We start from the raw sequence: 266,650 nt of genomic DNA on the forward strand, positions 1-266,650 counted from the left end.
GAGAAATCTAGAAACCAAGCCAGTTTTTTTCCTTGTCTATGTGCACTTTTCAAATTTTCAGGCAGTTATATCCAAAAATGAAAATGATTTTGCTCCAATCAAAGTAGCACAAAGTCTGCTTATTGTCTCGTTTGAATGAATAAAATATCACTAACAATTTTGAGACAAGATTTTTTTTCCAGTTCCAATTTAAAAGTTTTGGAAGATTTACATATTGCATAACGACTTTTCATTGTAATTCTGCAGCACAATTGTTTTGCTGAGTGATATTGATCACACAAATTATCATGATGTCTTAACAAATAGTTTAAATTTTTTTACGGCATCTTATGTTGTTTTGTAAAATAATATTCAAAACCATATTTAGAAGAAACAGCAAAAAGATGGCTTTCATTTCAAAAATTGAGAGCTAAATTTGAGGCATGATTTTTCGGGGGAAATAAATAAGAACGAAATATGTATAAGAGTATTTCAAAATGGCGGCACAATTAGTAGTGCTTAGCGCGAGTCTTAATTTTCTCTGCTCGAAGGTGTATGAACAATCCCTACATTTCCGGCTACATTGTAGTAAGACGCTTTCATATACACTCATTTCCATAAATTAAGGATAATTCAGAATCACACGGAAATCGAAATCTAAAGTAAAAATTTCACCTGTAGAATTATCACACACATCTGCAAGAATGATATGCAAATTTCAGGAAGTCATCAGATGATGCCGATAGTACGTCACAATGACGAGAGTGTAAGAGGGGAGTATATAAGGAATGGTGGCAAAGAAGTGAAATTGTTCACAAGAGTTCTGTAAGGCGCTCAGTGCCATAAGCGAATAGTTATGATACAGAACGCATGTGGATGATTTTTTACGTGGTAGAATGATCGGCCGCCTGGAATGTGGGCGTACTCAGATGGAAGTATCCGAGGAACTTGGAATTGTCCAAAGTGTCATCTCTAGGCTTTGGCAACGATTCCAAGATAACGGAAATGTCAGTAGACGTTACAGTACAGGTCGCCCTCGAGTTACAACGCCGAATGAAGACCGGTATTTGGCAGTAACTGCCAAAAGAAGCAGACGGAGCACAGCATCCGACCTGTCTCGTCAACTATCTGCAGCCACGGGTATCACAGTTTCAAGGCAAACCGTGTACAGACGTTTGGGAGATATTGGTCTATATGCTCGCAGGCCTGTCAGATGTGTTCCGCTCACGGCAACTCACTGTCGGCAGCGATTAGCCTGGAGTAGAGAACATGCAATGTGGACATCGTCACAGTGGGCTTGTGTGATGTTTTCCGACGAGTCCAGGTTTAGCTTGCAGTCTGATTCACGTCGGACTTTCATATGGAGAACGCCAGGTACCCGTTACCACCAAGACAACATCATTGAACGACACCGTTACGGTGGTGCAGCATTGCTCATTTGGGGTGGAATTATACTGGGTTCCAGAACAGATCTGCATGTTCAAACTGGAACCATGAAAGCCCAAATTTATCGGGACATCATTCTGGAACAACATGTACGTTTGTTTAGGGGTGCCATGGGCGCAGAATTTGTGTTTATGGATGACAACGCCCGTCCTCACCGAGCAAACATCGTAAACGAATGCCTTGAATCTGAGTATATAGCCCGTATGGAATGGCCAGCATTCTCACCTGACTTGAATCCGATAGAGCATGTGTGGGACATGCTTGGCCGACGAGTTGCAGCCTGTCAACCACCTCCTACATGTGTACCGGAACTTCGGAGAGCATTGCTGGCTGAGTGGAGTGATCTTCCCCAAGATCAGATCGATAATTTGATACTCAGCATGCCTAGGCGTTGTACGGACTGTATTTCATCGCATGGGAGACATACAATGTATTAACCACCATACCAACCATGTAATAGTAAGTTTTTGTAAAGGAGATATTTTTTTACAATTGCTTCAGGGAGCAAAAATCGTAGTTTTTATGAATGGTATCATACACACACCATCGTTTTTGTTCTTTATCTTTTGTTTAATAAATGGGCTTTATGAATAAGTAACATTTGTTTTGTTTCTGAACCTTTATTTGCCGGAACTGGCATTATCCTTAATTTATGGACATGAGTGTAAAAGGGTTCTACATGGTAGAAATTTGTCACTCATGGTGAAATTTTTGCTGGCGATTTAATTGTGCTTGAATCCGACATCCACCGTTGGAGTAATGGTTAAAGTACCAGACTCACGTACCGAAGGTTGTGTGTTCAATTCGGTCTAAATAGCCCATCCGAATTTTTTTCCCATCCTTACATCTTTGCTGTCATTTACTGATTCACTACAAAATGTTTCCATTTTTACTTCTGATTTAATCAAATGCAGTTCATGTGTATCGAGATGACAATAATAACGGCTCGCGAAGCTGGGCCCAGCTATCATTTGAATAAAAAAAAAATGCTTTCATTTTTTGTTAATGAACTTTGAAATTCAGTTTCGCCCAGAACTCCCCCTCTTGTGACGCCTTACTAGCTTTTTTGCTCCCAGTAACCAATCACCAGCGTGTTAATGCTTCCTGATTTACTAAAAAGTAGGGATTGTAATTATGCGGCCCGGGGCAAAACCGCCTTTATAGATATGCTCCCAAATGAAACTATTTGAAAAAAAATGACCGAGTTCAGCATGAATCGTAAGCTGAAATAAATTTTGAAGTTAAAAAAAAGAAATTAAATTTATTAAGACACAACACGCGTGCACTTTCATAAAATTTCAGAGCAATAAAAATCAACTGCAGTCACAAAGAAATTAAAAATCTGCAGTGCAACATGTAGAATCGGGTATGAAAATGTGACTGGATGAAAAAGTTTGACTTAACTATTAGTTTAGTTTACTACCAGTCATACCTTCGTCGAGCTACTCTGAGCTTCATTAAAGCTTTTCACGCGTCACAGTTTCTATAAAATTTTAGAATGGCTCAAAAATATCGCAGTTTTATTCAATATGCAGTCTGATTAAAACTACAGGGTAAAAAAAAATTATCTCGTGGTACACACTATGCACCTTTCCTCAAAAAATCTGACTTGACAGTGAAAGAGAGACGACATTCAACACCACTTATAGAACAAGGCCTCCGCACGAAGCTCATGACGTCACTAAAGACGGCCATTTCACCTATTGCCATTGGATATCTTTACCTTTTCTTGCAATAGGTGAAATCAAGGCCGCAACTAAAGGGGAGCAGGCGGGTCTGGTGTGTACCGGGTGCAAATTTCACCCTTAAACCTTCTCTTCAACATTACAAGGGGGGTGCAAAAATGCGTCCTTGCCCGGGTGACCAAGCGTCTAGTTGCGGCTCAGGGTGAAATGGCCTTCATTGACGTCACAAGCTTCGTGCGGAGGCATTGTGCTATAGGCGGTGCGACGTTTCGGCACAAAAAGCGTCGATTTTGGTTAGACAATTTCAAACAGTACATCTGAGTTGGCTAACACTTACTTTACAAATCAGGTGATATATTGGCCAATATACAATATAGCCAGGGAAGTTTTATATGTAATAACATGGTTATGTCACTTTACACCAACGGTTTTCAACTGGGGCTCCGTAGCCGCTCGAGAAAAATAAAACAGTAAAATTTTAAAACAAAAATATTTATAAATACTAAAAAAATAAATCAGTAACTTTGAAGAATAATTGAAACATTGGCCTGCAGGGCTCCGCCAGTTTTTTTTTACTAAAAAAGGGCTCTGCGAGTCAAAAAGGTAAAGAACTGCTGCTCTACACGAAGAGCAAAAGTAACTTTGCTTCTAACGGAATTGAACATTTTAGATTTTTCAAAAAATCTGCAACCCACTTTACGGAAAGTAAAAATTTACTTTCTTTGGGTGTTTGGCACGTAACTGACCGTTACAAAAATGTCACAAAATATTCGTCCGATCCAAAAACAAAACTTTTCTAGTTTCACAAGGAATCGCGCGTAATTATTTTAGGCGGTCAATAGTATTCACCCTATATATATGTAGTTCACTAGCATTTTATTTGCCATAATACTCAAGTTTATTATCGACATATTATGCTTGTGAATTATAGTTTCTCATTCTTATTAATTTAATTAAGGATACGATTTAAATCGTGGTTAAAATCACTTGAAATTAATTTTAAACAAAATTATATTTAAATCATCATTTACATAAATTCAAGGTGTGATATTTAAGTAAATGTAACCTGGTATGGTTTGCATGTTAACTGATACGCGATTTCAAAATTTTGTGCATAGAAAACATTGGTGGAAATATAGGGAGCTAAACTGCACTGTTTTCAATATGGCACTCGGGTTCCCATGATTAAAAAACAGAGGAATAATTTTCTGTTTAAAGCCTTGCAGTAATTGCTGATTCGAAATAGATGTACCAACATTGGGCTTTTAACTTTAATATTTGGGTGTGCTTGAGCATCCACGGTATTAACCCCAAAGTTAATATAAACAGTTCCTTATATAACAATCATCGCTGCATATATAATTATATTGATCTTTGCTTTTAGTTTAAAAAAAGAATGAAGTCTTTTAAAACAAGCACACTCAGTTCCCATGCCCGGTCGTGGACTATGAGTGAAAACAAGTCGCATGCACACACAATATAGCTACAATAGTCTAGCACACTTGTTTTCGCTTGTAGTAGCTTCCAGTGGACAACCGACCTACTGATGAAAATTCACTCATTGATGTCTCCCGTCTCCATATCTGAGCCAAAACTGATGCTAAAAAAACCTATTTTCATTTGTGTTTATATTATACATCAAAATGCCCTTTGAAAAGAATTTTTAAAAATCGATTTGGGTCGATATCTTTACAGGGACCAAAAGTTAGGTACACGTGTACCTCAGACCACATCGTCTATTATGGAATCGAAAAAAACCTGCTCCGAAACAAAAAAATAAATGAAAAAAATTAGCTCGTTTTCTCAGGTATTCCCGGTACTCAAAAATGCAAAATTTAGTTCATACGAAGAGCAATAAAATGAACAATGTAGGGGTCAATCAATACATAATTCAGAGTAGCTTACGTGTGCAAATATTGTTGATTACTGATGTTTGAAAACTTTATCCACATACGATTCTTGGAAAAATTTTAATGACTCAAACTAAATTTTTGAGGGGGGAGGAAGAGCAGTCATTATTACATAATCTGACCTCTAGTCTGTTTCAGGTTAACTTTGCAGTGAAGAAAAAGGTAGAGAGTTTATTCCTTCGCCGCAAAATATAGTTCTCATATATCGGAGGTTTACGATGATCCTTTATACAGAATATTTCAATTTTTTCTATGATTTTGAAAAAAATATCGTTTTGAACCGATGTTTACTGGTTTAAAATTTTTAAATTATAAAAAATATTGGTTATCATTATCAAAAATCCTTAGCAACGACATTCTAGAAATTTTCCCCGCCAATATATCACTGTCACGTTTTTTCCGTTATACAATTGTATACTGTATATATATTTTTTTCGTTATTTGGTTGAATTTTCCATAACGATACAATTTTTCATTCAGTTTTACATGCAGTTATAAGCTTGCATGAAAATGAATATTCAATCAGTTTTATTTTCTTCCAAAAATAGGCTTCAGTGAGTTCAAATATTCACTCATAGATTACAAGTGTTCCTCTTCCACGAGAGTGCCGATACTATTGTGAGAGGCCCTCTATGGGTACAGAAGTTTTGGTTTTAGATCCTTTTTTTAAAATTATTTTTTGCGATGTTTATGGGATAGTTTTAGTTTCCGATCACGGAGTGTGTTGACAGAGTCGCGACTTCCACTCACACGAACGGACGCCATCTTCCACCCACCTGTTTCTCCCAATGCGCGCCCCTTGCCTTTAGTGTCTCTTCAGGTAAAATAAGTGAGGGAGGGGAGGTCCGCAGTGTGGTTTGGTCTTTCCTCTATTATGTGACAGTTGTGTCTTGATTTTCACCAGAGATAGCCCCACGCTAAAGTTCTCTGCTCTTCTTGAATATTATATTTTTGGTTTTTGAATACTCCCTGTAAACAAAACTCGATAAGAATCATCGGTAATAACTATGAGCAGCACATCAACCGTAACAAGACTGAAGCTGTCGTGAAAACAAGTGGCATCGACGTATACCGTTCGGGGAAGGGGGGAGGTCGAGCGACGGAAATTTCGGCAAGAAAAGTGAGTAAAAAAAATTCTAAACTTTACCGTATCATTATTATTTGGTGCTATTCCTGCATTTACACGTGAAAACAGAGTTAATCTGCTGCTTCTTAATTTTATTTAACATTAATTTTTTCCATATAAATTGAAGAAAAAAAAAAATCCCCAAGTTTTTGAGAGCCATGGTTAATATACAGTATTTTAAAATTATACGTTGCTTTCATAATATTGTTTGGATTTTTTTGTAAATAAATTTCAGCTGAGGGAAGGGAAATATTACAGAAAAATATGACTGTTTTTTGAAATTTTTAGTGTTACTTATGGCACATCAATGAAGAGTAAGTGACACGCTGATAGAGAAGATAATTGTATTTTCTAAATTTTAAAACACTTTCTAATCAAAAAACAAAACAAATGATTTCAAAAATCTCACTTTAATTTCTGAAAGTATCGGCAATGGTTTTCTTTTAATTCTATAATTATAACTAATTTAACTGTGCAATTACGTTACACGTGAAAAAGATTTTTCTCAGTCAGACTGGCGAGAATCGGCCATACCTTACTGAGGCCGCGCTTCGATACATTGGTTAAGAGGCTTTCGTTCCCATAGCAACGAGTGATGCGGTTCCCTCGTAGCTTCCCCTTCACTGCAAAGTTAACCTGAAACAGACTATAGTATATCTACGTACACAAACAATTAAGGTACTAAAATAAAATTTAGAGACAAGTCAAAATACATTTAAATCATTTTATTTGCCGTATGCTAGATCATTAATCAGAATACAGAACTTACTGACACCAGTGAACTTCAGCTGCAAAATTATTAAAATACAGTAATTTATACAACTCATTTGTAAAATCTCTCGATTTGTGTGTTATAAGCCGAATCCACACCCGCTGCGCCAGTGTCACCGTAAAACTTTTAATGGAGCCGGGCATGAGTGATTAAGAAGCTTGTGTCCATGTGGAGCAAATGGTACTATGGGGGATCCAGAGTCTAAAGAAGGAAAAACACATCCAAATAGCTAATTTCTTTGATGTATGGACTCCCAGTGGATCACTCTCCAATAAAAGTGAAGGTAAACAACGTTGTGCTGTTCTGTCCACATCCACTGCGCAACTCAACATCAGAACTGGCTTCCCGCTGCACAGCATTACAGGTGTGAACCTGGCCAATACAGTGGAACCGTGATGTTTTCTTCCTGGAAAAAACTCCTGTGAAAATTAAAGCTTTGCGAATAAAATCTGATTCCCGAAATTAAATAATTACCACATTTGGCTATGAAGATCCAAATCTAGCATAACAGAGTTGAAGAAAATTTGTTCATTCCATCCATCAAGTAACTTTGTGATTAAGCACATTAAAAACATTTAACCTAAAAGCACAATTATATTATTTCTCTTCAGTGATCCACAAAATTACATAAAAATGATAGAATGACCAAAGTTTAAAATTAAATTAAGAACCCGTGAGCTAAACACTTGATTCATTTTGATTCCAAAAACACCAACACGATACAAGAGCAAGCCTAAAAAAAATCGTTTCTTCTCACCACCTTGAAATTTCTAGTTTAAATTCATTTGACAAAATGTGCATCTTTTAGAACAGGGATTCCCAAATGTTGTTATAGCAATACACTTGGGCAGGGGCTGCAAATAAGAGACTAAATCAAGTTTTGCATCAGCCTGTGATGTAACTGAATTAAAAATTTCAATAGTTATGTATTTGGAATGCTGATCAAGCATTGTTTATGGAAAGGTTTTTTCTTAGTTTCATGAAAAGCAATAAAAAAGGTTTTTGTCACAGCTATTCCTTGTTCAATATGCTTTTGTCTCTAGAATACTATTGAATATGAATTGGGATAACTAAACATATATTGCTGTGTTATACAGCAGGACGTGAAAAAAAAGGTGGATGAAAGCTGAATTTCTTAAGAGCCAAACCTGGATTTTTTCCTTAAAGGGGTCCCCTAAAATGATTTTTTTCCCCACCTTTCCTGGACTATTGAAATATATGTATATACTCTGCATTTTCTTCAATTTCTCAAGATTTTTTAAAATTTATCTTGTACCCAACAACTTATTTAAGGAGAATTAAAATTTCAACATTGAAGATTCTGGGGCAAATTTACAGTAAATTGTTGACTGTATATATAGTTGGATGCTTTCTTGCAGCTAAATCATGCCCCTACTCTTGGAAAAAGCATTTAAATATCAATTATACCTCGCAGCATTTAAAACAGCCATGTCATAATGGTAATGTAATTATTAGGGCACAAATTTGTCTTTGCATATTTTGGTATTTTTACATGACAGCATATTTTATAATTTTCACCATTCCATAGCTGCCAACTTTTTAAAATGAAAATTAGGGAGATTTTCACGCGGACCCCTGTATATTTTATAGTAAAACCACTCTTTAATAAATATAAAAGGGATTTTCCCCACATGGAAATTAAACCCTTGGGAATAAAATCCCTACGAAAAAAAAAAAAAAAACCACAAGTGAAATTGGAGGCCCTTCAATTATGATCTATATATATATATATTGTGTTCAATCAGAAACGATGTGAACAAACATTCTGGGCGAATGACCCCAAGATCGGGAGATGAAGGGGAAAAAGCATCAATTTTTGAAGAACTGACTTTTTGTGACACTTGCTTGATGTTTTTTTGATTTCACATGGGTGATGTCAGTCTTTCCACCATGACCGATGTTTATGTCCTTAGGAATTACCGCTTTACAGAATACTGAAATTACATGTACTACAGATGATTTAAAAAGTATATATGGCACATATAAAAATATGCACATTCTGACCATTAGTTAATTTGTGAATACAGTGAAACCCTTTTTATACGATATTCAAGAGCCCAGCTCAAAACGTTGTATACATGCAAAAATATCATACCAGAAACTTCTTCGACAATGCCCCCCCATAAATCTCAAAATAATTTACAATTCAATGCATGCACGAATCCAGAGGGCTATCGCCCCTCCCAAGAGTCAAACCACAAAGGAAAAATTAATGTCCCTTAAAATATGGGACAATTCAGCAAACCTAAACAATAAATCACCCCTCCCAACACATCACTTTGGATCTGAGCCCGATTCACTGGTTTTAATTGCTTTCATAAATTTTGTTATATAAAAAGCCTACTTGAACAAATATACCCAAAAAATTAAAACTTTTTAAAATCGTACAGAACTATAATTGGCATATCATTAGTTTCATAAATTTGAACTTCAAAGTTACTTGAAACTTTTATTAAAAGGCGCTATTTTTATTTGCGATTGATTTCTACATCTCATTAGGGTAAGTAGTGCATCGAGTTCAGTTCTCTGAAAGTTTTCAAAAAGAAAAAGCCAATGCCCTACATGTTTTTTATTACCAGACCTGTAACCTCTTGAACGATTTTAATATACACCTCTTTATCCATCACGAATAAAGGTGTAGGCCAGTGGTTCTCAAACTTTTGTCATCTGCGACTTCCAAGAATAGCTTAGTAGATATTTTCACTTATAAAAGAACCACTTCAAAACATAAATAAGCACACAAATCATCATCTTCAGTTTACCCTGACAAAGGCTATAGGCTACCTCTACACAAATTCATTTTTTCATTAATGAAACAAACTATTAAAATTAACCGGTAAAGAATTTTTAGGGGATCAATTTTCCACCATAAAAATTTAAATTGATTCAACAAATATTATTCTTGGTTATTCATTAAACAAATAAGAATTTCTTGAAAAAGTATTTGTAGAATAAGTGATATCTACACTAAAAACTTAAATTTAATGATCTACTGCTTGACATAAAATTAATGAGACTAAAAAATTTCCTCTTATTCAATTTCTTACAGTATCATTAAACCATGAAAATGATTAAAACTTACCTTCTTTAACCAGTTATCTGGGCAATTAGTCTTTTTTTTTTTGCAGATGCCAGTGCTTTTTCCCTTTTTTTAATGGAAGGTTTAAGCCATTAAAATATTTTTAAAAAAGTATCTTGAAATATATAAATGCAACGTGCAAAGGCTAACAGAACGTGAATAAGAAAAGTAAATTTTTTTATATGGTAGAAAGTGTCAAATAGCCCATGTAAAGCACTACTAGCAAAAAATAAACATGAGGATGTAGCCTTGTAAAGCATGGCAAAGATGATAACCCAGACCTTAAAATATAATTGCTCAACTCCATCTGGTGGCAGCAGCTGTATTCCAAATTATCCAGTCATAACCATGTAAGAAAGACCAAAAATCTACATGATGTCATATGCATCACTGTTGCGCATGGCCAGAAAGAATGAATTTTGGTAAAATCACAAAACCACATTTAAATATTTATAAATATTCTGTGCATGGGTATGCACATTATAGATCAGTTTCTTGGTGGATAAAATCTTATAATTGGGCCTAATAATCATAAAAGACTCCCATTCAAAATGAGAGCCATTTGTTTCATTAGATTAATGCACACAAAAAGACAGTAAGAGACATACCATATATATATCAGTTCAAATATCACAGAAACTATACTTTCCTGTCCATCAAATTGGTGATCCTGATATATCAACAAGGATTATCACTGAAAATAGAAAAGAAAAGAAATTAAACAAGGGGAAAAAAATCAAGAAAAAAGAAGCTAGAATCAAGTTCAATAGAAATTTGATTTTCCAATACTATTTAGCTGCATAACTTTTTTTTTTGTCCCAAAAATTTTTTCTTCCCCAATATATCTGTAAAATTAACATCGCAACAATCTCGTATTTAAGACAGAAGTTGGAATCCATGTATTTTTTAAATACTTGCACCTCATCATATTGCTTAACATTGCCTTGGAAAGTTCAAATATATAAAATTAAATCAATGAAAATTTATTTGGTGTTGAGAGTGGAATTAAAAAAAAACATGATTCTAGCCATTAAAAATGTGAAAATCCATGTTCTGCATGCACCAACAAAGTTGTTCATACACATAGAAATTACGGACGAGCACGGATCACTGACTTTCAAATTACACAAGCTAATAAAGAATTCTAACCTACCTCACAAGAAACTATGCTGACATTTTGGAAAAACATTGCCTTGCTCTAGCTCATTTGTTCTTATAGTTGACCATGGTACATTGCAGAATATATCTCAGCTACTCAAAAATACTATAACATTCCTCTGTAAAAACTAGGAGCATCTGCCAATAGCTTTGTAGGCACTGCACATTATCAAACTACCATTATAAGGATGGACTACAAATGATTCATATAAATGTTGTACTAGTATTCAAAGCAACTATAATGACCTCCAGAACTTAAATTTCTTCTCTCGTAAATATCAATATTGAAAATCTTGAACATTGTAAAGAAATATTGCAAGTATTTCCCGGCACAAAACTTAGCATCGTAACAATGTGCAGATGCCAAAACACGCCTCTTTCAATCCTGCATTCCCAGATCCCCGTAAGCCTCAAATAAAATAAAAAATTGCAACAGAAATTTTAAGCTACTACATTTATCACACGAAATCCCCCAAAAATTTAAACATTATATTCATGGGATAATGTAATCAAACTTTTGTAGCAGTTATATTAAGTTTAAATTTTATACACTAACAAAACTATAAAATGAAAATAACTTGTGTTCAGTACATTCACACGTATGCGTAAGTATATTTTAAAAAGTTTTTTGAGGGGGTTGGGGAAAGATTCCCTCTCGCGTGCATATTTATTCTCAGCTCAAAAAACATACCACTCTCCACAAACCTGTAAAGATTGGCAAGTAAAAAGTCACCAAACCATTGATTAGAAATCTGATGACCATTGAAGTAATTGAAAATATAGGTAGTCTCTTTTTGGTATAGTACTCATTTTTCACAGCTCAATTTCACATATACTTACTTTTGCCTAAAATATTTAGGGGAGGGGGGGGGGGATTTTTCATTCAACCAGCAACTTGATGAACAGCGCTCAACCCGTCTTGAAAAAAAAAAACCCCTATATCAAGATGATTGACCATCCAAATCTGATGAATAGCATTACTCTCTAATATATCCCTTTCTTACTAGCTACAGAAGATTAAAATTTGCCTAATAATCCTTGCAGAGAACACTATCAAATACTAAATTTTCAAAATACTCAAAAACTACATTTTTCTCCACATATTTATTACCACTATACATCTGACTCATGCATACAAGTTATCCACAGAAAAAAAAATCATGAAATGAAAATTACAAATACAAAGCATCACTGGAAAATGACATGGCCGCGAGCTGTTAATGAGCAGAAAATGGGGGAAAATGCATGAAATTCTCAGTCTTGGGGAACACCTTATAATTTCGCTGAAAGTCTAACCGCTGAATTATGAAAAGTTTGATGGTAAACTGGCTGGATATCATTTCTCCTAGCTCTTCTTTTCCTGCTGCTAACCATCTCTAACAAACTGGACTCCCAGAACAGATATTCCTTCTTCTAATGGCTACACAACTAACAGCTGGCTACAACTTTTCAGCAGTTATAAGATCCCTAGATTGGAATGTAAGAAATATGTTTATCTAGCTTGAACAGACTTCTAGGAAAAAACGAATTCTTAACTCACAAAAAATCAAAATGAAATCTACTTCTCTAAAGCTACATGAAATAAAATTACACAAAACATCTTGAACAAAGTGTAAAAATTTACTTCACGATTTTTATGATCAATGTCTATTTACATACAGATCAATCGTAACCCTCAACTAAACATGTGCCATGAAATGAGTAGCCCCACAACCAACCTGCCACTATTTTTATAACACCTCTATTTGAAGAATACTTTCACACTAAATTACAACCAATAGATTAGAGGGGATTTAAGACATTTCATAGCAGGCATTAGCTATGCAACTTTATTATACAAATATATTTACTTGGCATTCTAAGTACTATTTTCAAGCAGAGCTTCAAGTACTTTACAGGACTTATCAAAAATAAAATTATTGAACTCTTGCTAGATCTTCGTATTTACAGATTGTAAATGAAATTATCACATTTTGCTTTATTGATATCTATATCTATATATGGAATTATCAAATATAATTCGTCTTATAAGCACGTTGATATTAAGCACATTTCTTCACTGTTTTCACTATTTCTACTATATGTTTCGATTAAAGTTTTCCATCCCCCCTGCTCTTACCTTCCGATGCCCTGGTTTTGTATTGTTCTTAATCTTCGTCCTTTTTTTCTGAATTATTCAGTCCCTTGCCTTTGAGATGGTAATGCCCATAAATTTCACATTACCTAATTCCCTTAAAGCAGAATATACTGAAAGCTTGAGTAGAAAAAACTTCTGCGTAAAAAACACTACTATAGGAAATTTACGGCAAAGCATTTTCCAGTCAGCTAAGTGCTCATTGCAGAAGCATTCTACTTTTGGGACTAATTCCTCAATAATGGTAGTGATATAAATACCGTTATGCCTCAATAACAGATGATGTAATCCTTAAAAAAAAAGGGGGAAAAAGTCAAGAAATTCAGATCAGCAAAGCATCTTAAATTTTATGAGCTAATAAAAATAGCACTCACAAATGCCACCAGTTTCATTGTTATATTAGTTATTTTATACACTTAAAGGAAGTGGTAATATGATAGTGTTAATTCCAAATATATATATATAAGGGCTCCTCTATATCGTAGCAGGCACTCCAGACTAGTGAAACCAGAAATAGGTGTATTAATTATTCCACAGTGATCAGCAGCAAGAATCTGCATAACTCTTCAAGCAGCACAGCAGAGATTACTAAACTCCCTTTAAGATGTCTGTTTTAATGAGAGAAATAGGTTTTCTTCAGATTTTCAGCAGGTATAGAGAAAAATGTTTCACAGAGAAATAAACTTGGCAAGATATCTTGTCTATACCAATTACAGGGATAATCTAGCTGTAAACTATTCTTATTTGTTTTTACTATAGAATAATCAAGCTAATGGCAATGTCATCAGGGAAAATGTAGAAGAGTACCAACACTAAAAATAAGAATATAAAATATTATGAAAAGTAAAATAAGCCTACACAAAAAGCATCTGTCCAAAATGGAAAAAAAATATCAATATAAGAACAAAAAAGTTGAGCAATAAATGAATCACCAGGAGTTGAAAAGAATCAACTGGGACTGATAATGCTAATAAACCATCATTGTGTGCCAGAGAGCATCACTTATGCTTATGTTGCTCTGCTGCCATCTCCTCCAATTTAGTATTTATGATAAGCCTGGAAATGTAGTGAACATTTGAAGAGGAATGAAACTAGGACTTGAAGGGAGAAAAACACGCAGTAAGTTTACTTGATAAATAACTTACAAGAAAATTTGCAGGAGGTTAAATTTATGAAGCGCAAAAGCCAAAAAGAATTGTACAGGTTTGAATGGCACAATAATGAAAAAGGATACCCAGAATTTTTTTTTTTTGTATAACCCAGTGTTCAGATAAAGTCTCTAATTGAGAATGTTAGAACACATGCAACATAAAATCCCCCACCCAATAAAATGGCCTAAAACTTACCCAAGACGAACTTGTGATTTAGCGCCTTCCATAACTTCCATATCCACCACCACCACTTCCACCATAGCCACCTGGGGAATCAGAGTTCAATTTCTGAGCACAACATTTTTTAATAGTTATACATTAGGTATCAATATATAAAACTACATAAAATATTTGAATATTTAACTAAGTGTATGTATCAAAATATCAACCATTAACCCAGGAACTACAACCAAGAAATTCTCTTAATTATTAACTTAAAATGGTAATTCACTGCTATGATTTGCATCAAATCTCTTAATTGATTTTTACCCCCCTTCTCAATATCTAATATATGGCTGATGACAAATGAGTATGCGTAACCTATCATACCTCCATAAGGTCCACTGCTACGAGCAGAATAATTACCACTATTTCGCATAGCCCCTCCTCCATAGCTTGAACCATAATCATTCCATCCACCTCCACCACCACCACCACCAGAACCTAAAAAAAAAAAATTACCATTCATCTTAAAAACTAACCTCATAATTTAAGAAACCCTTTTGAAAGCACAACTATGATGGTATAAAATCACATCCATACAATTTACCTGAGTCAATCCTATTGCAATGAAAGAATATGTAAAAATACCAAAAAAAAAGTTATTCTCAACTTATAAGGTGCAACCCCTTAATGGGAGCATAATAAAATGGGGGAAAGGAAAGGGCACACAAAGATGTGAAAGAATTCAAAAATTATAAAAAAAAAAGCCAATTATACAAACCAAAAAAACATGACAATAACACAAAAATAAGATTTTTTCTCCTACATACACCCAAGTAGATACATATAAGTACTACAAAAAACATTTATCAGTAATTTAAAATTCAACAATAAATCAGTAGCTTTCTGAGCTAGTTGTTTCACAGAAAAAAAACTTTCCATAACAAATACCAAAAGCAGGGGTGGGAAGTGACTAAGTCCATTTCGGAGCAGCCCTGGAGCAGCAAAATTCAGGATTCGGAGCAGTTTTGGAGCAGCAAAATATGGGATTCGGAGCAGATATTTATAAATTGGAGCAGTGAAATTAACAAGAATATTTTCGTTAACCCTCAACCCTTTTCAAAATAAAACTGCAGCATGTCTTTTGTTATCAAACATCTTTTCGTCAGCTTGATATTTGGTTTTGGTGTTTTAGGCTTTTGACACCTTCTTTGAAAGAGCGGCTGTCATAAATTTTTTTGCAACGCCCTATCAATGGGATTTTAAAAGCTGATGTACTAGAATGTTCCTCGAGAATGTAAAATGCATTGAGTACCCTTAGTCCAAAGAGATAATACTGTGAGGAAAGGGGTGTTTTCAGTAGACAAATTATCTCCCGAAAATCCTGAAATGAAAGGGTGAACGTCAATGCAAAGGGTGGCATGAATAGAAACTCATGGAGAAAGGGTGAGGAGAGGGAAAGTGGCCGAAATTTGGACGAGTCTACTTTGAACACAAAAAACTTGGTATTTTCACGACCCTTCCAGGTTTTCCATCTGGGCGTTAAAGAGTTAAGATGATTTTTGCTTACTGACGACACTATTTGCTACCTTGAACAGCAGCACTTCAAATGAGCTAAATTTTTTTTATAAGTTTTTGATTTTTATATACTTGGAATGAAATTGTTGCAAAATGGGAAAGAATTTCGGAAGAATCAACTCTATGTTTGGCGATTCAGCACTCATTATCTGGCGAGATTGGCGATCTGACACTCGCTATTTGGCGATAGTGACGATTTAACGCTCGTTATTCGGGAACATCGGCGATTTAACTCTAGTTATTCGGCAAAGTTTTTAAACATTCGTAATTCAGCGGACATGCACTTTTTACTCCAGGAATGAAATTTTTTTTCACGAAACATAGGGATTTAACACAATGACAATCGACTACAGTAATTTTTGCTGCTTCCAGTGAGACTTTTTTTTCTTTTTTTAAACGGAAACACTTGAATTTGCACTTTAAAGCTGAAAGGCATTGCAAACCATCTTCAGTTCCACGATCACAGACAATATCGGGGTTTCGCGATGGAAAGCCCGATCAGGGGCCGATAGTTTAAGTATAGTGGAATAAAACATGCTCTTCTCGTAAAGAAACATTTCGTGGCTAGCAGGAGCAAAAATTTTTTGGAGCCCTTTCCGAAATTCCGGGCATACTGAAGCAAAATTCGCTATTTGGCGCAGAAAAATATGAAAATATGCTATCGGAGCAGGATGGCGCAAGATATTAGTTTTGGCGCAGAGTTCCCACCCCTGGTTAACTGCATGTACACTTTTGTCCATGTTTTTATGTCACGTGTAAGACAAAAACCTACATACAAGCTCATGTGGAACATGTACAGTGAAGAATCGACGGTTCGACGAATTGATTCTGCGCTGTAATATATAAATTGACGTCACGACGGATTGACACGCGGCAAACTTGTACAGCTACGAATTGGAGCTGCGACGGATTTGTATCGCAATGAATTGGAGCTGCAACAAATTGACCGGCTACGCTGCAAAAGCACACACAGCTACAGGTTACTTCTCAAACAGGTGTGTGGGGAAAATACAAATGTTATCTTCTGCCTATGCCAATAATTTTTTTTTTTGTAACGGAGGGGGCAGTTGTCCCTATTACCCTTGCGGGTGGTATCTAGGGACGTCTGGCAACCCCACACCCCATGTTTGTCACATTGCAGTTCCTTCAGCACCTAGATCGAAACTTTCTGAAACAAGCTCCAAGGGAGCACCACCATAGAGAAAATAACCATAATTGTTTGTTTTTTCACGCTATAAATTAATTACAGAGCCCTCACCCCCACGAAAACTCTGGCTTGGGATACTTAGATCTGCTCTATGATGTAGGGGAAAGTCATGTCCTTTCTACAGAAAACAGATATTGTTCCCAAGAGGAGCCCCCCCCCCCCAAGGAATTACCATGTGATCCTGAGAGCACTGCTTTAGAGGAATATTACAGATGTTGAAATGTCCTGATAAGTAAAGAAAGAAAAGTTCTTTTTGTTCATCCAGGTTGAATAGCTTTTTTACCCCACCCATAAGGTCTGTCCTGATGTAGGATGACTACCCACTGACATTGTTCTTTTCTGTTGCTACTCACTGATCCATCATCTCTCCAGGGCAAAAAAAAAAAGAAACCCGAGAAAGAGAAACATTGAATGCCAAAGCTTCTCCAAAGCCTAGATTTGGGGGATAATTCCTACGCCTCACATCCTACGGCTCCGGTAGACATTGGTGCATTTGCTACTTCACGCAGAGTTCAGCTTGCGGACCCTTACTCGTCCGACGACATAGAGATTCAAATTCTCATCGGTAGCAATTATTACTGGAAAATAGTGAAAACTGACGATTTCTGAAGACATTAAATCAGAGGAAACAATTTTAAAAACTTCAAAATACAAAGCTGCTGACGAAAAAACTCGTGTTTACCGCACGGCTGTTAATGAAATACAATAACGATTATACAGGAATTTCAGCAACCAAGGTCATGCCCTGATAAATAATTGGAGATAAACACTAGGTAAACAAAGTCACGTCTTTGCCAGTTGCTTAAATGCGGTCACCAAGACTTTTTTATGGTTGCTCGATAGAAATGACCACAGCTGTTCTCTATGGGTGTTTTCCCTAATGATGGCGGCAGTCATTGACGTCACGACAACGTGAAAGCTCGCGTAAAATCAGATTTTCTGCTGAAATCCGGAGAAATTTTAGCAAACCCAGAGAGCAGGAGGGAGGCATGAAAAATCCGGAGTCTCCCGCCTAAATCTGGAGAGTTGGCAGGTCTGATCATGTTTTATACCTCTATTGTGTTCAAACATTATCCAAAAGTTTATGACAGTTTAAACCAGTTTTTGACACTTGTCATGTCAAAACTGAACCCTAATTTCAACAGACGATTTGTAGCAGGTGGCAAGTCTAACCCCCCCCCCCCCATAATTATAAGTACAAAAGAAATCTGCAATGTACTAGTGTAAAAATCAGTAGCATATCAATAGGCATATAAATAAAACTTGTCCCATTTCTACGTAACAAAATTGTAGTTAAGAATTAAAAAAAAAAACTTACCTGAATAATAATCAGAAGAGCTACCATAATCATTTCCATACCCATCACCCCAAGCACCAGACCCTCCTCCATATCCACCACCATAACCACCACCACCACCATATCCACCTCCATATCCTATAAAGACATTTTCTTTGCAATTAAAAATTGCCTTTGTAATTTCAAATAAGTATTGACAAGTTATAATAGATTCCAATAAGGGTTTTTTTTTTTGTTTGTTTTCTACCAACATGATTATTCCACTGCTGAGAAAGCTAATGCACTATTGAATATTCTTTCTTACCCCGAATAATAAAATTTTACAATAGAAATTTACACAAATGATCAAATTGTTGTACGGTGAATTTCTGGTTTAAAGCAATACTTCTCTAGTTGCCAAATTTTGGGAGAAATACTGATTAAAAATTAAGTGCTACATGTTAGGTGGATCTAATCAAAATTATGCACTAACGCAGGCTTTTGACAACAAATTTGGACAATGTGCAGTTGAACTAGCAGAATTAAAATCACAAAAAGTGGTAATTATGTATAGGGAATGAAAGGAGAAAAGATGAAAACAGGTTTTCCCATTCTTTTCAGTCACCCTTATGCAATACAATAGTACCTCTATAATTTGACATCTATTATTCTCATAATCAGCATAATACAAAATTGAATGGGGAGAAACCTGTTACTTGACACAAAATAGCAAAACCTTGCTTAAATCAACAATTCTTCAATGGTTTAAGCCAGTTGACAAATTTTCAAGACATTTTTCGCATATAAAGTCTGACGATTTAACAATTTTTTTCCAAAATTCTGACAAAATAGAGTTCAGACCCCTCTATTTAATTAATAAAAAGCTCAATATAACGAATATTTTTCGAATTATCTAATTTTTTTTTTATTTCGTCTTCGAAAACTGCAATCCGAAGATTCCTCCCCAGGAATTGACCATACCTTCCTTAGAGAAAAACCAAACAAATTAAGGAACAGGAGTCTGCTCCTTTTCAAGTAAAGGTGTAACGTCGAAATGTATGTGGGGAGGTGCCCGTGGCCAATCGGTTTATGCCAATACAATAAAATATATGCTGTTTGCATGCGTAGATTCTGGTAAAAAAATAAAGTTACTCCAAATTTGTGCTGTCTTGGTAAGTAAAAAATGATGGGTCATCTAAAGAAAAAATGTTTTTTGATTAGTGAAAAAATGACTATTTCAACTGGATTTAATAAAAAATGTCGGATTTCCAAACACTCCCAACACTGCTTATATGCCCCCACGGTAATTAAATCAGAATTGATTCTCATTCAGTTCCATACAAAATAGATATTTAAAATACAGATCTCAAAACAGAATTTTGAGTTGTTGCCCCTTTGAACTTAGAAATCAATATGTTGAAATTATGTAAATTACATAAGAAATAAGTTAAACAAATTGCATTTCAGCTGATTACCTGATCTGCCATAATCATCACTTTTCCAATCACCTCGTCCTCCTAAATATGATAATTTTGATAGTAAATCATAAATGTTTTAAGATGACAAAAATAATAACACACTCTTTTACCCTCTGTTAAAAATATTACATACCTCTACCACCACCCCTCATTTCTTTACGTTTCACACTATCCATCTCCTGCCTGGAAAGAGCTTTCTTCACTTCAACTTTCTTACCCTTGATTGAATGGCGATTCACTGGAAAAGTTTTTTCCTGGTTTTTAATAGATTTACAGACTATGCAGTTTTCTAATTACAACCTAATTTTTGGATTAAATATTTTAAATAACAATTTTCAAGAATGGATACAGAAATTTGCACTCACAAACAATCTTGTCCACAGGATCATAGTCATCAAATTCAACAAATCCAAAACCTCTCTTTTTCCCAGTTCCCTTGTCAAAAACCAATGTTACACTGACAATATTGCCATAAGAACTGAAGTAGCTTTTGAGATCATCTTCCTCGATTTCATCCTTCAAAGAGCCCACAAATAATTTCTTCACAGTCAACTGTGCTTCTGGTTTTCCAGAGTCCTGAAAAAAAAAAATAAATAAATAAATAAAAAAAAAAAAATAAAAAAAAAAATAATTACATTGCGCATCATGAAACAATCTCCCTTATATATTTTTCTATTTCAAAATGCTCGCCCAAATACACAAACTAGCTATGGTTTGGAAAATCTGAAAAAAAATTTTAGGCTTCAGCTGAATTTAAGAGCCAAGCATGGCTCTCACCCACCCAAGAAAAAAAATTGTCCTAAATAATGCCTGTTTTGACTTATCCAGGACATAGCCGCCCGTCCCTTCATTTTTATGAAATCAGAAAATTTTGTATCGTCTTTTTAACTCCAATTTAAGGGGGTTGGTGCACGCAAATTTTCCAAAAAACACATTTTCAAATTTTTAAATACTATGAAATTTTCTGCGCCTGTGTTTAAGTTTTTGTGTTCTACCTGTATTAAAAATATTTGTAATGTATTTTTACATTAACTGCTGGCAGGCATTACACATGCTAATGTTTTTCACTAAAATGCGTTTTTTTCAAAACTATGTTTATTGTTAGATAAGGAACATTTTTTCAAACACCACTCATTCAAATGCATTGAAACTTTGTATGTCTCTCACCACTGTAGTGTTATACACTTTACCACACGGATTTTTTATTAAAATTATTTTACAATTTTTTATGGCACAAAATATGGGTAAATTTTCATGTGATTTTTGAAAAAGTTACATGTTGTTGGAGTTAAATTTCGACAAAAAAACAACCAACAATTAAAATCCTAAAAGCTTGTGTTAAAGTACGTAACACTGTAGTGTTGAGAGGCACACAAAGTTTCATGACATTTGAATGAGCGGTGTTCGAAAAAATTTTCCTTATCTAACAATAAACATACTTTTGAGAAAAACGCATTTTAGTGAAAAACATTAGCATATGTAATGCCTGCCAGCAGTTATTACACATGCTAATGTTTTTCACAAAAATGTGTTTTTCTCAAAACTATGGAAAATTTGCGTGCACCAACCCCCTTAACAATCGCATACAAAAAATTTGATTCATCAATAGATTTTCTAGTTGCCACGCCAATCTAGGATTTCTCAAACCCTGCACAAAACAATATTTTATATCAAGCATTAAATCTGTTTTAACAATCATATTTGTAATTGTAATGAAAAATTTGTTTGAAGTTATTATTGTATGAAAATACATTTTTAGTAAGTCAGGTCATTCTGATTAATCCGGTCATTCTAAAGTTCTCAATTTATTCTCGTTTCCATGGAGAAAAGACAATTTGAAAGGGGTTTTTGTGAATGCCCTCAAACACTCATTGATATATTTTAAACTTACTTCTCTAGGAACCGCTCTCTTAGGTTCCACCTCTCGCCCATCAACTTTGTGAGGTCGAGCCGCCTGAGCATCATCAACCATTTGGGCTGTTTTGTAAGTGACAAATCCAAACCCCCTTGATCGTCTAGTATTTGGATCTCGCATCACAACGCAATCAACAATTTCTCCCCACTGCTCAAAATGGGACTTCAAAGTTTCTTCAGTTGTTTTGTAGTTCAATCCCCCAATGAAGAGTTTACGAAACTGTTCTGGTTCACTTTCTTTCTGCTAGGGGAAAAAAAAACATTATGTGGATGAAAAAAAAATCACCAAACTGCACCAGATGAAATTTTTGCTATAAAATCAAGCGTTGACTGCATTAATAAAAGTAAATTGCCGTACATTATTATGAGCTGCAATAACTTAGATGAAATATATGGAAAAAACTTTCAAACACACATAAACCAGCATATTATTTCCACGTTTAGTATTGCAATATTTCATGCTTTTGCCAGAAAAACATAGACCAAGAGAGAGTACACTAATCTTCACTACCAAAAAATTAGACGCTAATGAAAAACATCTGAAAATATTCGAACAAGCCAGCCAAAAATATGAGACTGACCTATAGTTTCTCATTGGCGATTATATGGCCTTCGTCAGTCTCATCCTGCAGGCACTATAAAAGTATCATCAAATCGTCATTCATAAGCAATGTACCTTTCTACCCTTGATCTGCACCCTCCTTTTGCTGCAAGAAATAGAAATCCCACCAGAAAGCAGAAGCGCAGCTTATACTGTGAAAATTGAATTTTAAAAATTTATTTGATCTCAATTTAGAGACAGTTCCAAGTATTACGTCAGCAAAGTTTTAGTCATTTTCAGGGGTGGGAAGTGAAGAAGTCCACTTCGGAGCAGTTTTAGAGCAGTAAAATGTAGAATTTGAAAGTTTTAGAGCAGTAAAATGTAGAATTTGAAAGTTTTAGAGCAGTAAAATGTAGAATTTGAAAGTTTTAGAGCAGTAAAATATAGAATTTAGAGCACATATTTATAAATCGAAGCAGCAAAATTGACAAAAATATTTTCGTTAACCCTCACACCTTTTCAAAATAAAACAACTGCACTGTCTTTTGTTATCAAACATCTTTTCATCAGCTTTTTTGTTCTTGGTGTTTCAGGATTTCACACCTTGTTTGAAAGAGCGACTGTGGCACCACTCTATTTAAGAGGATTTTTGATTACTGAGAGCACTATTTGCAAATTTTCCATTAGTTTTCAATTTTTTTATACTCTGAAAGAAATTGTTGCAAAATGGAAGAGAATTTTGGAAGAATCAACATGATGTTCTGAGATTCAACACTCATTAATTTGCAAGATTGGCGATCTGACACTCGTTATTCGACAAAGTTTTTAAATTAGCATTCGTAATTCGGCAGACATGCTATTTTTACTCGCAGAATGAAATTTTTTTAAACAAAACATCAGGACTTGATGCAATGACGATAGACTACAGTAACTTTTGCTGCTTCCACTGGCGACTTTTTGTGAAAATGGAAATTGACTCACATTTGCACTTTAAAGCTGAAAGACCATTGCAAACCATCTTCAGTTGCACGATCACGGATATTATCAGGGTTTTGCGATGGAAAGCCAGATGTCAGGGGGCTGATCGTTTAAATACAGTGGAATAAAACTCTTATAAATAATAAATAAACAATAAATAAAAAAAAAGTGAAACAAAAAGCAGGACCAAAAATTTGTTGGCGCCCTTTCCCAAATTCCGGGCACACTGAAGCAAAATTTGTTATTTGGCGCAGAAAAATATGAAAATACACTATTGGAGCAGGATCGCGCAAGATGTTAATTTTGGTGCAGTGCAGCGCAATTGGTGCAGAGTTCCCACCCCTGCGTTTTTAACCCCCTTGCAAGATATGAGGGAGTCTCCTCATATCTTGTCTCAAGTCTCCCCCGACCTTGGCGAGAAAGGAGAGGGATGGTTGTAGGAGGAACTGAACCTGTGTGCTTAGAGGGAAAGAAGAGAAAAAGGATAGTTGGTGTTGGGATCTGCCAGGGGCGGACGTAATGAAACAGCATAAATTCAATCATAACAAATCACTCACTTCACTTCTCAAATATAGATGGCAGCACTAAAAAATCAAACAATACTGCATATGCACTTAGACTGTTAGGTACAGACAGTTACACCTCCAGCACAACTCACTAGGTAGTAAATCGCCCATAAATGATGATAGACCTGAGTTGTGCTCGGATTGAAAGAAAGGGGCGGACGTAGAAAAAAGAGAGAGGCCACTGAAAAAGGCGAAGGAAAAGGAAAGACAATGGTTAATGAAATTGTGGTAGAATGTGTTGGTAGTTTTTGTACAAACTTAAGTTTTTTGTTGTGTTGCCAGTTATTAAAATCTCAGAAAGAAAAGCACAGCGTGCTGGTATGATGAAATAGAGTATTTTCTTTTATTGAAGAAAGGGTTTTGCTGATGAACAAGTGAAACTTTACAGTGGTGACACATCCAAAGAGATTGTTAGGCATCAGAGACTTCGCGAACTTTGGAGTATCGAGTGGTATGATCATGGTTCAGCATTGAACTTTGTGAACTTTGCAGTATCCAGTGGTGTGAATGATGCTCGAGTAAGTCGGCATGGCAGTGAGCTCCTGGAGACTACCAAGGAGCGGATGTTTACTGGAGGAACACTGATCAAGTGAGTTATGTTTCTGTTCTCTCTCTCCTTAGAAGTTGGAATTCAGACATAAATTTTATTTTGGCAGTATAATAGATTTGATATCCAATATATAGGTAAGACTTTCTGCAAGAATTGTTTCCCCTTTTGAAAAGTGTAAATGAGGGAAGAGCTGTGACACAGGGATAGGCACTTATGAAATGAGGATACTGTATTTCTTTCGTTGTTGGCAAGTACAAAGTTGTATCGCAGCAATTGGGTTTGTTTATAATTAGATATGCAAAGTGTCTTTGTTATTTATTGGCTATTGCGTTGCCGTCAAAATTTTATTATTCCTTTCTTTTGTGTGCATGAATATTATATATATATACATGCACTTACACAAATACATATATTATAACCAAGAGAGAGAGTAGAGTCCTACCTATTGAAATATCGGAAAGAAGACCTTAGGGTGCTGGTCATAGAGCTAGGGGAAGAGGTAACATCAGATGCAAAAGTGTTGGATTTGCAGAACATAATTTTGAACAGCACAGCATACCAGGAGGAAGAGGTTAGGGAGCTTTTAGAAATCAAAAAATGAAAGAGTAGAGAGGGAGGAAATCCATAGGGTGAATGAGCAGATAAATCGTCAGTTTAGGCTGGAAAGCAAGGAGCGGTTAGCAATGGAGAAGTTGCGCAGACTCAGCTAATTGGAATGAGATGAGAAATAGGGGGCTAGGGCCCTAGATGAAGTTTTGAGGGTAGTGAAGATGCTAACAGTAAAAGTCCCCTCAGAGCCCGAAGGCTGGAGCTATTCCTTTACCAGCCTATAAAAAGTGTTCTTTAGCGAGAAGGTACGCGAGAAAACAAGGGCAAAGATTCTGATTTGCATGTTGGAAGAAAATGTGGCAAATCTGCTAACCTACTTGAGCAGCGATCAGTATGATGAGTTAAAAACAATTGTGTTGAGGAATATCAGCCTTCTCCTTGAACGTGCCCGGAAAACTTCCGTAAAGCAAAACGGAACGGGAAAAAGACATTCGTTCAATCCACGAGGCTCACATCACAGTGGGAGCAATATATAAGATTGCGAGGGGACAAGGATTTTAAAGGCGTGTGCATCTGGATTACTAAACAGACTTTTTGTTTTCATCAGACTGGGTGAGTTCATTTTCTTATAATGGAGATTTTTCTCTGAAAAATTCCATCCATTGCTCAAACTCTAAAATTTGTAAAATCATCAGTAATAAAACTGCTCAATGACATAATTTTTGACGAACCCTTCGATCGAAGCAGCAGAAAAAAGCTTCGAGCTTTCAAGGGATTTCCTTGGAATGTTGATGTTGCAGAAAGAAAAAAAATAGTCCTAGAATCATTTAATTTCAGTTGGAAATGCCCTGCATCTAGAGATCCCAGAAACAAAAGAACAGATTTGCGATGAAATTTTTAATTTTTTGTCGAATGTGCACGACTTTCACAGTAATAGTAGTAGTAATAATTCTTCAGTGAACAGTGATGATGAACTGCCAAAACCTCCATATCGCAGGCCTCAGTTCATGAAAAGAAAAAAGAACCCCCACTCCACACGGACGCGACCCCACCACATATCCACCCTCACACTAAGCAGAACACAGACTCGTTAACCCCACACGATTCCCTGCATGCAAACAGAAGTGCTGCAGTGACGACGATTCCATACCCTCCTGTCGAAAGCCATCATAGCTGTCAAGACGGAAGTTATTGGCTGGTTTTGAACAACTTGAAAGAGACGATGGTCTTTCTCGGTGAAAGAAACATATGGTGTGAATGCTTTCATCGGGGACGTGGAGGAGAATTTTTTGCTTTTTCCCTCCCTAACTGAACACCAAAAAATGATACTAGTGAAACAAAACCTTGTAGGCCCCACGAAATGGAAAGCATTAAAGGGAAAACTACTTGAGGAATTTAGCATGAAGATAAACAGTGCCGAATTGCATACACGAATTCAGCAACGGTAAATGCGTCCGTCAGAAACCCTTTGCAAATATTTTATAGCTATTCGAGAATTAGCTAGCCATGGCAATGGTATTATCGATAATGTGTCGATTATAAAGTATTGTATAAACGGTATTTCTGATTTACCAGCAAATAAATTTCTACTCTATGGGTGCCAGACGATTGCCGAATTCAAAATTAATGATGTATAGTCTTTAACGAATCAAGCCGTAGCCGATCCTCAACTGGATTCCATCATCCAACTAATACTCTTGACGTAAACTGCTTGAAATTAAGCAGTCAAAAGCTAAACCAGAGTTTCGAAAACTTTCATATACCTAGGCAATCAAAGCAGATGACATGTTTTAATTGCAATGGAAATGGTCATATTTCAAGACTATGTCCAGAGAAACATCGAGGACCAAAGTGTATTTCCTGTTCTGAATTTGGTCATAAATCTGATGCGTGTCCACAAACCATCCGAAAATCCTTGCATGATGCAGCACATTGTGCCAAATCCCTCCATGATACTTGATATTATCCTAGGATGTGATGTTATAAACCAAGCTGAACTCACTATTACACCCGATGGTGTGATATTTTCCAACCTTCAGAAGCAGATGTCTGACGATGCACATAAACCACTCGTTTATGCGATACTTGAAGAAAACCGTAAAATTGACATTTCGCCCTTAGTGTCGAAAGAAACCCAAACTGATGGTGACCTATATTTCCATCTGAGGTGCCTACTAAAACCCTGAGCCTCATAACAACATTGACGATGAAGGTTGGTGCTGTTTCTTCTCTCTAGTTGCAGAATTGATGCATTGGACAGATGTGAAAGAAAGTGCTATAGTGTTTGTGTTACTTCTGTTATTATCTCTAAAATATTTCTCATATATAAGTGTTGCAGCATACCTCTTCGTTGTAATTTTGGCCGTTACTATATCTTTTGGGATATCCAACAGCGTTCTTTAAGCTGTTCAGAAACCTAATAGAAAGACTGCCAAATCGAGTAGTTTGCATCCCCATGAAAAAGACTATACCCCTTTGAACACCTACAATATCAACCTTGGACATCTGCCAACGTCCAACAAAAACCTCAAACATATGTTACAGGTTAGAAAGACTTTCTGGAACTCTTAGAAAAACTATCGTAGAAAACCTCCACTGAAATACAAACTGAACGACGTTGTCACAATAATATGAATATTTGACTTTTTGGTTTTTTTTCCCCCTCCTATCTTTTTCATTTTAATGCGATTTATTTTTTTTCTATTCATGATCCTATTAATTTAGTATTTCCATGAATGATAGATGATTATTATGATTATAAGCGTATTATTTCACGATTAAGCTTATTATCATTTTTCTCTAGACGTGTTATTTCGAAACTTACGTAATATTTTTCGTGTGTATTTATATATATTTTCTTCTTTTAGCGTGTTTTCTATTTTTTGATAATTTTTCTCATTTGATGTGTTTTTTCTCGCTGATTTTATTTATTTTTACGTGTTTTAATTTTTAGTTATGAGTCAATATTTTTTTTGTTTGCAGATGAGCTTAGTGATTATTATTTCTAAGATGACTTTTATTATAATTATTATTGCCGTTTAACCGTATTATGCCGAATTTTTTTTTGAAACTTTTCATGTCCATTTTTTTTCCTGACAAGTCTATTTGTATGTACATATTACATGTACGTGTATTCCACATGCGAGGGCGCATGCTACAGATCAGAATGGCCAATGTAGGAAGGAAGACGTCGATCTCTCTCGGTAAGATACGAGCGCCCTCTGATGATGTGTACAGAGCTGAGAGATGCAGACGTATACGTGGGTGAGACCAGACGTGACCTCCCACACTGACGCTTTTGTTTTATTACTGTTTCATATTTTTAACCAAGATCTATAGAATAAACTGTGTTAGTGTTCCATTAAATGTGTTCATGTGATCATTCCCCACAAATGTTATTACATATATTCTTGATAATACTCTCTGGAAGGACTATTATTAATAACTTCAGAATAATTACTATTATTTTCTGTAAGAATATTCTTAGTAATTTATGAAAGTAGTCTTTCCAGAGAATATTCTCAAGGATATTATATGTAACTATATTATATATAAATAAAATAATATTCTCTGAAAGATTATTCTCGAGAATTTTACATCTCTAGGTTAATGAAATTGTGGTAGAATGTGTTGGTAGTTTTTTATATACACATGAGTTTTTTACATAGCTGCCAACTTTTGAAAATGAAAATTCTGGAGATTTTTGCGCAAACCCGTATCTTATGCTTAAACCACTCCCTAATAAATACAATCGGGATTTTTCCAAATAAAATAGGGATTTTTCAAATAAAATAAGGATTTTCCAAACATAAAAGTTAAAGCATAGGGAATAAAATCCCTACTCAACAACTGAAGTCAAATTAAAATAGGGATTTTCCAAACATGGAAGTTAAACCCTTGATAATAAAATTCCTACGTGGGATTGTTTTTAATGAAGTAGGAAATGTTTAGGGACTTTTATGTGATTTTCTTAAAAATTCGGGAGACTTGGCAGCTATGTTTTTGTTACGTGTTGTCAGAGTTATTAAAATCTCAGAAAGAAAAGTACAGCTTGCTGGTATGATGAAATAGAATATTTTCTTTTATTGAAGAAAGGGCTTTACTGACGAACAGCAAAACTTTACATCCTTCGCCAGCAAAATTTTCTCGCATTGCCCCCACTGGAACAGCTGTCATATGGTCCGCCACTTGGCGATTTTTGGCGCCAAACATGTCTGATGGCCCGACGAAGAGTCGCCAAGGCAGGGGTGGGAAGTGACTAAGTCCATTTCGGAGCAGCAAAATTCAGGATTCGGAGCAGCAAATTTGAGATTTGGAGCAGCAAAATATGGGATTCGGAGCAGATATTTATACATTGGAGCAGTGAAATTAACAAGAATATTTTCGTTGACCCTCAACCCTTTTCAAAATAAAACTGCAGCATGTCTTTTGTTATCAAACATCTTTTCGTCAGCTTAATTTTTGTTTTTGGTGTTTTAGGCTTTTGACACGTTGTTTGAAAGAGCGGCTGTCATAAAATTTTTTGCACCTGTCTATTTAAGATGTTTTTTGCTTACTGACGACACTATTTGCTGCCTTGAACAACAGCACTTCAAATGAGCTAAAAAAATTTTATAAGTTTTTAATTTTTTTATACTTGGAAAGAAATTGTTGCAAAATGGGAGAGAATTTAGGAAGAATCAACTCGATGTTTGGCGATTCAGCACTTATTATCTGGCGAGATTGGCGATCTCGCGTGTATTCTATTAATTTTTAATGGTCATTTTCTTTGTTGACGGACGTTAAAACACAACGTAAAAAATATCCTTAATCATAGATTTAATTGTTTTCTTTTTTCTATGCCCCTTCCCCAGTCTTCTCCGTCACAGTTGTTTTAACATCCGTTAACAAAGAAAAGGACCATTAAAAATTAATAGAATACACAAAGAGGGGTTAATAATAACAAATTAATTTATTAAATTATCAAATAAAATGAGGGTTATTCAAAGAAGAGATCCACATCCAACATGTTATAATACCATTGCAAATATATGAACTTGACACGCTGAAAATCAAATGATTAAGTATCTCGATAAAAATAAAAATTAAATTCTTTAACTGTGAGAGAGATAATTCCGACTATATTGATACGACACTCACCACCAAATCCTTCGGATCCATCTCAGTCCTAATAGGGGGGGAAAAGACTCTGTTTTTAACAGCATCCCACTTTATATAGGCCCGATGGTCAGGGTTTAAGCTGGATAAAAAAATTCCTTTAACAAAAATGGGGGGAAAAGCTTTAGCAAAATGCTGCAAATGCTAATGTAATGATTGATGGTTGGACATCTACTCCTTGCGTACCTCCTGTATGCATTTTTGCAAAAGTGGTTGCTACTTTTTTCACATTCTACGATTTTCTTTCGCATTTTGCAAAAAATGCGACCGTAGCTTAAACCCTGCCAATGGTACCAGCCGTTCCCCTTCATGTCAGCAGCTCTTATTTCGAAAGACCGTTGAGGCACCAGAAACTAACACTGTCTGCGTCTCGCGGTGTTACAATTTTTCCAAAGAATATCAAAATTATATCATAGCAAAAATCAATTTTTTAACATTTAGTTTTTACATAGTTAAGTTTTTAAATAATTGATATGGTAATTGCAATTAAATATTAATATAAATTTAAATTTTAATGATCTTTTTGAAATGACAAAAATATTTTTAGTAAACCGTACTTACACCTTTGTTCTCATTTCTTATTTCACATGTAAGACAAAAAACCTATAAACAAGATCGCATGGAACATGTACAGCGAAGAATTGACGTCGCGACGAATAGACATTGCGACAAACTTGTACAGCAACAAATTTGTACCACGGCAAGTTGACTGGCTACACTTTGGAAGCTGTTATAGCATTTACTATAAACACCATTTATAGCTAGTGTCGATTTTGATTATAACTTGAATGTCCATGTTGGAAACACGAACAGTGTCAGTCATTTTTTTAAGTGTGACAATCGGATTTCAACAGCTTTGCTAGAAAAGCTTTCATTTGATCATTTTGGAGAACCAGTCATTTTATGCACACAAAAGGTAAAAGCATATCGAAACTTGAGTTTAAAAACGGTTTAGAGCAGATTTTGCGGCTCGACGCTTTCGTGATAAGGAATCGAAAACCTCACCGAAATTCGAATCCAATATTATCCGAATGTAAACATTTACACTTGGAGAAAAAGGTCATAATTTTACAATCTACATATATTACATCAAAAATATCAATGAAACCAATAAACATATTAGTAATAAAGATCCCCACCCTAACGCGCCATTTTGCTAGAAAAGATAATTCGATCGTAGTTATAATGACATAGACTTCACTTAAAACTCGGAAATTCACATTTAGAATGGCAAAAAAATCAATTTTTTCAATAAATTCAACAACTTATCAATACGAAAATGATTATTTCATATAAATATTATATGAATAATTTCTTGATGTTAAATAACAAAAAAAGTGCGCCATTTTCCATTGTTTCCATATGATTAGTTAAGGTATGAATATGATTACAAAAAAGAAACTTACGTTTCCACCCATGTTCACTCGATGTGTGAGGACTTTCAATTGAATATGTAATTATCAAAATACTTTCGATTTCAGAAGCAAATTAAAATATCAATGAAAATATTTTCACCGTCCAGAGAATACGTCCTTTCAGCCCAGTAACATTCCGGTGAATGAAGTAATCGGGTAATGACAATGAGAGGCGGTTGCGGTGCGGTACTTCCACGGGATTTTTCTAGAACGCAATCATTACCTCAACTACTCCCACCAGGCGTCTCTGATCAGTGACGCATACTCAATCATAAACTGACCATATTTTTTCGAAGAAAATACGGATTATGAATCACAAATACGTTAAGAACGCTGAGCTATACTTAGAGGAGAAATAAAGAAGATAAATAAAGAGAAAATTTATTTCTCCTTAAACTTTACTTATAGCTCAGTGGTTAAGAAATACAAGAAACCGCCAAGAATGATCTCAAACGTAAGCAAAGTTAAGGAAATAGACATATTCTGGATATTATGACGAGCTGAATTCAGAAAGAAAAGTTATCTGGTCTCCGCTGGGAATCAGGGCCGTCTTAAGAGTATCATAGGCATGGCCCCCACATCCTGGAGCGGGGCCCCCTGTCAGACTTTTCACGGACCCCTTCTGCAGTTAATTTATAGCGTGAAAAAGCAGAAAATGATGAGAACTGTTCCGGGCCCCAAGGTAGAGCCCTGTCAGCACCCCCCTTTGTGGGGGACCATGATCATAGGCCCCGGGCCAATTAATTTTTCTGAGGCCCTATCAAATTAATTCTCGAAAATTTCAACCAGATCTCATTTTTGTGAGGCCCCTCTTTGCTTGAGGCCCCCCGGGCCGTGACCGGGTGAACCCATGCCTTAAGACGGCACTGCTAGGAATTGAACTCAGGGCCTCCTGCAAACTGGGAAAGTGTGTTTTCAAACCTGTGGTTCTCAAATCTTTGTTAGCCGCGGTTGCCTTGCCCAATTCATGACTAATCTAACAGCGATTCTCCGGAATAGTTTAGTACAGTGGTTCTCAACCTTTGGAAGCCCGCGGGACGATTTCATTTATTTTTGTAAGTGGAAGGCCGTATCAAATACACGACTTAAGACAAATAAATGGGGCTTTTTGGATCAAGTGAAATTTCCTTCTTTCTTTGAGGGACACGCAAACCGTATTCAAGGCAACCAACATAGCGACTTCCTCGGCAGCTCATGAAAGATTGAAGAACAAATATAAATTAGATAAATATAGGTTTTTCTTTTCATTGATGGGTGCTAAATATACCGATTTTTTTTTTCAAGTTGAAGTTATCTATTTGCCTGTTCAATTATCTGAATTACTGCGAAATTATTTCAATGTAATTTATGAGCCAATATGATAATAATATGATATAAATTTATGAGCTATTATTATTTAAAAAAAAACTGAACCTATATGAATTGATGCAGTTGATCAAAAAGCAATGAGGGGACATGAACTTCAATTTTTATACTCAAGAAGATATAAATAAGAAGTTAAAATCAATGTTATTGCCAGTGCCGTCTTAACGCATGGGCTCACCCGGGCACGGCCCGGGGGCCTCAAGAGTGAAGGGGTCTCATAGAAATCAGATCTGATTAAAATTTACTAGAATTTACAAGGTAGGGCCTCAAAAAAACCACTTGGCCCGGGGGCCCATGATGCTCTTAAGACGGCACTGGTTATTGCATGAATATCATGAACTCAAAAGTATGTATAGATCTAGCTAATTATTTTATATTTAATTTTCTGGGCTTCGTATCTCTAAGCGAACTCAATGTTTTGAAAATAGAGAATTCAATTCAATTTTTTAAATTATTGAAGTGGCGGAAAGCCCCACTGAATTTTCGCATTTCTACAGTAAAATTGACAATTTTAACATTGATTTTTATGGGAGATCATCCTCATGTAGGTATTATCTAGTGGGATGGTAACGCGGCAAAGATCAAATGATTTCGGGTTGCCTTTTCCTGGCATTTATCGCGTTTGCCATTCAGCACAAACATTGCAAGTGCCTAATGCTTTTCTGAGAATTTTCTGAACTTCGGAGGCCTCTCTTAAATTTCGAGTTGATTTGAAATGCCAAATAATGTTGCAGATAGTTAGACTATATTACAAAGAAGAGAGAGTTCTCATTTGAAAATTTGTAGTATCTAATGCAATTTAGAGGGAGAACAAAAGATTTCCTCCAAGCACTATATGTTTGTATAAGAATCACACATTTAGTGCTAGTGTGAAACAACAATATTGGATAATATTGTAGTTCCTCTTCATTTCCATGAGTATTTCATCCTTTGGAATCGTATTATTCTGAACTACAGACAGGACCGTATGCACAGCATCATTTGGACCCCGCAAAGTGATGTTCTGAGGTCAGGGCCTGACTCTGATATGGCCCCCCCGGGAAAAGCAAAATTTTTGGAACCCTTGCGATTAAGATCTAATACGTTTCGTTAGTCAATGAATAAATGATGTTCACATTTTGGAGCCCAAAAATCATGGAGCGCTCACAAGGGTGGGGCTGGCAAGGCCGCAACTTTGGGGCCCGGGACGATTCTCATTACTTTTTTGTTTTTCACGCTATAAATTCACTACTAAGAGGGACCTCGTGAAAAGTCTGGGCTGGCGCCCGCCAAAGGTCCCCTCCTGGGACCCTGCTCCAGGATCCACTCGGGTGTGGGAGGCCATGGGGCCTCCCACACCCGAGTGGATGTACTAGCCCCTTAACAATTTACATACTTCTGAAAATTACAGTAATGGATCTTATTAGCGGGGGTGCCATATCAGGGCTGTCTTATTAACAGTTATTAATAGCATCTTGGGGGCCCCTCCATGCAAAGTGATTGTTGGAAGTACCTTCATTCAAATTTATCAAAGTACTTGCATTCGAAAAATACAACCAAGTATCATTATTATATCAGGCCTTCTTTGCACTTGAGGCCCCGAGCTATGCCCGAGTAGTCTCATACTTTAAAATGGCATTTACCATGGCTACAACTTTCTGCAGCAGGGGCCCTTACGCTGGGGTATTTGGTGGGGCCACTAGGCCAAACTTTTCACAGGCCTCTCTGCAGTAAATTTATAGCGTGAAAAAATGATAATAATCGTTCCGGGCACCTGGGCTGGAGCCCTTCATCCCTGCCCTCGTGGGGGCCATGACCCTTATTACTATACATCCGAGGCCGTAGGCAGGACCAAAACGGGGGGGGGCAGGGGGATCTGATGCCCCGGACCAGAGGGGGCGCAAATTTCCCTTTAACCTCTCCTTCAACATTACATGGTGTTGTGCAAAATGCTTCCTTGCCCCGACTGACCAAGCATCTAGTTGCGGCCCCGGCCATAGGCATTGCCCTGGCGTGCCTATTCGTAAAAGAAAGCCCTAACTACATGCATAGTCCTTACATGGGGAGGCCGATATGGCCACAGCCCTGGCGGGGGCCCATTATGAATCTATATAATTTTTTAAACATTTTTTTTTATTATTATGAATTAAATGATTATCATTAATTCATCCCAATTATCCTAATTATCATCATTATTTTCATCATTTATGAATAATTCATTAATTTTATTCATAAATGATGATTTCAACAACTTTTTGTAGAGCATCGGAAGAACTCTGAGAGCTCATGGTATTACTTTTATTTCGAGTTGAAAACGTATCTTGAAGGGTGGTTACCAAAAGTTAAGGTCACAACTTTCGAGAGCTTGATGAATCTAGTTATAGCGGATCAGATGAAGTGCCCTCCGCAAGTGAAAGAACATTTCATCGATGTATGGGCCACGTTGTTCTCGCCATCTGAACTAGCTGAGAAACTCGATGCATAGGAAGATACCAGGAGTACCTTCACAAAGAAATTCAATCAGCAGTATGATGTCGAGGGTCATCGGACGCAAACACAGAGAAAATACCCATGGCGTCATCAAAGCCAGTTATTACCCAGACCTTTCGTGCAGATGAACAAACGCCTCCCATGATCAGTCTGGATGAACAACGACCTGTAAGCTGCTATGGATGTGGATATCCTTTAATGATTAGAGCGCAGGCCCAACCTGTAATCCTAAAATCACAGCGACAACCGCTTAGTTTGGTCAGCTGGAACTGAATGCAGTTCCAAAACAAACAGCAGTTTCTCTGTAACAAAACCAATAGCGTTGTTGAAAATTCATGTAAATGGCAAAGTGGGAACTGCCTGTGCCGACAGTAGTGCTACGCATTGTATCGCAAGCGATACTCTGCATCATATTAGAAAGAGCAGAATGCCAAATTCCGTCAAGAAACTGTCAATATGCACTTGCAAATGGACAACAATCAACGGCGAATGTGTTGGCCACAACGGTATTGGTCAACATCCAATGGAAGCGGCTAAGGACGAAATTTATAGTTCTACCTGGAATCGTCGGTAAACGAACTCTTCTGGGAATCGACTTTCTAGAGAAAGATGGTAGTCTTGGATCTCGAGAAAAAACAGTGGTTCTTCGCGGAAAACACTCGTAAGCGATTCCATTTCGTAAACAAGTCTAAGATTAAAACTATTCAACGTATGGTAGACCATGTGACTTGAATTCCTGCCAACTAGGATAAGTGAAAGGACAGCAACAGAAACAAATGTTCAACAGGTCCTGGATAAAGGATGAAATTATTTCTAGTCCAGGGGAGGGGACACTCTCCAAGGCAATGCTCACCATGGCGATAAGGCATGCGAACCTCAGCGGGGTGTGATCTGTCAAGACGTCTCAGAAACCAAAAGGGTCACGTCTGTGACTATCCACGTCATGTTTCTGGCAACTCACGTCCTGCTGTCCGTAGTGGAATACGGCAATCCGCAGGCCCATCACCAGCCGGTGCAAGGGCCACCACGAGTTACTCTGACAGACGGTCAAGTACTAGACTCACGACTAGGAGGAACGAATCGAACTTTTTGGTACCAGGCGACGTGGTCCAGGATCACCTACGGCGTCGTTTTACAATATCGAGCCAAACAATATCGTCTAACAATAGCTTCCGTAAGTCAAGAACCCAAACAGTACTAGCGATGGGAACGATAAATGCAGGGAGGAGTGGCTTTAAAGATTCTGATCAAAGCCCCAATGCCCGTAGGATTAAAGGTCGCAGCCATTACAAGAGGAGTCATGAAAGCAAGTTGACTCCCATGCGAAGTCTTACAAGAGGTGCAATGAAGCAGCAGGTGGAACGAAAACGAAATGAACGCAAAGTTTATGCTGAAAACGGTCCCAGGCAGAGTCCCCGATATACATCAAGCGACCATGTTCACGTCGCTTTGCATTCCCTCAGCCATAAAGGAAAGACTGGTCGGCAAAGTTCACCCCACAACGCGACGGACCGTACCAAAGCTTCCTATAGTCCGTTTCAGGTTAACTTTGCAGTGAAGAGGAAGCTACGAGGGAACCGCATCACTCGTTGCTATGACAACGAAAGCCTCTTAAATAGGGTGACCATACGTCCCGTATTTCCCGGGACAGTCCCGGTATTTTCTGTGTTTTTGGTCGTCCCGACTTTTTCGCAAAAGTGTCCCGGTTTTTCCCGTATTTTACACGACGCTTACTTGAATTTTTATTCTTTATTGAAGTCAAAGATTGAAATTATTTTTCAACTAATAAACTATATTATGATAATTACAACTATAAATGAGAATATTTATCTCCCACATTTGTCTCGGTGAACGTTTTTTTCGTGAAATTCATTTTAATCCACTGCAATTTGCAGTAACGTTTCATTTCCCGCCATTGTGATTTTACCGTAATTTTAACAGTATTTGGCAACTTTGCTCGGTTTTGGCGTCATTTTTGGCGATGTCCCGTATTTGGAATCTCAATGTCCCGTATTTCTCTCGAGGAAATATGGTCAGCCTACTCTTAACGTATGTATCGATGCGCGGCCTCGGTAAGGTATGGCCGATTCTCGCAGAAAAAAATATATTTTACGTGTAACGTAATGCTTGTAGAAAAAATTGCGGTCAGTTAGTAACAAAAAATTAGCTAATGAAAAAAAAAAATCATTGTCGATACTTTCAGAAATCAAAGTTGGGGTTTTTGAAATCATTTTTTTTTATTGAAAAGTATCTTAGTAACTCTTATTAACCGGTTTTGACGTTTGAATTTGGGAATAGCCCCAAATAATAATAAAAATGATAAGGATAAATTTAGAATTCTTTTACTCACTTTTCTTGCCGAAATTTCCGTCGCTCACCCACCCGAACGCATATACGTCGATGCCACTTGTTATCACAACAATTTTAGTCATTTTTTACGGATTCCCATTCTATGGAATCCTCACTTGAAGTTGTAGAACTATCGGATTCTCTATTACGTATTAGTTGTTGTTGCTCCAAAATGTGTTCCATCAGGCCATCTGCAATCCAAAATTCCTCTTCTTTTTCAATTATTGCCAAAAAGATACAACTGTCACAGAAGAAAAAAATACACTGCAAGCCTAAACCATGGTGGGTCTCTCTTGCTTATTTATATTTATCTGGAGAGACACTGAAGGGGCATCTGGAGGAACAGCCTCTGCTGTGGGGGAGATGGCGTTGGTGTGGGTGAAAAAGAGACATTACTTATGTCAACACATTCCGCTATCGGCTATTGGAATTCAGAAACCACCCCTATCCTACGAATACGGCAAGAAATAGATATAAAAAAAAAAGGGGGGGGGTGTCTATAACCGTAACCTACACCCATAAAGAGAGCCTCTCACGACGGTATCGGCGCTGTCGTGAAAGAGGGACACTTCCTGTAATCTATGAGTGAATATCTGAATTCGTTGGAGGTTATTTTCGGGAGAAAAAAAAACCTAATTGAATATTCGTCTGGGTGTGTAGGCCTATAACTACGTGCAAAACTGAATGGAAAAATTGTATCGGAAAAAATTCAACAAAATGACGATATAATATATATATTATATAACTGTGCAATCAAAAAAAAAGCACGATAGTAATATTGGCGTGGAAAATTTCTTGAAATCGCGCCAAAATGTTCTTGAGCTCGCCATGGATTTTTGATAATGGTAACCAATATTTTTCTAATTTAAAAATTTTAAACGAATATACATTGGTTCAAAACGGTATTTTTTCAGTATCTTTTTCAAAATCATAAAAAAATTTGAAATATTCTATATAAATGATCATAAACCTCCATTGTATGGGAACTATATTTTGCGGCGAAGTAATACTCTCTACCTTTCTCTCCACTGCAAAGTTAACCTGAAACAAACTATAGATACAAGCCTGAAATATATCTTCGTGACGTCACAACCCGGGTCCTACCGCGTACACGCTTCGCATTTAAAACTGGCAACCCACATGTATTTTTTGACAATTGGAAGGAAAAATTGACGAATTTAAATATTTTTTTTTATTACAATTATTACCTAGTATTGTATACGGAAAACACTGAATGCTAAATTAATGAATAAAAAAGAGGTAATTTAATAATTATAAAAAAGATAGAGGTTTCACAAATTCTCTGCCGACACGACACTTATTTCTAGATTTTTTTTGTTCCCAAGCAAATATTTTTGAAAAATCAGGTAATATATTCGATTGTTCAGCAAATTTTCATTTTTTTTATTTATATAATATGACATTAGAATTTGTAGTAAAAATAAAAGGATACACACAGGCAATGTACAAAAATAAAAACAACGTCATTAAAATATTTTTATTCACTGAACTACATTCATATTATCAATTCTAATTCAAAGGGAAATTAGTTGCTGCTCCATACATTATAAAATTTTTGTAAATGTTCAAATTTATTCATCTATGAGGGGAACTTCGAAAACGCAACATTTCAAAATTCTGTGATCGGATTTCAGGTTATACTTACTCTTGTTGCACTCATTTCATTTATAAAATAAATTTTAGTTTTTAATTTCAAATGGTGAATTTTATGAACACTTGAAAATATTTATTTCTAACTAAAATTCTGAAAATGAAATTTTAATATGGATCAATTATTTAAGTTTCAAAATTAAAAAGACACATCTCCTGAAAAATGCAAACTTTTTTTTCATACGTCTAATCAAAATGGACACACACACACTTTTATTACTTTTTGAAAATACTCCGAATTAAAAAAAAAACTATTCAATGAAATTAAGATTGCTTCTATAAAACAAGTTTCTTTTAACTGAAGAGTTCTTTTAAGAGGTTATACCTTTTAACATGCCGAAAAACTCCTCTAATAGAAATATCATTAAAAATACTATTTAACCATCGATTTATTCTAAATTTTTTACACATGTTCTTGATTGTATGTGCTATCCTATGCTGTATAAAGTTTTACATATCTTAGATAATGTTTTGTAATTTTCAGAAAAAAAAATGCATTAAAACAGCTTGCGTGTGTGATAAAATACCATGACATCAATGTAATTGAATAAAAATAAAGGAAACTGTTCAATAGATGAAATGAAGCAAAAGGTTGAGATTTCATTGACTCAATCTTATTTAAAATTAAATTTTAAATTCCAAAAATTTTTAGTTAAAATTTAATTTAAAATAAGGTTGTGTCAATGAAATCTCAACAATTTGCTTCATTTCACGAACTGAACAGTTTCCTTTATTTTTAAAGGAATTTTTAATCAATTTTTATTCAATTACATTGATGTCATGGTAATTTATCATGCATGCAAGCTGTTTTAATACAATTTTTTTTTTGACAATTTACAAAAAATTATCTAAGATATGTAAAATTTTATACCAGCATAGGATAGCACATACAATCAAAGAACATGTGTAAAAAATTTAAAATAAATCGATGGTTAAATAGTATTTTTAATGATATTTCTATTAGGGCATAGTTTTCACCATGTTGAAAGGTACGAGACCCCTTAATTGAAGATTTGGCATTAAAGTTATTATTTTTAGTTTTTATATAATTATTCAGGAATACGTTAGATATTATTTTGATACAGTCATGACAGAGACTTACCTTGAATATTTTACCTTCGAATATTGTATTAATGTCAAACCTTTAATTGAAGCGTTCTTATAAAATGTTCCAAGCTTAAAATAATTACATAAATTTTGGCCATTATCAAAACAACTAATTTCTCGATTTCAAGAAGTTCACAACTTCAGCACTTTTCCTGTTAGATGTTACACGTTTTCATTCTGTACCATATGCTAGGACACCTACTTTTTGCAGCACTACTTGAAGTAATATGCATGAGGTACTATCAGTTTATTTAAATTCCTCACAAATGATATGAAGCTGGATTGGTGAAATAAAATATTGATGTCCATAATATCATTTCTGGAGATTAGCGAGAAGCTTTTATAAAACTCAGTTCCAACTATTCATGCAGAAAGGATAAATTCACTTATTTTACCATGAAGTACACTGAGTTTTTTCCTAGGAACCATTCATAAGACTCAGTCACAAGATGATTATCGAGCGAGACAGAGACACGAGACAGATTTAATTATTCTTTTCCTCTGGTGACTTTCTTTTAATTGGTAACTTTGTCGTTTCTTCCTCAGTACGACAAGGGCTCCATTCAGTCTTTCGCTTCCCCTTGGAGTTTGACCAACCGCTGCAAACACAGGAGCACCGAGACACCTACAAGAAAATTTAAAATGTTATAGATCGTTATGTTAATGTCATAAATGTTCTAAAATAATCGTAAATGTTATAAATTGAGAAGCTATCCATACTTAGAATAAGACAACCATAAGTATTCTTTATGGGCATTATATAGTATTTTATCATGTGTATATATTGTTTACAATTTTTATTAATTGCATTTTTAATTGGGTTGCTATATTTTTGAAATACAGTAAAACCTCGTTAAGTCATCACCCTGATAGGTCGTCATTTTTCTTCAGACCCTTCCAGCTCTCATAGACCACAATGTTATTAAACCCTCATTTACTCGTCGCTAATTTCTGTTAAGTCGTCACTATGAAAAAGTTAGAGAAAGAGGAACAAACTATTTTTATGGCTCCCATTAAAAAAAAGAGCTTGGTAACAGCATTGCCATATGCTTAAAAGTCACCATAAAATCCTATATACCCAAACAAAACAGTTTAAGTAACGAAAGTTACGCTGGGGAAGTTCATTTGCCTTATAAGATTTTTGGAAAGCTGGGGATTGTTCAAGCTAGATCTCACTTTTGCCTGGGCTCCATTGGAGAAACTGGACAAAACGCGAGACACCCAAGCTCTGTCGCAAGGAGCAACATAAGCACTTAGCCTCCCTCCTGCCGGGGGGGGGGGGGCAGGGCATCTCCGGCAAATACAAAATTTATTGATATGTCAAAGATTACATAAAGGAAATCAAAAATTACGTAAATCAAAGAATCAAATTAAAGTCAAAGTACAACGGCCACGGATAATAAATAATCATAGAAAGTGCATGGACTCTACTAATTTAGGGCTTGAAATTTAAACAAAATATCTTTGTTGAAAAAATTAGACATTCTTTTCCCAAGTTGAGGTCTTCTGTTTAGTTTTCCCTGCCCAGGGCCCTTCCACCAAGTCAAAAGTGTTCGAGATTACTTTGTAGTCGCATCATGAACTACTGATGAAAAATTAAAACACTAAAATTAAATTTGATGTATATGTAAAATTAATGTGCAATAGAGAGTTCTGTTATGAAGAAAAGCTACTTATTCAAACAGTTGCTCTGTTAGTCTAAATTAAAAATTACTAGTATAAATCAAAGTCTATAGTACATTTCACCACAATAATTCAAGTAATAAGAGATAAAAAAGATAAAAAATTACTATTATTTTTTCTTTCGCAATCTATAAATTTTATTAATATTGCTATTTTGATTCCTACTTTAATAAATGTCATATTACTTTAAATTTATACGATTTTCATTATCATTGCACAATAAAACTGACGGAACTTCTCTTAAGTCGTCACTCCGCTTAAGCCGTCACAATTTTTCGATAACTTGAGGTGACGATTTAGAGGTTTTACTGTATATGACATCCATATTTGTTATACACATCTTTTTCTCAGCCACCTCGTTGGGCATTTTGCCTGTTGTGGCGTTGTATTTGTATATAGGTGTAGTATTTATAATATTCAGCATATAGGCAAAAAAATTATTGAATTATAAAATATTCTGAATAGTGCAAGAATGCTTACACAGGGAAATGACTCACATTTAAATTTAATGGTTTAAAATGCAAGTTGAATTTGCAAACTATTTTATTATTTATTTAAAAAGTAGCCTATCCCTTCATTAAACTTCACGTCACTCAGCACATTAATATTTGTTTTTTTAATTAATTAGACCTGAGAAATGTGATTTACTCAATATTAAAAAAAAAGAAAAAAAGTTTATTAGGTCTGAGAAATATGCTCCCATGATTAAACAAGTGGATAAAAACTGCTCTCACAATGCAGGAGGAAATAAAATTTCGACCCGAAACAGCAGCGAACATATCTACTTTCAAATTAATTACGCTAAATAAAGTCAGAAAAAATAAATATTTCAGATGTATTGACTGAATTGTGTACAAATAGCTACATATAACCTTTTTTTTGCCCGTCCACTGATGATTATCAAAGTTCTCGGCTCCTTTTTACAATTATTTAAACGAAATTTCTCCCGCTAATGTGTTACAACAAATAAAAAAAGCAATAACAATAAGTAAATAGTAAAATAAATATTAAAAACTTGAAGAATTTAAATTAAATATGACGATAAATGCACACGGCGTGATTCGTTAAAAACATCCAAAATAGCCACGCTTAGAACTCCTTAATACGTATATGAAGGCGTTTTAGCCACGCTAAGGAGTAAGGACAATACCTTCTAGAGAGAAGGTATGCTCTAGAAGGTATTGGTAAGGACCCGGATTGTGACGTCACAACCTCGGCGGAGTGATACATTACGGCAAGGTAGAACTCCTTAATACATATATATGTATATGATACAGATAGATTAACGTCCTCTCTGCCTGCTTAGGGCTCTAGGACAGCTTTAGTTCAATACGTCAGAGTGCAATCTTGTAATATGTATATGAAGGCGTTATAGAATATATACGGCTTGTACTTCTAGGCGGCTTTGACCGTACTTTGTGCTAGCTCAGAGATCGCCTATGACGTATGCTATCGCTGATCCGGCCAAAAGCCGGGTTTTCCTAGGAATAGGTTTGTTGCGCAGCGTGAACCGAATTAGACTATTTCGCGCCGACAGAAATGTGTTACATAATCACGCTACGCGTTTGTGTTTTCCTAGCGAGGCGCATCAGATCAGGGCGGCTATATAAAGTACGTATATGGCTTTGGCATCAGCTACTCTGTCGTCTGCATGCTCCGGTTTGAAGGGAAGGAAAAGAAAACACACAAGAGTGAAGAGAATATCGGCAAAACCGCGGCGCCAGACGCATTTGACTCCTCCAGAAGCAGTCGCCCAATCACGCCCGACGTAAAGCGCTGTCGTCAGGCGTATTGCGCTCTGTAGTAAAACAGTCATGCTGCTTTTCTTACTGGTGAGTGGACGGCGTGTCGCGCTGGGTGAATCACGTTGCGCCCGGCACAGGAAACCTGCTCCTAGGAAAAACCCGGCTAACCGGGTGTTTCTCTTGGCGTATACCGTACCTCTGCTCTCACACATCACCACCTAGAGATAGAAGGCCTCTGCAGTGTTTCCCATAAACGTCATTCAGACTACCTAGCAAGTTTGCCACATTTTGAAACACAGCATCCTATTTCGTTTCTTCTTATTTTGGCGTAGAATATACCTGATTGACTCACAAATACCGCATAGTGATTGGATGTGGGGCATAGAAGTCGCCAATTCTGAGCCCGATCATTTCTTTTCCTCGCAACGATGATACTGGCACGAGCAGGGAATTTTTTCCCCTGAATATTCCGAGGGAAAATGGACTACTTACTTGACGTCACAAGCAGACTGCGAAGGCCTTCTATCTCTAGGTGGTGATGTCTCACATCAAGTAGGAAACCGGATGCTGTATCCATAGTGTCATCACGGAATAGGGGGACAACCTTCCAAAGTAAGTAGGAACTGAAAAACCTCCCACAACGCCTTTCGCTGGTTCCTTGACGGGACGTCCGCGAAACCAGAGGGGGAGTAACAGGCAAGCTGTTAACAAGAACGTACAGTAATACTTTTATTCACGAGACTTCGTGGGGTTTAAGTTTTACTGAGAGACGAAGACATTCTCGAGTTCGATTTTAACCTTCATGGCAAAGGCTTGTCAGTTTTCGCACGTAGAGTTGTTCTGTATTTACGTAGAATAAAGGAATTTTCCATATTCATCGCTCCGTATACACCTCACCGACTGTCACACTTTTTATTTGATCACCCTGTCCTAAAAACCAGATTGAAAAGTTGCCGTCTCTTCCGAGGGATATATAAAAAAAAACGTTTCTAAGTGCAATATTTGAAGAATACTAGAATTCAAAAATCGCGGAAAACGAGGGAAAAAAACTCACGTTTTTCTTTCTCACCTCTTTAACTTTCTGAATTCAAATTCGATGCCGTATTCGTCAAGGAACCTTGCATCGTAATGGACCATTTCCAGACAGTAAGGAAAAGTAGATTTGTTCTCACGGCGCTCATTCAGTTTTCACCATTGACAGGCAGACACTATCAACTTTGTTTATAGTGGCCTCTGGAGTGACAAACGTGGACAGCTGTGAATTGGTATATCGTCTTTAGCGATGAATAGCAATTCTGGCATCTGATGACATTTGTGTTAAAAAATGTCAGCCCATTGGTCAACAGGTGACTAATGCTCATTCTTTGGAAAGGCTGCACCTGCAGGTATAATATAAAATTGTGTTGTGTTTCTATTTTTTGGTCTAGGGAACAATCGCTTATAAAAGACAGTCATCTCTAGTCATGATATAGAAAGCCATAACTGGGCTCAATAATATGGCTAGGAAATCTTGCAGTCACATGTTTTACCACTTATGGTAGGGTTTCCAGCAAAATAATGTTTGCCCACATACGGCAAGAGTTTCTCTAGAATGTCTGAGTCAAATTGAAATCCTTTCTTTGCCGGCTTATTCACCTGACTTATCGTCAATTGAGCAGATAGAAAACCAACTGGGACGGCAACCTCACCAACTTGCGAGATTGAATAAACCAGAGCTTCGGTTGCAGCAAACATGGACAAATCTGACTTAGACCAAGACACGTAATTTTTATGCATCGTATCTTGTATCCACCATAAAGGTAGCTCAACTAGTTACAATTCTTTTTGGCGTCACTATTCTCCACTATAATTGATAGTTTCATTTTGATGTTATGTGATCATTTACTTTTTTTACCATGTCAACTACACACGCCAAGTATTCTTGGTGTGCGATTCTTTTTGGAAGTCAGTGTATATTCATTTACATAATTTGAATGACTTTTTTTTTTTTAAATCATTATATTTGTATATTGTTCCTTGCTTTTCTGTTTCACAATGTGCTGCACACCCTGTTCCATTTTTCCACTCCACTGTAAGGGCATATGCCTGTTGTCGTCAATATAAAAAAAAATTAAATCTTGTTTCAAGTCACTTAAAAAGAAATCTTTAGCTACAGCACACACACTAAGGTTGTAATCTAATTTTTTTTTTGAGTAAACATCCACACTGTTTTTCTGGAAGGTACAAGTATTAAAAAGAGGTCAAAATCAATTTTTTAATAACACCCATCACAAGTTTTATTTTTAGACTGATGTAGCAGCAACATATACTTCCAAAACCACAAATTACAGTTTTGCGTAGCGTTTTATGAAAAAGCTGCTATTTTCATGACATTTACATAAAAACTCAAGACATTCATCTTGGATATGTCAAAATGAGACACATATAAATACAATTCTTCAAAAAGGAAGACACTTGGTCTAAACAGCAAAAAAAAAAAACACTTTAATATATGGATAAGGCACACTCAAACATACATGTGCATGATCATTCCATGACTTCTGGGTTATCATGAGCTAGCATAAGAATCACATTTACGTAAAAATTACATAATTATGCAGCTATATAACTACTGCAACTCCCAGTGTGCAGTAAATGCATGTTTTTTTTTTCCACACAAATTTATTTAAGTGATATCAGATAATGTTGCATGTGCAACCATTGCTCACCTTGGTACATAAAAAAGAATATCAGATTAATTGCATCGCCTCCTCTTTCTGTCTTCATCACTGATAAAGTTTACTATAGTGAAATCTCTACAAAGTATAACTTCAACTGATTGGAGAAATTACCATTACAGGAAATCACCCAAACCAAAGAGTAATATTGTTATATAGATGTTATTATATGGAAGTTTTCCTGTATTAAGTAAAAGGAATTCACAACCACCATTGGTGAATGATGACAATCAACTTTTCAATATGAAAGGCACCCTGTCATAATGTATTAAAAAATTACATTGCAACAAGCTATTCAACAGCCTTATTGCAATATATATTTTTTAAATATTTTCAGGAATGTTTCACAACAAAAATTTTGAAGTTTTCCCTAAAACAATGAAAAAAATACATTTTTTTTTCTCCTTCCAGAAAGATTCCTGAGGGACAGTCAAAAAAAAAAAAAAAAAAAAAAAAAAAAAAAAAAAAAAAGTAAACCAGATAATTCGATTATGAAACTGCTCATGTTCTTTTTCTGACAATTATTACAAAGAAAATGTGGCACTGACCAAACAAGCAACCTTTGTTTTTTTACTTCTTAGTCATTCCATATTACACTTACTATTAAACAGGTAATACCACATAGTAAGAACTAAGTGGATTACCATAGTATTCTATTTTTGAAATGCTAATAAAAAGGTAAAAGGCAGGCACTGGGTTGTTAGACATCAATCCATGTGTGTCCTCTGCAATAATTAATTTAGATTCATCTTGAATAAACAGCAAGTGTGATTACCCATTCAATCTCTCTATATTCTGTGCATACTTTTAAAAGGAAGGAGGTTGTCTTAGTTTCACAGAAATGTGGGATTTGGAAAATTTTGCAAGTTTAAATAAGTCAGAGAATGTTCTGCAACTAAGGATCTGTATAATAAGTCATAGGAAAGGAATAAGAATGGAAACCTTCTGCTCTCCTCGCATTTTGTTTTGCCTTCATTTCCCCCCCATGTAAAAAATGGTACCAGTTTTTGAGATTTACCTCTGCTAGTTCAACTGCATATCGTCCAAATTTGTGATGCCAAAACCCAGTAATTTATATAAATGAGAAAAGATATTTTTTCCCACCCATGTAACAGTTGTTCCATCTTTAAATTTACATTACACAGCAGAATGAATTTCTTTTATATCAAAGAATTTTTGACTGAAAAAGCCACTTCATTACAAAATGAATCAAATGTATTTATACACACGCCTAAAAAACTCATAATTTAATCCCATTTTTGTTATTCCTAAGTAAATCACTTTTTCCATGATGAATCTCCAAAAAAATGAGACACATATCTATAAAGAAAAATTGATGATAATCTGAATTCAAACATTGAAAGACCTCATAACTGATGATTTTTAATATCAATATTGTAATAGTGCAAATATGAAAATATTTTTTATAGAATTCATTCTGGTATTAAGAAATTTATGTCTTCGTCTCATCGTATTTTTACTCATTTATAAGAAAAGATATAACAATCTACACATTCAGCATTCATATGTTAATATCAATAATTCAGTTTCTCTAAAAATGAACTAGTAAATAATAATGAATGGACCTCATAGAATAATAACTACCAAAATGTAAAATACAGAGAACAAAATTTCTTGAAAACAGATGAGTAGAAACATGCATATATTATAGTTCAGATCTAGATAATGATCAGCTCAGATCAATTAGAGGAAATTTTGAATAATTATAAAATAGTAATGTCTTAGAATTATAAGGGTTCCAGAACATGGATGGTATTTCGAAGGTTTTGCAAGGGTGGTGATGGGCTGAGAAATGGAAATTAAGGATACATTGTATCAAAAAAAAAAAAATTAGTGAAAGCTGAAATTATTCAAAAAAAAAAAAAATTCTCAAACTAATACAAACATCCTATGAACTTACTAAATAGAAATGAAAAATATTTCCTTGTAGCAGTTTGATTGTCAGACAACCATTTTTTGTATTCATGAGGATTCACTGCCATTTCAAACAGCTACACTCACCCATTATTTTTGTTCAGCTTTAACACTGATTCTCACAACTTAAAGCTATGATAAGAATTTGGCCACCAACTTCGTCACATTCAGATGGAAATCCATTAACCTAATAAAATCTCAAAAAGAGGAGTTATACTTCTGCATTAGACTATAACAATATTAAAAAAAATTGCATGTACTTTTATAATGTACAAACAGAATATATATATAAAGGGAAAAATCACAGGTATTATATCACTTGAAACCCTATTTTGAAGTTTTAAACTGATGCAACAAAAAACAAGCACACAATGCCGAGTTTTTTCCCAATTAAAGAGCTAGATTATTTCCTTTAAATATTTGTAACAAATATTTTATTTATATTTGCAAGCAAAAATATGTCAAATTGATTTCAACTTTCATAGAAATAATAATAAAATCCTAAAATTATGATGTAATAAACTATCACAAGAATTTTAACGAGGACTGTAATTTCACCCATTATAGTATAGTACTACTTGAATAAAACATGAAAGTGTTTTAGGTGTAGACAACACATCTTTATAAATTTTAAAGTACAATTAAGTTAAAAAAATATTTCTCCTATACCATCATGAAATAGTATTTTCCCATTGTCTGTACCAGGGGTTCTCAACCGATGCTCTGCGGCAACTCGAGGAAAATACTATCAATCAGTAAATTTGATAGATAAATAAATAGAAGAGGCCTACACCTTCTCTGCCATAAAAATTATGTACAAAAAAGGGCTCCGCCATAAAAATTACATACTGGATAGGGCCCCACGAGTCTAAAAGGGTTAAGAACCGCTGGTCTGTAAGATAAAAAAAAAAGTATTCATATACATAATTACATTTTACTTTTTATGTATACTGGTGATATGCAATTTACCTCAGAAATCTATTTTGGTCAACTGAAGTACCATTCCATTTCTTAACGTGTGTAAAGTACCCCTTTTGCCAAAAATTGGGTCCCAAAAATGGAAGGGGGGGGGGGAAGTTCCTAAACATGGATAGTATTATGAACATATATTTTTAAACTTTTTTTTTGAAATTTTAAGCCAAAAAAAAAAAACAAACATCAAAAAAGTTCCTTATACACGTTATAATACAGTATATGCGTGAAATTACAGTAACAACAAAACATTATCATAATAAAATCCAAGTCAAATCTCTAAGTAGTTTCTGGATAAGAAGGGGATATAAACTGGTTAAGATACTTTTTTTATAGAGGCTATTGAGTTTTCACGGTTATATCCTTTTCAGGGGATAAAACTACTTAACTGAATGCATACCAATTTTCCTATATATTTTCTTGTCTACCTACAACACATGCATAATTTCGCAATTTTAAAAAATAAAAATTGTAATAATGAACAAATTTAATAAAGCAATTGCTAAAATGGATATCAAAACTTTGATCTCACTTAGAGAGGTTGGACTGTATATGTAATTTTTAAACAAAAACCATTGCAAAATCAAAACAAAAAAAAAAAAGTGAAAATAATTCTCAGTATGAGTTATGCTAGTTTCTCCCAACTGAGTATTTAAGATAAACTCTAACAATTATATATTTCAACGTTTTTCACAATATAAGCAAAATATATTCATAAGCAAAAAATTAACAACAGATTAGGTTCTGGATATGGACCTCAAACGCAAAGCAATCATTGATGATTGTGGGAAACATCTGCAGTTTGTTAGGCCAGAAAAAATATGTTAAGTGTAGCACCTCTTCAAACACCTGAGCCTAAACTGACAATTTTTTTTTTCTAAATTTTGGGTCAGTATCTTTACAAGGATCATTTGAATTAGGTACACATATATGCACCACAGGTCTTAACATAAAAAAAAGAATGATTAAAACCATTTAAAAATAGTTTAAATGATTAAACTTTAACAATGAGGTACACATATGTTTACCTCTGCAGCCAAGAGAATCATTTCTGAGTCACAGACGTGCATATAGCACAAAATACAAGTTTCCATCATAAAAATGATTCTAGGTAGAGGTAATAGTTAAACCATTTTGTGCAGACTACAATGATACCACAAGACACTGTAAAACATGTATTTATATTACACACTCCAATATGAGCATACATATGAATGCCCATTACCTGCTTCTATAAATGAAAATAATTGTCATAGGCATTTGTTTTCTCTAAAAAATGATCTGAAAATTCACATACAGAAACAGATGCGTTCATGGCAATATTCAGTATCATCACACACATTATCATAAAAACAAATAATCTATAGTTGCTATATATTATAACTCAAATATTTCATCTTGTTGTCTTTCAAGTTTCTTCAATGATGATTTTACTTTTCTTCCTTTCGTCATTACTACAGTTTGAGGAGGTGCATTAATATCAGTTGTCAAGTCACTCAATGAAGCAGATCCACCAAAACTGTTACGTCGATACTGATAGCTGGAATATGGAAGACCACCTCTGCAGTTATGAAGATCATCTTCAGAATAACTGAAAACAGAAATGAGATAGGATATTAGTACACCCATACCATGAAATTGTCAATCGTTTCATGTTTTAAAATTTTCATTGTTTCTCATCTTTCCCAAAAATTTGTGACAGTATCCCCCACTCATATAAAAAAAATGACAAAGAAAGTTAAAGAGAAATAAATGACAATAACTTGTCACGGAATGCAACCAACACAACTATCAAGGAGTTTAGATCAAGGTGCACCTTGTGCCTAAGAAATTAGTATTGCCGACCAAAATTTTCTATGTGCGGTTACTAAATTTGAATTTGCAGACAATACAAACTTTTTGGAATTTATATCAACATATCTATCAACAACAAAGTAAGTTACTATGCCCTGGAAAAGTCAAAAGAAACACTATTTTTGACTTTTTTGTGGAAAAAAATGTTTGCAGCCTAGATCTTTTTGCAATTTGTCAAGCCCTGGTTTAGATGAAAATTCAGAATCAAAATGTTTATAAGTGTTCAATAGATGGAGCAACATGAAATGAACACCAGAACTCTGCCACCAAGCTTATCCCATTGGGTTTTATTTTGCAAAAATAAAAAAAACCGAGAACTTACATAATTTTTCTCTGGAATTTTGAAACTTGGTCTTTAGTTTGTGCAATTCGACTGTCAATGCGGATGAGAAAATCTGCTGCACTTTCCTCATCTCGTGTTAGTTCACAGCTCATAAGATCAGCTTCATTAGGAGTTACAATGTTCATATGATTGGAAAAGTCATTTTCTTTTGAACTCACAAAATCAGCAGCACTGTTTCCATTCTCCCCTGTAGCTGAATCTGGTAAAGCTTCAGATGAGAGTGACATAGATGAAACAGTCAAAGGCTCAGTTATCACTGGTATATCTAACATTGAGAACAAGAATAAACTGTCGGAGGTCCACATTTTATTTGCTCGTTTGATTTGTTCCATCTATAAAAAAAGTAATAAAAAATGTCATTTTAAATCTTAGGTGCTAACTATATTGCAATAAGAAATGTTCTTTAATAAGCATGTGTAACAACAATAAAGTTTAATCCATCTATAACAACCTTCAAGGTATTAAAGATTTGGTTCACTATATTTTTGATCCAATGGAAAAATATACCAGTTACTTTGAAAAGACTGCAAAGAACACTACTCAGCTGATTGAAAATGTTCTGCTGTAAATTTCCCATAATAACAATTTTTTACACAGAAAAAAAAAGAAGAAAAAAAAAAAAAAAAGAGAGTTATTTTTCTTTCTTTTATTAAAATTCTTCCCAAGATTGTTCTGCAACAAGCATCACAGTTTTCAACAAATTTTACTTAGGGGGGGGGGGCACATCTATCAGATATCAACATAATTAAAAAAAATAATAGATTGTGAATTAGAAAAGTATATGTATTTCATTTGTTCTTAGGGCTGACAGATAAGAATACATTCTTACTCTCAAAAACTGGTAGCCAGAGATGAAGGGGATATTAAGTTAGGCACATGATATATATGCATTGTCCTTGAGTAATTTACACAGCTCTCACATAACTTAGATGAAATTATAGGTTATGAGAGAAGCAATAAACCAATTGTTTGCAGAATCTATTTTGTTTCAGTACGTCAAAAAGAATGCAATGCCTCCCAAATCTTTCAAGGCAGAAGGCAGTGACAATGCAGGCACAACTGTTTAGTGTATGGTTAAAAAAAAAAAAAAAAAAAGCCACGAATATTTATTAATGATTTTTAGGATAAAAAATTTTTAGATGCAATTCTGAAGAAATTATAAAAAATACAGAAATTTTAAGGTCAAAGATATCAACAAAGGTTAGATATGAACATTTCTGTTCTGGAGGATATATGAGGAGTAGGGTGGGGGAGAAGAATGGCTACTATCATTGATCAAAGAGCATAACAACAATAATTCAACTCAGAGTTCCAAATATGGGTCAATTAAAATGTTTGCTGAAAAAAAGAAGCCATCTTCCACGATGCCATCATTATGCCTCGCCCAACATTTATTGCCCAAAAAAAACCTGTGGGATAGTTCTCCCTATTGAAAGAGGAAAACAATGTACAGCATATAAATATACAAAATATGAAAATAATACACAAAAATACAAGTTCTACAAACATTTGGTGGAAGGCAGATATGTAGGGCAGAGCGTAGCATAGCTCAAGTAAAAAGAAGACACATAATTATTGAGACAGAAATGTCCCAAGTTTCTGTACCAATTTATTGAAGATATTGATAAATATCATAAATTTTATATCTAATTATATATTTTTAGGTTCATTATAGCTACATATTATCACATATATAGGAAACCTGATGGGATTAAAAAGTTTTTTTGGTACAACACGAGATTTGCTATGAGCGATGTTCATCACAACAGGGTTTGACTGCACAAATAAAAAAGATTCAGAAGATTTCAGATTTTCTAGAAACTACTTATCCTAAAACTTTTGAATTTCAGTTGAAAAAATAATAAAACTAAGTATAGATATCACATCACAAAAATGGTGTAAATAAGGTGTTACAAATGTTAGGCACAAATGTCATTTTCTGAAAATTGATGGCTGCATGCCCAGTAATTTGATAGTCATGACTACAAGTCAGACGTGCAGTGCAAAAGCCAAAGAACAGATTTCATCAATGATGAAAAATGACAAACTCATTGCAATTAACCAAGATAGATGTTTGTAGCATATGGGAACTGAAAGAAACAGTTATGTGTATTAGCAAAATATCTTTTTTCAAATGCTGTATTTACCATATGGCACCCAGTAATATAAATTTTTGCAACTTCAATATATTGCCGCAGATAAATATTAGGATAAGAATCCACCTGATGTCCAATATCTATTTTGCTATTCTTAAACACACCCTTTTCTCCCTGGTACAAATTACTAATCACGCCTAATGACAGTCTTTACACAATTTGTTATAACGCTCTAACTCAACGCCCCTTCCTCTAAAGAATAACTACAGTTGGACCTACAGCATTTTAAAATTTCTCCAAATGATTGAACTTTTATGTATTCAGGACTTTCAAATCATACCAAACTCAGTCAGGAAACATTTCCCACTGGTTTTCAGAGGTATTTAGATATTATGATTCAAGATCAGTTCATCTTTCAACAAAATAAGCATACTACAATCAACTCTTCTGCGACCTCACAATGGGAAGTTAGATTTTTAAATGTAGACGAGAAGGGGGGGGAGAGAGAGGAGAATTCCTGCGTGTTTTTATAACGGATATGTAATACTAGACCCAAACAAAAACTGCCCTATTTGTAGTAATCCATCTAATCAAATATTCAATCCATTCCATAGGCCCCTATGTTTAATGGAAATGACTATTTGCTTATATCTATTCTGTACTTGTTTAGAAACTATTACTATGAGGTACTACTGAAAGCACTTGTTCAGAAGTATGTAACTGAAAATAATTTAGGAACTAGGTTCCGTGATGGCTACCGCGAGATGACCAGTACAGTGGGTACATGCGACTGCACCCAAGCCTGAACACCTACAGAATTATAAGAAAACTGCTAGAGACCGTAAAATGCATGTTTTCAATCACCCCAAAATTTTGGGGTGATTGAAAACATGCATAGGCATCCATGCAAAACCATGGATGGCATCTTTCAATGTTGCTAGTTGATCGCGGTAGACGTTTCATTTCAAAGCCATAAAACCCTCAGCCATAAGTTATAAGGTGTTAAATTGAGAGATGTGGGTAGCCATGCATGGGGGAAAGTGTCAACTGAGGACACGATCCTCCCCAAATGTTGAGCGTAGTAATCGTTTAACAGGAGTGGCAATATGCTGTGGTACTCTATCTTGCGTAAAGGTGACTGTATGCAGCGCTTGCAAATCTGGAATAATGCTGTTGCGTAGCATTGTTTCATATTGCTCACCATTGATGGAAACTGTTACTACAACAGTCCCTTTGACTTCCTTGAAGAAATATGGGACAATTAACCCTAGATAACTAAACTTAAATCAGTGTTACTCAGTAACTGATCTATTAGGCAGTCTATTAGATGAATGTTCAGTTATGTAGGGTTAAGAAATTAGCAGTGAAGTCACACCAGACTGACTTATGGTTGGTGCAGGGGTTTAACAAATGCGTGTGGTGTTGAATTATTGTGTGTTAACATTGCCAGAAAGCATGAAATGTTAATCAGTCTAAAGAAGTTTCCCAAATTTTTTGTTCCATCGTCCCCCTTCTTTAGTAAATTTTTGTTCCCATCTATTGTCCCCTTGGATCATTCCATCACCCCTAGGGGGGCGATATTGCCCACTTTAAGAACCACTGGTCTAAAGCATAGTGTGAAGCCAGTTCTTTTGTTGTTCCATTTTAAATACCCATTGAGCGAAATTTGTGTGGGCAACAGTCCTCAGGTTTCAGTTCTTTGGTATGTTGCAACTTGTACGGATGTCACTTGAGGATAATTCTCATCTATCTCCAATCTGACAGTGCCATCTATTAGTAAAAAAAAATTAACTAATGTCACATTATTTTATATATTTTTTGACATTAAATCTGGCTTCAAAGTCACCCTTTAAGGGCAAACAATCTTTTTAGCTTCATTGGTTTACAAAATATTGAATTTTAAAGTTTTTCTTGACTTTTGGATCACTGCATAAACCAATGTATGAATTTGTATGCTATGTTACAAAATTTTTTTTTGACTAAATATTCTTTGCATCCAAAAAACTCGAGCCATAATTACCATATTGTTCAACATACCTGTTCATAATTTGCTAAATGTTTGTCATTTACTGTTTGTATGTCACTGATTATCAACTTGTTTCCTGTATTTTTGCCAATTATTCGCACGGGCTTGGCTCATGAGCAAAATAAATGATTACAAATTATAAGCTTAAGCCACAATATGGGGGGTACAAAAACTACAGAGGGGTGGATTGTTTTGCGGAAATTTGATACTATGTATATGCAGCCTTGTGTTTAAATAAATCACAAGTAATTTTCTGTCATGCTACCTAGTTTTGTTTATGGCAATTTTCTTACTGCTCCAAAAATTTTGAAACACTGGAAATAACAATTAAAGAAAAGATCATTAGTAAGCCAATTTGTTCATACCACTGTTATTTTGTACAAATGAGAGTGAATTTGATAGGAATCACTAATGCCAGTCATTTCCAAGTAGCTATACTTTAATATCTACTTATTTTCCCCAGGTTTGTGCTCAAACCCCTCTACAGAATATATTTATATAGTCCTCTATAGAATATATTTTTAGTGAACCACAATCATTGAGTACCCGTTCTTTCTGGTACCTTTTTAAGTTGTAAATCTGTTAGCATTTCTTTTACCTCTACAGTGGATCGAACTAAAGCATCTTTATACCTATATTCTAGGAGTTATAGATCAAGTCACAAAAGAGTGGCTCTAGGCAATGTAGCCTATGCGGCATGGGTGGAGATACAGGGGGCATGCCCCCAAAGGCAAAGTTGGAGTCGACCGATCTAATGTATATATGAATTGACATCATCATTGTGCCCTCCCCCCAGACTTCCAAGTCTATCTCCGCCTATGGCCCAGGTTGATTATAATATAAGATACTCGCCTAAAGTACCAAAGTATATTTCGAGGTGTCGCAAGTTTGATACTTAACCATAGGCAATTCATAAAATAACATCGAGTGTATAAATTTTTACATCCAATTTTCCTCATTTCTGAATAGAAGAGGTAACACTCTCTTCCCCCTTTCAGTACACAGCATTAGTTTTTGGTGAGCAAAGAATGGTATTCTTAATATGAATATTGCAGTTTTCTTCTTCCAGAACTGTTTTTCCGATTGTCTTTTTTATACTATACTAGAACAAGCTGGGCAATGGTTATAATAGCATCTGCCCTGCTTGAAAGCAAATTTGGTTCTTGTATTCTGGGAATTTAGACTGCGATTGGTCAAAGCATGTAAACATGCGCCATGAAAAATATTTTAAAGAAAAATTTTAAACTATCTATGAGCGTCTTGGACTGAATGATTCCCAGAGAAAACCATGATTTTTTTAAAAGTAATCCTTATGCACTCCCAAGAGATCCATAAGGTCTGTTCAGGGAATTTGTTAGTGTTAGTAGACATACATCCATGTCCAAGCCGGGTTTTGAAACCAGACCTGCACAATCAAAGGCTAGCATCCTAACCACTGGACTACCAGACGGGAATTTTTGACACATTTCATCTGGCTGGGAACATGGCAGCAAATTTTCATGGTTATTTTACTGGTGAGGCTTATATGCCATAGGGGCAACGAAAATGTCTCACATGGGTAATAATTAACGATAACACCCCTTGAAACCATGAAGTTTATCTGCTAATAACTCAAAGATTTAAGCATTTTCAAGTTCATGTTCTTATTCTGTAGAATTTGGCTTACTCTTGATGCATGGGTCTCACCCAGACACAACCCGACGACCTGGTGACAATTAGATCTGTTTATAAGTTGTAACAGACAGTATACAAATTAGTAGGCCAGTACTTTTAGATTGTAAAGGGGGTCCCCTCAGAAAAATCAGTTTGTCAAAGGCCCTATGATGTTGTTAAAAAGGCCCTATGATGTTGTTAAAAAGGCCCAAGCTAACTTTATAGAAATTGTGCAAAAACTATGTGATCTCTAGTTTGCAATATTAACTTTTTACTGCATTTGTGCCATTCTTTTGATGAAGGTCTTCAACTATACAATCAATTGAAAATTGTAGGATTTTTTGTTGGATGCTTGATGCTGGAAAAAAATTTTAAATTAAAAAAAAACACATTTTGATTATTTTTTGTGGTGTCTCTTTTCTCCCGATGCCTTAAGCATGTGCTTATTTTGCTTATGGTTAATCTGGCCCTGGAGTGACTCATCTTCTCCATGCATAAGAGTGGATCAAATGAAAACGGAACAGTTGTTATAATTTGGTTTATGGTATTATTTAATTATTTGGTATAAGTGTGGCCAAATTCTGTGTAGAGGTAGAGTGGGAGATAAGGAAGGCAATCTGCACTGTTGAATGGACTTACCCAAGGTAGTCGCACAGAATCATGTGATATGTGCTGGCAGTCAGCCGACAGTATCTGCAAACAGGTTGTCATTGCCGAACATGCGATCACTGTGCCTGATCAGGCGAACAAAAGGTAAACTCTTTATGATTTTCAAACAATATTAGCAAAACTTAGAAACTATTTTTGGTCATTTGCATTGGTTATATGAGATATGTCACACAGCCAATCAGTTGTTTTTTCATCTGTGTCTGCGGAATGTTTGTAAGTCATATGTGGAGATAGACTTGGAAGTCTGGGGGGGGCACGGTCATTATTGCTGGGGGGGGGGGCAAGATGATGATGATGATGACAATTCATATATGCATATATACATTAGATCAGTCGACTCCACCTTTGACGCTGGGGGGGGGGGCGGCAATGCTTCCCCCCCCGTATCTCCGCCCATGTTGTAAGTAAAGAAGAGCAACATGGTTTTGTTTTTTAGTGGCAGAAATAGCTGGAGTTCATGAAGTGCATTGACAAATAAAGACAGTGTTAAGGTGCACATGCACTGTCATTGACTAACTGGCACAAGCATTTCTGCAAGGGATGTGAATCTGTGAATGATATATGATCTAGTCAATGTCACCTTGTCATCACGAATGCTTTGGTGAAAGAGGTCGACTGGATAATCAACGCAAACACACAACACCCAATAAGGGACATCAGCAAGAAGGTGGGAGTGTTTTGGTTCCGTTCATGCAATCACTGCAGATAAACTCCACTGAAAGGAAAGTGAGTGGAAACACTCCATACATACAAGTAGGATTGTATGTATTACTTGTATGCAGGACTCCAGTCCTGCATACAAGTAAATGACAGTGCATATATATTCACTGTACACTGCCTTTATTCGCTGATGCACTTCCTGAACTGCAACTCCTTCTGATACTAAAGAACAAATAATACCACGTTGCTCTTCTTTACTCACAAACATTCCACAGATGAAGATGAAAAACCAATTGCCCGTTGGACGATACTGTCAGCCAACCACCAGCACATATCACATGATTCTTTGAAACTACGTAGGGCAAGTCCATTGTGCAGTAAGGGCACTTGCCTTCCTTATCTCCCGCTCTACCTATACACAAAGTTTTGCACTTTACTTTTTTGTAAAATGAACTAGCAGTGAAATTGTCCACATTCCTACTTGCACTAAAAACATTTCAATCAAGCTTTCTTAACCACATCTCACTCAAAAATCATTCACATCTATTTGTGGCTTTTGTAGGTCCACAGGTTGAGTTTTCAGATTCCAAACAGAGGAATAATAGGAAGTAACCCTGCTCAAAAATGTGGGGGAAAATCTTCGACACATATCAATCAGCAAACAAATGACTGAAACAATGAAAGTAGGGATTTTTTAAATGCAAAAGAGTAAGGTAGTAAACTTTTCTGAACTGATCAGCTCATGGGCGATTTGCAAAAATAAGTAGTGACAACACAATATAAATGGTGGTGGATTTGCGCAGGCTCTGGTCATCATGCTTCGAGTTAGAGGTTTGGGACATACATGGTAGTCCAGGTCATGGGCAGAGATATGGGGGGGGGGGGGGAACCCAGCGTCAAAGGTGGAGTCGACTGATCTAATGTATATATGAATTGACATCATCATGCCCCCCAGACTTCCAAGTCTATCTCCGCCTATGGCCCAGGTTGATTATAATATAAGATACTCGCCTAAAGTACCAAAGTATATTTCGAGGTGTCGCAAGTTTGATACTTAACCATAGGCAATTCATAAAATAACATCGAGTGTATAAATTTTTACATCCAATTTTCCTCATTTCTGAATAGAAGAGGTAACACTCTCTTCCCCCTTTCAGTACACAGCATTAGTTTTTGGTGAGCAAAGAATGGTATTCTTAATATGAATATTGCAGTTTTCTTCTTCCAGAACTGTTTTTCCGATTGTCTTTTTTATACTATACTAGAACAAGCTGGGCAATGGTTATAATAGCATCTGCCCTGCTTGAAAGCAAATTTGGTTCTTGTATTCTGGGAATTTAGACTGCGATTGGTCAAAGCATGTAAACATGCGAAAAAAAACCAACAAAAACTTATCAATAAAAAGATGACAGTGAAAAAACTTTCCCTAGGAAAAAATAAAATTTTAAAAACCTAAAAAGGACAAAAAGGTGAATTTTCTAAAATGTAGGACGCTTGAAATAACATCAAAAGGAGGACGTGTCTGTAAGCCTACTCATGTGAAGAAAATGACTGTGGTGCAATAAAAATGATCAAATATTAGAGAGGTTTTCCCCATTGAATTTACTATTGGAATAATAAATGTTAAGTTACATGGTAGTTGATTTATCGAAGTTGCACTAATAAGCATTTTAAATATAGGAAAAAAAAAAAATCAGATTTCACAGTAATATGAAGATATTTATCATGCATTAGTAATAAAAACAAGAAATAGCAATTGAAAACATCATTTATAAACAATAAACTCAATCGTAAATTTATGTATATCAATTTATTCAAATAGATATCCAGCAACTCTCTATTCCAGTGACCTAACAATTAACACTCCTACTGATACACTGCTTGAAACAACTTAATTTATATTAATCCGATATTTAAGTTCATTTGCGAATTACTCTAGAACTCAAAATCTTTAATTATAACAATAAAAACATAAAGCACTTTAACACATTTTTTTCGAGAAAATTGGGAATTGAAATATACTAACAGTGACACCGTATCTGAGAGCTAATCCTTGTAATGTATCACCGGGTTGAACTGTATGTTTAATGCACTTTTCACGTTTAACTCCATTCTCTTTCGCCATACTACCGTAACGGACCGATTTCTTCACAAAATTCGTGAGACATAACTTTTCGGTAGGAGCGACCTCAGCCATGTCGCCATGTTGCATGTTTCCACTTCTAATTCCGATTATACAGGGATTTCAGCTACATGGCTATTATGTTGCATGTTCATTTTTCCACGAAGGTATTTAATATAGCAGTTGTTTTCTTCTCATTTGAGTAAAGGCGGGGCGTCCACACACACTGAGAAAGACGAAAAAAGTTTTCCGAGTGATGGGCAGAGTTGAATACGTACTCAGCAAAAACTTTTTGTGTCTATAATTACGCCGCTTCCAGTGTTTACTGATAACGAGACATCTTATCAAGACTTTATATATTTTAAGCTACATTGGATATAAAATATCAAATTGATTTCTTTTCCTTTCCTCATTCCGTGCAGTTTCACTGTGATAAATCATTTGCTATCGCTGGCATGGGAGCTGGGTAGAATCTGTTTTTCTCAAGAATGTAGCTATTTGCTGTAAATGTTTTTCTAATTGAGCTGATCATGCAACTCAGTGTCAAAATTTTATTTTCGTATATTGTCCGCTGTTTTGGTTGAATGGTTATAGTGATGCGCTTTCATCGCGAGGACCCGGGTTCGGACGCCATAGAGAGGGTCTGCTGCATGGTCCCCACAACATGGATCAGGGCCCCTAGGCTGGGATCTTACGCGGCCCTCACGGTCACACTTTTCTCAAGTATTTTAAGGCCCGGTGCTAAAACAGCTTTGCGGCCCTCTAAAAGGATTTTTCCCAATCCTCCAGTGTCTTCAGCACATTGGCGTACGCCAGGTTTACATTAGCACCGGAAAACGACTATCAAACTATGTACTTACGTGTAGTTTTTTTATACTATATTTATGGTAAAAAAAAAAATCCACTTGCGCTGCCAATAAATTGGGCCTATCGCCCAACGAGTAAAATTGTAAGTGTGCCCCAGGCCAATTGAAGGTTGAGAACCACTACTTTATAATCACTGTGCCTCCCAAAAGGGTGGGGCTGACAGGGTTCCAGCCCGGTGGAAGCAACGATTCTTATTAATTTTGTTTCTTCACCTTATAAATTTACTATAAAGGGGACCGTGAAAAATATTTGTCCTGGGGACCGCCAAAGATCATAGCGTAAGGACCCTCTCTGCTGCAAGATGTGGGGGCCAGGTCGACAATATCTGTACTCAGCGCACCACAATGGAGGGCTGCCAGAGCTAGACGATGGATTATCCAGAGCTGCAATTAAATACTCTTTCAGCTGGGGCAAGCGTGCACGTTGCCCCCCCTCCACGTATACTTTTAAATTTTTAAATATGTCGTTAAAGGAAGAATTCAGAGCTCATTTCAAACCCGGGGCATCAAACCCGCGTGCACTCTTGGCTTGGTGCTGGGCTTATTTCTCGTACGGGCAAACGGGGTGCGTGCTCAGGGCCATCAAATTTTCAAGGCTATGAAACTGGCTGTCTTTTGGATTACAGGCAGAGGTCCTTCCCCATTCCTCTGTCTCAAAGAACACTTTATATAAGGGGCCCCCCTAAAATTTCATATTTGTTCAGAGCCCGAACTCATGGCAATGGCTGGGAGAGGGGTTTTGTCAAAACTCTTGACTTGTGGGTTCCCTGTCTTAGACATAATTTTGAGCTATTGCTTGTTAAGGAGCCATTTAATCAAAGCATTTTTATTCTGTTTTGCGGCCCCTAAAATTTAGCGGCCAGGTGTGTCTGCACCCTTCGCACCTGCCTAAGTTCGGCCCTGTTCCCAACCTCGAGGAGCAAAAGTGAGCCGATTTCCCCGTTAAAAAGTTTCGCCAAGGCCTTTACGACGGTATAAATATTAAATCATAACACTTCCACTCCTATTTGAAAATAGATGGCAGCGTTAGTAATTCAGAAAAAAACACTAGACTAAACACTTAGACCGGTGGGTAACCACACACGTGCATACAACTCAATCGGTAGTAAATTGCCCACGGTGATGGGTGGAGATGTGATCGGTTAGAAAGAAACGGTCAACATTGGAGACAAATACGGGAGGGTTGGATAAAACTATATGGGACGTCACCAATTGTTTTTTTTATCAACTCCCTTTCGTACAGGCTGTTAGCAACAAATTTGGACAATGTACAGTTGAAGTATCAGTGATATATCTCAAAAACTAATATCTTATTTAACATTTTAAGAAATGAAGGGAATAAAGATAAGTGGAGCAGGTTTTGCCTTTGTTATATCAACCCATACGCCCCTATCCCCTTATATACGTAACACTATATATCAGCGGTTCTCAACCGGTGCTCCGTGTGAACTTCCAGGGGCTCCGCGGCCACTCGAGGAAAATAAAAAAAATACCCAATAAATTAAAAAAAAAATATTATAAATATTTTTTAACAATAAAAATAAATCAATAACTTTGATGAATAAATAAAAAATTGGCCTACGGGGCTCCGGCATAGAAATTATGTACAAAAAAGGGCTCCGCGAATCAAAAAAGGTTGAGAACCGCTGCTATATATCATACCCCTTATGTCAGAAACATGAATGCACAAATTATTTGGGGAAAAAGAACTTGCGAAATGACGCGTTCGGATATTTTCTTACTCAGTTACTCTCTCTCTATGGATACAAAATTCTTCGAACGACTGGTTATATTTGGAGATGATTTTAGGAAGAAAATTCATCTCTGCCTCCACGGGGGATACGATATTTTTTATTATTCCATTAATGTTATTTTTTTTTATCATTTTTACTGTTATTTTCCAAAAAGGCTTTGTAACACGTGTTTCAATAGGGAATACATATTCGCGCTTCTGGCAAACCTTAGCAAAATAAAGGATATCCAACCAGCTGATAAACCCAAAAAACGTGGAAATTTTTTAATTCATTTATTTTGGCATGGGGCAGTGCCGTCTTATTGCATGGGCCCACCCGGGCACAGCCCGTGGGCCTCAAGAGAAGAGGGCCTCACAAAAATGAGATCCGGTTGAAATTTTTTAGGATTTACCCGGTAGGGCCTTCGAAAAACCACTTGGTCCGGGGGCCCACGATACTCTTAAGACGGCCCTGCATACAGGGGGGGGGGGGACGATATTTTTTTTACTCGTCAAATCGTTTTCTTTTTCCTTCTGTTCTCACACGATATTCACTCCAGGAAACTGATTTGCATATTGCCAACGCTCATAAGCGGATACAGGATTCTCGAACGGGAAGGGGGTAGGAAGGGTAAACCACTGGGGGGGTGTGTGAACAGGGTGAGGGGCGAATTTCCACCCACCCTACCCTCTTACCTGTGCCAATAATACAAATTTTTTACTGAATGGGGTCGATCACTCCCTTTGCCCTCCCGTTGTATCCGCCGATGCCAAAGTTAGAGGAGATATCGAGAGAGGAAAGAAGAATAAAATATCGGGAGGTAAAACAAAAAAGAATCAAATTCTGTTGATATAGGGGCGGAATTGAGGTGTCTATAAAGGAGAGTGGACACATCGTCCGTCTATCTTTGAAGAAGATACTGGTTTTATCTCTCCAAGTGACGTTGAATCATTGAATTCTACAGCAGTGGCTCTAGAACAGTGCACCGCCAAATTTTGTCAGGGGCACCTCTCCGTTTCTGACAAAGGTGTTTCGAAGCGATTCTTTGTTAGACTGCTTCGAGGAGCCACGAATAAGCGTTGAAAAAAATAAGGGGCGCTGCTGGTGAAAAAAAAGTTTGAGAACCAGTGCCCTACAGTGTTTATCCACATTAGTGGAAAAATGGAAACCACGTTCACGTCGAGAAAAAATCATTCAAGTTAGATTTTTTTTATATGCATTTTTGGCTTCGGAAACGGTTTTCGAGATGGTACAGTATATGGAGATTGGGAAATTTGTGTGTGATTTTCGGTTGAAGAACGAGTACCTTTTCCTCATTTGTTTCTCGTTTTAAAACAAGCCTCGCGTGTTTTTAACGAAAGGTTTTAAAACTAAAACGAAGGATCAGTAAAATTAAAATATTCAGCAATGATTACTATACATATTTGGGATTGTTTATATAGTGGATTATGCTTTTAACGTTTCTTAACGTACCACGCTTTTAACGTACCACGAATATACGCAGTACTAATCGGGAAAACTGTTTGAGTGGAAACGATAAGCGGGATCCACTGTATATCTTTGTACGTAAAACTGCGGTGTCTGAGCCGGGGTGTTGTTAGGTCTCATTAAAACCCCAGGCTGACTTTTCCGTCATCTCTGAGTGAAGTGTGACGTCAGTATTATCGTTGTAGGCAAACGCTGTTCCCTACCCTGCTTTTTTTAACGATTAGACGTCACTTTGAACAGAAAACTGGTTATGCCGCTCCAAGATGGAGAGCAATTAGTCGTCCCGTCTTTTTAAGCACCTAAATAATGAACTATATAGTGCCAAATAAAATACGTCCTAACTATACAGGGTGCATAGCTGATAAACATGGGCGGAGATATGGGGTGGGGGGGGGAGATATGACGGCCCAGCGTCAATGGCGGAGCCGACAGATCTAATGTATATGCATATATATGCATTGTCATCATCATCATCATCATCATCATGTCCCCCCCAGCATTTTTAGTATATCTCCAGCTATGCTAATTACTGGAGAACCGTTGATCTTAGAGGCATACTTCCAATTAGAAAAAGTATCCAAATAAAGTGTAGACCTCAGATAAGTCATTTATATATTGCAAGATCTTGAATAGCTATTAAAATAAAAAAAACCACCTGTTTTTTGGTCACCCTGCGCTCAAAAATCCTATAGGAAAGTTGTTGTCCTGTCTCGCCTGTGAAAAAAAGAAATCCATGTTTCCAAGTGCAATATTCGCTGGGATAGTTGAATTCAAAAAACGAAAAAAAGGTGGGGCAAAATGCGGGTAAAACGCGTTTTACTTCAGGATACTTAGATCCGATTACTACTTCCAAGTATGTAAATTATAGGCGGGTACTTCTAGCCAGGTAAGGAACCCTCGAAAAAAAATCACTCTACTCAGGATCTATGATGCTTTTAAGATTGCCCTGTACTTCGTGACCCCCTTTTTTCGTGTTAGTATATGCACAGCCGTAAAAACTGAAATTTTTTGTAGTCTTCGCATCCTAATTTAGCGGCACCATATTGGAAAATTTTAGATATTTCAAGATTTTGTTTGGGTATTAGATTTTGTAGTCATTTTTGTAATCATTGAGATGGTGCAGCACATTTGTGAAGCTCTACTATTAGCTGACGCTCTCTTTTGCGGACAAAATATTCAGTCTCATGAGAATACCTTATCGAGAGGCCTGTATTGGTTTTTTTGATCATTGTGATTGTTGGAGAGTAGCCACTCGGTTTTGTTTTTCGAAAAATACAAGTTTTTTTTCATTCGTATTCTGCGATGCAGCCACAAGTATCACCCCTCTAAGAGGGGCTTTGTGGTGGGGTCCAAAGAAACAGCTAGGTTTGGAAACAACTGATTGTGGATTAGGAGTGCAAGTTCTTATAACCGTCTCATTTGCATAGTTCCACCGCAGTCGCTCGTACCAGCGCCACCTATCAGCTGTTTTTTTTAGTTATTTTTTTCCTGTCTTAAAAAAATTCCCGTGACCTAGCGATGCTAACCCTGCATACCCGTTTTTATTTCGGTTGTTTTTCCGGTTTTTATGAATTTTTAAAGTTTCTACGGACTGTTTCCCCACCCTGTACATAAAATCGAGGATTGAGATCGGCACAATCAGCGAGGATGTGGTGGCTAGAGGAAGAGTGAGGTAGAGAGCAGCAGTGGTGTGTACTTATAGGTTAATTCTGGTTTAAATGCTAGTGGACTGCAGCGCCACGTGTGCACGTCATAGTACAGCAATATGCATATGCCACAGGCGATACAATACGACGGCAATGCTTCAAAAAAAGTGTTTTCATCAGCTATTGTTTGTATAGTCAGACCTGTTTATAACAAAGTCGGAAAAAAACAGCAAAAGTACTCGTTATGCGCGAACTTTGTTATATCCGTATCGACTTGATAAGCATGCATAAGGAATACAAAATTTACGGGAAATGGAAAAACTTCGTTTAAATGTGAAATTTCGTAATTCCCATGTTGGTTATAAACGAATCCGACTTCTTTTTTGAATGCAGTTAAAAACAGTTTTGCGTCTTTCTTTGTGGTCGCTCACAAATCTCAAAGGGTTAGACATCTTTGACCTATAACAAATGTTCAGACAATGAGGTAGATACCAATCATCGGATGTAATTTGTTTTTTTGGTGCGAGAAGTTTTGAACTGAAACTCGCAGACAGCAAATACCCATTGGCCGGCACTCAGTCGAGCCAAGAAGGCCAAACGAACTCGGAGCTCAGCAGAGCGAAAATATGTGAGTGCAGAGCCTGCCTGGAGGATCTCAACGTTGACAGAGGAGGGCTATGACGATGGGCCAAGTAGACTTGCAGAGACCAAAGACCCATTGGGAGGCATATCAGACGGCCTGCAGCTTTTGAAAGGCAGCAAGGGCTTACCCAAAGACCCATTGGCTGGCCGGTAACAATGGCAAGACAGCAAGGGCGCAACCGAGTACTGGGGCTCACTACCCAAAGGTCCACTGGTTACACTTTAATAACCTTACTCGTGGGAGGGCAAGATAGGCAACTGTCACGAGGCTACTGAACATTGAAGGCTACTTCACCAAACCTGGCCATATCGCTATTTACTGCCATTAATGAGATGGGTTGGAAATGAAACTCTGAGGCGCTGTCTATCGCTGGTCACCTCAAGTTCGTTAGGGAAAATATCTTATCTATATACTCTCTTTGGGTTCAAACCCGGGATAGCAACCTTTACGGTGGTAGACGAGCATCTTACCACCACGCCACTCGGGCGTATAACATTGAAGGCTGGACCATGACTGGCCAAATGCCACGAGGCAGCTGTGTGTACTATGTGTTATTGGTATACTTTATATGTAATCGTTTTCGCTGCGTTTTCGGTAGTAAATTGTCTATGGCGATAGACCGGAGTTGTGCTCAGTTTGAATGAATGAATGAAATTAGTGAGAATAAAAAGATTTGTTGAACGCGGAATAAGGGAAAGTGCCCACTTCCCATCCCCCAAGCAAAATCATTAATTCTGAAAATTTGTTTAGCGTTAAAAATAATTTGAAAACTGATTTAAGTAACTCACCTCCATACCTAATAGTGCTGCAAGTGTGATTACACTAAATAAATTTTTTTCAACCGAAAAAATAAATAATCAAAGCAACGCAAATTTTATATTATCATCAAAGGTGTCTTAATTCCGTCCCCCGTTTCCAGTTATTATCTGTACTATGTGTGTATATAATGATTAAAAACTCAACGTATAAACTTTTAGGGGAGGTAGAAAACACAAAAACCAAACAAAATCACATAGGAATGCATGACCTCCAGACCAATCGTGGGCCCCGCTCTGTCCCATTAGGGGAGGATATTATAAGCTGGAGGATAAACGAAGATGCAGAAATGAAAGGCAATAATGGGTGGAAAAATTCTTTATTTAGCGAGACTTTACACGTCCAGTATTGGTAGCACACTACTGCCAGCTACCAAAAAAGAAAGTTCAGTGAATTCTTCACGTCCAGTATTCGTAGCACACAACTTCACTCCTTTAAAACACCCAGACCCAGAGAACTAGGTGTCGCATACTTTGAAAGATATTTGCTTGTTTAACCCCTTTACTATCATGTTTCATCTAAACGCCAGTGGTTCAATTCAATTCAGTTCTCTGTATTTTCTTTCCTCTCTTCTCACCATCGTGAAGCTTCATTGTAACGTTATTTACTGAAGTTGTGTTTTTCCACCCCGTTTTTGCTATGCTCTTGTTAGTGATTTTTTCCCCTCACATATAACGTATCTTTCTACTAAATAAATGTAAGAGCGAAAGAGAAAACGTACAGTGAGGATGAAAATAGACTAAAGAAATACTCTCATATCTACTTATCTATTGTACTATTTTTTCTTTTACATATATTTTTTCTTCCTTTTCTTCTATTTTTTTCTTTCCCTTTCTTCCTTTTTCTAACGTGCGGTTAGGTTAGGATAAGGTTACCAGATTTATCGCTGATTTGTTAGAGATAATCCAAATTTGTTGCCAACAGCTTGTACGTGAAGTGGCTAACCACCTGAACTTTTCGATGAGATCAAACATTTGAGTCGATCCACTTATGGAAAATCATTTTCAATATACATTGTTTTGTTTCTAAAAAATATCTCAAGCAAGTCCACGAAGGAACGAAATGAGAAAGGCTTTAAAAATTTTTACGTTTTCTTTATTTTTCTTATTAATTTAACGATGTTTTGATAATAATTCCAACCAAAATACTTTTCCACAAAATAATACTTTGTATCGTTTGTGAAGTTTTAATATCATATAATCAAGTGTATGATTCTATGAAAAAAAAGGTTTAGGGTAATAAAACACGGGGGCGTGGATTAGCCCAGGTCGATAAGATACTTGCCTGAAGTACCAAAGGATGTTTAGAGGTGTTGCGAGTTCGATACCTTGTCAGAAACTTACCTGAAACAGGGTTACAATAGAAACGGCGACATGGTCACAGAAAAAAATTACTACCGGAGGGAATCCCACATCGAGGGGTTAGCGCACCAATCTCTCGGTGAGTATAAAAAAGAGCTGCCGTTCGGAATCAGCTATAAATTGTAGGTCCCGGTATAATTAGCCCTGTAACAGTGTTACAGTTACCCAAAATGCCACATGGTCACTGTCGCAGTGTTACAGTTTCAGGCGCCTCGACGGCCTTTTGGGAATAATAGAGCCACCGACATGACGGGAACCGACGAGTTCCAAGAAGCAATTTTTCTGGGGGACCGATAATGCCATCTGGCCCATATAAGGTGGGGTATTGCGGTATTGGGTCTTTTTCCCTGTAGTTGAAGAGCGAGAAGGAAGTTGAAAGTATAGAGGTTTCTAGAGAGAAACGACGAAAGGAGCTTGTGGTGTGGTTTCTTTCCATGTAACAGAAGAAAAAGTCCCTGAGCTGAGATGTATCGAAGAGATGGATAATTGGTGGTGAGTGCTATAGCAATTTAGTCGAAATTCGCATTATATGTATTCGATTCTCATATGTATTCTCAATTCATGAGCGATACGTAATCATTTATTAGTTGGCATGTAAGGATGATATATATTCAGCAGTAATAAGCATGTTGGATGTGTATCTCCTCCTTTGGATAATTCTAATTTTTATTTAATAATTAAATAAATTAATTTGTTATTGGTAATCCTTTTGTTTGACTTATATTAATTTTTTTGATTGTCTTCTTGTGTTGATGGAGGCTAATACACAACGCAATAACTCAACAATCGTAAATTTAATTGTTTTTATGCCCCTTCACCAAGCGACTCCGTCACAGCCCTCGTGTGCAGAAAATGACCGTGGTGTGATAAAAATGATCAAGAAAAACACGCAGTGAATTACCATGAAGTTGCCATTCATATGTTACGGTAAATGCGATTGATCACATTAATTTGCATAATAACCGGTCATGCATATAAACACACATATCACATCTACCACAAAACATATAACTATATTACAACCAAGATAACATCTAATTTTAAAATTAATCATCCACGTTTCTCTTTGTTACACGTGAAAAAAAGTTACAAGTTTTTGATCAAAAACATACGTAAAATACAACAGAGAACAAATAACAATTTTTTTAATAACGATTTATTTACAACATGAACTGAAGTCCCAGCTCCATGTGTTCAAATCTTGGATGAAGATTCAACATAGCCATATGCGTATGAGAATGAGTGCACGGCACCACAAGTTTATGAAGGAACTACATAATTGAGGCAACAAACAGTAAGATACGCAAAAAAAATTATTTTCATGTAAATGACGATAAACGAGGTGAATATACAGGGTGTCCTGTAAGTGCTAATACGGCCTTTATATCATCAACTATTCGTCGTAGAGGTACGATTCCAATTTAAAAAATGCTCAAAAGGCGTTCAAAAATGACCATGTACCAGTTTTCAGAGTGAAAATACAGTGTGTCGTAAAATAAAAAAATCTCAATTTTAAATGAAAGAAACAGTTTTTATGAAAGAACAGCAAAAACTAACGCTCCTTTGCCTCATTTATGCTGTCCTTCCCAAATTCTTCAATTTTTCAATTCGAATACCTCAGCGAATATTTCACTTCGAAACTTGGAATTTTTTTTGTTGGTCTCAGGAGAGACCGGGCAACAACTTTTTAATTGGAAGTCAGAAGACAGGGAAAATCGTATAAAAATTTAGATTTTTTTTATTTTGGTAGACGCTGCATATATTCACTCTCGAAACTTGTACAGGGTAATTTTTGAACGCCGTTTGAGCATTTTTTTAAAATTAAAACTATACCTCTACGACGGGCGGTTGATGAGATAAAAAATAATTAGCACTTACAGGACACCCTGTATATTATATGCATAAATTATTGGAGATAATTAATAAATAAGATATCATCTCACACTGAAGAGTTTAGCGCGACTATTTATATCAACAGATAGCTCAGCAATTGAAGTGGACACATAAAAAGAATTACATTCATATAGAGATTATACATAAAATAAAATATTGTGGAACTTTTGGTAGTAGAAAACTTAAGTCCGTTTCAGCTCAAATAATTCGTGAACCGTTGGTTATGGAAGTATTGTTTTAAGCTATCCGACTATACTAAAACAACAGTGCTCAACCTTTTCAAGAGAGCAAGCCACTCCGTTGAATTGAAAACGTGTCGCGGCACCTCCTAGAGATAGAAGGCCTCTGCAGTGTTTGCCATAAACGTCATTCAGACTACCTAGCAAGTTTGCCACATTTTGAAACACGGCATCCTATTTTGTTTCTTCTTATTTTGGCGTAGAATCTCCCTGATTGGCTCACAAATACTGCATAGTGATTGGGTGTTGGGCATAGAAATCGCCAATTCTGAGCCCGATCATTTCTTTTCCGTACAACGATGATACTGACACGAGCAGGAAATTTTTTTCCCTGAATATTCTGAGGGAAAATGGACTACTACTGTCGCGCGCAAGCACTGGACTGCATTGTATATGTATAGCTGACCAATGACTGTCCCAAGAGGTCATCAGGTGACGTCATGGCTCACACAAGCGGGGTAGCGGCAGACAGGGCTCTGGGGTCCATGTTGTTCTGATTTGGTGTTTTACACCATAAATGCACTGCAAAAAACCACGGCTATTTATTTTACATACATATTTGTATTCGATTAAATTGACCAGAGTTCTCCTCGGGAGGGGGGGGGGATTGTGTGGCAGATGCGGCCACACCGAACCCCGCGCTTGGAGGAGTCTTGCATATATGGTAATATAAAATAAGTTCATTTTTTTCATACAATAAAATAAGTTAGCTATGTTTCAACTGTAGAAATTATAATGATTATTCCAAATAACACAACCAATAAACGAGAATTATTCGCAACTCGAAACCCCACAGATCATTTTCACTATGGGCTCCGCGTCTGGTAATGGTGGCCCTGTAATTAACTTAATCCTGAGGGTCTACTAGCATTTTATTCTGGGCCTGAAATAAGCCTAATCAAAATTATCAAATAACTTGGATAATAATGCAGTTATTATAAAACCATAATTAAAGCGGTAGAGGGATCAAATGCAACCAATTTTTCAGCTAGTTTTTGGACCCTTAATACCTTGGTTTTAGTTATTTTTTCTTTCTTATATAAATTATATAAATGCCTTTTTATACTGCCTATTTTAGGCGTTTTTAGTGCCTTTTCACCTGCTTATTTCGACCATTTTTAGTGCCTGAACTTCCGGGCTCTAGTAATGATTGAATAATTGTACCGTTGTAGGCCTGTTGTTCTCTGTGGCGAAACTTTTTTAACGGGGAAATGGATTTCCATTCGCATTTCGAAGTTAGGAACCACAGAGCCGCGTATATAACCGAGATACAAAGTTTAATTTTTTATATGGTCCCCGTCCTCTATTTTCCAATTATAAAGCTGTTGCCCTGTCTCTTTTCTGAGCCCCTTCCCCCCACTAAAAAACCCTGTGCTTCTAAGTGCAATAATTAACTATGATATTTGCATTCACAGATCACTGAAAATGACGGAAAAACCTCATATAACAACGGAAATCTTGTCTTATATTTATACGCTGTTCTTTCCCTCATTTTCAGTGAATTTTGAATTTAAATATCTCAGCTAATATTTCACGCACTTTTGAACATGAATATTTTTTAATTGAGCCCAGAAGAGATCGAACAACAACTTTCTAATTGGACGTTAGAGGACAGGGAACCATATCAAAAATAAATTTTGAATCTCGGTTCATAACGGCCCATCTAGTGAAAAAAATTACGTATCTAAATCGGCCAATTTATTTGAAAATTTTTTTTCACTTGAAAGTAGTTTCTATAACCAACGGTTCATGAGTTATTTGAATTGAAATGGACGTGTTTCCACCCTGTACTTGAATTGGAGACCACTATCAGATAGACTTAGATCGGTTTAACTTAATTCCAAAAGGACAAACCATATCCATGCATACGAGTTTAAATACTGTTTTACTCGATTACTGGCCAATATACAAAAATATCACATTATTCACAGTGAGGTAATTTTAAGTAAAATTAGAAACTTAAACGTATTTTTGTAACTTGTACTTATTAAATTATTTCGCTTGCCATTGTGTTGCTTATTTGCTTAAAGGCTAATTACTAATATATTTGTGACTGACAGACCAGATTCAACCTCAGCTCAATGGCTAGAAGCTTATCGCCTTGGGCAACAAAAACAAATTTTCGGTTGTAGTAATTATAAACTATAATAAATTTAATTATTAATCCACTGCTTAAAACCGACTTCAAGTGCTTACTACTGCAATAAGTACAGGGTGGGCAAAAAGTTCGTAGAAACTTTAAAAATGAAGAAAAACCGGAAAAATAACAAAAATAAAAAACGGTTTGCAGGGTTAGGATTGCTAAAGTCACGAACTTTTTTAAGACAGGAAAAAAATAACTAAAAAACTAGCCGATAGGTGGCGCTTATACGAGCGACTTTGGTGGAAATATGCAAATGAGACGGTTAAAAGAACTTGCGCTCCTAATCCACAATCAGTTCACCGTTGTAAACTGTGTATGTGGACATGATGCACTCTGCCGTTGCTGGATTTGTGACTCGCCTGCAATGGTGGCACATGACCACCAGCTAACCACATGCTAACCCTGCAAACCGTTTTTTATTTCGGTTATTTTTCCGAATATTTTTTATGAATTTTTTTTATGAAATTCCGTTTTTATCAATTTTTAAAGTTTCTACGGACTGTTTGCCCACCCTGTATAAAGTGATTCGAATTGAACTGAGAATTCGAAGGTTATTATGATAATCGGACTTGTGAATTTGACAGAGGAACTGAATAATTGCCATTAAATAATGTAATATAATTCGAAAACACGGGTGTTTCACGAAGAGCATCCGAAAGGAATAGAAATTCTGTGGTTGATTCCAAAATTAATATTAAATATGAGGAGTGAGCAGCAAAATGATGGGAATTCAGCTGTAAAATATTAATTTAGAATCACAACCCCCTAGTTTTCATTCTTTTGAACACGCTTCGTGAAACACCCTGTATGTTCTCGGTTTACTGGAACTTAAGGCGCGTTTATACATGCTTCAAATAGTTTCGTAGATAACTAAATTTTAAGTCATCAAGTGCTCAAAAAACTGTCTCAACGTAAGTGACCAAGTAGTGAATGTTCGATGCCGGGCCACTGGCGCATGCGCATACAGCCTACTCAGCCGAAAAAATAGAATCATCTGCTTGTCTACTTGACAACTAAACAACTCGGCGTGTAAACGGCCCCTAAACGTCTGTATACATTTTAAAGCAGTTAATGACTTGAAATTTAGTCAACTACAAAACAACTTGACGCGTGTAAACGGTTGTTTAAACTAGTTTTAATGAAACCACGAACTTTGGTTAACCTCGGAAAAAGAGCAGATATCTTCTTATTGTCCATCAGGATGAATAGAACAGTAGTCTCTAAAGATGTATAGAGTAAGTTGATATTGGCATGCCTCTTTGAATGTTCAACCCGCTAATATTTTACGCATTAAAATCACAGCTATTAATGTCAAACCTACCCTAATTGATGATGTGTGACGATGATAGAATGCCGGAGAATCAGACTTCAAATAACTATACGTCATTCTTTCAACAGGCTTTGGAAAGTCCATATTAGCTCGAAATCGGTCTCGCCAAAATTCGCACCTGTGGTTTGGCCGCAGTTTGATTTTTTCTTCTAGACTGAATTCGAGATATGCCGGGTATTCATAGCTGTATTTTGGCCATCGCAGTTCTTTTGGTATATTGGGATTTCTAAAAAAAAAAAAATGATCAGAACTACATACACTTACATCATAGTCAATATTTATGGGCATAAACGAAAAATGTGGAATTTTTGACATGAAAATGTTTGTTCTTTAGAATATTGAAATTACTTATGTTCTGACTGTGCTTTTTATGGTATCCGGCTACCTTTCTTGGCACGTTTCTTTGAAATGGTACTGGAGTGAACTTTAATAACACTTTTTGATAGAAAGTGCCTCAAAATGGTGGAAACAATAATAAATTTTGGACTACCTATGTCATTTACTGTGAAAAAGTCATTTCTACGTTAAATTTTAATCGAAATTTATGAGAAATTTATTCGAAACACGATTGTAAAAAATTCTAAGAATAAAATGTTGTGTTATTTTCACAGTACATACAACCAGTGATGATGCAGGTTATGAACGAAAATTTAAATGATTGTATGGTATGCTCATAAGTTACACTCAGATCTGTTGATGTACGTGTGAATTTTTTGAAATTTCATTTAACATAGACTATCATGTATAAAAAATACTGTAATTAGGGCAAATACATGTGATAGATCTTAGATTTTGTTACCAAATCCATACGTCAAAATATCATATTAAAATTCTCTAATGATACTCCCTAAATAGATACAATAACAGATAGATAATGCGCCTGCATTATTAATAATTTGATAATCATGGAACCCTGTCCATGATTATCAAATAAAGTTATTAGAATCGGTTCAATATAGATTTTTAAAACGTAGGTATGTACATGTATTTAGAAAAAGTCGGTGCTAATTATGATGTCCTTTCAGGTACATTTTCACGCTCGTTATTTCACGTTGTGAACCTAAATTATCACAGCGATTTTTTATTAGTGTATTTTTTCCATAAGTTATTTCATAACAAGTATATTTGTAGGCAAATTTCATGTGCAGCTAACATTAATGCACCGATGTATCGCACTGGGTATTAAAAATTGTGTGCAATCAGAAACTACAGAACAAATATTTGTAACTATGATCCTATTAAGCGATTCTGCAAATAACAAAATTGCTTAGAAACTTGGCACATTGATATTTTTCATTCTCCTCTAATGAATTTCAGAAATCATGTATTTTATCTGTAAGATTTCATGTGTTCTTTTAATATCAATTTTTATATAATTTTTTTTACATATTATCAATTGTATATACAGTCGAATCCTATTTTAACGAATACCGTTATAGCGAAAATCTTTTTTTAACGAACACTTTCCTAATCCTCCAGATAAGTTTACATAAGAACAATGCAGATACCTGGAATGCCTTTAAAACGAAATTTCGTTATAACGAAGTGATTTCTCCGGTCTCCTGGAGTTTGTTGTCACGGGATTCGACTATATATATGTATATACACACATATTTAATTGTATTGAAATTTTATATATTGCTTTTATATATTTTTATATTATCGATTTTTATTCATTATTTAAAAAAATTATTTTTCGTGTGAAGTATTCTCAATTTTTATTCGTTTATTTCATTCATTTATAATATTTTTATATTCATCTGATGTATATTGACCCCATTTTTATATATTCCTCTATTTTATTCTTTTTTTTAAATTTTTATATTCATATGACGCGTTATCTATTTTTCTGTGTTTAGATTAATTTTTTCATTTACATTGTCTATTGTTTATTTTATCAATTTCTAACATTATTTTTACTGGTTTTATTTTCCCCCAACTGTAAATGGATTATTTCTGTAGTTGGAATGATGGTAAATAAATAAATTGGTAAGTGTTGTAATAAATCAGTTATTGTAAATAAAAATGCATCAATATTGTAAATAAAAATGCATCAATATTGTAAATAAAAATGCATCAATATTGTAAATAAAAATGCATCGATATTGTAAATGAAAATGCATCAATATTGTAAATAAAAATGCATCAATATTGTAAATAAAAATGCATCAATATTGTAAATGAAAATGCATCAATATTGTAAATAAAAATGTATAAATAGAGGACGTTATAGAGAACGATAGTCATAGACTATAATTTTTAACACTAAACATTCACTGCGGTGAATTCTACTGCATTCTATTCTTCATGCTACACAGGATAAAATTATTCGCTTTAACGAATACTAATCGTATGGTTAGTTATAATATGTATAAATTGATTGGAAGAACGGAAAAATGCCTTCTAAAACGATTTTAAAACTTCACGTGCGTTTCGTTTTTGTTTCTACCCAATTAGCTTTCATGTCACGTATCGTTCAGTTAAATTCATTATCAAGAGCATTAAACACCATACGCATATTCTTGTCGCAAAATTTAAATATGACCATGGCCGAGGTTATTTTATTCATTTTTTGTAAGGAAAATCCTGTTCTTTGACTCGATTTCTGTTTCAGTCGAGTTTCATGCAGGAAATAAAAAAAACAATAAAATGAAAGTTTTCACCGCATTTATGAAAATGTGAACTTGTTAGTGTCGCTCGTCACGTCAATTTCCTCAGGTATCTAAAATGCTCTGCTCGGGAAAGTAGACATTGAAAGTGAAGGTGAATTTCTGAAATAAGCAGGTTAACTACAAAAAAAGACCTTATTCAACGTCACGTCGTTTAGAAGAAGAAAGCTTGCCCTTCACACACACACACACACAGTATACGACAAATATTGCTTTCTTCGAAATAGCAAATTTTAATAATTATTCAAATCGAAATAAAAAATTTTAGTGCAAAATCTCGATGAATTCGATTCAAAAGGTCAGCAATGCCGTCCATTTCTAAACAAAAGTAAATTCAATAAGAAAAAAATTGAAGCAAATACTTTTCGGGTGTTTCCATAATTACCATTTCCGCATTTTACTGGCGAACCGTTTATACTAGAGGCATATCGCCAACCCTCTGTTTACGAACTTAATTCGTACATAAAGTCCGTTCATAAGCCGAATTGTTCGTAAACCGAAATAATTTTTCTCATAAGAATCGATGTAAAAATTAATTGATTCGTTCCTGGTAACCTGAAGTTTTGCGGTGTGATTTTTTTGCACCAGCTCCTGTGAATAACGCGAAACTTATGACAATCATTAAAATAATAAGTTACAGAAAAATAATCACAGTATGAAAGAAACGAAATGAAAGCGATGCTAGAGCCATGTCTGGTTTCGTTACTATCATTTATAATGCCAGTGTCAAAGCCCTCAAAATCTCTGCGCGCAACACAATATGGCCACAATAACCTCCAAGCCAAATTCATAGTTCTGTAAGATATTTGCTGCCAAGCCTTGTCAATGATAGCAAATGCAATACCCAATTTGCAATGCACAATATTAAAATATAGTTTCGAGAAGGCATTGAGTGTGTTAGTTTTATTCCAAAAACTATTGCAAAACATTCTTGAAAAGGTTCTCTGATGTAGAGCTTCTGGAAGTTTGAATGATCTGCTGATCCATGTGAACATTACTCAGATGAAATCAAATCTTTCAACTACCTCTTATTCTCTCAAATAAAAAAAAGGTCACGTGACCACAAACTTCTGAAAGGCTATCCTCGAGATTCAGTCCTTATTTTGTGTGTTCGTAAACCGATTTGTTGTCAACCCGAGCAGTTCGTAAACCGAAGGTTGACTGCACTTCTGATTGAAAAAAGTATCCAAATAACAGGTGGACCTCAGATAAGGCGTTCATATTGCAATGGGTTGTATAGTTATGAAAATATAAAAACTAACTTTTTATATAGTCACCTTGTCGTCAAAAACCCAATAAAAAAGTTGTTGCCCTGTCTCTCTCTTGAGGCCAACAAAAAAAAAATCCACGTTTCCAATATTCACTGAGACATTTGAATTAAAAAATTGGGGAAAAGTTGAGAAAGAACAGCACAAACTAACGGACAACGCTTCTTTCCCTCGTTTCTCTCGTTCTTTCCTATTTTTTGAATTCCAATATCTCAGTTAATATTCCACTTAAAAACGTGTAATTTTTTCTTGGCCTTAAGAGATACAGGGCAACAACTTCCTTACTGAGTTTTTGAAGACAGGGCCCTCAAAAAGGTAATTTTTATATTTTGATAACTACACAACCCCTTCCAATATGAATGACTTATCTGAAGTCAACATGTTATTTGGATACTTTTGCTAATCAGACGTATGCCTCTAGGATCAACGGTTCGCCAGTAATAATTTGCGGCCAAGGGACTTGAATGTTCACTTTATATGTACAGTTCGTCTCAAAATTTTAGACACTATAGACTTTTAACGGCGCCATGGATACGTTTCGAATTTTGATTTCATTTTTGTTTTTGCTTGTGATCAGAATGCAAAAGCCTATTTAAACTTCGGTCATTGTTGAGAAAAATAAGTTTTGGATTTTTTAAATTCGAAATTGTGAAAAATAGCTGTCTCAAAAGTTTAGAAAAACTTCCGATTATATGGAAATTTCAAAAATTGTATCTATATGTCGTATCAGAGACGTGATAGTATAAAAGTGGGAAGCTATTGGCATGGGCGGAGATACGCCCCCCAGCGTCAAAGGTGGAGTCGACTAATCTAATGTATATGTGTATATATGAATTGACATCATCACATCATCATCGTGTCCCCCAGCAATAATGACCTTGCCCCCCCCCCTCAGATTTTCAAGTCTCTCTGCGCCTACGGCTACATCGTACTGGTTTTCATTTAAAAAAAAATTCCAAAGTCGTCGCATATTTTGTACGATGAAATCCTTGATTTGAAACCTCATTTGATTTTTACCTCAAACCTGATTTGTACCTCATTTGAAAGCAAAAAGGAAGTCTGTAAAAGGCATTACTATTGCTTTGAGCAGGTCGAAATGAAGTATCTGACGTGTATTGACCCAACGTGTGTCCCAAAACCTGGTTGTGGAAAGCAACACAGTACAGGTTTACGCGGAAACAAAACTGTTGGAAGATAGGCGTCAAACGCAAAAAATGATCTAGCATGAAATTATGAGAGATACTGGAGTGAAAATTTCAACTGATACAGTTCGTAGGCAGATCAAAGAAACTTGTATTTGATTCATATAGGAGGGTTAGGAAATTGCCTGTCACAAGGAAGCACCACAGAGAGGTGGAGAAGAGAGACTGAAACCGGCACGAAATCATGTTTTATAGAGACGAATAGCTCAGTAACATATTTAGTGGTGAAAAAAAAATGGAACTATACCATGTTCCAGACGGATATTTTCAGCAGACAGTAAGGTAGATCTTCGGTAATGGTATGGGTAAATGGTATGCCTGTAATTTTTGTAAATCTGAATTTTCTCTAACCGTCTGAGAGACAGAAGTTTTTTGCATTTTCGATACTATAAATATTCTAAATGTTATTTCGCGGAAATAGTTTTTTCCTATGAATGTAGAAATGCTTCAGGTGTTATTCATTAAAGGGTACTAATAATATTTTACTCGCCGTATTTTTCTTGTTATTATTAGAGAAGTGCATTATATCGAAACTTTTGAGACGGACTGTGAAATCTATTCGAAGAAAGAGTGGGGGGAGTTCGATTGGGAAACCTGAAGGTCACCTTCCGATAGATTGACGTGAAGTTCAACAGGTGAGAGAAATTATTTAACGACAAGGATTGTATTATAAACGATTTTGAAGATAAATATTCAGACAGCCAAAAACAGGTTTCAGTGAAATTGAATTAGCACAAAAGTTTCAGGGGATTATGTTACATAAATGATTTTTCATCGGTGTGTAGCGTTTTTCTCTATTAAAATAAGCAATTCACCTTGACTTTTGAACCATTGTGATAACATTGGATTTAATTTGAATACATTGCGATAATTCATTTTCATTCCCGAAAGTAAAGTGACATGTGTTATGTAATATTACGTAGTGACATTTAAACAACATTTGGGAAAGGTAGTAAAACGAATGATAATTTATGAACTTAAAGAATCAATGTTTCATACATAAATAAGGAGCTTATTTTCAAAAGGGAACATTTCCACTTTTGCTACATTTACAGTAGAAGTAAAAAAGTAGAAAATATCCCAATAGGTAGCATATAGGAATGGTAGAAGAATGTTCAAATAATATGTTTCTCTTGGTTAACATTCAAGGGAGTCATCTACATTTGAATTCTGAAAATGTTATCACATTTGATTAAAATTTGAGCTGGTCAAGTCGGAAAAATTGGAAATTTCTACGTCACATGCTGATTTCAGCAGTTCTTTTCCGTCTCATCATTAACATATAAAAAACACGATCATTCTACAGTAGAACCTCCCATAACAGACACTCCTGTTAGCGGACACCTCCACGGACACAATTTCGAATTACATCGACGGGACTCAATATGTATCTTACTTTCCATTAACGGACACTCCTCGTTAGGGGGAAAAATTTTCTGTCCCACGGGTGTCCGTTTTATCGAGAGATTCTACCAAAAAATATCAAAGTGAATGAATGAGTTTTATATGTTCCCTTTTGGTAGAAATGACTAACTTTACATTTCAATGTGAAGTTAGATGTTATTAATTTGAAACAAATAAAATGTGAATCTCCAACACATTTCATCAGACAAGCAATTCGGCACTCCGTCTATATGGTGGGGATTCATATACACACACATAAACTTTGATACCTCCATCGCGGCCAGTGGTAGGTGCTAACGAAGTCCGGTGAAACTCTAGCTGCCCACGGAAAGTCAAAAGCCAGTGTGTGGGACTGATAACGAAATTGCTTCTCACAGCCACGACAAAAAATTTTCAGATTTTGTTGATTCTAATTTTTTTCCCGTTTTTATATATGCTATATTTCAGAAAAGATAAGTAAATCACGGAATAAAAAAAAGATAACCAAAAGTTAGCCAGGAATTCAGTGAAAAGAAACATTTTTCTAATGACCCATGTCTGAATCAAACTTCAAATTACACTGTTCACAAAAAAAATCATGTTCCCAAGAAAATTTGATTGGTTTTAGGTGGTACATCGGGGCTGCTGATTTGAAAACTGGTGTTGGTTTTGCCGAACTGGCTCTAGTTATTTGTATAGTACATACTCCCAACATTTCAATATAGTTTTCAGCCACTAATTTTAGTGTAGAAGTTTTACTTTCAATTTTTTATTTATTTTTCTTTTTACTCAACATATTATTATATTTATATCATGATCAGACATCAATGGTCTTCATTTATTGATATTAAGTTTATTATTGATTTACATTTAGCCACTTTGAATGTGATTTTTATGCTGCTTATGTATTACTATTGCAATTTAATTTTTACTTTATCCCGAAACTAGAGCCAATCTGACAAAACTAATACCAGATTCGGAATCAGCGTCTCAAAATCACTGAAATATCTTTGCCAGTGATTTACTGTATTTATTTATAAGGCCGGGATTACACTATAAAAGTTTGATAAAAGAGTTTTTGCAAAACTTGAAAAGAAAAACCAACCAATAAGCCTATTGGTAACATTCACTCGAATGTAACCGATACGCTTATTGGTTGCATTTCTTAATTTTTATAAAAGAACTTTCTAAAACTTTTGTAGCATAATGCCGGCCTAACGCACAGTTCCAGTGTAATTTGCATCAGGAATCAACATCCCAAAATCACTGAAAAATCTTTGAGAATAAAATCAGTGTTGAGCAGTGTTACCCAAAACATTAGGGGTAATCCAATTAAACAGGTAACTTTTTTCAACATTAAAATGAATAAGAAACTCAGGGGGAGACTTCCTAAAATTCGAATTAAGTCGGTATTACACTATAAAAGTTTGATAAAAGTCTTTTTATAAAACTTTAAAAACTCAACCAATAAGGTTATTGGTCACATTCTAGAAATTACAACCGATGACCTTATTGGTTGCATTTTTCAAATTTTATAAAAAAACTTTTATCGAACTTTTATAGTGTAATCCCGGCCTTAGGCAAGTTCTCCTGTATGTAGCAAGTTTAGGTTACGTATAACTCACCCAGTTTTTGCGAATGTGACAAATCTACTCATAATGCGACGGCTGAGTTCTTTTTCTTCTGCCGTGTAATTGGATTCAGTCCTGAGTGGTACACCAAAAACGTACATGAGTTCAGCAATATGAGTGGATCCCATCCAATCAGCGGTAGGTTTTTGACTAGATATATGTGAGAATACGTAGAAGTAAACGTTATCGGCTTTCAAGGAGTATAAGTCAGCGAAGAGAACTGTGGTGCAGCTGATCAAAAAATCACCGAGAGCATCATATACGGCTTTCCTATAATCTCTGGTCTTCAGTCGTTTTATGTAGTAATTAGCGATTTCTCTCTCATTCTTTTCGCCAAGATTTTTAAATATTCCTAATATGAGTGAATACGCTAACGACCTGCTGATTGTTTCGACGCTACCGAATCCATTTCTACCGAAATATTCAGGAAGTGCCACTGCAAGAAAAAACGAACCCTCGTCTTCATTTATGCCCATAAGTATATCTTTGTTTTTGAACTGCTGACGTTTCAATGCGTCTGATGTTTCCAGAGGCATTAATTCGTCACCATGAATAGGATAGAATGACAGCTGTGTTGTCCTTTTTACTACTCCTTCTGCAGCCGATATCTCTGATGCAGGTAACGATTTTAGACAACTTATTACTTTTTCAGGATCAGTAGTGATATTTACTCCATCTTTTGCGCACCCGGTCAGGACTGCTATTGAGTTTGATATTTTGACTTGAGATGTAGGTGACTCAAAAAAGAGAGGTGTAAGTGCCGCTCCACTTTCAACGATTACTCGTTTGAAGAGATTTTGAGCGTATGGAGAAAGCATAATACCACTTATTGTCATACCACCAGAGCTTTCTCCAAACAATGTTATCAGACGATTGTCTCCATTAAAAACCCCAGCGTTTTCATTTATCCATTTCAGAGCTAATACTTGATCATAAACCGCCATATTACCTTTGGCTCCATCTACGGATGCTGTTAAATAACCAAAAGCACCGATTCGGAAATTGAGAGAAGCTACTACGATGTCTCCATACGATGCTAAAATTGCTCCATCATATGGGTCCATATCAGAAGACCCCAAGTTGAATGCTCCACCATGAATAAAAACCATGATTTCTTTCGGTTTAGAATTTCTAGTATTCGAACGTGGTACCCAGACGTTGAGATACAAACAATCCTCAGTCATATTTTCTATTTTAGGAGTGTAATATGTCTCATAAGATATGTTTTGATAACATGGTGGTGGTTTCATAGTGGCATTGTAAATATCGGACCACGGTGGAATCGGAACTGGTCTTTGGAATCTAAGTTCACCAATAGGTGGCAAAGCATAGGGTATTCCGAGGTAAGCATCCACTTCAGAGTCCAGTGCAGATACTATTACACCTCGAACTGCCCCAGAACTTGTTTGTAAAATTCTACCCTCCGTTTCACTTTGAACGAATGCACTCATAAATGTAAGGTACAACATCAACAGCCCGATTCGTTTTAATTGTGCAATCGACACCATACCTGAAAAACCAAGAGAGAGAGAGCATTATATATATAAACTCGGTAAATTAATAAATACAGGTTAAATGCTTTTCCCTAGTCCTGAAAAAAAAAAGACACAGACATTATAAAGGATGACATTTGTTACCTGACGAAAGTATGTAGTGGAAAGTTTTTATTTGAAAGTCACACAAAAATCTGAGCAAATACAAAATAATATAAAAACCTTGTTATAAATTATTAAATAGTAGAATAACATTTTTTGACTTGTACTTAATTTCTTCTTCCACATAACTTTCTATTTCGTGTTTTAAAATTGAATTAATTAAAAATTCATTGATTTTGAAGTAATTCAAATTAAATTATATTAAATAAAATAAAAATTAAAAAATTCAAACAAAAAAATTATTTTGTATTTTTGTTAAATTGGGTTGTAATGTCATTAATATATATATATATATATCCATATCTCCAAATTCAAACTCAAGTAATTTTAAATATACATGTATTACCTTTAACACTCGCAGTGATTAATTTTTTTCATATTTTCTTCTACTGGTTCAAAGGAAATTCTGAATAAAATTAATCTTACCTAATTCCAAATCTTTAGATGGACAACTCAACTCAGTGGTACGTAAGTCCTTCTTAGATTGCTTTGGATGCAATTTCAGATTAAATGAACCATTGCATAGCTGTTTTTCCAAGTTCTTCGAAATCAGCTATAGTTAAGCCTATATTTAAATCCGGAGATCAGAACGATTTCAACAACTGTAGGCATTTTTCGCTTTTACTGATTTTTTCCTATAATTTTGAAAAAGTTCTGAAGTCGAGAATTTTTAATTTTCTGCGTAATCAAAATTTCCCCAAACAGTTCAGATTTATTCCTAACAAAAACATTGAAACTGTTGCAACTGAATTGATTTAATTTACAATTAAATATTTTTCTTGTTGAAAATAATGATAAATCAAAAATAACTGTTTTTATATTTCTCGATAAAAGAAAAGCATTTGATAGTGTAATCATGAAGTACTACTTTCTGAAGATTGTTACTTGCCTCAGAAGTAATAGTATGGATATTTTTTGAAATCTCATCTAAATGGGAGAAATCAGAGAGTAATGCGACAATTATATTAGTAATCACTGAATTTTATAAGTATTACAAGCGTGTACCACAGGAGTGTGGTGGCTTCTGCTGTTCATGCCCACACGCACCAATATCAATTGGCAATGAACTCCGAATGAATTCGCATATGGTTCTCAGTAAATAACCTTCAACTAAATTCAACAAAAACTAAAACTATAAATTTTTTTCTACAATCCTAGACTTCAGCTTCCTTTGAGTATCACTTATCTTGTTTTGACTTGTACAAATGATGATTTGTGTACCTGTCCCAATCTGTAAAACCTATTACATACTTAGGAGTGCTATTGTATTACCATTTAAAATGAAAATCTGAAGTTAAATACCCCTTAAACTAAACTCAAATTTACTTTGTACAATGTTTACCATCAAAAATTGCCTGCTCGATTATATGTGTTCATAAGTAAATTGTTTGAAATTTTGTATGTTTTTTTAAAATCTTTTTATTATTTTGCATGTATTTACATCATAATCAGTGTGTGTGCAATCTGAAGTTAATGTTTAACTGTATATTTATTGCAACTCCCAGCACGGGTCATCAAACCCCTTGTTTGCTTTTGTGTTTTTTATGATGGAATTATGAAATAAAATTCAATTTTAAAACAAATTGTTTCGTGAAATTTCATACTATTGCTTAATAATTAAAATGAAAAAAAAAACTTGAAATTTTATAATATTTATAAATATACAGCAATAAATATTATTAATTAAACAACATGGCGTATTTTAATTATTTTTCGAATCTATGTACATAGAAAAAATAGAAGTTCATTATTAAGCGACCCTACTGTACATAATCATCCTTTAGTAATTTATCTAAATTCTATTCTGCGGTCACACAAAAATCTTTAACGTAATGAAATCGTACTTACTGAACGCAATATCCATTATAAAGACTTAAGGAGACAGTTCAAACCACCGCAGTGGTCACAAAATGTGTAAATAATTTCAGATTCGTAAGTTCAGGTGCTTTTCCTTTCTCTTCCTTTTCACTTAAAATTGTTTTCTTTTCCCACGTTTCTGTTGTTTTGATCTCTTCGACCAATAGGACAGGTTGGGTAGCTAGATGACACTAACTACGTCATTAGTCGATTGTTACGTCACTTCCAAAAATCTCTCAAACATGACTCGACAGGGAGACTCGCAGTTTTAGTCCAGATCAACAATCCCCCCTTGATGACCTTGCCTTTGGTCCATGTGATGTTAACCTTCCTCAAAGCGATCACCGGTACGGAAGAAAGAGTTTATCATCCCAAGGACAATATATATACCTTATCAAATGGGACCTCATCCACGTATCATAAGCTAGTAGCTTCTTCTGGTAGATTACAGAAATTACATGATTCTGTCTCTCTCTTCCCCCAAATAAACTTTAAAACTTCTCTTACATACCAATGAATGAAACAGAGAGAGCCGTACAAAAACAATTATCTTTCTTAACTCGATGTATAAAAATATGATAGAATTTCCCGTTTTCTTTATCCAATAGGCTTACCTTGAGAAAAGAAAATATTCTTCATAACACCAATGTTTTATTACGGATTACACAAAGTTGTTCGATGGAAAAAATTGATAAAAACATGACCTTGACTAATGGATCATACTAATAATATCAGGGTGGTAGTGAAATACATAATAACGTCTTTGATTTTGCATTGTTCTTCTTTTCTCTCTGAAAAAATGTTGCTTTTAAAAGAGGTATTTAAAGCAAAAATATCGCAACGTTATCTTCAACTTGGACTAAAACTTTCCCGCTTCCTTGACATTTTCTTTCAAATATTGATTGAAGCCACTAAAATGCAATTATGCAATGTTCAATGTATTGTAACCGTTGATTTACGAGACGTAAAAGGAACATTAATATACCAGAATAAGTTTGGAATATATTCAAGGGAAAACTTTCATGAAACTTTCCCCGATATTATATACAGTAGAACCTTGTTAATTCAAACTTGGTTATATCAAATTTTGGATAGTTCGAAATTTTACAAACTCCCCTTGAGAGTTTTCTCATCAAATTTAATGTTAAAATTTCTTGCTTAATTCGAAATTCTTTCCAATTTTTTTGGATAATCCAAGTTGGAGGGGAAAAAAAATCGTGATTTTTTTTGTTTAAGCAAGTTTAGCTTAGAAAATTTCTACAAAAACTCCGACTTTGATTTTCTCGTTAAAATTGTTAAACAATAAAACTTTTAAGGCAAATAAGTTTGAAAATTCTGTTTTTCTCTACTCTGTTTTAATTATGCAATTTAATGTCCATTTTAACTTTTTTCAGTTGGAGTGCATCGAGACTGTGTACCACTTGATACTGATTATGTTTCCTCAACCTACAGATCAAAGTGTACTATTCAAAATCTAAATCTTTTTCGTCGTCATTGAGAGTACGGAAAGTATCGGAAAGTTCAGATTTTTAATACGTTAATGAAAGTGTATTTACGTGATAGCGTAAGAATGATAAGCAAAATTTGGGAAACAGTTTCGTAACGAATGATCATAAATTGTTTCCGTAAATCAGGCTATGAACATGGTCAAAAAATTCTGATGCTGATTCCAGAATAGTGGAATAATGTAGCAGCTAAGATAAATTAATATCTTATATATAAATGTAAAAGAATGTATGTATGTATGTTTGTTCTTTATACAAATCTATAATTTTAGACCGATCGTCGCCAACTTTTGCACATGTACCAAACAGGACAGGAATTGAATCATAGGCTACTTAAAAGTTCGTCAGAGCAGGGCGAATGCCCGAAATGGGCAAAAAAAACCTTTGGGCAACAATGGTTCCTGGGCCTCAACAATCACTTTCGGAATGTTTATTTTAGTTACCGTGGTTCCGTAACAATGCGTTTCAGACATGCACATGCCTTTACAGTGGTATGTCACTTTTTTTGATGCTGCCAGTATTATAGTTCATTCCTTTATAATGGTTTGTTTGTTTTTCAATCCTCCCAGTAATTAAAGAAAACCCGGGAAGCGCCGGGTATTTTTGCTAGCGTATACCTATAAATTATAATTATAAATTACTAAAATTTTGGAAAAAGTTTCGTAACTGATGATAAAATTTTAATTGATAATTATTATCCTATGTGAATAATCATGATAAAGTTGTAATTTTTAGTCATTTTACGGATCCATTATAGATAAATTGAATAATTCGAACTTTTTCCCATTGAAATTGGACTTCGAACTAATACAAATACAACGCCATAACAGGCAAATTGCCCAACGAGGTGACTTAAGAACATCATGGATCCCCGAGCCATTTTTGGGAGGCCCTACCTACTACTGCTACACCACACATGCACCCCGCCGAACCCCCAACGAATCGGTACATGTAGTGAAACCTGACGTGAAGTTCTTTTTTGTTTCTCTGTAATGCTTGTTATGTGTAGTGCTGCCATCTGCCACCAGTTTGTCTAACTATGAGTGAAGTGTTATGATTGAATTATTTATCGTTGTAGGACTGTTGCTCTCTGTGGCGAAACTTTTTAACGGGGAGATCGGCTCGCATTTGCGCCTTGAAGTTGGGAACCACAGAAAACCAACTTCAGCCGACCACCACTGGGGGGGTTCGAACCCGGATCCTCGCATCGCGAGTCCGTCACTATAACCACTCGACCACCACAGCGGCAGTCGAAACTAACCAGGTTCGACTGTATTTGTAAACGAATACAAGATATTAAGCGTATCGGTTACATTCGAGCGAATGTAACCAATAAACTTATTAGTTGTTTTTTCTCAAGTTTTGTGAAAGATCTTCATCTGTTATACTTTTATAGTATAATCCCGCCTTATTCATTGACTACTTATCATATTTACTAATATGAGCTAGGGAATATACATAATCAATGTGATAAATTCGCAAAATTTTGTATTTGCATGTCTTTTCGATTGTATTTGTGTAAGGAGGGTTTTGTTTTCATTGTATCGAGTTTATATTATTAATTTTTTATTCTCATTACGTACATCTATTTTTGTATTATGTGTTTGTATGGTTGCATTTTAAAATGTAATGTGTAAATTTGATTATTTCATTGTATTTTTTTTTGTTGTATCAGATTAAGAGATTATGTTCGGGATGGCTTCCCATCTCTGTAATTGAGCTCTGCCTGTTGTGATATAAATAAATAAGTCAAATTACTCCTAACCAACCGAAACTGATGTTTCCTTGTCAAAGAGCTAAATTAACGTGGAGTAAGTACTCGTAGTCCATCCTGCCCATTCCTTTGAATGTGTTAAAAACTCCAATCATATCCCTCCTACACTTGCATTCCTTCAATGAAAACATAATGTACATGTTTCATGTAAGAAAATTTGAGTAAATGTAGTTGAAACTTCGCAATTATATAGTCATCGACTTTCGACTGTAACAGATTCTGACAGACCGTCCGTAAGTCGAATCGTTCATTCAAGATGATACAAGTATGTTTAGTATAAATATATTTTACTTAAGCAGGGATTACTCCATAAAAGTATGATAAAAGATCTATTACAAAACTTGAAAACAACCGATAAGCTTATTAGTTACATTCACTCGAGTGTAACCAATACACTTATTAGCTGCTTTTTTCAAGTTTTATAAAAGAACTTTTTAAAACTTTTACAGTGTAATGCCAGATTTATCAATATAATCACTTATTTTTATTTTATATCAATAAACTTCATTTCATATCCTTTAAACATAAGAATTATACAGTATCATAAAATTACTTCATTAAAAAAAATACGAATTTTTTTTCCTTAGGTACATAATACAAATATACGTACATAACAAACTATTACCAGTTAAGTTTTCCAATTACACGTCTTAATCATCATAATAATGAATTTGATGGACAAAAAAAAAATGTTCAAAACATTATTTCGCCTCATTAAATTTTTGTTTTTTTGGATAAATATAATTTCAATTCAATGTTGCGCATGAAAATGTAAATTTATGAAACCAATTATCATAAATCGATTTCATAATTAATTTTCTTGATTTTCATGCATATTTTATTGATGATATCAGAAAAGAACATTGATTTCTTCCATTGGATATCACGGAAGTTAGATTTCCGTCAAAAAAGTGATAATCTGTCGAAGATTGAGTAAAGCAATGACTCAAAAAAAGCTTAACGGACAGGTATTGACCTTGATGAGGGCGACCCCCTTTCACCCATGGGGCATTCCAACAGGTTGAACCTTCTCAAGCCTCAGAAGAATGTACTGTCACCTTTTTTACTCTTCAAGGGGCCTCACTATTGAACTGAAGGACGACGGCAAGTTCTGAGAAAACGATTAGTATGATGGTAGATACATTGCCCGATGATACCACAATCCTTCCTTGGAATCTTTTTAAGGTATCGGACTCCGTTTAAAGCGTCATTTTAAAATAATAAATATCGATTTTATATTTATTTTTATTTTTCATGAAATCCCAATTCTTTGTGATTCCAAAACAGGCGTTGTTTCGTTTGTATGACGTTTAGAACAGAAGTTACGTCCACTTTAGTGTTGTGTTTTTACTAGGGCTGGGAATCGATTAGAATTTTTAACTGGTTAGTCAAAAATTTTTAATCGATTAATCGAATATTTTTTGTGACCATATAATATTAATAGATGCTATAAAAATGTCATTTATTCATTACCTTTATTCAATCAAATTCATTGAAATTCACATTCAAATTCGAAAAAAAAAAACCACAATACAATACAACGTATAATGCGATATATCTAAACATATGCAAGTACATCGATATATATGAGTTGTCAAGAGGTAATTATACCCGTACTGACAACCAATCAACGAAATTAATGATCATAGTCAAAACAATTTTCACAGTCATATATAATGCACATGTTAATAATAGTCATAAACATAAATCGGCAATTTTAATTCAAGTACCGTATTCGCATAGTCCCGTGATATACATTAAAAAATAGTCTTCAATGTTAGTGATAGCAGCGATGTAACTAAATAATTTGTTTTTAAATTTAGAATATGAAGCTATATTTGTTAATTCGAATGGCAAAGTATTGTAAATTTTGGAAGCTAAATAGACGAAGTGTTTTTAAATATTTCTCTCTTCTCTATGTAAAGGGATTTCAAATATTTCACCAGGTCTTCTCAGAGAAATGAATTTTTTAGGAGAGCAGAAATTATTATTTTTATGAAGTGCCAATATCGATTTGTAGACAACCAAGTGTCGTAAACCCAAGATGTCTTTGACGGTAGCACTAGAAGTCAAAAAACCGAATGATTTAATTTTATGAATTTCACTCACCTATTCGTTAGATGTAAACATATATAGGAGAGAATTAAGTTAAGAAATATTAAGGTTGCCCGCCCGCTCTTCAAGCAATTTAATATATGCTGAAAATGATAATTTCCAAAACTTGTAATTTCTTCACTTGGTCAGTTTTAAATGGTTATTTTTCGTTATTATTCACAGATTTCGAAACTACTTTCGATTATACTTTGCTTGTTTTCCTAGAAATTCCTCTCGAATGGTATTTGTGAGGAGATGAACTGATGCTTCTAAGAATACGAAAAACTACTGTTCATAGTGGAAACAATAAATTTTGGTCTTGTCTTCTAAAACTCCAATCACGCACAATTCGAAATTGAAATCATCAGTTTTCGTTGAATCGAATTTGGTCAAAATATTGATTCAAATGTTTTGTAATTTAGTCACTTATCCAAAATTTTTTGCGTTGAACATGATTTATAAGACATATCTAGTCAGTTTTTTCAAACAAATCAAGTTAATTCACAAACTTTTAATAATATTTTTTATCGAATTAATCGAGTCGATTAACTCATCTAAAATTTTTTACTGCGATTAACAATTGATCGATTAATCGACCCAATTATTCGGTTAATCGGACCAGCCCTAGTTTTTACACACAAGTAATCCGTGAATAAAAACTTTACACGCATTTTACGAAGGATGCTGTTTTTGACATTTCTTCAGTCTGAAACACGATTTCTAAAAATCTACTGATTGTATCATTACAAAATTTTTATAGGATACTTTGACATATATTGTTAATTTTATAAATTAAAAAATCTAAGTTCTATCTCACATGTATTTATCTAATTACAGTGTTTTATACACACAATTCACACGAACATAAACAAATTTGGGTGTAACTTATGGGCATACCATACAATCCTTTGAGTTTTAGTAGCACACCTGCACCATTACTAGTTAAATCTGCTGTGAAAATAACAAAACATTTCATTCGTAGAATTTTTTGCAATCGTGTTTCAAATATTACATGAATTTTGCTTAAAATTTGACATATATATATAAATGACTTTTTCATAGAAAATAACATAAGTAGTCCAAAATTTATTATTGTTTTCATCATTTTGAGACACTTTCTATCAAAAAATGTTATTCAATTCTCATTTCCATTACGTAGAAAAGTGCTAAGAAAGATAGTCGGATGCCTTAAACATCTCAAAATTTCGGATACTTTACCATGAATGAACTTTATATGAAATTGATTTAGTCCCAGAATACACGCAGTTGATGCTCATCATAACAACTTTCATCGTTCCGAGGAAAACGGACGTTATATTGGGGAGTTCGTTGTATTGAAAGAGATTGAGAAACAATTAACTTCTTGATAGAATTTCAATTGCGACGAGATTTTTCATTTTGTTACGATGTGAGCAGTTGCAATGAAAATGAACCAGGTTAAAAATAATAAAATTGTAATAATTAATTACGTGTGCACGCACGTACGTATCGAATGCATTCATACCAAGAGCCGAGGTCAATTTCAATTTTGGCACACGAAAAACGCGGACCTAGCTCATTTTATTTGCAAAAAAGAGTCGGGCCGTGTTGAATCAGGACGCTTTATTAGATTGAATATTCTTTGTGGGTGTTAAATTGGATGAAAAAAACGCGATGAATAGGAAAAAATCTGAGACTTATTCTAAGTCGTATAACAGAACTGTTGTAATATGGTCGTTATAACGAGCGTTCCTTCCCAACTTTCCTCCGATTTTCGAATTCAAATACAGTAAAATCTCGATAAGTCGTCACTTCATGTTATCGAAAAATTATGACGGTTTAAGCGGAGTGCCGTCAGTTTTAATGTGCAATCTTATGAAAATCGTATAAATTTAAAGTAATATGACATTTATTGAAGTATGAATCAAAATAACAATATTAATAAAATTTATAGATTGCAAAAGAAAAAATAATAGTTGACATTGTTGTCTATGAAAGCTGGAAGGGCTGAGGAAAAATTACGACTTAACCGGAATGACGACTTATTAGGGTGACGAGGTTCTATACCATATCTCAGTGAATGTTGCACTTAGAAACGTGCATCGTTTTTTTTTTTTTTTTGTTGGCCTTAAGAGAGAGAGAGGGCAACAACTTTTCAATTGGGTTTTTTAAGACAGGGTATCCGTATGAAAAGTGATTTTTTTAAAATTTAAATAACTCTACAACCCCTTGTAATATGAATGTCGTATCTGAGGTCTACTCGTTATTTGGATACTTTTTCTAGTTGAAAGTATGTCTGTAGGATCAATGGTTAGCCAGTAATTTGCAGCCAAGGGGCATAACCGATCACCTTGTATCAGGGAGGGAGGGAGGGGGGTGTGCACAACTTTTTCAGTCCGCGGGCCAGATATGTGGTATTTTTGCCGCTAGCGGGCCAAAAACTTGTATATATTGGATGATCGTATGATCTGTATCTTACGGGACGTACATTTTTCCGTCCCAACTTTTTTACCAAAAAAATGTCCCGTTTTTTCCCATATTTTCAATGAGACTCAGTTGAATTTTTTAAACCAAGAATTAAGATTATTTTCATGATTTATAAATTATACCTGATAATCATGACTCTATAAATAATAATGACTATATAATTTTAATTATACTCATATAAATCTACCCATCTCACAATAACTTGTCATATATTCCTTTTTTTGGTAAATTAGTTTTAAACATTGAGACTTGCAGTTGCCCTCAATTTCCCGCAATTGGCGATTTTTAGCTATTTCAGCTATAGATGGCAACGTTACTAGCGTTTGAGAACTTTTTTTGGCTGTAGTTCGCAACATTACTTGAATTTGACATTTGTTTTGGCGATAATTGGCGACATCCCGTATTGGTACCGATTTCCCGTATTTTATGAAAGAAATAAGGTCAGTCTATTTATGGTGAGGTATTTATCGTATTGTGTGCGGGGCGGAGATTGTGCAACCCTGCCCTGTGTACTGCTTATAGAAAACAGTGTTATCTTGGCGTATTCAGAAAGAACAGATGCTGTACAGAAATGGTAACGCATCCCATTACCGAAGGTCGCCGACTATCATCGTCTCTTAATAATCAACCAGTTTAGCATCACATCAGTGGAAAAATCCATTTATTCAATTAAATTTTCCACCTTAGGCTGATGTATAGATCTAGAAACTCGTCTTTAACTTCCTCGCTAGACGCAACACAAGAGATTCGCTTTAACACACGTCCTTCATTAATAAACGAGAGCTGTGTTGTGAAGTCGAATGACTGTCCTTCACCAGGAAAGCAAAGAATCTCACATATTTCAGACGTTTATAATAACAACCACTGTCATCGGTATTATCTTCTTTGTCCAGACATTCCTCGCTTTTTTTGATTTGTAACAAACAGAGAACCAATTACAAGAAGGTTTTCACAGGATCAAGGTTTCAAAAGTAGATTATTAATGCGATTTGCATGTATCAAAATGACTGCAATACAGGTTTATGTACCAATGATATATAGTCTGTACGTTCATTTTAAACGAATTTTTTTTTTTTTTAAGTTGAAAAAATTCAAATGAAGGTTATTTCAAAGGACTTATAATACATTTATAGATTTGAAAATAAAAATTATATGAAAAACTTCAATTTTGTTTTTGAATAACATCTTATGACTGTACGACTTTCTACCGTATATTAGGCCTGCCTTCGGGGTCCTTTTTTTTAAAATAAAGTCATTTTGGATAAAACGAATGTGGTACATATTTAAAAGAAAATAAATGTTATTTCATGAATATTTTAGGGAACATTTTTTTATTGCAAATTTTTTATATGTAAAACTAGCTGTTACACGCGTCTTCGCTCGCGTGGATTTGGTAAACTGAAAATTGATTGGCGATGATTCCTTCCAATAAAATTTGAATCCACCATTACCCCCCCCCCCTCCCTTGGGTGTTGCATTACCAGATATCCCGTCTTGGTGCATCTCTATATTATAAAATATAATACTGACCGAATTCCATATTTATATCTTCCAGCGGTTTGGGTCCCCATATAACTTTTGGACCGGTCCCCCTTACAGTATGAATTTTGAAAAATCCATCGTTAGTGAGTTTTAACATTACAAAATAAAACTACTGAACAATTTTCATATTTAAAGCTTCGGTGATTTCCGCTCAGCAGTTATTGTCCCATATAACCTTTGAGCCCTTTTATGACCACTTTAGGGGCCGAATTTCGAAAAAAAACCCCCTCTTGGTGAGTTTTTGCGTCATGAAATAAAAGTACTGACCAAATTTCATAAATATTGCTCCAGCAGTTGCGGCTTGGCGTGATTTCTATATTTAAAGTTTGGACACGTTTAAGGGTCGAATTTCGAAAAATCCTTTCTCAGTGGGTCTTTATAAAATAAAACTACTGACCAAATTTCATAATCATAACTTCAGTGGTTTCGGCTTGGCGATGATGAATCAGTCAGTAAGGACATGTTATTTATATTGTATGTATAGATTAGCATATTTTTAGTACTTCTGCTAAACATTGTATACTAAAAACTACCGCTTCCTTCAATTTTTTTTCATACAGATTATTGCTCTGACATTTTTCTGTGTAATGAATTAAAAGTTTCAGAATACTCTAAAAACTTCTTGAGATATGATTGTTTACGTGAAAAAAAATGCGCATTTTTTGTTAAAAATACTTGATATTCTCAATTCAAAATCATGTAAATCTAAAAGTTCCATTCATATTGCCTTAATTTTTAGTTTCTTGCACAGCCAGGACTGTCTAAATACAGTGGGAAAGTTTCATTGAGATATTTCCAGAAAACGCATTCAAAGATTACATTAACGGATTTCATTAAATTCGTTTTACTTAACCGGCAATAATTTTGCTTTTAGTTATTGTACAGACAAAATGAAACAGTTTTAAATTCTAGAATAACTGCACTTTCAAATGAACATAAAATCATAATTAATGAACATAAAATCATAATTAATGAACATAAAATCATAATTAATGAACATAAAATCATAATTAATGAACATAAAATCATAATTAATGAACATAAAACCATAATTAATGAACATAAAATCATAATTAATGAACATAAAATCAATTTCAAAATTTTTTGTGAAATTCGTCATTTGAAAGCAGGCGCACACACACACACAGTCGTCTTTTAACTTCCTTTTTTGAGACGGTAGACAAATGAGATTACGAATAACATCAGATAATTTATAGTTGAAACCGACATTTTGTAGCTTATCGTCAAATCAGAATGTCAAGAGAGCAGCAATAAGGAAAGAAAACTAAAAAAAAAGCTAAAAAAAACAAAACAAGAAAAAACACCGTTAGTGCGCCGCAATACACTTATAATACCTCTACATTATTTCTTCTTACACAAATAAAGATGGAATGTCTTATTTGAATAACAAAATATTATTGTGAGAAAGTTAAAAAGATAAAATCAACGTATTCATCGTATTTATTTTTCGTATGATTATTGACCAAAAACGTACGCAAGTTGCGTATTTATGTTAACGTCAATTCAAGTTCATAATTCAACATTTTCTCAAGTACAAATGAAGAGTACACTAGCTAGATCATTTTCTAGTGTTTGAAAGAAATGGCTTTGAAATGATAGTATCCGAAACAGTTTTTAGAAATGATGGAGTCGCGCTTATGGTATTCCCTAATGTTTGACTTGTTAAACTACTGCGTCACGAATTTGTTGCTTGTGGGTTATGTGATGCAACACCCAAGTTAAAAAGACGGCAGCTGAGAAAAACTGACGAAACTGAGGTTTGACTTAAGATTGACCCGAAGGCAGCTGTTCGGATTCGAACGCTAAGAAGAAATAAAAAAAAAGGTATTAGTTCATGTCTCACTGTCTAGTCACAGTGTCATAGCCAACGAGGTCTTACCTCGGTGCTAGTTGTCTAAAAAACACGCTCTGAATCAATTTTTTTGGGCCCCATAGGTCTGTGGTTGCGAAATTGCAAAACATTAATCCTTAAATGCTCAATTTATTTTTGAAGCTGATAACTTTTTGATAGTTAATGACATGTATAGAACATCTGAAAAATCATTAAAAATATCTATTTTGTATTGCTTACATAGGGTCTTAAACAAGCCGCATAGAGCCTCAAAAATCGCTCATAAAATAAATGTATTGAAGTAATATTACATAAATTTCACTAGCTTCTTTGTGATCCAAACTATATTAAGAAAAAAAATACGGGTTGCAAACTTCGAGGTTAAAAAAAATGCAAACAAAACATTTTAACAAATTAGCGAAACCACACACACGTGCTCTGCAAAAAACAAAGAGTTGTTGTCGTTAATTGGGACATATAATAGCAAATTCAAGATATAAAGTAGAATGAAAGTGACCTCAGCTTATGTGCAAAGTCAATTCTGAATTTTTATCTTTAAACTGGCTGCAGTAATGAAAGTCAAAGGACACTTTGCATATATGTAAAACTACTTATTTAGGAGTTAATTATGACCCAATATATACGAGGCAATATACGAGACATACACGTAAGAAACACATGAAATTCGTAGGTGGCACAATATGCGCAAACTTCATATGCATTTCAAGGGTTCGGAAATTTTCCTACGCATTACTGAGGGTCACCACGCATTTTTACTGCTACGCCAGTCTCCTAGCAATTTCTAGTACTACGCAAGCCACCTACGCATTTCTAGGCAACGCTAGTCTCACCACAAAAATCAGCAAAAATTTCTAAGCCTGCTACACATATTCAAGGTAAAGCTTTCTCCTACGCATTGCTTGGGATACAAATACAAAGGGGGGGGGGGCACAATAGACAAAATGCCCAACGGGGTGTCTGAAAAAAGATACCCATAAACATATGGTTGTTAAATATATATCTGAAAATACAGCAACCCAATAAGAGCAATAAAAAACCAATAATTATGATAAAATATAAATGTACGTACGCCATATACGTATTTCTAAGTGAACGCAACCCACACCATATACGCATCTCTAAGGGGAAACCAACCCACGCCATATACGCATATGTAAGGGAAACGCCACCCACACGCCCTACACGTATATCTAGGGATCTTGCAAGCATTCTATGCATTTCTGTTGAGTACCTGAAACATAAAAGGTTGGGAACATCTGCCCCGTAGGCTTATGATACTCTACGAATAACAAAAACCTCTGACTAGCACAATAATACTTCAGAAGGATTTATCGCTTCATTCAAAGATGTTGTGGAAAATATTAAATCCTGAATATCAAGAATAGTTAACGTGTGTGGATTATCGCTGATGGAGCTATAAAAACCTTTTTCCGGTTTAATACTTATCAGAGACGTGATATTTTGTAGATAGTCCACAGAAACACATGTTTTTTTTTTTGCTTCATATTCCATCTCGCAAAAATGATATTTTCATTCTGATCAATCACTGTGTAAACACTTGATACCGAAAGTGACGAAAAATGCTCTTAGATATCTCAATAATTGGATGCCCTTATCAGTAAAAAAAGGCTTGAATATATCAATTTTTTCCGGCTCTTTTTTTCACTATCCACAACTAAACATAATCAGATGGAAATTTCGAATGGAAGGATTCCAAGTACCCACAAATGTAGAGGGCAAGGTCTTTAGAACATATCACTAGTTTCCGCTTCATTATCGGGTTTTGTTATCGACGTGTTTAGTTCAGCTTTATCTCAATGGGTCCTTACGCCGAGATAAATATCAAAAAATCCATCAATCGATTAGGTTCTCTTATGGCAAATGATTCACTTAACCATTGTTTACTGTCCAGGAAATGAAGGAGACCAATGGGAAATATTTACCATATTCATTCCTTGACCTCATTGCAAACTCAAAACAATATAATTATAAATTTTGTGACTTTATAACAGACTAATCGTTCTTTTGCCTTTTTGTTTCTGAATGGCGGAAGTGTCAATCTCGATGACCTTTTTCAGAAGCATACATTATAATGTGCCAAGTGAAAATCTATGTGTATCACAGTCTGCTTTTTGTCTCGTTAAGGAAGCATCACGCGTCAATACCATTGAATATCGATTGCAAGGTCCTTGTTGCAAGGCTCGTAATTGTTTCCATGTCGGGAAAATTTCTTCTGGGGTACACATTGTAGTATGTATTTCTCGGCCTTGAATGTGACACATTTACAAGAGATGATTGACTATAATTTGTCAGGTCTCGTGCATAATAAAATATCTTATAGACATTGTACAGGGTGGGCAAAAAGTCCGTAGAAACTTTAAAAATTTATAAAAAACGGAAAAATAACCTAAATAAAAAACGCTTTGCAGGGTTAGCATCGCTTGGTCACAGAAATATTTTCAAGATAGGAAAAAACCCTCAAAAACAGCCGATAAGTTGCGCTGACGTACACAAGTCAAAGAAAATATACGCAAATAACGAACAGAATGCCTCCAAATCGTTTATTACAGCAGTATGCGTTCCACATACACGGTTTACAACGGTGAACTGGTTGGGGATTAGGAGCGCAAGTTCTAATAACCGTCTCATTTGCATATTTCCAATGAAGTCGCTCGTACCGGCGTCGTATCTTTTTAATGAAGTAGGCTTTCTTACGATTTTCAGCAGGTACAAACTATGGGGCATAAAAAGTGTTCCGTTGAAGAAAATCTACTTTACAAATTATATTGGCTCGTGAATGGAAAAATAACAGGCTTTTAACGATGCAAGATATCTCGTCAGTGCCGCTTAAAGATTTAAAAATTAAATTCCGAAAACAGAAATTGGCAAAACGAGCTTGTATATGAAAACATTAATCAAGATAATTATATTTTTCTTCACTATCCTACAGTTAAATCTAAAAACCCTGAAAAAACGTAATCCTGTACTGCTCATTGTGACGTATCAAACGCCATTTCCTTCCACAATATTTTACCTACATCAGGAATTCTTAATTCTTGAACTAAAAAAAAAAAAAAATAACAGTAAGAGAAATTTCATAAATTATTAAACTTGGTAGAGATGTCACGTCCGTCCATTATTTGAAATGAAAATGCCACGTGAAAACTAAAATTTCCGGCTCGTCTTTCTTTTTGATACTTTTTATAAGACATTCATTTTAAAAATATTTCCAAGATAATTTCGGTTCCTTTCCTTTCTTTTGCAACACGATTAGATTGTCTTTCACGCTTTTCCAATCGTTTTAAGCAATACGGAAATACGAATTGGTTGTTCGTACCTTTTGTGCGTGCGTGACGAGATTACACGTGGATATATTATTTGAAATGACTGTATTTTTTTATTTATTTTTTCTGTCGTCAGCATTCTATTATCATCATTGAGTATTATTATTTCTTGAACAAAAGGTTTAGTTAACGGAGAGAGAGATTTCAGTAAGTACACGCTCTGTTATGTGCATCGTTCTTCCTTGAGACTTTGATAATACTACTCGAAGGATATGTAAAAGACATCACGAAAAACTCGTAAATGGCGTTTTGTTTTAGACCGTTAAATGCTATTGAAAAGTTAGATCCTCTAACATTTTCGTCAGTATCTTTATCCGAAGTTAACCTTTCCATGTCGGCATGTCAAGTCAGTCTTGAAATCTGCATTTGGTTTTCGAAAAATGACCGGTGAAGTCTTTTCCTAAAGTCTTCGTAAACTCCTTTGAAGAGTCTAATTATGATGGTGAGAATTTTTTGTTCCTTATTTTGAAGTTTGTTATTTAAAGCGACCAGTTAAAGCGCTATCTATCAACGTATGGAATTATCATTCTTGAAATTTATAAATTACACAGTCGAGTCACATTATTGTGACCTATTTCTGACATCAACTGCGCGTTGGTAATGAAATAAAGCAAAAGTTTTGCTTGAGCCTGGTTGGTATGAATAAGAGGGATTTGTAAGCATTTCGAAAATGCATATGTTGTTGCTGTTATATATATTTGTCTAATCGAAGTGTTTTATAAACGAAATGTAGAAAGAAATTTCAGAAAATTCACACGTACATTGTAACTTTTGAGCATATCATACAATCATTCAAATTTTGGTTCATAACCTGCACCCACTACTTAGCTGAACGTACTGCGAAAATAACAAAACATTCCATTCAAAAATTTTTTGCAATCATATTTAGAATATCACATGAATTTTGCTGAAAATTTGACGTATAAAAATGACGCAGGTAGTGCAAAACTTATTATTTTCATAATTTTGAGAGACTTCCCCTTGCCGCATTTTACTGGCAAACCGTTGATCCTAGATTCATACTTCCAGTTAGGAAAAGTATCCAAATATTATGTATAACTCAGATACGTCGTTCATGTTGCAAGAGGTTGTATATAGTTATCGGAATATAAAAATTAACTTTTTAAATGAACACCCTGCCCACAAAAACCCAATTAGAAAGTTGTTGCCTGGTCTCCCCCGAGACCGACAAAAAAATGCAATATTCTTTAGATATTTGAATTCAAAAATCGGAGAAAAATTGGGGAAGAACGGCATAAAGGAGGGAAAGAAGAGTTTTCCATTAATTTAACCCTGCAAACCGTTTCTTATTTCGGTTATTTTTCCTGTTTTTATTTACTTTTAAAGTTTCTACGGACTTTTTGCCCATCCTGTAAATTGTAAGAAATTACATACATTTTTTCTTATAACAAACTTTTCTGCTTTCTAGATTCTACAACAAGCTTTTCATCTACTGGCCGTAGGCCTGACGATTATGAATGTTCCAACCATAAACGCATGGGATACGCCGATTGTATCGACGAAACTTGGTGAGATCCGAGGATCAATTGTTGATTTCTACGGAAAACCCGTTGGTGTTTTTCTAGGCGTACCGTACGCAAAACCTCCGCTCGGAATGCAGAGGTTCCAAAAACCAGAACCCGTGGAACCATGGAAAGGGATTCTCGATGCTACAACAATGCCTCCAGCTTGTATGCAGTTTTCAACTCGACCTTTCCCTTGGTCCGAAACGAGAAGTTTCCAGAGTGAAGACTGTCTATACCTGAATATTTGGGTACCATCATCCGCTTTCTTATCCAAAAGTAAAGAAGGCAAAGCTGTCATATATTGGATATACGGTGGTGGATTTTCGATGGGATCCAACGGTGTACCGGTCTACGATGGCCGCGTTCTGGCCTCACTGGGAGATGTCATCGTTGTTACTGTCAATTACCGTTTAGGACCTTTTGGATTCATCTATTCTGGTACAAAAGATGCTCCTGGTAATGTAGGTAAGAGACCTTGTTTTCAAAATCTAGTAAAAATAATTGATTATTTTTTATGAGTCTTGGGATCAAATTCGAACTCGAGCTCACATCCATGTTGGAAACTTTTTTTTAACTGTCTATACCAGTGGCTCTCAACCTGGGGCCATATGGCCCCCCTTTTGGTCCGGGGATATTCTGAAGAGGCCATGGGTGGAAATGAGATGAAAGAGGAGCCATGACAAGTGGTGAAAAGGGGGGTACCGAAAGATGTTAAGAAATAAAGCTTTCAAGTAAAATATGTTGGGAAAAGAAATGTGACTACTTTCAGAGTCCAGCAGTCCTGCCCATGGAACCAGGGCGATCTTAACCATGGGCCATGTAGGCATGGCTTGTCAAGAAGAGCCTACATGATGCGATACGACAATACGATTTTCGAGTGTACATATGTGAGCTGTTACTTCCAGCTAAATATAGGGCCCCACAACATTGCTTTTACCGGGGATTAATGATAGTGAGACGAGAAACTATGCATAGAGCCCACACAAGAAAGAAGCACACTGAACCAGCCCAGGGTAGATGCGGACTGTTTGTGATATGTTAGGCGATAAGTTAAATCAAGGTTACTTCAACCTCGAATTCGGCAATTACGAATGTAGTTTTGAACGCTCAGGTAATTATAATTCATCATAATTTGTATTATTTTTATGATGCATGCAAGTTATGAAATACATATTACACACACATAATAACTTCACCATGATAAAAAAAAATGTTTTTTTTGTATGAATTAATGATGACACTTTACAAGGAAATGTTTGATGCCTTCATCTTGTTTGTGCACGTGACATTGGTAAAGGGAATAAAATGACACGTAAATTACTAGTCAAGCAATTATGGATCAAAAAATGCCAATTGGTCCAATGAATAAATTTGCAGAGTTTGATAAATCTCCTCAATGAATGATCAATAATGATGGAATGATTTTAGTCATATAATAGGAAATTTCCACGTTTTATAAATAAATTGTTTTATTCACGTTTGTTACATTACACGAAAGACCCACTCATTAGTAAAAATGAATGCAACATCATTAATTGCATAAGTGTTAGATAACGTGTTCAAAACCATTTAAACATTTTGGCGCCATTCTGTGTGTTGGAATCGTATGTCCTTGATCGTTTTCTTCGAGAGACTAATAATCACGATTATTTAGTTCATTTCCAGCAAAAAACTGATTAACTTCTAATGATTAGTTACGTGAAGGAAATGGTAATGGGAAAAATGGTAATAGGTATATAACAACTCCTTAGGGTAGCTTTTTTTCTTTCCGGAAATGGGTACAGGTTAAGCCAGGGCCATACTCGTGCCAAGGCTGGCTCAATACGTTCCAAGGTTGGTTGGGCATGGGCAAAATAGTAGTTTGGCCACTCCACAATTGGAAACGATCATCAAGTGTTCGAGGCTGGAAGATATTGGAAGGCTGATCGACCAGTACCTTCCAACTTTCAACCCAAGTCAAAGGTGCTGCATCTTCCAATCCGTCTGGCCACACATTAGTCGAAGAATGGCAACAGTCACAACACGCGATGGCGTATCAATTCTGCAGGAAGCATTGGCATACGTAAGGGTTAGAACCCCCCCCCCCCCCCCCCCCCGAAGCCGAGATTATAAGTGTTATTTGCAGGAAAAAACTTAAACTCTCCCCATTCAGAAGAAATTTTTTTCCAGAACTCCCCCCCCCCCCCCCCCCCCGAGAAAATTCTGCGTACCCCTATGTCAGGAAGCAAATATTCGCCAAGGAACATTGGGTTAGGCTGGGCCAGTGTGCAGCTAACCTATACCGCTGGTGCTTTTTTGCATCAGGGGAAGCAAATATTCGCGAATGATTGTTGGGTCAGGATTGATGCGAGTGTGGTCCTGGCTTTATCAATGCCTTTAGTTATACGGGGTGTCCTGTAAGTGCTGATGCGTATCTCATCAACCGTTTCTCGTAGAGGTACACTTACAGGACACCCTGTACATGACTGTCTAAAACTTCACTGGTTGTGGAGGACAATAAAGTCAATTCTTCACGGTAAAAACAAAATTCAGTGATACCTAGGCTAACGAAAATAATTCGTTCCGCAATCACATGCATTAAGCTGAAACGTAATTTCACCCTATTCGGGTTGGTCCGAATAATAGGGTCGGTTAATCGATCAATTGTTAATCACAGTTAAAAATTTTAGTTCAGTCAATTCATTGATTTGATAAAAATTCGATTAAACTTTTGTAATTTGACTTGATTCTTTTAAGAAAACCAATTAGATATGTGTCCTAAATTTTATAAATTCCCCTTTCAGACCAGAGTATTAGTTACAGTTGGGGCCACGGAAATAAATCGTACTAAGCGGGAACGTTATAAGCGGTATCCACTCTGTATTTTATTTTTGTTCTTGTATAGCTGGGCGCTAACTTTCCTAATGAAAAGTCAAAATCTTGTGTACTGTGATCATATAGTAGAACCTCTCTTTTACGGTCACCGGTGGGACAAAAAAATTCGTCCGTAAAAGAGGGGGGTGCGGTGACAGTTAATCCGGGGTTCGAAATGCATACTTTTATTATACAAAGGGTATTTATTATTTGTCCGTAAAAGAGGATTGACCATTAATCCGAGGTTTGAAATGCATACTTTTATTATAGAAAGGGTATTTATATTATTTGGCCGTGAAAGAGGGTTGACCGCATTTAAGGGGTGTCCGTTAAGAGGGGTTTTACTGTAATTAAATATAATTTTCATTTCATTTATTCGGGAAGCTTTATTAATACTGATCCTTCATCCAGCTTTCAATATACAAACTATACTAACGTGGTGCATTGGCAATTGAATTATTCTCCGCATAATCGAATATTGTATGCTGGAATCGTTGATATCCAATTAAGCGGGGCCGGCTGTATTTGTGCTATTTATAACAAGGTGGCGTGTGAATCTATCTAATATAGTTTTTTTTTAAATTTCAACAACTTTTTCAGGTCTGTACGATATTCTACTTGGACTGCAATGGGTTAACAATCACATTAATGAATTTGGAGGAGACAGAAATAAGGTTACCTTAATGGGTGAGAGTGCCGGTTCGATAATTATTGGTTTCTTAATCATTTCACCATTATCACAAGGTCTTTTCAAAAGAGCCATCATGTCGAGTGGATCACCAGCCTATCTCCTTGCTGAAGATCCTAACATGAACTTAAAGACGACAGAAAGGATTGCCAAAATTGTAGATTGCACGAACGATACCATGACACTTTCTAGTTTTCCGTCTGAGGTCGTGGATTGCTTAAAAAGTGAGTGAAGTATTCGCTATATTTTTAAAATATTCATTCGTATTTACACTCAACTCACGATAAGTCGAATTCCGATAACTCGAATATCTGTTTAAGTCGAAGTTCTCACTCGGATCCAGAACTTTTTTCATATTTTAGTGTTAAAATTTTCGTTTAAGTCGAAGTTTTCGATCATGAGAGAAATTTTAAAAAAATGGCATTTAGCCATAAAATTTATACAAATACAACGCCACAACAGGCAAATTGCCCAACGAGGTGGCTGACTTAAGAACATCATGGATCCCCGAGCCATTTTTTGGAGGCCCTACCTACTACTGCTACACCACACATGCACCCCCCCCACCCGCATTCAGCAATAGAATGTAGCATTTAGCAATAGAATGTAGCATTTAGCAATAGAATGTAGCATTTAACAATAGAATGTAGCATTTAGCAAATAAAATTTAGCATTTAGCAAATAAAATTTAGCATTTAGCAAATAAAATTTAGAATTTAACAATAGAATTCGTCATTTAACAATAGAATTCGTCATTTAACAATAGAATTCGTCATTTAACAATAGAATTCGTCATTTAACAATAGGATTCGTCATTTAGCAATAAAATTAAAGAAGCATGCTGGCATGGGTGTTGTTCCTGATAAAATTGTGTGGCTAATTCAAGTACTGCTATCACAGAGGGTTCATCAGGTTCGCGAGCGAGCGTCATGCCCACAGAATGCCAGGTGCCAAGCGGAGTCGTCCAGGGATCGGTGCTAAGGCCCGATCTTATTTACTTTGTACACTGACGATATCACTCAGACCGTGTCACCTATCCCTCTAATGCAATTCGCTGGTTACATAAAATTATTCTCTCCAGTATAAAACACCAGGGGCCCAAGAATTGCATGCTAGCAACTTTTCCAGTGGAGTTGTCAGTATAAACTCCCTATTTCAACATCAAAAAGTGAATCAGTTCATTTAGGCAGACTGAATATTATCAACTAGGTAATGAAACGTTACAGAGCAATTGGATACATGCGTGGATTTAGGTATTGCAATGAGCCCCATCCTGAATTTTACTGAACATTATCATGGCAGTCTGCCAAAGCTAACAGAATTTCATAAATGTTATGTACGGTATATTGCAAGCGTGATGTGCTTCGTTGTCATATGCTTTCTGTGTATACGTTCTCTCGACTCTGGAGTTCTGTACGCAAGTATGGAGCCCTTACAAAATTAAGGACATAAAGTTTTTCGAAAAGCCACAGAGGTCCTTTACCAAACGAATAAATGGCATGAGCGGTTACTTTACCGCACACCAGTCATATATCGCCATATGGCAATTTCTAGTTGGGTGGGGAATGAAGGCGCCATCTATCGGTGGCCGCTCCAGGCTCAATCGGTAAAGAATTTTTCCGATGTTCTTTTGGCTGGATTGGAACCCATGGACAATGACGGAAACCTTCTTAGTGGAAGACGAGCATCTTACCACTGCGCCACTCGGGAACTGGCATGAGCGGCTGGTCTTACTGCGAGAGGCTTCGATTTCTGGGTTTGCACTCGCCGGAATGGCGTAGAATTGTTGCAGATCTGAAGATGTGCTACAAACAGTTTACGGAAAATTCACCGCCAACAATTCACCGCTAGGAAAATTCTCCGACCAACAATGCCCCACCGGAAAGTTCACCGACCAACAACTCACCGCCATGCAATTCACCGCTAGGAAAATTCACCGACAACAGTTCGATGCAAGTCAGTGAGCGATTGAGTTACTGAGTCCGTGAGCGAGGGAGTGAGTGAATGATCTAGTGAGTGAGTGAATGATCTCGTGAGTGAGTGACCCACAGTGAATAAGTGAGTGACCCACAGTGAATAAGTGAGTGACCCACAGTGAATAAGTGAGTGAATGATCTAGTGAGTGAGTGACCCACAGTGAATAAGTGAGTGAATGATCTAGTGAGTGAGTGACCCACAGTGAATAAGTGACTGAATGATCTAGTGAGTGAGTAAGTGAGTGAATGATCTAGTGAGTGAGTAAGTGAGTGAATGATCTAGTGAGTGAGTAAGTGAGTGAATGATCTAGTGAGTGAGTAAGTGAGTGAATGATCTAGTGAGTGAGTAAGTGAGTGAATGATCTAGTGAGTGAGTAAGTGAGTGAGTGACCCACAGTGAGTAAGTGAGTGAATGATCTAGTGAGTGAATAAATGAGTGAATGATCTAGTGAGTGAATAAGTGAGTGAATGATCTAGTGAGTGAATGATCTAGTGAGTGAATAAGTGAGTGAATGATCTAGTGAGTGAATGATCTAGTGAGTGAATAAGTGAGTGAATGATCTAGTGAGTGAATAAGTGAGTGAATGATCTAGTGAGTGAGTGACCCACAGTGAGTAAGTGAGTGAATGATCTAGTGAGTGAGTAAGTGAGTGAGTGACCCACAGTGAGTAAGTGAGTGAATGATCTAGTGAGTGAGTAAGTGAGTGAATGGTCTAGTGAGTGAGTCACCTAGTGAGTGAATGGTCTAGTGAGTGAGTCACCTAGTGAGTGATCCTAAAGATATGGCGTAAAGTTTTAATGACTTTATTAGAAGAAATTTATATGATACAAAGAAATTAAAAATTTTGCTGTTGCACAATACAAGAGAGTATATTCAATAATTCCATTAACTCTATGTTTTACTCAGAAACTTCTAAAATGAAACGTTGAAAGGAATGAGATAACAGAATTAAAAGATAATAAAGTAAATTGATACGCGATAAATTAACCCCCTAAAATGCTTAAAATCATCTCCTGTTATTACTTTGATATTATAAAAAAAATTGTTGATCATCAGTAACCAATGGATTTTTTTTATGATGAACTAACCGTTACCCGCGACTTCACTGGTGTGGATTCTGCAATCTCATATTTACTCAGCGTTGATTCCCCCCTATACCACTTGAACACCTCGTGATCCCGTCTTAGTGCGTATCTACATCTATATACTGTATATAAAATAACATGTCCTGACTGATTCATCATCGCCGAGCCGAAACCGCTGAAGCTATAAATATCAAATTTTGCGAATAGTTTTGTTTCACGACGTAAAGACTTACTGAGAAAGGGTTTTTCCATATTCGACCCCTAAGGGGATCATAAGGGGAGTTCAATAAAGGAGGGGGTAATAGTTGAAATCACGCCGAACCGAACCCGCTGAAGCTATAAATATGATATTAGGCCAATTTTTTGATCATTTGTGACACTACTATGTTAAAAACTAACTAGCTAATCAATTCACTCACTTACTAAGTCACTCGCTCAATCACTTACTGGGTCACTCGCTCACTCACAGACTGACTTACTCGCTTATTGACTCAATAACTCACTCCCTCTCTCACTGATTCAGTAACTCAATCGCTCACTCTCTCGCTAACTGACTCGCATCGAACTGTTGTCGGTGAATTTTCCTAGCGGCATGGAGGTGAAATGTTGGTCGGTGAATTTTCCGGAAACGCTTTTTTCAGCCCCCTTGTTGGGCATTGTAGATGTTGTGGCTTTTGTATTGCATTCGTATGACAAACTTTTCGAATGAGAATGTATTGCAACTATATTTCTCTCTTTTACGGTATAGGAGTCGATGCAGTTACTCTGAGTATCGCTGCCTGTATACCGGCTCCCCATTCTTCAAGAACATTTTTGGTCCAGTACGGTGATGAAATCCTACCGAAAAACGCTAGAGAAGTAATAGCAAGTGGAGATTTTCAAGGTACTGAACTACTTATAGGCAATAATCTCGACGAAGGATCCTTCCAGATAATCGTAAGGAAACCGAGTGTTTTTGGGTATTATGGAGATAGAGAATTCAATTTCAATAGAAGCTACGCCGAGAGTATCTTGAATAGAATGCTTTCGAAACTTCCAGATGGAAAAAACATTACACAGTATTACTTAAGAGGATTACAAGATGATGACTATGAAGACATCAGACAGCAGTTATATACGGCATCTGGCGATTACACTCTACTTTGTCCAACCGTGTTCTTTGCAGAAAAAAACGCCGCATTAGGTAGAAAAGTATATTTTTACTTATTTTCTCATCGGCCTAGTACAACTTTATGGGCACCATGGATGGGAGTTGCGCATTTTGAAGATGTCAGTTTCACTTTCGGAGAGCCTCTTGTCGATCCACATAAGTACACTCCGGAGGAAGTATTTCTCAGTGAGCACATTGTAAAGATGTGGACCAACTTTGCCAGAAAAGGGTAAGAATAAATATACATATGAAGGGTGATCATAAAATAACTTTGCCGATACACGAACCCCTAGCAGCCACGAAAATCAACGAATGCGAATGAAATTCAAGGTATAGGTGTTTTCAAGTATGCGCTTAAGAATAAAGAGAAAAGAATGCCTTAGCTCTTGCGGTTACGGTCACAGAAACAAAATTTGGAAAAATTTAAATAGTAACTCTCACTTTTACGTGTTGCTAAGTGATCGGCGCAGTGAAAAACCACGAGTGGCGTTAGAACCGTACTTATACCACCGTAACTACCGCCGCAAGACACAGACAAAGAAAGAAGACTTCACCTAGGCGTTGATGCACTCTAACCCATCTTAGGGGAACTTCCGGCGGCAGAAATGTGATCTGCGCTGGTCGTTTTCACGTTTCTTTGTCTGAGTCTAGCGCCTGCGTTTATGGTGCTACAAGTACCGTTCCAACGCCATTTATGGTAATTACTGCGCAAATCGCTTTGCAATGCATAAAAGTGAGTGTTGCCATTCAAATTTTTCGAAATTTTGTTGTTGTAACCGTAATCGTGCGAGGTATAGGTTTTGTTTCTTTACTCATTCAAGAGCGCATACTCTGAAACACTTACCAGGTTGTCCTGTAAGCACCAATTCGGCTTTTATCTCATCAACCGTTTACCGTAGAGGTATGGTTTCAATTTAAAAATGCTTAGAATTTGTTCCGAAATCACTTTGTACCAGTTTTGAGAGTGAATACACACAGTGTGTCACAAAATAAAAAATATGTAAATATAAATTATTGCACGGAAAAACCCAATTAGAAAGTTACTGCCCAGTCTCATCTGAGGCGAAAAAAAAAAAAATCCAATTTCCAAGTGCAATATTTGCTGAGCTATTTGAATTCCAAAAACAGAGAGAACAGCGTAAATGAGGGAAAGAAGCTTTATCCGTTAGTGCTCTTTTATGCTGTTCTTTTCTAACTTTCCTACGATTTTTGCATTAAAATTTCTCAGTGAATATTGCAGTTAGAAACATGGAATTTTGTTGGGCTCAGAAAAGACAAGACAACAATTTTCTAATTGGGTATTTTAGGACAGGGTGTCTATGCAAAAATTTAGATCGTTTTTTTATTTTGGCACACGGTGATTTTTGAACTAATTTTGAGTATTTTTAAATTGGAACCATTATCTACGACGAACGGTTAATGAGATAAAGGTCAAATTAGGATTTAGAGGATACCCTATACAGTCAAACCTCGTTAGTGCGTCACACGGTTAACACGTCACTCCGCTTACCGGGTCACTTTTTTGGATGTCTCAATTGTCCTCAGGCAGGAATTGGCACACCTATGGCTTACTCCGTTTAACGAGTCACTCCTCTTACTAAGTCATATTTTTGCTCTCCCAAGAGTGACTCATTAACGAGGTTTGACTGTATATCTCAAATTCAATTTGCATTCGTCGAATTTTGCAGCCGCGTGGGGTTCGTATATCGGCAGTTTTTTTAAGACCACCCTGTACTAATAATAAACTAGTAGCAGCTGAAAAAACTGAAGCTTTACTTAAGTGATAATATGAATATTATTGAATATTTCCAGTGTACCGGACAGAAACTGGCCAATATATTCGGAAAAAACACCCGTCGTGAAAGTGTTGGATACTTCACCTTACGAAGTACTTTCCTTCGGTCCTCATCAGATGAATTGCAATATGTTGAGATCTTCTTTTGGATTTGGCCCGTCGCAATGAGATTTGACGTTGAATAAATGTGCAATTGTATCTTTCTAAAATATACTAATAAAATACACACATTACCTGTATGCAGATATATATTTTAATATTTCCGAAATAAAAAAATAAAAACACATTCAACCGGTTTCAGTTCTCATTTGATGAAATGGCTGTATTTAATTAATTAATTAGACGTCTGAAAATCGAGCATATATGCATAAAATGCGGAAACAACAGCCAATCCTATAATCCTGTAATACGAGGGTTGTTCAAAAATATCCGACCATAATTTTTCCGTGCACGTATGTAGGCAATGCCAGTGAGCATTTTTTTCTGCCTACAGAAGCTGCCAGTCACCAGCAGACCGCTGATGAGTGAGGAAGTGTAAGTGGGCGACGTTGTATTTTCGTTTTTTGACAAAATGGCAGGAAAAACTTTGATGATCTCCATCTCGACTCCAATCGTGATGGAGCTGACAATTGCGACGCAGAACCTCTTGGTAATAGTCCTTGGTGATGGTTATGCCGTGCGGTGCGTACTCTTGATGAACCACGCCACTGAAGCAGTCAAAGAAAACGGTCAGCATGACTTAAACATTGCATCTCCTGAAGACCAAACTAAATTGTTAGTCAAAATGGAATGAAATGATAAAATACTAATATGATCGCCTCGCCTGCAAATTCTCTGATCGTGATTCGATGAGCCTACATCACCAGGGTCCTAACTAATGATCTCATTTTTAGATGTTGAGGGCCTACCAGAACGTGCTTCACTCTCAATTGATGTGCGACTATCTTTGAAGATGTTGCACCACTCCTTCATCAGTGTGGTGCCCGTTTGTTCATCTCCAAATGTCTGTTGAACCACGCGGATTGTTTTCACTCGGGAATCACAAAGCTTCCCACAAAATTTAATGCAGTTGTGTTGTTCACGTTTTTCCTGCCATTTTGTCAAAAACAACAATGTGACACGACGCTCACTTTCACTTCCTCACTCATCAGCGGTCTGCCGGCGAATGGCAGCTTTTGCAGGCAGGAAAAAATTCAAGCATTCGCACTAGGATTACCTACATAACCAGTGCACCAAACCACGCTTCCCTAGCTTCATTGGTCTAATCACAAAAAATTATGTGATCGGATACTTTTTGAACAAACCTCGTACACGTTTATGCTATTCTGTACATTGGATATCCTTATCGTTTTGACAAATTTCAGTAGAGTCATAGGTGTCCAAGTTAGACAGACATTATTCAACCATTTTACCCTTTCCACGGCATGGTAGAAATCCCTAAATCCCCATTTTCAAATGTCATATCTTTTTAATGAAGCAGGCTTTTCTCCGATTTTCTGCAGGTTGAAAGTAAAGGGTATAGGGAGTTTTATTGATAAGTATTTTGTTGATAAATCAACTTTAAAAAATATCTGATCGTGTTAATGCTAAATTAAGAGGCTTTTTAGGATTTGGGATACCTCGCTAATGCTGCTGATGGGGGTTAAGTCAATTTTTACTGCATAGATAGAAGTCTATAAATAAAATACAAAGGAATAGTTTCTTGAATATGCTTTTTTTTATAACCGTTATTTTCTTCTCCTGAGAAATTTAAGACTTATGATATATTTTTTTCAAAAAACGCGAGAGAGTGACATGCCTGACATTTTCAAATTATGAGCTTTGCCTATAGATCCAAAAAGCCTCATTGAAGAAAACCCGGACAGCGCCGGGTATTATAGCTGGTAAAATATATATAGTAAAATAACGTCATAAATAAACATACAATTACACAATAATATTTACAAATTAAATTACTCTAAACCACGAGAGAGAGGAGGATTATCAATTATGATGACTTACACGGACTCTGTTGTTTGCAAACTTATTCTTTTTGTGTGACTTTGAAAAAAAAACCTGTCCAATGGCACTTGCTTTAGCCTCGTTTTTAGAATTTCTCGGAAATGGGAAATAGCATTGTCATTAGACAATTCACTGCACGCGCTGCTACAGCTTCATTTGATTGGTTCTTTTCTACAAAACTTTGCACAGATATTCCCACATACTATACATCTCTCTAATCTCGTTTGAAAAGTGAGGAACTTCTCATTTCTCTCTTCCTTAGACAGGACACCCCCTATAAACTCTTGCTGTCGCATGCAAAGATCCATCAGTTCATCTACGGTCAACACTCGTGGCCATTTTCTACCACTATTTCTTGAATGTGATCCCCTCAAAGTCACGTTCCCCCCAAGTCACTAGCCCCTCAAAGTCACGTTCAATAATGCAATCAGCCCAGTTTTCTCCAAGCAGAATTTAAAAAACAAATTCAAGCGCACATACGTGCGGTTACAATGCTACACCTGGTTTCGTACCGTAAACAGTCACGCTCGCACGTGTGTTTATTTTTTGAGTGAGGGGCACCCTGATAATATCATCTATAGAAGAAGGCCTCCGCGTGAAGCTCGTGGCGTCACTAAAGGAGGCCATCTCACCTATAGACACTATAGCCATTGGATATAGGTCGACGCATGCTCCATTTTTACCCTTTTTTGTAGTATATTCAATGGCTATAGGTGAGATGACCTTCTTCAGTGAAGTTACGAGCTTCACGCGGAGGTCGTCTGCTATGGATGATGTTGACTGTGGCAGGAGGCTGTAGGGGAGAATATTACCTATAATTCCACAGTGCCTGTGTAGACGAGAGCGAAAAATCAGCTCAGTTGTGATAACGTGAAAAAATAAATAAAACAACGCGCAAAAATTTACTCGTAATGCGAATCATCGCTCGTTAACCGAGTCAAAATTCGTTGAACATTTCTGTTCGTTATGCGAATTGCTCGTTAACCGAAGTTCAACTGTAATAATAAACTAAAAACTTCAATACAAGACGTTCAATTCATCGTCATTCTGAACGAAACTAAACATCGTGCCGCATCTAAAGATTTAAACTTCAGAGTTTCGTAAAAAATAATTAATTCCCAGTCCTATATACAGGGTGGGAAAAGTCCGTCGAAACTTTAAAAATGCATAAAACCGGAAAAATAACCGAAATAAAAGACGGTTTGCAAGGTTAGCATCGCTAGGTCACGGGTATTTTTAAGGAAAAAAAAACCTTCAAAAAGAGCCGATAGATGGTGCTGACGTACACAAGTCAAAGAAAAGATACGCAAATAACGAACAGAATGCCTCCAAATCGTTTATTACAGCAGTATGTGTTCCACATGACCACCACCATAGGTTCACATAAAACAACTTCACCAACAAAGCTTTATCCTTCGCACTCAGCATACTTGTTTTATATATACACGATTTACAACGGTGAACTGGCTGTGGATTAGGAGCGCAAGTTCTTATAACCGTCTCATTTGCATATGTCCACCGAATTCGCTTGTACCAGCGCCACCTATCGGCTGTTTTTGAGTTGTTTTTTTTCCTGTCTTAAAAAAATTCCCGTGACCTAGCGATGCTAACCCTGCAAACCGTTTTTTTATTTCGGTTATTTTTCCGGTTTTTATGCACTTTTAAAGTTTCTACAGATTTTTCGCTCACCCTGTATAAATTCAATTCCAGTCTTTCCAGTGGCGTGTTCTTTGAGTGGTGCCTGAGGCTTCAGTCTATCACCATTGAGTAAATTACTTACTCTGACGGCGAAAAATTTGCTCTGATACAATAGCGAGAATCCTGCTATTTATAGTATAGCATGTTTTTAATCCTTCTGAGCAGTCGGCGATGTCACCAGAAGAAACAAATATTCATTTCTCAAGAAAACACTAAAGAAAAAGGATTCCATGGGCAGTCTTTCTTCGCATGGCGTGTGTTCACGTTTATGGAAGTATGTTTCTCGAACCAAAGTCAATTATCTGAAAACATTTGTTCAGCTGCATATGTCTTTTCATTATTTTCTTCATGAGAAATCTCAGAGTAAAAAAACAAAACAAAACAAACTGAAATTCGTCCATAGGTTCAAACGTAAGCACTCGTGATGCTGCCTTTTCGAACAACCACAGGCTGTAGCCAGCAGGGGGAACGGTGATCTACGAACAAGATTTGGATTTCTAAAGTTTCAATATGCAAATGTTTGTTGTAGTAAGTACAATATTTCTTGATATTTCTAAAAATGAGTAATTTAGACAGATGTCTTCTCTCTCTTTCACTCCAAAAAGCTTGGTAATGTATGCTCTCAATTTGAAATCTTTCCCTAGTCATTAAGTAATCGGATTTGAAGAACATACATGATGAGAGCATGTTGCGTGAGTAAGGTAAGCATGCCATTTTCAGGCAGAAAACATACGTTTCATATACTCTAATGCAGGGGTTCTTAACCTTTTGTGTTCCAATGACCCTTTGGGCCAATAAGACGATAGCCAGAGATCTTCTTTACCAATAAGATGAAGGCCACAGACTCCTTTACCGAATACAGTCAAATCTCGTTAACTTCAATGTGCAGAGGTCGACGAAAATCTAGTTATCGTTAGTTCGACTCATTGGAACATCGGATTTCGGAGAAGTAAAACAAGATTTTTTATACAGGGTGCATAGCAAACGGGGGGGGGAGGCATCACATTTTACTGACGAGCTATTGCTCCTAGAGGCATTCTTCCAATCAGAAAAAGTTTCAAATAACGTGTAGAACTCAGATATGTCATTCATGTGATTCAAGGGATTGTATAGTTATTAAAATAAAAAAAATTAACTTTTGACACAGTCCCCTGTGCCCCAAAAACCAATAAGAAAGCTGTTGCCCTGTCTCTCTTGATGCCAACGAAAGAAATTTCACGTTTTTAAGTACAATATTCACTGAGATATTCGAATTCGAAAAACGGAGGAAAGCTGGGAAAAAATAGCTCTAAATGCGGAAAAACCGTTTTACCTGCATTTAACGCTGAAAAGAAAACTTCGAGAGAGAATGAAGGACATATTCTAAATATAAGGAGATATTTTAGATATCTAAATTAATAGAGAAGATTCTGGAGCGGAGGGAACACTTCGACTTAAACCGATATTTTCAAGTTATCGGTATTCTACTTATTCACAGGAATATTCCGCACACGTTTTCACGCTGCACGCGCTGTAGAAACCTGCTCCTAGGAAAACCTGGCTTAAGGAGGGTTAAACAGTTCAAGATTTACGCAGACTCCATAGAAATGGATATTGCATTGTCACGAAACATATTGACGATTTTTTTAAGCATGAATGATACTTGAACTGACGTTAAAATTTTTTTAAAATGCATCTTAATTGTAATTATTTAATTATTTCATGATTGAATCAAAGTTTATGTCTGCATGAATGGTTATGTCACTCAAATTCCATTGATCCTTTTCCAGAGCACAGCAATTTTGATCAATATCCTGCTTGGGTCTTTCTCTGTGGGAGTCGAAGCAGTCCATACAGAATTTATTGAACCATTAGAAGATGGCGATACTCCTTGGGAACATCCACCAATAGTCTTAACGAATCTCGGACCTATCCAAGGTACAAGAATCATGCACATCCGAAGACACTTGGATGTGTATTATGGCATTCCGTTTGCAAAACCTCCCGTCGGAGATTTGAGGTTCAAGAAACCCGTACCATTAGACGAACCATGGGAAGATATATTTACGGCAGACGAAATGGCTCCGGCTTGCATTCAATATCACTCTGACGTGCCGTATCCATGGGCAGACAGTATGCCTAATCACAGCGAGGACTGCTTGTATTTGAATATATGGGTACCGACAGAAGAAAGTTCGTGTCCACACGGGAGACCCGTTCTGTTTTGGATACACAGTGGCAATTTCAAACTTGGATCGAGCAGGCTTCCAGTTTACGATGGAAGAGCATTAGCGAATATTGGAAGTGTTATAGTTGTTACTGTCAATTATCGTCTTGGACCACTGGGATTTTTGTATTCTGAGACCCCAGAAGCAACTGGAAATGCTGGTATGTGAAATAATACTTTAAGATACGTTTTTTAAGTTATGGTTAACCCTTTAAGCGGTTTCTAAAATTTTTCTGATCCGCATTATAACTATCACATTTGAAAAATTACTAAACCTTCACAAATTGCCACCTATTTTCAATAATGATAATTTTTTTTCCTATTGCGAGCTGATAACTGCTTTCCCTCCCCCCCCCCAAATAAGAAAATTTCCATCCATCGCTTTTTATTTCCCTCACTACGATGCAAAAACACTTGCCATGACGGGTGTGGCTTTCTGGGAAAAGAAATACGTCTTTTGGAAGAAAAATATTTTTGTATTATCTCTACAACTGAGCGTATATTTCTTTCTCTTATTTGACCTTGAACAAGAGCTGACTCCACCCAATGGCTGTTGATTGATTGGAGGGAGGGGAAATGGAAAACGTGTTTTACGGTAAAAACTACTTCAACGTGTTTTAAGAAGACGAGATATTTTGGGGTGGCTGAAATAAAGTGGAAAAAAAAACAATTAAAATTATAATAAAGGTTAAAACCTAGGAAAAAAAGTACAAGGAAAATTGTAATTTTTTTTTGCGCAAAAATGTTATTCTATTTAAAAGAGATACCTTTTTTTCTTTATAAGCTTTCGTGATGTCATAGATAGCCATAAATCATTAATCTCTTTACGATCGAGGTCGTAATATTGCGTCCAAACGCCATTGGAATAAATTCAAGCACGTTCTCTCTGTCTTCTTTCCTCTCTCCTCATCATCGCGAGACTTTGTTCTAACCCTACGAAGTTGTTCTTTTTACCTTCGTTTATTTCTATACCCTTATTAACGATTTATTTTCCTTCTTATGAGGGGTCATTCAAGTATTACGTCAGGATCGATGAGGGAAAGGGGTTTCCGATTTGTTGACTTTTGACGACAAGGGGTGGGGGGGGGGGTTGGATACGTCATCAAACACCCTTTATGAAAATATGAAATATTCTTTATGGCATCTTACTCGGTGCGCCAAAAAACAAGAAAAAGCTTTCGCTAGTTTGTGGGCACCTGAATCAGAGCCACTTCAGCGATGTCTAAATGTTTCACGGATCCTTCAAGTGCTCAGGAAATATGTCCGGGCTGCTTAAGTGCTATGGAAATGTGTCCGGGCCGATTAAGTGCTCTGGAACTGTGCAACGCATCACTCAGGTGACCCGTAATTATGCCGCGGATCACTTAAGTAATCAGGGAATGTTCCGCGCTTAACTTGAGTGATGTAGAACCGCAATGGGGGGGGGGGGGGCTGCTTAAGTGCGCTAAAATTGTGCCACGGGCCACTTAAATGCCCTGGAATTGTGCAACGGGTTATTTAAAGCGATCGTAAATGTGCCGCTCAGTTCATTTGTACAAAATTGGGTTTGAGAGGGTAAGCCAAATCAGATAACCTTCAGGGCGACATTTGGTCCGCGGGTCAAGGGTTTACCATACATGGCTAAAAGGGTGGGTCGCAATGAATTTCTCAAAGAGTGATTTTTAGTTCTTACCCTTCAAATAGCATTGAAATTAACAGAAATCGATTATATAATAACATAAACATATAACTTTTGAAATTTTAATTTAAAAAAAAAATGTTTTTTACATTAAAAAAAATATTTTTTTCATCTGGGGGGGGGGGGGAGAGCCGCACGAGCCCTCTATGCCTTCCCCTCCCGTATACGTTTCTGATCCCACCAATATGCGTTAGGAGGTAGGGGGCAGTGCTGATGAAATTTTGCTGACAAGGGGGGAAGGAAATCATAGTTTTGCTGACGTTTGTTGACAAGAGGAGAGGTGTCAAAAATGGCTAAAAATTTGCTCACGTAATACTTGAACGACCCCTGATTCTACTATATACATATAAGGGTGAAAGAGAACAGGTAGGGTTAAGATGAAAAGAGAAATCTACTTCGTATATGTATATATATATACATACAGGGTGTCCTGTCAGTGCTAATTCAGCCTTTATCTCATCAACCGTCTGTCGTAGAGGTATGATTCCAGTTTAAAAAATGCTCAAATGGCGTTCAAAAATTACCCTGTACTAGTTTAGAGAGTGAAAATTTAGTGTCAGAAAATAAAAAAATCTAAATTTTCATACGGCCTCCTTGTCCTCCAATTAGAAAGTTGTTGCCCAGTATCTTTTGAGGCCAACAAAAAAAAATCCATGTTTCCCCGTGCAATGTTCACTAACATATTTTAATTCAAAAATCTGAGAAAAAAATTTATGAAAGTACATCAAAAACTAACGGACAACTCTTCTTTCCCTCACTTATGATGTCCTTTCCCAACTTTTCTCCGCTTTTTGAATTAGAATATCTCCTCGAATGTTGCACTTGGAAACTTGGAACTTTTTTTGTTGGCCTCAGGAGAAATGCCTTTTGAGCATTTTTTAAATTGAAGCTGTACCCCTACGATGGAATTTTTGATAAGATAAAGGCCACATTAGCACTTACAGGATACCCTGTATATACCTACTCTGTTATCTGTATTTATCTATTACACTGTTTCCCTTTTTTTTCATTAGTTTTTTTTCTTTCTTTTCTCCTACTTTTTTTTTCCTTCACCTTCTTTTCTTTTTTCTTACGTGAGGTTAGGTTAGGACAAGGTAACCACATTTATCCAGCACCTCCTAGAGATAGAAGGCCTCCGCAGTTTGCTTGTGACGCCAATAAGTAGTCCATTTTTTTCCTCAGAATATTCAGGGAAAAAAATTCCATGCTCGAGCTAGTATCATCTTTGTGCTGAAAATCGGGCTCAGAATTGGTGATTTTTATACCCCACATCCAATCACCATGCAGTATTTCTGAGCCAATCAGGAAAATTCTACGCCAAAATAAGAAGAAACGAAATAGGATGCTGTGTTTGAAAATGTGGCAAATTTGCTAGTCTAAATGACGTTTATGGCAAACAGTGCAGAGGCCTTCTATCTCTAGGAGGTGTGATTTATCACCGATTCATCTCAAATATAGTTCATCCGAATTTCTTACCAATAGTTTGTATTGTAAGCGAAGGGGTTAGTTACTAGCTGTGTGTGTTACAGCCTTCCAAGCTTGTTTGATCACTGCAATAAAATTATGTTTGTTTTCGTACTGCGTACCATTTCCTTCGTGAGTCAAAATGTCACACAAGAGAGTGCTATACGGGTCGTTCTGACGAAATACGACAAAAAATGAGAAAAAGCTATCAAAAATAAATATCAACTAAAAAATTCAAAAAAAATTCTCAGTTACATTTCTTTACCTGCTAATAAATGAAATATAGTCAGCACTGAAGTTTGTTAAAAATTCATGATGGAAAAAATTAATTTAAATTTAACCATTTAGATAGGCCGACAAAGCATTTTGCCTGTTTCAGCACTTGTCTTGATACAGTAAAATCTCGATAAGCCGTCACTCAAGTTATCGAGAAATTATGACGGCTTAAGCGGAGTGACGAATTGAACGAAGTGCCGTCACTTTCAATGTTCATAAATATAAAATATTGTTATAAATTTAAAATAATACGTCATTTTTTTTATCAAAATACGAATTAAAAGTACAATATTAATAAAATTTATAGATAACTAGATATTTTCTACAATTACTGGGAGGATTGAAAAAGTGACAAGAGAGCCATTATTAAGGAATAAATTATTATACACAATACTGGCAGCATTAAAGAAGTGACAAACCATTGTAAAAGCATATGCATGTCTGAAACGCATTGCTAAGGAACTACGGTAACCAAAATAAACATTCCGAAAGTGATTGTTGAGGCCCAGGAACCATTGTTACCCGATAGTTTTTTTTGCCCATTTCGAGGATTTGTCCTGCTCTTAGAAACTTTTAAAGTAGCGTATCATTCAATCCGTGCCCTGTTTGGTATTGTAGATTTCTATAGAGAAAAAAACACACACATACACACACACACACACACACACACACACACACACACACACACACACACACACACACACACACACACACACATCAGAGCAAATGGTACAGTAGTTTTCTCTTCTCTACAACACAATTTAATGCACATTAATTTTATATGTACATGACGCATTGAATTTCTTTATCAGTAGTTATTGGTACAAATATGAAGTAATTTCGAACACAGCGCCAAATTTTGACTTGAAGGGTCCCTTGAGGGCAAAACAGACTTTAGATAGCCCTCTCAACTGGGGAAAAAATTTCTAGTTTATCAACAAGATATTTTGTTTAAATTTGAAGCCCTAAATTAATAAGGGGTGGGCTATGCAGGAATTTGGTCTAGATAGAACAGGCCCTAACGCTTCAAGAACTTGAGTCATTTTGGTCGGAAAATGAACTTCTTTGTTTGTCACTGTCTATGTTTGAGCTGTTCCGTTTTGGTACATAAGACATTTATGGTCACTTTCGAACACATACAGCAGGGTTGTTATGAAGCTTTTTCTTCAAAGGGGAAGCCATAGAAATCATCTATCATCATCCTCTCTCTCAAACTTTTCCATAGTGACGAAATAACTGAAATTAGCGACGAGTAATCGAGGGAATAATAACACTGTTTTTTTTCTATGAAGCCAGACGAGGACGAATAAAAATGACGACTTAATCTGGGTTACGATTTACCGATATCTTACTGTATTTATGCTTGACATCCGCAACATGTGTTCCTTATATTTTGGTATTTATTTTCAACTTGAACAAGTACTGATACTCTGAATTATGGTTTGACGTGAATACGCCTTTTAAATCACCTGACGATACTGGGAGCATTCACAAAAAGTTGCGACCGTGTCTATGATACAGCCTATCCAAATTTTTTATCAATTGCATTTTTATTATTATTTTTTAATTTGTGTTTATGACTCCTTTTTTCGTCAGTTTTATAGAGACAACTGATTTTTAATTCGTCTCTGGTTTGCTAGAGCACGAACTGCATTCCCAAAACAAGGTCTTTGGATGAAACATTACTGCAGCTTGATGTTGCAACCAAGAAATTTGGATTTCGTTTTCTTCCCCTCCTTATGATCAAACCTTTCTTCGGGTTACCTAATGCCAGGAGAAAGACTTTTTTACATGTTTTGCAACATTGATCAAAAACTAAGCATGTTGAAAACATGTGCTTTTCAGAAATAACCGATGGTTTTGAACTGAAACACGTGATAAACTGAAAATAATTTTCAATTGCATATTTCTCACCAAAAGTAGCCAGGACATTTAATCACTTCACGTACAAGCGTTTGGCATGAAATTTGGATTATCTCTATCTGACGAATTGGCGATAAATCTGGTAACCTCATCCTATACCAATCGCACGTTAGAAAAGGAAGGAGAAAGGGGAAAAATATATAAAGAAAAAGTATAATAGACAAGGTAAAAAAAAAAAAAGATGTAAGAGGTCATTTACATAAAAAATTGCATATTTTTAAATTCAATATTATCAGAGATAATAAAATAACAAAACTTTGAAGTTTTCAGCATTTATCGCCAATGATTGAGGGTGTGATTCACACACCCTCGGAACTGGGGAAAACGTAAACAACTGCGGAACGTAAATGGAACAATTTCCCCTTGTATAATAAAAGTATACATTCGAAACCCCTGATTAACGGTCACCATTCTTTTACGGACGAATTTTTTTGTCCCACCGGTATCCACAAAAGAGAGGTTTTCCTGTAATGTTAATTAATTTAATGATATTTCTATTAGATAAAGTTTTCACTATGTTAAAAGGTAGTAACTACACGTCATTTGAAAAAATTTTGCGATTGAACGTATGTTTCTAAAATGAAGGGTTGCAGAGATATCTGCTGTGCAAACAATTTGGGACAGAATTTAGTCTAATCACACAAAAGTAGATATTGAAAAAGTATATCATTTTATTTTCTTACAGGATTATATGATATCTTAGAAGCATTGCGTTGGGTAAACGAGAATATCCACGCCTTCGGTGGTAACCCGAACAGAGTAACGATTATAGGAGATGACGCTGGAGCAATTGCAGTCGGATTACTTACGGTATCACCAGCAGCAGATGGGCTGTACAGACGAGCAATTATGCAAAGCGGTGCACCAAGTTATTTCACTCCAACTAATTTAACTCACAATTTACAAATGAGTGAACAATTTGCAAGAGCGGTCCATTGTGTCGATAAAACCTACACGTTTCGAAAACATTCAAAAGCTGTCATGAAATGTTTACGAGGTGAGAATGAGATTTTGAATATTTTATGTATGTGTAAAAATATATATATAGGTATTATTTAGTTTTGAAAATCCATTAATATCCTCTCTGGTCCAGAGACTTTTTTTTTCTTGGTACTTCGTTGATATTTACTCGTACTTTCGATATATATTCGTACTTTCTAGTGGCCCCCCACAATCACAATTTGCTGATAGGCCCCAGATTATCTTTTGTGTTTTATAAGCTAGCTATGTTATTATATAGGGGCCGTTCAAGTATTACGTCAGAAATTTTTTTAGCCATTTCTGACCCCCCTTGTCAGCAAAAGGTTAACCCCCCCCGTCAGCAAAATTTCGCCAGCAATGCCCCGTCCCTCCTAACGCATATTGGTGGGATCAGAGACGTACGCGGGAGAGGGGTTCGTGCGCTCCCCCAGACGAAAATTTATTTTTTTGATGTAAAAAAGTGTTTTTTTAATTAAATTTTCGAAAGAAAATACCTTTAGGGGCCGTTCAAGTATTACGTAAGCAAATTTTTAGCCATTTTTCACCCCCTATCCCCCCCCTGTCAGCAAAATTTCGTCATCAGCTCTGCCCCTCTGAATCCAACTCATATTTTCATAAAGGGTGGTTGATGACGTAAGCATTACCCAAACCCGCGCTTCCCCCCCCCCTTGTCATCAAAAGTCAGCAAATCGGAAACTCCCTCCCCCCCCATCGATGATGACGTAATACTTGAACGGCTCCTTATATGTATAATCATAACCTTATAATCAATTTCTGTTAATTTTAATGCTATTTGAAGGCTAAGAACTCAAAATTTCTTTTCAAGAAATTCATCGTGACCCACATTTTAAGACATATATGGTAAACCCTTGGCCCGTGGACCAAATGTGGCCCTGAAGGTTATCTGATGTGGCCTGCCCCCTCAAAACTAATTTTGTGAAAATGAACTAAGCGGCACTTTCACACATCGCTTAAATGACCCGTGGCACAATTCCTGAACATTTAAGCAATCCGTGGCACATTTTCAGATCACTGAAGTGTAGTTCTACATCATTGAAGTTACCCCCACGGCACATTCCCTAATTACTTAAGTGGTCCGCGGTATAATTACGGATCATTTGAGTGATGCGTGGCACAGTTCCAGAGCACTTAAGCACTTAAGCAGCCAGGACACATTTCCAGAGCACTTGAAGAATCCGCCAAACATTTAGAGATCACTAAAGTGGATCTGTAGGGGACTTATTATTAGGGAGAATAGTAGTTCAGGTGCCCACAAACTAGCGAAAGGTTTTTCTCGTCTTTGGCACACCGAGTAAAATGCCATTAAGAACATTTCATATTTTCATAAAGGGTGTTTGATGACGTTAGCATCATCCAAACCCCCCCCCCCTTGTCATCAAAAGTCAGCAAATAAGAAACCCCGTCCACCCATCGATACTGGCGTAATACTTGAATGACCCCTTATAAGCTGTCCAAAAAACATAAAAGTTAACATCTAGGGGGAATTTCCTGTAATCGTAAGGAGCCATTATGACAATAAAATACCGTTTTTTCCTTATGTCGATTCCATCTGGACATAAATTTAAAAAAAACTGTTTGTGTTTTACATATTTATATTTTGTAAAAGACAAACTTTTTCTAGATACGAATCTAGGGCCCTGGGGAAAATACACAAATTTAAATTGTGTAATTTTTTCAAAAATTACTTCGTTTATTTAAAAGTGTATAATAACATAAATATTTATTACTTCATTTAAAACATTTTTGTGATTGGAACGTTTTTTCTCCGACCAACGGTTGAGAAGAAAAAAGCCTGGGTAAGGGCTTTTGGTATACGCTGTATGGGTTTTCTTTTTCTGATGCTGGGGGGGGGGGGGTATTAACGGCACTGCGACTCAGAAAATGTTAAGCCAGGTCACACCCACAAAACTCCATAGCTCAAAACTGGTTTTGAGGCGTGGCTAGCTCAGCACGTGTGATGCGATTTTAATGGTCGATGTCGCGTAGCCACACCTCAAAACCGGTTTTGCTCTGATTGGCATCGCATAGCACCTCGGGTCTGAACAAGGCTTTAGACTTCAAAATTCACGCTGTATATGGATACAATAATGGTTTTTTTTTGTCGTCATTTCAATTGTAGAATTAGTGTTCAGTTCTGACTTGATAAAAATGTATATACTTTATGTTTAGATTTGGACCTAGACACAATATTGAAAGCGACTAACCATGATTTCGCAAAATCTCATCTACCTATTTTGCCTGCGTATGGTGACGAAATGTTTCCTAAGGAACCTCGAAAATCCATCATGAATGGCGAATTCCACAAGACGGAACTGTTAATCGGCTGTAACCAGGATGAAGGGTCTGTTGATTTAGTCAGCAGGTTTCCTAATATATTTGGTGTCATGGGAGAAAATGCTGTGGAGATCAATAAAACTTACGGCATTTCGTTACTCAAGAACATTTTTGGTACTTTTCCAGACCCTGAGCAGGTTGCTAAACACTATTTGAGTGAGTTGAAGGAAAACGACCACGAAGAAATCAAAAAACAATTATTTGCTGCTATCGGTGACTTTCTTGTAGTTTGTCCAACAGTTTATTTTGCCCAACAGTTTGCAAAAAAACATGGTGACGTATATTTTTATTATTTCACTCATCACCCGGAGGTTTCTGTATGGGAAGATTGGATGGGTGTTCCTCACTTTGCAGAAGTACCGTACGTTTTCGGACAGCCGATGGTGCAACCTCATTTTTATTTGGAAGATGACGTACCTTTGTCTCGGAGGATGATAAAGAGATGGACACTTTTTGCAAAGACGGGGTAAGTGTAAATACACTGCTTTCTATAAATTAAACAAAAATATTGAAATTAGCGATAATTCGAAAAGTTAAACGTAGATTTTTGTGAAATTTAGCTAAATTATGTAACATGAGGCAAATATGAAAATATATCTCCAGATACACATTGTAATTTTGAAATTATCACAAGTACGAAATTGACAAGTCGCATTTGTATCATTTTGGTAAACAAAAACTATCACTGTAGTGCATGATACAAATTCCCGAGCAGCAAGCAATACAGAACTTACAGCAGAGCCTTCTAAAATTGTTAATCCTACAACCAAAAACATTCTGAAAAGTGGAGGGTGCCACAAAATTCTGGAAATGTTTTTCTCACACCCCTCCCTCATTTGAGCCAATCCGTAGGACCTGTTTTTTATAGTTGTACCTATTTTAATTGGGAGTTTGGTAATGTTTACTAATAGTTTCCATCGATTCTCTGGTCCATTCCATTGCTCAAGAACTGAAAGTGGTCTTTTGTCCGGATGCGGTAATCCCCAAGGATATATTTATCTGTTATCGGAAGATGCGACAGAAGCACTTCTGTTGATGATGTGGAAAACTTAATGAAGGCTGAAAATTTTTCGATGAAGGATCGTGAACGGCTGAGCTCGGAGGTGGAATCATATTCATCTTTTAAGATAGCGGTACTAGCTGATGTCAGTGCAAATTTACTGACGCATAGTTCTTTCTGGCCAATAGGTGTTATCCCTTTAAGACCGGGAAATTTTTGAAAACATGAATGTTTGTTAAGTATTTCACCAGCACGATCGATCGAGCTCGGTCTTAAAGGGTTATGGTGTGACGTTTCTACTCACTAAGGCAGAAAATCACTTGATTGTGGTAGGCCTGAGCTACAGTCGTTTCTACTCACCCCGACGTAGGATCAATGATATTCGATCGATCAAATCCGGCAACACTAAATGAAAAGATGAATTAGCCTATACTCGATGCAGCCGTAAACTCGATTGACAATTCTAATACATTAGTAAACGCTGACTAACTAAATTCAGGTTCTATTTCTCCAGGTGATCATAAATTTATGCAATTGGTTGTCCAAAACTTCTTGTTGTAGATATGGAAGATGTGTATGTGGTTGCGTTTATGAATCTAAGAAGTTTAATAAACAAGCTGAATAGTTTACATTGTTACATGACTGGCCATGATACTGATGTATTGTGTTTCAGGGTCTTGGATTCACCCGATCCACGCTAATTCTAAGATTTGCCCAGGTGGTTACGGAATTTTCAGTAAGGACAGAGCTGATTTCGCAGGGGGGAGATGTGTGTGCGTTCATCAAAGACTCAATTTCTGCATATCTTGTCACCTTAAATTGCTTGTTTAATAATCTTGAAATTGTTGTTGTGGATGTCGTTTTGGCTCGCACACGATTCAAACTCGCTGTTATATATAAGAAAACCATGACTTAAATAATGTGACCCAAGTCATACAGGCAGTGACGCAGTTAAAAAATTTCACTAGTTAGAATGCAAACAATTGTTCTTGTGATTTTAACCAAAGTGGAGTTGATCGGGAACAATGCATTTGCTCAAACTCTGTAGAAGCCTATTTTTCTTCTGAAATATCTCTGCCAGGTTTTGTCCAATTGCTTCGAGACACCCTACAAAAAGTAAAAACTATCTTGATTTGGCATTTAATAATTTGTCCTCATTAATATACGACGTAGAACTCTACGATTTATTTAGCCTTAGTGACAATACCTTATTGAATTCTATGTTAACGTTGAAATATGCAAGGAAATTCGAACGTATCATCGTGATTATCGTAGTGCTGATTATTCGGTGATTGCTTCACTACTACAGGAATACATTAATAAGATTTGTGATATCTCCACGTATCACTCTATGTAAGATATTTGCAACGAAGCACTTGCGGTCTGCTTAGAAAAAATTCCTGTAAAGAAGCAACGGTCTGTTTATTTTGACCCCCTAATCTTAGATAGCTCACCAATAAAAAGTTGAAAGCATGGAGAATTCACCGTTGTAATGAAACCATTTCTGAAGAATACAATATGTACGTACAGAATAAGGACAATCGACTTCTTTCCATTATTTGCACTTCCGCTAATCGCAACGCATTGTACAAAGATATTTCGCGGAAATCGCGTGCGCGCAGTAGAATTCTTCCCTTGAAAACTGAGAATGGCTTTGCTCTTGATTCTTGATGACAGTGATAAAGTGTTGATAAGTTAGTGATAAAGAGTTATTTTATAGGACCGCAGACCACACGTAAAAATTTAAATAATCGAGAAAAAAATTCTGACTTGAACGGCCTCTAAGGATAATATTCAACTGTATTTCAAACATTTTGTAATTTAAAGTTTTTTCTAAGACTAACGGATAAGGAAATTGGACAACGATAAGAATAGACACCCTGTAAATGCATCAGACCATTGAAAAACTGAACAATGAAATGTGCCTTGGCATTATTAAATAAAACTATTAATCACATGTTCTGAATCTGATGTGTGGACCTCTTAGCACAGAATAAAAATTTCACTAGTTATTACAAACCATATATTTATACGAATGCTTGGCAATTCTATATTTTTTGGCAACCAAAATTCAGTCATTATAGCACTTACCGCTAAATTTTCACTCAATAAAAGCCATTCACAATTTTTTTTTTGCCTTTAAACTATTCCTATCTATATTTTCTTTACAGTATGGTACAGTACAGTCATGTAATTGATACATTTCCAACACTCCTTATCTGCCATGTAATAATTGCATTTCACAGATGAAAATTCACAGAAATAAGGCAACTCCTTTGAGCTCTGTAATTTTATTTAATTTTAGATGGCTTAAATTTTAATTAAATTAAAAATTAATTAAAATGTTTTATTATTTTTATAAATTTAATAGCCTTATAGCATGAACGAAAGTTGCCGCTTGACGTCAATAAAAACGTATTTTGGATGTCATAATACGTTTCAAAATTGACGTGATAAAATGGTCATTATGTTTCTGGAAAACGTAAAAAATGACCATATGCAAATACTTCGACTTTCGAAAAATGGGCACCATTTGATTAGAAAAAAAATAGTTGAAGAGCTCCACACACATGGTTTAAGTTTTACCAAAACGCTATGTCATAGCACTATTCATAACCTCTTCGCTCTAAAAAGGGTACACATCTGTGTACCTCATTTTTAAAGGTTTTAAGTGGTTTTATGTATATAAAAGGTTTTCAATGTTTTTTTCCAGTTCAAGACCTAACGTCTACACACACGTGTACTTAACTCAACTGGTCCTAGTAAAGATATCGACCCCAAATTATTTAATTAATTATTATTTTTTTCTTTTTAAAAAGGCATTTTTTGGCATACAATATATAAACCCAAATCAATCAAAAAAAAAAATTTTAAACAAATTTATTGCCGGTCATGTTAGGTTGTATAGATAGTTACTGGGGGTAATTCACGCCCTGGCGCGAGATCGGCAGTGAATGTGTTAATGGTCAGTTTTGGCTCAGTTAAGAAGAGAATAACGTGCTATATTATAACATCAGTTTACAAAAGTAATGATATAATGTATACAGTACTTTTTTTCCATCATTGTTGAATAATGCCGATTGCAGCTATTTTAGTGTTCTTTTATTTTTTTTTTATCCTTAAAAAAATTAATAATTTTATTTATAATTTCCAAGGAAGAAAAAATAAGGGGGGAGATGTTTTAAAAAAACATTTGTTTTTGGTTCAAAATGCACCTGAAAATTCCACTGCATCTTTTCAATCATTGACTGGTTTCACAGATCCTTTGATCTTCGGTATAAAACGTGATATGGATTCAATTATAGTTCATAAAATGCCTTGATAAATTTCATATGAACAATTGTTCATTGAAAAGTTCTAGATTTCCATTCAACAAAATTGCAATAAAAGTACTTTAATTTGTCTCGTGACAACCAATAACCAATATTATTCTGTTCAACAAACGTTTTGGATAATTTTTAATATTTTAATGTGGAACAGAATTTTTCAATTCGAAAGAAATTAGTGATTTTTATGACGTAAAATCATATACGCCATTAAATATCCCGTCATGAAGTAACCTTCATGAAGAATGAAGGTCATGGAATGACCTGATAATTCATTACGGTTATGAAATGTCACGTCATTTCGTGACCTTCATTGTCCATGGTCATTAAAAGACTGAAATGACGTGATTTTTGTTTGAACTAACGTCATATAGAGAAAATGACCAGATTTTCACGTTATATCTCACGCCAGGAGAGACTACTTGGGAATCTACACTTTCCAAGTCTGCCGAACAAGTAAAAAATTACTTTCCACTCATCTGTAAGTGCGTGGCGATCGAAAATAAAAATATATCGCTGAACTATATCAAAAAACTCAGCTGCGTTCTGACAATAATTCAGTTTAAACATGTTCTATTTTTATTTTTTTATGCATATAATGTATATCTTTTCTATTTTTTTTACAGAAATCCCGGAGGGATGTGGCCGACATTCAGTGAATCCCACCCCAAAGTAAGGGTATTCAACCCAGACATGAAAGTGAACACAAAATTGCCAAATTTTCATAATTGTGAGTTTTTCAAGACTTTTTACGAGAAATAAGATGGCATGTAAATAAACCCAAGACAAGTTGGTGCGGAATCAATCCTCGTAAAACCATACATAGACATCCTATCGTGTTACATGACGTTCTCTACAGCTCAAGCAGCGCACACACAAACCAGAGAAAAAAAAAACGAGTTCCTTAGATTTCTCAAGTTCTTAAATATATTGATTTTATATGAAAAAATATCATAATAAACTGAAATTTCGTACTTATATATGTTCCATTGCATTTATTGATGTGCGGCTACACACTGTGCACTCTCTGCTTTAGGTTGGGTGGACCGGGTACACATACTGGACCGATATGATAAACGATGCAGCCTGCAACTCGAAACGAATTGGTTAAAAACCCTGTCGTACATACTGGACCGATATGATATGCGATACAACCTGCAACTCGACACAGATTGGTTAAAAACCTGTACTTCAGGTATTTTTTTAACGAACACGGATTCGTTAAAAAACCGAATTTCAGGTATTTTTAACCAACCCGTGTCGAGTTGCAGGCTGCAACGCGCGTATAGTATCGTTCCAGTGTACACTCTGCCGTACACATTGGACCGATACCATAACGGCCGTATTCACCGACATGGTTTAAACCAGTTTCTCCAACCTTTTTTGTCCCATCTCGCCCCCTTCTTCGGAAATTTTTTTCTCCCATCGCCCCCCCAACGCAGTTTTAACCCATAGAATCCTATGTTATACCCGTAGCTTCTACCGCTCCCCTGGAACATTCCATCGCCCCCAGGGGGCGTTGGTAATCACTGGTTTAAACTGTAGTCACAATTTTTGGATAAGAAATCAACATAGATTGGTTAAAAACCTGAATTTAACCAATCCGTGTCGATCTCTTAACAAAAAATTGTGACTAATTTATACCATGTCGGTGAATACGGCCCTAAGCGATACAACCTGCAACTTGACACGAATTAATAAAACCTGAATTTCAGGTTATTTAACGAACACGGATTGGATATAAACCCCTGAATTTAGGTTTTTTAACCAATCCGTGTCGAATTGCAAGTTGTACCGCTATCGCATCGGTCCAGTCTGTAGCGGGCGTAACACGCTCGTTCATCATGTGAAACAATTTTGAAATAAGGGGAAATAATATCGATTAAGTCAGAATAAATTCTGAGAAGCATAATATATATATATATAGATAGATAGATAGATAGATAGAGAGAGAGATATGCTTGAAAAGGAAAACATCTGGATAATTTCTGATGTGAATAAACTGAACTGATAGCTGATTGACGAGTAGTATAGCATAGAAAAAACAAAAATCCCATTACAGCTTAGAAAATCACATGGCATAGTGGTGTGCTGTATGAGGAGGCTGATAATCATGGTGAGTTTAGAATATTAGTAAAATTAAATGCAGTGAAACCTTGATACAACGATAAACCGCGGTTCAAGAAAAACTACCGTCGTAGAAAGATTATCGTTATATCGAGAGGTAGCATCATCATCAGGCACCACCAAATTTATACTGATGTTGGCATCTCTTCTCACTTGACTATTAAAATGCATTTATTATGAGTATTTATTAGCAATTAAAAATTAATTAGATGAATAAAATGCAATTAGTTGGGTGTTTTATATCCTGTAGAGTAGTTTCCTCCCTAACACTTTTGTGTACTACACAGAACGTAGTTTCACGACAACTTCATTAACCCTATATGGCTTATTCCCTAAAAACGTATTGGAATTATAAATGGGTTCTATTAGCATATTGTTAACTGAAACAATACATCAGCACATCAATTTATTTAATTAGAATGGATTATTTTAATTAGTTAAATTGGTTTATTACGGTTAAAATATACCGTTTGCATTGAATTTCAATGTTATTAATAAACAGATAAAATCTTGCTAAGCAAAGTTCAACAATTTTTAACTTGAATTTTATTTTGAACCCACTAATTCTTTGTGCAATTTTATAAATCTATGAACACGTAAAAATTCAGCAGTTCTCAAAACCAACAAGGAATCAACTCTTTTAGATAGAAAAGTATTGTATTATTTACACACACACGCGTATTTTTCACTGAAATGACAATAAAATATGTACTTTCCAAATTACCAAAAAATTGACAAAAGATTATAATGGGCTTTTTGACTGTATGTATTTGCCATGCACAGTCGAATCCCGTTATAATGAGCTCTAAGAGACCGAAGAAATCACTTCGTTATAACGAAATTTCCAATTTTTAACATGCCCAAAAAAAAAAAAAAAAAATCGTTGTAGCAGAATTTGATTCTAGGGGAAAAAATACTTATTTACGTTCTAGATAATAAAAAGAGAACGAAGTTGAATTTTAAAAGTAACAAAGCAACTCAAATCAATTAAGCATTGGAGTTTTTTTGTATAAGTTTGACTTAATTAACATTTTAGAGGCAAATAATCCGTAATTATTATTATTTTTTGCACGAGTATTGTGGAAGCAAAGGAAACAACAATTCCTCTAAAATATACACATGCTCAAACAAATGGTCTGGAAGGTTCTGATAAATACCGTTTTAGAGTTCCAAACTAGCTAAGGCTTCGGATGCTGTAGGAAGCATATTCTAGTGCATCGGTTCTCAACCTTTTTTGACTCGCGGAGCCCTTTCTGGTATATAATTTCTATGATGAAGCCCTGTAGGCCTATTTTTTATTTATCACTTTCGCCATTTCACCAACTTTCCATTCATTCACATTTTTCATATCAACTGGATTTGCTTCCCCGCAAATCGGTTTTGCTACCACACCATATCGGTCTATGAAGCGATTCAGCCAGCCGACACTTGCTTGAAAGTTTTCGCATCCGAAAGCACGTGAGAATTCCAAAGCGTTTTCTCGTATGAGTGGATTGGTTATTGGCACATTTTTCGGGAACGGATGTCTTGAAACAAGGTAAAGACAGCTGCATCTATATCTTGGAAATTCGAAAATCTTATCTTCTACCTATGGGATCCTATAATTGCTGTTTGAATTTGCAATTCCAATTTCCTATTTTTACAAAAAAAAAACGTTGAAAGAATAGATGGAGATTGACTCTGTTGCTTTTTTCGGACACTTGTTTTCGAGTTCGACCGGAATCGCGCAATACATCGTTACTATGTAAATTAATTTGAAGGATTGGAAAATATTTCGTTACAACCAGATTTTCACTATAACGGTATTCGTTATAACGGGATCCGACTGTATATTCAAATATACAGGCCATCCATAATTAAAAGAACCTATTTTAAAGTAGCCTACACGCGAAACCAGTGATCAGAAAATTGTGAAATTTTGGAGGGGACTTCATGAAGTGATGGGAATTTGTTTCGGGGGGAAAAAATTAGTTGCACATGTCGCCACCAGAGGGCGTTGTATTAAGAAATGACACATTTAGGCAAACGTTTACAATTTTAACAATTGTTAAACACTTTTACGATTGTTGCTGCAACAAAACATGCTCCACATGATGGCCATCATTTTTAGATACCATGTGAAATAGCAAGATGACATGTTCCACAACTGACCGAAGTGTGTGTGCGGGGAAGTGTTCAGCACGCGGCGTGCAATGCTGCCTTTAAGGTCAGGCAATGTTCCTGGATTGCCACGACTTACCAAACGTTTCAAATGCTCCCAAAGCCAAAAATCGCATTTATTAAGGTCCGGGGATCGGGGAGGGAATAGATTAGGGAAGTGCTGGGTTAATGACACGTTCTTCCGTAAAATGTGTTTTAAGAACATTCTTAACACACACTGTAATGTGTGGAGAAGCTCCGTCTTGCATAAAGATTGTGTCTGCGAGCCAGTGACGTGCTTGCAGAGCCGGAACAATTTCGTTCTGTAGCAGCAATGCATATTACTTCCCGGTGATCGAACATGTCACTGGACCTGTAGAACGTAACTCCTCGTAGAAGTTGGAACCGAGAATAAATGATGCAGTAAATCCACACCATCCCGTCACTTTTGGTGAATGCAACGGAACCTGTAAGAGAGCGTGCGGATGACTTTCTGGTTCCCAAATTCGGCAGTTGTGAGCATTGACTGCACCATCCAAGTGAAAATGCGCTTCGTCCATCCAGAGGATATTCCAAGGCTATTCTGAATCGACCTCAACCAGCACTTCCTCGAGATCTATCTCTAGTTGTTATTCGAATTATTTCTTGCTTAAATTCTGGAATTACTTTTTCCATAAATTCTGGAATTACTTTTTCCATAAATTCTGGAATTACTTTTTCCATAAATTCTGGAATTACTTTTTCCATAAATTCTGGAATTACTTTTTCCATAAATTCTTTAATTACTTTTTCCATAAATTCTGGAATTACTTTTTCCATAAATTCTGGAATTACTTTTTCCATAAATTCTGGAATTACTTTTTCCATAAATTCTGGAATTACTTTTTCCATAAATTCTGGAATTACTTTTTCCATAAATTCTGGAATTACTTTTTCCATAAATTCTGGAATTACTTTTTCCATAAATTCTGAATTTTCATTTATATATGAAATTCTGGAATTATCATTATCTTTCATCAATTCTGGAATCCCGAATTGTCATCAGTTCTGGAGACCTGAATTCCTATCAATTCTGGAGACCTGAATTCCTATCAATTCTGGAGACCTGAATTCCTATCAATTCTGGAAATCTGAATTTTCATAAACTCTGGAAATCTGAATTTTCATAAACTCTGGAAATCTGAATTTTCATAAACTCTGGAAATCTGAATTTTCATAAACTCTGGAAATCTGAATTTTCATCAAATCTTTAATGCATCTTCTGGAATTATTTTTCAATGCATCTTCTGGAATTATTTTTCAATGCATCTTCTGGAATTATTTTTCAATGCAATTCTGGAATTATTTTTCAATGCAATTCTGGAATTATTTTTCAATGCAATTCTGGAATTATTTTTCAATGCAATTCTGGAATTATTTTTCAATGCAATTCTGGAATTATTTTTCAATGCAATTCTGGAATTATTTTTCAATGCAATTCTGGAATTATTATAGTTGATAAACTCTGAATTTCTACGGATTCTGTAAGTTTGTGAATTTTCATTAATTTTTTTCATCATTTTGAGTTTTGCTGTATGGGTGCTGAAAATAATCTGTCAATAATTTTTCTTATTTTCAATTCATCGATTCTGAATTTTCACTAGTTCCTAATTCCAATTGATTTCGGAATTACTTCTTTCATCAATTTAGAATTCTTCTTCACTTCGAAATTTTCATATAAATTTATAAGGATATTTTTCAGTATTTTTTTCTGTATATTTTGTAATGATGGACGCTGATTCTCCTCTCTTAGAGAATATATGAAATCGGGGCTAAGGGCCCCGAAATTATTAACACCCCCCCTCTGCCCCCGTTATTATTTTTGCACCGGGCTCCGCGTCTGAAAAGGGTGACCCTGATATTTTACCTTTCTACCAAATTTCACTTCAGAAGTCCAATCGTTAGATTTTGAGTGAAATGTAATAGACAATAGATGGCAGCATCTTCTGGTAAAAATTTCCCAGAAATATGGAACCCTACTACGATATCAATGTCATTTTACCTGACCACATTTCTTTGAGAAAAATACGGTACCATTGGATTGCAAACATGGGAAAATACGAGACATCGCTAATTATCACCAAAAATGATGTCGAAAAGGGTCATTCAAATATTAAGTCAGCATCTAAAGAAGAGGGGGGTTCCAGGGCCGTAGCGTACCTTCTCGGTGACCTGGGGCAGACATTTTTCTTATGAGGGAGCCCCTTAAAAAAGGAAAAACTTATGTAAAATAAGTGTAAATTTTTTTGTGAGGCCCCATTTGGCTCGTGGCCCAGGGGGGCAGTGCCCCGGATGCCCAGCCTAGTTACGGCCCAGGGGGTTTCGTATTTGCTGACTTTTCCTAACAAGGGGGAGAGGGGTTTGAGTGATGCTTATGTAGGCTGACCATATTCTCTCGGGGAAAAATATGGGAAATCGTTTTTCGAAATACGGGACATTTCCAGTTATCGCCAAAAATGATGCCAAAAGTAAGCAAAGTTGCTAACTCGTGCTAAAATCACAGAAAAGTTGCCAACTGAGGGAAATGAAGCGCCACTTGTAGTGAATATAAAAAAAATATATTCATATATGTGACGAATATGTGAAATAAATATGCTTACTTATCGTAATGTAATTTCCGAATTGGGAAGATGATACTTGAAGACACGTCAATTTAGAAAAGTTGCCAACAGCAGCAAAAGTTTGTTAACACGTGACAGGCCCGTCATTTAGGGGGGGGGGGAGGTCGTTGCCACTCCCTGGCTTTTGAAAATACACTAGAAATGGTATTATATACATATATATATAGGCTGATCATATTTCCTCGAAAGAAATACGGGACATTCGGATTCAAAATACGGGACATCGCCAAGAACAACGCCAAAAGTGAACAATGTTGCCAAATATTGTTGAAATTACAGAAAAATCGCAATGGCGGGAAACGAAGCATTACTGCTAATTGCTGTGGATTCCACAAAATAAAAGGTTCACCAAACCAAATATGGGAGAATAATGTTGTTATTTGTAGTTGTAATTATCATAATATAATTTATGAGTTCAAAAATTTCTTCAATCTTCGACTTCAATAAAGAATAAAACTCCAAGGCGTCATGTAAAAAACGGGAGAAACCGGGACACTTTTGTCAAAAAGTCGGGACGGCTAGAAAAAGGAAAAAAACCGGGACTGTCCCGGAAAATACGGGACGTATGGTCACCCTATATATATATATACATACAATGAGTACATGTTCTTTGCCCCCCCCCCCCCCCCGGAGAAAATTTGAAATGACGGCCCCCTGAGACACGTGATGATAATTTTCACTGTCGATTTAAAACGACGATTCCTCTACAAAGACATTTTTTTCCTCCGTTCGGTATCGTTATGTATTATCGAGGTTTCACTGTATGTTATGCAGGACTTGAAATACCAGATCATCCGATCAATTCCTTAATGTGTATTATCCGGGATCTTTCTTTATAGCAAGTACTGTACAAGTTCTTCCATCACATTTATTTTTACTCCCTCTCACTGTCTCGTTCTACTGAATCTCTGAAGAAAATATCCCCAAAGCCGAAACTTCCACATCCTTTATAGGGGCCGTTTAAGTATTACGTCAGCAATTTTTCACCCCCCTTTCAGTAAAAGTCAGCAAAACTCTGACCCCCTTACCCACCTTGTCAGCAAAATTTAGTCATCTCTGCCCTCCTACCTCCCATCACATATTGGTCAGATCAGAGGCTGTAGGCGGGGAGGGGGGGACATAGGGGACTCCTGCCCCCCTTAAACGATTAAAAAATCTTTTTTTTTTTAAAATCAAAATTACGAAAGAAAATACCTTTACATGTTATTCTAATCAATTTCTGTTAATTTCAGTGCTATTCGAAGGCTAAGAACTCGAAATTTCCTTTTACGAAATTCATTGTGACCCACCCTCTAATCCATATAATGATAAATCCTTGGCCCGTGGACAGAATGTGGCCCCGGGGGTTATCTGATCTGGCGTACCCCCTCAAACCTAATTTTGTAAAAATGAACTAAGCGGCACATTAACAGATCGCTTAGGTGACCCATGACAAAATTCCAGATCATTCGGGCGGCCCGAAGGTCATATTTTCAGATCACTCAAGTAGGCCCGTGACACATTCACAGATCACTTAAATGACCCACGACACAGTTCCAAAACACTTGAGTGATCCGTGGCATATTTAGAGAACCCTTGAGTGACAGTTGGTACAGTTTTAGAGCACTTAAGCGACCTCCAGTGCGGCTCTACATCACTCAAGTTAGCCCCGGCACACTCCCAGATTACTTAAGTGATCCGCGGCATAATTGCGGATCACTTCAATGATGCGTGGCACAGTTCGAGAGTACTTAAGCGGCCCCCAAACACATTTCTAGATCACTTGAAGGATCTACGAAGCATTTAGAGATCACTGCAGTGGCTCTCTAGGAGACTTATCAATAGGGAGATTGTTAGTTCAGGTGCCCACAAACCACAGCTCAGGATGCAATTAAGAATATTTCATATTTTCATAAAGGGCCACTTTAGTGATCTCGAAATGTTCGCGGATTTTTCAAGTGATCTGGAAATGTGTCCCGGCCACACAAGTGTTCTAGAAATATATAGCGGGCCACTTAAGTGGTATGGAACTGTTCACGCGTCACTCAAGTGATCCGTAACTATGCCACTGATCACTCGAGTAATTTGTGGAATGTGCCGCGGGTAACTTGAGTGATGCAGAACTGCACCGTGGAAGAGGCGCTTGGGTGCTCTAAAACTGTACCACATGTCATAACATGTCACTCAAGGGATCTCTAAATGTGACATGAACCGATTAAGTGATCTGGAACTGTGTCGCGGGTCGCTCAAGTGATCTGTGAATGTACGACGGGCAACTTAAGTGGTCTGGAATTGTGCTACGGGTTACTGAAGGGATCTGTAAATGAGGCGCTTAGTTCATTTTTACAACATTAGTTTTGAAGTGGCGGGCCGTATCACATAACCCCGAGGGCCACACTTGGGTTTAGCTTATAAGGCTGAGAAGGTGGGTCGCAATGAATTTTTTTAAAGAGAAATTTCGCGTTCTTTACCTTCAAATAGCATTGAAATTAGTGTCATGGGGGTCATGAGAGATTCTCCAAAATAAAAGGCCGCTATGGTGGTCGAGTGGTCATAATGACGGTAGTGGTGGTCGGCTGAAGTTGGTTTTCTGTGGTTCCCAACTTCAAGGCGCGAATGCGAGCCGATCTCTCCGTTAAAAAGTCTCGCCACGGAGAGCAACAGACCTACAAACATCACAAATGTATTTCAATCATAACACATCACTCACTTCACTTCTGAAATATAGATGGCAACACTGAAAAATCAAACATAACACTACAATGCACTCAGACTGTTAGGTACACACACAGTTACACCTCCGGCACAACTCGCTAGGTAGTAAATCGCCCATAAATGGTGATAGACCTGAGTTGTGCTCGGTTTGAAAAAAAAAAAAAAACATTGAAATTAACACAAATAGAGTATAATAACATACAAAGATATTTCCTTCAAAAATTTGGGTGGGGGGGGGGCATCGGGGGGCCTCGTGCCCCTCTTCCGTACGTCTCTGACCGAAAAAGTGACCAAAAGAGTGACTTAAAGACGTAGGTTTATTTGCAGGAGTGGGGGGAGGCCAACACGCTTGAATTTGAATCTCACCCAATCTAGAGCTACCAGAAATGCCTTTATAGCACCTTAGCCCTACCTAAGGTGTATAAAAACGGGCTCATCATTCTTTTTCATTGGGACGATTCGACGAACCAAATTGTGTCTGCCTCCACTAGATTTGCAGCTGAGATGGTGACTGCCGCGATTTTATTCGCAGCTGAAGATGTCTGCCACGGTTTCATTCACATCTGATGCAGTGCCGTCTTAACGCATGGGCCCGGAGAAGAGGGACCTCACAAAAATGAGATCCGGTTGAAATTTTCTAGAATTTACCAGGTAGGGCCTCAGAAAAACCACTTGGCCCGGGGGGGGGGGTCCCATGATGCTCTTAAGACGGCTCTGAGTGATGATGTCATCCTTCACTCAATTCGAAGCTGAATATGTCCGAATCAGCTCCATTCGGAGCTGGAGGTATCCGCCTCGGCTTCATTTACAGCTGATGGTGCCTGCTTCCACCTGATTCCCAGTTGAAGGTGTCTGCTTCCGCTTTATTCGCAGTTGAAGATGCCTCCATACGTAGCTGAAAATATCTGGCTAGGCTTGATTCGCAGTTGAAGATGTCTGCTTTGGCTCATGCGTGGATCCAGCGGAGGAGGATCCCTCCCAAGAGCCAAATGTGAGGGGAAAAATACTGTCACGAAAAATACGGGATGACTTAACGAACCTAAACAATAAATCGCCCCTCCCAACACATCACCTTAGTTCCGCCCCTGCCATAAGGTTACTAGAAAAAAGGCGGACTCATCGTCTTCCACCATTGAACAAAAGACTGATTTGCCGTTCAAAGTGACGTCTAATCGTTAAAACACACACGCACACACACATTATCGAGAGCAGCGATTCGCTATAGTCGCACGATACAAACTAATTGTTTTCTCTTTTTAGGATTGTTTTCTGGTAATCCTGCTTTTAGCCGTTTCTGCTCTACCATACTCGAAGGCTGATCCCGAAGTCACAACGAAATCGGGGAGGCTACGAGGAACAACAGTGAATTTCCAATCCCGTAAATTAGATGCATATCTTTCAATTCCCTACGCAAAACCACCTTTAGGTGAGTTGCGATTCAAGAGACCAGAAGCGGTGGTACCGTGGACTGGTATTAGAAATGCAACTAAAATGTCTCCGTCTTGCCTTCAGTACACACCATCATCTTTTCCATGGTACTTCGATGAACCTAAGAATCAAAGTGAAGATTGTTTGTATTTGAATATTTGGGTGCCTTCATCGGTGCCAAAGAAAAGGGCCGTCATGTTTTGGATACATGGTGGAGGATATACTCTTGGTTCCAGTAGAGATCCTTTATACGATGGAAGATCGTTAGCAGTTACGGGAGACGTTATTGTGGTAACAATCAATTACAGGCTTGGTGCTCTTGGTTTCTTATCTTCTGGAACTAGCGAAGCTCCAGGCAACGCAGGTAAGATAACTCAAAAATTCAAGTAATTTAATCTACATTCGTGTTTATTTATACACAGGGTGGTCATAAAATAACTTTGCCGGTAAACCAGCCCCTAGCGGCGTAAAAGTCAACGAATGCGGATGAAATTTGAGGTATAGATGTTTCAAAGTATTCGCCGAGAATGAGAAGATGAACAAAACCCTTGCTGTCGCGGTGATTCACAGAAACAAAATTCAGAAAAATTGAAATTGAACACCATTGTCAAGTGATCGGCGTGGTGAAAAACCATAAATGGCGTTGGAATGGTACCTGTAGCATCATAAACGTCGGCGCAGGACGCAAACAAAGAAAGAAGATTTCGCCAAAGAGTTGATGCGCTAAACCCTTTGTAATGGATTTCCTTTGTAATGGATAGCGGTTTGAACTTTTCGAAATTTTGATGCTGTGACAGTAACCGCGGCACTATGGTTTACGCTCCATTGAATACATATATGTTATATATATTTTTATATTTCATTTCCATTCATTGATTTTTGCAAACATTATATAGAGGCTCATATATTATATTTTTATAACGCCAGAGGCAGAGTTATTTTATGACCACCCTGTAAGTTTTCTCTCAAGTCTTTTGAATTTTAACATGATAATTTTACTTTTCCTTAGGTCTATATGATATTTTGATGGCTCTGAAATGGGTAAATGAGAATATTGAAGCATTCAATGGAGATAAGAATCAAATTACGATATTTGGTGAAAGCGCTGGAGCAATGTCAGTCGGTTACCTAACTGTGTCCAGACTGGCAGATGGACTATACAAACGAGTGATTTTGCAAAGTGGTTCATCTATGTTAATGCCTGACAACGCACAGGCAAACTTTGAACTTGGTCAACAAGTGGCGAAAACTCTAAAGTGTGCGGATGACCAGAAAACTCTACGTAACAGCCCAGATAAGGTAGTGGATTGCTTACGTCGTGAGTATAAATTTATTTGTCTTTATACGTGCACGCAACTGCTTCTGTCTATTGCAGTGGTTCTCAAAAGGGGTGTCGCCAACTTTCGTCAGGGGAAGCTGGCAATATTGATGCGTACCAGTTCAGTCTTTGAAGCGGTCCTTTTTATATTATTATGGGGAACCGCGGACATATCGCACAAGTATTTCTAAAGTGACGCAATTCAAAAACCTGTATTTTTGACATAGGTGCCTTAAATATGATTATCAAAAGTTTGGTGTGCATACAAAATTGTTTGTAATTTTACCTCTTTATGATCATGGGCGTAATATTGCGTCCAAACATCAACGGAATAAATTCAAGCAAGTTCTTTGTTTTTTCTTTCCTCTCTCTTCACCATCATAAAGCTTTATACCAACCCTATTATCACGATTGTCTATTATCTAAGGAAGTTACTTTTTCTTTCCCCCCGTTCTTTATAATGCATGTTTCTACGATATACATGTAAGGGTGAAAGAGAACACGTAGGGTGAAGGTGAAAAGAGGACTCTAAAAAATTTCTCTTATCTATATTATCTGTTATACTTTTTCCCCTTTTATTTACCCCTCCTTTTTCCAACGGGCAATTAGGTTAGGACAAGGTTACCTTATTTATCGCCGATTTGTAAAATAGAGATAATCCAAATTTTTTGAAAAAACCTTGTACTTTTTGGCCATCTTCACAATAGAGCAAGCTATGCCTGTAGTACTCGACTTCTTACGATGTAAATAAATCAGTTGGCTCTATTTTCAGAATAAAAGAAATACAGTATTTGATGTTAATGCACTTCGTAAATTTATCACATATTTGCTTTAAATATTTGGTTTTTTTCATTTTTGTTTCTAGACAGATCTGCTACTAGTATCGTAAGAACAACTGGAACCCTTCGTCCTCTTTCATCAGTGAGTTTCATGCCAGTCTTCGGCGATGCAATTATGGGGAACAATCCTATTACATCCATGAATCAACTGAAATTCAGTAACGTGGACGTTTTGATCGGATGCGTCGCAGACGAAGGCTCTTTGTTCATATCCACAGGCAATCCTGAAGTTTTCGGATTTTGGGGAGAGAAGATTGCTTTCGTCAACAAGACTGCTGCAAAGAACTACTTGAGGAATTTCGGAAGCAGAGTATCAGCAGATGATAGAATATTCAGCTATTATTTTGGTGACTTGAGGGAGGATAGTTGGGGAGAACTACAAAAGAGATTGTATCGCGCTGCAGGAGATGTGTTGGTGACTTGTCCAACTGTATATGCTGCAGAGAATTACGCAAAGAAAAACAACGTTTATTTCTATTCCTTTGAGCAAAGACCAAGTATAACACCCTGGGCTCCAAATCAGGGAGTGGCTCATTTTGAAGAGCTCCAATATATATTTGGAAAGCCAACGATCTTCCAAAACAAGTACTCTACAAGTGAAATGTTTTTCAGTAGGAGGATGATGCAAATGTGGGCAGATTTTGCGAAGACAGGGTAAGAAATTTATTTGTTATGTAAAAAAATCAAATTGTCCTGTAAAATTTTCGACCGTGAATACGTGTTTTAACACATCGCAAGCGGGGGAAATGAGATCTTAGTCTAACCCTGTTTGACTATAGTCCGTTTCAGGTTAACTTTGCAGTGCAGAGAAAGATAGAGAGTGTATTCCTTCGCCACAAAATATATTTACAATATATCGGAGGCTTACGATGATCATTTATGCAGAATATTTCAATTTTTTGAATAATTGAAAAAATACTGAAAAATATCGTTCTGAACCGATTTTTATTCGTTTAAAATTTTTAAATTAGAAAAAATATATGATACTATTATACGTGAAAAAAGATTTTTCTCAGTAAGATTGGCGAGAATCAGCCATACCTTACTGCGACCGCGCATCGATACATTGGTTGAAAGGCTTTCGTTGTCATAACAACATGTGATGCGGTTCCCTCGTAGCTTCCCCTTTATGCCAGGTTTTCCTAGGAGCAGGTTTCTACAGAGCACGCAGCGTGAAAACGCTGATTGGTCAAAAAAACCAATCAGCGTTTTCACGCTGCACACGGCGCAAAAAGTTCTACTCCTAGGAAAACCCGGCTTTACTGCAAAGTTAACTTCAACTATAGAATTGAAAACACGTTCTTCAACTTCCTTCAGCTGCAGAAATTTGCTGCAAATTTTTAATGCGGAGGAAAAGAAAAAAATGATGTGAATATCTTTTCTTTTCGTAAATTTCCCTTGTCTAATTCAAGTTGGTGAAAAAAATATAAAACGGGAGAAAACAAAAAAATGAAATAAGAGTGGTGTACAGAATAATCTATCTTTTAGGGTTGCAATATCACGCCAATGTTGCGCCTAGAAGAAAGGATGAAAAACTTTTACCGTTGTAGCTGAAAATCACACCAGCATATTATAAGAAGTGTTAAATCATCTTTCAGACCAAATCGTGTGGTTTTTCTACGAATAGATATCATTAAGGCAAATTCAACGGTACCTTTTCAATGCTTATACAGCATCTGGTTTGAGTACCGGGCAATGAAAAAATGACCTAACGAACCGTAGCAAAATTCTTTAAGCGACTGTGTCTCGAGAAATATCTGTGACTCCCAAAGCCCGAAGTGTAACCAATTCGCGACAGGGCCAGCCACTTCACGAATTGATCAAGAGTTTTGGCCAAAGTCTGAACCGCAGGAATGATTCGGACTTTGGCCGGCCATTTCATGAAGGGGCCGGAAAACCCTGGCCAATGCTTGATGCGCTGATGTAAGACGGGCCGGTAGGAGCTAAATAAACTATTTAATCACCAACGTGTGATGCATGTCTATATATAGCAACTGCATTGGGACGAGAGAAAAAAAGTGAAATTTGAGAGAAAAAACTATAAAAATAATTATATATAAGAGAGCATATATAGTTTTTTCTGCCAAATTTCGGGGAATAAAATGATTACCGCATCACGGCTGCAGTTTGATGGGTTGCTATAAATAACGTGCACATAATTATCACGAAAAAATACGTTAACTTGGCGATGATCCCGAATCATGTCTTTTGTTATCGGCATTTGGCCAATGATCACCGGCCACTTCGTGAACTGGCCGGTCAATGTCCTAATTTCGGATATTGCATTTATATATGAATTCGAAGTATGTATAAGATGGAGTTACTACTACATTCAAAAAGTTCTGAAACTTATTTTATTAAGGAAGAATGAATACAGATAGAACTTGTTCATTTGGTGTTGCTTCGAAGTAGCTACCCTGAGCAATTACGCATTTTTTCCATTGTTCATACAAAGATGTAAATGCAGATTGCAATCTTTTTTCTTTCTTTTTTTTTTTGTCACAAACGCCAGTTCCTCGTTCGCTGCTCTTCTTTGGAACCTGAGAGTCAAATTCCGAAGATAAAGGAAAAAGTCAAATGGGGTGAGACTAGGGGGGAATAAGCTGGTTGCATAAGTGTCAGAATCTTATGTTTTGACAGGTAATCTGACACATGGAGGGTCCCGTGAGTCCTTAAACGTTTGCATGATTCAGTGAGACTAGTGACCAGATCTTTGGAAGACCAAGTCGTGGGTACTCCGATGACACTGTGCCGACTCAAAAGTTCCTCTTGGTGTCAGAGTATAGTAGTAGTCAGAGTAGTCAGAGTATATCTGTGACAAAATCACATTCTAACACTTCTACAACAAGCTTATTCTCCTTGTCTCACCCTGTATGACTTTTTACTTTACCTTCGGATAAAGAATTTGCTTAAGGAGTAACGATTCTCAGTTTCCGAAGAAGTGCAGCGAGCAGCGACGAAAGCATTGGAGGATGTGACAAAAATACCTAGCAATCCGCATTTACATATTTTTATGAACAATGAAAAAAATGCATAATTACACAGGGTAGTTATTTCGAAGGAAACAGGTTGTATCTGTATCCATTTTCCGTAATAAAATAATTCTCGCAACTTTTTGAACGTAGTAGTAAATCCCGTTGCGACAAATCCCACACAATACTCTATTTGATATGAAGTCCTCTCCAGTTTAACTTTGCAGACCAGACAAACTGCATTGCGGTATAAAGAGGTTTAAGAAAAACGATTCACATTAAAAATTGTTGCCGTGTCGATGACATACTCTCTATCTATAGTTTTTTTTGGATCTACCAAATACAATAATTTCATCTGACTATTACTCCTTTTTACTGACAATGTCGTTTTAGAGGTACCATTGACTGTTCAGATGTATCACAAGTTTTAAAAAACTAGACAAAAGCACTTATTAAAATTGTTGTTATTTTTAGGATACCGGAAGCAAACTGGCCTCGTTATTCCAGAAATCAACCGACCGTCAGAGTTTTGAAAGCCTCTAATTTCAAGCAGGATACACGATCACCTTATGTTAAGAACTGTGATTTTTTGAGATCGTACTTTGACCGGGCAAGCCTGTGAGAAGACTATTTTATGTAATAAATTAGAAATAAAAACATTGTTACCGAACTATTTCTTGTACAAATTATTTTTCTAGAAATCAATTTCGATTAGATATACTATTTGAAGTGAATTTTTTTTTATAGAAGCCCGCCCACAAACTATGCATTAGAAAGACTTCATCATCGTTTTTCCCTATCATACCATTCATGTTACTTGTCATTCCTAAACGTCGCAGAAAGAAAATTTAAATTACCGGACATTTGAGAGAGTGTAAAATTCGCAGTTCAACAACTTTTTAAACCATAGAAAATTTATGTAGGTAAGAGTAGCGAGCGTGGCAGTGGCCTTCACTCAGTTCTGGGACTTTTAATGTTTGTGCATGTCTGCTGAAACTAATGATCACTATTTGCATAACTTGCATTTTCACGTTCCCCCTCCACACCAACCATCGAGTGATGTTTATTTACCTTACTTATTTTTTCTCGGGTTTTCATTTAATATGTGTGTGTTTTTTCAAAACCAGTGTGTTGTGTTGATTTTTTCGAGGAGCACGTGGAAGGAGTCTGTTGCGAAGATAGTTTATACTCCTTTTAATTCATATTTTCTAGACAGTGTCTGGAAACCGCATAATTGACACACCGGCGTCTGTTTCTACTGCTCAGTAATCGGGCATGTGAGTGTATTTGCTTAGCCACTAGGAATATGCTTTAAACCCGGGATCAACAACGATAATGACCAACGCATATAGATGTTTAACGTTTCGCTTTCTTTTAAAAAGCCTTGCAACAGAAATTTACATGCCGATTATGTGATGTGTTAATCAGGGTCTGGTAATTATCATTATTTTCCTGAAATTCTCCTTCATAGTGAAAATTCAGGTTAAACGAAAATTTTTCAATAGCAAACCTTGACTCTCCTCTCTTCAGGAGACTGTTTAAAATTTGAAGGATTTTTGAAATAGACAAAATGGTTTAAGCTCTTAATGTCTTAACAGCATCATTGCGCCATGGGCCAAGTAATGTAGTGGAACAAAATTGATTCTTATTCCTATGCAAGGTCATCAGAGGTCCCTAGGTCATAAAAAGGCTCTCGTACCGTCCCCGGGTGAGCCCGTGTGTAAAGATGGCTCTATTGGTAGCCAAGTGCGGACCACAGGGGTGACGTATTGTAAAGATTCATAAAACCGTCCTGCATTTGCATCAATTTTTCCCATATTATCCTGCTCTTGGAAGGATGATCGCCCCTCCCCCTCTGGACCCACTCCTGTGAACTGGAAATTATAGATTTTTTTCATCTAACTCTCGCAACCTACCATATCATAAATGAAGTTTCCAACCCCATAAACTATCGTAGGTCTCCCTAATTTAATCCAAAGAATGACGATTAATGCTACGATTATACCACTGCACTTTTATTCATTTGCCAAGATCTTTTCCAGTCGGAAAACCACTTTGAAGTATAATTTCTTAATAACTATCAATTATATAGTCTTTAAAAACTGCATTTCTCTAGCGATAACAACTTTTACAATATGTTTGTTGACCCATTCGCATCACGGTTCTAAATCAGCTATTTACTTCATAAATCCGATGCGCTCAAAAACCAACACGTCCTTCAATAGATCTATAGGTGGTGTTGGCTCAACTCAATCCTGACCACACCACCTATAGAAGGAAGTGTTGCTCTTGATCATATAAAAATTCATCGATAAAGCCGAGGCCCCACTCTTGTCCAGCCTGGTCAAATTACAAAGTCATTACAAAGTTTGTCACGTGCGAATAACGTGACCACTCCCCGACTGATAATGATCGTCAAATGTTGGAAGCTAGAAGGTATTGGAGGGCTGGTCGAAGAGAACGAACAAGTCCTTCAAGTCTCCAGTCCAAGTCAAAGAACCGCCTTCCTTCCCGATTTTCCAATTCCTTTGGTCACACATTGGTCGAGAAACGCAACAGTTACAACACGCGTTGACGCATTAGTATTTTTCTGGAGTGTTCTGGAAGCAAATATTCGGCAAGGAACATTGAAACAAGCTGGGCCAGCGTGTAGCCAGACTATGCCGCTGCTGCTTCTTTGTATCAGGGGAAGGAAAACATTAAAAGCAAATATTTACGAATAGCTATTCCACCAAGCTGGACATAAGTGTAGCCCTAGCCTAACAAAACTGGTTTTTACGTACCAGTAACAATATCGATTTTGGCGGAATTTGGCGATGAACAGGGCAAAACTAGAGTATGTGAACTTATTTGAATTTGTATAAACCAGTCAAGTATAACCTCAAAGTATTTTTCTTTACCTGCACATTTGGCTCAAAGCGACCATCGGTGCATCAGCGAAGGTATTCCGCTTTTGGTTATAAGGAACAGTCACCCATTGGCGTAATATTCCGCACTTGGTTTTAAGGGACAATAAAAATATGCGAAACTTCCCGTTTATGATGCAAATGGGTAAAGCATTTCGTTCATCATTTTGATCTATGTTGCTAATGTATGGGTTCCTGGGAAATGTGCGGTGCTTTCCCGGACTCATTTTAGGTACGGGATCTCAGGGAAACTGGCTTTTATTGGGAGAGAAATACTGCTAATAGTTAGACAGTGACATTTCCGGTGCAAATTTCTTAGAAATTGCCAATTCAACTTCCTCACGTGGAAGTAGGGTCCCAAGAAAGGTCTCACTTTATAGATGAGGAAGGGTTGAGTTAAGCATATAGCGTTGCTCATCCCAAACGATGAATGTTTCTTTTATACTATGACAAAGCGGTCTGTTATAGTGTTGTAATTGGAACGTTATGAGGGTAAATGTACTGGTGACTACAACGCATGTTTCACAAATAGTGATTTTATATATCAATACGCTTATTTCATTTGAAAAAGTTCGGCTTTTTATATGTTATATGGGGAACAAAATTAATTATATTAATGACAGTACAGAATCACTGTAAGCATAAAACTTTCTCTAGATCACTAAGAAAGGCAAGGTGATATATAATCTTTATTTCTATCTCTTTACGGTTACTTCAGCAAAATAACGAGAAGTTTGGGCTAATCTGCATTAAACGATCTACTTCATTCATTATCAGACATCATAATGCAAATGAAGCTTTATCCATTACTTTTTACTTTGAATGGCATGCACTTGGTTCGCTCTTATTAGCTGCCTAAATATCTGCTATTTGCTCAGATGCACCTTTTTTTTTTCATCTTGAAACTTTCGTGCAGCTTTTTCGAAGTTGATGGAGAAAAACTTTCGGCCCTATATATATATATATATATATCAGTCAACTTCATTTCAATAAAACCAGGGATAAGCGTTCTCGCTCTCAACACTTGTCTTCCCGCAGTAATAGGAAGAGAAGTATTTCCATGGTATTCTTGAAAGAATCCGCTCGGTAACAGAGATAAGTGAAAATGGTAAGTCAAACACACATTTTATATATCATTTCATACATAGTACATTCTGTTAATATGAGATAGCATTTTTATTTTTCGATTATTTCAGTTTGGAACATGGTAAAAAACTGAAACCTGTATTTCTATAAAATTTGGTTACTTGTCTTTGCATTGACAAGTGTGGAATTGGCCATTTTCGTGGGGTTATATGAAATAGGGGCTCAAAATGAAGGTATCGAATTGATCAAAAACAAGATTTAATGAATCTATGCAAAGCCGTAGCGAGAGGGGGGTACCAAGGGGTCAGCCCCCCCCCCCGAAAAGTTGGAAAATGACTGGTATACAGGGAGAATAACATGCTTATATTTATTTTTCTATCACTTTGGTCCCCCTCCGAAGTAAATTTCTGGTGACGAACCTGAGTCTATGACAATGAAAAATAAAAATTTCATAGGTTTTTTCTATAGTTGATGATGGTGGTGGTGTCAGACTCTGTTTACAAGAGTCACAAATGCAATTTTCTTTCTTTTCTCCAAAACAGTTAAGGTTGGACAACAGAGAATAGAGCATACATCATTTCTACACCTTTTCTCTTCTATCTTACTAAACTTTCCATCTTCGAAGAGATAACCTAGATTAATTAAGATGATACTTATGATATTCCACATTACCCGACACATCATCTTTGAAAATTACCGACTGATCTGAACAAAAGAACAGCAAGGTGGAAAATGTGAGCACCACAGAATAAAATACAGGACTTGTGATGTACATTTGTGCTTAGTTTCAACATATTTGGTGCACTTCCAATACTTAGTAAACATTTTTGAAAACTTGCCTAAAGGCCCGTTTACACGACGCAAGCGCTTTAGTTGGTAACTTAATTTTTAGTTGCCAAGTACGATACAATGTATGCAGACGATAAGGGCCGTTTACACGGCTTTAGTTGACAAGTGCACAAGTGCAGAAGTGATTTAGTTGGTAAGTCAGATAAGAACGGTTCTATTTTTTCCGGTTAAGTAGACGTATGCGCATGCGCCAGTGGGCGTGGCCTGTCGCGCTGGAGGGGTCATTTTGCTCTCTCACGGAGGGGTTTATTTTGATCTCAAGCGTGAACCTGTTCATACTCCGTCGTCTCCTGAAGTTTCGCTAGAATTCCGCGGAAATATTGGATGGTGAGGTGGCCAGAGGACACAACCTTCAAGTTTGTTGAAAAATATCTTCGCCATGAATGTTTGTTGAACTATAGAAATGAAAATTACCTTAACAAACAAGCTAAAAATTATTCGATGTTGGAAAAAGCTATAGAATATTCTGTCGACGTGATGTCAGGAGTGGAAAAAAATTGAAGATTCAAAAATATTTATCGGGTGGGGAGGATTTATATATTAAAAACTGGAGGGGGGTTTCGGATATTTCTCTCGTCCAGAACGAATTTGCTGCCATCTGTTGTAAAAATACATGATCAAATATTTAACATTAAGATGTCATCTTTATAGATTAAATTAAAAAATAATAATGATTTCGAAAATTTGGAAATAATTTTTGTTTAATGAATTTTTATTATTTAATTTTTAACCCTTAGAATTTCCTACGAATGCCAAGAATCTTCTCCAGTATTTTCGGCTTTCATAATTCATATAATTTATCTCCTCTTCAACTTCGATTAAAATATCATATAATCGATATTTACAACTTGGGCGAGAAATTGAGAAATCTTATATTTCTTCTCGATGACTTACTAAGTTTATAATATGTTGTGTATTCTTTTTTCCCCTGCGGCGTCATCTCTCGCCCCCCTTACGTGGGTGCGGAGGCGAAAAAAGGGGACAAGCGAAATGTTTCCCTTGCGTGACCTACTTCTTGCTCAGTGTGTTGCTCTCGTGCAAGTGAGAAAAAAGTTTCCCCTTTTTTATTGAATAAATTTATTTAAGTGAATAAATTTATATTCTTTAAAAAAAATATCATATAATGTGGCTGTGATCACAGTATTCGTAAGTTCTACCTGATCAACTTCATCCATCGTTACGAAAGCTATGAGCTTTAAAAAAAGCACCTCTCTGAATGCCAGATAAATAAAAAATTATTACTATTATACTCCCGCGCGTTGTGCGTCTGTCTCTCTCCGTGGATTTGAGTAGACTGAAGCGCGCATGCGCTAACTGCTCTCGCCTCCGTAAAAATTATCCAATGAGCATCTACTTGCCACTTATACGTGTGGACACTTTCAAGAAGAATCGGTAAGTTAAAATTAAGTTGCCCACTAAAGCGCTTGCCTCGTGTAAACGGGCCTTAAGAGTAAATTTCAGGAAGTGTAAAAACAAATCTTCTATAGCAATCGTGATGATGGTGACAACCAAGTGACACTGACTTAATAGCACAACAAGGGGGCATTTTCTAGTTGTTTATCACTGCTCCACTTCGAGGAGCAGTGAAAAGAAGAACTAAACTTCTTTTTACTTAAACCACCTTTCTCTGTAAACCCCCTGAAGGCATAGAAAACCTGGTATTCCATATTACCCGAATGTACTATACTATAAAAACGTGAGCATTAATGGTGATAATTCTATAACTAATTAAGAATTGATATATTAAAAGAATCTGCATAGTTTTTGATTTGGACAGCGTCAGAGGTATGTTAAAAAATTTGTAAGTAGAGTATGTTGTAATCGAAATGCAGTTTTAAAAGATCTGTCTCTACTTTTATTTAGTAACAAAATATTTAATTTATATGTTCAAATTATGAATCATTTTAGCACAAAAATAGTTCATTTTTACTGCAGCTTCAAAGACTTACAAAATGGCTTCTTATCTTCTGCATTGCATCGATGGTGACTGCTGCACAGAACGATCCAGAAGTCACCACGATGTCAGGCAAACTGCGAGGCATCAGACAAGTTTTCGAAGGACAAAACGTGGACACTTATCTGGGGATACCATACGCTGAAAAACCTCTCGGTGACCTGAGGTTTAGAAAGCCATTACCAGTAACACCATGGAGCGAGACTAAAGTTGTTACTGAGCTACCTTCAGCTTGTCCGCAAAATTCTCCAACACCTTATCCCTGGAACTATAATCTGACAGAATATCAAGACGAAGATTGTTTGTACTTGAACATATGGGTACCGTCATCAGAGGACGAGAATCAGCTGGCTGTCATGTTTTTTATACACGGTGGAGGTTTCTATCTTGGTACTAGCAGGGATATACCTACATTTGATGGCAAAGTTTTAGCATCCCTTGGTAATGTTATCGTCGTAACCATCAACTACAGACTAGGTACACCTGGTTTCTTGTACACTGACACCGAAGAAGCTCCTGGAAACTCAGGTGAAAGTATTTTATAATTTGTTTAATGTTTTTAGATGTATCTTCAATCAGTATAATCGCAATGAAAAGCAACACTATTTCATGAAGGGATATGTAATATTTGTATCATCAAATAATTAAACTAAAGAATTTCTTTCTCATATACTATACAATCCATAGGAATGTACGACATGTTACTTGCTCTGGAATGGGTGAATGAGAACATCGCAGTATTCAATGGTAACAAAGACGAAATAACTATATTTGGTCAAAGCGCTGGAGCGATTGCTGTTTCACATCTGTGTGTATCAAACCTGACGGATGGTCTCTTTAAAAGAGCTATCTTAGAGAGTGGTTCATCTTTCAGTCTGTTCGATGGCAAGGATACGAATCTGGATATTGGGCAGAAAATGGCGATGTATGTTGGATGTGCAGATGAAGAAACCACTCTTAGCAACAGCCCTCAAACGGTTATCGATTGTCTTCGTTGTGAGTAGTTTTAATCCAAACAGCGTAATGCTGGAATTGATCTAATTTTCTATTTTGATAAAGCATCGCCACACTCGTGTCAAGGCTGGCCCAATACGTTCCAACGATGGTCATGGGTAAGTAGTGGGGGCCACTCCACCATTGGCAATGATCGCCAAATGTTGGAGGCTGAAAGGTATTGGAAAACTGGTCGAATACCTTTCAGCTTCCAACCTAAGTCGAAGGTACCGCCTTCCTTCCCGATATTCTAATATTTCTGGCCACACATTGGTCGGAGAACGCCAACAGTCACAACACAAAGATTGTTCTGGAAAAACCGGTTCTGTTCTTGGCAAATATTCGCCAAGGTATATTGGGCCAAGCTGGGCCAATGTGTAGCCAGTCTATGCCACTGCTTCTTCTTTGCATTAGGAGAAGGAAAATGCTGGAAGCAAATATTTGCGAATGACTATTGGGCCAGGCTTGACACGAGAGTGTGGCACTTGTTTGAATAAACGCGAAACTTTTTGACGAGATTCCATCTCATGTTCTCGAATAAGTAAGAAATTACCTCTGTGTGTAATACTATAGTGCATATCCATATTACATATTTATTATTACGATTCAATGTTTAATTCAACCACGCAATCAACGTTTTATTTCTTATAGACATATCTGCCGAAGACATGGCAGATGCGATCGCTGCCATTCTGCCCCATTCGACAGCTACATTTCTACCCGTTTTCGGAGACCCAATAGTTGGAATGAATCCTATTGAATCTTTAAGGAATGGCAGATTCAAAGACATCGACATTATGATTGGAGTGGTAAAAGATGAAGGAGCGTATATGATATCTACAGACAATTGTGAACTACTAGGATGTTACGGAGAAAAGCACGCAGTGTTCAATAAGTCATTCGCGAGTAATCTCATCCGAAATGGTATGGCACCCATGCCGGTGACAGACGAAATAGTTGATCACTATCTTGCTGGCCTCAAAGACGATGATTATGATCAGATCAAAAATCAGACATACGCTGCAGCTGGAGATTTCGTACTCATATGTCCAACTATATATTTCGCAGATGTATACGAAGAGAACGACAACAGAGTATTTTTCTATTCTTTTGAGCATAGGCCCAGCAATTCCCGGTGGGCACCTATCATGGGCGTTGTTCATTACGACGAGATTCCATTCGTTTTCGGGGTTCCAATTCAACAGCCAGAACAGTATTTGCAATCAGAAGTTACCTTAAGCAGAGAAATGATAAAAATATGGACCGATTTCGCTAAAACTGGGTATGTCACAATTTAAAAATTAATCATCATGATAATGCTATTAAATGCCTGATATATTTATTGATTTCTGGACAAATAATATAAGTCCGTTACAGCATTTTTATATTTTTCCACAATGGTACGAATTTGTGGAACAGAAATTTAAATCCTTTTTGAGTTTTCACCGATAATACAATAAGAAATTTTAAAACAATACTTTAAACTACATTATAGTTGTCGAAATATCGGAATATATTGAATTTCAGAAAATAAAAACGTCTATCACATATAGTGTGACCACAGGAAGATGGCCTCTTACCTTGTATGACCTTCAAAAAACGAAACAGTGGATTCATTCACCATAGGGAGAAATGGGGGAAAAAGAACTCCAGCGCAGCAACCCTGGAGGATGATCATTTTCTTTTTCTTCCCTTTCTCCCTTCTGAAGAATGAACCCTCTCTTTTCGTCATGAAGGTCATATAAGGTAAGAGACAATCTTTCCGTGGTCACACTGTACAGAGTGGTTGTAATTAAACTGATACTAGTCAGACCTATGTAGCGCCTGTTCCGATGAGCTTATTTCGTTAAAACTTGGTAGATACGTTATATAGACCACGGGGAAAAGAAAACTGCACTAAAAAGTGTGTTTTTTTCACCTGCAATAAAAACAAATTGTTCAATTTTTTACCACCAGAAGAGAAAGTGCGTTTTTTTTAATTGCAGTTTTCTTTCCCCCCTTGGTCCATGTAACGTATGTTGCAACGAAATACGTCCATCACAACTGGTGCTATATAGGTCTGAGTAGTGTCAGTTAAAGTACAACACAGTTCTGAGTAGTGTCATTAAACTGAAACTACTCAGACCTATGTAGCACCCGTTCTGGTGGACGTATTGCATTGCAACTTGGTAGATTCGTTATATGGACTAGGGGGGGGGGGGGAAGAAAACCGCAATATAAAAAACTTCATTTTTTCACCTAATGGTAAAAAATTGAACTACTTTCTTCTTGCAGTTTTCTTTTCCCCGTCGTGGCTCATATAACCCACATACCAAGTTTCAACGAAATACGTCCACCAGAACAGGTGCAACATAGGTCCGAGTAGTGTCAGTGTAATTATAACCACCCTGTATCATCAGTATGATATTTTACTGGTGTATGATGAACAGCAATGAAAATATCATTTGGTATTTTTTCAGGAATCCTGATGACGACTGGCCTTTATACAGCAAAAACCAACCTATCATGAGAGCTTTGACAACGAGCAACGAAAAAGTTTACAAAGAATCACCTTATCGAAGGAACTGCGACTTTTTGATACCGTATTTGGAAGCGGCTGATTACGCGGGAAACTCCGCGAAGTAAACAAACATTTCAGTAGGTCTATCATATGTAACTAGTCATTTCTGATCCTGACATCAATCATGTAATTTTACATCATAGGTAATAAATTTTCTCATTGTTTCAAGACGTAACGTCGAATCTGTGTTGTTTAATTGTAGATCTTCACTTACAACACTTAAAGCGGCATTGACGAGATATCTCGTCTAACTTTACGCCTTGTATTTCAGCAACTACAAGATATCTCGCCTCCTTAATACCCTGTTATTTCGGCAATGCCGAGCACGGATATCTCCATAAAGCAGGTTTTTTCCGCAAACATGTTTTCCATACCCCTAACCTGTCAGATCAACTGCCATAGGCGGAGTCAGCTTTTGTTGCAAGTATGATAACAGAAGGAGACGGACGGTACTTTTTCTCTTCCCTGCGAGGTAGTATAGGAATATGCGACAAGGGGTGCACAATCTTTTCAGTCCACGTCATATCGCTACCGTTCGCAGGTCAAAAAGTGGTTCATATTGAGTGACTATATGATCCCGTCTTACACGGGACATCCCCATATTTTCCCGTAATTTTGGCTGCCCCGAATTTTTTTGTATAAAATGTCCCGTAATTTTCTCCTAATTTTAGCAGTCCCTTAATTTTTTCGTAAAAATGTCCCGTACTGTTCCCGTAATTTTGGCCGTTCTGGCATTTTATTGTAAAAATGCCCCGCACTTTTCTCGTAATCTTGGCTGTCCCGAATATTTTTGATATAAACGTCCTGTACTTTCTTGTAATTTCAACCGTCGCGACTTTTATTTATTAAAGTGCCCCCGTCCCTTTTTCGTAATTTTGGTTGCCCCGATTTTGTTTTACATTACATTTCAATCCTCTATGATTTGCACTAGCACTTCATTTTCCACTTTGCAAATTTTTTTGGTAGTGTCCCTTAAATAACCAGCGGAGATCCCAATTTCCTATATTTTGCCTGAGGAAATATGGTCAGCGTTACAGGCATATATGTATCGTTTTGTGACTATTCTTACTTTCCTTATTGAGTACCTTTCGCGGCCGGATGGAACACCTGGGAAGGCAGCATTTGGCCCACGGGTCGAAGGTTGTACAAGCCTGGCATGCAGTAGAAATAATAAAAAATCTAGAGTATTTCTAGTCCTCGGTTGTTGTTTTTTTTTCTATTCCGGTAGTTGGAGAATTGAGAACACTATCATAGACACAAAAAATCGGAAAAAAATTTTTTGCAGAGGGTTCAGTGATTTCCACTATGGCAGTTATAATGCGGATAGGGGGATATTTTCAAAACCACTTAAAGGGTTAATACCTGAAAAAAATTGAATTCAATTAACTTCAATCCACAAGTGAGATTTTATGTGAAGTCCATCGGTATTGAAATTTAATACCGTAAACTATGGTTACTTGGCCCCTAGGGAGTTACTTGAACGCAATACAAAAGAATGTTTCAAATCACTCCTGGGTCTGCTACAGTATAGGAAGATAACAAACACCCATGGGACCATAAAGTTTGTCCGCTACCGGGGAGTGTCCGCTAATGAGGAGCTACGCTATACAGTGCGGCCTCATTTATACGACTTCACATTTATACGCTGTTTGGCTTCGGTCGTAATTGGTTCCTGTTAAGATGTATATGTTCCTGTGTGTGTGTAAAAGTGTCCCATCAGTGGTTATGCATAATCACAAATCGTCTCGATAAAGAAAGTTTGATTAAATTTCACTACATTTATTCAATTTTACCGGCGATTATGCATAATTCCCAAATAAAGTTGAAAAGTCTGATATAAATATAGAAAAATATATATAACCTTTCATCTCTTAATTAAACCAATTAATTATTTTCCCCCGTACACATGATACGTGGACTACACATATTTTGCAATAAAAGTTAAATAAAAATAAGTGTGAAGAAGATAAAAACATTCATAACAACATTATCAGTCTTATAATGTTGGCTTTCTTCACACGTGTCAACAAACAAAACCAACATTTTTAGAGAGATAGCTTCTTTCTCAGCCAGAGATATCAAGGAAACAGTTATTTTCCGAAACTTTTTTGAAAACCAACATTACCATTCGAATATTCGAATTCACCATCCTGGACCATGGTTATGTTCAGTTAATTGAATAATTGATTGACGATTTATCATATTTACCAACATGAGCTTGAAATTAAACATAATCTTAGTTGAATATGATGAATTCTCGGTTTTCGACAAAAAATTAATAAATGGGTGTTTGGAATAAAATTAGAGTTTGCCTAATTTTTCTGTCCACTAACGGGAAGTGAAATACGTTAAATCCCTATTACATGGGACCGGGAATCAGAAAAAAGTCCATTAAGAACTGAACCCACAACCACCGACAAAACATTGTTTAGTGGAAGTCAGGCGATCTACCACTACTCAAAAAACGTACAACGACTCAAAATAATGCAAGCAAATTTGTTAGAAAACGGGGAAATGATTAAAAAAACTCGAATAAATATGCGTACGCCATCTATACGTCATGAGAACTCCACGTTAAAAAGAAAAAAAATTCAGATCATCATAGGATGATTGAAAGCAGGATACTACGCTCATCATCTGTGGATGATGGGATCCTTCTGAGGATTAAATGGTGTAGCCATACTGTTCATGTTCATTTATTTGCAGATCCGAAACCAAAAATGCTCCGAAATTACAAGAGGTCTTCTGGGAGCGGATTTTATAGCTGAAAAATTAGAAGAATGTTTAAACGCTGTAAGATGAAGGGAAATGTCGCAGGAGGACGCATCAGCCTAGTTTAAAATAAGTAGGTCTACTACAAAAAGGAGATCGAAGAATGATTTATATTAAACAAACTTGGACATCAAATCGTGTTTACTAGTGAAGAAGAGTTGGCCCCTCTTTGTCAGCCATTTAGATAAAATAAAAACATTATTATCCTTATTTTAGGACTATTTATAGAAAGATATATACCGGTGCTAAAATATTTCATTCAACATCTTGGAATTTGTTATGTACACTCTAGAATCTCGACTATCCGGCCTCCGTACTATCCATTCTGGTCTCTTGGCGCCATGACGTCGCCAAATAATCGGAGCTGTCGTCAAACTTCGCTAAGCTTGTTACCAATTTCAAGAGATTTACAGGGGAATGCGTTAATTTTCATTTTTACATATGGTAATGACTATTTACAGGCAAAAAAAATGACGTAATAAATGATAAATATAAGAACCATCTACATAATTTTCATAACAATATTTATGTTCTTGGACTTCCCTTTTTCTGTAATAAATTTTTAAAGAACATAATAAGTATTTACATTATGTATACATTTAAGTATAAAGTACATACATATTACGTTTGTATAAAGTGCATTACATTTATGTATAAACTACTGACCTGTACCAAAATACGAATAGGAGCGGTTTTTGGTATTAAAATGGTGTTTTTGATGGTATGGGGGGAGGGTAGGAAGTGTGAAGCATTTATAGAACTCCGGCCTATATCAGGCGTTTCTGTTATCCGGCCAGCCCTTCCACCACATTAGGCTAGATAGTCCGGATTCTACTGTATTTTCAAATTTACTGCCAAATTACATAAGCATTTCATACAGCTAAAAATCTCTCTAAGTGTTTTATTTCCATGTCCTAGGTCCTAATTTAGCCAATTACCTATTAAAATTATTCATTTCATGGAAAATGTAGCTTGGGTTCAAGTAATCCAAACCCACGGGTTACTTGAGCCCAAATTTCAATAATTTATTATATACAGGCAAAATTGAAATTTTATTTGAAAAAAAATCTAGTCTTAGAAAAATATCCCAAAAATAGTAAAAATTTCGTTATCAGCATAATTAAAATGTTTTTAAGGCTACCCTTCGATAAAAAAATGTTCACTTTCTGGATCAAAGTAACCCTAGTTTACGGTATTGGAAACTTTCTTTTGGAATTTTTTTTAAGACAGGAAAAAAAATAGCCGATAGGTGGCGCTGGTACGAGCGACTTCGGTGGAAATATGCAAATGAGACGGTTATAAGAACTTGCGCTCCTAATCCAAAGCCCGTTCCCCGTTGTAAACCGTGTATGTGGACCTGCTGCACTCTGCCGTTGCTGGATTTGCGACTCGTCTGAAATGTGTTATCCCCTGTGATGGTGGTCATGTGGAACACATACTGCTGTAATAAACGATTTGGAGGCATTCTGTTCGTTATTTGCGTATATTTTCTTTGACTTGTGTACGTCAGCACCACTTATCGGCTGTTTTTTTGAGTTGTTTGTTTTCCCCGTCTTAAAAAAATTCCCGTGACCTAGCGATGCCTAACCCTGCAAACCGTTTTTCATTTCGATTATTTTCTCGGTTTTTATAAATTTTTAAAGTTTCTACGGACTTTTTGCCCACCCTGTACAATACCAACGAGTAAAACATCTGAAAAATCAATGACTTCTCCCCACGTTTATATAACGAACATTCAGCAAAACAAAAAAAATCTACCACTGTTTCACGAGATGATACGCCGTTTAGAAACGGAAAATCAGAGAATGTGCATATTCATTATTCGTAATTGTCACTTTGTTAAGCGAAAAGCGACGTGATTGGCAGAATGAATTTACCCTCTATAATTAGAATCGTGTTTAATGGTATTACTATGACCGTACACAGCTGTAGAACTCTGAAATATACAGAGTGTAGAGGCTCACAATCCAATTCGTACATCGGAATCGATCTTTGAAAGTAGTTTCATTTGCGCAAACCCTGCTCTAAAAGCTGCCGTAGGTCTCAATTTAATCATCTAGGCTTGGAAGCTCTCTCCGACTAGTCATTGACAAAACTCTATAGGATTAAAAACTCTACAAAATCCATCACGGATTTCACGGCTGGTGTCTGATGAATAACAGAATGTACAGAATAGTATTCTGTTTAGACAAGAGTTTCGTTAAGTATAAATTTAAATACTGTTGGGGCCTATGTCTTGGGCTGTTAGAATTATTACTTTTATCCTGTTGGTTGAATAGTTCGATTTGTTTTATCAAGACTATTACCGTACATAGCTGTATAACATATGCAGTGTTTTTATATAGACAGCCTAGGGGTGTGCAACAGGTGTGGTCGCACTGGGCCCCGCATTTTCGGTTTTTTTGAAATGAAAAATTATATATATATATATATTAGGTATATCAAATGCATTTTTTCAGTAAACAAGGTGTCTGAGCTTCACAACTCTAAATTCTGGAATACTGCATTTTTTCATCGAACCTGGAATTCTGAATTTTTTCATGGATAACATCGATTCTAAAATTCTGAATTTTTTCATGGATAACATCGATTCTAAAATTCTGAATTTTTTCATGGATAACATCGATTCTAAAATTCTGAATTTTCCTTTTGAAAATTGAATTTTGAATTTTCATCAATTCTGGAATTGAATTTTGAATTTTCATCAATAATTAACGATCCAATTCTCACCAATTCAATATCTGAATTTTTATTAATTCTGGAACAATATGAATCTTTGGATGCCGTGTCCCCTACTATATATATAGTTTGGCCCCGCTATTCTTTTCGCACCGGGCCACGCGTCTGGGGGGGGCGGCCCTGTGTATAGATGCTCATAATCAAATTCATACATCGGAATGGATCTTTGAAAGTAGTTTTATTCGCCCACAAAACCTGCTCTATACGTAAACCAGTGATTCTCAACCTTTTTCTGCCCACGTGGATCATATTTTCTTCTCGTGCCCCCCCCCCTCCATGAGCGAGACCCTTTCCACTTATCGAATTGAATTTAATCAAAACTAAATTTATAATCAACAAAAATTTTATGAAGAGAATCGATCTCTGGAAGCATGGGCCACGCACGTGCTCAGAAGGGGAGGTGGGGGACAATCTGATCCCAAGATCCGTATTTTATTGGAAAAACAGGTCTATGTAAAATACGGGACGATTCAACGAACCTATACAATAAATTGAACGTCCTGACACATCACCCTGGGTTAGAGTTCAGTGAGCTTCCTTCTTAAGTTGGGGGGGGGAGAGGTATGCATGGTTATATCTCAATGTCGTGGTCCCCAGGAAAAGCGATGTCCTAGGGCATCATACTTAGCTGGAAGCAACTGCTTACGTATTTAAATATTTACATTTGAAAATCATAGTACATAGTACCTCATCGCGTTGCTCTTCCCCCCCCCCATGGACATGAAATCGTCTTTGAAATGCTATAGGCCTACTGTAAAATCTCCAACATGTCTAGTAAATACACTGTATTTGGTTCATTATCCAGTTCTGTGCCATAAGAGTATTCCGGGATCCAAACATTTGAGATGTTGGAAATAAATTACCCTTTAGGTGAGATGATAGAAATAAGAATAATAACATAAGTAAACCCAAAATATGTAAATAAAAACTAGACCGGTACAAGCTTGCAAAACACCTCGTCTCAATATTTTCACCAATGTTGTGCAATAAACTCGTGCACTCCGTAGAGAATTCGTGAAAAAACTCCATAACGTCAACCCCCTCAACTCAAATATGGCCTCATTTGACGTAAAATCCCTTTTCACGAATGTCCCCCGTAGAAGGCGTTCTTCAATGTTTGGAAACTAGGCGAAAGCCAAGGCCACACTCGTGTCAAGTTGGCCTAATAGTCATTCGCAAATATTTGCTTCCAATATTTGCCTTCTCCTGGTGCAAAGAAAGAAACAGCAGATGCATAGGCTGGCTACACACTGGCTCAGCTTGGCACACTATTCCTTGTCGAATATTTGTTTCCAGAACACTCTGTGTTATGACTGTTGGCGTTCTTCGACCAATGCGTGGCCAGACGGATTAGAAGATCAGGAAGAAAGGCGACACCTCTTCATCTGCTAGTGGAAGGGGGAAGTAGGAAGATACTGACAAAGCCTCCTAGATACTGCATCAAGGAGTACATCTAGGAGGCTTTGGTACTGGTCGCTCTGTTCGACCAGTTTTTCCCAATATCTTCCATCATTGACGATCTACCATTGACAATGATCGTCAAATGTTGGAGCAGCCACACTACTTGTCTATGACAAACCTTGGAACGTATTGGGCCAGTCTTGGCACGATTGTGGCAATGACTTTACCGAATTTAATTTTTCCCAATTTGAAATCTTTGACTTTCACTCGGGTTTGTCTCAATGAAAATATGTTCTCTTTCAACAAACAATTCTATCGCATCACTAAAGGTCTTGCTATGAGAAATCACTTTAGTCCAGCTCTTAGTGACCTCTATATGCATCATTTCGAGATAAAACTTTTCCTTGAAATTCATTTTCTTTTCTACATCTATGTTGATGATTGCTTCGTCCTTCTCGACCGTAACGCTAACACTCATCACACTCTCAATATCCTTAACTCCACTGACACCTGCATTCAATTCACCATAGAGAGGAACATAAAAATTACCAATTTCCTTTCCTGGACGTATTGGTCACTCGTCGCGGACACAATTTTTCTAGCAATGTCTTTCGAAACCATCTGCAGTTTCTTTACCCCACACAACAATCTCTCTACGCATTCTCCGGCACCAAGAAATACGCATTCTATACATTTGTCACGCAAACTATTAAGAACTGCTTCTCACCGACGCTACTTGCAGATGAACTTGATCACCTGAAAGCTCACAGCCATCGATTGCGGTTATCGCAGTTCCCTGATTGGCATCGACACGGAAAATTAATAAAAAAAACAACTTCCACAACCGAACGTAAACCCGAACAAACAAACTAGAGGTCATTTTGCCCTTTCTTCGCAAAAACTAGCCAACGTATTGCAAAAATATCTTCCGAAAATGTAATTTTTCTGTGATCGTTACCCCCATCAACACAATCAGCTTCCCTCAACCGAAAAATCCTATCGACGGTAGTGTATATATATAGAAAAATATCCTCTCCACTTTTTAATACAAAATTCATTGCATTAAAGAAGACTGGTTATTTGTGGAGATGAAGATTATACAAGGAAGAAAATTCATCGCTGCCCCCACGGGGACTCGAACCCCGGTCTCTCGCTTTCCCGATGAGTGCTCTACCATCTAAGCTATGGAAACAGATAGAATATTTCAACCTTGGAGCATATATATATATATATATATGTTGAAAGGCTCCGTACTTGGCGTCAGCAATCTATAGCTCGTGAATGGCATAGGCCACCAGATGGCCACATCATATAAAAATGTCCTCTCTACTTGTGTTAATACAAGATTCATTGAGAAACTGGTTATGACAAGCGAGAGACCGGGGTTCGAGTTCCCGTGGGGGCGGTGATGCATTTTCTACCTTGTAATCTTCAGAAATAACCAGTCTTTCAGAGAGAGAGAGAGAGAGAAAGAGAAGAGCATGTTTTTCTTTCTTTTTCTTTAAGAATTCTGCATAGAATAGACGGAAAGAGTGGCATTTTCTAAAATCTCTTCACCCTATTTATCATTTTTATCGCACCACGGTCATTTCCTACAGACGAGGGCTAATTTGACCAAGACCTACAATTTATTGCCGATATCGAACGGCAGCCTGTTTTTATACTCACGTAGAAGTTTGTGCGCTAACCACTCGATGTGGGACTCCCTGCGGTATCAATCTTTTTTTGTGGTCATGTAGCCATTTCTGTTGTACCCCTGTGTCATAAAGATTTCTCACAAGGACGAACCGGGTATCGAACTCGTGACACCTCTAAACATTCTTAGGTACTTTAGGCGAGTATCTTATCGACCTAGGCTACCCCCCCCCCCCCTATTTATCTAATCTATTCATAAGTACTTATAAACGGGGTCTGTCAGTACCTCCCCGTAGATAAGAAGATCACATGCTGTATCTTATCTTCTTGTTGTGTATATAGGAGATGGAAGCACACATCATTTTATCTATACCTGGTTCCCAAGTAGCACAAAGATATAGATCTATATCGTAAAATTTCAGTTTCCAATATAGATCTATATCGGGCCACGATATCGTTCTGGCTAAAAAAGGCATAGTCAGAGATAAATAGATCTATATCGTGAATGTGATATATTCAAATACTTCAAATTTTGGACGATAGATGGCGCCCTTTTAGAAGAAATAAAAGAAGGAGGTGGGTGGGTTTGAACCCATGTACCTTGAACACTTCCCATTTCTAGCTCCGTATCTTACCAACCCACTACTACAGCAGTGGTTACTAGTTGTTATTATAACATTGATTTACAAGTAATGTTTTTTTTACTTGTATTTTCAATCAAATTTATTCATTTTCATGTATGCACAAAAATTACAAAATAGAAATTGTGAGACATATTTATCATTTTGAGGCTGATAATTGAAAAATTATATTACAATTAAGGAAATTATATATAATACAAAAAACACAAGAAACAAATTAATGTATTGTGTAGTATATTAATTACTTATTTAAAATTATTAATTTATGCTAATAAAACAAAAAATGCAGAATAAAAAATATGCAACACAAAAAAGTTAAAATTCTCAAAGTATGGAAAAAAATAAATAATAAATAATTTTAAGAAAAACACACACATATACAACGAAAACAACAGCAAATGTTTCTAAATTAAAAAATATGTGCAATTATAAAGTGGCAATTAAAGTTACGGTGGATAAGTTCTTGCTCCTCCTAAAATACCAACATCTACGATGTAAAACATACACATCAAGGATTCAATTATAACTGATGAAATGATTTTGATATATGAACATAATTAATCCTATTAAAATCAAAATTTCATATGAAAAATTATTCATTCAAACGTTTTTGATTTCCATTCAAACAAAAAATTGTGTACACTCGACTTTAAATTTTCTCCAAATTTTTATTTGAAGGTAATATTTTTATTTAAAGGCACACGATATGCTGATATATATCTTTGTCAGGTTCACGATATAGATCTATGTTTTTCAAACTATATTAAAATAATTTATTGTCCCAAGTTGTTGCCCTTCAAAGTAGAGATTATTCACATGGAATCAAATACATATTCGACTGAAAAATTAAAGACTTGATCAATTAATATCATAGATAATTTGCATCATATAGGACAAGATCGTTCTATATCATAGTTATGACATCTGATATTCCTCTGACATTTCGATGTATAACGATATGGTCCAGATATTGTACTATATCGTTGTGCTACTGGGATTACTAGACCATAGAGAAGAGTGGCATCATATTCGCATAAGTCGCACTCTGGTGGCAAGTGTCAGACATTATGAGCTTTGACCTGAGTTAGGTCCAAGCCGCTTGAACTCTTAATGCAGCTTTGGTTAGGTCCGACTAAAGGTGCATTAAGGCTACGGGGCCACAGGCGTAAAGCGGAAGAGGGAAATAACTAAGAGTAACTTTCAAGCGAGTTTGAATCCGACCAATGATAGTAACTCGAGGGGAAAATTGGCCAAAATTGGTCCACCTGGGAAATTTCTTGGCGGTTGTGGAAAATTTTGAGAGTTCATCAAACAAAAGAATTTTTTTTAAAAATATATATAAATGCAACACAAATGTGCTTCTCTAGTGAAAAATACCACCGATAGATGGCAGCACAATTTTCGGAATGTATGGGGGAAACATTTAGTCAAAAAGGGAAATTTCGCTTGACGAGGTTTCCATCACTCTGTCTGACCGTCCATGAACGCAACGGTCCCGTTCAGTGCACACGAGTTTTAAGGAAAGATTGAGAATCGTTTTGCCTTTGTAGTCTAGTGCGTTCGTTGATCCTGCAAGTGAGAGAACGTGGGTTCGATTTCCCTCAAGGGAAGTTAAATTTCCTTTCTTTCCTAAATTCACCTTCGCATCCGACAGGTATTGAAAACGTACGTATGGATAGAGAAGAGTGACATCTTCGGATATAATTACGAGATATCTCAACTCTTTAAAACCCTCTTATTTCGGCAATGCTGAGCCCAGAGACTCTGTAAAGCTAACACTTTCTATAGCAGAAAGCCTCCGTGCAAAACTCGTGAGGTTACTGAAGTCGTCCATTTCACCTATAGTCAATGGATATACTGCAGAAAAAGGTAAAGATTTCGCATACGTCGGACTGGTATATCCAATGGCTGCAGGTGAAATTAAGGCGACTTGATATAGCTATTTCAAGTGGCTATAGGTAAAATGGATGACTTCAGTGACGTCAAAGCTTCGCGCGGAGGCTTTCTACTACAGGAGGTGTTGGTAAAGCAGGAGTTTTTCGCGAAAATGTTTTCCACGCCTCCCCAATCTGTCAGATAAACTGCCAGTGGGCGGAGTCAGCTTTTATTGAAAGTTTGATAATACAAGAGAAGAGAGATAGTGCTTTCCTCCTTCCCTTCAGGTTGGTCTAGAAATATGCGTATGGTATAAATAATAGAAAAAAAGCTAGAGTATTTCTCTTTCTCGGTATTTTTTTTATAATTAGTCTTGGAGGTGGGGGGGACAAGGGAAGTACTATCAGACCTGCACACAAAATAATAAAAAAAAAATAGGTATTGACTTGCAAACGGTTTCCGGGCTATTAGGCCATGGTCTAAGAGATTTTCTTCCTGACGTTTCGCCCACATCTGTGGCAGCCATCATCTGAGGTTATTTCTCCCTCCGTATATTCGTACGAAGCCTCTCTCGCTTGCCGCGGAGACTTACGTAGGAATAATCTCAGATGATGCCTGCCACAGATGTGTGCGAAACGTCAGGAAGAAAATCTCTTAGTAGACCATGGCCTAATAGCCCGGAAACCGCTTGCAAGTTGTTGAACGCCGGCGATGAAAGCCTCAGACAGAATAGACAGGGTGCATAAATAGTTAATTTTTATATTTTAATAACTATACAGGGTGATTCAAAACTCAACGTACAAACTTTTACGGGAGGTAGAAAACGCAAAAACAAAACACAATTGCGTAGGAATGTATGACCGGAAACCCCTACCTGATCAGCTGAAGGATATGTGGCGACAGCGTTCTCCACTGGATGGCGCTGTCCGTGCAATAGGGAAAAGAGCGCGCCTGCGCGATGGAGAGACTTGCCGCGTTTTGCGGCTCAAACCAGACAGTAACGCGGTCCGCTCATTCTTGTAGGTTCTGTAAATTTAATTGTATAATAAATGTTAATTATATGTTTATTAAATGTTAATTAACATTTATTATACAATTAAATTTAAAGGAACCTACGAGAACGAGTGAACCGCGTCACTGTCTGGTTTGAGCCGCAAAACACGTCTCTCAATCGCGCAGGCGCGCTCCTTTCCCTATTACGCGGACAGTGCCATCCAGTGGTGGACGCGGTCGCCACAGATAAACGAAGATACAGAAATGGCAAGCCAATAATAGGTGTAAAAATTCTCTGTTTAGCGATACTTTACACCATGCTTTATTTCCCATGTAAAAGGGGCTTTAGTGAGTATTAAGAAAATAGTGCCGTTCGGAATCGGCAATAAATTGTAGGTCCCGGTCTGATTAGCCCTCGTGTGCAGAAAATGACCGCGGCGCGACAAAAATACTCAAGAACCACTGCTCTAGACATGGTCCCCAGGCCAGGATTTTTTGCTGGCCCCCCTTACTCCCCCCCCCCTCCCGAAAATTTTTTTGCACCTCCCTTGAGAAAAGATTATGGTGTATTTTTTCAGTAAAAAAAAAGAAACCCCTTTCGGGAAGAAAAAAAAATGTTGAATGCCCCCCCCCCCCCCCCCCCATGAGCAAAACTTGCATACGATACGGCATTTGTATATGCAGCAAAACATCGCTACAACACGATAATCGATAATAAATACATCTACAATGATATTTTTTTCAAGTCTTGTTTGGAATTGTCTGGCTTAATGTTAAACTCTCGGTACAACGACATCATCTACTATGATAAACCCCTCTATAACACGATATTTTTAGATTGTTCTCGTTCTTCTGAAGGCGTCTGATAACATCAATATTTTGCACTAAATGATCACCGAAAGCTAAAGTTATTTGTATTGCTGCACTATGTGTACGACACAAAAGCGTTATGCGGTAAGCTTCTTTACAGGGACAATACACATCCAAGTGAATTTTATAAATAAACTAATCAATTACAATTTTTTGTAACGAATAAATACATAAAAGCGCATTTTCCGATGATATTAACAATGCCGATATAGAAAAAATGACAACAATAGCATAAATTTGATCACACGTGAGGATAATGTTACCTCTTTAATCCCTGTACCACAATATTTTCTTTTGGTCCGTAGAATATTGTCATATCGAGGTTTCACTGTATATTTAAACTAAATAATAAAATATAATTGTGTGTGCGTAATAAATATTATTACATTTCGAGATATGATTATGTGATTTGTATATAACTTTACGCAATACAATAGAGCTCCCCTATGGGCCAGTTAAGAGAACAAATTGGTTAGGCGATATGGTTTTCCCATAGAAACTTGTGATTGCCATAGGCGTACACAGAATTTTCACGAGGGTGGGGGGTTACGTTCTTTTTTCCTGTAAAATAACCCTATAATCTCGGCTCTGGGGGGGGGGGTTAGAACCCTAAACCTCCTTTGCATACGCCAATGGTGATAGTGATCCATGGTCGGAAGGGCCGCAACTGGGGGGGGGGAACAAGCAGGTATCTTGCCCAGGACCAGAAGGGGGCGCAAAATTCACCTTTTATAGCCGCTTCTTGAAAATTACAGGAGGGGGGTGTCAAAATATGTGCTTACCTCAGCTGATAAAGCATTTAGTTGCGGCCGTGATGGCTAGTGTTCAATGTCAAAGTCTCTCGATTAACGATAATACCTCTATTATGGTATTTTTCTTCGTCCGCAGAATATCGTTATATCGAGATTTCACTGCAGTTTTATCATGCATAATACTAGCTATAATACCCGGCGCTGCCCGTGTTTTCTTCATTTATTGGGAGGATTGGAAAAGTGTGACAAACCATTACAAAGGAATAAATATATAATACTGGCAGGATTAAAAAGAAGTGACAAACCATTGTAAAGGCATATGCACGTGTAAAACGCATTACTAGGGAACCACTGTAACCAAAGTAAACATTCCGAAAGTGATTTTTGAGGCCCAGAAACCATTGTGAAACGAACTTTTAAAGGGTGGATCCAGTGCCGCCTTAACGCATGGGCCCACCCGGGCTCGGCCCGGGGGCCTCAAGAGAAGAGGGGCCTCAGAGAGATGAGATGCGGTTGAAATTTTCTAGGATTAACCAGGTAGGGCCTCCGAAAAACCACTTGGCCCGGGGGCCCATGATACTCTTAAGACGGCCCTGGGTGGATCCTTATTGGGACTGATCCTTTATCGGCACCCAAAAGGATCAGTGACACTCTCGTGGGACTAATCTCCCTGACTCCCGGGCCCCAGGGCTGGAGCCCTGTCAGCCCCTCCCCCCCATGTGGAGACCATGGCTCTAGGATCAACGGTCCTCTAGTAAAATGCGGCAAGAAGGATTATGAAATCACCCCCTGCACAAAGCCCCTCAGAAAATTAATGACATTTCAGGTAACCGCACGTCCTTTGAAAGAAAAATTGTAATTGGAAGTACGTTTCTGAAGCTAAAAGGTTGCAAAGATATCCACTGAGCAACAAATTGGGGGCGCCTCGTGTGAGGAAATGGAAAGAAAAATTTATAATCTCTCTCTCTCTCTCTCTCTCACGAGTGACGAAAGTTGCCTTAGAGCGGAAAGATTTGAGGTCAAGAAATTATCTTTTAACAAGAAATTTGAGGTCAAGAGAAATTATCTTTCATCCAATCCTCCGCATGGTTGCTCCGAACGTTTAAATTATAGGCCGATCTACATTCAATATTTCACTCACTATCAGCCAGAGAAAATTGTAAGAGGAAATTTTTACGCCGCTTCCAACTTTGGACTCCACGTGCTCAGTTCAATTTTATTAGCTGCATAAATATTTGATATTTACACAGATGACTCCTTGCATTCTTTCCTCCCCTCCCCCCCATGTTCTATAGTAGCGGAAAAATTCTGTTGCTAAATATATCAGCCTAACTTGATTCTAATATAAAAAGAGGAATGTCTATTTTTTGAGTTAAACACTTCTCAAAGCCTGCAGCAACAGGAAGAATAGTATTCCCGTAGTTATTATAGTTACTGAAAGCGTCCGCTCGGTAACAGAGATATTCCGAAAATGGTAAGTCACACATTTTACTTTGTAATTGATAAGGTAGTATATTTATAATCACGTGGATGTTATAAGGGATTATAATTTATTATTGGTGGCTTAGTTGCGGCTTAGATTTTCTGAACGTTGTTTCGGTTACGTGCTCTGATCGACCGAAATAAATGTCATGCTCTTAGCGACCGAATCCTTTTCTATTCTTTACTTCGACGAAAGAGGGGACCGGCCCTTATGGAATAAGATTAAAATTGCCAGCGATTATACGTTTCAGTTCGTGTGTCAAAGTGTAAATTCCTGTGTTGCTAAATATTTTTAAACTTTTCGCTATACTGTTATATATTTATAGCCACTTGCCGACTTGGCGTTTTAAGCGGCAATTAGAAATCGCCAAATTCCCCTTCAAAATGCCATGTAATTTTGAATGTAGTAGGTTTAAGTAGGATTTTTTCTTCAGCAGGTGCAAATTATAAGGGGTATAAAGAAAAGTTTTCAAATTGAGAAATCAACTTTACAAAACATCTGGCCAATGCTGAAATAAGAAACTTTTTATGCAGGCGAGATATCTCGTCATTGTCGCCTAAACGGTTAATTTTCCGGCCAACCATTTCTTTTGAAATACTTTCAGAATTATTGAAATATATATAGATTCATATAAAATAATTTCAGATTAAAATTAATCATAATCAATTTAATTAATCAGAAACTTTTCCAGAATTGGTGAAAAAAGTGATATCAAAACTCTCAAAATTGATAATTAAAAAAAAAAATCTAACAGTCAATAAAAGTCTTCAATTATTTTTGCCTCAATGCAACCCATTAGCCCCCCTTCTATTAAGGTGTCACTGTAAATTAAAGGATTAAGCCCTTTTGTGAATCTGGATTCTTCTTATACAGGGTGTCCTGTAAGTGCTAATGGGGCTTTTATCTCATCAACTGGCCGTCGTAGAGGTATGATTCCAATTTAAAAAAATGCTCATAAAGGCATTCAAAAATTATCCTTACCAGTTTTGAGAACGAAAATACAGTGTGTAACAAAATTTAAAAAAAAAATCAAGATTTTTATACGCCCCTCCCCCGTCTTTCAACTTCCAATTTGAAAGTTGTTGCCCTGTATCTCCTGATGCCAAAGAAAAATATTCCAAGTTTCTAAGTGCAATATTCGCCAAGATATTCGAATTCAAAAATCGGAGGAAAGTGTAACATAAATGAGCGAAAGGAGCGTTGTCGGTTAGTTTTTGCTGTTCTTTCATAAGTTTCCTCCGATTTTTGAATTCAGATGTACAGTATTAACGAATATTGTACTTGGAAACATGGAATATTTTTCTACTGGCCTCAGAAGATACAGGGCAACAACTTTCTAATTGTAAGTTGGAAGTTAATGGGACCGTATAAACATTTGGTTTTTTTTAATTTTGTGACACAGTGTATTTTCACTTTCAAAACTAATAATTAGGGTAATTTTCGAGCGTTTTTTGAGCATTTCTTAAATTGGAACTATACCTCTACGACGAACGGTTGATGAGATAAAGTGCGCATTAGCACTTACAGGACACCCTGTATGTTACTGTAACAGTGATACAGCGGTGGCTATGCATAATCACCAATCATCTCAATAAAGAAAGTTTGATTAAATTTCTCTACATTTGCCAATTTTACTGGTGATTATCTATAGTTCCGAAATAAAGTGATAAATATAGAAAAAAGTATAACCTTTTTTCTCTTCATTAAACCAATTAATTATTTTTACCCGTAAATTTTGCAATAAAAATTAAATTAAATTAAAATAAGTGCGAAGAGAAAATTAAAAACATTCATAACAACATTATTAGTCTTGTAATGTTGTCTTTCTTCACATGCATCAACAAAGAAAACACACACACACACACATTAACATTCGAATTCACCATCCTGGACCATATAGTTATGTTTAGTTAATTAAGTAATTAATTGGCAATTCATTATACTTAACAACACACATGCTTGGGCTTAAACATAATTTTAAATTGATATGATAAATTCTCGGTTTATGACCAAAAAGTAATAAATTAGAGCTTGGAAAAAAAGTAGTTTGCTTGATTTTACTGTCCACTATCGGGGAATGAAATACATTAAAGCAGCTGTTCTCAACCGGTGCTCCGTGTGCACTTACCAGGGGCTCCGCGGCCGCTTGAGGAAAATGAAATGAATTAGCAAATTTGTATTTAAAAAAGGGTGCCGAGAGTCAATAAAGGTTGAGGACCGCTGCTGTTTTGATTACTCACATGATTTCGCAGCTTTTTGGTCACTATTGGGCCGCTTGCTAACTCGGTTCTTCGCTCTTTAGGTGACTTCCATGCTCAGAAATTTTATAGATCGATCACTCTTATGGTCAGTTACACGCTTGCACACTTTCTTGGTCACTCTTTTGGATGGTCACTGACCTGTTCCTTTGATCTCTAGGTCACTCTTTTGATCAGTCGCATGCTTGTGCACTTTCTTGGTGAATCTTTCGGACACTCAACCACTGAGCCCTTAGCTCTTTAGGTCACTTGCTTACACATTCTCTAGGTCATTATTTTGGTCACTCCCCTGTACCCACGCTCCCCAGGTCACTTTTTTTGGTCAATCACAATCTTGCACATTTCCTTGGTCACTCTTTTGGATGGTCGTTGACGTGTTCCCTTGATCTGTAGGTCACTCTTTTGATCGGTCATGTGCTTGCGCATTTTCTTTTCACCCACCGAGTCCTTCGCTCTTAGTTCACTCTGTTCTTACACACTGTCTAGGTCATTATTTTGGTCACTGCCCTACTCACACTCTCCCTACGACACTCTTTTGGTCAGTCACATACTTGCACACTGTCTTGGTCACTCACTGAATTAATGGGTCACTCTTTTAATCAGCAACATGCTTATTTAACCGGTTATTATGCATACTTACCAACCATCTTGGTAAGTTTGATAAATTTACCACTTTTACCGGTGAATATGCATAATAACCAAGTGTCGTTGGTAAATTTTATAAATACTTGAAATTTATTGCCTTTATCACTGATTATGCACAATACCCAAGTGCAATTGCTGAATTTGATAAATACGAAAACAAATTCAAAAGAGTATGGTATGCATGACCCCGATATAATGATAAAATGCCCGTATGAATGTATATCATATAGTACGATTTATCACGTTTACCAACGACGCGACCTTGGGTATTATACATAATCGCCGGTAAAAGCGATAAATTTATGAAAATTAATCAAATTTACCAACGACACTTGGGTATTATGCAGAATCACCAGTAAAAGTGATAAATTCAGGAAAATTTATCAAACTCACCAAAATGCTTGGTGAGTATGCATGAAAACAGCATTTATCACATTTACCGCACTATTCCACGGGACCGGGGATCAGAAAAGTATCCGTTAGAGGAGGTTCTACCTGTAGATTTTTCATTTGCAAAAGAAATTCTTAAATGCAATACTCAAACTATAAATAATTTTTGAAAATTATAAAGAGAGTACATTTTCACTAACAGTGCCGAAGACTTCCGAAATGGCTTCTCTTCTTCTGCATTGGATCGATGGTGAATGCACAGAACGAACCCGAAGTAAACACAAATTCTGGCAATCTACAAGGTTTCCGACAAGTTTTCGAAGGAGCAAACGTGGACACGTATCTAGGGGTACCATACGCTCAAAAACCTCTCGGTAACCTGAGGTTTAGAAAGCCATTACCAGTAGCACCATGGAGCGGGACCAAAGTTGTTACTGAACTACCACCAGTTTGCCCGCAATATTCCCCATCACCTTATCCATGGAACTACAATAAAACTGAAAATCAAGACGAGGATTGTTTGTATTTGAACATATGGGTACCGACATCAGCACTGGATAACGGGAGGTTGCCCGTCATGTTTTTTATACACGGTGGAGGTTGGTATCTTGGTACTAGCAGAGACTTACCTACATTCGATGGCAAGGTTTTGGCATCCCTTGGCAATGTCATCGTTGTTACCATCAACTACAGACTCGGTACACCTGGTTTCTTGTACACTACCACCGAAGAAGCTCCTGGAAATTCAGGTGAAAATATTTCATCCTTACTTTTCAATATAAATTTTCTCATTATTTTAAAAATTTATTCAATCAATATTCATATAAAGAAGGACCCTTTCACACGGAGCGGATGCGGATCCGGATATACAGGCTCCATTTGTAAACCATTGGTAATAACTTCTCACGCATCCGCTCCATGTGAAAGGGCCCGAACGCTATCTACCGGATTGGTAGATGAGATTTACATCACGCAATCAGATACAGTCAGACTTGATTATAACGACCTCGGTTGTTACGACACCTTGGTCAGAGCCGCTTTAGGGGTGTGCGACAGGTGCGGTCGCATCGGGCCCCGCGATCATCAATTCTGGAATTTTTTTACACTCTTGATTTTGAATTTTCATCAATTTTGGAATTATTTATTTCATTAATTCTCAACTTTCATTAGTTTTGGAATTATTTCTTTCATTAGTTCTGGAATTATTTCTTTCATTAGTTCTGGAATTATTTCTTTCATTAGTTCTGTAATTATTTCTTTCATTAGTTCTGGAATTATTTCTTTCATTAGTTCTGGAATTATTTCTTTCATTAGTTCTGGAATTATTTCTTTCATTAGCTCTTGAATTATTTCTTTCATTAGTTCTGGAAATATTTCTTTCATTAGTTCTGAAATTATTAATTATTAATTATTTATTATTATTCTGAATTATTTATGCGTTCGGAGACTTTTCCTTAATTTTAGTAATAAAATTGGCACTTTTTACTTTGGCATCATTTTTGACAATAACTAGCGACTCCCAGTATTTGAGATCCCGATTTCCCGCATTTTTCTAGTGAAAATATGGCCAGTCTAGTTGTTAATATAAAACACCTACCTAAATATCGTATACAAACACTCTTTTAATTTTCTATTCGAGTATAAGATACCCTCTTTTGTGGCGAAAAAACACTATTTCTTCATTATTTGCGAATATTTGCAACCAAGTTGTTGAATTATTTAAAAAGTAATTCTCTGTCATATTGCATTTACAGGAATGTACGACATGTTACTTGCATTGAAATGGGTGAATGAGAACATCGCAGCATTCAATGGTAATAAAGATGAGATAACTATAGTTGGTCAAAGCGCTGGAGCGATTTCTGTCACACATCTATGCATATCTGACTTGACGAATGGTCTGTTCAAAAGAGCTATAGTACAGAGTGGTTCATCTTTCAGTCTGTTCGATGGCAAGAGTACAAACCTGGATGTTGGGCAGAGGTTGGCAAAGTATGTTGGTTGTGCAAATGAAGAAACCACTCTTAGCAACAGCCCTCAAACGGTTATCAACTGTTTGCATGGTACGTAATTCTAACTCTAATTCCGTAATGATTGGTCTAATTTCTGAATTTCACCATTGTTATTCATCAACATTTCATCGCAAATTTTTCATATAAGTGAGAAATGTCCCTGTATATAGTACATTCGGGTAATATGGGATTCCATTTTTATCTTTTCGACTATTCTACTTTGAAACATGGTAGAAATCTGAAACCTGTATTTTTCCGAAAAAGCATTTCAATAATAATAATAATTTTCGTGGGGTAATATGTAACACTGGATTCACAAAATAAAGAAAACCAATTCGAATTGATCAAAAACAAGATTTAATGAGTCTATCACAATGAAAAATAAAAATTCCATAGATGGTTTTTTGTAGTTAATGATGTGGTGGTGTCATAGTCTATTTACCAGTGCCAGGTATTATCGCTGTGCCCGAGTGGCATGGTGGTAAGATGCTCGTCTACCATCGTGAAGGTTGTTGTCTAGGTCCCGGGTTCTAACCTAAGGAAGGATATAGATAAGATATTTTCCCTAACGAACTCGAGGCGACCACCGATAGACAGCGCCTTCACTTCCATCTCACTAATGGCAGTAAGTTGCGATATGGCCAGAGTTGGTGTTTGGTGGAGTAGGTATTACCGCTACATCATATGGAATGTCAGATTCACAATATTTTCCTAAAGGTGAAGAAAATTGATTTGTCCCACCCCCCCCCCCTTCCAAAAAAACAAACTTTCTCAAAGTAGTCTATCACTGTTCCACTTCGGTCCATACTAAAGGTAGAGAAAACCTGGTATTCCATATATATAACCCGAATGTACTATATGTATGGTGCGCAAACAGTGTTAAAAAAATCTTACAAAATGTTCAATTAATTCACAACTGATGTTATATCTTTAATAGGTGTATCTGCTAGAGACATGGCAGACGCGATCGGTGTCATCGAACCACATTCCACAGCGACATATCTACCAATTTTCGGAGACCCGATAGTTGGAATGAACCCAGTCGAGGCTTTGAGGAATGGGAGATTTAAAGATGTCGACATTCTTATAGGAATTACAAGAGACGAGGGAGCATATTTGATAACTACAGAAAACTGTGAACTACTAGGATGTTACGGAGAAAAGGATGCAGCGTTAAATAAATCATTGGCAGGCTCTCTTATCAAAGGAAGTTTGGGACCTGTGAAAATGACAGACGAAATAGTTGATTTTTATCTTGGTGACCTCGAAGATAATGATTATGACAAGATAAAAAAACAGACTTATACTGCTGCGGGAGATGTCATCCTCACATGTCCAACTATATATTTAGCAGAGACATACCAAAAGAACAACAATAAAGTATCATTCTATTCTTTCGAGCACAGGCCCAGCAATTCCCAATGGGCACCTCTCATGGGCGTTGTTCATTACGACGAGATTCCATTTGTTTTCGGAGTTCCTGTTCAACAGCCACAAAGATATCAACCGTCAGAAGTTGCCTTAAGCCGAGAGATGATTAAAATATGGACTGATTTCGTTAAAACCGGGTAAGTTACAAGTTTTTGAAATTGGCAACTCTAAGAAATCTAGTGAATTATCATCGTATTTCTAAATTTTTCTAAAAATGTATGATGTTATTATGGTTTTCTCATGACAATGATAATATGCTTTGATAATTTTCAGAAACCCTGTTGATAACTGGCCTATATACAGCAAAGACCAACCTACCGTGAGGGTTTTCAAGACAGGCTCTGAAAAAGTTTACGAAGAATCACCGTATCGTACAAACTGCGACTTCTTAAGACCGTTTTTTGAATCGTCTGATTATAAAGGACCACCTACTTAATGGAAAAAACTACCCAATAATTACCACAATGCAGAATATGTAACCAGCCATTTCAAATTCTGATGTGAGTAATGTAATTATATACTTATGGATAATAAAACTTATGTTTTTGAAATTGCCTGTATTCTGTCGAAGCACCATTTTGGTAGAAATATTCATGTTGGGTGAATACACTTAATTGAAATAAACACTCTATACCAAGGCTGGACAAATCCCAGGTCGCCATGGCAAATTAAAAATTGTTATTGGCTCTTAAAATTTTCCTGCGTAGTTACTAAATTGCTAGCTGAGAGCATCACAAAATGTTTTTAATTAATAGCAGCGTCGACATCAAAGATTGTCACTATGTCCTGAAAAAAGTAAAGAGAAGCATTATTTTGAACCTTTTTGTTCGGGTAAAAAAAATTTTTGGTGAATAGATTGTTTTTCGATTTGTCCAGCTCTGCTTTAAATTTATCTAAAAATTCAAACATAATAAATCAAGTCTAAGTTATCTATCTATTGAAGCAGTTAATATATTTTTAGATATTTTCTTACACGAAGTTAAAATAATGTGCAGAAAGTATAGACCTGTTTCCCTGATCTCAGTGATTTAGAACGGTGGTTCTCAAAAAACCTTTTGTAGCTCTCGCGGCTCCCTTTTCTAATTCATGGTTCTCCTGCGTTTCTCCAGAATAGTTCGGTAGGTATTTTCTCGTATAAAATAACCACTTCAAACAGCATAAATAGACACGCAAATCAATATCTCTAACCCGCATGCTACGCACACTTTGAGAAACACCCTTTCAGAAGGTTGAAGGAAAAATTTTGGATTATGAACTAAATGATGAAATATTCCATATTTTCATTGGGCAAGGGGGGTTTTCTCTTGGCAATTGCTGTTGCCTTGTGGTTTATGGTACCGAATCAAAGAAAGAAACATATCATATGGAATAGGAAATGGACCGTGCCTGGATATTGTGCCGAGGCAAACTCGGAGAAAAATGTCGTCTTGTTTCCTCCGGGAATCGAACCCAGGTGCTCTTGCAAGTGTGTTACCGTATGCACCACTGGAGACACGACCCTGTCTTTCTTATTTCACGCACTGCGACGTGAGGCTCTGAAGTAACCTCCCTTAACTTTAGCAAATGGCTGGGACGGTAGAGAGAGCGAGATGGCTTTAGCCTATTACATCAAGGAAATAGACATTTTCTGAATATTATGCAGAGATTCTTCTCTTTAGTGTTTCTTCTCTTTATATTATTTACACAAGGCTTTATGCAACGATAAGGCCGTCCCTTGTATATTTGACTAATAATTCTAAACAATACTAGATAAATACTTATAGATAAATTCATAAAATAGGACAAAACCCTATTCTAGTAGCAAAATAATTCAAGACTGGGTAGAGCAAAGACAAGGTAGATTTAGGGTAGTTTGATAAGTAAGGTGAGAATGGGTGTTCACATTTGGTTTTTGGAAAATTCTATTTTATTTTTCAACATTATCTCCTTCAAGCTCCACACATTTTCTCCAATGACGTTCGAATTTCTTTATCCGGTCAAAAAATTACAAATACGGCAACCCAATTTAAAAATGCAATTATAAATAATATATATACATATTATTCTAAGTATGGATTTGTAATCAAGTTCATTCTTCCATATAAAACCGTTATCCATTTTCATAACACATTTGCATAAAAACAATTGTGCTGAAATAAATAGTAACTTTCTGTGTTTCTAGATGACAATGAAAGGAATACAGCGGAGCTTGGATAATTCGAATTTTAGGAAATCCCTTTGAGTTTGTTATTCAATTCAATGCTTAAAAAAATCTGAAGTTTGATTGAGATATGTCACATGCAAAAATGTCTCTTTTTTTCGGCAAATTCTATTAACTTTCAGTTATCCTTTTCTTGATTCTGTGGCTTACTGATCTTTTACAGAATAATGTAACATGTAGACAACATTTAAAAAATTACAATCAACAAAATCTGAATATTTTTGTTACGACCCCGAGCAAGAAGTCATCGTTTAGTTAAAAGTTGTGTTTTTTCTATACACACATTGGAAGAAAGCCTACTTCATTAAAAAACGATTATGACATTTTCTGAAGGGCGTTTAAGGATTTCTGCGGAGCCACTTTAAGGGTTAAACGAATATGCCCCTCAATCTCGTCGCCATTCTTTTAAATATTGAGAAATACCATATTTTCCGCATTCTCCCTGTAAAAAAGATGTGTGGTCATGAAAAACAGACAAACGATGAAAACGAAGAAGGATTTAGTGGAACACTCGTAACGATTGTCCTTGAGACTGGGATTATCCACCAACAGATATCTTCGAGTCTCGTCATTTTATTTTTATGGATGTTTTTTTCCTCGAAAACTAGCTTTACTACTAGCTTAGTGACGTTTATCACAGTTCAGACATGTGGTCATCTTTCTTTTTTTTTTCATTGAGCACCCAAATCACATAAAAAACAGAGTCAAGTCTCCGTTTATAATATCAGAGAAGAGTCTGAGAAAACACGACTGAAATAGATCATATTGGATGCGTTTGAATACCAGGTTTTCTCGGTCTCCAGGTATGCCCTCCTTCCCCCCCCCCCCGTCCCCAAGTGCAATAGTGATATTCAAAATGCCCTTGTGATGCTATAGAGTCAGTGTTGCTCGGTTGCCACCATCAACATGGCTATAATAGGAGAAGATTTGTTTCTCCAGTTCCATTACTCAGGCAAGTTTACAAAAGTGTTCGTTAATTATTGAAAATATGCCCAATAATTTGAAACTAAGCATATTGTACATAACACAAGTGTTGTATTTTGACGTGCTGTGCTCATTTTAAGCTTGTGATTCTCTCTGGTTAGATGCAATACTTTTTCACAGATCGTGTGCTGGGTAATACTACGAGTATTATCTGAATCGGGCATAGTTTCCCACAAACTTTATGTTCCATCGCCCCCCTTCTTAAAATTTTTTTTCTCTTATCATCTCCCTACTCAAGCGAACCCATAGGATCCTATGTTAAACCAGTAGGTTTTTATAGCCCCCCGGACCATTCCATCGACCACCAGGGGGCGATATCGTCATGTTTTGAAACACTGGGCTAGAATATATCTTCAAGATGGAAAGTTTAGCAAGACAGAAGAGGAAAGTTCATAAAAAGACGCAACCATTTCTCGGTGGGTTCACCTTGACTATTTTGGGACAGAACAAGAAAATTGCATTTGTGACTCTTGTGCATAGACCATGTTATCACCCCATCATCAACTACAAGAAAAAACGATGAAATTTGCTTTTCATTATTATTCGGACTTTTGTGTGAACCTCCTATTCCATATCACTCTACGAAAATGTTTTTTAAAAAACTTTTTTTTCCTAGAAAAACATTTGTTTTTAAATACAATACATATGTCACTGCAAAGACAAGAAACCAAATTTTATAAAAATACATGTTTCAGGTTTCTACCATGTTCAAAATTGGAATAATCAAAAAAATAAAAGTGGCATTCTATATTACCCAAATGCAGGGCGATTCCATTATCCTCCTTGCCTCATTTTACCGACAAACCGTTGATCTTAGAGGCATATTTCCAATTGGGAAAGTATCCAAATAACGTGTAGAACCCAGATACGTCATTCATGTTGCAAGGGGTAGTATAGTTATTGAAATATAAAAATTAACTTTTTATATACGGACAGCACGTCCTCAAAAACCCAATTGAAAAGTTGTTGCCCTGTCTCTCTTGTGGCTAACAATAGAAATACACGTTTCTAGGGGCAATATTCACTAAGATATTTGAATTCAAAAAACCGGAGAAAAGTTGGGAAAGAACAGCATAAACTAAGGGACACTGCTTCTAGCCTGGTTTTTTTTATGCGGGGTTTTTCCCTAACTTTTCTATGCTTTTGAAATTCAAATATCTCACCGAATTAAACCACTTGGAAACGCGGATTTATTTTTGTTGCCCTCTGGAGAGGCAGGACAACCACTTTCTAATTGCGTTTCCGATAACCGTATTAATAGTTAATTTATATATTTCATTAACAATTCAACCCCTTGTAACATGAATGGCGTAGCTGAGTTCTACGCATTATTTAGATACTTTTACTAATTGGTGGTATGCTTCTAGGATCAACGGCTCACCAGTAAAATGAGGAAAGGGGAATTATGGAATCACCCTGTATATAGCCCCACAGAAAGTTGATGGCATTTCATGTAACCACACGTCACTTGAAAAAAAAATTGTAATTGGAAGTATGTTTCTATAAAGCGAACGGTTGCACAGATATCCGCTGAGCTACTAATCGGGGGAGCCACGTGTAAGGAAATGGGGAAAGAAATTATAATCACTCACACACGAGTGACGAGAGTTTCCTCAGAGCAGAAATATCTGAGGTCAAGAAATTATCTTTCAAAAGAAATTTGAGGTCAAGAAATTATCTTTCAACAGAAATTTGAGGTCAAGAAATTATCTTTCAACAGAAATTTGAGGTCAAGAAATTATCTTTCAACAGAAATTTGAGGTCAAGAAATTATATTTTATCCAATCCACGATATGGTTTTCGTCTTTTTTTTGAAACATCGACTTCAGAGGTCACAACACCCCTTTAAGAACGATACTTACACCTGGTAATAAAAGTGTAGCGTAACCAATATCGTTTTCAATGTTTAAAATCATCGTCCAGTTTCAGCAGTCGCCATTCGCAATTGTTTATTATTGTTGCATAAATTGTGAAAATTTATACTCTTCTTTCAATATTATATGCTAATCTAAAGATGGCCTCATTTGAATATCCTTGGACGCATTTTTCCGAGCGCTCCAGAAAAAGTATAATAACCTGCATAATCACCTACCCATTTTCTCTCCTTAATATAGATTAATTGGATAATCCGAACTTCTTTCCAGTGACTCTGGATTTCGAATGAACCAAGTTCGACTATAATCTTTCGCTCATCTTTTTCAGTAACTACCCAATCAGCTCTTTCCATACATGATTTATCAAGCAGTATCGACAAAAACGTCCAAACTGATATAATTTTCTTGGATTTCTCTAAAGCTTTTGACAGGGTGCCCCACAATAAACTTCTACTTAAACTCCAAAACCTTGGGTATTTCTGTAAGTCAAGTCTGGCACGCCCCAGGGTTCGGTCCTCTCGCCATTATTGTTTTTGATTTATATTAACGATCTCCCTAATTCCATCAATTGCAATATCAGATTCTTTGAAGATGATTGCGTCATCTACCAAACAGTGCACAACGAATCCAACTAAGCATCTCCCCAAAATAACCTCAACATTGTCTCTGAATGATGCTCGTCCTGGCAATTACCCCTTAATTCTTCAAAAACAGTCTTTATGAAAATTACTCGCAAAAGACTTCCATTCGCGTGATTTTTCTTACACTATCAATAACTCTATAATCACCGAAGTTTCTAATTATAAATATCTGGGTGTAATTATTTCTGCCGACCTCCATGTTGATTGCGTCTTTTATAAGTGTCCCCAAAAACTTTTTTTTTTCTTCGTCGGAACCTCAAAAACTTCACCCGTCACATCAGACATCTCTGCTTCCAAACCTACATCCTTCCTGTAGTCTCATATGCTTGTGAAATCTGGGACCCCCATACGCCCGCTTCATTCTTAACTGTTGGTCATCTTGCCTCCGTCACTGAACTCAAGCGCCAACTCAATATGCAACCGCTTTTTACCAGTAGATATATCTCTCGATTATCTTCCCTTTTCAAAATCCTTCACGGCCATTTTCATATCGACACTTCGAATTTTCTAACTCCAGCTTCATACTTTTCAAAAAGAATTAACCATTCACAAAAATTAAAACCCATCTTTGCATCTCCACAAATTGTTTCAAATTTAGTTTCTTTCCTCCAACAATAACCGACTGGAACAACCTCCCGTCAAACATTATTGATTGTGCAACTGTTTCTGATTTCCTTCGTAACACCAATCGTCTCTCTCAAACATCACCACCTCATTCCCTTGTATAGGCCTCGGCCAAGCAATATTGAATAAATAAATAAATTGTATTTTCTAAAAAAAATCCGTTCTGTACTTTGAATATGTCACGAAATAAGTTTTCTGGTATCTAAATTCCAACATATCACTCTTCCAGGAAGGTTTAGTATAGAATTCATCGAACATGAATTACCCAAAACGTAGATACTGAAATACTGGAGCTCATTTCTACGACCTCGTGAGAAAAATATTGAAGAACTACTTATATATATATATGGGCTACTTTTTTTGCGGAAATGCACGTCTAGATTTTATCAGTTATGTTTTAGAATCATTATGTAGAAATAATACCCCAAGCGTGTATGCTCTAAACCCGTTGGATTTATCCTCGATATTTTTTACAAGCAAATCATTTTCAGTTTACAATTCGGGACATGAGGTGGCTGAAATAACACACTTTGGGTGTATCCAAATTCAAATCACATCATGGCTATGAAGTGTTTCATAGTTGTAAGTACGCTTGAACTCCAGTTCATTTTTCCATATAAAAATCATTATTAATTTTCATAACATTTGCATAAAAATAATTGTGTTGAAATGAATAATAACTTTCCGCGTTTCTTGATGACAATGAGAGGAATACAGAGGAGCTTGGATGATTCGAACGTAGTTAATTCGAATTTTAGGAAATTTCCTTGAGTTTGTTACTCAATTTAATGTTAAAAAAAATTACCTGTTTGATTCGAACTTTTCCCCTAATGTTTTGAATAATTCGAAGTTTGATTCAGATATGACACATGCAAAATGTATCTTTTTTTTCGGAAAATTCTGTTAACTTTCAGTTATTCTTTTCTTTATTCGGTGGCTTACTGATCTTTTCCAGCATATAACATGTATATACCGTAGACAACATTTAAAAACTACAATCAGTAAAATACTTCAATGCACTGCTGCATTTAATTGTCAGAGCGATGATGAAGGGGATATGAGCTGTTAAAGTCTCATTTTCGAACTGTACACCCCTGTCCCGACCAGCATTCCATGTAGCCATGGCCCCAACATAGGGGGGGGGGGCTGACAGGGCTCTAGCCCTGGGGCCAGGGACGGTTCTCATCATTTTTGCTTTTTCACGCTATAAATTAACTACAAAAGGGGCCCCTTAAAAATCTGACCGAGGGGCCCGCAAAAGATCCCAGCCTATCAGGATGTGGGGGCCATGCATGTAGCTAATGTTAAAAACCGCTTTATTTTACGAACTCTCATTTCTATTAACTCTCTATTTCACCAACTTCGTTTTTCTTCCGCTATTTTTTCCCCGGTTATTTTATTTTTCCAGTTTCCCTCCGAGTTTACTGTAACAAAAATTTAACTGTATTTCGGACGTTTTACGTGTCTTAAGAGAAAATACAAGAACAGAGGGAAGGTATAGTGGGTTCACACACACACCAATTTGTCATCGCCAACATACAGGTGCTTTCGAACGAGTATCAGAAAGGAGGGTTTGATTGTTGATAGGGGTGACCATGAATTGAAGATGCGTCGAAAACGTAATTCACTCTTTATGTATTATGATTGGATAAACTGAGTTCCGCCAAAGATTTTTTGGTGCTCCGAGAAGCGATTGGAAAAGAAATAATTTTTTCCCAAGTATCTCCAAAATCTACATTTATGCTAGGTCACGCCCCACAGAGCTGAAGTTTTTGTTTTTGAACGAACTAAACTGCATTTATTTGACCAGCGGGAGACAAATTTCCGGGCTTATTTCTTCCTATGTTGAGCCCATGCATTAAGACAGCTCGGCGTCATGCCACCATCGAATCACGATGAACTTATACGATTTCAATCTGGCATGTTAGATCATAGTTTCATGTGGACTTCAACATATTTTCAGTCGGTGTAAAAGTTTTTACGTAAGTTCAAGGATGGGATAGAGTTTGGCAGAGAGGACATATATAACATGTATGTCCTCTCTGCCAAACTCTATCCAATGCCCTTGTGAGGTATCTCGGGACCTGTTGGCATGTCGAAGTGAGGGAGATTTGAGAATGGTCTAAATACACAATGTATACAAAATATATATACAGCGCCTCCACTGTGACGGGAAACGAAGAAATGAAGCCTCCGTCCACAGTGCTGGGCAGTTTTGTTTCCCTTTCTTTTACGGAATATGCAATATACACACACAGAACACACAGAGCCTCCACTGCGACGGGAATATAATCAAACCATAGACTAAAGATATACTACTATTATTACTCTATGAATCAAACAGAGCCTCCGTTCACAGTGCTGGGCGATCACATTCGAAAAAAAATTACTCACTTATATTTACATAATATATTTATATAATATACGCGATTTACATAATATAAATTTCCCTGTTTATATACATAATTGGTGAAGCACATAATCATAAACTATGTACAATACATATTGGGAAGAAATGTCATTATGAGCTCATACAAATATTCAAGGTTACAAAATATTTTGAAAGATTAATGTGCGAACTCTTTTACAAGACAGAAATTGCCAAAAAATACGGGATTCAAAAAATTACATTGAGTTAAAGCTCTAACCAAAGATCAGCAAAAGATCGTTTCTTATGGAAAGTGGTTCTAGTGGCGTTCCACTATTCTGAAAATATTTCAGAGAAGCGAAATTTACGTGAAATGCTATCCTACATCAATTCCATGGAATCTTATATGTATAAAATGTTTCGCTGAAGCAAACAAAAAAAGTGATTTTTTATGGAAATCATTAATAAAGGGGGTGAATGACTTACTCATTTTTTATTTCCCGCTCTCCCATTTACGAACTTTCGGTTTTACGAACTAATTATCAAGTCCGTACGGGTTCGTGAAAATGAGTGTCGACTGTACTTCCAGAAGCTACGGACATGTTACAAAAAAAATTTGGCTATTGAAGCTCGAAAACTGCATCTTTCATTCTCTAAATCAAACTGAAATTTTTTTACAATGTTTATCCAGAAGAAAAACAAATGATGTCGAGCAAATTTACCAATAAAATAATTTTCGAGATCGTTTACGTTTTATACAAACACTAATTGCAACAACGAGGAAATTGACGTAGTAAGTGATAGAATTCAATGCATTTTTATATACAATTATCAAGAGCTTTTGTGAAAGTCTAATTATCTTACATGGTTGAATTGGATAATTCGAACTGTTGTGCTGTCCCTTTCAGCTTCGAATTAACCAAGTTCGACAGTATTTAGTTATTCAGTTATAAGACTTGGTTTTTAGATGGCAATACATCATCTCCTAACGTTACATTTATATTTTTGTTTCAGATACCATTATTTGTACAGTATATTTCCTTAATTATAGGACTCCAACCTATAGTCGAGACAAAATTGGGCCGAATACGAGGTTTAATGGTTCCTTACGACAACACGTACGTTCATGCATTTCTCGGAATTCCATTTGCAGTTCCTCCTATTGGTGAACAGAGATTCAAAAAAGCAGTGGAAGTTCAACCGTGGGACGGTGTTCTGAATACAACTCGCAACCCTCCAGCGTGTCACCAATATTCGAAATCATTTTTTCCTTGGCGAGATACTCTGAGCGGACAAAGTGAAGATTGTTTGTATTTGAACATCTGGGTACCAACCCCCAAACGCCAAGGAAGAGCTACCATGTTTTGGTTACACACCGGCGGATACACTTTTGGCTCGAATAGGATTCCTGTTTATGAAGGAAAAGCGTTGGCTGTGCACGGAGACGTCATAGTCGTCACTTCTAACTACAGACTAGGTGTTTTTGGTTTCTTTTATTCTGGTACAGAAGATGCTCCGGGTAATTTAGGTAATTAAAGGCAAACTTTCATATATTAAAGACTCATAAATTCTTAGTTTAACGAGTTACCAAATTCTGCTTTACTTACAGGCTTGCATGACTCGTTACTAGCCTTAAAATGGGTAAACGAAAACATTGAAGCTTTTGGAGGTGACGCAGCAATGATTACAATCGTTGGTCATAGCGCTGGATCACAGACTGCTGAATATTTCGGAGTGTCACCGCTTGCAAAAGGACTATACAAAAGGGTTATCCTACAGAGTGGTAGTATTTTTGGAGTTAAGGATGGAAAAGATTACAATTTGAATTTAGGTCAGCAATTAGCTGAAAAGGTTGGTTGTGCTAATGAGAATTCAACTCTACGTAACAATCCTAACATTGTTGTGAACTGCTTGCGAAGTAAGTAGAAAAACAACGATAAACTACTACTTTTTTATTTAAGACATCGTGCTTTGTTTATAACATTTCTTTCTAAAAATCCAAAAGTTTAACAATTTGCATAAAAATGACCATAATTTTTGCTTAAGCCCAATAGCTACAGTACTTTTTTCATCTCAAAGTATCTGAAATATTCACACCAAATTTATTTTATGGTTATACTTTCACTTCACGTATTTCAGCAATCAACGCAAGTTACCTGCTTCACAAGATATGTGATATAAAACCTTTCAGCATCCACTTCAAAGTCGTTTTTGATGACCCAGTAGTAGGTTACGATCCTAAAAAGAGGTTGAAACATGGAGAATTTCAAAGAACAGAAGTTCTAATGGGGAATGTACCTCATGAACAAGGATATTCCCTAGGCTCTTTGCATCGAGATGTATTCGGATTCTTTGGTTTGAAAAACACTCTTTTCAATAGAAGTTACGGTGAGTTGTTACTGAAAGAGGATGTATTCTCCGGACTTGTAAACGTAGATGCTCCGATTGACTACTATTTAGGTAGCTTAAACGACAGTAATAAATTAGAAATTCGACAGCAAGTTATAAATGCATACTCTGACTTCCTCCGCATTTGTCCATGTGTCTATTATGCTGAATCGATGTCAAGTAAAGGTGTCAATGTGTACTATTATTTAATGACGAAAAGACCGAGCGTCAGAAATTGGTCACCATGGATGGGGATAGTGCACTTCGATGATGTACCATATGTATTTGGACAGCCGACGCTGGATCGCAACTTATATACCGTTGACGAATACAATTTGAGCATACAGATGATGAAACTATGGACCAACTTCGCTAAAACTGGGTAAGAAAATTGGTGAATTTCAATTTTATTGGTATTTTTGATTCGGACTCTGCATTAATGTCTCGAAAGTAAATAACACAATGCAGAGTATTTACTTTATTTCAAAATTTATATAAAGCAATTTAAAAAAAAATATATATTATTATGTATCTTAAAACCCATTGAACGACGGTGGGGTAGATTGTATCCAACCTCTTTACATGTTTTGCTATGGATTTTGGAAAGATGTCTGTTCTTCAAAGGGTTAAAACAATTGCTTTTCATACTGCTTAAACGAAAAACTGAAACCAAAGTAATTTTTAATTTAATAAGTGAATTTTTTGTACGAATATGTTAAATAATGATGAATATTTCAAATATAAATAATTAGCGAAAGGCATATTATGCGCAAGAAACACTTTCTCATGAAACGATACATCTAAATTTAATTTTTGCAGTACTCCGGGTGATGAATGGCCTCCGTATAACCGTGAAAATCCTATGGTGAAGATATTGAATCGTCCTGGAATGGTAAAAATATACCAAAACATGCCACGTATGCCAGCTTGTGATTTTTTGAGACAATATTTTACCGATGCTTCAGAAAATAAATAATGTCGAAGTATGTTATTATGTGTAGATACAGCACCTCCTAGAGATAGAAGGATTCCGCACGCTGCTTGTGACGTGAGCAAGTAGTCCATTTTCCTTTAGAATATTCAGGGAAAAAAATTCCACGCTCATGCTAGTATCATCTTTGTGCCGAAAATCGGGCTCAGAATTGGCGATTTTTATGCCCCACATCCAATCACTATGCGGTATTTGTGAGCCAATCAGGAAGATTCTACGCCAAAATAAGAAGAAACGAAATAGGATGCTGTGGTTCAAAATGATGCAAACTTGCTAGAGGTAGTCTTAATGACGTTACAGATCAACCCGTGCGGAGGCCTTCTATCTGTAGAAGGTGCTGGTAGATACAAGTGTGTGTTATAAACTACCAATAAAAATTAATAATTTTTTTCTTTCATTGACAGAATTCGCTTTTCTTTGTCTTAAACAGATGGCGCTACTACGATTAAATTTTTCATGCGCTTTTATAAGGTTATATTTAGGGTTACCAGATTCAAAACTGAGAAAGGAGGATGCTGTTATAATTCTCGTTACTCTGAATATAAAACAGAATTAAATATAGAAACTTCAAGAAAAGGAATCGAGTCGATTAGAATTTAAAGCTTTACATTTACTTCCTGAAAAGGACATGTGCGTTGTGGGAAAAAAGAATTACTTGACTTCTTTGTTACATAATCGCAATATATATAATTAGTGGGTCATTTAGGGGGGCAGGGGTGGGGGCGTCCTCCCCCCTGGCTTTTGAAAATACACTAAAAATGCTGTACACACATATATATATATATATATATATATATATATATATATATATATATATATATATATATATGCGTACCTTTAATACATGCTCTTTGCCCCCCCCCCCCGGAAATCTTATACCCCATCTTTTTCCGATGTGCCTTTCAACTACTTCATTACATTTTACACACAACACACGCACGAACATCGTAGTCCTTAAGTATTAATTTTTCACTTCTTAACACATCGACATACTCATCGAGAATCGCCCCGAGAAAAGCGAAACTCACAAGATTGCGCTCCTGGAGCGGGACTTTGAGCCAATCAGCGTGTTGGATCAGATCTACGTCACGGAAAATTTCTATTTGGACGGAGTTTTCTTTTCTTTCGACGCTCATCGCTGTCTGGTGTAAATTTCTATCACATACAAAAAAGACAAAAATTATTCTTTGATTATTTACATAAGAACTATTACGATTACGGACTGATCATCTGTGGATGATGCTAGATCACAATTTTTACTCCAGATTCTTTATTGTATATATGTATATCGTTGTTTGTTATTTTAACATAAATTAATAAATTTCCGGATGCACCCATCCCCCGATGTCTCTCTGAGATGGGAAGCGGGGTGTGTCCGGTCCTTCAATGTTCAATGTCTGGTGTAAATGGCCAATACTAGCTTTCGCTCTACATGGAACAAACTGCTCAAACCGTTCTAACCTCGCTCCTTTAAAAGTTATTCTGCACTCTTCTGCTACGTTTTGAGGCGCTATCAGTTTTTCTCCATGCATCGCAGTGGCGCGGGTTGGATATAAATACGTAGTCGTCTTTTTATTCAGACATAAATTACACAAACCATAAAGCCGATTATCAAAGGATTGATAAACTTGATTATATGAAAGAGCAAGTGAAATTTCAAAGTCAGTAGTGACGGAAATTTTCTCAACAACTTATGTTGTGGTTTTGTGGTGTCTTCCCCCGGCACATGTAAATATAATTTGTTTTCTCTTTGTGGCAACACCACAGAAATCAAAAGTCAAAGACGTCTGGTTATACTGAAAGCCGGCTCACTTCACTATAGTTTATATGAATTACAGACTCATCTTGATTTTGCCGGATTTGCTCAATTTTTAAGTCTCTATAATGTGTAAAAAAAAAAATTCAAAACGTGTTTTTATGTACGTTGCATGATCTTAATCGAGTTGAACCTTCTTTATGGAAGGCTAGTTTTTACAGCAATTTTTTTATAATTCATTAAACTTCGAAAGTGAGTTTGAAGATGCAATAAGAGTACTACCAATAGGAAAAGCGGAAGGATTGGATGGCATTCCCGCTGAACTATTAAAATATAGTAGAGACACACTGTCAGCAGTCGGCTCTCTGAATTTGTTAAAAATATCTATAAAACGGGCAAATAGCCTGAAGAACATAGCACGACAGTTATCATACCAATACAAAAGAAACCCTCTGCTAGACACAGAAGAATTAGCTTTATCAGTCATGCCTCGAAAGTACTACTCCGCATCATACGGAAACGTATGGAAAACTGCATCGAAAACTACCAAGATGATTCGCAGTTCTGCTTTATGAAGAAATTGGCAACAAGAGGTACAGTAACAGCGTTAAGACTGATAGCCGGGTACCTGAACATGGTGACAAGAAGGTTATACGTCTGTTTCATTGATTATGAGAAGGCGTTCGATTATGTCAACTGGAACGAACTATTCATAATATTACAAAAATATTGAGAAGCGAGAAATGTTTAAAGGCAAAGCAAATTGTCGTTTAAAAATAATTATAGTAGATTTGTAGAAGCAAAGCGGGCGTAGGAGAAGGATTCCAAGACTGTGATAAAGTTGTTTTAAAGGGGTTAAAAATTTATTTATAATGAGTCTTATTGTTCTTTTTTGGAGTTTCATTACTGGTGTAAGATTTGAAACGAAGTCGCCACCCCAGATAGATAAACCATATAATAATATGGAATGGACTAATGAATAATAAACTCTAAATTTACTGTCCGCTATCGAGAGTGTCCGCTAAAGGGGAATGAAATACATTAAAGCCCTATTCCATGGGACCGGAGATCAGAAACGCGTCAGGTAACGAGACATGTCCGTTTCGGGAGGTATTAGGTTAGAGGAGTTATATTAATTACGAATATGAACGGTGAAAATTTGTAGAATTTAGTGTTTAATCTATTGATTTTATACGAAAAAAAAGAAAAATTGTGTCATACGTAAAAAAACTTAAATAATTGACAAAGAGAGTGAAAAAGTAATCATTTCAGAAATATCAAAAAAATCAAATGAAATTGCATTTTCGTTGAATAATTTTCAATATTTTACAATATTTTCTGAAAAATGATATAAAAGCATTTTTTCTTTGTAGAGCTGAAATCATATGTAGACTCGACGTAAAAGAAATAAAACCACTCAACCCACGTTTAGAAATATGTTTAATTATGCTTTCAATCACGTTCTGTGTTCATATATGAGAAGAGATTGTAATATTTTTTTTTTCGCATCAAGATTCAAATATGTACGATCTTAAAAAATCACAGTTCTTAAGGTGTATGACTTCCTGGTAGTGCTTCACATTGGCTTTTTCCAGTATCTTTGCTATGTGGTTCTTCGAATCAAATGCTGGCCAATCGCCATCTGGACGCCTGCAAAGTAGAAAAGATAACGTAAAAACATAAGCACCCGATATCGTGGTGTAAATTAGTATTAGAGAGATATAGATGGCTTCTTTCTCAGCCAGAGATATCAAGGAAACAGTTATTTTCCGGATATTATGCTGAGGTGAGCTCGGAAAAAAAAGTCATCACGTCCCCACCGGGACTCGAACCCAGGTCTCTTGCATACCGGGTAAGCATACTACCATCTACACCACTGGAGACACATGAATCTGCCTTCCTGATTTAAGAGAGGCTACTAATGCCTCTACTTCAGCGCCTCACGACACAGTGCGTGAAATCAGGAAGGCAGATTCATGTGTCTCCGGTGGTGCAGATGGTAGCATGCTTGCCCGGTATGCAAGAGGCTTGGGTTCGAGTCCCGGCGGAGACGTGATGACTTTTCTTTCCGAGCTCACCTCAGCATAATACCCGGAAAATAACTGTTTCCTTAAATTAGTATTGTCACCATCTTGCACAACTATTATTAGTACCATTTGTTGACGCTTCCAGCTTTTCCTGGTTAGGCTCTAGCTAACTAGCTAGCTTCTACGTTATGTGACATTATTGTAAGACCAACCTGGTTTCCGTGTTTTTTTTTAACCGAGTGGTTTGCAAATGACTTCCTTTTTAGGATGACGTCATTAGCAAGCAAGTACGAGTCTAATTTTATTTATAAATTCTGTTACACAGTAACGTGACTGCAATGCATCGCTATAAAGAGCGTAATGAAAATGAAATTGGTGAATTTAGGCAATTAAATTACAAATACAAATACAACGCCACAACAGGCAAATTGCCCAACGAGGTGGCTGACCTAAGAACATCATGGATCCCCGAGCCATTTTTTGGAGTCCCTACCTACTACTGCTACACCACACATGCACCCCCCTCCCTGCGGAACCCCCCAACGAATCGGTATATGCGGGAATGTGCGTGTACGTGTAGTGCAACCTGACGTAAAGTTTGTTTCGGTGTAATGCTTGTTATGTGTAGTGCTGTCATCTGCCCCCAGTTTTTCTAACTATGAGTGAAGTGTTATGATTGAATGATTTTTCATTGTAGGACTGTTGCTCTCTGTGGCGAGACTTTTTAACGGGGAGATCGGCTCGCATTTGCGCCTTGAAGTTGGGAACCACAGAAAACCAACTTCAGCCGACCACCACTGTGGGGTTCGAACCCGGATCCTCGCATCACGAGTCCGGCACTATAACCACTCGACCACCACAGCGGCCAACTCGCGCCACTCGACCAAATTGTAGTCATATTTTTCTGATGAGAGAAGAAATGTAACTTTTGATGGCTCAGATATGTTTTTTCAAGCTACTGGTGATATATTTGCAGCTTTTTGACGCGTTTGAACGAGTTATCAAATAAGCCGAGGATTAGCTGTAGTCTGAATTGAGTTAAATGTGCAAATAAGACTGATTTTGTTTTTGTGGATCAGAGATTCAACTCTCAAAATTATACTGTGAAGTATCTAACTTATGTCCGTGGGAAACCTTTGGAGACCAAGATAACAAGCTTCCACAAAATGATGTTCCGGTCTTCGATCGAGCTATCGTATGAATTGATGTTGGTCATTTCCAGACTTGAATCAAATTAAAAACTTTAAAAAATGGCTAAGAAGAATAAATTATTTTATACGTAGAACAAACTTTATGAAAATGATTTCGTGTAAAGATAAAATGTTGGAGCGTTTCAGCATGTCGAAATTTAGAGATGAAAGCTTCTCTTTTTTTCGGCACAAATAGTCATCGTGTCCTGGTTTGGAGATATTTCGGTCAACGACACAATATCAACCCCGCTATCAAAATATGACAAATATTTGTTCTTTTGAATTATTAGGGATCTGCGTAGTCTTGTCGGTTGCAGGACCGTCTTAAGAGCATCGTGGGCCCCCGGGGAAAATGATTTTTCTGAGGCCCTACCTGGTAAATTCTAGGAAATCTCAACCAGATCTAATTTCTGTGGGGCTCCTCTTCTCCTGAGAGCCCCGCGCCGTGCCCGGGTGGGCCCATGCGTTAGGACGGCACTGGTCGGTTGAAGTTCTGAGGTGTCATTGTGAGTTGGCATCCACTTCGAAAAGTGAGTAAGTAGAACGCCAAATATGAATTCAGATGCAACTACAGAGGCCACAACAGGCACGTGCTCAACGAGGTGGCAGAAAAAAAATGTCCATAACAAACTTTATGAGTGATCATTTGTGTGTATAAAAAGGCAGTATGGTGTAAGAACATGGTAAATTATTTTCGTGACTAGAAATAAATGAATGTAAGTAAATAAAAAATTAATCAGTGCTTTGGGAATTAAAAATAGTTCAAATAATTATCACAAATTCAATCTAATACAAAGTATTTTTACCTTTTCGGGTCGCACAAAATAATTTCGCAGGCCAGCTTTTGGCTGCCCCTGCTCTATCTTATTCGAAGCATCGACATTGTATGTATAAGCTAGCATCAAGAGCAAATTCTAATTTAATACAGAAATAGATAAATTTACCCATTGTTGATGAAATTCGTCCACATCTGCAACAGTTCAACGCTCAACTCGTATTCATCTTGGGGATATTCTTCCTTATTTATGGTGGGCTGTCCAAATGTGAACTGGACCTCATCAAAATGAACAACTCCCATCCATGGTGCCCATTTGGTATCGCTCGGCCTTTTCGTGAAAACGTAAAAGAAAACGTTTTGGTTTTTCTTTGCTATCTGTTCAGCGTAATATATATACGGACAGATCAAAAGGTAATCACTGTAAGCAGCAATAGTTTGAGTTCGGATCGCTTGAATGTCGTCATCGTTAATTCCATTCAGGTAATAGTTAGTCAGTTCACTTTTGTCTTCGCTCATTCCAAAAGCTTCTGTTTGGAGTAATTTTTTAGCATACGTTTTATTAATATAATCACTTTTGCGTCCATAAAATCCGAATTCCTCGACATGCTCTGCAGTTATCTGAAAAACAACTTCTTCGGGCACAATACCAGTCAGGATATCTGTAACATGAAAATCTCCAGACATCAGTCTTTTTATAGGATCATCACCAATCAATTCATCACCTTTTACTACACTAAAAGTGAGCGTTTCTCGTGGCTTCAGTTCATTTAAAGCTTTTGTGAGTTCCATGGCTTTGATACCTGCAAATGAAATATCTTGGTTATAACTTTTCAGTGCGATGGTGAGGAGATTATTCTAAAAGATATCTTTTAATTTTTCTATGTCAATTAGCTTTACTATTACTGTAAATACGAGGATTACTTTGTCCTACTTTTATAAGACTTTTTGTTCAATGCAAGAAAATAACAAATGCAGTAGAACCTCGATAACTTGACTACCCGGATAACTCGATATTTATTATTCTCATAGTTGGCATAATTCAATGGGGAGAGACTTCTTTAACTCGGCACAAGATAGCTGAACTCCCGCTAAGTCTACTACGATTCGCATTGTGTTATGGAGAGATCGGTCAGTTAATAAATTATCACAACATTTTTCTCGTAAATTTCAACAATTCTTCGTTTCATTTCTTTTCCCTTTTTCGTCGTTTAGTCGAAAGTACTTCCACATAGCTTGGGGGTAGAGTCATTTTCCACTGTTTGGAGAATAGAAACTTAACCCGTGACTACGAAAGTCACAGATAAGCGCGGATGATATTTGAAATTTTTAAGTGGGAGATGGTTGAATAAGCTAAAATATATGATTTTTTTTGTATCGAAATTTTTAAGTTAAAAAAAAATGAAAGTTCTCCTAACTTTCGGCAATTGCACTGATCATTCGCAAATAACAGATATTTTGATACAGTTATGGTTTCTTTCACCATAATTCACGATCATATAATATTCGACAACTTTTTGTACAAAGCTGCAGATAATTTCTTTTTTGTTAATTTATAGATGACGGAATGGAATTGTTCAACTATATTTTTAAATATATATACATGACGATGTTTAAAAATTGGGAGAAGAGATCAAATGAAACTTCACTAACTCCCTTGACATCCGCTTAAGTCGATACTTTTACGGTGTCGAGTTATCGCGGTTCCACTGTAATGATAGATACTGAGCTTTTAAGGTAATTTTTAAATGTTTAAACCTTCAAAACGGATCAGTTACATTCGAGCGAATGTCACCAACACGCTTATTGGTTGCGTTTTTCGAGTTTTATAAAAGGACTTTTCTGAAACTTTTATAGTGTAATCCTGGTCTACTGCAACCTAGCGACGAATATTAGAACACTATAGAAGGTGACTTGCCGAACTAGTGCCAGGGCATCTTTAGTGTGATCACTTAGATCACTAGTGTCTTTAGAGCATCATGTGCCCCCGGGCCAAGTGATTTTTCTTACACCCCACCTGGCAAATTCTCGAAAATTTTAACTGGTTCTCGTTTTTGTGAGTCCCGCATTCTCTTGACTCATGCACTCTCTTGGGCCCATGCGTTAAGACGGCACTGACTTGTGCTGTGGCCTGGCTGAATCACCGGTTACTATGCGAACCTGAAGCAATCAGCTTGTAGCACGCATAGCTCAATCAGTTTTTTCGTTTTGAGACAAAGTGATACCCATGCCATTTTGTAGATGCTGTAATTATAATTTTTTAAATTCACAATTTAAAAAAAGTTATATCTTTACTTTATTTTCTCAATATATATGTCATCTATGTGATTTGATCTAATAATATTTTTACCTCGTAAACAATTCACCACTATCCCCGGTGTTGCACGAAGAGATGATACTGCATTACTGCAACCAACCTTCTCCGCAAGTTTCTGTCCTAGATCTAAATTAGTTCTTGCGGAATCCAAAATGTAATCATTTGCCATGCTTCCACTCTGTAGAATAGCTCTGCTGAAGAGTCCTTTAGCTAGTGGTGAAACGCTTAATATCCCACATGTTATCGAACCAGCACTGTGCCCACCGCAAGTTATCCTGCTCTTGTCACCTCCAAAAGCTTCGATGTGTTCGTTCACCCATTTCAGTCCAAGAAGCGAGTCGTAAAGACCTTTTAACAAATACGGGACAATGAATAATTTATTTGAATTTTTTGCATTGTCAAACAAATTTGTTAAATAGTTTTACATGAAAACGGCATGCATTTTACAAGAAGAAGTGTACTTGCCTATATTGCCAGGAGCATCCTTTGATCCAGAATAGAAGAATCCCAACGCCCCTAATCTGTAGTTGACACTCACCACGATCATATCACCAGCAGCAGCTAAAGCTTGCCCATGATATACTGGCAAACTGTTTGATCCGAATCTAAATCCGCCGCTGAATATCCAGTAAAAGACGGCTCTGTCTTTCCGTGGAGAAGATGGGACCCATATATTCAAGTACAAACAGCTCTCGTCGTATCTGCTAATGTTATCATACCACGGAAAAGGGTATGAGGATATTTGTGGACAAGCTGGAGGGTAATTGGTAGCATCAATTGTATCGGTCCAGGGCTGAATTGGCTCCGGTCTTTTGAACCGGAGGTCACCGAGTGGAGGCGTAGCATATGGTATACCTAAATAAGCGTCTACCTGTTTACCACTGTATGAAATTACTTTGCCTTTTATTTTCCCTAGTTTCGTTTGTACTATCGGATCTTCACCTAAGCTATAATCCAAACTATAGATCAACAACAATCCTACCTGTAAAGAATATGTTTCAACGGAATTTTATGTACTGTATTTTATATACGATAGCAGAAATTTAGAAATAATTTTCAATACTTACGATAGTGAACATTTGCCGGATAGAGTTTCTGCATGAGAACATGGTGCTCCAACAGAATGCCAAATCTTTATTTTCTCAACGTGCAGAAGAACTCCTATAATAACAATTAATCTCTTCTGTTTTCACACTACGGTTACTAAAGAAGACTAAACATTTTTTGGTGGATCCGATACTGTTTTATAGCCCTATATATATATCTCTAGAATATCGCGTTAAATGCATGTATCATCTTGAATGTAAGCAGGTGTAACAATAATGGATAGATAACATTCCAAATATGTTGCGCACAAAGTAATCACGAACCTTTCAAATTTGGTTTCATATCATATAGCGGTATTAAAAATGTTTAAATGATGTTCCGACACCCATACCTTGAGAAGTCGTAAGTCACGTTTACGTAAAACATCGATATTATATCACGTGGTGATTCTGCATTTAACGCACAAAACATCGACTGCGCCACGCTACGCAACCAAAAACCATGTCATGGATTAGAGTTTCGGCGAAAATCCGATCGTAAAGTGGGGAACTGAAAGGGAAAATAGTTTTTTTTAGCAATATAGATGGATACTTTTAGGTGTATCATTTGGAGCAGTTTCCTATCGGTGAACTTTGTTGAAAACCTCTGTCTAGACAGGGCTGGATATGGGGAGGGCTGCAAAAGGCGCGGTCGCACCGGGCCGCAAAATTTCAGTGGCCGCAAATTTTTAAAAAGAAACTCTTTCCTTCCTCAGCAGATATTTCGGAAATTTTTGATAAAATTTTATTTTTTTCATCATTAAACTATTATTGATTGCGAAAGGAGGGTTTTAGTTTAAAGACCCTATAATATCATTTCTAGTGTTACTAGGCATGGCACTAGCTTATTTCAAAAAGGAAACAAGTGTGTGCAGGTGGTCGCATTCTTTTCATTTACCCCTGAAAATAGTGTTCTGCCCTTTCATTCTGCCATTAAAGAATAACAGGCTATATTAACCAAGAAGAAAACATGCTTAGGGGCATCAAACGAAAACGGACAACACAAAAGATATCTAGTGATTTTCCCCCCCTTGAAAATCCCTCCCTTTGGAGTTACCATCTGGTCTGAAGATACCAATGGTGCCCACAAGGTGAATACTGGTAGTTTCATCCGGTGGTGTGGTTCTGCCTCTATTGATGTTCCATAGTAGCCTATAACATGGGCATCTCTAGATAACGGCTGCCCCGGAGATAGGCAACTTCGGCTGTAATTCGGAGTGTTAATTGCATGCCTTCCTGGGAAACTCTGAACTTTCATGATGTTTCCCTAGGGAGGCTTGAGAACTTGTTCGGAAATTTCAGTCATAAAAATCACACCATCTGAATCATCTCTCATATATTCCGGAAGACGGATATACAATGTATAAATTCTAAATTCTGACAATTGAACTTCCAAAAAATAAAAATGGTAAGACGTTTCTCTCTGATATTTTTTTTCTCAATCTAATTACTCATTTAGTACAGTACCGACATTAGAGATATTCTGTTTCATGAATAGAGAGCTCATGCATAAAAGCATTTAAGAGCACAAATGTCCAAAAATTTAGGATGTAGACTACGTTGCTTGCAGCCCTGATAGTTCATTCTCTTATAAGACAATGTGTTTGCATACTAGCAGGGACGCCGGAACATATATGCTCATGTTGCTAAAGCAACACCAATCATCATTCAAATATAGCTCATTCCCTCAGTTTAGGCGATGGGAGATTTACCAAAAACGGGACATTTTGTTGAATGTGTGACGTATGGTCTTCGTACATATCCAAGTGAACATTATGCTGATTATTCGAGCAATACCAAACATGTGGTCGGCTGAATTTGGTTTTCTGTGGTTCCCAACTTCAAGGCGCAAATGCGAGCCGATCTCCCCGTTAAAAAGTCTCGCCACAGAGAGCAACAGTCCTACAACGGTAAATCATTCAACCATAACACTTCACTCATAGTTAGAAAAACTGGGGGCAGATGACAGCACTACACATAACAAGCAACACACACACACAACAGAAACAAACTTTACGTCAGGTTGCACTACACGTACACGCACATTCCCGCATGTACCGATTCGTTGGGGGGTTCCGCGGGGGGGGGGGGGGGTGCATGTGGGGTGTAGCAGTAGTAGGTAGGGCCTCCAAAAAATTCCTCGGGGATCCATGATGTTCTTAAGTCAACCACCTCGTTGGGCAATTTGCCTGTTGTGGCGTTGTATTTGTATTTGTATTTTTGACTTCCGGCGCGTCCCTGCCTACTAGTAAATAAATTGTACAAGTATCTGTGGTTATGTTGATTGCGGCTAGTGTTGTTACTATTCGACAACCTATACCACGGCGTCTTTTTGAATTTCGAATTTGAATATTCAAATATTGAGATTGCAATCTCGGATTTTATTTGTGGCGAGAAACTCTTGGTTTAAACAAGTAATAAGATTGAAGAGCTCATATACAGTGAATCCCACTTATAGCGTTCTCCAAATACTCGTCATAAAAAACGTTGTAGGCGGGAAAACACTTTAGACAGGAAATTTCGATAAGTGTTAGTAAAAGTTAGGATTACGAAAATAAGCCGTACTAAGTAAGAAAACTTTCTAAGTGGGAACGTTAAACGGAATATACTGTAGTAGTTTTAAATGAAAGATTCAAAAAATGATCAAAGTTATCTCATTGCAACATACATTTGATAAAGATGATGAAACGCTTTGAAAGTATATCAGAAATGTATGTCTATTCAATATGATTCGAGCCACGATGAAATGTAAGCAGGTGGACCACGCAAATTATTATTAATCATTTATAAATTTGGTCAAATTAGTAATTAAAATGCAGTTCCCTCTCAATGGACCGTCAACACTAAAGCCCGGAAGTTCAAGCAAAATGCCATAAATGCCTTTTTTTTTTGCCTATTTTCAAGCGTTTCGGTGAAAATGCCTTTTTTGAAATTTTTCTGCCATAAATGCCATTTTAACAAGTTTTTAAGTTTATTGGTGCATTTCAGAGGCTAAACTATGCAAAACTTCGATATTTTGAGCATTGAAAACGAAAGAAATGCTTTTTTTGAAAAAAGTTTCCATAGCTTAGATGGTAGAGCACTCGTCCGCAATGCGACAGACCGGGATTCGAGTCCCCGTAGGGACAGTGTTGAATTTTCTTCCTTTTAATTTTTCATCTCCACAAATAGCCAGTCTTTCTATGAATCTTGTATTAACAAGTGGAGAGGACATTTCTATATGCATTCTCTATGGCTTGCCATCATGAGGAACTTTTTTGCTTGTCAGGAACAATGTCGGGGGTGCCCCCTTGAGAACGCCTTCCTCATTGTTCCTTATATTTTCTCTTTTTGTTCTAATCTTTATTTGTATAACTTCTAGTTTTGTGTATACAGCTGCCTTGGGGGCTATACTCAGGCTTCAGAGAAAAGATAATTTTATTTTGAGTTTTCCTTGATATATTTTTTCTGCTTTGAATTTTTAATTTCAGTACAGTATTTTTATGTAATGGTATCACACGACTACATATATATATTTATATATACGTATATGGAGTATATATATATATATATATATAAAGATCACGTCAAATACATGTATCATCTCGAATGTAAGCAGGTGTAATGATAAGGGATAGACACAGATAACATTCAAAATCTTCTGCGCGCAAGGAAATCACGGACCTTTCAGATTTGGTTTCATATGATAAAGCAGTATTCAAAATGTTTACATGATGTTACGATACCTATACTTCACGAAGTCCTAAGTCGCTTTTAGGTGGTGAAACGTCCAGAAAACATAGTTTTATGCGATTGGAAATATTACTAATATGCATGCTCTATATCGCGTCGTGATTCTGTATTTAACGCACAAGACATTGACTGCGCGACGCTACGCAACTCAAAAATCTGTTATGGATTAGAGTTTAGATGAAAATCATATCATACAGTGTGGGGAAAATGAAAGGCAAAATAGTTTTTTAACAATGAATAGAGGGACATTTTTTTTTAGGTGTACCATTTGGTGAAGCTTCCTTGCATGAACTTAGATTCAAAAAACCAGTCTAGAGATTTTGTGACTAATTTCCGCATGGGTACCCAAAGCACCATGGCTTAATGCAGTGGTTCTCAAACTTTAATCACCCGCGGTCCCCTTGCCTGGTTTCATCTGCGGCTCCTCAAAATAGTTTGATAGATAGATAGTTTCTCATATAAAAGAACTACTTCAAACGTCGTCGTGTGATTGGCACACAAATCAATATCTCCAGCTTGCCGCGACGCCCCTAGGAGCCGAGAGGAACACTGGCTTAATGGATATACAGAGTTTCATCACAAACTCGTAAATAGTTTAAAAATTCATAAAAATTGAAGGAGTCAGTAAATTTGAATGCGATTTTTTGACAAAGTTATTCTTTTTATATCAGTAATTAAAGATTGGTCATATCTCCATGATGGAAATCTGCAGGTAATCGGGATCCATACGGCCATCACCAATAATCGCCAAATTGTCAAAGATAAATTAAACTACCAGTTATAGCCAAAAAAAAATTATGACAGGGAAGTCAAGTTGCCAGTTGAATCCAAAGAGACAATTGTCAAAGGAAAGTCAAGTCCCTAATTATTGAAGTACTTTTCAAGGGAAAAGAGTAAAGTTGCTAATTATTGCCAAAAAAATTTTAAAATGAGAGTAAAATGAATAATTATACGACAATTGTAAAATTAAATGCACGTAGTTTTCATTTCACATTCAATTCCTGTTTAATAAGCATAATTGAAAATAACAAATTAATTTCACATGAATTTCAAACTTCATAAATATTTTTTGAAATCGTGTAGAAATTGCTTATTACTATTTGTGTCAGAATTTTTATGACCGAAAAACTGACAAAGTTATACTTCATTTAAAATTGCATGTATGTCCTAAAAAAACTGTTGATGCCTTGAAGAACTAGTGGAAGCCTTCACCAAAATGCAAAACATAATGCTAGAAATGTTATGTTGTTGTTTTTATTTTTATAAACAAAAATAATTCCTCTTTAGCTTTAAAAAAAAAAGGTATATTTCTTGTATGAAAGTAAGTATTCATTTTTATAAAAAAATTTCAGATGAATGACGCATAATTCTGTGGTGTTTGGTCAGAACATATATATATATATATTAACTCGAAAATCACAGTTTTGATATCTGATCATTTTCATTGTCATTTAAAAATCAAAAATGAAGCATATACACAAATACAAATGAAAATATCATACATCAACATGTTGTTTAGCCGTACGCACGTTTGTGCATTTGCCTCACTTCTAATTATCTTCGTTATAATTAGCAAGACTTACAGACCTACTTTTAGATCAAAAAGCCATTTTTGGAGATATCATGTTCTGACCAAACACCACAGAATTATACTCCGAAAAGTGAAAAAAAAACGCTAAATGTGTATAAGATCTCGTATTTGGAATTTTTCCATTGCATTAACACGTTCAGGGAATGTTTTGCCCGGGTTTCGCTCCAAAAGGGTGTGCTGGGGTCGCGTAAGGTCCTCACTCAACTTTCCTTATAGCTCAATGGCCACCGCAGATTATATACATTGTTTTTTTTTCTTTCTTCAAATTTGACAAGATGATTATGCTGCACCGCGGTTTATCAACACCACCTATAGAATGACTCCGCACGAAGCTTGTGACGTCAATGAAGTCCATTCCTCCTATTCCCCATTGGCATGGACGCCGGAAGCCAAAAATGTTTGGTATTGCTCATTCTTGTCTTTGCCGTCGTTGGGTTCGGACGTGCTTTTTTCGTGCTCCGTTCACTGACTAATAGCAGCAGTTTTATCCGAAACCGTTGTCGGGGATTACCAAAGGATTATCCGTCACGTCAGTTCGTTCTCGTGTGTTTTACTTAAGAGTGTTTTTTTATTTTTGGGTCATATTCTGCGGTGTTTTTTGGATTTATTGCTCTCAATTATTTAAATTTTCGTTGGTATTTTTCGGTCGATTTAAATTTTATTTTCTCTCTCTCATTCATTTTCAGTGTACTTTCGCCAGGTTTGTGACCGTTGCTTTTTGTCAATAATCAATTTTTTGCGACATTTTTCGTGTTCTTTCCTCGTTTTTTGATATATTTTAGTGAGGTTTTTGGGGCATTAGTGTTAGCGAACGTTTTCCCGGGTATTCCCAGTACTTCTTTTCATTTTTGGCTCCTATTGTTTTAGGTTAGTGAACAGATATAGTTAGCTAGTTTTAATAAGTATAAATTGTACTTTGTAGCTTAGTACTTTTTAGAGTATGTTGTATTCTTTTATTATATATTCTCTTCTTCGTGATTTAGTGTTGAGCATTCTATTTTACTTAATTTTTTCGTACAATATCCTACGTATATTTCGCATTGTAATGTATTTTACGTTTATTTTTTAATTTCTTGTTAACGTTCCTTATTTTTAACTATTATTATCTAGTTTAGCAATAATTGGTTGGAATTAGTATATGGGTGGTAAGTCAATGGGAAGAATTTAGAATGAAACTGCCCTCTGTTTTGCACGACGTCATACCTTTTGTTCGAAAAAAGCGTGTTTGTACATCGCACCTTCTATGGTTCACGGTTAGCGTGCGTAACCTTTATCTTGAAAAGAAAAGAGCATTTAGAGAGTATAAAAGTGGACGAGGGAGACCTATCTTTATTTACTGATAAAAGAGTGTTAAAGAAATACAATACAAATACAACGCCACAACAGGCAAATTGCCCAACGAGGTGGCTGACTTAAGAACATCATGGATCCCCGAGCCACTTTTTGGAGGTCCTACCTACTACTGCTACACTACATCCCCCCCGCGGAACCCCCAACGAATCGGTACATACGGGAATGTGCGTGTACGTGTAATGAAACCTGACGTGAAGTTTTTTTTGTGTTTCTCTGTAATGCTTGTTATGTGTAGTGCTGCCATCTGCCACCAGTTTTTCAAACTATGAGTGAAGTGTTATGATTGAATGATTTATCGTTGTAGGACTGTTGCTCTCTGTGGCGAGACTTTTTAACGGGGAGATCGGCTCGCATTCGCGCCTTCAAGTTGGGAACCACAGAAAACCAACTTCAACCGACCACCACTGTGGGGTTCGAACCCGGATCCTCGCATCGCGAGTCCGTCACTATAACCACTCGACCACCACCAGAAAGCGATAAGAGATAGAAAAAAGAAGTTGAATCTAGGTTGGCAGATAACATTGGCTCTGACCCAAAATAATTTTTTTGATACGTCAATAATGGATGTAAGGGGACAGGTGGTCCCCCTCTCGATAGGAGGGTCTAGTTTAGAGAGCAATGTAGGTGTGTATAGTGCTTTCAATGACTTTTACGCGTCGGTTTTTAATGGAGATAATGATATTCGATATACGGGTGTTGCATGGGGTAATAAAATCCTCAACGATATTCAAGTCGAAGACGTGGAGGTCCTGAATCTTCTAAAAAAAATGTGCAAGCAAGGCACCAGGACTAGATGATATCTATCCCAGGGTCCTCAGGGAATGTGCTTATGAATTGTTGGGGCCAGTCGCACAGATATATAGGAGCAGTGTTGCTGAGGGTATCCTTTCAAGGGATTGGAAACTTGCTAATGTTCCAATATTTAAGAAGGGTAGTAGAGAAGCTGTGTCCAATTATCGTCCAGTGAGTTTGACGAGCTCCCTTTCGAAAGTTTTGGAAATTATCATCAAAAGGCAGTTTGTGAAGTGGATAGACGAGAATAATGTATTGTCAGAAAATCAGCATGGGTTCAGGAAGGGGAAATCATGTGTAACTAACCTCATTTTCTTCTATGATCACGTAATTAAGGCTTTGGGTAAGACCAAAAATGTAGATGTTTTTTACCTTGATTTCCAGAAGGCATTCGATCGGGTCCAACATGGTAAACTCTTGGGGCGTTTACATGAGATTGGGATTGGGGGAAACTTGCTGAATTGGATAGAATCGTGGTTAAGTGATAGGGCTCAACGAATTATGGTGAATGGAGAATTTTCTGGTTGGACAGGCGTCACAAGTGGAGTTCCTCAATGAAGTGTCCTTGGCCCCATACTTTTTCACTTTTTGTCGATAAACTCGATCAGGGTATCGATGGGATTACTAGCAAATTCGCAGATGATGTGAAGCTAATGGGGGTAATCGGGAATCAAAGCGATAGGGAGTTGCTCCAGACCAACTTAAACAGGATTGCAGCATGCGCAAATGAATGGAGCATGACGTTTAGCGTTGATAAGTGCATGGTCGCTCATTTTGGTTCGAACAACCAACGGTTCTCTTACGAGTTGAATGGTTGCAGTTGAACTTGAGTTATGAAGAGAGACTTCATTTTTTGAATATGTTTACATTGGATGAACGCAGATGGCGGGGAGATATGATCGAAGTGTTCAAAATTTTCAACGGGATGGATAAGATGGACCATGAACTTTTAGTACAACGCCAATCAACTGCTTTTACAAGAGAACACCAGTATCGATTGGTAAGGGACAATGCGAGGTTATGGTGTCGCAGCGAATTTTTCTCTAATAGGGTTGTTAATAAATGGAATAGCTTACCCCCGGAGGTAGTACATTGTAATACAATTGACACGTTTAACAAGAAATACGATAAACATGTTGGGGTAAATCGATAAGCTATCCATATTTAGAATAAAAAAACCATAAATACATTATGGGTATTGTATAGTATTTTATCCATGTGTATATATTGTTTATAATTTTTGTGATTGTGTTTTTGATTGGATTGCTGTATTTTAGAAATATATGACATCCATATTTGTTATGGACATCTTTTTCTCAGTCACCTCGTTGGGCATTTTGCTTGTTGTGGCGTTGTATTTGTCAGTATTTGTGTAATGAACATAATGTTCACTTGGATATGTGTGGAGACGATACATCACACATTCAACAAAAATGTCCCGTTTTTTGTGAATCTCCCATCGCCCGAACTGAGGGGTATGAGCTATATTTCAATGATGATTGGTGTGGCTGGGCCATACCATTCAAATGATTGGTGTTGCTTTAGCAACATGAGCATATATTTTCCCACCGTCCCTGCCCATTGGATATAATGCAAAAAAAGTAGATATCATATGCGTCGGCCTGCTATATCCAATAGCAATAGGTGAAATGGCCTTCAGTGACGTGGCGAGCTTCGTGGGGAGGCCTTTATTCGTGGTGTTGGGTTTTTATACGCTGGAAAGTACTATGCAACTACACTGCCTCTTTTGAGGTAACGGAAGTAAGGTGCTTTGCATCAGCCCGGGGATGTGAGCGGTTCTACCCGCTACGTCGTCTAGATGTCGCTGGTGAAACTTTTCAAAATAAGATAGTGCCATCTAGTGAGATAAAATAAAACAAAATAAGATAACTGAGTTTTAAAAATTTAGACGTTTCAAAATTTCCATTAAATTTTTTTTTTGATTCCTTAAATCAATAATGGAATTAAAAAGCAAAATTTACAGAATTTAAGCATTTATTTTCTGACACTAAATCTTTTGATATTGTTTGCTATTTTCAAAAGGTAAAATTGAACTAAGAACAAAAGTTAGCTGTTTCGACAGTTTTCCGAGAACTTTTTTGTGGTTTTTGTGAAGCCTCCAAAGCTTTTTGGGGTGCAAATATTCAGTTGAACTTGTATGCGATGTCGATAATTGGTGGTTTTAATCAATTTTTATTGAGCAGGGGTCTGCGTTTTTTCAGACAACCGCAGACCAAATTGAAATTGTACAAGAAGTTCCCGGCCTTAACTCATACTGAGGTATATACAGGGCGTCCATAATTAAAGGACCCTATTTTAAAGTAGCCTACAGGAGAAACCAGTCATCAGAAAATTATGAAATTTTGTGGAGGACTTCAAGACATGGATGTGGGAATTTGTTTTGGGGGAAAAATTAGTTTCACATGTCGTCACCAGGGCGTTTTATTAAGAAATGTCACATTTAGGCCCAAACGTTTACAATTTTAACAACTGTTACGGCAACAAAACATGCTCCACATGATGGACATCATTTTCAAATACCGTGTGAAATCGCAAGATGGCATGTTCCACAACTAACCGAAGTGTGTGCGGAGAAATGTTCAGCACGTGGCGTGAAATGCTGCCTTTAAGGTCAGGTAAAGTTTTTGGATTGTCACGACTTACCAGACGTTTCAAATGCACCCAAAGCCAAAAATCGCATGGATTAAGAGCCGGATCGGGGTGGACATAGATTAGGGATGTGCCGGCTGATGACACGTTCTTCTGTAAAATGTATTTTAAAAACATTCTTAATACACACTGCAATGTGTGAAGGAGCTTCGTCTTGCATAAAGATTGTCTTGCTTGCCGAGCCGGAACAATTTCGTTCTGTAACACCAATGCACATCGCTTCCCGGTGATCGAACATGCCACTTGACCTGTAGAACGTAACTCCTCGTAGAGATTATTCCCGTCGCACTTTCATAGTATAATAATAATTTTGTAACCTTGAATATTTGTACGAGCTCATGGTGATATTTGTTCCCAATATGTATTACTTTCATAGTAATGTTTATGTACATTCCCAATAGTATAAAAAAGGTAAATTTTTATAATGTAAAAATAATATATGTGAGTAAAATTCAAATGTGTATGCCCAGTACTGTCAACGGAGGCTCTCTTTGATTATTCCCATCGCTGTGGAGACTCTGTGTTCTGTGCGTGTGTATATTATTTCTTGAAAAGAAAGGGAAACAAAACTGCCCAGCGCTGTGGATGGTGACTTTGTTTCTTCGTTTCCCGTCACAGTGGAGGCGCTGTATATATATTTGGTATATATACAGTATATATATATTTGGTATATATATATACATTGTGTATTTAGACCATTCTCAAATCTCTCTCACTTCAACATGCCAACCTCTTTTTACTTGCCCACAAGTCTTTTCCCCACTTTTTTTTAAATCCCAAGCTGTGGTCTACGGCCCTTATGTGCCACTGGGCGCACGTGCAATTTTTCTCAAAAAGTCATTGGGTTCAGCTATCTTAGTCAAATGGCTTGTGCGTTGCATCGAGTTGATGGCTGTCTTCATGGGGAGAACGACGTCAGTGATTCGATACTTGCGAGCACGGGGCAAGGGGAGCCACCACTATAAGTCTTTGCTAACTTTTCCGACACAACTCTGTCTCTTTTGAGGTAACGGAAGTAAGTTGCTTTGCGGGGTTGTGTGTGAGAGAGAGCGGTTCTCTCTATATATATATTAGAAGTATTGACTGCACCATCCAAGTGCAAATGCGCTTCGTCTGTCCAGAGGATATTCCAAGGCCATTCTAAATCTACCTCAACGCGAGCTAGAAACTGCAGTGAGAACCGGAGTCGAGCGTGATAATCATGTGGAGAAAACCGCTGCACAAGTGAAAGTTTGTACGGATAATATCGGAGGATATTCCGCGTGATCTTCTGGACAGTTGAACGTGGCCTATCCAACGCCTGTGCTACACGCCTGAATTTTAATTTCTGTCCTCTTCCACCTGAAGCGAAACCTCCCTTACCGCTTCCATAGAAACGGGTTTTCTTCCTCTTCCAGGACATTAATTCCAGGAATCCTTTGTTTTCAATAGTTATGCAGTTATTTACTTATTAATTGTGAAATAATTTCTATAACAAACGACGAAATTATTCCTCTTATTGTCCTCTCGCGAATAACATAAGGAACACGATCATTCTATAGTGGAACCTCCCATTAGTGGAAACCTCCACTAACGAACACGTTTTTTGAATTACGTCAATGGGTATCAATGTTATTTATTACCCATTAGCAGACACTCCTTCTTAGCGGACAAACTTTTCGGTCTCATGGGTCTCCATTATTGAGAGGTTCTCGTGTAAAATGTGACTTTTTGAGAGAGCTTTTGTGAAATGTGATGTTTTGAAGAAAAAAAATCTACATAAAAAAAATTATATATGTTACTGCCAAAGCCTAAAAAGCGGCCAATTCGAGAATTGGAAGACAGTTTTGGACAATGTTCGATTTGCAGAAATGATTCGGGGTTTGGCCGGCCAATTTACCAAGTGGTCTTAGATTCCCTGACCAAAGTTCGATGTGCTGATGTTATACGGTCCGATAGGCGCAAAATCCATTTTTTCATCGCCAGCGTGTGATACACGTAGGTATTTATATTAATTTATTCATTAATAATTATTTTAATTATTCTTAATTACAATAATTAACTATTCAATTGGTTTTCGTCTTTGGGAGCAAGATGAACATTGCTAAAACAAGAGGGCACCTGACAAATTTTTTTTTTGGGTGAGGGAAATACTTATGTCCCGGAAAATGGGAGTCAATGGGCTGCGTGTCAAAAACTCGTAGAGTGGCACGCACATCGAAAATTATCGTAATTGTGGCACGACTTGGGAAAAGGTTCACCACCCCTGTACTAGAGCATAGTTTGTACGAGGACCGGGATGCTGATAAAACTGCCTTTTTTGCAAGTTTTCTGCTTTTTTTCCATTTTTAGAGCATTTTTTGGCATTTTCACAATATTTTTTCACTTTGTAAATTTTTTGACAATTTAAAAGATTGAAAAATGGTTGATGTGTGATTTGCATTGAGCACTTATGAAAAAATATGCTTGAACTTCATAGAAAATAAAATATAAGATGCTTTTTGGCTTCCTAACTATAAGCATACACCGGACTTTTCTGGTGGGGGGGGGTTAATTTTTTTTTACTGCAGAAAACCCAATCCTCCCCTCCCCCAGTACGCCAGTCATGGCCCCCACATCTAGCAACAGGGGCGCTCCGACCAGATTCATCACGGGCCTCTTAATAGTGATTTTCTTGTGAAGAAATCATCCGATTCATGATTTATAACTGGTTTTTTAGAAAAATTGTTATTTTTGATGAAATCTAAACGAGAGAGGACAAAAACACTTGTGAGAAGAAAAAGTTGCATAAAATTTTGATGCAGTCAAAACTTTTTCTTTCGACATTCGAACATAACCGGTTTTTCAAGGAACTCTTTGTTTTATAATTTTGATGGCAATTTTTTCCTAATTTACAAGGCATTTTGAAAGATTTTAGGACATTTTTCATTCATTTTTCAAGATTTTTTAGGGCAACAGCATCCGGGACTTGGTTTGTACCCAGAAACGCATTTATGGTTTTTTGCTGCCCTAGCCATTCACATACTTTTGCACATACTCTAAGATCACTCGATGACCTGGTCCGTCGCTCTGTAAGTCACTCACTCGTTTGGTTATTCACATGCTTGCTCACACTCTAAGCCACTCTTTTGCTCAGTCACACGCTTGCACGCAGTTTTGGTGGTTTCCATGCTTGTACACTCTTTTGCTCACTCACATACTTGTACACACTCTAGTTCACTCACTCACTCACCTAATCCCTCGCTCTGTAGGTCACTCTTTTGCTCACTCACGTGCTTAAAAACTCTTTAGGTCACTCACTGACCAATCCCTTGCTGTCTGGGCAGAGGCGGAGTTATTGAATGACATAAAGTTCGCCGTCTCTCTCCTTCTCCCTTTCTCTCTACTAATTTTCTTGGTCACTGATTCCTCAAATCTGCCACTCCTCTGAACGTGCCACCCTGGGCTATAGCCCGCTAAGCCCCCCCCCGTGTAAATACGCCAGTGCTTGTACTAGGTTAAAAGGTAAGAGAAATAATTCCTCTAATTACGTGTGAAATTCGAGAAATGACACACAGTATTCGACAACGTTTGAAAAAAAATAATTAATTTTTAAAAAAATTAAAAATTTTTAAGATTTTTTAAATTAAAAAATTAAGTATGACTTTCTGTAATTGTCACATGAATAGGATGAAAAAAAGAAAAAACTTCACATTTTCTGTGTAAAAAAAATGAGAAACTAATCAGGCAAGTTAATAGGGTGTCATCTAGTAAAATGAAACAACCAAAAGAAGGTAATTATATACGTGTTAATTTTCAAAAATGACACTATTTGACAACTTTTCATTTCAATTTTTTTTTATTTCTTTAATCATTGACAGAATCAACGTGCCCGACCATCTTTTTTTGTCACTTTTCTATAAAATAGCACTGGAGTGATCTTTAATAACATTATTTGATAGAAAGTGTCTCTCGAAATGGTGGAAACAATAAGTGAAATTCATGTAATATTCGAAATACGATTGTAAAAAATTATATAAATGAAATAATTTGTTAATTTTACTGTATATTCAGCTCATGGGCGGATATACGGGGGGCCGTGGAGTCGTCTGATCTAATGTATATGTATGTGGTTCTCAACCTTTGGAAGTCCGCGGCCCGGTTGAGTATTTGTTTTCGATTGGAAGGCCCGGTTATAAACACGACTATGGGAAATAAATGGGGAAGAATTAAAAGATGAATCACTCACACGGGGCCCGGTGTGACTGATGCCAGGGCCTGGTACCGGACCGCGGCCGAGAAACACTGGTATATATGAACTGACATCATCATGCCCACCAGACTTTCAAGTCTATCTTCGCCTATGATTCAGCTGGTGATGATGCAGGTTATGAACTAAAATTTAAAGGATTGTATGGTATGCTCACATAAGTTACACATAAATCTGTTAATATGTGAGAGTGTGAATTTTTTAAAATTTCAACAGATCGCGTATCGCTACATCGTGATTAACAAATACGTGTGATATAATCCATAGATTTTAATACAAAATCCTAAAAATATATGGTAGTATATCATATTAAAATTTTGTAACTATATAACAATCATTGGATTTTTAGAAATTAGTGTTTCAAACTCAAGTAAAATATCCAAAAAATAGAATTCTTCGTTAAAAGGCGCTTGTACGTAATAATGAAACACTAAAAACTGGACGTGCTTTTGGTTCTTAGCTCCATAAAAACAAAAATATGCTTATTTTGGAATCCGGGCCAATTGATTTTTCTGAGGCCCTACCAAAAAAATTCTCGAAAATTTCAACCAGATCTTATTTTTGTGAGGCCCCCGGGCCGTGCCCAAGTGGGCCCATGCCTTAAGACGGCACTGGCTCAACCAAGGCCCCACTCGAGTGACCCGCGGAACATTCCCAGATCACTTGAATGACGTGCGGAACTTTAATAATTCACTTGAGTAACATGCCGGCAGTTCCAGAGCAATTAAGTGGCCCGCAATACATTTACAGGACGCTTAAGTGACCTGTAACGCTGTTCCTCAGCTATATAACGTCAATATTCGTGGTACGTACTGGTTGCTATAGAAAAAGGTCTTGAAAACGTCAACCTCAATTGTAGCGACAACTCGGTTATAATGAAAACATTTCGTGGAATCTTCGATGTCGTCATAACCGAGTTTATCGGTAGTCTGTAGTATATAGAACCCCTTTATACCCCCTTATTCGAAGGCGTCTTACCCCTTTATATTTATACTATCTGAAGGCGTCTTAGGCCGGTATTACACTGTAAAAAATTTTGATAAAATCCCTTTTATAAAACTTGAAAAATGCAGCCAATAAGGTCACCGGTTGCATTTTCTAGAATGTAACCAATAACCTTATTGATTAGATTTTTCAAGTTTTATAAAAGGGATTTTATTAAAATTTTACAGTGTAATACCGGCCTTAGTCTGTAGTACTGAATGTCTAACCGCTGTGTTATCCGTCCCGTTAAAAACATACACCACCAGATGGCACATTAATTACATTACTACTATTACATTAGCATGAGATGGAATGTGCTGCCATCTGATGTGTTATTTTATAACTTTTGATATGGTAGAAAATAATTTCTCACAAGTATTTTATCTTCCAATCATATATGAGAATTTTAGAAATATTTTTTTGATTCATTCACTGTCATGGGCGGAGATACGGGGGACGTATGACGCTGGGGGGGGGGGGGGCATACATGAATTACCATCATCATCGTGCCCTCCCTCCCTCTATCTCCGCCTATGTTCACTGTTAAATTATTTTTATTTAATCTTTGTTTCAAAAGTTCAAATTAATTAATTTTCACCAATTCACAATAGCTGAATTCAATATAATGATCTCCAATCTGTTCTATCCAACCTTAATTTCGATAATATCATTATTGGGGATTTAAATATAGACATTTTTAAAAACACAGTATTGACGTCCATGATTACCTGAACTGTGTCTAAGCCAATATGGTTTTAAGTATCTGATAAATAAACCTACTAGAGTGAGAGATAAATCCACTTGCATCGATCATATTTTTTTTTAAATCACAAAATAACCCATCCACTATTTCTTCTGGAATAACTATTAATAATCTAACTGATCACACACGTTTTCCCATAGTTATGAAATTGAGCCATGATACAATTCGAAGCTCAAAAATTTCTGTTTGTAGGCACTTTACAGTGATCAACAAAAATATGCTTTCTAATTTTCTACATAATTATAAATACAATTGGAGGGATAATGTTGATATCGATACGCAATATAAAATTTTTGCATTTGTATTGAATTCTATTAAAAATAATTTCAAATATCGCACTAGGAGAGCACATAAATTTAATAATAACTGGATGACAAACGGATTGCTACGTATGGTTCGTGGAAAAGAAAAACTGTATAAAAAAATGCGGAAATATCCATTTGACAGAATCTACAGAACAGCGTATCAATGCACAGCTTATGAGCTTAAAATGCGTATTAAATTGGTTAAAAATGAATATTACAAGCAACAGTTTATAAAATGCTATACAAATAAAAAGGAATGGGAATTTATTAACAGTATTGTGAACAACCAAAATAAAGCTATTGTGGAAACAGTTATTTTCCGGATATTATGCTGAGGTGAGCTCGGAAAGAAAAGTCATCACGTCTCCGCCGGGACCAAAAAAAGCCATCTAAATCTCTCTAAAGCTATTGTGTTGCCAGATTCTGCTGATACTCTAGAACTTGCAAATCAATTCAACACCCACTTTGATCATATAAGTACCATAAATTCCTTTGCCTTTTTTGATGTAGTCGATCTAGAGGTACATAATACTTTAAATTTTCTTTTTCTAAAACTAATTCATATGATTATGATGGATATAATATATACTTAATTAAAGAGTTTGCTGCAAATAATGTCGCATTTATCATAAAGTTCATAAATACCTCATTTCAACTTTCTGTATTTCCTGAGCCACTGAAACGAGCCACTATTACTCCTGTTTTTAAAGCTGGCGATAAAATTCTCTGCTGAATTATAGGCCTATCTCAATTGTACCGTTTTTTTCCTAAACTTATTGAAAAAAATCTTTCAATTAGAATATTTAATTTTTTGTATTCTCTGAATATTTTTGCTAAAAACCAATTTGGCTTTATAAAAGGACGAGGTGTGCTGAAAATACCCTTTTGGCCTTTTCGAAATTTATTTATAATGGCATTGACAAGAAAAAATTTACTGTTGCAATATTTTTAGATATTTCAAAGGCTTTTGACAATGTGAATATTCTTATTCAAAAACTCAATTCAGCTGGTATTCGGGGTCATATTTTAAATTGGTTCACTTCATATTTATATAATAGAGAACAAAGAGTAAAAATACAGAATAACTTGAGTATTATTATTATTTGACAAAAAATTTTACATTGGCAACATCTCTCGATAGGAGTATGAAACATTGTTATAGTGCTTTTTTGCAGTCCAGTAGATGATAATACTATCCCATCACATTTACTAGATACCAAGATTTCCGGGGATCTACGCATAGAGTTAGAATAATATAGAGCGCGCGCGAGGGGTTGCAATGTGAAGCAAAGATCGGAGTCACGTGACTCCGGTCAAAAGGCTGGTCAGGGAATCTCGCTGGCAATGCTTTCCTTATGGCTATTCGTATGACGATCTACACGTGCTGTCTTATTTTTGATTAGAATGGTCAACACTTTCGCAGCTTTCGGATGTTCTGAACGGTTTAGGAAAGGGGGACCAGTATCCTTCCACATGGGAATACTTTTTTGCTTATTCCCCTTCTTATAAATTAAAAATTGGAATATTAAATTGACGATTCAATGGATTTCTGACGTAGTCTCAGTTTTTAACGATTCCATTTTGGATTTAATTCAATTAAAGTTCCAAATTTTGGTAAAATTCAAATGTCACAAATCATTATTAAATGTTTTAATAGAATTTTTGGTAATAAATGGTTGAAGTAATGAGTTTTATTAACTTTTAACTGAAATATACGTCTCCGCAAGACTTGGCGAGATTCGGCGAGCTAGTGAGTTCATTCGAGTTTCGCTCAACTTGAAGAATATATGCTTTTCAGAATGAGGAATTTATGGCAAATATTTTATTTAAATAGAATGTAATGAAAACGCACCCTCTAGGTCTAGACAATGGCAGTTTTGCATAAAAATGTATAACTACCTCTAAAAATAGTATTTTTACCTCTCTTCACGCCTGAGATAAAACTATTACAGAAAAGAAATTTTTTATTGATTAATTTGTGTTTTTTGTATGTGAAATTGCCCTCAAACAAGAAAAATCAATTAATTAATTTATTAATTAATTTTCAGTCAATATCTTTATTAGGACCATCTGAGTTAATATCTGAAGTCACTATGTGTACCTCAGATGTTAACTTGAAGAAAGAATCATTCTAAAAACTACTTAATGCCTAAAAAAAAAATGAAGATTCACATATGTATACTTCTGGAGTGAAGAGATTACACATATGTATACTTCTGGAGTGAAGAGATTACACAATGTCACATGTAACATACATTTACGTACTCTAAATTATTACATATATACGCTACATGAAATTTCATTTCTTATAATTTAGAAAAGTACTGACGATGAGGTATTGCAATTTACTTGAAAAATTCATTTTATTCCTGAAATATTATATAAGTGTTCACATTTTTGTGTGATAAGGTTATAAAAGGTATTTCAGGAGTGTTGGAAATGAAACTTTTACTTATTACTTGAATATTTCATGACTGAATATGGTATGGGTGTGAATGTGTTACATTACATAACATAATATGATGCATTATAATTATATACTCAAAATAAATGTATGATTAGAGTAATTTTAATGTTCTTGGAAAATAATTTTTATGTTTTAATAACCCCTAGAGTTAAAATAAATTTTCGAAATTAATAGTGACAAAGTGAATGAGAAGAGAATATTTAAAAATATAAATGAAATAGGCTGTATATATAAGAGATAGGTTATATAATAAGATTTAAAAACTCAAAAGTCTTAAATTATTAGGAACTATCCTTTTGGAAAATAAAAAAAAAATTGGTTTTTTTCAATATCTGTTTATATTGTAATAGCTCTCGCAGGGAGTCCCCCATCGAGGGGAGCGCACCAACCTCTCGACGAGTATAAAAAACAAGCCTGCCGTTCGGAATCGGCAATAAATTGTAGGTCCCGGTGTAATTAGCCCTCGTGTGCAGAAAATGACCGTGGTGCGACAAAAATGATCAAATGATCAAATGTAATAGCTCTGACAATTTTTTTTTCTCAAACTCAAATGATCATGATGCTAATTTATCAAGGCATCTTGAATGCGATATTAATTAAATTAACCTTGAAATTCTGTATATTGTGCAATCTGGGGAAACACAGTCAAACTCGGTCGTAACGACCTCGATTGTGATGACACCTGAGCTGTAATGTCAATAATTGGCGGTCCGGACTGATTCCCATTGACAATAATGTTAATAAACCTTGCTTATAATGTCGATGAAAAACAACATAACTTGGATGTAACAACAAATTTTTCATCATTTTTGTTTCCGTTTCAATGGCGTTTTCTCGAAGAGATTCCTAAGATTAAAGATGATCATTTTTGTAGTGAACTTTCGTCCGTTGTTCTATTTATACCTAACGTTGAAAAAAAGATTTATTCATGTTTTACATTCGTTCCCCTACTTGCATCATCCACATGACCACTACATGAGACATTGCCGTATTTTGCCCTTCTCAACTATTATCCATAAGCTGACCTTTTTTTTCAACGAAGCCTGCTTTAATTCCCACCCTTTACTAGAATCAGGAATGAAGGTAATTTGCATAGCATATGGATTGTGTTATGATGAATATGACTAAAACTATTCAGCCCAACATATTTACCATCCCAAGTTCGTTTTTATTTGTTTCAAAAAATATATTCTCGCAGACTTTCTGTATCGTTTTCTGTTCTCGACAAGGGTTATTCATACACAATATTTGATAATATCGTTGACATTTGGCAACATGTCTGGTGAGAATCGGCGATGTCCCGTATTAATTTTATCCCAACTTCCCTATTTTTCTCGATCAAATTGGTCACCCTAATCATTAAGAAATGAAATTTAAGCAAAGCATTTGATTGCCTATTATTACATTTTTCGTCAAAAAAGGTCTTGAAACCATCGACCTCGTTGGTAACGACATCTCGGTTTTCATGAAAAGCTTCGTGGTATCTTCGATGTCGTTATAAGCGAGTTTGACTAGCACTCAATTTCTGACCATTGTTATCCGCCATCCACAACATTCATCGCCAGATGGCATATCGCTACTCTAAAATCGGCATGTCATGTGCCGTTACCTGAAGTGTTATTTGATAACTATTCTCTTGCAAGAAATGAATAACTTACTAGCAAATATTTTATTGGTAACATATATATGAAGGTTTTGAAAAGTACTTACTAATTCATTCATTATCAAATTAGTCTTATTGATTCTTCTAATATTCAAATTTATTCATTGTTTTGACTTTCAATATTTAATAAAAGTAATAACTTACAAGAGTTATTTTTATACCAGTTAAGGATATCTTTTCGAGCGTGTTTTCACCTTACAATCGACTGTGGCCTAGAAGCTGTAGTCATTTCACCGCATATCACTATAATTGGTATGGTAAATAAATTCTGTCTAAGATGCTTTACATGTTTGGTGGACAATAGTTTTTTTTCCATTTATGTATGGGTAATATATTGCTTTCCTCTCTCACAAACATGCTATCTTCAAATTATATATGATTTTGAAAAGTTTTTTATACAGTATAATTCATTCAATTTCAAGATATTCTTTTATTCACAGAAACTAATAAACACGTTTTTAAGACAAATGATTTCTTTTCTTTTTACTGGCTTACGCTCTGCAATGGAGAGTCATCATTCGAACCTCGTGGTAGTAGGAAACCACACGAAAGTAGTATAAAAAAATTACCAAAGCGTATAGGTCTCTGCAGTGTTTGCCATAAACGTCATTCAGACTATCTAGCAAGTTTGCCACACAGCATCGTATTTCGTTTCTTCTTATTTTGGCGTCGAATCTTCCTGATTGCCTCACAAAAGCCGCATAGTGATTGGAGGTGGGGCATAGAAATTGCCAATTCTGAGCTCGATCATTTCTTTTCCTCACAACATTGACACTGGCACGAGCAGGGAATTTTTTTTCCCTGAATATTCTGAGGGAAAATGGACTACTTAGACTGACGTCACAGGCAGAGTGCGGAGGCCTTCTATCTCTAGGAGGTGATGATTAAAGACGCTTTTATTATTAATACGCTTTGCCACTTACATAACACTTGTGTGTGGTTTCTGACCACAAGGTTCTATTGACGGCTCTCCATTGCAGAGCCGAAACGCGTAAACCAGTAAAAAGAAACATTTCATTTCTCTTAAGCCGGGATTACACTATAAAATTTTGATAAAAATTCTTTTATCAAACTCGAAAAATGCAGCCAATAAGATTATTGGTTGCATTTGCTATAATGCAACCGATGCGCTTATTGGTTGCATTTTTCGAGTTTTATAAAAGAACTTTTATCGAAATTTTATAGTGTAATACCGGCCTTAAAAGCGAGTTTATTATTTTCTGTGGATTAAAACCAGGCAAAGTTTCTATTTTTTGGACAATTTTTCTATTATCTAACCACTTGCCAGATGGGATTTAATTTTTTTCTGCACGGAAAAAATGTCGGGTGTTTTTTTTTTCAATTTATTCGTATGTCTATAGCTAGGAATAACAAACAATTACAGAAAATCATGATTAATTTTATTTTAATTGAAAAATTTTTAAATATCGATTCACTTACTTATTACCTTTTTTGAGAGAAATTAAATTTTTTTTCAGAAATCCTTATTTGAATTTTTTTTGCATGCAATATATAAATAATCTATTTTTCAGATAGATTATGTAACTGAGTGAGATTATGTATCTATGTAATTAAATTGCAAGATCATATTGTATATTTAGATATAATTATTACTCTTACACGAAGCCATAGCCTGAGCAGATTTGGTTAAAATTCACTTTTTGTTAGCGCCCTTTAGGGGCAAAGATTATGATGCTCGTGTCGATTTCGGGAAGAAGCGGATTTCCGTGTCTGACACGGGCAAGTCAGGTAAGTGTTTAAAGAGTCCAAATTTATTCATTGTTTGGACTTTAAATATTTAATAAAAGTAATAGCTTACAGGATCTTTTTTAATATCATTTATTGTTGTTGATCACAAAGAATGTGTCAGCTTTTCTCGACTGAGACCGAAAGCCCTTGGTCTTCATGTTAGTGTCTATAGGTGCTTTTTAAAATTTCAAAAAGTAACTGCTTTATGGTAGAAAAAATCATTAAAGTCTCTGTAAAATATGTCTTACGTTTTTAATATTTTTTCTTTGATTTTGTGTAGGTAATAGTGCTTTCCCCTCAACTCCGAGAAAAAAAAAATACAGTTGGCCCGCTTAGGGCCGTATTCACCGACATGGTTTAAACTGTAGTCACAATTTTTGGATAAGAGATCAACATAGATTGGTTAAAAACCTGAATTTAACCAATCCGTGTCGATCTCTTATCAAAATATTGTGACTATAGCTTCTTCCAAAAATTGACTTGCACGAGCATCGTAGTCTTTGCCCCGAGATGGCACTAACTTTTAACGAAAAAAGTAAAAAATTTTACTAAATCTGCAAAAAGGCTATGGTTTATGCAACATTTGCTGTACTGAGCTGAGCTGAGCTGAATGGAGATTGTTTCAGCTCAGTTCAGTGTGAACAGTGCTCAGCAACATTCACCTGCAGATCGCGACATTGGATGAAGGTGGGTATGGACTGCTATTACAGCAGTATTTGAGACCCCGATAGACCAATTATGGTTCTGGTAATCTTTTTTTGCGCTTCTCTCTGTTCTGATTTCACCGTGTTTTCCTCTTTTCTTCATTTCTTTTCAACTTTGAAGTTCTTTTTTTAATCAGCAGACGTCTATAGTATACTGCACACTGTGACGGTATATATAGGTGGAAACTTCTATAACTATATTCCTATTTTTTCATTAGTATTACATACATACATAAACTGGTAATCTAATTAAATAGATACATAATCTATCTAAAATCTAGATTACTTATATTCCATGCAAAAAAAAAATCGAATAACAACTTTTAATAAAAAATCTTTTTATTTCAAAATGAGGTAATAAAAGTATTTCTAAATGAAAAAAAAATTAAGAATGATTTTCTGTAACTGTCTGTTATTTCTGGACATAGACATATGAGTACAATGTTGAAGAAATAAAAAAAACTGGCATTTTCTGCGCAGAAGAAAAAAATCAGGCAAGTGGTTGAAGAATTCAAATTTATTTGTTGTTTAGACTATCAATATTGAATAATAAGTAATTCTGTGGTGTTTGGTCAGAACATGATTACTCCAAAATCACATTTTTGAGATATGAGTATTTCCATTGTCATTTAAAAATCAGAAATAAATCATACACACAAATGCAAATGAAAATATACGTCAGCATGTTGTTTAGCGGTACGCACGTATTTGTGCACTTCTAATTAGTTATAGCAAGAAACGTAAAGTGATTTCTCTTTACTGTTTTATGAATAAGTAGTATGGATAATGTATTGCTAAATCTACTCGATGTTCTTGAAGTATTGAAAGGTAAATCGAGTTGATTTTTATGTAGAAGAATTATCGATCTGTGAAAATATAGATAACGAAGGGGTAGTATATATATTTAGGTTTAGAAAAAGTTCGTGTGAAGGAGTGGAAGAATCGTTAGTAAGTGCTCTAATTATTATTATATTTTTGCAATTGAATAATGGGGCGTAAAGTGCTTATGTAATCACTTCCCCATACAGTCAGAAAAGGTCGATTTACATATTGCTTAAGGTAATAGAATTTGTATAGGGTGTATCGAAGTTTTGATTGCATGTGTTTTATATGCGTTTTCCATTTTAGGTTGTTATCTATATGTACACCAAGATACTTTAATGAAGATACTTGTTCTAAAGATGAGCATGTGCACGAAAAGTTATATGGGCAGTTTTGGCTATGAAAAATAATATTGTATCTAATTTCTGTATTGTTATGCAAAGAAAAGCTCATAAATTTTGTTTTCGATATATTAATTTCAAGATTATTTGCAGAAAACCAATTGCGAACTTTAATTAAGTCATGATTTATGGTGTTCGTTAAAGATTGATGATCTATTGCGGAATAAAGTAATGCAGTATCATCAGCGAATGTTATAATTTTAGCAAATAAATCAAGGTTACAGAAATCATTGATAAATATAGTAAAAAGAAGTGGCCCTAAATAAAGTAGATCCTTGAGGAATTCCTTTCTTCATGGACATCGGAGTACTAATGTATTTGCCACATTTAACTCTTTGGATCCTGTTCTTAAAGTATGATTTAAATAGGCTATGTGCATTACCTCTAATTCCATACAGTTGAAGTTCATTAAGTAAAATGTTATGGTCAATGCTGTCGAAACATCTTCGTATATCCAGGAAGATAGCTATTGTTTTCTTTGATTTGTTTATATTATCAACAATATAGTTACTAAATTCAAAAAGTGCAGTTTCTGTATTTCTATTTGGAAGAAACCCATGTTGGTTGTTTGAAAAAAAATTAAGCACATTTAAATATGAAAAAAGTCTGTCTCTCATAATTTTTTCCATAATTTTTGATGCTGTACAAAGAACTGAAACGGGTCTATGATTATTCAAGTCATTTTTGTCGTCTGCTTTGTAGATAACGGCATGTTTTAATGAATCCGGAAAAATTCCATTTTCCAAACTATCATTGATAAGCCTGCAAATTATATGTAGAACATTATCCGGAATATGTGTTCCCAAACTTCTGCATTAATTGAATGAAGTGTTGCATTAATGAAAGAAGATGTAACTAATAATTTTTAAATTATTCATGATTTTTTTTACTTCAGCAATATCTCAGTGAAAGAGAAAAATGGAGTTATTGATGTTTTGAATATATTGTTCATGAGCATCATTCGAAACTCCTCTATTTGATAAGACAGGTATCCTTACTACGATAAATTCCTCTATGACAATATTTTTAAAAACATTTTGAAACCGCTAAAACGATATTATTTAAATTTCGCTGAAAATCGTGTTGAATTAATTCAATGTTACCGTCACTTGCTTTCATTCTTCCAAAGGGCGGTGTTTTGTACCGCATGATCACCGAAAGTATTGCTGAAGTTGTTCGTATTGATACTTTCTATGCAAGATTTCTATGTAAAACACGTGAGTACAATGCAATAAACTTCACACAGGCATCTAAATAAAAAAATTTCCCAGAATTTAAAAAAAAAACATTTGCAAAGTTTTCAATGTATTGAAATCTTTGCAATATTCTTGCAAATTATAAAATTCAGTTCGATTCTAGAACGTACTAAAGAATAGTTATTGCATATAAAGTAGGCGTGTTGTTTTCATTTGAATTCGGTGAGAGAATTTTACTTAAAAATTCAAATCGATTAATTTCTTGTGAAATTTTTAAGGGGGTTGGTGCACGCAAATTAAAAAAAAAACGCGTTTTCTAAATTTTCAATTTTCAAATGCGTCTAATGGCGTTCAAGCTTTTGTTCTACCTGTACTAGAAATATTTTTCAAATATTTTTAATATAAACTGCTGGCAGGCATTACAAATATATATGCTAATGTTTTCCACTAAAATCCTCTTTTCTCAAAACTAAGTTTTTGTTAGATAAGGAACATTTGTTCGAAAACCATTCATTAAAATGTCTTGAAACTTTGTGTGTCTCTCAAAATTATGGTGTTACACACTTTAACACGAGGGTTTTTGGTGAAAATTATTTAAAAAAATTTATGGCACAAAATATGGGCAAATTTTGGTGATTTTTAAAAAAATTGCATGTTGTTGAAGTTAAAATTCGAGAAAAAAAATTACCAACAATTACAATCCTAACGGCTCGAGTTAAATTGTATAAAAATATCTACAGTAATTGAAGAAACAATTGAGTGCCTAAAATGAATAGAAAATTCTTAAACTTCCTTAAATAAAGGATATTTTTCTCATAGGAAAGCATGGGAAGCTAAGATCGTGCACCAACTCCCTTAGGGCGGTATTTACCGACATGTTTTAAACTATAGTCACAATTTTTTGATGAGGGATTGGTAATAAGAGATTTTGATGACGGATTGGTTAAATTCAGGTTTTTAACCAATCTATGTTGATCTCTTATCCAAAAATTGTGACTACAGTTTAAAACATGTCGGTGAATACGGCCCTAAACTTAAGGATCAATAACTGAAAAATACGAGACGAAATAATGGGAAAATTATAAGGTCATATTTTCATATTTTTTAGGTCATAAATGCTTGCATATTTTCAAGATTTTTAAGTCATAAAAATCCGAGCCCTACTGATAACAATACCCGAATGACAACATTATCCGTGATTTTAATAAGCTATGTCGACTGTATTTCACATCAAGATTTAATTAAGTATGGTCTTAAAAAATCGCAGTTCTTAAGGTGTATGACTTCTTGATATGACTTCACGTTGGCTTTTTCTAGTATCTTTGTTATGTGGTTCTCCGAATTGAAAACTGGCCAATCGTCATCTGGTCGTCTGAAAAGTAGAAAAGATAAACGTGAGTAAAAATCTATCTATCTAATATTGTGGAGTAAAATAGTATCTACGCAATCTTGCATAATTGTTATTAGTGCCATCTAATGACGCTTTCATGTTTTTCTAGTTGGGCTCTAGCTACGCTTCCACATCATGAGCGGGCTTACCATCCTTCTTTCAGAAAAATGCGGGATACTGGAATTCTAAATACGGTAAAATATGGGGCACTGGATGCCAGAAAGAGTAAAGTTGGCAACTATTGCTAAGAATTATTAAAAAATCGCTAATGACGGGAAACGAAGCACTACTGCTAATTGCAGTGGATTGAAATGAATTCTACGAAATAAAGCGTTTAAACATGAGATATGTGAGATGAATATTCTTATATATAGTTATAATTATCGTAACATAATTAATCAGTACGGAAGATAATTTTAATAATTGTGTGATTTTAATAAAAAATAAAAATTAAAGAGGGATTCGTTGAAAAAATCCATAAAAAACGGACATATGTTTGTGCAAAAATATAGTAGTACATAGCATGTTTGAAATTTTGTTAGCTTTGCAGACTATGCAATGATAATGATCAGCAAAATCCAGGATGCAGCTCATTGCAATACCTAAATCCACGCATGTATCCAATTGCTCTGTAACGTTTCATTACCTAGTTGATAATATTCAGTCTGCCTAAATGAACTGATCCGCTTTTTTATGTTGAAATAGGGAGTTTATACTGACAACTACACTGTAAAAGTTGTTGGCATGCAATTCTTAGGCCCCTCGTATTTTCTACTGGAGAGAATAATTTCGCGTCATCAGTGCATTGCAATAAAGGGATGGGTGACACAGTCTGAGTGATATCGTGAGTGTACAAAGTGAATAATATTGGGCCTAACACCGACCCCTGGACGACTCCGCTTGATACATGACATTGAGTACAGTACTTGAATTAACCTCACAATTTTATCAGGTACGCCCATGCCAGCCTTCCTCGGTAGTAGCGATCTGTCTACTACAAAATACCTTTTGGAAATCGATGTAAATTACATCAATCTCTTGACCGGAATCGATAGCACTAGCCCATATATCATGACAAATTGACTGCTGCACTGACAAGGAGCGGCCAGGAATGAATCCAAACTGAACTAAGGGGATTAGACCCGTCTCGCCGACAAATGGAAGTAACTGATTGACGATGCATCTCTCGAAACTTTTGCAGGATATATCGGTTAACGAACAGGGAGATAATTATTTGGATCGTCTCTGGAGCCTTTATTCTTATAAATTGGCTAATAACTGCAGTTTTCCAAGAGCATGGAAAAGATCCGTAGTCATAGAAGGATGTGAGATAGAGCTAAGAAGTGAAGATATCGGGTCTGAAAGACGTTTGTAGAAACAACTGGGTATTCCGTCAGGACCCGGAGATGATCGACCAGGAAGAGAAGCAATAATGGCTTTTATCGCCTTAGTGCTTAACATATCATGAAAGAAGGGATGATCATCCATAAGGCCGTGACAACAGTGGTCGTAACTAGAACAACTGAAATTAATATGAACAAGAAAATATGTCCGCAAAAACGTTGGCTTTCTCATAATCTTCCGTTATCGTGGTACTATTCACAGGTAGCGTTGGTATGTCCCGCGATACACAAAGTCTGCGGCGGGCATCTCTGTGGAAAAAGTTACGATCTTGATTTTTACAGAGGTTGAAGAGATGTAAATTCTCTTTCTTCTGGACTTAATTTGCATAGTTTCTAGCCATAGCCTTGTATTCTTCTTTAGCGGTTTAACTAGGTATAGATTTATATTGACGCCAAGCATGCAATTTCCCATTTAGCATTCGCAAAACCTTGTCTTTTTCACTAAATCTCATTTGACTTGGAACATGTTCACGAGACCGCAGGAATAGAGCTGGCAGAGCATCCGTAGCTGAGATAGTTCCAGCTATTACTTGATTTTGCAGATCTTTTACAATAGTTGATAATCGTAGGTAATCTGCACTGTAATAGTTTAGTGTTGATTGACAATCTGATCCTGTTGTATTATGCAAGGAGAAGTGCATCGGCAAATGCGGTGGATTGTCGCTGTTGCAGAAGGATGGAAGTGCATATACGTCGCAGACCACTGAAAAGGATTGGTGGCAAACAGAAGATCTAAAAGTTTTCCTCTTTTGTGGTAGTCTTTGTCACTTGTTAAGATATAAACACAAAATCGTTGGACTAAATAGAAAATTATTTTATTTCAAATTTTAATATTATCGAATTTTTGTGTTATAAAAATAATTGCTGTTACTCTATCTTAATAAAGTGTTCCAGATTCTGCCACGAAACTGGGCTGAAAGAGATCTCGGCAACGGGATAAGTCCAGTGGCAAAGTTCTGGCGTTCATTCATGTAAGTCTATCTTATTCTGAGCATCGAAATCGTATAACATGGCTAGTATTGAAAAAAATTCTAATTACATATGAAAATAAATAAATTTACCCATTGTTGATGAAATTCGTCCACATCTGCAACAGTTCAACGCTCAACTCGTACTCATCTTGGGGATATTCTTCCTTATTTATGGTGGGCTGTCCAAATGTGAACTGGAGCTCATCAAAATGAACAACTCCCATCCATGGTGCCCATTTAGTATCGCTCGGCCTTTTTGTGAAAACATAAAAGAAAACGTTTTGGTTTTTCTTTGCGATTTGTTCAGCATAATATGTAGATGGGCAGATCAAACTGTAATCAGTGAAAGCAGCAATGGTTTGAGTTCGGATCGCTTGAATATCGTCATCGTCAACTCCATCTAAGTAATAGTTGGTCAATTTATTTTTGCTTTCGCTCATTCCGAAAGCTTCTGTTTGGAGTAGTTTCTTAGCATACGTTTTATTAATATAATCACTTTTGCGTCCATAAAATCCATATTCCTCAACATACGCTGTTGTTAAATGAAAAGCATCTTCTTCGGGCACAAAACCAGTCAGAATATCTGTAACATGAAAATGTCCATACATCAGTCTTTTTATAGGATCGTCGCCAATCATTTCATCACCTTTTACTATACCAAAAGTGAGCGTGTCTCGTGGCTTCAGTTTATTCAAAGCTTTTGTGAGTTCAATTGCATTAATACCTGCAAATGAAATAGCTTGATTATAATTTTTCAGTGATGGTGAGGGGTTTATTCTAAAAGATATCTCTTAATATATTTTTCTAAGTCAATCAGCTTTACTATTAACCGTTTCTTCTTCTTCAATACAAATTCTTTTACCATGGATATTAAAAATGAAAATTTAAAAATCTGGTAAGATATATTCAACTAGAACGTCATACATAACATTTGCTTGTACTAGATAAAAAAAAGATTACTACTTTAAAAATTGAATACATAAAACTATCTATTAAACTTCGTAAATAAAAATTATTTTATGCTTAAAAACTTTTTTAAGTTCGAAATATTATAAATTATAACATACTAAATGTCTTTCGATTACTGACTGTAGTAGTGAGGCTTTTCGCATATATAGACGTCATAATCATCATCTTCATCACTTTGACGGACAAACACAGAATTAGAAATCATTTTCCGATTTTACTCCGGAAATTTTTTTAGGTATTCCACACCACGTTGTTAATTTTAAAAACTTGATTGCATTCTTAATATTTTAAATCCCGAGGTTGCTTAGAGATAAGAAGCCGAGAAAATTAGATATAAAATAATAAGCCGTACCTATATATATTCTTTTGAGTTGATGTTCATGCAATAACATTGATTATAACTTTCGATTTATATTTTATCAAGGATGAAAGTGAAATTTTACTTCTCTGAATTACCTTTTGATATTAAACCGCATTAATTTATGTTTAAGATTTTTTTTTTAAATTCATAATGGCCTGTAAATTACATTGAAGAAAATTCCGAAGCATTTTTCGACACAAAAATAGGTAGATCGATACGTTGAACATCAAAAATAATTTTCGAAATATTTAGCGCTTTTCACGAAGAAAAAAAAATCGATTCATTTCTATATTTCTTTAATTTGGATTTTTTTTCTACATCAGTCGGGCCGAGGTAGTCGCCATGTTGGTTACCTTGGATACGGTTTGCATGTCCCTCAACCCCTTCGCGCTGAAGGAGGGGAAATATCACGTCATCTCTCTGAAAAGCCTCATACTTTAATTATAATTTTGAAAATAGCAATGTTATTATTATTAAAAAAATATTCTTTTTACTTTATTTCTTTAATAAATGCGTCATCTATGTGATTTGATTTAATAAAATTTTTACCTCGTAAACAATTCACCACTATCCCCGGTGTTGCACGAAGAGATGATACTGCATTACTGCAACCAACTTTCTCCGCAAGTTTCTGTCCTAGGTCTAAATTAGTTCCTGCGTAATCGAAAATGTAATTCTTTGCGATGCTTCCACTCTGTAGAATAGCTCTGCTGAAGAGTCCTTTGGCTATTGGTGAAATGGTGAATATCTCGCTTGTTAACGCACCGACGCTGTGTCCACCGATTGTTATTCTACTCTTGTCACCTCCAAAAGCTTCGATGTGTTCGTTCACCCATTTCAATCCAAGAAGCGAGTCGTATAGACCTTCAACAAACACGTGACAATCAATAACAGTATGTAACAAAAAACACTTTTTCCTGGTTCCTTGGTGAGAGTTGTTATTTCTGTGTTTTTGATTGACTTGGAAAATTATGAAAATTATGATTATTCTCCTCAAACATTTTTTGTGGTAATGGGATTGATATTTGTGAATTTATCATTTACCATTGCCTGACTGGAATATTGGAAATGACAAAAAAAAAAACCAAATTTTTCACACTGATAATTATTTAAAAAACTGCAAATAACTTCATTATATAAGCCACGTATCTAGACGTTTCACAGAAAATAAAATTAAAGTTAGAAAATTAAATTTTAAATTTAATAAATCATGGTACTTTTTAAAACTTCATTCCCATATACAATTCTTTTCACATTTTAGTCCCCCTCCACATGATATATTCGATATCCAAGGATGATGTCACGCTCCACTATCCATACGATTTTCGATGTGTTCTCCCTGATGTAGACGCTCTATGTCAAGAATTCCTTGGTGAATGGGCCTTTTGAGTAAGAACTCATGCTTTGTTAGAATAATGTGTTGAGATGAGCGTGAGAATGTGATGTGTTACTTGGAGAGACAGTGGACATTCAATTTTCGTATATATTTTTATGTTTCTCCACAAGCTCAACATTGTTTTTGATACTGAGATTAGCCAGGAAGCCATTCACGTGATTCTAATTTTCAGGTATTTGTCCACCAAAGTAACAAAAATTTGAAACTGCTATAGTTTTCTGCCCCTTTTTAGTCGTAACTCATTGGGAAATGAGGCTGGTTATTCAAAATAAAAATCGTGTTACGTAGTGTAATTTCCATTTATTGTATTTTCAAATAAATTTATGAAATAGTTTTGCAGGATTGAATACGAGATGCATTTTAAGAGAAGTTTACTTGCCTACATTGCCAGGAGCATCATCTGATCCAGAATAGAAGAATCCCAGTGCCCCTAACCTGTAGTTGACACTCACCACGATCATATCACCAACAGCAGCTAAAGCTTGCCCATGATATACTGGCAAACTGTTCGACCCGAAAGTAAATCCTCCGCTGAATATCCAGTAGAAGACGGCTCTGTCTTTTCGTGGAGACGATGGAACCCATATGTTCAAGTACAAGCAGCTCTCGTCGTATCTGCTAATATTATCATACCACGGAAAAGGGTATGAGGATATTTGTGGACAAGCCGGAGGGTAATTGGTGGCATCTATTGTATCTGTCCAGGGCTGAATTGGTTCCGGTCTTTTGAACCGGAGGTCACCGAGTGGAGGCGTAGCATATGGTATACCTAAATAAGCATCTACCTGTTTACCATTGTATAATATTACTTTGCCTCTTATTTCCCCCAGTTTCGTTTGTACTATCGGATCTTCACACAAGCTATAATCCAGACTATAGATCAACAATAATCCTACCTGCAAAGATATGTTTCAACGGATTTTCATGTATTGTAATCATTAGTTTGATTTTAAATCCAACTAGGAATGTATACAAATAATTTGCAACACTTACGATCGTGACAATTTGCTTGAGAGAGTTTTCGCATGAGAGCATGGTGCCCAATAGAATGCCGAATCTTTATTTTCTCAAAGTGTGTTCAGAAGCATTACCAATATAACCTATTTTCTTCCGTTTCCATACTATAGTTACTGAACAGACTGAAAATTATTCAACAAATCCGATACTGTTCTATATAGCCCTATATATACTATATCTATCTCTAGAAGATCACGTTAAATGCACGTGTTATCTCAAAGGTAAGTAGGTGTAATAACAATGTATAGATAACATTCCAAATTTGTTGCTCGCAAAGTAATTACATACCTTCTATCTTGTTTTATATGCTATAGTGGTATTTACGATGAGCTTCATCTTGTTTTTTTGATGGAAGTTCCGATATCCTGTGAAGTCCCAAGTCACGTTCACGTGATAAAATGTCGAGAGAAGACTCAGTTAATATTATGCGATGTGGGGAAATAGTTTATATCGCATGGTGATTCTGTATTTAATACGCCATACATCCACTACACCGCCCTACGCAGCAGAAAGCCAGTTATAGATTAGAGTCTAGGTCAGAGGTCTTCAACCTTGTTCCAGTCGCGAGCACTGCCTGTACCCGTCATCAAAAGAAGATCACCCTTACGGCAAGTTTAGCATACGAATGCATAAAATCAGTATGATTTCGATCCTTTAATGCAATTTTTATAAGGTGTTTTAATTGGAACGTTGAGCAAGTGCTCGCGAGCACGAAATCCGACACAAGCATAGAGCCATCTGGGTACTTGATGGAGCACCGTGGTGCTCGCGAGCCACGGGTTGAAGATGCCTGGTCTAGATGAAAATCCGATGGCGCTCGTGCAGTAGGGAAAATGAAAGACAAAGTACTGTAGATGGATAGTACAGTAGATCCTCTAGATAACAAACACCTATGGGACCAAAAATTTTGTCCGCTAATGGGGAGTGTTCGCTAATAAGGAGGTCCGTTATTCATTGGAACCTCGTTTATACGACGTTCCGTAGGCAATTACTTATCTTCGGAGGCAATTACTGTACATTTTAATATTAAAATGTATATGTTATTGTGTGTAAAACTGGCACACCGATGGTTATGCATAATCACCAATCAGCTCGATAAAGAAACTTCCATACATATTCATTACATTTATCATTTTTACCGACGATTATATTATTACCTTTATTCTCTCCTAAATGAAGTTGGAAAGTGATAAATATATATATGGAAGAATTTATAACCTTTCTTTTCTTCATAAAACTAAGTTATTGTTTTTACCCACATATGGGTACGTGCAAAACACATATTTTGCTATAAAATTTAAAATAAGTGTGATGAAGACGAAATATTCATAATACAGGGTGGGCAAAAAGTCCGTAGAAACTTGAAAAAATTCATAAAAACCGGAAAAATAACCGAAATGAAAAACGGATTGCAGGGTTAGCATAGCTAGGTCACGGTAATTTTTTTAAGACAGGAAAAAATTAATCAATAAACGGCCGACAGGTGGCACTGACAAAGAAAGTACACAAGTCAAAGAAAAGATACGCAAATAACGAACAGAATGCCTCCAAATCGTTTGTTACAGCAGTATGTGTTCAGCATGACCACCACCACCACACCACAAGGAGAACACATTGCCGGCGAGTCACAAATCCGGCAACGGCAGAGTGCAGCGGGTCCACATACACGGTTGACAACGGTTAACTGGTTGTGGATTAGGAGCGCAAGTTCTTATAACCGTCTGATTTGCATATTTCCACCGAAGACGCTCGTACCAGCACCACCTGTCGGCTGTTTATTGTGTTTCTTTTTTTTCTGTCTTAAAAAAAGTTCCCGCGACCTAGCGATGCTAACCCTGCAAACCGTTTTTTATTTCGGTTATTTTTCCATTTTTTATTTCATTTTTAAAGTTTCTACGGACTTTTTGTAGTATTATACGGACACCCTGTAGTATTATCAGTCTTGTAATGCTGGCTTTCTTCACATGTGTCAACAAATAGAATCAACATTACCATTCGAATTCACCATCCTGGACCATAGCTATGTTCAGTTAATTAAGTAATTGACGATTTATCATATTTACCAATACGAGCTTGGGATTAAACATAATCTTAGTTCAATATGATAAATTCTCGGTTCATGAACAAAAATGAATAAATTAGAGTTTGGAAAAAATTAGAAGTTTGCCTGATTTTACTGTCTGCTATCGGAAGTGTCGGCTAACGGGGATGGAAATGCATTAAAGCCCTATGCCACGAAAACGGGGATCAAAAAAGCGACCGTTAACGGGAGGTGTCCGTTAGGGAAGGTAACACTGCAGTTATGCGCTAAGCTTCCTAGCGGTGAACTTACAAGGAAATGGTCCTAAGGTGTCATCCTCAAAAAGTTATGAAAAATTAAAGTACACATTCATCTCACCCAGAAATACATACAAACAAAAAAATTAGCAGTAGAGTGCAATTATTAAAGCCACAAAAGATTATTAAAAATGACAACAGTTGGCTACTCCTCGCCTCTCGAGGTTCTTGGCGATAATTATAATAGAAAATTTCACTTTCTTTACACTCTCCCTAGCTATGTGCATCTACAATAACCAATGGAAAAACAGTAGTCTGTGACGTCAGTCAATGGAGAATGTGCATAAGCACACTTCCCTTGAGTTGTCCGCCGGGAACGAAAACATTATAGCTTGTAATTTAACTTGCGTGTAAATGAATTAATTCATTCAAAAAAGTTTATAATTAGCTTCGTTTAATAAAATCTCCGTAATACAAGACACCAGTGGTCCATCGAATTGTTTCAGATATTCTACTGGTCGTTGGGTTTAGAAGCACAAACGTTGAGAAACGCTGTTCTAATAGATTTTGGGCCTGATTTCTGTATGGATGCCCAAGACACCATAATTTGATGACTGGCGTCGGAGATGGGGGTGCTCTGGGTGCGCGAGCACCCACAGAATTATTTAGAAATCAAAGTCTCGTACGTAAAGCCACGATTATACTATAAAAGTTTTGTAAAAGATATTTTACAAAACTTTGAAAAAAACAAACATTAAACTTTTTATTTGCATTCGCTTGACTAACCGATACGCATATTGGTTACATTTTTCAAGTTTTATAAAAGCATTTTTCTAAAACTTTTACTGTGTAATATGCCGGCTTTAAACACAAATCAGGCAGCCACGGATCTAAGGCCGGGATTACACTATGAAATATTTTTATTAAAGTTCTTTTATAAAACTTGAAAAATTTAACCAATAAGCGTATAGGTTACATTCGAGCGAATGTAACTAATAGGCTTACTGGGTTTTTTTTTCAAGTTTTCCAAAAGATCTTTTATCAATTTTTTATAGTGTAATCTCGACCTAATGTAGATAATGTACCTTGCTGTAATCCGTAAAAGGATGAACAATTGTTCAGTCAGGGGTATAGGGTTTTAACGCATTTCCATCCCCGTTAGCGGACACTCCCGATAGCGGACTGTAAAATCAGGCAAATTTCAAATTTTTTTCCAAACTCAATTTATTAATTTTTGGTGATAAACCGAGAATTTATCATGTCCAACTAATGTAATCCAACTGTGTAATCTCAAGCTCGTATTCGTAAATATGATAAATCCTCAATTAATTACTTAGCAAGCAAGAGTTATTCGAAATAATGTTCATCAGAGCTGCTTTGAAGAAGCTTTTCTTGAATAATGAATTGTCTGACTATAATTACATCGATTAAAAATACGCGAAATTGGTACCCTAAACGCAGAAAAATACGAGACATCGCCAATCGGTTACGGTTAAAGTTGTCAATTTATTGTCAAAAACCTGCCAGTAAGAGAAAAATTAAGGGTTAACGAGAAATCGCGTGAGTTAAAATGTACTACAATAAAAACTATTGGACACAGATGTATATATCTGAATATGATCACCGTTCCCGTGGAATAGGGTTTTAACGCATTTCCATCCCCGTTAGCGGACACTCCCGATAGCGGACTGTAAAATCAGGCAAATTTCAAATTTTTTTCCAAACTCAATTTATTAATTTTTGGTGATAAACCGAGAATTTATCATGTCCAACTAATGTAATCCAACTGTGTAATCTCAAGCTCGTATTCGTAAATATGATAAATCCTCAATTAATTACTTAATTAACTGAACATATCTATGGTCCAGGGGACGGTGAATTCGAATGGTAATGTGTTCTGTTTGTTGACACATGTGAAGAAAGCCAGCATTACAAGACTGATAATGCTATTATGAATACTTTTGTATAATGAATATTTAATAATCATAATTATCGTAATGCAATTTGTAAGCGACAAAAATTATCCACGATTTCAATAAATAATACAAATTCAAGTACACTTCTGTCAAAAAACGAGACATTCAGATAAAAAAAAAGCCAGGACGGCCAAAAATAAGTATAAATACGGGATTGTCCCGTAAAATGCGGTCATGTATTAGGAAGTGGAAACAGTTTCACCCACAATTTTTCCTCCTAACATGACTTTTAACTTTACTGCATTTAGACATTAAAACTTCCTTTGCGAATAAAATGCGATATGAATTTCATTGAAAAAATATTATTCCGAGCTTAAAAACTTTTACTTCAAAGGCTCGTGACAACTCTGTATGAAAACTGGACGATTATCAATTCGTTATTATTACACCTGGATATGTAACGATAAAACACGCGTGCATAATATAATCTTCTAGAATAATATAGAAATAAAAAACAGAATCGAATCGTCAAACTTTAAGTATGAAACACGTAATAAATAAGCTCGACTTCCACCTTCGATGGTTTTTTCTAGATATTGAGAGAACACAACTGTTGGGTGTCATTTTTTCACTGACAAATACTGGCAAGCAGATAGATGCTCATGGCGTGTGTGAGTACCAAAGATTTATTTTTACTTTTACATTACTATTGTAATTTGAAGGGGATTGGTGAACGCAAATTTTTAAATTCTATCTCCCTGTACTAGAAATATTTTTAATATAAACTGCTTTGAGGCATTATACAGGGTGGGCAAAAAGTCCGTAGAAACTTTAAAAATTTATAAAACCCGAAAAAATAACCGAAATAAAAACGGTTTGCAGGGTTAGCATCGCTAAGGTCACTGGAACTTTTTTAAGACAGGGAAAAAAACTCAAAAATCAGCAAAACAGCAGCTTGAAACTACTGTGTTGAAGTTTTTCTTCTACCTTGTACTAGAAATATGTTTAAAATATTTTAATATGGACTACTGGCAGGCATTATATATATATAATATGCTAATGTTTTCCACTAAACTGCTCTTTTCTCAAGATTTTTGTTAGATAAATAACGTTTTTTCGAACACCTCTCATTCAAATGTCTTGAAACTTTGTGCGTCTCCTAACACTATGTTGCTACATACTTCAACACGAGGAATTTTATTAAAATTCTTAAAAATATTTTATGGCTCCAAATACGGGAAAATTTTAGTGATTTTTGAAAAATTTGCATGTTGTTGAAGTTAAAATTCGAGGAAAAATAACCAACAATTAAAATCCTAAATGCTCTCGGATTAAATTGTATAAAAAATATCTATAGTATTTGAGAGAGAGAGAGAGAGAGAGAGAGAAAATTGAGTGTTTAAAGTGAATAGAATATTTTTGAATGTTCCTTAAAGAAAAGGAGTTTTTTTACATGGGGAAGGCAAGATCGTTCACCAAACCCCTTACGAAAAAAGAAACAGGTGAACTTGGCTAATTCGAAGTTAGTTAATTCGAATTTTTTGGATAACTGGAATTTTAGAAATTCCCCTTGAGTTTCTTTTAGGGCCGGCCATCCAAGTATTACGGCAGTAGATTTTTACACATTTTTGACCATCCCTCCCCCCCCTTTTCAGAAAAATTCAGCAGAACTCTGACCCCCTCCCCCCCATTGTCAGCAAAATTGCGTCAGCTCTGCCATTACCTCCTAGATGCAGGATATACCTAGATCTCTAAGAGGTAATGGCTCCTCCCTACCTCCAGTGGCGGATAAAACTCGGGCGAGGCCTCGGGCGAAAAAGAAAATTTGGGCCCCCCCTAAATAGGAAAAAAGTGTGAAGTTTGTGATTTTCGGGGCCCTGTGCGCCCACCGTCAAATCTGCCTCACTCCTCATGCATATTAGGATCAGAGACACACGCGGACGCGGGGGGGGGGGCAGGAGCCCCCTATGCCCCCCTCTCCCCAGGACGATCAAAAATTTATTCTTTTAATGTATAAAATATTTAAAAAGGAATAAAAATATCGAAAGAAAATACCTTTATATGTTATAAGAAATTTCTGTTAATTTCAATGTATTTGAAGGCTAAGAACTCAAACTTTCTCTTCAAAAAATTCATTCCGACCCACCCTCATGACCCGCGGGCCGAATGTGGCCCTCGATGTTATCTGGTGTGGCCCGCCACCTCAAACTTAATTTTGTATAAATGAAGTAAGAGGCACATTTACAGATCGCTTAAAAGACCCGTGCACAATTCTAGAGCATTTGAGTGACCAGTGGCGCATCTTCAGACAACTGAAGTAGGCCAGAGTTACATTCACAAATCGTTCAACTGACCCGCGGCACAGTTCGAGAACGCTTACGCACTCAGTGGCGGGGTGGTAAGATGCGCGTCTACCAACGTGAAAGATGCTGTCCTGATCCCAGGTTCAAACCCGAAGGAAAATACAGGGAAGACTTTTTTCCCTAACGAGCTTGAGGCGACCATCGCTAGACGTGCCTTCATTTCCAACCCATCTCATTAACGGCAGTAAATAGCGATATGACCAGAGTTTGGTGAAGCAGAATATTTAAGCGGTCAGTGGCACATTTAGAGATCGCTCAAGTCTAGATTTGATCCTTGTGAGGGACGCCTCTCTGTATCGCAATATAATTACTTTAGAGTATATTATTGAGTGAAAATAAATTCTAATGAAAGTTTCACAAAATTATTTTATAAAACTTGGCAAATGCAGCCAACAAGCTAATCGTTAGCATTTGCTCGAATGTTATCGATACGCTTATCGATTGTTTTTTTTTTTCAAGCTTTGTAAAAAATTTTTTATTAAATTTTCATAATGTAATCCCGGCCTTGCAAACGAGACAAAGTTTAGTGGAAAAAAAATATTTATGCGAGAGTCACTTCTTCTCTTGAGGTCACTCTCAAGTAATGTCCTGAAAGAGTCTTGCAATGTTTGTGGTTTATTTAAAAACCATATTTACCCCTCCTAGGGGTCTATTATCTAGTGAATTTCTTACCACACGATTCACGTTGAGCTGGCGTGCGCTATCATAGAATCAACATTACATTATTCGCTTTCTCTTCAATGATGATGATATATTAAATAATTAATGGTTATTATTCAAAATAATATATAAGGGAACGTTCAAGATGAATGTTCTAACATGAATGTCAGGTATTAATCTCTGGAGTTCTGTCTATGTTGTTGCGCAAATAAATCTATCTAAGATGAATGATTGTTTTTCATCCTGCACTTAATTACAGGATATATTTATATTGTCTAGACTCAATAATACTTTACACAATAAAAATTATGGTGAAATGATATTCATCAGACTTACCTTTCCCTGGGAAAGAGTTTTTCTTATATGAATATAAGCAGCTATGGGATGAAACAAATCATTTTGCAATACTTTTGTTACTTTGGAATAGACAAATCCCATTCTTAAGATTCAATTCACGCAGTTCAAAATATATTTTTTATTTATTTGCAAAAAACAACACACACGCACACACAAACAATAAAAGACAAAACTAAATAAAATACAGAAGAAAGACAATACAACAACAATGAAAAATGCACTATGCAGCTCTTAGGGACCTACTCGGTTCGTCCTAGAGCTCAATAAAATTATAGAGGGAGAGAGAGAGATCAGTGGTTCAAAACCTGTGGGAGTGGGTATATGCCCTTGCAGTCCATGGATATTCTGGGGGGGGGGGGGCGGGTGGAAATCAGATGAAAGGGAAGCCAGGACAAGTGGTGAAGAAGAGTTGTAAAGAAGTAATGCTTGCAAGTGAAATATGGTGCAGAAAATGTGACTACTTTCAGAATCCAGCAGAGCTGTCCATAGAAGTTAAGCCATCTCAACCCATTGGCCCGTGTAGATGTAGTTCCTAAGGAGCAAACAGTGCCACCTTAAGGTATGGGCCTCACAAAAATGAGAACTGATGGAAATTTTCATGAATTTGCCTAGTAGGGACTTGGCCCGTGGGCCCATGATGCTCTTAAGACGGCCGTGGGGGCCGGATTAACCATTAAACAGAATAAGCACGTGCTTAGGGCATGAAGAGAAAAGGGACACCGCAAGAAATTATAAAATAGTATACTTTTTTTTTTTAATTTAATTTTTTTTCCCAACATCAACCATCCGGTAGAAAATCCTAAAATTTCTAAGAGCACTTGACTGTACAGTTGAACATCTTTATCGAAAGTATGACCAAGGCTGCAACTAAGAGAGGGCGGGGGTCTTGTGCTCGGGCTCTGGACGAGGAAGGGTGCTGAGTTTACTCTTTTTTGTTAAAAATTGTGGGGAAGGCGAGCCAAAATGGATACAGATACATACAGTAACAGGGTAAATTTTAGTTTCTAGTTGCGGCCCTGAGGGTGACACAAAAGCAGGGGAATTATTCTCTCCAAAAAGTATACTTTAGAGAGTTACTCTTTAACCAGACCAAATTGTCATGAGTCCTCCCGGCATTCGAGAATCCCGAGCCGTGGGATCGTAGACCTCGAGTGAAACGATTTTTCTGAATCCCCCCCCCCCCACCGCACTTAAAAATACCTGCTTACCAGTTTACATACTTATTCTTGAAGATTGTAAATATATCTAATTGCCATGGGGTCCCAGGTCATGCTTTAAGGTTACAAGTAAAGGTGACGGGGGGGGGGGGGGCACCATAATCACTTGTGTGCTTATGGCCTTCATATAGGTTAATCCGGCCCTGCTTAGTGGGGACGGTATTTGGACACTTTTTTATATCTATAGAAAACTGTGCCTCCAACTTACGGTACAAATATTCAAACCACTACACTTCACTCGCAATTTAAAAAATATAGATGGCAGCTCAAAAAAAATCACACACGACACTATACACGCACTCAGACTATTAGGTGAACACGCTTACACCTCAGGCACAACTTAATCGGTAGTAAATTGCCCATGGCGATAGACCGGAGTTGTGCTCCCAACTTACACGTGAATTCGACTCACGCGAATGTCGTCGGTCCCACGTATCGCTTAACTTCGGGGTTTTACTGTATATCAGTTGTATGGTCAGGCAAATTACTTTAGTGTTGAACACGTCACCTAGCATTCGCGAGGTTTGATGCACAAAAACCCTCGGTTACGTAGTTCATGGTTCGATTCGCAGTTGGGAAATTGCAGTTTTTGTACTGCATTTTAGGGGATCGGCTTTACATTGCTACTTCTTACTTAACCGTACAATGTACATCGTTCACATTCCTCGACTGGCTTTACACTGCAGGTCCTTATTTAATTAGCCGATCTGAGTTTATAAAATAAACGTGCTGCTACAAAGTTTTGCTAGAATCAAGGAAGAGTGAATCTATGGTTTTCTCCAAAGCATTTTGTTTTAAATATTGTGATGGCCATACATTACCTAGTGCACCTGCAAGATGTAAATGATATTCCCACGTCACTGAATTCCCACGAATCACAATTCACCATGTCACTAACATGACGCAGTCCCACGTGTGAATTCTGATTCGTGGAAATTCTGTGACATCGGAACCATTTCCCCCGTTACAAAATTAGACCCATAGTTTTAACTTCTTCACTGAGATGAGATATTTTAATTCAAAAATCGGAGAAAAGTTGGGAAATAACAACAAAAACTAACGGGAAATGGTCCTTTCCCTCATTTATGCTGTCCTTTCGTAACATTTCTGGGATTTTTAAATTCGAATATCTCAGCGAATACTGCAGTTAATAGCGGAGGATGTCTTTTGTTAGACTCAGAAAAGACAAGGCAACAACTTTCTAACTGGAAGTTAGAGGATAGGGGTACCGTATAAAAATTTAGATTTATTTTTATTTTGTGACGTACTGTATTTTGACTCTCAAAACTGGTACAGGATAACTTCTGAACATATTTTTGAACATTTTTCACATTGAAATCATACTTCTACGGCAAACGGTTGATGAGATAAAAGCCGCATTAGAACTTACAGGACACCCTGTATTTGAGAATGTCCTTGATGGAAATAATCGTAGCTTTAAAATTTGCTCTAAATGGACTTCGTTATTTTTTACGACGCCGTTTGATTCTGTAGTAAAACGTCCATATTCATCAAACACGGTGTCAATATGTTTGTGACCATGCGTTTCGTTTGAACAGATGCTTAGGCTGCGCTGCGTAGAGGATTGCGCGTATCTATTGGCGTAACTTCCCCTCTCTCCCCCCCCCCGTTTCGACATACCTCTCTTTAAACTTTTTCGTAGTTTTTTAACGATTTTCTTCCATTAAAAGCCATATTTATTGGACAGTTGCCATCGTTAGGCCAAGATTACACTATAAAAAAGTTTGATAAAAGATACTTTACGAAACGTGAGAAAAACAACCAATAACCCGATCGGTTACATTCGCTCGAATGGAACCAATTGGCTTAATTGGTAGCATTTTTCAAGTTTTATAAAAGAATTTTATAAATCTTTTATATTGTAATCCCGGTCTTAGGGCGAGAAAATTCAATGACGTATGAGAAAATGACGCGATAATTGTACAGGGTGTCCTGTAAGTGCTGATGTGTCCTTTATCTCATCAACCGTCCGTCGTAGAGGTATAATACTAATTTAAAAATTGCTTAAAAGGCGTTCAAAAATTACGCGCAGCGCGTCACGAAATAATAAAAAACCTAAATTTATAATTGGTTCTCTCCCATGCCTTCTAATTTCCAATTGGGAAGTTGTTGCCCGGCATCTCTTGAGACCAACAGAAAAAATTCCATGTTCCTAAGTGCAATATTCGCTAAGATATTTGAATTCAAAAATCCTAGAAAAGTACGTACACAACGCGTACGTACAAAAACTAAGATACACAACGCTCCTTTCCTTCATTTATGCTGTCCTTTCCCAACTTTTCTCCGATTTTTGAATTGAAATAAATATCTCAGCGAATATTGCACTTGGAAACAGAATTTTTTTGCGGTCCTCAGGAGAGACAGGGCAACAACTTTCTAATTGGAAGTTAGATAAAAGGGGGACCCATATAAATTCACTAGAAGAATAGAAACAATAGTCGGTTGGAACAAAATGACAATTTAATTAGCACACTAGTATTTCATTATTCATGGAAAAAAACATCACAGAAATGAAGTCACAAAATGAATTTCATAATTTGTGATGTTTCCATGAATTATAAAATTTCGCGATGTTAATTTACGAGCGAATTTCTCGCGTTTTACCAGTACAGTGCTCCCTATCGGTAAATTTCAAGTATATCTTTTTATAACTTTGATAAACAAAATTCCATTACTTCAGAAATATTTATACAAATTTTCAATTGCCGCTGTGGTGGTCGAGTGGTTATAGTGACGGACTCGCGATGCGAGGATCCGGGTTCGAACCCCACAGTGGTGGTCGGCTGAAGTTGGTTTTCTGTGGTTCCCAACTTCAAGGCGCAAATGAGAGCCGATCTCTCCGTTAAAAAGTCTCGCCACAGAGAGCAACAGTCCTACAACGATAAAATCATTCAATCATAACACTTCACTCATAGTTAGAAAAAAAAACTTGTGGCAGATGGCAGCACTACACATATCAAGCATTACAGAGAAACAACAAAACTTCACGTCAGGTTTCACTACACGTACACGCACATTCCCGCGGAACCCCCCACCGATTCGTTGGGGGGTTCCGCGGGGTGCATGTGTGGTGTAGTAGTAGTAGGTAGGGCCTCCAAAAAATGGCTCGGGGATCCATGATGTTCTTAAGTCAGCCACCTCGTTGGGCAATTTGCCTGTTGTGGCGTTGTATTTGTATTTGAAATCATTCTGAGCAGTGGTTCTTATTTTACAGCTTTTTGAAAAATCGCAACTTTAATTATAATTACCCTGTTATTATCAAACATACCTTTCTGTTATTATTTTTTAATTCTTAATTTTTTTTGTTTTTTTTTTAGTTTCAAAATATTCAGCAATAACTTCTGACAAGGAAACGGTCCCAGGGTGTCGTACTCAAAAAAATTTGAAAAATTTCAAGTACATTCGTCTCACCCAGAAACACATAAAAACAAAAAAATAGCGGCGGAATGCAATTATCAAAGTCGAAATAATTATCAAAAATTATAACAGTTGGCTACTCATCGTCTCTTGCACTTCTTGGCGGATATCCATAAAAAACTGTTTTTCAGTTTCTTTTCCTTTCTTTCCTCCAGCTTTTCTGTTCTAGAAACTAGTTACATACTGTATTTCTCATTTTTTTCCCTCTTTCTTTGTCTGTGCTGTACTTCCGCTGTGGTGGTCGAGTGGGCATAGTGACGGACTCGCGATGCGAGGATCCGGGTTCGAACCCCACAGTGGTGGTCGGCTGAAGTTGGTTTTCTGTGGTTCCCAACTTCAAGGCGCGAATGCGAGCTGATCTACCCGTTAAAAAGTCTCGCCACAGAGAGCAAAAGTCCTACAACGTTACAAATATACAATCGTTACACTTCACTCACAATTTGAAGTATAGATGGCAGCACTGAAATATCATACACAACACTAGCTACACACTCAGACTGTTAGGTGCACTCGCTTTGTTCCAGACTCTGCCACGAAGCTGGGCTGGAAGAGATCTCGGCAACGGGATAAGTCCGGTGGCAGAGACCCTGGCGTTCATGTCTGTGCTGTACTTGATCATGGGTTGTTTTAATGACGTCCCTCTATAACACTCGGGTTGCGGGATTTCAACCTCTTTACGGTCAGGGGCGTAATGTTACGTCAAAACTCCAGTGGAATAAATTCAAACAAATTCTCTGTGTTTTCTTTTCACCATCGCGAAGCTTTGTAGTAACGCTATTATCTACGTAAGTTGCTTTTTCTCTTCTCCTCTTTTCCTTCTCTATACTCCTGTTTATAATTTTTTGCACACCTATAATGTAAAGCGAAAGAGAACACGTAGAAGTGAGGATGAAAAGAGGACTTTAAAAAAACTCTTTTATTTGCCTCTTATCTATTATACTTTTTCCTTTCATATTTTTCGCTTTCTCTTCCCCTCCCCCCCCTTCTTTTTGTAACGTGTGGTTAGGTTAGGACAAGGTTACCAGATTTATCGCCGATTTCGTTTAATATAGATAATCCAAACTTCTTGCCAAATACTTGTACGCAGAAGTGGTCAAATTCGTTTTTGGCCTCCATTGGATTTTAAAATATTAACATTTACTTTTTATTGAGAGACCTATAATAATTCTGCCAGATTTTCTTATATCTTTGTGCACATGTAAATGAGTTGAATCAGTGGTAATTTTTCAAAAGTTTTTAAAGACGTCATCTTGGGACCCTTTCCTTGTGAGTCATTTCTAGATTATGAAGAAGTTTGGCTCATTATACAGGGTGTCCTGTAAATGCTAGCACGGACTTTATCCCATCAACCGTCAGTCGTAGAGGTATGATTACAATTCAAAAAATGCTCAACAGGCGTTCAAAAATTACCCTGTACCAGTTTTGAGCGTGAAAATACAGTGTGTAGCAAAATAAAAAAATCTAAATTTTTATACGGTCCCCTTGTCCTCCAACTTCCAAATAAAAAGTTGTTTCCTTGTCTCTCTTGATGCCAGCAAAAAAAATTCCATGTTTCTAAGTGCAGTATTCACAGAGATATTCGAATTCGGAAAATGGAGGAAATTTGGGGGAAAGAACAGCGTTAAATGAGGGTAAAACTGTTTTTCCGCATTTAACGCTGTTCGTTCCCAAATTCCCTCCGTTTTTTCGAATTGGGATATCTCTGCGAATACTGTACTAACAAACATGGAATTTTTTTTTTTGGCATCAGGAGAGACCGGGCAACATTTTTTTATTCGAAGTTAGAGCACAGGGGGGGACCGCGTAAAAATGTAATTTTTTTTATTCTGTTACACACTGTACTTTCACTCTTAAAACTGGTACCGGGTAATTTTTGAACGCCTGTTGAGCATTTTTTGGATTGGAATCATACCGCTACGACGGATGGTTGATGAGATAAAAGCCGTGCTAGCATTTACAGCACACCCTGTATAATAACTTTAATTGCTAAACGTAATCTCAGTATCAAACGAAAGTGCTCAAATTTTATTCAAACTTCCATTTTATTAACTGTTTCCATATTCTATATCCTCAGCATATTTTGATCCTGTTCCTGATATTAAAGATATGCAACATCCACGCAGTCGCAGCTGAACAAAATCACGATTTCGATCCACCTGAGGTCAATACCAAACTTGGTAAAATTCAAGGTAAACGGCTTCATAATGATGGATCAAGCGTTGATGCTTATCTATCCGTTCCTTTCGTGGAACCTCCTATCGGAAACTCCAGATTCCTGAAGTCTGAACCAATAGAAGCATGGAGCGGAATAATCAAAGCGGATCACAATCCTCCCGCATGTCCTCAGTACACGCCATCGCCTTTTCCATGGTATGATGGTGAACCAGATCATGATGAAGACTGCCTCTACTTAAATATATTCGTCCCATCCATCGCCAAGAAAGGAAGAGCTGTAATCTACTGGGTGTTTGGTGGTGGATTCAGCGTTGGTTCAAATAGATTACCAATCTACAATGCAAAAGCCCTAGCTTTGACAGGTGACGTAATTGTGGTCACCGTTAATTATCGACTTGGACCTCTTGGATTTTTCTACAGTGGAACTGATGATGCTCCTGGAAATGTTGGTAAAAATTGCTACCAAGTTCTCCGGTTAAATTTTTTTTTATTATATTTGGAAATTATCGTATCAACTCTCTCTATGTGGTTCACCCCCATAAAAACGTGCTGAAGAGGTTATTTTACAAAAAAATGGATATAAATTGGAGCTGTTAACATATTTTTAATTGAAACAATATACACATCAACACAGCAATTTAATTAATTAGAGTGGATTTTTTTTAATTATCTGAAATGATTAAAATATACAGTTTACCTTGGTTTTAATGTTATCTATAAACAGATAAAATTTTGCTTAACAAAGGAGTGAATGGTTTTTACCTTGAATTTTATTTCCACAATCCCCTAAATTTGGTGCGATTTTATAAATCGCCGGATGTAAAATTTCAGCATCTCTAAAAAATGACACCACTATTGTACTTATGTAGCTGTATTTTGTAGTGAAATGACATCAAAATATGTACCAAAAAATTGAGAAAAGAAATTGGTATAATGTTTTTTTTGCCATGTATTTGTCATGTGTATTCAAATATACATGGACCATAGTGGATTAGAACGTTATTTTCGGTCTGTGACTCAAATGAAATAGTATAGAAATAACAGCCAAAAAAACTTTTATAATCCCAACCAATATGACCACGAGTTTGATTCCCATTGAACAATTTGTGCCTTTGACGTCCTTTAACGTTTCGATTAACGTCTGATACTTGTTATGCACAATCAATCAGGTTTCTAAGCAGATGCTATTACCTAAGCCTGTTTTTGATTTTTGACATTATTGGGTATCATTCGTTCAATGAATCGTAGTTGTAACTACATTTATAAGGTTTAACTTATTATAAATAAGGTTTAACTTATTACAAATAAGGTTTAACTTATTATAAATAAGGTTTAACTTATTATAAATAAGGTTTAACTTTTGAAGGCAAACTCACATTGTTTGTACTTAATGCATAATACAGGATGTTCTCCTCCTAACCCAGTGTTTCTCAAAGTGTTCGTAGCTGCTCCTAGGAGCGGCGCCAATGTTTTTCAGGGACGTCACGGTGAGCTGGAGATATGAATTTGTGTGAATATTTTATGCTTTGAAGTGGCTTGTTTATAAGGTAAAATATCTACCCAACCATTCTGGGGAGCAGAAGATGATCCACGAATTGGGCAAAGGAGCCGCGGGTGACAAAATGTGAGAGCCACTGTCCTAACCAGATCATGGCCCGTCGCTCCGTCTCAGTGGATACAGGGTGTCCTCGAACTCTACCACTAAAATGAAGGAGGTGATACGACACGTCAAAGCAAATAATTTTTTTCAACGAATTCCAGGGTCGCAACCCACTTCTTCAAGGGATATATGTGCCAAGGGATATTACCCCACTTCAGATGTCGCCAAAATACAACCTCGCTCACATCGTGAAGAGCGACTAGGAACTTTTATTAACGGTGTGAGAGGAAAAAGTCCTTCCTTTCAGTCACAGGAAATTATAGAAGGAAGCAAATATTGCCCCTTCTCCTCTTCAATGCCGAGATTATATATATGTACACTATAAAAGTTTGATAAAAGGTCTTTAAATCATTTGAAAAAGAACAACCAATAAGCCTGTTGGTTACATTCACTCGAATGTAATGTTCTATTGGTTGTTTTGTTTTTCAAGTTTTGTAAAAGATCTTTGATCAAACTTTTATAGTGTAATCCCGGCCTAATAGTATTATGTGTGTGGAGAAAATTTTTTTCTTCTCTCTCTCTTTCATTCCCAGTTACTTTAATACCTTTTTCGGCGCCATTGGGCTGAATTGCATGTTATCATGCAAAAAAAAAGTCATTTGTGACCCTAGGTTGCGCTGGAAAAGCTGTTTGTCTTGACCTGTACTATCACGTCCCTCATTTTAGCGTTGGAGTTCTATAGGACACCTTAAAAATTATAAATCTCTCAAAATTAATTCATTCTCATTGAAAATGAAAGCGTACGCATGATTTCTATCGTGGCAGCCTTTTTATTGACATCTCATGATTTATTTTTCAGGAATATATGATATAATCCTGGGATTGAAATTTGTTAAAGATAACATAGATGCTTTCGGTGGTGATCCCAATAGCATTACAATTATGGGTGAGAGTGCAGGATCAGTCGCTGTGTCACTCCTCACAGTGTCGCCAATGACAAAAGGTTTGTACCATCGAGTCATTCTCATGAGCGGAGCGATTTTCTCAGCCCCAGCTGGAAACGATAAAAACTTAGAGAAGGGGCAAACTTTGGCTGAGAAAGTAAATTGTGCCAACGACACAATCACTCTTAAGAAACATCCTGAACAAGTTGTTCAATGTCTAAGAGGTAAGTCTGTGTTTTAAATGAACCTTACTGTGTGTATTATTACATCGAGGAGCTTCTAATGACGTGGATATCAAAATACGTATATCTTCAATATGAGATCGTTTTATCATATTATTCTTTTTGATAGGAATTGACGCAGAAAGTTTGGTGCGAATTCTCGGTGAAATGAATCCTCATGCTGCCAAAACATTTGAGCCAACGTATGGGGATGACATAGTTGGGGAAAACCCAGAAGAAGCGTTAAAGAATGGACTTTTCCATAATACAGATATCTTACTAGGAAATGTTGGAAATGAAGGTGCATTCCATATTACAACTAGTCACCCGGATATCTTTGGATTTTTTGGACATAAAAATACGTTAGTCAATAAGAGTTATGGTGAAATGCTCATCAGAAAGACTTTCTCGAAGATATCAAATCCAGATGAAGCGGTTCAATATTATCTTGGTGACGTTAATGATGACGATGAAGCTGAAATCCGGAAGCAAGTTTGCGTAGCTAATGGTGATTACACTCTGTTATGCCCAACAGTCTATCAAGCAGAAGAGTACGCAAAAAGAAATAATAAAGTGTTCTATTATACCTTTGCCCATAGACCTAGCACTACACCCTGGGCTTCATGGATGGGTGTTGTGCATTTCGGAGACGTTCAGTTTGTATTTGGACAGCCCGTAATTGCACCAGAACATTATGACAGTGATGAGGTGGACTTAAGCATTCGCATTATGAAACTGTGGACAAATTTTGCGAAGAATGGGTGAGTCATGTGTATCAAGGTGTCTTTAAAATTTTTTACATATAAGCTATCTGAGTCAGATTACGGCTGTACTATCAGCTATCTTAGTTCAGTAGCCGAAGTCTCTAATACTGTCCCATAACTGTCAAGTTGGATAACGGAGGAATCTGATAACCAGATGGATAAAAAATGATTTTGTTCAATCACAAGTTAAATTTCATTAATTAAAAGTTTGGTGATAAATAGGGCTTACCTTTCAAAGTTGGATTCACATATACTTATATATGCATGGATCTGATTCGTTGGGCTATTGACAAAGGATGTTTAACTGCTCATGCAGGATGTAAATGACAGCCTATCCCTCTCTCCCTAGTGTGTACTAGATGTGATCGATGGAAGTTAATTCATAAGAAACAAGTGGAGCAACAAAATTAATCAATAAAATGATCACAGTGCTGATTTTATTCTTATTACTTATACTTTCAATATGGGTGATCCGCCGCATCACAATGACTATTAAAATAGAAACTTGTTTTTGTCTAGACATATGAAACTTGAATAGATCCAAGGTAAGCACTGACAAACTTGTATACTTCGAAAAATACAGCAGTAAATATTATATCCACACGATTAAAAACTTGTCAAAATCTAATGTATTTTCAGTGACCCTGGTGAAGGATGGCCACTTTTCTCGACAAATGAGAAGAAATTTAGAATCTTGAGTACATCTGCAGATGAAATAGACGGGCAGTGCATTCAACTGAAGAATTGTGATTTTCTCAGGAAATACTTTGGTCTAACGAAATGATACGTTCACTGCAAAAGAAAATGAGAGTACACAGAGTGCATTCTCTATTAATCTCGCAGTGCTATAGGTGTATGCAGGTCCGTTCCGTCTGCTGTAAATTTTTATTACTCTCAGAAATGATCCAATATTACTAATGAAATAAAGATATTTTTAACTTGGTTTTCTTCTCAAATAAAATCAAAGACACTTCAATATTATACAGTTTCTAGTACATTCTTCATACAAATTCTAGTTTTAATTAGGGGGAGACCAGGGTAATTCACGCTACCATAATGTAAAGTAACACTTTGGATAAGGGGGCTACAGTTTTTTACGCATTGCCAAAATACATTAACAAACCTAAATGGATTTTTAACATTATTTAAAAAAGAATTTTCAAAAAATTTACACAGTGGCGTGATTACTCCTGTACCGGGTAATTCCACCACACCCTCGGGGTTATGATGCCATCCTCTTGCAAACTGTAAATAGTGAACTTGAGATGAAATTGGAAGTTATAAACAGCAGTTAAACTTAAATTATACCAAACTTACTTATTCCTTTCAGATAAGAGCATTCATTTTTTGGAATTTTCAAGATATTCTTGCACTTTTTTGACATTAAAAAAAAAATGCATTTAAAACATTAAATATCAAATCTTTATTTTTCAATTTTTTTAAATTCGTTTTTATATTTTTTGTGAAAAATAATTCATTTTGTTCAATTTTTTTTCAGTCAAGATGATGCTAGGTATATTCATCTTCACATGCAATTTTTCCAGAATTTGATTGCTGAATTTTATGTAATAAATCACACATTTCCCGGAGGCACTTTTCCCTGCAAGCCATCTTAAAAACCCACTAAAAATTCAACTTTTAGTGCTGCCCTCTGATGAAAGCCGAGTCCCCATAGTTCATATTCACCATATTTCCAACTCAAAACTTACACAATCCTTTAAGCCAAGCCTTTGATACTCGCCAAAAGTGCCAAAGGATGTTTAGGGGCGTCGCGAGTTCGACCTGCACCTCCTAGAGATAGGCCTCCGCACGCTGCTTGTGACGTCAGTAAGTAGTCCATTTTCCCTCAGAATAATCAGAGAAAAAATTCCCTGCCCATACCAGTACCATCGTTGTGCGGAAAAGAAATGATCGGGCTCAGAATTGGCAATTTCTATGCCCCACATCGAATAACTATGCGGTATTTGTGAACTAATCAGGAAGATTCTACGCCAAAAATAAGACGAAACGAAATAGGATGCTGTGTTTCAAAATGTGGCAAACTTGCTATGTAGTCTGAATGACGTTTATAGCAACCCGTGCGGAGGCCTTCTATCTCTAGGAGGTGCTGGTTCGAAACCCGGTTCGTTCTTGTCAGAAACTTTCCTGACATAGGGGTAAAATATAAACGGCTACACGACCACAGAAAAAGATTGCTACCGCAAGGGCAGGATTGCCCCCACTGAGGGGTTAACACACCAACCTCTCGGCGAGTATAAAAAAGGCTCGAAATCAGCAATTAATTGTAGGTCTAATTAGCCCTCGTGTGCAGAAAATGGCTGTGGTGAGACAAAAATTATCAATGATCAAAGCCAAACCTTAACTTCCTAAAACAACCCACACATTTGTTGCACCAGGGTCTGAAAGGGTTATACCAATATTCTGTTGGGCTGGAAACTAAATTTGCCTATTAGTTTATTTAGATTGTTAAAAACACATTTTGTTCTTTGTTACATGCCAAAATCCTGCTGATGCTCGTTGGTGCTGGTTTTCCAAGAGTTATTTGGGAATTACTTTTACAAAATCCTGACCCCCAATCTTCCTCTACCATTTTAGTTTCTTCATTAAAATTATGCTTTACTTTCAGTTCCTCGGCCAGCTTTAGAAGCTAAATGTCTCAAATCTGTGATAGTTATACGATATAAGAGGTTGACTAATGTGACCCTGTCGGTCAACAACTTTTCCTGCTTTTCGGTAAAAACTGGCGGTCTTCTCATTCCAGAGTTTGTAGAATTGCTACTTTTCTTCAGTCTAACTCTCGGAGTGGTCCTTGGGATATTAAACTCTCAGGCCGTACTTTTTATTAATTTCCCACCCAACACTTGCTCTATCGTTGCTTTAAGTTTATCCTGAGTCCAATTTGCCTTTTTAGTAGTCTTTTTTTTTGTATGCGGAGAAAGTAAAAAATACTTTAGGTAATTAGTTTTAAGCATTTTTACACGAGGTTATGCCGCCACCATGGTGGTACTGACCCGGTTATAATAGTGTCATTACCCAAGTCGAACAATATGGCGGATGATCCAAATTCACGACCAGTGAAGACACTTAGGGCCCCTTCACACTAAACGAATCTGTATCAATCAGAATGAAGGTAAATTTGATTCGTGATCTCCATGCCTTCTTATCAGCTGAGTCAAACCAAGTGAATCCAAAAAACCAATCTCCTCTTTTTCTTATATTCTCTCAGTTGCTTTTGAGCTTCCAGCATGAATGCAGTAATAATTAATATAATTATGTTTCGTATAAGGCAAAGGCCTAAACAAAAAAGTGTAGGTTGTGGATTGATGAAATAAATCTGAAAAGGATGGATTTTGGACTCACGAATAGCAATTATTTCACAGAAATGTAGGTGAATGTTAGTTGAATGAGTAAACACACTAATTATGGCTATAGATTAAGAAAAAAAAACACTTAGCCTGATTTATATAAGTCAGAAATTAGAACGAAACAGTAAAAAACAATATTTTTTTCAATAATAAACGCACTGTTCTAGTCGGAACACGCTAAAATGCTAAAATGCAGCTTTTATCGCGATCACCTCCCCATAGGTAATTGTTTGTTATTTACATAGGTACATAGGATGACGGCATAACCCAACGTCCCCTATAGAAGAAGGCCTCCACACGAAGATTGTGACATCACTGAATAAGGCCATTTCTCCTATTGCCGTTGGATATAATGCAAAAAAAGTAGATACCATATGCGTCGGACTGCTATATCCAATAGCAATAGGTGAAATGGCCTTCAGTGATGCGGCGAGTTTCGTGGGAGGCCTTGTTCTATAGGTGGTGTTAGATTTTTATACGCTGGAAAGTACTATGCAACTACACTGCTTCTTTTGAGGTAACGGAAGTAATGTGCTTTACATCAGCCGTAAACTTTTTTGTGGTCTTTACTGACGCCTCCAAAACTTTTGGGGTGCAAATATACAGTTGAACTTGTATGTGATGACAATAATTAGTGGTTATGATCAATTTCTATTGAGCTGGGGGTCTTCATTCTTTCCGACGATTGCAGATCAAATTGAAATTGTCCAAGAAGCTCGCGGGCCTTAACTCTACTGAGGTATATACAGGGCGTTCATGATTAAAGAACCCTATTTTAAAGCAACCTACAGGCGAAACCAGTCATCAGAAAATTATGAAATTTTGTGGAGGACGTCACGAGCTTCGAGCGGAGGCCTTCTATAGGTGATGTTGCATAACCCGTATGGTGCCATTCCCCCGGTCTCCCACTATACACTATACATCTGCAAAGAAATGGAAAATGTTCATATTCAAACAAATTCTGTGATCTACAAATTCTACATCGAAACACGTAGGGTAACGAAGAGCAAAAGTCGACATTGAAGTTTTCCTCAAATGGCATTTTTGCAAGCAAGGCTATTAGTGACGTATGAATGCGTCAACGGGTTGTTTGTAAAAACTGCGTTGTCCCTAATTTACTACGAGTTGTCAGGTAATAATACCAGGTAAAATACCGGTAAATTTTCATACTTCACTGTTGGTTTAAAGTTATTTTCATTAAAAAATTCATTAGTTCCTTCTTATAGTATCTTTCATTTCTACAAAATTTCATGGTTTTTGCAGCTGTGACTATAAAATATCGGATTCTATCAATTGATTTTGGGAAACTCTACGTCAGGGACTGAGTGCGCACGGCTTTACAATGTGAATCTCCAAAAAACTATTAGCAGAAAAATAAACAGAAGGCAAATTAGGCATGCATAGTTACTCCAAGAAACAGGAAAAAAGTAGAAACATCAGACTTGGGGGAGTAAAATAATCTATTTCAACAAAAAAAACCTACGAGTTGGAGCCAAAAAATCAAATAGACACGATTTTTCCAGGTTGTAAACAAGACTGGATTTCAATATGTAATCGTCGAAGAACGTATGTTTTATTTTTTGGTTTTTGAAGCCTGCGTGTTTTGGTTTCATTTATGTTTGTTCAGTCGACACTGAGAACGAATTCGACTTTAGTGCTTTTTAATAGAGTGGAGTAAGGATCTTATCGGGAGATTTGGATTTTCATGGGTGAAAACCTGTGCTATAGGAGCCTAGAATTGAATGTTGAAAAGACAGGTAAGCATGACGTTTACAGACGTCTTTAAAGAGCGTGAAACATGACTTGACGTGAAAACAGCGACATGATAATCACGCCATGTCAGAGATATTGTGGATTCTGATTCTCGTAGATATTCTGTGACATGGAAATTATGTGACGTGGTATTCCCACGTTACAGAATTTTTACGAATCAGAGTTCACAACGTCTCTGACATGACGTGAAATCACGTCACGTCAGTATAGCGTATTTCGGCCGTAAGAGTAGATCACACATATCTCACACGTACAGGGTGGTTATAAATAAACTGACACTACTCAGACGTATGTGGCGCCCATTCTGATGGAGGTATTTTGATGAAACTTTGCATATAGGATATATGGATCCCGGGAAAAAGAAAGATTTAATAAAAAATATATAGTTCAATTTCCAACCACTAGGTAAAAAAAAAGGTGCTATTTATAGCAGTTATATTTTTCCCATGGTCCAAATAATGTATATACTAAGTTCAACTGGGGCTACATAGGTCGGAGTAGTGTCAGTATAATTAAACTAACACTACTCAGACATATAACGAAGAGAATCAGATTATACAGTGAGCTCGGGGGCCCCTACTTTAGGGTACCTAGAGGACTTTTAGACAATATGCATTCAAATACGAGATTCAAAGTAACACGTACTAGTATAAACATATACACAAAATGCGAGACTGTATAAAATAAATAAGTAAAAATAAATCGGAGGGCCTTGGCGTAGAAACTAAAGGACAACTTTGGACGACAACTAATTCATCGTTTTTCGCAATTTCCCCAAAACATCGATTTTTGACTTGTGTCGCTTTAGAAATAACGTGTAGTACAATAAGTTGGAAAGATTGGTTGGGGCATACCAGATTTCCTCATCTAAATATTTAATTAAATGATTTTACTTCAATAAATTTCAATTTATTGAACAAATAAATAACCTGTTGTGACTTTTATAAGCGGACGTCATCCAGCTTTTGCGTCACAGTGTTTTTCTTCTCTCGTGTTCTAGGGTGCAACATGTTGCACGCTTCCGATTCTCGAAATCGTTGTCGATTGGTTAAAAACCTGAATGTCATCTTTTTTTAACCAATCTATAACAGCGATGGCTCGCAGAATCGTAAACCAGCTTACACTTAATTAACATTTAGTTATTCAACTCCGACGGTTGAATAACTCTAATTCAACGGAATTGATTGAAACGAACGATGGGGCGATTGCCCCCCCACCCCAAGAGACGAGTGATAAGGGGAAAAATTAGTCTGTCCCGTAAAATACTATCTTACGAACGTACAAAATTAGTAGCCTCTCCCGTTTTATTCGGTACCTGCAACAACAAGCACATATTCTTCACACAGTCCATTTCCAAATGCTCCCCATTTCTTGTTGAATGGTTTTCATTCCTACCACATGCATTCGTCCTCCTTCAACCGACCCTCATTTCGAAAGCCATAAATAATTCTTTCACGAGGGAGCGTTTTTAGGCTAGAAGGGCGTGATATGCCCAGATTGTTGTCGGTCAAAAAAAAGCATCCTATTTAGTAGCACAGTGATGGTGAGATCTCCGTGTTTTTCCAACTTCAAGGAGCTAATGTGAGCCGGTCTTCGATTTAAGTCTCTCCACAGAAAGCAGGCAAACCTTCAACACGATACTTACTTAACATGAGGGTTCCGGCATCTGTAGCTTTCACTTCCAACATGGAAGACAGATGGCATTCCTTGAACACAAGCTATGTCGCGAAAGTGTTTTATCGGCAATAGAGTCCGGATCTGAATGGCTATAGTAGGGTGTTATAATTTTGAAGGCGTGATTGAGAAATCAGGCAGTATGTGATCAAGTACGCTTTTGCTGGTAAATGGCATTTGACCGGCTTGAGTCTTGGGTAGCGCAATCAGCTGCAAAATGCCATGAAGATTACCTTGATTATTTGATTATATTATTCTTGCAGATTACCTTGCAAGAAACTGAAGAGATTGGTTGTCCCAAGAGTTGGCTCTCAGACTGTCCCGGGTTCGAACCCCACCGTCGCCACAGTGGTGGTTGGCTGAAGTTGGTTTTCTGTGGTTCCCAACTTCAAGGCGCGAATGCGAGCCGATCTCCCCCTTGAAAAAGTTTCGCCACAGAGATCAACAGACAGAGCAACAGTGCAAATGTAATTCAATCATAACACATCACTCATTTCTTTTCTGAAATATAGATGGCGGCACTGAAAAATCAAACACAACACTACATACACACTCAGACTGTTAGGTACACACAGTTACACTTCCGACACAATTCACTAGGAGGTAAATCGCCCATCGATGGCGATAGACCTGAGTTGTGCTCGGTTTGAAAGAAAGAAAGAAAGGCTCTCAAACTGTCGAGACAGGTGCGTTGGCTGTATGCTGCTAGACCAAAAGTACAAGATAGGAATGTAGCCACGTCTCGTACTAGTCATTTGTACTGATGGAAAGGCGGAACTCATTGTATGAGACAACACGTCTCATACAAAAGGGATACCATTTGGAGGCTCCGCCGAGCGGAAGAGAGATCTTGTGGAAACGGAAAATTATTTTGCAAAGATCTGCAACGAGAAAACTACAACAAGTCTTGGGCTATTTGATGAATAATAAAGAAACTATTTTGATAATAACTGAAAGCAGGGAACAATCCACTAATGATTCGGAAGTAGAATCTGAAACAGATGCAGATTCAACATAGAGGGGCGCACTTATATACGCTGCTAAACTATAATATTTTAGTAATACACCCTGTATAAATTATGAATGTTTTTGTATATACAATTTCATAGTATGATGGTGGTTTAGTAATTGAATATTTGTATGAGCTCATTATGGCATTTTTTCCAATATATGTGTCGTGCATAGTAATGTTTATGTGTATCAACAATTATATAAAAATGGAAATTTATATTATGTAAATAGTGTATATTATATAAATATATTATGTAAATAGTGTATATTATATAAATATATTATGTAAATAGTGTATATTATATAAATATATTATGTAAATAGTGTATATTATATAAATATATTATGTAAATAGTGTACATTATATAAATATATTATGTAAATAGTGTATATTATATAAATATATTATGTAAATATATGTATGGGAAATTCAAATGTGATCGCTGCCACCCAGCACTGTGAACGAGGGCTGTGTTTGATTGTTCCCGCCGCACTTTTATAGTATGATAGTAATTTTGTAACCTTGAATATATATTTGTATGAGCTCAGGGTAATATTTGTACCCAATACTACCTTCATAGTAATGTTTATGTGCATTCCCAATAGTATAAAAAAGTGAAATTTTTGTAAAGTAAATAATGTATGCATGTAATTCAAATGTGAATGCCCAGCACTGTCAACGGAGGCTCTGTTTGATTGTTCCCGTCGCAGTGCGGGCTATGTGTGTATTCTGTGTGTGTATATATTGCATGTTCTGTAAGGGGAAGAGCGAGCAGAACACACTGTTCAGCGCTGTGGACGGAGGCTTTGTTTCTTCGTTTCCCGTCACAGTCGAGGCGCTGTATATATGTAATTTGTATGCATTGTGTATTTAGATCATTCTTAAATCTCTCCCACTTCAACATGCCAGCTTCTTTTTCTTCTTTCTTGTCCACAAGTCTTTTCCATCCTTCTTTTGAAATCCCAGGCTGCGGTCTCCGGCCCTTATGTGCCACTGAGCGCACGTGCAATTTTTCTCCCTAGTCATTGGATTCAGTCACCCATTTTAGTCAAATGGCTTGTACGTTGCATCGAGTTGATGGCTGTCTTCATGGGGAGAACGACGCGAGTAGTTCGAAACTTGCGAGCAAGGGGAGCCACCACTATAAATCTTTGCTAACTTTTCCGACACAACTCTGCCTCTTTTGAGGTAACGGAAGTAAGGTGCTTTGCATCAGTCCGGGGCTGTGAGCGGTTCTATCTATCTATCTAACACGTCTCTGAACTCGCGCTGTCCATAATGATTGAGTTGAATATGGCTGAACCTTTTTAAGGCATTTATAGTAGGTGCGTTGATGGACCTCCTGACCCAATCTCAACTTTTGCTAAATTTCTGCGAATCGTTTCTCTAGATACTACAGAATGGGGGAATGACAAATGCCTTTTCAAATCGATGGTAGTGATGCCGATGGTGTGTAGACGTGGCTCGCTTTCTGATCGAAAAGTTATTTGTTTGGTTGGAACATTTTGAGCCTCTGCAACGGTAACAAAAGCCTTGTCTGATCCGTTGCTGCCAACACCCAGTGACTATCAGATCACTGTGGCCAAGATGGCAGCTGATGTGTTTAATTTAGACAAGCTTCTCTCAACATAAACAATAAGACCACTCTAAATCAGACGATTGTTAGTAACGTCATTGATTACCTCAAAAATCCATCGCTATACTCGGATTTAAGTCTGAAAGCAAGTAATTCAGGTCAAATTGCTCCGTTTTAAAAAAATGCAAGACAGATTGTTTTTTGTTTTTTTTCAAATTCTGTAAGATAATATCAACCTGTAATATCGTTGATACTGAAATTGGGATCGTTTGCATAACGCCGGTTCCACACCCACAGCGCTACGCCACGACGAGCCGCTAAAACCGGTTATTGAAGTGCAGCTGAGGTGATTTCGCCGTCAAAAACCGGTTTTTGCGTGTGTCGGCATCGCGAAGTGTGGCGAGTCTGGACTCGGAACACTCCAAACAACTTACAATTATTTTCGTGACGTAATTGAATTTTTCACTTATTTTACAACAAAGTGGTATAATAAACATTTGAATATGAGTAGCTCTTGATGGAAATCTGCTAAATCTCTCCTGTAGAGCTCGCATGCTTTCTCAATCATATTCGCGAAAAATTATAATTTTTATAGTGTTTTTTTCATGAATTTAAGAAGATAAAAATAAATATATTTTTTAATAATTTAATTTTTAATTAAATTTTCAAGATTTCAGTTGATAACTTTTGAGTTTCGACGTTCATACGGTCTAAATGGTAGGAAGTGAGATATGCCCCCCCCCCCGTACATTTTCTGAAAGAGACCAAAAAAATTGTACAAGATGACTGGATTCACAACTCATAATAATCATAATGTATAATTTTATAACGTAAAACGTAATCCAAGAAAATTTCTATTATCGATTTAGATGCACACATCTTGCCAATGATAGTCACATTTAGAGTTCCGGAAACACCGAGGAAGCAAAATAGATAGTTTGGTTAGTATTCAGTGCTAACCTTTCGTAGTTTTTTCTAATTAGCGAGAGTGACAACATGAAATATTTAATATCTTTGGGGAAACACATTTAAATAAAAAAACCCACTTTTTTAACATCGTTTGCATCACCGACAGAGAAACAGCGATATGGTTGCAAGTGCAGTTCGATTTTGGCCATTTAATGTCATTCTAATTTTGAGCATGAAATAAGTTGGCCTGTTTAAAATACTTTAAGCTGTAACAAATAGTCGAATCGATAGCGGATTCAAATTAAAAATATGCAAATTGGCTTCCTAAATCAGAAAGATGAGTCAGCTAACTGGCTAAAGACAAGAGCTATAGCTATATCTTTAAAAAACATCAGTAGAAACAAAATAATTCAGATTATTTTGTGGAACGTTTCAGAAGGTACGGTATCTTTTATTGAAGTGATATTGTTTGCCTCACTAGGTAATGCTGTTTGTTTGGCCTACCACTCTTTGCACAACATCCTCGGCAAAAATCTAATAATATTTGCCCGCACCAAATAAAAACGCCAAAAAAACTGCTTTTGGTGGAGTTTTTATTGTCAACAGTAAAAGTGATGCCGGCTGTGCATAATCAGATAAATGAGGCTTCAAAGAAAGTATACAGTAAAACCTCTCTTTTGCAGACATCGGTGGAACAAAAAAATTCGTCCGTAAACGAGGGTGGCCGTTGATCAGGGGTTTGAAACGAATAGTTTTATTATACAGGGTGATTCAAAACTCATCGTACGAACTTTTAGGGGAAGGTGAAAACAAAAGCAAAGCAGAATCGCATAGGAATGTATCACAAAAAAATCTTTTGTGCATAACTGTGGATGATAAGAACTTTGAGCACTTGTTGTGAAACTTAACGTGTACACGTAGTCTTGGTGTAAAGTATCGCTAAATAAAGAGTTTTCCCACCAATTATTCTCTTGTCATTTCTGCATCTTCGTTTATCCTCCAGCTGATGAGGTTGGGGTTTCCGGTCATACATTCCTATGTGATTCTGTTTTGTTTTCGTGTTTTGTACCTCCCTTAAAAGTTTGTACTTTGAGTGTTTTGAATCGCCCTGTATACGGGGAAATTATTATTCGGCCGTAAAAGATAAGTGACCGCATCTGAGGGGTATTCATTAAGAGGGGTTTTACTGTAACAACTTTGACTTATGGCTGATTGTTCTATGGGTGGAAATGATCGAAAAGGAGAGACTAAAAATTAGGCAATTTACCGAGTAGAAGAGACAAAAACGGATATCTTCTTTCTATATTGAAGATATTGCTAAAACTTTTGCAGCCCTAACTAAAATAGATGTCCGTGAAGTGGCATAAATGTGAAAGTTGCTTCCCGTGAAATGTAGATTCCATAATAGTAAGTGGTGCATCGAGTGCCTAGGCACTATTTTTACGATATGCAAATTCGACAGCAATCAAGTCACTGAATACACAGTGTCAAAAAATAGTTGGAGTTGTTTCGCGATTTTATTTTATGGCTGAAATACAGTTTGTTGTTACAACACAAGTATGTCTTGAAGTCTTATTTGGTTCCCGCTTGCGGACAAAAGGAGACAATGGTTGCCGGTAAAACGGCGTCAAACAGAGAGAAAGTTCATCTATTTTTCGTCAGCGAACAAACTACTACAAGACAAATGTATCTATGCATATCGGAAAATCGGTCCATGCCTGATTTGGAGACCAGCAATGTAGACTTGATCTACTAGCAGGATAGTGCTCCATCTAATTTCCGTAGAAATGTTAATGAATTCTTGCACACCAGATTGCGAAACCAATGAGACGGTTGTGCAGAGAATGACGAACACCGACTGTTGTTGTCACCTCTTGTGTAGTTTCAGCTCGTGTAAAGTTCTGGAAAAGAAATTTGGTTAATTTTAGCATTTTTTTTAATCGGGATAAAAGGAATGAGCATACAATAATAACTTGAAACCAGTCAAATCATTTGTAGACATCCTGTGTATTACATAGTGCATACAAAATTTAACCCTTTAACCATGAGGGACGAAATATCTGGTCCAAACACAAATGAAAGAAATTTATTTCAGCTCTCCCTGTTTTTTTACCTCTTTTTTTACTCGTCATTATAAAGCTTTTTTGTAACCCTATGTGAATGGAAGTTGTTTTTCCCTCCCCGTTTTTTCTATATTCCTTTGTGTTTAGTAATTTTGCCCCATATATATTATATCTTTCAATTATATATTCATAAAAAAAAGAACAAATGGGGGAGGGTGAGAAGGTGAAATGTCTGCTATCTAATTTCCCCACCCGCTCTATTTTTAGCATGCGAACAAGGATACCAATGTTTTTAGCCTTTTTGCTGTTACTTCAAATACAGGTCATCCAAATTTGTTGCCAAAAAGAATGCACGTGAAGGGGGAGTTAACCCTTACAATGGTAATGGCGAGATATGTCGCTCAACTTGATGTCTTTTATTTCTTCAATTCACGTCCTTAAAACTCGCTTTTTTCGGCAGCTAGCTCTATACAGACGGCTTTGTTAACAAACATGTTTTCCCTTCCTCCCCCCCGGCCTGTCAGATCAACTGACAGTCAGCTTTTGTTCAAAGTTTGATTACAGAAAGAGAGAGACGGTGTTTTGTCCCTACGGAGTATTATAGAAATCTGCGTACAGAATAAATAATAGAAAAAGATGGAGTGTTCCTTTTCTCTCCTCTCCGTGTTTTTTTAAAATTAATATTCTCGGTATTGGGAGGAATGAATGTTTTTGCATTTTGAAGGGCTTTTGGATTTTATTGTCAACTTGCATTATAATGTCATTACGAGTTTGTTCTTATTAACAACTTATTAAAAGCTTCTCATTTTAGCATTGACAAGCTCAGATACTTTGTAAAATTAATTTCTCAATGAGAAACACTTTTTCCTATACCCCTTAGTTTGCACCTGCTGAAAATCGGAAGAAAGCCTACTTCATTAACCCTTTAAGCGGCAATTAGAAATTACTAAACCCTCCTTCAAAAAATGCCATATATTTATTTATTCCATATCTCATATCTTTTTTAATAAAGTAGGCTTTTTCCCGATTTTCAGCAGTTGTAAACTGAGGGATGTAAGGAAAGGTTTTTCCACTGAGAAATCATTTTTACAAAATATAAGGGCTTGCCAATGCCAAAATAAGAGGCTTTTATGGAGGCGAGATATCTCGTCATTGCCACTGAAAGGATTAAAAGAGATAGGAAATTATGAAGGGGATTTAGGTATTTCTGCTCTGCCGATTAAAGGTTAATGTAGAAATTACTTCCAATATTTTCATTAATACAATTTCCAATATTTTCATTAATACAATTTCCAATATTTTCATTAATACAATTTCCAATATTTTCATTAATACAATTTCCAATATTTTCATTAATACAATTTCCAATATTTTCATTAATACAATTTCCAATATTTTCATTAATACAATTTCCAATATTTTCATTAATACAATTTCCAATATTTTCATTAATACAATTTCCAATATTTTCATTAATACAATTTCCAATATTTTCATTAATACAATTTCCAATATTTTCATTAATACAATTTCCAATATTTTCATTAATACAATTTCCAATATTTTCATTAATACAATTTCCAATATTTTACTGTTAACGCTTAATCATGGCAAATTTTTGTTTAATTTGTTCGATTAAATGTTTTAATATTTAATTAAAAATAAATGTTGGGGGTTACAAACGTAGTATCTGAGATAACATTACTAACGAATATGTTTTATTTTATCTGTATATGTACATATTTGCGTCACCCTCACGGAAAAAAACCCGACTTCAGCTGATGAGAGAGAATCTCACTTTAATACATATTTTAAATCACCCTGTATAGTTAGAAGAATGTACACACACGCGCGCTCAAACTCCGATAAACATGCCAGAAATCTAAAAAAGCAACCAAACGTGTTAGTTTTCCTATATTCACTTTCCGAAGATCTTTCTCAATGAAAATTTCTATCCTAATAGCGATCCGAATTACTAAGCATTTTCATATTTTCAAGTTATACAAGTCTCTTCCTCAATTATTAATGAAGCCATGCGAAATGATAATTAAGGACAAAAAAAAAACCCCATAAAATATGATGATCTCATTCAAAAATTAAAACCCA

General features: G+C 36.4%; 11 protein-coding genes across 15 annotated transcripts; 6 read left to right on the top strand and 5 right to left on the bottom strand.

The window, feature by feature from the left end:
* Window positions 1–10,625: 10,625 nt before the first annotated feature.
* On the bottom strand, window positions 10,626–31,997 carry LOC149072433 (heterogeneous nuclear ribonucleoprotein 87F-like). 4 transcript variants are annotated; one of them, XM_089246949.1, is made up of 9 exons: window positions 31,824–31,977; window positions 22,054–22,317; window positions 20,528–20,738; window positions 20,296–20,400; window positions 20,160–20,201; window positions 18,727–18,843; window positions 15,011–15,124; window positions 14,657–14,727; window positions 10,626–10,712 (listed from the first exon to the last, which is right to left on the bottom strand). In XM_089246949.1, exons 1-8 carry the CDS (start codon window positions 31,833–31,835, stop codon window positions 14,675–14,677), a joined length of 918 nt encoding a protein of 305 aa, XP_089103075.1. In that variant the 5' UTR covers window positions 31,836–31,977; the 3' UTR covers window positions 10,626–10,712; window positions 14,657–14,674. The 4 variants fall into 4 exon arrangements, with proteins under 4 accessions (XP_089103075.1, XP_089103072.1, XP_089103073.1 ...); XM_089246946.1 differs by having other exon boundaries at window positions 22,054–22,320; XM_089246947.1 differs by lacking the exon at window positions 10,626–10,712 and adding an exon at window positions 12,262–12,643 and having other exon boundaries at window positions 31,824–31,997.
* Window positions 31,998–46,467: 14,470 nt separating this feature from the next.
* On the bottom strand, window positions 46,468–61,551 carry LOC149072434 (lysM and putative peptidoglycan-binding domain-containing protein 2-like). The gene is made up of 3 exons (XM_089246302.1): window positions 61,173–61,551; window positions 52,022–52,374; window positions 46,468–51,436 (listed from the first exon to the last, which is right to left on the bottom strand). Exons 1-3 carry the CDS (start codon window positions 61,356–61,358, stop codon window positions 51,223–51,225), a joined length of 753 nt encoding a protein of 250 aa, XP_089102428.1. The 5' UTR covers window positions 61,359–61,551; the 3' UTR covers window positions 46,468–51,222.
* A 9,388-nt stretch (window positions 61,552–70,939) lies between these two features.
* LOC149072435 (acetylcholinesterase-1-like) lies at window positions 70,940–87,180 on the bottom strand. The gene is made up of 4 exons (XM_089246394.1): window positions 87,083–87,180; window positions 83,574–85,089; window positions 75,418–75,652; window positions 70,940–71,092 (listed from the first exon to the last, which is right to left on the bottom strand). The coding sequence occupies exons 1-4, from the start codon at window positions 87,096–87,098 to the stop codon at window positions 70,982–70,984; spliced, it is 1,878 nt and encodes a 625-aa protein (XP_089102520.1). The 5' UTR covers window positions 87,099–87,180; the 3' UTR covers window positions 70,940–70,981.
* Window positions 87,181–90,549: 3,369 nt separating this feature from the next.
* LOC149072436 (acetylcholinesterase-1-like) lies at window positions 90,550–113,028 on the top strand. 2 transcript variants are annotated; one of them, XM_089246878.1, is made up of 5 exons: window positions 90,550–90,635; window positions 103,119–103,680; window positions 106,669–106,980; window positions 110,567–111,197; window positions 112,781–113,022. In XM_089246878.1, the coding sequence occupies exons 1-5, from the start codon at window positions 90,627–90,629 to the stop codon at window positions 112,929–112,931; spliced, it is 1,665 nt and encodes a 554-aa protein (XP_089103004.1). In that variant the 5' UTR covers window positions 90,550–90,626; the 3' UTR covers window positions 112,932–113,022. The 2 variants fall into 2 exon arrangements, with proteins under 2 accessions (XP_089103004.1, XP_089103006.1); XM_089246880.1 differs by lacking the exon at window positions 90,550–90,635 and adding an exon at window positions 101,814–102,131 and having other exon boundaries at window positions 112,781–113,028.
* Window positions 113,029–116,847: 3,819 nt separating this feature from the next.
* Window positions 116,848–132,649, top strand: LOC149072437 (acetylcholinesterase-1-like). The gene is made up of 5 exons (XM_089246403.1): window positions 116,848–116,990; window positions 118,232–118,829; window positions 124,695–125,006; window positions 127,181–127,811; window positions 132,298–132,649. Exons 1-5 carry the CDS (start codon window positions 116,973–116,975, stop codon window positions 132,431–132,433), a joined length of 1,695 nt encoding a protein of 564 aa, XP_089102529.1. The 5' UTR covers window positions 116,848–116,972; the 3' UTR covers window positions 132,434–132,649.
* A 1,034-nt stretch (window positions 132,650–133,683) lies between these two features.
* Window positions 133,684–148,521, top strand: LOC149072438 (acetylcholinesterase-1-like). The gene is made up of 5 exons (XM_089247138.1): window positions 133,684–133,787; window positions 142,552–143,083; window positions 143,729–144,037; window positions 144,903–145,530; window positions 148,323–148,521. Exons 1-5 carry the CDS (start codon window positions 133,767–133,769, stop codon window positions 148,468–148,470), a joined length of 1,638 nt encoding a protein of 545 aa, XP_089103264.1. The 5' UTR covers window positions 133,684–133,766; the 3' UTR covers window positions 148,471–148,521.
* Window positions 148,522–151,731: 3,210 nt separating this feature from the next.
* On the top strand, window positions 151,732–180,644 carry LOC149072439 (uncharacterized). The gene is made up of 10 exons (XM_089247190.1): window positions 151,732–151,862; window positions 154,598–155,171; window positions 155,331–155,639; window positions 156,288–156,918; window positions 158,096–158,257; window positions 174,613–174,619; window positions 176,853–177,399; window positions 178,405–178,713; window positions 179,600–180,230; window positions 180,367–180,644. Exons 1-10 carry the CDS (start codon window positions 151,860–151,862, stop codon window positions 180,527–180,529), a joined length of 3,336 nt encoding a protein of 1,111 aa, XP_089103316.1. The 5' UTR covers window positions 151,732–151,859; the 3' UTR covers window positions 180,530–180,644.
* Window positions 180,645–189,808: 9,164 nt separating this feature from the next.
* On the top strand, window positions 189,809–192,550 carry LOC149072440 (acetylcholinesterase-1-like). Its single transcript, XM_089247191.1, has 4 exons — window positions 189,809–190,312; window positions 190,394–190,702; window positions 190,924–191,554; window positions 191,992–192,550. Exons 1-4 carry the CDS (start codon window positions 189,883–189,885, stop codon window positions 192,146–192,148), a joined length of 1,527 nt encoding a protein of 508 aa, XP_089103317.1. The 5' UTR covers window positions 189,809–189,882; the 3' UTR covers window positions 192,149–192,550.
* Window positions 192,551–195,342: 2,792 nt separating this feature from the next.
* On the bottom strand, window positions 195,343–201,459 carry LOC149072441 (acetylcholinesterase-1-like). The gene is made up of 5 exons (XM_089246457.1): window positions 201,296–201,459; window positions 200,694–201,210; window positions 200,262–200,576; window positions 198,081–198,714; window positions 195,343–195,569 (listed from the first exon to the last, which is right to left on the bottom strand). Exons 1-5 carry the CDS (start codon window positions 201,335–201,337, stop codon window positions 195,428–195,430), a joined length of 1,650 nt encoding a protein of 549 aa, XP_089102583.1. The 5' UTR covers window positions 201,338–201,459; the 3' UTR covers window positions 195,343–195,427.
* A 26,039-nt stretch (window positions 201,460–227,498) lies between these two features.
* Window positions 227,499–234,355, bottom strand: LOC149072442 (acetylcholinesterase-1-like). The gene is made up of 5 exons (XM_089246458.1): window positions 234,217–234,355; window positions 233,603–234,119; window positions 232,377–232,691; window positions 230,588–231,221; window positions 227,499–228,105 (listed from the first exon to the last, which is right to left on the bottom strand). Exons 1-5 carry the CDS (start codon window positions 234,256–234,258, stop codon window positions 227,964–227,966), a joined length of 1,650 nt encoding a protein of 549 aa, XP_089102584.1. The 5' UTR covers window positions 234,259–234,355; the 3' UTR covers window positions 227,499–227,963.
* A 4,605-nt stretch (window positions 234,356–238,960) lies between these two features.
* Window positions 238,961–253,115, top strand: LOC149072443 (acetylcholinesterase-1-like). The gene is made up of 5 exons (XM_089246944.1): window positions 238,961–239,104; window positions 248,543–249,092; window positions 251,103–251,411; window positions 251,539–252,169; window positions 252,812–253,115. The coding sequence occupies exons 1-5, from the start codon at window positions 239,090–239,092 to the stop codon at window positions 252,954–252,956; spliced, it is 1,650 nt and encodes a 549-aa protein (XP_089103070.1). The 5' UTR covers window positions 238,961–239,089; the 3' UTR covers window positions 252,957–253,115.
* The last annotated feature ends 13,535 nt before the right edge of the window (window positions 253,116–266,650 follow it).

This window comes from Pholcus phalangioides, unplaced genomic scaffold, assembly GCF_987345545.1.
Source record: "Pholcus phalangioides strain wild (caught in Gottingen) unplaced genomic scaffold, Ppha-v1.0 ptg000017l_1, whole genome shotgun sequence".
Classification (NCBI taxonomy): domain Eukaryota; kingdom Metazoa; phylum Arthropoda; class Arachnida; order Araneae; family Pholcidae; genus Pholcus; species Pholcus phalangioides.

Excerpts from the sequence above, each read along its gene's own strand:
- LOC149072433 (XM_089246946.1), bottom strand. Across the intron at positions 20,202-20,295 it reads AATGAGGGGTGGTGGTAGAG|GAGGACGAGGTGATTGGAAA; the intron begins GTATGTAATATT and ends TATCATATTTAG. Across the intron at positions 18,844-20,159 it reads TGATGATTATGGCAGATCAG|GATATGGAGGTGGATATGGT; the intron begins GTAATCAGCTGA and ends ATGTCTTTATAG.
- LOC149072434 (XM_089246302.1), bottom strand. The coding sequence starts at position 61,358 with ATGCAACATGGCGACATGGCTGAGGTCGCTCCTACCGAAAAGTTATGT. Across the intron at positions 52,375-61,172 it reads CTCTCAGATACGGTGTCACT|ATGGAACAAATCAAACGAGC; the intron begins GTTAGTATATTT and ends CTTTTTTTATAG. Across the intron at positions 51,437-52,021 it reads AAATTCCAGAGAAAAATTAT|TTATTCTGAAGATGATCTTC; the intron begins GTAAGTTCTCGG and ends TTCTGTTTTCAG.
- LOC149072435 (XM_089246394.1), bottom strand. Across the intron at positions 75,653-83,573 it reads GTCACATTCGCAAAAACTGG|AAATCCCAATATACCAAAAG; the intron begins GTGAGTTATACG and ends TTTTTTTTTTAG. Across the intron at positions 71,093-75,417 it reads GTCACACATCATCAATTAGG|TTCCTTCATAAACTTGTGGT; the intron begins GTAGGTTTGACA and ends TCAATTATGTAG.
- LOC149072436 (XM_089246878.1), top strand. Across the intron at positions 106,981-110,566 it reads GGTCGTGGATTGCTTAAAAA|GAGTCGATGCAGTTACTCTG; the intron begins GTGAGTGAAGTA and ends TTTACGGTATAG. Across the intron at positions 111,198-112,780 it reads ACCAACTTTGCCAGAAAAGG|TGTACCGGACAGAAACTGGC; the intron begins GTAAGAATAAAT and ends GAATATTTCCAG.
- LOC149072437 (XM_089246403.1), top strand. Across the intron at positions 118,830-124,694 it reads AGAAGCAACTGGAAATGCTG|GATTATATGATATCTTAGAA; the intron begins GTATGTGAAATA and ends ATTTTCTTACAG. Across the intron at positions 125,007-127,180 it reads TGTCATGAAATGTTTACGAG|ATTTGGACCTAGACACAATA; the intron begins GTGAGAATGAGA and ends CTTTATGTTTAG.
- LOC149072438 (XM_089247138.1), top strand. The coding sequence starts at position 133,767 with ATGAGGAGGCTGATAATCATG. Across the intron at positions 133,788-142,551 it reads TGAGGAGGCTGATAATCATG|GATTGTTTTCTGGTAATCCT; the intron begins GTGAGTTTAGAA and ends TTCTCTTTTTAG. Across the intron at positions 143,084-143,728 it reads CGAAGCTCCAGGCAACGCAG|GTCTATATGATATTTTGATG; the intron begins GTAAGATAACTC and ends ACTTTTCCTTAG.
- LOC149072439 (XM_089247190.1), top strand. Across the intron at positions 155,640-156,287 it reads GGTTATCGATTGTCTTCGTT|ACATATCTGCCGAAGACATG; the intron begins GTGAGTAGTTTT and ends TATTTCTTATAG. Across the intron at positions 177,400-178,404 it reads AGAAGCTCCTGGAAATTCAG|GAATGTACGACATGTTACTT; the intron begins GTGAAAATATTT and ends TTGCATTTACAG.
- LOC149072440 (XM_089247191.1), top strand. The coding sequence starts at position 189,883 with ATGGTTCCTTACGACAACACGTACGTTCATGCATTTCTCGGAATTCCA. Across the intron at positions 190,313-190,393 it reads AGATGCTCCGGGTAATTTAG|GCTTGCATGACTCGTTACTA; the intron begins GTAATTAAAGGC and ends CTTTACTTACAG. Across the intron at positions 190,703-190,923 it reads TGTTGTGAACTGCTTGCGAA|CAATCAACGCAAGTTACCTG; the intron begins GTAAGTAGAAAA and ends CACGTATTTCAG.
- LOC149072441 (XM_089246457.1), bottom strand. The coding sequence starts at position 201,337 with ATGTTCTCATGCAGAAACTCTATCCGGCAAATGTTCACTATC. Across the intron at positions 198,715-200,261 it reads AGTGGTGAATTGTTTACGAG|GTATCAAAGCCATGGAACTC; the intron begins GTAAAAATATTA and ends TTTCATTTGCAG. Across the intron at positions 195,570-198,080 it reads ACGAATTTCATCAACAATGG|GCGTCCAGATGGCGATTGGC; the intron begins GTAAATTTATCT and ends TCTACTTTGCAG.
- LOC149072442 (XM_089246458.1), bottom strand. The coding sequence starts at position 234,258 with ATGCTCTCATGCGAAAACTCTCTCAAGCAAATTGTCACGATC. Across the intron at positions 232,692-233,602 it reads TGATGCTCCTGGCAATGTAG|GTCTATACGACTCGCTTCTT; the intron begins GCAAGTAAACTT and ends TGTTTGTTGAAG. Across the intron at positions 228,106-230,587 it reads ACGAATTTCATCAACAATGG|ACGACCAGATGACGATTGGC; the intron begins GTAAATTTATTT and ends TCTACTTTTCAG.
- LOC149072443 (XM_089246944.1), top strand. Across the intron at positions 249,093-251,102 it reads TGATGCTCCTGGAAATGTTG|GAATATATGATATAATCCTG; the intron begins GTAAAAATTGCT and ends TTTATTTTTCAG. Across the intron at positions 252,170-252,811 it reads ACAAATTTTGCGAAGAATGG|TGACCCTGGTGAAGGATGGC; the intron begins GTGAGTCATGTG and ends ATGTATTTTCAG.